This window comes from Molossus molossus, unplaced genomic scaffold (genome assembly GCF_014108415.1).
Source record: "Molossus molossus isolate mMolMol1 unplaced genomic scaffold, mMolMol1.p scaffold_m16_p_15, whole genome shotgun sequence".
NCBI lineage: Eukaryota > Metazoa > Chordata > Mammalia > Chiroptera > Molossidae > Molossus > Molossus molossus.
In genome coordinates this window covers 38,247,182-38,490,974 of record NW_023425350.1, presented here as the reverse complement: position 1 = coordinate 38,490,974, position 243,793 = coordinate 38,247,182, and the positions used below count along the sequence as shown (strand labels likewise).

General features: G+C 44.3%; 1 protein-coding gene across 3 annotated transcripts; it reads right to left on the bottom strand.

Moving 5' to 3' along the window:
* Positions 1–5,183: 5,183 nt before the first annotated feature.
* Positions 5,184–202,222, bottom strand: SPTBN1 (spectrin beta, non-erythrocytic 1). 3 transcript variants are annotated; one of them, XM_036263024.1, is made up of 36 exons: positions 202,016–202,222; positions 147,018–147,212; positions 72,399–72,550; positions 62,687–62,860; positions 57,904–57,995; positions 57,040–57,120; positions 56,552–56,667; positions 53,947–54,059; positions 52,972–53,159; positions 51,846–51,963; positions 50,049–50,207; positions 49,105–49,407; positions 47,005–47,158; positions 45,228–46,098; positions 44,993–45,130; positions 43,229–43,985; positions 42,267–42,469; positions 37,188–37,278; positions 31,959–32,105; positions 30,833–31,096; positions 28,779–29,003; positions 28,241–28,330; positions 27,805–28,086; positions 27,085–27,215; positions 25,666–25,870; positions 24,949–25,323; positions 21,517–21,761; positions 19,880–20,018; positions 18,876–18,960; positions 16,584–16,780; positions 15,379–15,491; positions 14,730–14,793; positions 10,189–10,421; positions 8,912–9,085; positions 7,200–7,242; positions 5,184–6,505 (listed from the first exon to the last, which is right to left on the bottom strand). In XM_036263024.1, exons 2-36 carry the CDS (start codon positions 147,163–147,165, stop codon positions 6,287–6,289), a joined length of 7,089 nt encoding a protein of 2,362 aa, XP_036118917.1. In that variant the 5' UTR covers positions 147,166–147,212; positions 202,016–202,222; the 3' UTR covers positions 5,184–6,286. The 3 variants fall into 3 exon arrangements, with proteins under 3 accessions (XP_036118917.1, XP_036118918.1, XP_036118919.1); XM_036263025.1 differs by lacking the exons at positions 147,018–147,212; positions 202,016–202,222 and adding an exon at positions 112,596–113,136; XM_036263026.1 differs by lacking the exons at positions 5,184–6,505; positions 7,200–7,242; positions 8,912–9,085; ... (1 more) ...; positions 147,018–147,212; positions 202,016–202,222 and adding an exon at positions 112,596–113,136 and having other exon boundaries at positions 10,461–14,793.
* Between the last annotated feature and the right edge of the window lie 41,571 nt (positions 202,223–243,793).

Here is a 243,793-nt window from a genome sequence, read left to right as displayed (position 1 = left end):
AACCCTCACCCAATGATATTTTTCCATTTATCTTCAGATAGAATAGAAAGGGGAGAGAGGAAGGGAGAGAGAGACATTGATTGGCTGCCTCCCGCATGATCCCCACCAGGACCAGGGACGAACCGCAACTAAGGTCCGTGCCCTTGGGACTCAAACCCGGGACTCTGGTCCGCAGGCCGACACTGTAACTGCTGAGCTAAACCGGCCTGGGGACACCCTTGGCCTTTAAGTCATTACTACTCTGGGTAATTTTACTTCCTGCCAGTGATGGAAACTTCGTAAGAAACAGGGTGCTGAGTGCAGAGTGAGCGGCCCTCCCATGGCAGGGGCGTCGGGCTCACACGTATCGGCCAAGTGACGTTTCGGCCATTGACCCAGGCACTTGGAACTTCCCCAAAGAAACGGATATTAGCACCTTTTGGAGGGTTTTATTTCAAAGGAAAAAGTTCAATTCCTTAGACAAGCATTTGGTCAGTTCACCAATGTATAGCATCCCCACATGAGCTTTCGCTGCGGAGCTGTCTGTGTCTGAAGTAACCCTGATGACTGCTTACCCTGCAGGGGCTCCCCAAAGCCAGGTGCTCCCCAAACAAGCACCTTGGAGGGAAACCAGGGGCAACCTCGAATGCATTAGCCAATGTGCTTTAAAGCAAAAAGCTTCGAGCCTGACTCCGAGGGAGGAGGTCCTTATCACCACCATTTCTCCCTTTTCAAAGAAAAAGTGGCTGTTTCAGAAAAGTCCCCCTCCCCTAACTACTTCTCAAACCCCACCCCTTGTTTGGGCCAGCACTTTTCCTGCCAAATATGCAGCATTTGAGCTGCCCCCCAACACACACACAGGGAGTGGAGCGTCATTCACACCCTTGATCTTGTTACTCTTTGATGTGGTTTTCCCGGTGTACATAGTGATGGACACTGGGGGCCCACCCCCCACGCGCGTCCACACCTGTGGTTTGGATGGTAGCCCAGCGCGCCCTCCTTATCTGAGGAGATTTCTCTTGTATGGGTGTGGTCCAGGGATGCAAAACCTAAATCAATCCATTGGGAGTGAAACTCGGGGCTTTGTGCGTTCGGGGAGGAGGAACCCCTCTCTCCTCAAGACCAGGGGGCAGCCTCTAGCACCGGGAGGGAAGCCAGCCCAGGCAGGAGCGGGCCCATGGAGGAGGGCCGGCTGAGACTAGAGAAGTGGCTGAGCCCTTCTGCACGAACCAACCTTTAAACTCATCCCACCTCAACCAGTTTCAGTTGCGTGAACTGACAAACTGTGGTTTATACCATTTGGATGTGAATTTGCTGAACTGTGAAGACTGATGAAACCACCATGGGGGGGGGGATGCAGAGCCTCCTCCTGGCAGCCAGAGGAGTCGGTTCACGGAGTGCGGCGTCCACCTCGGTTCCTCCCCAGACAGCCAGGCCGGGCGCAGACGGCGACGCAGGAGTCACGCGTATGGCCGGCTCCACGGGGCTGCCTCAGATGGCTGGCGCCCTGCGGTGCTTCACCAAGATGCCCAGGGAGCACAGGTTTGGCTGGGGGGGAGGGAGCTGATTCCACCAGCCTGGGCGCAGAGCCCCAGGAGAGGAATGGCATCTCATGCACCCAGGGAAGACAGGAGAGGGTGTTACAGACAGGTAGCAGGTGGCCCGGTCCCCAGCGAACCCCATTCCGACACGGAGGCCCCATGGGGGGTTAGAGCCTCGAGGGACAGTTTCCCTCACAAGGTCCGAGGCGGAGAGGAGCGGTGGGCATCCAGACGCAGGGGGAGGGAGGCTGCCGTGGGGCCCAAGGCGGGCAGACCCCCAGGGGGAGGCCGGCAGGCACCCCAGCCTGGAATGCAGGATGCCCCACCCAGGGAGGAAGTCCCCCGCTTACACAAGAGAAAATTCCCTTTCTCTCTGAAGAGTCCGTTCAGGAAACTCCGCTGCTGGCCCGCCTCCTCCATTCCCACCACACAGGGGCCGAGGTGATAATTATCCGCGGGGAGCAAAGGCCGGGAAGTTGCACAGCGCAGCCCCCGCCTCCGGAGGCCCTGAGGGAATGAGCTTCACAACCGCACTAGGAACCCTAGGAACCCCACAAAGACGGGTGAGCATCAAACACACTTAGGTGTGGAACTGAGACTCGACGAGGCTGAGAGGGAGAGAAGAACCATTTGCCCAGACATTGTGGCTCTAGTAAAATGACAGAAAAGGGGAGTGAAGAGGAGAATAGAGAGCACATACCAAAATGTCTTAAAAAATTCTTCTAGCGCTCCTGGGCATTTTTTGTCCGAGAGAAATGAGGATTTACGTTCATACAAAGACCCACACATTAATGTCAACAGCTGCTCTTTTCATAATAGACAAAAACTGGAAACTACCCAGAAGTCCTTCACTGAGTGGGTGAATGGTTCCACAAACTGGTACACGCGCACCTACAGCCTGGGTGGGTCTCCAGGTGAAAAGGGCCATTCTTCAAAGGGTACATCATGTGTGACTCCATTCATACAACACTCTTGAAATGACAAACTTGTAGCGATGGGAAAAACGCACTAGTAGTTGCCAGAAGCGAAGGGAGTGGGGTTCTGGGAACAGGAGGGCCCCCTGTGGTGATGGAAATGTTCTGTATCTTGACTGAATCCACGTCAACAATCTAGATGTGATCTTGTACTTTAGTTTTTTGCATGATGTTACCATTGGGGGAGGAACTGGGTAAAGGGTATTGAACTATTTCTTACAACCGCTTGGGAATCTACATAATCACAAAATAAAAAAAAAGCTTAATTAAAGAATAAAAACTGCTCTCGGTAATTATGTTGGTGGTGGTACTAGTATTGCTGTTCGGAGTCTATGTGTAATATGGGATAAAGCACAAGTGATTATAGGCTCTTTTACTTCTTTGCCCCTTGCATCATCGAGAGCCATGATTCTCGGCGTGAAATGATTACAATACAGAAAATGTTAGGTTGGAAAAAACCTGCAATCCTGAATCTGAGTATGAACTTGTGAGGTTTTTCTTTGCTCTATCTACTGCTATGCCCAGAAACAAGGACCAGTCCAGTGAGAAGCAATGAGCATCACTGGCACACAAATGATGGTTTTGATACTATTTCAACAAAAGAAGCCAGTTTCTTTAAGAAACCTAATTGCAGGTCTGGGGTCAAGAAATGGATGGGATGAGCCTGGGACATCTTGTCCTGCCAGGTAGGGGGCAAGGTACCAAAGATTATGAGGGTTATGTATATATAAACAACTCAGAAGCCAACTTGAAAGGGCTTCTCCCAGACAATGATGGGACATTTTTAAGTTTCAAAAAGGACTATTAATTTTGCTGATGGCTAGTGTTGGGAAATGAAAAGTGTAAGATTTCATCATGACTCCAATGGTGAGAGAATTCTGAAACTGATGGACAGAAGTTTCACCTTTTGGGGGGGCGCTTTCTTGGTTATGGGTCATACTTAGAAACGTCGGGTCAAATAATGGGAAAGACTCAAGCATTGGTCCTGCCTTTTCTTTAGGAATTCCACCACTAAGTGAAGGAAACATTTAAGTATTACAATTAACAAAAGAAAAGACCATCCAGAGGGAAATGTTCAGCACCTTCATACACAATCAATCCTAAAAATGCCAAAAAACTTGGTGAGAACGTGTCCACTGCCTCACCTGATACACATGGACTGGGGACGCTCCACGCACCTTGAGAAAACGCACCCCAGGTACAACCCATCGGAGATGCTTTCCTGCTTCAGAGGAGCTCAGGTGTGGCACCTTTAACCAGTGAGTATCCTGACAGTCATATTTTACTGCTGCTCCTTTTTCAGAAGTAGAGAGGCCAGTATCATTGCCCATCCCGTGTCACTAGAAATACAGGAAAACAGCACATTGTAGTGATACAAATGTGCAGAATCCCCAAAATATTACATAGTGTAGAATTTTTAAAAATCCATTTGCCCTGACAGGATTGATGTTCACAATCCTATGTGGCCTGAAACTGTTAGTGAACATGTCTTGATGGTGGTTTTCTAATCACATCTGTAGACAACAGCTGACAACCCAGTCTCCGGTCACTGCTGCTCTTCCCATCACCCACCACCTCTGCACTCGAGCCTCAGTGGGTCCTCAGTAAGCACAGCAAGGAGAGCAAGACCCACCAAACCCAGGCTTGCAAGTCAGGGGCTGGTGAGCCTACGGAATTACATGCAAAATGTCCCGTGTATGTTATTTTTCACGGAATTCTGGGATTGCTAGTTATTTGAGTGTGACCTGCCTGCTATCTGCCTGGCTTTGTCATGAGCAGGCTTAACATTTGAGTCATAGGTTCATCTGTTGAGAGCTGAACAACTTGATTCAGATTCTAAGGCAAAGACAAGGGAACGTCAAGGTGAGGTATGTGACCTTGGCTGCGCATGAGAGGAGAGGGAGAAGCTGGTGAGGTCTCAGTTCACCGAGGTCACGGAAAGCTCCAAACCCATTCATCTGTGGAGCCAGGGTTGCTGTGGCATCAGGCACGGCCTCTGTGGAGTAACCTACTGAAAACCCGTGCTAGCATCCACTGCTGCTTTGAGAGAAAACACGCGAGGGCGTGGAGTGGACAGACAGATACAACAGCACAAGTACACACACCTGTCTACCCCACACCCCGTGCTGGCGTCAGCGAACGGCCCAGGGGCCAAATCTGGCCTATCATGTTTTTGTGGGATCTGTGTGAAATAGCTTTTACATTTTGAGTATTTTTTAAAAAATCAAAAGCACAATATTGTGTGGCACGTGAAAATTACATGAAATTCAAGTTTGTGTCCTCCGTTTCCCTGGCACACAGCCGCGCCCAGTCGTTCACATACTGTCAGAGGCTGCCTCTGGAGCACACAACAGCAGAGTTCCAACAGACTCCAGACCGAAAAACCTTAAATGTTTACTCTTTCTGGCACTTTTCCGGAAAAACTGGCCAACCCCTGCGTCCGAGTTCAGGCTGAGCAAGCTCTCAGATAACTTCTTTTAAATGGAAGATAAAACCTGCACATGTAGCTGCCACACAGCCTATACATGTGACCGTTTCCTTGGTCGTCAAAGCTGGTACACCAGTCCTGCAGAAAAACGCAGAGCAGGACCCAGAGCCACTGTCCAAAGTGCCCTTTACTACCTCCGGCTCTGCACTTCCCCTACACGGCATGTACGCGCGCGAGAAAAACAACAATTACCCACTATTCTAGATTTAAAAGCATTTAATGACATAGCATATATTTAACAGATAGGGCAAAAGTTGAGAGGTACAGGTCATCCGACTGAGCGCCAGGACTGAGTGACCACCTGACTGCTCAGGCCCAGCCTCTGGAGTTCATTCTTATCAATGCCGTTTTGATTGTGCAGTAAGATGAAAATTTGTCATTACAATTGTTACATTGACAGAGAAATGCACACTATGTATCAAATAGCAAGGTAATGAAGCAAATTATAACACAGTGTGGCCACGCACGAGCAAGTAACCATTAGAGTAACATTACTTTGTCCAGTAAATGCTTCAGTTCCACTTGTACACTTACCAATGATTTAAAGGGTTTATTATACATCTAGTTTTATTATACTTTGTACTAGAATTATCTCAAACATACAATATAATGTATTTCAGCAAAAAAAAAAAAAAAAAACAAAAAAAAAAACAAATTGAAATTACAGATTTAAAACAGTATCAGTTTCCTATCCTTCTGGTATACTGACATTCTGGACCGCCGTCGCAGTTGACGTCACGTGTTAGTAAGTGCTGCCGGATACGGTGTGGTCTGGAGTTAACATGGAGCTGCACCAAGGCTGCAGCTAGATCCTAGGACACGACCTGCCTAACCAAGGGGAGTCCCATTGTGGGCACTTCTAATAGTCAAAACTCAAGGTAACCACTGGAAGTAAATGGCAGAGCATGATGTCAGGAAAATCGGTACATTGTGTCTCTGGTGAGCACAGGAAATATTGTTTTAAGCACCGCTGCCTTGCATACCAACAGCACGAGAGGCGAGTTATTTCCAACACAGCCTCACAAAATTGAGGAACAGTTTAAATATTGAGATCTAATCTATATAATTTCATTAAAAAAAAATCTGGTCTTCCCTCTGCACCTCAAACTTTTGTAACTTGGAGATAAAGTGTTTAGGTGTATTTTTCCCCCAACCCACCCCCAGAAATGCTCTATAAATTAAAAAAAAAAAAAAAAATCAACCACATTGAGGAACATTAGGCACAGAGTAATGTTGGTTCTGAGCTTGCATGCTGGAATTTCACTGAAAAGGTACGAGAAGGGCAGGAGGTGAAGGAAAGGAGTTCACTTCTTTTTGCCAAAAAGGCTGAACCGCTTCTCTTTGTCTTTCTCTTTGTCCTTCTCCCGTTTGCCGGGACTGGACTCGCTGGTGATGGTGACGACACTGGTGGGCAAGGTCTGCGCCCGGCTGGATGCTGGCGTGCTCTGGGTGCTGGCGGACACCTCGTGTTTGTCAGAGGAGATGGCAGAGGAGATGGCCTGGATCCATGTGTTCATTTCCTCCTGGACAAAGGAGGCAAGGAGATATTCAGCTACAGGGACAGGCAGAAACCTCGCTCCAGCGGCGCGACCGTCTGTGACTCAGTCGGAGGTTTAGGAACGGCGCTAACTTGGGGAAAGCAGCTCCCAAACGAACCTCTGCTTTATCAGGACAACAGAGTGAACGTGGGTCAACTCCCATGAGAATGCGGCTTACAGGACCTGAAGGTCATTATTCTAGTACATGGTCCTACGAACTCGGAAGAGCTGAAGATTGGGCTCCATCTGTGGGGTATTGCCCTAGAAGTTGCCTCCCCTTCCTTCCTTTGAAAATGGTAATATATTTGAATTATAAGACTGTGTAAATTTAACAGAAGCCTCCCCTTGAGGTGAAGCACAAGCATGGAGTGGGTGGTCAGTGGGGTGCAGCGGGGAGGCTCCTGACTGGGCATCATGACCACGTCCAGTCCTGGGCCCACCTCACTGCCTCACCCACTGGAGCCCTGCATTAGCTCCCGCCTGCCTGGCAAGGAGACAGCTGACCCTCACTGCCTCCGGGAAGCACGAGGAGTCCAGACACCGTGCAGTGTCAGTGAGTGTGGAGACAGATGCCACCACTGATCACTGCTTGCACAACAAACATTACCAATAATGCTTATCATGCCACAGACACTTGCAAACTCAAGTATTTAAGAGAGAAAAATTCTTAGACACTTACATCGTCTTTGGCTTGGAAGAGGTACTCATTTCCATCATTTAGTCTGTAATTTGAAGGAAGAAAGGAAGTCAGAATATAACTTCAAAACAAAAAAATCCCCCAACTTCCACATCCTACATGGGATACAGGCAGGCCACAGAATCACACCCGTGCAGACATTACCAACCGTGTCTGGGGCACACACAGGCCTAGTACTGCTCCCTGGACATCAAGAAGCCATATAATTGGGCCAATATAATTTACACAGGCAACCTGGTATTTCAACCCACTGGAAGGATTTTTTAAAAAGTCCCAAATGAAGCAACACCTGGCTTTGTTGTGGCAAAGACCACCTGGTGCCTGACTACTACTCTAAACTGAATTCAAGAGAAAGCTCTTTAAACATTTATATGCTCTTTTGAAATCCTGCTACTAAGCTTGTATCCCACATTTACAAGGAGCCGTTTCTGAACAGACACACGAAGCGGTCTCCGAGATTTCTCGTGAGTCAGAGGAGAGAAGTGCAAAGCCGTCGCTGTGACACCGAGAAGCCTGGGCGTGGAGGGTGCACACTTCACGCTGTCAGGAGAAAGGGGTGCTGTGGTGGGAGGAGGCAAGTGCCCTCCGCAAATACCCCATCCCGAAGCTGCAGCAACGCGTACAGAGGGAGGCAGCCGGGGCCCGTGCCTTCCTACAGAGGGCAGTGTTCCCGTCCTGAAGGGCCCTCCTGTGCTCACAACAAGCTCAGTGAATGGCACCATGGGAAACTCATCTGTACTCCTTGGCCCAGTCCACCTGGCACGAGACATACATAACCGAAGTCCAGAGCTTTTCGGATCCCAAAGCAACAGATCAAATTATTAAACTAAGTAACATCTTAACTAACGCATACACTTTTTCTATTTTTAGAAGATAAAATGGCTGTTCTGCCCCTTTCAAGCAGTAAGATCTTCTGGGCTTGGCTGCACGCGGGGACGTGGAGGTGCCCTTCTGGGCAGACACATCGGGAACACCCGCTGGGCGAGTCAGAATGCACAGGAGCCCGACCCACACACTTCCTATCTGGCTCCAGCAGGACTCACTTGACCATCACCAGGTAACTCATGAGCCAAGAATAGCAGCTCCTGAGTCCAGAGAGCTGAAAAGACGGGGATCTAGCTTTCTAGCTCACCGTAACTGTGACATGTGAACCGCTCACCCTCTCAGGGAACAGTTACGTTCTGGCTCATAAGAATTAAAGCTCCTGTTCTTCAGCATGCGCTGTGCCACGGGGAAGCCGGGGACTGGCCCCCCCAGAACGGAGGCTGTGCCACGGGGAAGCCGGGGACTGGCCCCCCCCCAGAACGGAGGCTGAGCCACAGCTGTTGGTCACTTTCTTGGTGATTTTTTTATTTACTCTGTGCGTGTGTGTGTGTGTGTGTTGATCTTCACCAGAGGATATTTTTCCATTGATTTTTAGACAGAGTGAAAGGGAGGGAGAGAGAGAGAGAAACATGGATGTGAGAGACACATCAATTGGTTGCCTCCCGTACAACCCTGACAGGGACCAGGGATAGAACCTGCAACCCAGGTATGTGCCCTTCACCGGGAACTGAACCCACGACCCTGTGGTCTGAGGGCGGACGTTCTAACCGCTGAGCCAAACCGGCCAGGGCAGAGGAGAAGAACCAACTAATCACAGTATCTGCTCTAAGAAAACCAACCCCCAGAGTGAACGGTCCGGCAACTCTCACCTCAGCTTGAACACGTGTTTCTTCTTTTTGTAGTCAAGGGCCACTTCACAGGCGGCTTCCTTCAAACTCACGGGGACCTCGCTGTGGTAGGGAATTCCGGAAGCAGCTGTCTTTGCGTCTTTGTAGAAGCCCATTTCTTGGTTATTTATGACACAGTACACATTGTGCCAGGACCTGAGCGGTAAAGAAAGGAACGCCAAGGTTATACAGCACAGCTCCTTGGTGAAGAACTGGATTCACACGAAAACGGTCCCCATACAACGTGCTGTGGCCTCTTGTTACAAGTCCTTCCTAAATTCCACTGAAACCAAACAAATGGACACAATGCCTTCGTGGACGCCTGGGACCGGGCACATGCTGCTGCGCGGTAGGTTTCTGAGGGTGACCTCTCTCTGGATTTGGGGGGGAACACGCGCTTTCTTCCCTTCAGTAAAGGCTCTGGGCTCTGATGGGAAGGCTGCTTGGTGTGTGGCCCTCTGCTGTGTCCCCCTCCCGTGGCCAAGGGCAGAGGCCAGGCTCTGGTGAAATATGTCCTCAGGCAGCTCTTCGCCTCAGCGCTGCTCCGTGTGGCCGGACACTTCACAGGGAGCAGGTCGGGGCCGTCAGTGTGTAGGGAACCCTGGGGCGAATTAGAAAAAGGTGGCGCCCCCCCATGACAATGTACAGTCATAAAACACTGACTTCTCAGCACGAGAGCCTCTGCAGCCACCTGTGGGCACTGAATCGATGCTGCCCTCACGTGGACGGCAGCTCTCGGACGGCTCCCTGCCCGACACACAGCGGTGCCCCTGCACACGGGCCCCGCGGGCTGGGTCCTGGTCACGCGCGCAGGCTGTGGACCAGACGCGGCGTCACCCCAGCTGTACGGGACTAACTTTCTACAGAGTGTGTTTTCCTAAACCCCCACAGCCTCCCTTTCCTCATCTGTAAAACAGATCACAAGTGTAAAGATTTATATGGAGATGAGGCAGGGGAAATGGCGAATGTTAAAAGCCCCACAAGGAGGAAACCACAAGGAAATCAGGTCCCTTGAGAGGAGACTCCCGCGGTCTGCAGCGTTCCTTCCCAGGACCGGCCAGGTCTGATCTGTTTCCTGCTCTCAGTGAGTAAGAGGTCCTCCGCGCCCCTTCCCAGTGTCAGGCCTGAGTGCCCGGCACAAGCAGCTACGCACCAGTCAACTACAAAACGCACACGGCCCTGTCCACTCGTGACGGACCCGCCTCGACCCTGACCGGGTCGACCCCCCACCGGACTGCTTCAGCCTGTGCTGCTTTTACCTGCTCGAGGCTTTCTTATTATGGGCCTCCCACTCGTGCTTCCGGTTCAGAAAGCCTTCCATCTGGGCCGAAGGCATCTCCTGGGTTCTGGCCGGCAAGGTGGCGGCACTCGGGAGGGCAGTCTTGGCTTTGCGATCGGAGGTGGGGGAGGGGATGGGGCTGGACTCTTTGGAACTTGTCCTCTGTTCTGCAGCGCCATTGACCATTTCGCTTGTGTCCACCGTTTCCGCCATCTAGGGACAGCGGAGAGGCTATTCAGCTACCCCGCGGCTCGGGGGCGACCACACACGCTCTGACTGACTCGCACACGTGGCTGTGTATAAATGCCTGGCACAGATCGAGGCAGTACAGTAAAACCATCGCACACCCCACCAAGCCAGCTGGACACCAAGGACATTAGAAGGTGGAAGGGATTAATGCCCGCCCGTTTACGGGGAAACGAGAAAAGCGAAATGCCAGTATGAGTTTTACTGCACTCTGCTCCTCTGATCAATCCATTTTCTCTAATGTAACTCAGATCATTTCCTCTCATGGTTACTTTAAAACAAAAGGACAACAGTAACAATCACACATATTAAATATGAGAGAGTGGACGTTATACAGCAGCCACCTTACAACCAAGGACGCCACCAGAAGGCTGGAAGTTTAAGCGAAAGGGCATTCACAAACAGATCGATAGACAACTCTATCAGAACTACACAGCATTCCCCCAAAGTAAGACAAGGAAGGGCCTTTGGTTTCTGAAAATGCTCTCTGGCTCCCCCGCCCCCACACATCGTCATAAACACATGCAGAAATTAGGACAGTCATGCATTTCACATCTACCATCCCAGTTAGACTTTGGAACTTAAGAGCTGGAAGGAAATGAGGCAAGTCAACAAACATCAATTTAACCACATCTGCCGAAGTTGTATCGTGAGTGGGTTGTAGTTTGTGTTAAAGGAGCTGGAAAAGCCAATCACAGTCACTCAACAACACACGGCTATTTACCCCCAAACAAAGACAGAACCAGGGCCTTCCCCATCACGTGCTGGTTGATCACGGTGCCTTGCTGCACTGAGACGAGAAAGCCCAGACAGCAGGCTTCCAGCGGCTCTGACCCTTCAGGCTGGAGACGTCTTCGGGAGCTGTTCCTTCCCAAGCTCATTTATAGTGTAACCCTCATGGCTTTGCGGCTTGGGGAATGCAGTAGGGTCTCGATTCATTATCGCTTTCAGCCTGTGTACCATCAACTGTGTACCATTAACTGTAGCAGCCCCTGGCTGATACACCCAGGGTGTGGGATTAGCGAGTTACTAAAGCTGGGTGTGGCCGACACTTTAGTGGATTACAGACAACCTGGCTCCCCTCATACACGACAAACAGGGAGGTGTCAATGGCAACGATCGTTAGCTAGGTCCCCACCACTGCTGCCCAGAACAAAAATGACACCAACTCAGCAGCAACCTCAACAGAATCAACGGTAGACTGGCCGCCACCGCTTGAACGCTCAGATGTGTCAACTCTCGGGGCAGGATCTCTTGGTGAGGTCGTCTCCACGTGGCTGCACGGGGGTCATGGATTTGTATCCCGTCTACACAAACTGTCACCGTTAGCATCGGGGTGTAGGGTGAGACTAGAGGCCGTGCGATTTAAGGGTGTTTTTGACTGGAACGCTTTAGCCACGGAGCAATATGGAACACGGATTTTTAGGGCGGAAAGACGTGGGGGTGAGAGATGCATGGTGATGACCCTGGCCTCGTGTGCAACAGCCTGTGATAGGTGCTTATGAGCATTAGGCTATTTAAATATCTCTCCCTTTCACGTTTAAAGGAGATGCAGGAAGGGAAGTAAAAAAACAAAACAAAATAAAAAAAACCCCGAGTCAAAATGAAGTGAGTGAATTTTAAAGTTGACAAATCTGTTCTGTGTGAGCTTCCAGGAAGTTCTGGCAGGGAGGAAGTGTGAGTGTGGTTCGGAAGGCCTGTGCCAGGCGTGAGTCCAGGAGACATGGAGTTAGTGTGTACAGAGATCAGGTTAAAAAAAATTAGTGCTGCAGGAGTGACTCCGAAACTGCTAGTAGCAGCAATGACCTGGACAGAGAAATGCTTCTTAAAAAGGCTGCAATTGGTCGTGCTTGGTCAGGCTTCGAGGGCAGGGGAAGGCCAGGGAAGCCTCTTCTGGGGGAAATTCTGCAGCAAAAATTTTTTTCTTTGGAGTTAGAAGGAAAGAGAAAACCCAAACCAGTATGCAGAGATCATTAATGTTTATGCAGATGATCACTAACCAAGAAAACAAGGAAAATAAAAGGAACAAAATGAATTTTAATGGACATGTGCTTAAGCATGCCAACAGACAACACACCACTAGAGACAAACATCAAAAGCAAATCATAGTGCTACGACCAAACCGTGGGTACATGAATACACCCCCCGCCCCACATTGCTTCTCTCGAGTGATTAGTCCAGAGTGCTTTAGTGGCTGGGTACACCTGAGATACTTAAATCAGAAGGTGGACACAAATGCAACGTGACAACTAGCAGCACAAGAAACACCCGATTGGTCTTCTAAGTGCACGAAACAACACTATTTTCAAGTTCATTAACTTGAGTCTCTGCACCGTAACTCAAAAGAATGAAAAAACTTCTTTCCACACAATCCAATTGTAATTCAGATTTTGTTCTGGCAAGCTACAATTTAAAGATCTAGATGAAAACAGGCATGAGAACACATGCCGATCACATCATAGCACTCCTCTCCTGTGTGCTGATGTGGGTGTCGTGGGTTTTTTGTTTTTGGTCTTCTGAATACAAAAAGCATAAAATTGGGTATTAGTTCTGATGATACAAAATTTAAACATATATATGAAAACATCACATATACATATAGATCAATGACACATATAACTTGGAGCCAGAAATACGTATCAGGGCTCCTTAAAGACCAAAGATAAAGCAGTAGTTTTTCTCTAAAATGAAATTTGGTGTGTTTTAAGGCAGAGACCCAATAATGGTGCATACTACCCCCAGAACATAAGAAGCTTGGCATCTATCTATATACCCATCTACAATCACAAGTAGATAGATATGTACATAGAAATAAAGAAAAACAAACAAGATGCTATATGATGTTATCCTGACAAAAGAAAAAAAAAGACATGCATCATGAAATGAAAAGACAAATTAGACTTAACTCATGAAGAACACATATCAAAACAGGCTTCTGATTCCACTAACACCTAAATATGGCAAATGAGCAAGTGAATGTCTCATGAGGCTTTGATGTAACATGGATTTGGTTTTGTCTTTATCAGTACCAGGAAATCACCTCTTTCATTAACTTTTGTTCCTAAGGAACAGAATTCCTGTTAAAACATTTTCAATCCCTGCTGGTGGTCTGACTCATGCCATCCTAAAAGACTCCTTGTTAGAGAACTCCACAAAAGCGTTCCATTTTCATAAGAAAATGGAAAATGAATCAGATCTGTAACGAGACATACAAGGGAGTCTCTGTCTACAGAGACGCTACAAGTACTTCTCAAGCCAGGAGGCGTGTGACTGCTCCTGGGGGTGGTCCACCGAGTGCATCGTTCAAGTAATCAGAGTGAACCAGAATGGCTTTTGCTCCATTTGTTTGAAAAACTGTAACAGTTTGACAGCCTGAAGTCATGGGCTGCAGGGACAGGCCTGGAAGTCCGGGGTCAGGCTGTGGAAAGGCGCTGAGAACCGCCGTCACCTGTGGCACCGCGGCTGCCACAGTGACCAAGGCAAGGGTGCGCAGCCGTCAGCGGGCACTTGACTTTACTGCCAGTAAGCCTAGAGTTCTCAATTCAGGACTTGGCAGAAAAAACTGAGAGAGAAGCTGGTCTGTAAAACGTAATACATGATCTGAGGGTCTTAGGACATGAGACGCTGCATCTAAAAATTCAGACAGCTTCCCAAGTATCTCCTTCTCCTTTCCTCACGCTGTCAATAAATGAACGCACCGCACCCTCCAGGGGCTGTCACACAGCTGACTGGGTTTTAATCTCAGCACTCCAAGTGTGCTTCCGCGTACACCGCCATCCTGGGTGCGCGTGAACTACTGCAGGTTAATGACATCGGAAGAGGGCGGCGACAGTGTGGCACTGCGCCCTGTTAGTACAGCTGGATAGGTCATACCTGTCGAACTCTAGTTTTCTTCTTCATTTTGCTGTAATCTCATTAAATTGCAATTACTCATGTAAGGCTTTTGCTGTAAAATCTCAATAAAGTAAAAAGCTCACATAAATAAACAGAAAATAAGTATGTTGCTTTAAGGCAACTGAGCATCCATCAGTTAAAAGACTCAAATAAACATGAATTAAACGCAAACAAATATGAAACCAAGGGAGGCTATGAATTAAGTAAAACTGTAACACTGTGGGTGAAGTGGAAGCCAAAAGGTCAAACCATGGGGATTTGGAAAGAGTGGTTCTTGACAAATGGTAGTGAACTTCACAGTCCGGACCACGGCTGGTCACTGGCTGTCCGTCTGCTATTAAAGTTTTTGTAGTTTTGGTAGGTTTGAGAGCGGTAACTAACCCGTGGAGATCCCTGTTCAGCCGGCAAACCGTTCTGGGAAACTTGCTCTCCTTTCGAAGTATCCCTGTTAGGGGAGAGGGAAGAAGACGGGAGGAGAACGGAGAAGACAGAAAAGAGAAGAACAGTAAGAAAGAATGGGAAGAACAGTCAATTTTATTACAGGTTTTCTCTTAGAAAAACATATGCAACCTTCTTTTGGATAATGTAATTTCTTTTTAAAAACTTTTGAGTTTTTCAAACCAACTCTAGAGAGAGGGAAGACTGCAGGCACCCCTCCCCCAACAAAGGCAGTATTAGGGTTCATCACAGAGCTCTTACCACCCCAACTTAAGCAGTCTCTCAGAGGTAGAGAGTAATTTCTGTCCTCAATGTGAAGTCACTACAAAATCACTGGCTCGAATTGAAATCAGGGTGGTTCACTCCCTCCATTTACTCCCATGGAAATTCTAAGTGTGTGTGCGTGCGTGTGTGTGCGCCGTCTACACCTCACGTCTGCCGCTGCGCAGTGACGCCTACACAGACTGAAAGCTCCACAGAGGAAACTGCAGGAAGGACATGGGGTCAGGCTAGCAGAGCTCAGGCTTAGAAAACATGTCCCCTGAGACTCGCCTGCCACTAAAGCTCAGACTCCAGTGGTGCCCTTACTCACCACTGCTGCTGGGACTCGGTCTCCTCAGAAACCTTCGTGCTTGGCTCGGGCGAGGGCGGCCGCCTTTTCCTCTCCTCTTCCTCTTGCTGTCTGCGCACTTCCAGTAACTCCAACTGAGGGAGAACAGGGTGACACTCAGCAGAGCCCCCGACTCTGCCTCTTTTCAGGAAAGCGTGCTAAGTGGGCTCAGGAAGTCCTCCAGGCTGACTTTTCTACCTGCACCACACTGCCCGACCAGAGTCCACCATCCTAAGCAAATGGTGGCAGGATTACAGGAACTGCAGCTACAAGTCAAAACTACAGGAGATAAGCGAGCTGAGTGATGAAACAGGTCCATTTCATGGGCTGGCAGAAGTCCTACGAGTTGCCTGTGTGCCCCTGGAACACTGGGTTTAATGTCTAAATGAACTATGCAGCTCTCAACTTTGCTTAGGAAGAAAGTTCCCTGAGTATGAGGGGTCCATGCTGGCCTCATCAGAGCTCAAACACCACTGAGACAGCTGCAGTGATTCTCAGGAGGCTTCTTGTGCTGTGGTAGGGATTTGTGTTCAGCCAAAACCCAAACAGAACAGTCTAACTGAAACTAAGCCATTTCATGGGCAATCTGCACACACCAGAAATATTCCGTTTTGGCACAAGAGTAGGCAGACACATTTTTTGTTCCCAGAACTGCAGAAATGGAAAAGAACACCATTTTTGTGAACCATAAAGAATCAGCTTTCTACCAGGAGTGCAAGGGTCTTAGGAGAGGAAACACTGAAGAATTGGCCCTATTCAAAGATCTTTATGTTGGCAAAAGAGATTATCGGGAACAGTGAGATTTTCAATGGTCTAGGATAGAGCTTTGATGGTGAGAATTCTAATTCTGAAATTCTGAAGAAAATTGTAAGGCTACACTCCCTGGAAACCAAAGCTTCTATGAGATATAGGACTAAAGACAGATCAAAACAGAAAAGCAAACCCCAATCTATCAACTCCCAGGCAGAAAGCTATTATAAGTGATCTAAATCTAGGCGCCCAGGAAATGACTGAGGGGTGATAGCCCCAGAGAGTCTCCCCAGGTCCTGAACCAGGACAGCCACCAACTTCAGGAAGATCCTTGCTGCTTCTAAAAGCAGTGACGACGTGGACTCCCTGGTCAGGTGAGCAGGAAGAGGCTGCCAGAAGCCCGACAGGCCAAGCACCGGCATCCAGCAGCCACTCACCGTCGTCAGCCTTTCCAGGGCGGAGAACCTCTCGTCCCAGGTTGCGGCCGACTTCTCAAAAGCCTCATGGCGCTTGATGAGCTTCTCCACCTCATCCACGCTCTGGCCTATTTCTCGGCTGGATAGGTATGGCTCTTGTCCAAGCAGCCAGGCCTCGGCCACACTGGCATCCCTTGAGAACTGATGGACCTCCAGAACTGCACAGGGGACCAAGAGTGAGTACTGGCGAGCAAGACTTGGCAGCCAGGGACGGCACTGCCCTCTGGTGGCAGCTGCCTGCACAACCAGTTTATAGTTTAGATCAACGCTATCTGGCGTAAATGTAAAGTGAGATGCCTACGCAACCTTAACTTTTCCAATAGCCACATTGGAGAGAAACAGGTGGAATTAATTTCAAAAGCATTTTAAACAAGCTGATATAGCAAACTGTTATCAATTCCAACATGTAAGCAGTATAGAAAATTACTGATGTTTTCTTCTGTCTTTGAAATCTGATGTATATTTTTAGTTCTGGCCCATCTCAATTTGGACCACTCACATTTCAAGTTCTCAAAAGCTACATGTGGCAATAGCTGCCAACCAGACACCCAGGCCCGGAAGGTGTGCTCTGCTCCACTCAGCCCTACTGAGTGAGATGAGCCTCAGAGAAGCCTGCAGGAATCCACAATCTCCACACAACCAGCCAGATTATGCAATGGTGCAGGCGTTCATAATGCACCCTTTTGGGAGTTGTAGTTCTTTGGGGTGTGTGGAGGGGTAAGAGGGAGAGAAGGATATGGGGAGCACTATACAAAATGGAGATGATACGACCCGAGGCTTTTACTTTATTCATTCTGTCCCTTCACACTCAGGGAAACAGCATGACACCCACTGCAGCGGCGGGAAGGCAGGTGAGACGCGCACTGCACTGTGGGTGACGTTACCTCTCGTACATCTCCAACAGCAATGCCGGGCCCGGGGCCCGCAAGTAAGTAACAGCCTGCAGGGAGCATCAGTGCCCCCAGGAGCTGCCGGCCGTCTCCTTTCGTCATCCTGATAGGCCCCAACGAGAGATGTCACCACTGCACTGGGGACTTGCCACCTTACCATGTATGCCCTACATACAAATGGGTGCCTAGTTCACAATGGGGTATAATATGGATTTTGCTGAACTAAACTGAGCCTGCCCTGGGAATTCTCAAAATTTACAGAACAAGTCCTCATCCAAAGAATGGTCAAAAGTGGGATTTCTTTTTTGAAAGAGGGTTCTGGGCACAAAGGGTGAAGTACCTTGACTAGGTCCTTTACACCCCTTTTAGAGAAGGCCCTCGGATGCTGTTTCTATTAAGCAACCTTGGTGTCTGAGAACAGGCTTCCAATCCAAGGACAGGCCTACAGTGCCAGACACAGGATGGCAAAGTATACAAATAATGCCTGAGTGCTCACACCAGTTACTAAATGGTATTCCCAATACTGTACACTATATACTGTTATTTCACATATCCCTTTATAAAAAGAGATTAAAATTAAAAATAAAGTCCACCTCAGTGGGTCACTGTGGGGAGTAAATACAGAAAAATATTTAAGACACTTAGAATACTGTCTAGTTCCCTTTAAAATATTTACAGTGGCGCCCTGGCCGGTTTGGCTCAGCAGTTAGAGCACTGACCGGCGGTCCAGAAAGACAAGGGTTCGGTTCCCGCTAAGGGCACGTACCTCGGTTGCAGTTTGTCCCTGGCCCTGGTTGGTCGTGCGGGTGGCAGCCACTCGATGTGTCCCTTTCACGTCGATGTTTCTCTCTCTCTCTCTTCCTCTCTCTCCCTCTATCTGAACAAAAAATGGAAAAATGTCCTTGGGTGAGGATAAAACAAATAAAATAAAATAAAATAAAATATTTACAGTTGCTAGCTTTTCTTTTATTTTGTTCTCATCCTTCTAAGAGCACTAAGTATAAGGCCTTATCAGGCCAACTTTCCACTCTTGACTGTGTATAATTCTTCCTAAAGATAGCCGGAGAAGGAGGGGCTGCAGCACTCTGGAGGGACACCACGTTCTGCTACCCCATACACCCATATCCCACTGACAACACTGAGGCCAATCATGAGATGAAAGATAAAAAATAATAAATACGCCACAGGGAACAATATTTAGCATGAAATAGTGAAGTAGGGCATCAAAAAAATAAGCATTTAGAATTCCAAACATCATTAAGTAATAACATCACATGAAATCAACTAAAGCAGGAAAATAAACTTGCATGCTTTCAATGGACACCCAAAAAGAGCAGAGGAGAAAAGCCAAGTATGTTCTTACTCAGTCTTAACCACTCCCATCGGTCTTCCCACTTGTCAATCATTTCTTTTCTCTTTTCTGTCAACTGTAGTAACTTCTCTTTGATCTGTGAGAAAAGAAGAACGGCAGGGACATCTTAATAGAATGTACCACATCCTCCTAGTCTTCCCCTTGATAGGTTACTTCACACAAGAAATATACATGTTCTGTAGAGACCACCACTAAACCAGGAAACACCCAAGGACTGGGACTGGGAGAGCAGAGAAAAGCAGGAGGGACTGAGAGCAAGGCCGGGCTCCCCCCAGAGCTGCTCTGTCATGAAGACGCCAACTCTGCACTGAGCCCCTCCAGACCCTGGGGCTGTGTGGGGCAAACACTCAGGGAGGGAGGGAGGGACAGCGAGAGGGGCCAAGCCCTGACTTCTCTGAGAACTTCCAGTCCCCTGAAGGGGCCTCACGCAGACCAGTCATTCACCTCTTTATTACCATCTTCCTAACTGGAAGTAGCAACCCCCTACTAAAGAGCAAACTGGTCTAGGGTACATGTGATGGAGAAGGGGTGTTGCCCAGGAAGAGTACTGACAGTGAGAGCAGACAAAACTGCAGCCCCGTGCCTCCAAACACTGTCTGCTGGGCCACGGATTCTGACTTAACGGATCTGCCAAGAGTTTGAGTTTTCTACACACACAGGACAGAAGCAAAAAGGTCTGAAATATATGTATGTACATATGTAAATATAAATGTAAATATATATTTCTGTCTGTGGATACATACATCACTCACAAAATAAAGTCATTTTACGCTTTTATTTTTAATCCTCACCCGAGGCTATGTTCTACTGATTCTAGAGAGAGAAACATTGATGTATGAAAGAAACACCAATCGGTTCCCTCCAGTTGGCCAGGTATCAAACCGACACCCTTTCAGTGCACGGGATGACGCTCCAACTAACACATCAGCCAGGGCGTCATTTTACATCGTAACACCAGCGGCAGTCACCTAGGGCCCCGAAGCAGAGGCACCCACCTCCTCAGATGCATAGTGCTTTCTCGCCAACAGGGATTTCCCAAGTTCAATGCAGGTTGTGAAGCTGTCATTACGAGCATCAATTTCAGCCTTGATACCTTGATGATTATTCATTAATAGTTCAACAGATGATACATCCCTAAAATGAGACAAATAATATCTCCTTTAAGAGATAGAGCTTTTCCAATAAATCTGTTGGTTTCAAAACATGTAATTAATTTGAAGGAAACTGTTTGATGGTACAATTTACCTTTAAGGCCTGATTCACAGTCTGAGTCACAGGAGCTAAAGCACGATGACAGTGTAATTCAGGACCAGCTATGCAACCTAATATTTAGAATAATCTTACTTTCATTTGTGTAAGTAATTCACAACGGTTGCAGGGCAGATGCCAGAAAAACCATTGGATTTCAGTTCAGACTTACTTTGAAGTGCAATTCAGACTCTTCTTCAAGAAGGTATAGAAGCATTAACATGTGTCCCCATTCACACCCCAGTGATTTAGATGCCAAAGGTTTAGGACATGTGTATTCAAAAGAGCAGCTGATATCTCCCCTCCTTCTTTGGACATGAAGAGACACACAGGGTGGGAACCAGCTTAGAAATCAGTGACTGGCAGAGCTGAGAGCACTTCTTATGAACCAAACCCTAAGACTGGGAGGTCCTGATCTAGGAATACAGTATACGCATTACATATGTTAGGTGTGTGTGTGTATTGTATTATACTATGTTATACTTAACGTATATGTTATATTTTATATTATATTACACATATGGTTCATACTATATTAATATCTTATATATATTTCTTCTCTTGGGACACAGCTCTTCTCAATGATCGTGGGGGCCGGAGCTGGCAGGGGTGATCTGGAAGTTGTCTATGTGCTGCTTGTTCAACTATTAGCTTCTCTTCACTGCTTTGCAAGAAACACAGCCAAAGGGGAGATACAGAACAAATATAAAACAGTCATCTTAAGACACCATTAAAGCAGAAGCTGAGGGTTAAGACACCGTTGGCAATGTCTATGAAGAGGGAGAGTGGTTTTTATTTATTTTTTTATTATTATTTTTTTTTTATCCTCACCCGAGGACATTTTTCCATTTTTTGTTCAGGTAGAGCGGGAGGGAGAGAGAGGAACAGAGAGAGAGAGAGAAACATCGATGTGAAAGGGACACATCGAGTGGCTGCCACCCGCACGACCGACCAGGGCCGGGGACAAACTGCAACTGAGGTACGCGCCCTTAGTGGGAACCGAACCCGGGTCTCTCAGGACCGCAGGCCACCGCTCTAACCGCTGAGCCAAACCGGCCAGGGCGACAGAGTGGTTTTTAATCTGATAAACAAAGAATTCAGAAAAGCCACCTCATTCTAATGAGGTGGGGCTAGTCGTGCCCAAGGGCAGAGGGCCTGAGAAGGTGTGGAAGATGGGGGCTAGTGGGGGAGAAACATGGGAGACTTGCCAGCACTGGGCCCCTCATTCCCAGCAGGTGTGTGCAGGAGGCAAGGGAAGCACTGCCCCCCAATCCCCCATTTAAAACTCTCAGGCAAGGACCCTGGCTCTCTCTGGAAGATCCTGACTACATATTACCCAGGGTTAGTTTGCTGGACTTCCTGCCCAGGAGGCTGGGCGTGTTACCTTGGCTTCTCCTGGGCTTCGATCTGCCGGATGACATCTTCCATCCAGAGCATGAGATCACGCACCATGCTGAAGAAGCGGAACTTGTCCCCTGTGTCCACCAGCCTCACCCTGCGGCCCTCACAGGAGTCCAGCAGGGCCTTCCAGGCTTCCAGGACCTCGTTCTCCCGCTTCTGGATGTCGTCAGCCTTGTCACCTGCGTAGGCTGCCTGGAGGCGGGCAGCATCCTCCTGCAACTGCCTCACCTGCAAAACCGAGGGACAGACAGCCAGGTCAGTCGGCCAGGCCCAGGCTCCATCACCCCCATTACCTTCACACACACCGCACACACTGTTCTGCTTGCACACCAAGACCTAATGGGGCCCCTGGCCCCGGGAAGTTCACAATTCCATCAGGGAGATCCCAAGTCACGAAAACCCAAGTTTACTATAAGCGTAATGAAGTACAATATTAAGTTCTACGTAAACAATGGAACAAATGAAATGCTATAGAAATGCAGGCAGGGGACTCCAGTCAGGAACGGTCCATCCCCTGTAGGTGGCCTGGGATATATGGATGATACAGAAAACACAGGGTATATTAAAACAAACAAACAAAAAAACACCTTATCAGCTCTATTAGGGTAAAGACAATGTTTTTACCACGAGTAAGAAAATGCCAGGAAGAACACATTTTGAAAAGGCCTTTTCCATTGCTACGTGATGTTGCTGAAACAATCTACATATCCTCTATAAAAGCGCACCCAACGGGACAGTTCAACGTGAAAAGCAAAAGTAAAGCATCTATTATGGTTGAAAAAAAAAACACAACAGACTGATGTCAAAGAAGGTAGAATTTTAACCAGAAAAATTTTAAAAACTTTACAAACCAGGAAATGCCAGTGGGTCTGATGAAGAGGCTACCCAGAGATACTACAGCTTGTCTTCTATTAGTTGGCAAAACTTCGAGTTGGATGACTTATCTGCCAGTGACCGACCTAGTTCACTGCTGATGGGACAACAGGCCGCAGCCATCAGAATTACAAAGGCTTGCCCTTTTATGACCTCACTTTGGGGAACTTACACTACACATAGTCTTGCATATTTAGAAAATAAAATGCACATAAGGTTACTTATTGCAACATTACCTGAAAAAGCAAGGAGACTGAAAATAAAGCAAAGGTACCCGAGTGAGGACTGGGTAAAGTGATGATGGCACCGCCACACGAGGTGCCAATGCAGCCATGAAGAAAATTAGTTAGGGCTCTGTGCACTCATGCAAGGACAGTGAGGTGGAGACTGTCAGCCATGGATGCTACTGGACCCTTGATGGGCTCCCTCATCTCTCTGGGCCCCATGCAGCGAAAAGAGTTAATGACAAAATGAGGGAGTAACTCCATTATCTCAAGAGTCTCTGAGAGTAAATTATTTTACAGGTGCAGAGGAAAGACCTGCTGCTCGGACGTCTGCTGTCGCCTGTCTACAGGCATTCCAAACGTCCCCCCAGTTCTTGTTACGTGACAACAGACGACATTCACAGAGCTACTGCTATGGCATATGTTTTGTAAGCATCACTCCAATCTTCAAGGTCTTTGGGGACTAAAGTTCTGAGAGCTAAATTAAGCTTGCAGCAACACAGAGCAGCAGCTCCATCCACACCAGGGTCTGCCCTCGCTCTAACTCGACACTGTTATGGATCATTCATATGGCGCTCTGGGACCTCATGTGCAATCGAACCCTCCAAACATGCTGCTGACTGGCATTTGAATGGTAAGTTTTCACAGAGTGGGGAGTCACGGCTGTGAAGGAAAGATCAGAAGCCCTATGATGCATGGTGGGCCCTTTTAAATTCTGCGTGATACAGACCCTCGGCCACTCCATGGATCTCTTTTTAAATGTTCCCTCAACACTATCTACTCCTTGGTGGAACAGCTGTAGCACTCATCTGAACAGAGGCCTCGCGGTGACCCACCTCTGCTTCTAGAAGGGGGCAAATCAAAGGTAAGTGAAGAGACAATGGCAGTGAAGGCAGCCCCTCCACAGGGCAAAGCCCGAAGCCAAAGGCTGAATCTGGCTGCCTGTTTTTATAGATATTTATGGCACACAGCCAGGACCCTTTATGTTCACATTGTCTGCGGCTGCTCTGTGCCACAGTGGCAGAGGTGAGTAGCTGTAACAGGAATGGTATGTCCCACAAAGCTGAAACCATTTATTATCTAGGATTCTACAGAAGTTCGCCAACCCCTACCCTCTCTGATCAATGTTCTCTTAAGAGACAAGGTCAAAACCCCAAATATACTGAGGGCTGGTATCTATAATAAAACTGACTTCTTCTTTAGGACCATGAAATCTGGAGGAGGGGGGAGATACAATTTGTTTTTCATCTAAAAGGAAGAGGACTCTGGTCAGGAATGATCCCCTGCCTTCGAGACCCAGCAGAGACTAGAGAACAACCTAGAGGGAGTACACTATAGACTGTTACATTGTTATCACTTTGTCAAACATCTTTTAAACAGAATCTTGGTGCTAGCCATTTCATACTGGGGAAAAACACTAGGCATATTAAAATGTCAGAATCTTATTTTCCTCCTTTTGGATATATAACTCAGACCCTGGTTGACAGAAAATATTAAGGCATTATTTTGAAAATTATTCTGGATGGATATGCTAACATAACACAAATTCTTGTTGAGAAGGTCTATCACTTGCAAGTGTTTTCCATTTATTTTATTTTATTTTTTGGAGAGCGTGAAAGTGGGGGAGGGAGACGGAGAGAGAAAGAGAGAGAAACATTGATGAGACAGATGTGGTTGTCTCTCCCATATGTGCCCCAACTGGGGCCAGGGATGGAACCTGCAACCCAGGTGCATGCCCTTGAGCAGGAATCAAACCCATGACCATTCAGTGTATGGGCTGACACTTGCAAATGTTTTGTGGGTGCATCTGGTTTATTCTTTTCAATCACAAAGATGTTTCCTCTAACAATGTGTGTAGATGTGGCAAATGTAGAACTTTGGATTAGTAAGTTCTCCCAAACCAGCGGAGCGTGTTTACATGTGTGCATGCATAACTTGCATTTAATTTAGGCCATTCTTTTTTTTTTTTAATCCTCACCCAAGGACATTTTTCCATTTTTTTGTTCAGATGGGGGGGCGGAGAGAGAGAGAAACATCGATGTGAAAGGGACACATCGAGTGGCTGCCACCCGCACGACCAACCAGGGCCGGGGACAAACTGCAACCGAGGTACGTGCCCTTAGCGGGAACCAAACCCGCATCTCTCTGGACCGCAGGCCGATGCTCCAACCGCTGAGCCAAACTGGCCAGGGCAGATTTAGGCCATTCTTTGAGGCATGTTTTGAGGAGTCAAGAAATAGCGACAGATGCTCAAATATACACGAAGACTCTCTCCGGAAAGAAAAACTCCCACCACTGCAGGCAGCTCCTCCACCCACCTGAGTGCCCAGGGCCTGAATGTCGTGCTCAAATGTGGTGTGCATTCTCTGCAAGGTCTCCACTGTGTTCTGATCTCTCCCCAGCTCCTCAGGCAGTTTCTTGTGCTTGTCCTGTATACGCCCAAAGATCTCCTTGGCATCATGGTAAAACTTGTGCAGTTCATAGGAGGCGGCAAGAATCTGCGTTCTCGTGTCAATGAGCTCCAGTAGGTCAGCCCAGGCTTCGTTGAGCCCATCCTTCCACTCGGCGATGGTGGCGGCATCTGAATGGCCAGAGTTGATGAGCTCATCTGCCATGTGATTGACCGTGTCTACTCGCTCCTGCCCAATGTTCCCTGTGTCCCGAGCAAATTCCCGGAATCGTTCCTGTAACATCTGAAACAGAGACGAACGTAAAGAAATCAGTGAGACTATCGTGAACATTTTATTTCTTGATCACGTAAACGTTCTTTGGAAAGAAAGGAGTAGTATGCATGACTTAATAGATCTCATCTCTAAAACCTCTCATCAATCAGGCTTCCTTCTCATTCATTAGAGCCTGAGTAGGGGCAAGGGGTTGAACAACCTAAGTCAAAGTCACCCAGTGATAACTCAGAGTTGAAATGAAATCCCATGACCTTTGCATCCAGGGCATTTTATCTGCTCACCAACAATGCAAATGGCCTACCATACCCATAGCTCACTGCACAGCCACGCACGCTCCGCCCGGATACTTGCCGTGACATGCTCGTAGTCCTGCCCCAATTCATGCGACCCTGCGACAACTTCCCGCTCGGCGATCCACTGCTCCAGGTCGTCCACCTCCCGGTTGAGCTGGAACAGCCGGTGCCTCTCGTCCAGCTTGCCTCTCCTCTCTTCGGCGAGGTCTTTCAGCCCAGCGTACAGCTTGTCCACTTTGGACTGCCGCATGCTAATGCGCTCACTGAAAGGGGGAGGGTGGTGGAGGGAAAAGGACCTTAAATGTCAAATTTCCTTCAGGGAGAAAAAAATGAGGTGGAAAGGAAACTTCTAGCTAACCTATTTAGCCTAAAAAATAAAACTCTAAAGTCTGACTTCAACTCCAAGTAAAGAAGAGCCAACGCGTAAACAAAAGGAGAAATGAAGGCCGAAGGCCATCTTGACATGAGGGAGGGAGGGAGAGAAACTAAAGCCCTGCTGCACCTGGTCAGGATTTCCTTGGACACTGGAAGTAATCAGCAGCCGCCTCACATTCTGGGACGGTGCCGCCAACGGGACAGACGACACCCTGTCTGGCACACACCTGTACCTGCTCTGGGCTACATGCTCCTCCCTGCCAGGAGGGCAGGCCCTGCTGCGCCCGTTTCATGGGCCCTGGGTGAACGGCATCCCTCTCTCTCCCTCCCTCAGATTTCTCCCCAGAACGACTGTCTCGTAGCAGGAAAGCAGAGACAAGGACTTGCTGATGCCAGTCCCCAGAGACTGGGAAGGCCATCTTCCTGGGAATTCTGACCACGAACACCTGCGAGACCCCATCTCCAACCTGCCTTGGATAACACACGAAGCCGATTCTTTCCTTTCTGCATCATAAAAGGCAATTACAAACAGAAAGCCTGAAATGGCCGCCACTGAAGTTTATACAGGAGCCTGGCACAGCCGGGGTCACCACACTCACCTCCTTTGAATTTTCACTCTTAAGGCCTTTTAGGACTTGTGAGTACGAAGGAGTAGGACCTTTTGTTCTTCCTGGGAGCCCTTTTATTTCACAGGTCCACAGTATTCCAGTAACTACTAGTAATTAAACTACCCTGTTCCTCTTAACACTAGAAACGACTTTCCTAATCTGGATAACTTTTTCAACCCATGGGTACCGGTGCTTCGATAACCTGTGTCTGTGCAGATCACTCTGCACCGCTGAGTCCTGTCACCCATGATCTTTCAACAGGGCCCTGTCAGGAGAAATTCAACTGACAAGAGCAATTTCCTATATAACAGCTCACTCTTCCTGTTCAGCACAGGCCTACTAGGTCTGTTTTAAAAATGCTTCTTAAAGATCTGTGTTACCAGTTACTAGATGAACGCAACCACTGGCTTTTGCATGGCGTGGAGTAAGAGGCCCTTACCGGGAGGAACCGGAAGGAACCGGGAGCCTAGTCTCATCTGCACATACGGCCTCACCTCTCAGGATGGCTGTCGGCCACCAGGGCTCGGCTGGTCTTGGAGAGCTGATGCACCGTCTCTGCATAGTCCTCCACAGCTTGTTCCAAAATCTGGTGCTTCTTCAACATGGAAACGGCGCTCTGCTCATCCTGCAAAGAGAGGGGACTGTCATTGACATCCCGTCTGGCCCAAAACCTCACAGGGAGGCAGGCCGACTACATGTGGGGCAAGAGGAAGGACGTTGGGGAGGAAAAAGCCCAGAAGGGTGACACAGGCGGTGGAACATGGACGCACTTCCAGAGCATTACATAGACTGGACTGTGCGAGGACCAACATGAGGATAATGCAGGATGACCGAGACCCCTCTGAGGTACGAGGGGCACAAGAAGTATGGACCAGCTGCTGAAACCCCTCACAGTGCACAGACATGTGGGCTAACAGCATTCTGGAACCTAAAAGTACTCGCAAATTGTCTTAAAAGTATCATGTATGTTATAAAATTTGGATAACCCTAAACTTTGGCAAATTCATACTTAAAAAAAAAAATAGCCATTGTTAATGACATGCAAGAATTCAGACAATGAAATTCCAGCCACCTTTATGCACCATGGTGCCCAGTGACATTCAAAGGCAGCAATGAAATGTTTCACAAAGACACAACCGTCGGCAAAAAGCTCGGGAACCGAGTCTGAAATGCATCTAGCACGCTCTCTGGGGGGGGCCTGCACCCCCTCTCACCTTGGCCTTCTCCTCAGACATCATGTATAGCTCCTGCTCGCTCATCCACGCCTCGGCCTCAGCTGCGTCGAAGTAGTACTGCTGGGCCCTCTGCGCCTCCTCCAGCCGCCTGTGCCGCTTCTCCGTCTCCTCGATGAGGAGGCCCCACAGCTGCTGCAGGTCGGCGAGCCTCTGCCTGATGGCCTCAGCGTTCAGGCTGCTGCTGTCGGTGACCATGTTCTGGCTCCTCTCAAAGATGTCGTCGATGCGAGGCTGGTGCCCCTGGATTTCCTTCTGGAGGGTCTGAGAGCAGGAACACACAAGAAAAGCTGGCTGAACACCAGCAGCAGCTCTTACCAGGAGACAGCGCAAGCCCTCAGAGCTCTCGCACGTTCTCTGCCTTCTAACTGGGAGCAGTTGTTTATCAAACTGAACTAGCCTGAGCAGAAATGCTTACCTGATTTTTCTTTATTAACAGCTGCACAGTCTGGAGGTTGTGGCCATGATCTGTGGAAGTTGCCAGAGGCATCCTCTCTCCAACCCACAGCTGGAGAGAATTGTAAATAAGTGGTCAGGACCGCTCAAAAAGAACAAATATTTGACGTCAGCAAGCAGAGCAGGGACTACAGGGAGGCCAGCTTGAGAGAAAGTGTGTTCATCCTCCCGGGAAGGGCTGCTGAGGAGCCGACCTTTCTCCAACACAGGGCAGCACTAGTATCCCAAACCTCACTTCATCCTCAATGCTGTGAATCCTCATTCTTTATTACTTTTAAAATTACTGTTCTAGGGTCGTTAAGACACTTAAATATCTTTAGAAAACCAAACAGAAAATGAAGTTGCACTTTGTGGGGGGAGAACCCTCAGCACGCATGTAACGTCAGCTCTGGTAGCTCAGCTCAGTGTGGGCCACGCTGAGACCCACAGTCAGAGCACGGGCTCCAAGGACAGGCAGGAGGTTTGCAGAAAAGCTACTGATGCAGCAAGGCTCTACTCACGATCTCGTCCTCCACATCCCTGTTGAACTGATGGATCTCTTTGGAGGCCAGGAGGTTGTGCTTCCTTTCATTCAGGGGCTCCAGCAATTCCATGAACTTGGTCTGCACAGTGAGGCGCTTGCTGTCCACCTCGTCGGAGCTCTCCCCCTCCTGACTTAGGGCCTGGGCCTGGCTCTGGAGCTCTTCGATCTCCTTCTTCCGCACCTCCATCTGATTCTCCAGCATCTGCGGCGGAAAACAGACCCACCTTCATGCCAGAGACAAGGGCCACACAGTCCTATGAAATGTTTGTTTCGAGCATTGGCCAAAATGGAAGAATGAAGAATGTAAATTTATATAGTGGAGAGTCGAAGAAAGCATTCTTTTTTTTTTTATCCTCACCCAAGGACATTTTTTGTTCAGATAGAGTGGGAGGGAGAGAGAGAGAGAGAGAGAGAGAGAAATATCGATGTGAAAGGGACACATCGAGTGGTTGCCACCCGCACAACCCAGGGACAAACCGCAACCGAGGTACATGCCCTTAGCGGGAACTGAACCTGAGTCTCTCTGGACCACAGGCTGCTGCTCTAACCGCTGAGCCAAACCGGCCAGGGCGAAGAAAGCATTCTTAACAGTGGAGAGTCTGAGAAATGTTTCCCAACATGTATCAAGCTATGAATTAGCATTCCACTCTGTTGGCTGATTTTTAAATTTGGGAGAACATTCAAGTTTGCTCAAGAACTTGGGAGAAAAACAACAGGGAAGACAAAAGAATTAATGATGTGGAAAGAGTTTCATCTGCCTGTTCAAAAGCCACAACAATGCTGGAAGGCAGTTTAGCCATCGGGAAGGGTCAGGTCTGGAGGTTCCAGTTCTTTTAGGCAAGAAGGACAGCTACTGCTGTCATCTTACATCAATGTCTTCAGTCAGAAAGAAATTATTCTTTTTCACATACTTGGATAATCAGCTAAAAACATACTAGCTGTTAATTTACATGAAAGAAATGGGCAAAGCTGAAGGCAGAAGTGTCCCACTCGGGGAACATCACACTGGGAAGACCATACCGCTGACAGCTTAGAGGCAAGGAGACCGACTATGGGAACCCTTCGCAGGTTGGGGAGGTCAATCGCTATGACTAAAAACCTCCCACGAAAACACTCAAAGCAACCAAATAATTTAGCAAAATGAAGGGCAGGCGTCACTGTGAAGGAGTAAACCCAGGAACGTGGCAGAGATGCCTCTATGGTGACGGGCTCGAAGTGGAACTGCTGGCCTGGGATCTGGCCGCATAGTGCAAATGCAGCCGGGAGAAAGCCCACTTGCTCTATCAACCTCACTGCAGCCGTTTTCCCAAAAATCTCAAGTAAATCCATTCGCCCACAGAGTGCTCTGTCATGCTATAAAAAAATAAACAGCCCTGGCTGGTTTTGCTCAGTTGTTAGAGCGTCAGCCCACGGACCAGGGAGACCTGTGCTCGGTTCCCACTAAGGGCACGTACCTCAGCTGCAGTTCGTCCCCAGCCCTGGTTGGGGTCATGTGGGTGGCAATCAGTTAATGTGTCTCTCTCACATCGATGTTTCTCGCTCTCTTTCTTTTCCTCCTTCTCTCCCTCCTGCTCTATCTGAAGATAAATGCAAAAGTATCCTTGGGTGAGGATTAAAAAACAAAACAAAACAAAAAACCCTACAAATTTCTTGTACCCTGAACAACTGATAACTATCACATCCAGATGTGATAGTTATATGGCAGTTTGTAAACATAATTACTTCATGTAAATTACAGAAGTGAATGAAATGAGTTTTTATTCAATTGTTAAATGGTGTTACTATCCATCAACTAAGATGATGATGATGGTAAAATAAAATTATTCCCATGCACAAACACCCAATACTTGTACTAATATTGTTTCTTTCCAGTGGTTCTGGAAATGACCCATGATGCTACTGAAGCAAACACTTTGCTGGGTTAAAATCCCTTCAAATGGAAGGGGGATGGCTGAGAACGCAGTGGATGGGTTGAGACTGTGGTAGTAAAACAGAAACAGTTCCAAACAGGTGGTCGCCTTGCCCACTTGCCTGCTGCTTTTTCAGCAGGATGTTGACACTGGTCAGGTCTTTGCCGTAGTCATCAGACTGAATCTGACTCTCCAGGCCGTGCAGCCACTTGTCCAGGTCCGCACAGCTCTGGGTGAAGAGTTCAGCCTTGTTTGCATCAAAGAGCCGCTGGGCCTTGGTCTGGGTGGTGGATTCAAGGACTTCCCACATTTTATGTAAACCAGTGAGTTTCTCCTTCACCACAGCTTCCGTCTCGGGCTTTTCTGAAATGAGCTGCATTCCTTCCTAAAACACACAAACCACCGTGGTTATAAATAAATAGTTTGCTAGAGAACAAATGTCACTGTGAAAAACAAACCTAAGATTATTTAATCTGATTTTCCCATTCATTCAAAACACACACACACACACACACACACACACACTCTACACACAGTCTTTCCACACGAAGCTACTGCTCGATAAAACAGATCAGGACTTAAGTCTGTGCACCGGCTTTCGGGCGAGCTGAGCGAGAAATGACTGCTGCACACTGAAATTGTCTCAACCGGGCAATGGGCCACATAATGCTAATAGCCAAAGACTGCACCCTCCACTCCACCCTAGAAGACTCTAACACATTATTATAACTGTTATGGGTCTGAAACAATATAACAAGTGTCAAGGAAGAGAAGGGAGGAGGGGGAACTTCACTACATTCACATTCAGTTATGCTCATGCTGCAAAGAATCTCCCTGTGCTGAAACAGTATGTTTTACATTATTATAGTGACTAGAATACAGTCCTCACACAAGAAAAATAGGGCAATTTAAAAATACATGATATTTCTAAATGCTGTGAAGCTAGATCTAATGAGTCTGTCATAGTCCTACACCGGGGCTCACAGTCCACCAGGTGCGGCAGACGAGATGCACAACAGGAACTGCACACCTAGGACTCAGGGAGGGAGGGTCTCTGCTGCGCTGAGGTCCAAATGAGTAAGTGGATATGCGACCAGTACCGACGGCCTAACCTTTCGCATGTGGTCAAATACGACTCAACCGTGTTGGGAAACGTGCTGAATGAAAGGGGCTCATTCCCGCCCAGGCCGTTTCCTCGCCATGGCCACACTGTGGAAATGGCAGCTTCATCAGAGACGTTCACTCACCTTCTCAATTTTGTCAAGCCACTCTTTGTTGGAGGCGAGTTCTGCCATAAACGCTTGATGTTTCAACCATTTACTGTGCAGATTTCTGGCTTCATCATAAGACATGTCCTGGGCTGTAAGCATCTTTTCATTGATCCAGAGAGACAGCTAGGAAAAGGGAGAAACAGAACAGGAAGGTTTCAGAGTCTGTGATCATAGATGTCAGCCCTTCTTCTGCCTGGAAAGAGCTACGTCATGTCATGCCAGGCACACCGTACATGTTTCCACGTCAAAAGGCCACCAAATATTGACCTGACAACTCTGACCTGCCACAGCAGGTAGCTCCACGGTATGAAGGCTGGACCTGAGCCGTGCCCCAAACTATCTGTCTACCATTAAATCCAGAAGCACAAATTAAAAAACTCTCGGAGCCAGTTTTCAAACTGTTTGGCTCTCTTACCCAGCCTTCGCCTCAAAGGCTTGTTTAAAATTCTGCCCTAACCAGCCCAAGTCACAACCTTCTTTCTCTTCCAAATAAATACCCATGCCAGCTCTACCATATTAACCACGATTAACTGTCTCTCACTCCACTTGGTAATGTTTTCCTCTTTTAATTCTACTATTTAAAAAATTCCTTGTCTCTTATCCCTCCCCCCCTCACAGGTGTATATCTATGGGAATGCCCTAAAGCATAGCTCACTCAGGGGAGGGGTAAGGCAACCCCTTTCCTTCACGTTTGAGTCACCTCCACTCCTTTTTCTACAGCCATGAATCTCTAAAGGGCCTTCCATTCAGACCAAGATCCACCTCACAGGGCTGTATTTTGAGGCCCAACATGTTGACTTGGATCTGGACCCTGGGAAGCCTTACAGAGCCCGCCAGCGTGGACAGATCTGAGAAGGGAGTTCTCTCAGGAGGCTCAGACTGGGAGTCAGCCCAGCCCTGGGCCCTGGGCCCTGGGCCCTGGGCACACTTCTCTTACTGGCTCTCATCCTCACTCACCAGGCTTCGTTCACTGGCCATGCCAGGGGCCTAGCTCCTATCCCACACGCAGTGCAAACCCAGGGAGAGCCTTTTGTTTGCCCGGGCGGGAGATACACAAAGGAATATAGCATCCGCCCAGGAGCAGAAGCCCACAAGAAGTCCACTTTGACACCTGTTGCTGCCACAACAAATCTGCACCTGAACTTCACAACCCCATCTCTGAAGGTTTAGAAATGGCATATAAAGCCAGCAGACCCCCTCACAAAATCAATATTTCCAGGGCTATTCACTTGCATTCTGGGCTGTTGCCAGGAAAGGCTTCCCCATAAATTTGCTTGAACGACAGAAAACTGTTCTTTGGAAATGGTGTCACGGGGAGCGCTACGGGTCACAGGAGGACCCCTGGCTCTAAATGTGGGTGAACTCTGGGCACCATCTCTACCTTTCTCAGGCTCCATGCAGGAGGGGGTGGGGATGGAAAGCAAAAGGTTTAGACCTTTGATGTCACTCTTTATTGAGGGGAAAACCAGTAAATTTCATAAAGCCCTTTGTGAGAAAGGACCATAGATCTGTTGTTACACAATAATAGACACACTAAATTTCCTACTTTAAGAGAATTACCTACTTTCCAGTTATTTTAGCAGCTAAAACCTAAATTTTATGGTCATTCGATCTAAAGGGAAAGAGCTTAAGAGGAAACCAAAGGGTAAATTTTCCCCTGTATTTTGTATACACACATACTCATTATTAAACACAATGGAAAGCATTTATCCAATGTGCCAAGGACAGTCACATATTTTCACTGTTCATAACCACCTACCCAAGAGAGATTTAAAAAAAAAGAAAGAGCTACATAAAAATCAGAGGCTTATAATGAAATCTGCTCTTGCTGAACACGCCACCCTACAAGTCAAGCCGCATGCGGTACAACACAATGAGACAGACCTATGGACTTGCTCATCATCAGCTCTCATCAGCTTTCTGGAATCAGAACTACAGTTAATACTTGTGGGCCTTTACAAATGTCACTTAAGAAGATTCTCATTCTCTGCAGAGAAGAGTGCTGTGCAGACTGGGAAAGGAGAGGGAAAATGCTCCGATCACTGGATTGAGCTAAAGGGAAGCACGGACCTTGCGGGCTCTGTGCTGCACCCACCCAGTTACACTGCCCTCCTTTGGAGAGCATCTGTTTTTAGAAAACAGGAGGCATAGTGTGAGGGAAAACAGAAAAACAGTACCTTTTAAATGAGTCCTTTTACAGGATATCGCATTAAAATAGCACTCGTAAAATAATGATGCTTTTTCTTTTTAAAATGTTTTCACTGATTTTTGAGGGAGAAGGGAAAAGGAAGGATAGAAACATTGATGAGAGAGAACCATACAGGACTGCCTCCTGCATGCCCCCAAAGGGGATTGAGCCTGCAACCCGGGAAATGTGCCCTGACCGGGAATTGAACCAGGACCTCTCAGTCCATGGGACGTTCAATCACTCAGCCACACTGGCCAGGCTTATGACACTCTTTGTATCTCCTCACCTATAACTGGGACTAGGTGGGCCCTTGCTCATTCCTATGCAGGCAGTGATTATGGGGGAGGGGGCAGCAACAGGGGCAGATTTCACAACCCATGCCTTCTCTAGCCAAGGACTAACCGAGGGAGGGAGTGTGACAAAGAGACAACTTGGAGTCCGTAGACCTTGAACAATAACAAAGAGCCAGCAACGGTATTAAATCTGACCTCTGGGTGTTCTGTAAACATCTATCAGCATAATACATAGATTTTTAAAAGTAGGGCTGGTCTACACACAAACTCTATTGTCAGAAATTTTGGCTTAAAAGGAGGCTGAATGACAGAAGAATACATATCATCCCTTTGCTTGTATTTCACACTCCAAGGGTTTTGAAACCCCAAGCCTGACCCAAATTCCATCACCATATAAGGAACGTATATGCTGATGGGAGACTTCTGACATCTCCCAGCAGATACTATGGCTGTACTAACTTAATAATGAGACTCAAGGGCAGAAAAGATAAACCAGGAGACATGGCAGAGCAGTCACAAGGAGACCTGCAAAGCATCCCAGACACACAAGCCCAGCCAAAACCTTCTTCCTATTTGCAGTCACCGGTGTGTGAGGAGCGAACTCCTTGTACCCGAGGATGCCAGTCTGAAACAAGTGCTAACAAAGACCCAAGGACTTACTACTACTATTTGCTGCGATTCCCCTGGGAAGGCCTATCTTTTTATCTGTTTACTTTTCCTACACATTTCTATTTATGAATCACACTTATGTAAATGGAAAATAGGGGCTGGCAATTTCAACCGGGTTTCTCCCAAGGGTTCTTTTTGTCCTCTCAACCTCTAGCTCATTTCCGGGCATTCATCTTCTCAAATTTAGCCCAGGTTTCACCGGGTCAGGTCAATAAATTTCATCTCAACTTGCCCTTTAAGCAAGAGCATGGAATCCTACTGATCCCCTATTCTCCCTCAATATGCCTGAGTTAACACAAGTTATTGATGGTGCTTCCAGGGGAACACCAAGGTCATACAGGGACTTCCAATTTATGGAAGGCACAGCCCAAGTTGCAAATACCCCCCTGATCCCTTTACTCCCCCCACCCCCGTGATGAGGGGCCATTTGGTATTCATTGCAACTCAAAATGCAAGGCCACACAGCAAACTGTAGATCCTGTTACTCTCCTCTATGCCGTGTCTTGGGACATGAGTGCCTCTTTAAGTGAGCATCCTATTCAAATGGATTATTAATGCTCGACTATCATTTGAAGAGGAACTCCTGTCTTCAGCCTGTCTGGCTCCAGGCAAACCCACCAGAGACCTAGAGTCATCAACTGGTGCTGGATGCAGACAGACCCTGAACCACGCAGTTCAGGGGCTTTCCCTTCTCAGGCTGGCTGCTGGGCACACTGCAAGACTCACAACAAGACAGCATGGAGCCCTGCCAGTTTGCTCAGTGGTTACAGCACTGGCCCGCAGACCACAAAGTCCTGGGTTCGGTTCCCGCTAAGGGCAGGAACCTCGGTTGCAGTTTGTCCCCAGCCCTGGTTGGGGTCGTGTGGGTGGCAACTAGTCGATGTGTCTCTCTCACGTTGATGTTTCTCTCTCTCTTCCCCCCTCTCTCCCTCTCGCTCTCTCTGAAGATAAATGCAAAACTGTCCTCGAGTGAGGATAAAAAAATTTTTTTAGAAGACGGCATTTTAATGCACATGAACGATTACTTGTCACAGCCAATCTAACACAATTGTTATTAGAGACCTGTTTCCTTTAACACACAGCCACACGTTTGAATGGAAGGTGTTTGGGATGATTTGAATCACGTTCTTAGCATATAACCTGACCCATGCCCACAATCCCTGGTCCTCACAGCTGCACCTGGATATTCTCCACCCCAGTCTTGCCTCCGAAGGAATTCAGTCTACACGTCCAGAGTGGACCGAGTCATACCACTCTTCTCCGGCACACAGAGAAATACGATGCGCTTCTAACTCACACACGTGAAGTCAAATAGATGTTTTCTCCAACTAAGCTTGTAAGAGACCAGCTAACTTCAGTTTCCCAAGTTTGTTTATGCATGTACCAAGGGAGCATCAAGTAGTATGAGAACCACCACATTAACACCATGCATTAAAACTCAGTTTGAAACCAGGCTTACTGCTCTCGGCATATTAGACACAAACCTAAGGCGGCTGAAATAGGGATATTTTAAGGTCTTAAGTGAATAAGAAACTCAGTATGTATTTTTTAAATCTCTGCTTCTTAACCGGGTAGCCAGCTCCAGCTCCCTTTAGTTCCTTCCTTCCATTCCATTGGGAGGAATGGACACTGCTTCAAATAGTTACAACATTAAATGCTTCCAGGTTACAGACTCTCCAGGACATCACCGTGTGGCCTAGTGTCTTAGACGATGGCAACATTCTCCATCTGCACCGTCCAATGTGGCAGCCACCGAGATGGAAGAGCTACACTCTTAATTTTATTTCATTTTAACTAACTTAAAAGGAACAGCCACATGTGGCTAGTGTCCACTATAATGGAGAGCACAGCTCTGGACGCTAACATTCCAGATTACAGTAATCTAGTTCCTCTAAGCGATAACTTGTAGGTTGCAGAACTGACATGGTACCATAGTGCCTCACCTGAAAAGTATATATGACATGAATTTCTGTCCTCAATTTTATTCCAGGGGCTCTTTTGCCAAATGCTGGCAGGCTCTTGCTAGAAACCAGGAGAGGTTAAAGGGAGACATACCTCCTGACAATCTTGCAGGAACTTCTGAAGATCCCTGTTGTCCTTCAATCTCATCAGAAGCTCACTGGCTGCCTCACGATTCTTCCTATGTCTGTTACAATGATAACAAAGACATAAAAAAAAAAGGAATTAGAGGATCTTCAAACACAGACTTCACAATTCAATCTCTTTCCTAGGTTTCTATATATGCTGAAAAGAGTATGCTTACAGTTATCAATTTTGTCAAGGAGACAGCATAAACAAGAGTTCAGCATCCTCCAAATGAGCCAAGGTACAAAAGCAAGCAAAACGCCTGTCTAAGCCACACAATAGGCCAAGGATGCAGTCAAATGAGCCGTACAAACCTGGTGCTTCCTAATCCAGTGCTAGGGAGAAACCTGAGCTCACAGGGTGTACAACCCCTGCCCCCCATTTTAGGCGCTGTGAAAGAACTTGAAACATATCTTCAAGAAACCTGTAACTGGGCGACAGGACATGTACATGGCCAAGAAGATATAGATAATTAATGTTTCCTGATAAACGAATTCCCATCTTAAGAAAAACTCACCAAAAATAATAATGAACCAGGAATGAAACTGTTAGACCTGTGAGATAAGTTACAGAAGTCAGAGCACCAAACCTTAAACAAAAAAACTGTAAGAACTGGAAGGAGCTGCTGAACTTGGTGAACAAGGGAAAACGGGTACTTGCCCGCTGCCCGAACACTGCACATGGCTTCTCTGCACACGCCGTGAGGTGCAGGAATGCACCAGCAAACTCCCTTCCCGCCCCGGCGGCCTCTTCTCCCTCGGGGACTGTGAGCAGCTCAGAATGCTGCACCCTGAAAGTGACCGCCTTCCCATGGCTCCCCTGCAACAGGGAGAGCTATCCCACACCCAGAAATCACCCACAATGCCAACAGAGCTCCCCCGATACTCTGTAACCCAAGCCGGCCAGCCTAAACAGAGGGCACGGAGAGAGGCCCAAGAACATAGTGCAGACGGGGAGGTCCGAGTTCTTCACTCCAACTCGCAAAGCCATTATTTCCTTGCTCACGGGCCTGGGCAAGGCCTCTCACCCGCCCCGGCCAGTCAGCAAGGCAGGGATGGGAGACGACACCAACTCGGATTCTCCAGTGAGAAAAAGAGTAGCTTGGGAGCAGATGCTGCTGACCAACTTTTAAAGAACTGTCCTCGGGGGGAGCACAAAAGATCTTACAGTGACACCACGTGCCACATGGGTGGTCAGAGTGCTGGCAAAGGGGGCGGGGGAAGCACACCACTGCTCGGCCCGGGGAACGGAGGAGAAGGCCTGGGCTTCTACAGGCACCAGACTGGGGAACAACGGGAACAGTCCTGTCAGCTACACGCCAGACACATACAATGATGCTTTAAGTTTTTGTTCTGTGTTTTTTTTTAAGTTGAAAGGGGGTTCCATAGCTTCAGGAAAAGGAATCTTAGTATGTTTATACCACTTAGACAAAGTGCCAAGATAGAAAATAATTCTTATGTAATGTAAATGAAAAGAGCTTATGTGTAATTCAACAATATGAAACTCTACAGCACAGATTAGAAGGTGAGAACTACAATGCATGTGTTAGGGATAAAATTAAAGATATCCGCCGCCCATCCCCCCAATTTTAGACATTCTGTTGCTTCTTATTACAACAGAATAAATAAAGGCCAATCCCCTTTACTTCATTGCCATCCTTTGTCAGAGACCAAAAAATAAAAATAAATATAAAATGTTTTAACGTTGTTGGTGAATTTGAGCTGAAGTCATCTAAAAATGCGGAAGGGGAGGAATGTCAAAAAGTTCAAATTCCAGTCACTACCTGTAGGAGGTTTTACAATAAGAAAGCAAACTGTCTGGAAGGAGGGGATCTGAGTTGGATCTGGAAGGAGGGGATCTGAGTTGGATCTGGAAGGAGGGGATCTGAGTTGGATCTGGAAGGAGGGGATCTGAGTTGGATCTGGAAGGAGGGGATCTGAGTTGGAGTTAGTGCCAAGCGCGAGGGTCCCGCCTTCAGTCCACGTTGAAGGGAAGCGCGCTCCCTCCACAGCTGATGGTAAGATCAGATCGTGGCAGTGACAGCAGGACATGGGAATAAACACAGCGTCGCAGTCCGAGGACAGTCACCAAGGGAGGGATACAACCAGACAGAACCCCGAGTGCATTTCCGAGACAACCAGTGCCACATGTGCCCAGCAGGTGTCTGCCTGGTGGGATCACAAAGAAGGAAAAGCTGAAAGGTGACTTAGGGCCCCGTGTCCAAATGACACAGATCTATGGGGAGGACGAGATGCTGGCTTCTGAGTGATGTGTCTGACAGACGGACGACACCTATGCAGGCGGCTGAGATGGCTGCTGACTCAGGAAATCCTCGAGAGAAGTGCGTGCGGCAACCAAAATCATTCATGGGAAGTGAAACCCAGGAAGGTCTTTCAAAGCTGGATCTTGGGTCTCATGACAGGGAAGGACCTTCTATAAGGCTGGGCGTCGCTTCCCCAGTCCTCAGAGCGCTCTGTCCGGGGCAAGGTGAGGTCTGCCATGTGATTTCCGCCCCTCACTTCCTGACCCTGCACAGGACTCAGCAGCTCCCTCGTCGCACGAGGAAGGTGCTGGATTAAACTCTGAGTCTTGGGAAAAGAAACCACTGGGTAAAATGGGCTGGGAATTTTTAAGCTTCTTTTCCATGTAAGGTGGGGTCTGGCTTTAGGATGGATGCAGTTCCCTGCTCTCCCAGGACTCCCCCGAGGCTGGAATTTCCGTCTGAGCCGGAAGCTCGGGCAGGCTGGGCGGCAGGCTCGTCTCCCCCAGGTCACAAGGACACTTGTGCCCCACCCACATCTGTTAAGTCAGTGTCTTTGTTCTAGTACTTCCTTGTTTTAAAAAACTCAGTGGTCACTGACAAGACTGCAGAAATGTAGGCACATGGTGATTTCTGCATTCTATGGGAATAGCTTCCTAAGAGCCTCAGAATGTTTCTGGATGGGGATTAGATCTGAAGGTTTAGATATTTATTTAACTTGTGCCCCTGCAGCACCTGGAACTCAGACTTGCATATTTTAATAACAGACAAGTAGTCTCTGGGGTCAGTTTCAGAACTTGAGACCTCTGGGGACATTAAAGTGAAACCAGAATTCAGTTAACACCAGCGGAGGAAAATAAGAAAATGTAGTCCTCCTGAGAGTGGATCAAGGGCAGGCCCCCCGCCCCAATCTTTCTCATGCTCATGGAGAGTAGAGGATCTTCTTTCCATTTCTTTTTCAGACCAGAAATCCCAAGGAAGCTCTGAACCCCGGGAGCCCAGGCGCGCAGTGAGGGACAAAGGGAAGACTAAGCCACATCTGAGCCTGCTGAAATGTTCTCTCACATCCAGGAGTCTCCAGTCTTGACACCACCACCTGTCTCCACACCCCTGGCAGCTGCAGCACCCGGGTGCAGAAACACACCAGGGAAGCCGCGAGGCAGCTGCAGCCGGCCTGAGCACGCGGCCCCTCGCTGTCGGCCCCTCACTGTCGGGAGTCAGCTGCGCACCCAGCAGGAGCCTGGGCAGCCCGTGTGCAGAGCAGCGAGAGGTTTAACATTTGGGAGAAGGGAAATTCTGCTTCTCCAGGTTAAGAATGCCTTGCCCAATCCCTGCAGCTAACACTAATTTAAGAAGGGTTTGGTGGACAAAATTTTTCTTTTTTTTATAGCTGTTTTAAAAGCAAGAGATACAAAATTATAACTTATCTGTGTTTTATCATTATTCCACAGTAGCACCCTTAGAACAAACATATGATTTAGGCTCTGAAACAGTGTGAAAGAGACTGGAAGAAGTTTTATGGGGAAAGAGTAATTCTCCTTTCTAATCCAAGTCATAAAGAGTTACTCTGGCCCAGGCTCCCAGGGTCTCGCGAGACCCTCTCGGGTAGGTGAGCAAGGAAACCTGCTCAGCAAATTCTTCCTGTTCACTGCACTTGGAGGCCAGACGAGGAAGAAGCCTTGAGGAAGAGCTTGTTTGTTTATGACATCAGTCTCACAATAAACCCTCAAATCCAGCCCAATCTGGGACCAGAGATCACTAGACAGCGGCTAACGACCGGGGCCACACCAGGAGAAAAATGGTCGGCCCAGAAACGGCCCATGCTGGTGCCTACAAACCCTGCTCTGCCCTGACCTCCCACCCTGAGACTGTAACAGGCAGGCGAGAACCAGGGGTGAAGGTCACACGGTCCTTCAGTCAGGGAGGAAAAATCTTTTAGAACTGCAAAGAAATAAAGTAAAAATAAGTAAATAAAACCAAGGGCATCCAATCCTAGAGATGCCTTGGCAAAAGAGGAAAAGGGCCTTTTCTCTCAACCTGAAAAAGATCCTAGTACAGCACCACGAAGCCAATTTTCTAAGAAGGCCTGATAAGGTTCCTTTGTGGCTCTGCCAGGTATTCAGGACGAACCACCTCTCCCACCCTCCCCACTCACTCCTGACAGGCTTCAGAGTCTGTGTGGGCCCAGGCGAACGCGGGCTGGGCTGGGGGAACGTCCGGCTCTCAGGGTTCCAGTGGGCGAACGCCTGTGTCGGCTCTGCAAGGACAGGGCTTGTACTGATCGCTCCTCAGCCCACTGCTCTCCTGAGCCTTTGGGTGAGGGTTAGTTTGCTGTCTCGGACTTTCTTTGTTCTTTTCTTTTCTTTTCTAGTTTGTTTTTTATTGGTGTTTTAGAGAGAGAGGAAGGGGGAGAGAGAGAGAGAGAGAGAAACATCTATGTGAGAGAGAAACATCGATGGCCTGCCTCCTACATGCCCCCTATTGGGGATCAAGCCCGCAACCTGGGCATGTGCCCTGACCAGGGACCTCTCAGTCCACGGGGAGATGCTCAATCCACCAGGCAGGCTTTCTTTGCTTTTGTAAACACTTGTGCATGTCTTACAATGAGAACCACACTTTCAGGCAGCCATTTGCTGCTCACTGACTTTCTGTGACAGGCAGATTAAATTCTGCTGGGTGCCCATATCCCATCCACAGGGACCTCCAGTCCCAAGGACTTTCAGCCAGTGGCTGAACTGCCTAAGAGTCCCAGGGTGCAGGACGCTCTGAAGAGTCTCGGAACACTGTACCTGTCATCGATCGAGTCCACCTTCTCCTGGATGCGATCCGAGTTGATGTTCCCATCGCTCACCAGCCTCCGGCCGGTCTCCACAACAGCGTTGATCTTCTCCTCATTGGCATCCATGGTGGTCATGAAGTCCTCTTGTTTTTTAATAGCTGCTTCAGCTCCTTCCAAAGTGGTGGGCATTTCAGTGTGGGCCAAAACATATTCCTTATTTAAAAAGAGGAAAAAAGATAGTTACAGAAGAATGAGACGTCATGAAATCAACGTGACTCACTTCCAGCATAACGAAGACTCTCTCCTGTGTCGTCCTCCGTTTCCGTGCAACACACTTCCTATTCGCTTCACTACTCATTACGCTAGGAAACAACCCATTGAAGCTGAGAAAATAAAAAGTTGGAAGGAGGGGGGGACGCAGTGGGACACCACAGTGACTAAATTTCCCTAAGTGATTACATGCTGTAAATTTTTTCCCAGAGTGAGGAAAGCAAGCAAGGGTGCTCGCATGTGGCCACGATGGCAGCAGCAATACAGACCGTCTTCTGTAACAGAGTAACAACCCTGACGCTGCTGACCATCCTCGGCTGTTTTCTTTCTTTAACCTCTGTGTTATGTCATCGGGTGAAGTCCCCAACTCTTCTAAAACAAGGAAGACCAGCCATTTATTCCAAAAACTAAAAGAAGCCAATGTGATGAGATACTACGAGGACACACTATGAACTAAGGGTCCTCAGTAGTAGCTGAAACAGCGCCAGACTTCGCAAGGCTGGACAGCTCCCACGGGAATCTTCAACTCCTGTCCTCTACATTGTGATGAGTTTCAACGCCTTAGGAGTCAGGGAAAAAGTCTCGAACTCATCCTCCTAATTTCATACAGGTGTGTTTAAACCAGCAGCTCTGGCCAAAATGTCTCTAGAGGCAACCAGGCCTGCTCCAGGAGGAGGGAAGCAAAGGGAACAGGAATGGTACCTGGTTGTTCAGAAAGGCTTCGGCTTGTTTGGTGTCCCTGAGGAACTGCTGGTGGGCGTGGGACTGGGAGAGGAGGCTCTGCCTGTTCTCCCACATTTTGTGGAGCTCGTTCCAGCCCGTGTCCAAGGCCTGCAGCCGCTGCCGCAGGAACATGTACTGGGCGTCGGTCTGCCCCTGGGTGACCATCTCGCCCATGTCCCTCATCTTCTGGTAGTCCTCTTCGTAGTTGTCTATCTCGTTTTTGATGTTCTCGTGCTGTGTGAGAAGCTTCTCCGCCTCAGTCAGGGTGTTGGGCATGTCTTCCGACGCGATGGCTGTCTGGGTCCTGGAGAGCCAGGACTGGAAGTCATCCAGGTCCCGCAGGAACTGCTGCAGCTTGCTGGCCTCGCCCAGGGAGGCCTCGCGGTTCTTCAGGGTGGTCTTCATCTCCTCCCACACGTCGCTGATCTCAGCCAGCCGAGACAGGATGGCCTGAGCCTGGTCGGGGTGCTCGGACTCGAGCTTCTCTGCCTCCTTCTGCAGGTCGCTCAGCTTGGCCTCGATGGCCACCAAGTCCCGCTCCATGCCGGTCAGCTTGCGCTGCAGGGCCATGACGCCAGCCAGGTCGTTGCCCAGATCCTGGGTGGATTCAATAACCTTGGTCTTTTCCCGAATCCAGGACTTGGTTTCATTGCACTCAAGGTGGTAGTTCTGTATGCTCAGGGCAGAAAGAAGGGCGTCCTTCTTCCTGTCGACCAGTTCTCTGAACTGACTCCACCTGTGGGTGAAGAGGGGGCAGAGCGCAGTGTGAGAGAGGCTGGCAGCTCACGGCCGAATAGTGACATTAACAGTGATGGTCAAAGCTGCACTCCCCCCTCCATCTTTACTCTGACTACATGCTTTTGGGAAAATCATCTCACTTAGTACATGGACATCAAACGTCACTGAAGCAGCACAGGGATGCAACATAACCTGGAAAAAGTCTGACAGGGAGAGAGACTTGTTAAAGAGCTCCAACAGGAGCCATGACAACATATCTGTCCCCTAGAGTCGGTTAATTCATGTCTGCCACACACACCTGATTCGTCTCTGACCTGCACCTAATGAACACTTTCCAAACCCAAATCTAACAGTAACCTTCAGAACTGAGACCATCTTGCCACCACGACCTATTCAGGTATGTTTGCTCAGCAGAAAAGGTTAAACCAAGACAAAGGTCAGAACTTTCAATGGCCAATTATGTTTCAAACATGCCTAAGTCCTGTTACAGAAATTGTCTTATTAAAGGGACAGCACAGGACACCCAGCCGGTGTGGCTCAGTGGTTGAGCATCAACCCATGCACCAAGAGGTCATGGTTCGATTCCCGGTCAGGGCACATGCCCAGGTTGTGGGCCAAAACCCCAGTGGGGGGCGTGCAAGAGGCAGCCAATCGATGTTCTCTCTCATTGATGTTTCTATCTCTCCCTCCCTCTCCTTTTCTCTCAATAATCAATAAAGAAAAAAAAAAAAAACTTTTTTAAAAAAAGGACAGCACAGGAGCCACCTTGATATCTCACCAAGGCCCTAACTTCAGATGTGGAGAGGGGCAGGTGCCAGGCTGCTCTGAATGACGTCACCTAAACACACTTCTTGCAAAATGAGGGTATGTCGAAAGGCAGAGGCCAGTGCCGTGGCTTCAGTGCCACAATGCCAGTGACCCCCATCCGGGGAATTCCTGACAGGCTCAGCAAGCGACCACCCCTGCTGCCCCAAACACGGGAGCCGCCCCCGGCCTCACGCGCACCTGGTGTTCAGCCTGTCCTGCTGGGCTCTGATGGCCTTCTCACTTGGGTGGCCGCTGTGCATCAGCTGCCGCGCGATCTGGTTCACCACTGCAACCCGGGAGGCCTGGTTGTTCATTTCTGGCTCCAGGCTCTCAAACCTGAAAGGCAATTCAACAGGATAGTCACCTCCTTCGTCACGACTGGTAGCGAGAGGCAGGCTGGTGACCCGCCGCCCTGGCACCCCGCGCTCCTCACCTGTGCTGGATGACCTCCAGGTCCTCCAGCTTCTCTGGGATCTGCATGTTGTTGAGCCACTGCTCCTTCTCATCGATCCAGAGCTCACAGGCGTCGGCCTCACTGAACATCTTGTACAGGGCCAGGGTGTCCTGCAGAGCCTGCTTCCTCAGCCGCGTCAGCTCAGCCACCTCCTTGTAGCGCTCCTCGATGCCCGAAAGCCGGCCCCTGACCTCTGGGGACTCGGCGTGCTCCCGCGGGAGGGCACCAGCCTGCTCGTGCAGCGTGTCGATGGTGGGCCGGTAGTTGGCGATCTCCTCGGCCACGTCCTTGTGCTTCTTGACCAGAGACTGGGTGGAGTACTCGTCGTGGCCCACGTCGTTGCTGGAGACGATCTTGAGGACGTCCAGCATCCAGGCGTCGATGTCGTCGGCGTCCGCCTGGAACTGGTGCAGCAGCAGGGCTTCCTCCAGGCGCTTCTTCCGGATGGCCGAGAGCTGCGCCAGGCTGGCCCACTGCTCCCGGATGTAGGCGATCCTCTCCCGGATCTTCTCTGACCCAAAGTGCTCCTCCGCAATCATGTCTTCACCTTCTTTGATGGCCTGCTCAAAGTGGCCACTGCGGCCGCTCATCTCGTCCTCGAAGGCCCGATGCTTGCTGAGTAGGCGCATGACGCTGGTCAGGTCTTTGCCGTAATCATCGGAGGACAAGATCTTCTCCTTCTCCCGTATCCAGCCCTCCTCTTCTGCCATCTCCCAGAAGAACTTCCAGAGGCGGCGGGACTCTTCCAGGCGGGCCCGGCGCTCAGCCGCCAGCTGGCAAAGCTCCTGGTAACAGAACTCCATGTGGGCCACGCGGTCTCGGATCACCTGGGGGTCGCAGGGCTTGTAACCTGTTGGATGCCAAGGAAGGAATGGTTGTGGGACAGTTTAGCAGAGGTTCCTGCTAGTTGCAGTCGGTAAGCTACACTCCATGTTCTTATTACTAGATCAGCAGTTTGATTCTAAGTGCAGGACCTTTTAGGATCTTGACTGAAAGAGGAGAGAGGAGCAATGATGAGTATTATTTTTTGCCCCAAGTGTTATTTTTTGGGGATCACTTACAAACAAAAAAGCACATCAATCATAAAAAAGAAGTCAGCTGGATTTAACTGTTTTTAAAATATAAGAAACATGCCCGGGCTGGTTTGACCCAGAGGTTGGAGCGTGGGCCTACGGACCAATGAGTCGCGGGTTTGATTCCAGTCAAGGGCACGTACCTCAGGTGCGATTCGTCCCGGGCCCTGGTTGGGGTCGTGTGGAAGGCAGCCACTCAATGTGTCCCTTTCACGTCGATGTTTTTTTTCTCTCTCTCTCCCTCTCCCCTCCCACTCTATTCTGAACAAAAACGGAAAAAAGTCCTTGGGTGGGGATAAAATTAAATAAACAAAATAATAATAAAATATAAGAAACAAAACCCACTCCTTCCAAATATCCTTTAAAGAAAGATACAACCAGGTGTGACAGCCATGAGCTGCCTGAGCCCACACCAGGTTGTAGGCACACAGCCGAACATCAATCTATTCAACACCAAGCAGCACTTTGAGTATTTAAGGAAAAGACACGTCCATTTGAGAAAGGCAAGACAGAGTTCCAGTGCTCAGAAGGCCGCCCACTGACTCTCATGGACCCACACCACAGAGGCAGACAAACCCACTGGGATCTTCAATGGCACAGTAACTTCAAAAGCCCACTGCCATACACAACAAAGTTGGGTCTCTGGTGACTAGAAGGTAATGTCTTGGATGGTCCATCCTCACCTTCCCCATCCGCTGCGAACTTCTGGGCAGAGGCATTGACACCCCTCACCCGCTCTGCCTGGATGCCAATGTCGGCTTCCACCAGGGCATGCTTCTGTAACAGGTCTTCCACGCCCAGCAAGTGTTTACCATAGTCTTGAGACAACAACAGCACCTGTGCACAAGAGGTAACAGAAAGGACATCTGTGAATACAGCCTCGAGTTCAGTATCTTACAATCTTAAAACAAGCTGAGAGCCAACAAGCAAGCTGCACCCTCCCCGGAGCCAGCCATCCCTCCCGTAGGGGAAGATGACGAGCAAACCAGAACAAAGCAAACCAACCTGAAAGCCTGCATCAGGAGAGACACAATTAATTAAGGATCGTCTACCTTGAAATAAGCAAGTCAATTTTACACTAAAAAGTACAGCATAAGAAAAAAGGGGGGAGGGGGAGAAAAGTATGAAATGTAAACTGGGAAAAAGGTAACAGCTGTTTCACGTCAAAGTTTAAAGAAATCTCTTACAAACTGATGACCCCTTAGAGCATTGGTTCTCAACCTACGGGTCGCAACCCCTTTGGGGCTCGAACGACCCTTTCACAGGGGTCACCTAAGACCACTGGAAAGCACGTATTTCCAGTGGTCTTAGGAACCGAGACACCGCTCCTCTATCCGTCTCCAGGCGGGTCCGCCCACATGCAGATACGCCCACATACAACATGAGGGACTGTGTTTAAGGGTCACAGCATGAGGAAGGCTGAGAACCACTGCCTTAAAGAGATGCTTTCCTCAGTTGAGAGCTTATTGGTGGCCCTGTGATGCATATACAATCAATGGGAGGAGAATCTAACTGAAAAGCTTGCCAGCCATATCTTGAACCAAATTAAGAATAGGGCCGAGTGGCTGTGTAGGCCCCAAACAGCTTCTCTGGTTTAAGTCTGAACTCATTAACTTTTCCTCTTGCTTCTTCCATCAGCCCCATTTGGGGGCCTCATCCCACATCCTCTCCAGATAGAATTTCTACTCCACGCTTACTTCTGAGAAATCTGGCCCAATCTGAATTAAAATGTGCACCATGATTCATATAATGAAAAGCACCTCTCTGCTAGATTTTATGAACATTTCCATTTTAAGAGGTCAAGACAGACCACACAGGAGAACATCATAAATCTGGGACAGTAAGAGGGAGACTGATGGTATCAGTGACCTTGCCCCACTGCCAGGAACAGTTCAAGAGGTAAGCAAAAGGTGAGGGCTCACATCCTGGGAAGGAACGCCCTTGCAGGAGGTCAAGCTTGTGAATGGAACACAATGTACTGAGAAAACGAACCCAAAACTGCCCTGTTCTCTCCCCATGACAAGGCTAAACACCTTTCAGCTGGGGAGCTATGACACGGACGAGCTCTCCATGGCCTGCATCAGAGGACACGAACGGGCACAAGGCTTTGGCAGAGTGGCATGTTTCTCCCAGGGTGGGGGAGGCGTGAACTCGATGCTCAGAGCTGTCAAAAGTGGAGGGGAAGCACCAAGCAGCACTGGCAGCTGTTTCCAACCAGCCCGCCCTGTGATCCGGGTGTGCACCGTGCACCAGCCCTCGCTGTAACCGGGCAGGGTAGCTCGTCAGGACCATCTCCACTTACAGATGGAGAAAGGCGGCTCGGGAGAGCAGGCAGCTCCGGCACTCCCCGTCTGAACTCTGGCTGCCTGGTTCCAACCACGCTCCGTCCACATGGCCTACCACCCCCTCTGCCCAGACCCCCTGCCTGGGCCCCACACTCTCACCAGAGCCACTCACAAACATCAACGAGGTAGAAAGTTAGTTCACCTCGAAAGAATTAAAACACAGAACAATCTCATCGATGCCCTACTGTGGAGCACATACAAACTAGACCTAAGACACAGCAGACCTTCAGCTACAAAACAGCTCTTCCTCACAGCTTTCGCACACGTCCCATCACCAACTCTGCTCTGGCAGCCTCCCTGTGGGTCATGTGGCCTTTTCCAGCTCTGCAGAGTGGGTGGTTAGACGAGGGGCTCAAGGTATGCTGGGAGTTCGTGAGTGAGTCCCAGAAAAGAGAGGCCTCATTGGATCAGCTCTGGTCCCCTCCAGTCAAGTCTTACCTTCATTTCGTCCATCCAGTCCATAATGTAGAGCATTTCCTGAAATATCTTCTGCAGCCCTAGGTTCATCTCGAGACGCTGCCTCCGGGCCCGGAGAAGTTCCAGCAGGTATTCCCAGAGCCGGATGACGTTGTCCTTCCTCGCAGTGATGCGCTTGATGTCATGGTAGTTCTCCGCCTCGAGCTCCCTGGCCACGGCGACCACAGCCTGCACACGCTCCTCGTATGCGGCAATGTCTGTCTCAATGGCCTCATGCTTTTTGGTGGCAGCCTCAACCGCAGGAAGGTCGAACCCGAAGTTGTCCTACAGAGAAACAGAATGAAAAAAGCCATCCGATTGGAACAAAGAAACAGAACAGAGGTGGAACGCTGAGCACACCTTAGTCTTTGGTGGTCTTAAAGCCAAACAGTCCCCTGATGCTCCCCCCACCCCCAGGGCTGGTCTCTGCCTTCCCTAGGACTCTTAAAACTCTGAACTTGAGCTCACATGCCCCCGACCCAAAGCAAATCAGCAAGTTCTCACTTTATAAAGGGGTCCAACTCGTGTCTAGCACCTGACTTAATAAGCCTGGAGCAGAGGATAGCTTACGAGAAGCCAAGCAGAAAAGAAAACCGTTTTTATTTATTTCATGACCAGTCTAACTGTCCTGAAGGATTGGTTGGTCAGAGATTGAGGAAAAGAGGGAATTTTTTTAAAATTACATAAATGTGGACAGTTCACACACACTCACTGGCTCTAAACAAACTCTGCTTGAGCTGCTTCCAGATCTATAAAAAGTTAGATAAACAGTATGTTAGAAATTATAAACATCCCTTTCCTGGGAAGTGGGCAGCTGACTTGACAGTTACTGCGATGCAGGCCTGCTGACAAGCCGCCATCCTCCTGGCATGGCCTACATTTCTAGATTACCCGGGGCAGTTCCTCAGACAAGCTCCGAGGCAGACCTGAGACACCAGGCGCTGGTTCTCGCTCAGCCAGGTCTCCCTCATGGCTGCCTTGCGGTCGAATCTGCGGGCGAGCTGCTCCAGTTTCTCCTGTCTTATGAGCTCGTTCCGCAGGGCCAGTTCTCTCTCGTGCTCCGCTTTTTCCAGTCTTTCCCAGGCCTAGGGAAGTGAGAAAGAACAGTTTCCTGCGACGTTCTAGAGCTTTCCCCGGCAACAGTCGACAACTAGCATTTCTCAACAAGATCAGGAAATTAGACGGGAAGTCCCGTTCCCATCCTCACTGACTCTTCAGCCTTGGGAAAAAGCAGTTTCTCTCAGCGTAGCCTCGTGGGAGAACTCTCCCTATCTAAGTCCAGAGAGCTCGTGTTGTGCTTGGAAAAGAAAGTGTAGATATGGAGCAAGATAACCAAATAATAAATCTCCTACTTTAACTGAGAGGAAACAACGTAATTATTTTCAACAGCTCTGATCATATAAAAAAAGATAAATGATTTTTCTCAGCAAGAAATCTTTTTTTTTTTATAAATTATATTATTTATTTATTGAATAATTTATGCCACTGTTCCTCGCTCACCCTTGCATTCTGAATGTAATAAATGTTCATTTGAATTAGAAAATCTGTATGGCTATTCAGGGCACAGAAATCTTATTATGACTCTCTCATTCACCCTTCCTGAGCCACTTGTTTTTAGTCCACATATCTGAGTATTTTTTTCCCCAAAATTCTCATTGAATGACCGTACACATTAAGCTCATTTCTATGAAATACACCTTACTTCATGACACTTTAAAAAATTCCACTTAAAAGATTCTAAATGGGCCCTGGCTGGTTTTGCTCAGTGGTTAGAACGTCGTCCTGCAGACTAAAGTGTCGTGGGTTTGGTTCCGGTCAAGGGCATGTACCTCGGTTGTGGTTCGGTTCCCCAGCACTGGTTGGGGGTGTGTGGGAGGCAACCCATTAATGTGTCTCTCTCACATTGATGTGTCTCTTTCTCTCCCTCCCACTCTAGCTAAAGATATATGGAAAAATATCCTATCCCCAGGTAAAAATTGAGAAAAAAAAAGAATCTAAATGGGTACAGCTGACTAAAGTACCAGATTTTTCAAATCTGAACTTGGAAATACTGTCCACTGTGAAATTCTAGCCCTACAGACATAAAAGCGTGATAATAGAAATCATGTGACAGCTTCTCTGACAGAAGGAGCCAGGATCCCAAGCCCAGACCTGTAGAGATCCAGAGACATGATATCAAGTTTTGCTTCTACCTTCTGCAATTTAAAGATGGCCCTGGACAGTTTTGCTCAGTAGTTAGAGCATCGGCCTGCGGTCCAGAGAGACCCAGGTTCGGTTCCCGCTAAGGGCATGTACCTCAGTTGTGGTTTGTCCCCAGCCCTGGTTGGGTCGTGTGGGAGGCAGCCACTTTACGTGTCCCCTTCACATCGATGTTTCTCTCTCTCTCTCTCCCCTCCTCCCACTCTATCTGAACAAAAAATGAAAAACTGTTCTCAGGTGAGGATATAAAAAAAAATTTTTTTTTAATTAAAGATGTTTGAGTCCATTGCCTCTGACAGGTGAGAGTAATAAGGTAAATAAATAGGCAGAACCCAAGCTGGTTTGATAAAATCCAACGTTCTCCCCAAACCTCCAATAGACCAGCCTAGCACTATTCCCTGACCCTCTGCAATACCCAAGCAACAGCTGCCCTTAATTCAGCAGGCAGGGTGGACCCTTTCAGTCTCCTGCCCGCCTAACAACAGAACCTGGAGCCTACAGGAGGACAGACAGGTCGGCTTTACCTTGTTGATGTCAGAGATAAGCTTCCCCTCCCGGGGCATGTAGACCTTCTGATTGTTGGCCCTCATCTTGCTCTGAATAGTGAAAAGCAGCACTTCCAAGTTCCCCTTCTCAGTAAATCTAAGCACAGAAAAAAGCAACCATAAACGTTATTTATTATATTCGGCTTCTTCAAGGGGAAATACTAATTTGCTTCTGAGCAAAACAATACATTTCACACAGCCATGCAATTTAAAAAGCCATTTATCTCTGCTCTGATTTATGTGAAACGCATGTTAGAGAGACCAGAGTGGGTTAGTTTTTGAGTATTACAGACCTCAAAGTGTGCCCAACTGGAATTTTTTTTGTGGTTGCTTGTTTGTTGTTACTGAGATTTATATTTGGGGGCACACAATAGCACTCTTTTGTTAATCACCTCATTCAAGGTTTAGACCCTAAGCCCTGGCAATGGACTTACTTCATTGAGAGCACAGCTGAATGAATGCATTCAGCAAGAAGTATTTCAAAGGACTACTGAACGCAACTTTCAGTGAGTTCAGAGACCTCAGCAAGGAATTCACAACAGAGCAGGAATTTCAGAAAAAGGAGGAATGATTTTTGACCTATAAGTAAGAGACAAGGTCTACCAACCACAACCTTTATTCCACAATTATAAATTTTTAAAAGATGTAAAAAAGTCAAACTTTTGGGGGCGGCAAAACTATTTATTGTCGTCTCTCTCCAAAACGTGAATAATTACACATTTTGCTATATATATTAGTGGGCCGGATTATGGGTTACTTCCCTGGACCCAAGTGGAGTCATAGCACACAACATACACACAACTGCTACTTCTCTAAAATCCAAAAAAATATGGAATTCTGAAATGCGTCCGGCACAAGAGTTTTGGGTAAGGAATTGGGGGCCTGCACAATCTCTTCAGAGTCTCCTCTACCAGTGGCACCATCCACTGGAAAGGGCTCACAGAGGGCACGGTTTGTAATAAATCTCAGCAACACGGGGTCAGATGAAAAGGAGTAAGGCCACCGGTGAGAGGTATTCACTAAGAGGCAAGATCACGCAAGTCAGAAAGCAGGGGTCTGCATTCCCACGTTATCATAAGGCAACGTATCCCAATTTGCATCATACTTGGGCGGTTTCTCCACTGTGCGGTAAGTGTTGAATGCCTGAAGCTGCTGTTGAACCCCAACCAGTGAATTGGCAAATTTACGATTGTTCAAAATAATGATGGTTTGTTCAATCCACTCCAGAAGGTCGGAGGCAAGTGATTCATACTTTTCAATCATTTTTTCTGTTTCGATAGCATTGTCAAGCACCTGTAAACAGGAGGTAGAAAAATGGAAGAGAGTGTATCGGGGCACAAGGAAACCGTGACTGCAACCCTACAGAAGCACATGCACACTTAACCACGATCTGTGCAACTGTGGCTCGAGCACTTCAAACTCCAGGAACCACTTCTTAATAGGCACTCAGACTGTGGCCATTATGTATGAGCAATGACAGCTTAACTCAACTGGAATTGGTTCTGGAACCTCTCGTCCCCCAGGCAAAGGGTTTAAGAGTCTGAATGACTCTTGTTGCCAAAGCTCCAAAATCCCTAGAGAAACAGAAAAGGGCTCTATTTTGCTTGGTCCTGTCCCATGAATGCCTATGAACTTTCTATTCCTATTACATTGAGAAGAAATTGTCATCTGGTCCAAGGTGTTTTGAAATACATGGCAGGCAAACATCAGGCAAACAAGAAATAAAAAGCATAACACAGAGGCCTTTTCAACGGTGGGAAGTAGGATTTGACACCCATGTCATTAGCCAGCTCAATCGGATTTCCAATACCCAATTTCTGGTAAGGCTAAGGGGAGGCAGTTCTTGGGTCTGAGGTTCCCCCTTCACATCCTTTCCTAAATATTTCAGCCACTGCTCCTACCTCCATTACCCTTTGGGATGAAGAGGCTTCTGCCTACCTCTCTGCAATCTGGAGAGTCCACCCCGAAACGCTACTGGCTACATTTACAAATTCATGGGAGGGCAAGGAGCTCAGTGGCAGTCCTTTAGGATGTGAGCCTTAACGATGTCTCACAACTTATGAAATTGGTGCGCGCTCACCTTTCCAATTCGTTTTCCTTCCACAGCCAAGGCCTTCATCTTAGAGAAGTAGTGGTAATAAGTCACCACATAAGTGATAATGGACTTCTCGTCAGGGTGGTCCACACTGATATCTGTAACGCAGAGAAGACCGCCTCTTCAGTACTGTGCTCATGGGGCTGCCACCAGGCAGCAGAATATCCTGGAACAACTGGTCAACACTGAATAGGTCAGTGTCTTCATTTTCTGTACTTGAGATTATGCCTTCCTTCCATCCACTGAATATTTATAAGGCTTCCACTAATTGCCAAGCAATATTCTAGATACGTTTAATTCTATACACAACTAATTCTTCTCAGGTACTTTATATCTACATCAAAATGGATTCTTCACCACTCCCTACACACACTCCAGAATTCCCCACAGTCCTTCTATTTACTCTCCACTTTCCTTTGCCTGAAAGGGCCTTCCACACACCATCACCTTCTTCCTATCCTTCAAGATCCAACTGAAAAGTTTCCATTCCAACAGAGCCATTTCTGATCCCCACAGCTGGAATTACTATCTCTCTTTTCCCCTAAGGACTTCATTTATATGAACACACAGTCTACTTTCTGCCAGGTACTGTAATCATTTATGCATATTTTATTTGTCTTGCAAGACTAAGTCCCCAGGATAGAAACTCCATCTTGGTAAGCCCTGTGCTAGTCACTCCACCTCCCAAATATTTAGTGTGTTGTTTTGCTCTAGAAGTGGGTGGTCAATAAATATTGAGAGAGGGAGCAAAATGAGTGAAGATGGCGAGGAGTGAATAAGTCTTCACAGCCTGGCATTATTGAGTGAAGCACTCAACTCAGGATAGATCAAGAGAACACACAGGATGACGCATAACTGATCAGGTTCATTTCCGTGTACATTCACACAGGCACCCTCGATTCTGTCTTCCTGGCAGCCCTGGGTGAGACAGGATGAGAACACTGGGACACAGGGCTCCAAGTGTCACTGAGGCAGCCAGTGACAGTGGGGGCCAGAAACACTACTGTTTCCCCCCCCAGGACCCCCTGTGACCAACTCCTGCGTCTGCTCAGCCCCACCAAAGTGTGCTCCAAGGAGAGCAAATTGGAGGAGAACGAGAAAAATGTTGGTCTTGTATGCAATTTAATAAACACAAAATGTTGACATAATCAAGAAGGATTGAGCAGACAAAAATCTTTCTTTAAACGTGTCTAAAATCGTGTTTTAACTAATGGCTCCCACAGGGTAAGTGACATCACATCAAGGGCCTTTTTTAGTTCCTTGTCTTATGGTCTGGGGAACATACTCCCTTTTCATCCTGGGTACTGACTGGAAAGAAGAACTAATGGGCAAGTTACTACAAAGACTTTGTCATAGTGACAGCAACAATAAAGGTTCTTTATCAAAGAGCTAGGGCAAGGAAGCATGCCTTCCCATAGTAAGGTAGAGGTTAAGTACAAAAACTTATCAAAGCCCAAGAAATTTTTGTTTTGTTTATATTGAGAAATCATTTAATGGGTTAGCACGAAGATAATTTTATCTCAGCTTCCTGTAGTGAACATATCAGTGAATCAGATGCAATGGAAAAAAGCAAGAAGCCAGCTTGGCAGCCTCGTGACCTTAATCTGCCCTTGGGGAGTTAAACTTCCTGTTCTATATTTATAAGAACTTTAAACTTTCACTCACAGTTTCCTCTCTACTACTTGCTCAGAGTGAGGAGAATCTAATAAGCTTCAGCACTACAAAAAGAAAATCCTCTTACGCTTCTCAAAATCGAACCAAGTGCCTATGATAACTCATGCTACAAAGAAGCCTAGGATTAGAATTTTGTTAAGCAAGGGAGCTACAAGCTGGGGAACTGCCCCCACAAAGGTAAACTCCATGTTACCTGCAGTCAGTCTTTGGGGCCCTGCTGCAGGGACTCAGAGCAGAAAGATCAAGTCCATGCAGAGAATGTGATTCTGTGCCTCCCGGCAGACAGCCATTTGAAGGGACTGAATGTTACACCTCCTTCCACCAACATGCTCCCCTTTCCTGATGCACCTCCGTCATTTACACTCTTGCTCGTAAGCAAACACTGCACAGCCTCCTAACAAGGGCCCTGCCCTCCTCTCCACCCACTCCACCCAGTGCTGCTTGCTGCTTTGGGGTGAAAGCCAGTCGACAACCATTCACTAAGAGCCTATGGCAGGTGCTCTTCCTTGAGCACAGCTGCTAACCACTGTCTACTGAATAACCTCTAAAACTGTTAACCTGTTGGGCCCCACCCCCCTTCTACTGGAACTGCCTATTATCACTCTAAACACCATTCCTAATAAACGCCTTCCTCATCCTTGCTCCCCATACATGCCTTCTTCGCCCTTGCTCATACAGTCTCCCTGCCTAGCATGCTCTCTCCTTCAGAACCTGTTTACATCATATTCATTTCTTGAAGCCTTTTCAAATGTAATCCTTTGCACAAATCATCAAGTAACTCTCACCAAAATTAAGCTCCTCTTCCTTGGATAACTCCCAAAGCACACTGCACAATAAACCAGACACAAAGCAGATCTTACATTAACCCCTCAGTGCTAGAGACATTAAAGATCCACCTGTTGTCCCAAGTTCTCACCTTCGGGGTCCAAGAGCTTAGTGAGGCCAAGGTGCTGCTCTGCCAGGTTAAAGGCGTTCTGCAGATTGTAGTGTGCATTGGATTTCTTCAGTTTGTCAAAATCAATCAGGTCAGGCCTATGTGGAATGACAATGGTACACAAAAACCACAGCTTCAAAAACACATCCTGGGATCAGCTAAACACAATTATTATCCCCCCGCCCCAAGTGTCCAAGTCACCACTCAGCAGAGTGAAACTCTATGACGTTATTTAATCACCAATGAATGAAACCTGATTTTTTAAACAATACTCCAAAGTTAAGAGAACTGAAGGCAATGAGAGAACCTGTGTATCTGTGTTGAGAGACTTTAGATACTCTCCCGCGTTTCCCTCACATGGAACGCAGGAATGTCCACTGTGCTGCCACACTGACGGCAACGGGTCTGAGGCTCAAAAGCCACCCAGGTCCACTACAGAGGAAAGTGAATCCAGCCCCAGAATGGTTTACCGGTGCTTGTGAATCAGTGCGTTGAAGGCCATGCCGTCCCTCCAGCTGGTGGTGAAATTGTGAATGTTGACGTTGGGGTACCTGGCAAAGGCAAAGCACAAGGGAAAAAACAATAGGATTACAAAATACAGGTTTACTTCCTTAAAAAATGTCCCCTTGTTTAAAACCTACCCCTAATCAATCAACCATTCCACACACATTGATTGATAACTCGGTATCTTTGGTTGATTAAAAGGTCACATCTGACTCAATCCCTTCTATGGTTTCCCCACGTATTGTGGATCATGGTCATTACTGTCACATCTGCCCTCCCAGCAGTCCCGACAGGAACTCTCCAATTAACCTGGCATATAATTGGTTCTCAGCAAGTACCTAGGGGCCCTGGCAATTTCAGTAACAAAAAAGATGCAGCTCTCTAAAAAATATCTTCACTGAAATGTCAATGGAAGGATAAAAGGAAGGAAAACTGAGACAGATAAGAAAGCGTAATAAGAGTATTCTTACGGTTACGGCACAAAGCTTCCTGAAGCAGCCGAAATGAAAAGCAGGAGAAAACCCACCACAGGTGTTTTTTTTAAACATCGTGGATGTGCTTCCTAAACATGATTTCAGGGTTTTAACATTCAAGATATACTGCTTTCTGGAGCTTCCTTAATAAAAAGAGGAAAACTGATGGTGACGATGAGAGGCCCAGAATATAAATCAGAGCTCCTTCTGCCCAGAGAGCTAGCCGAAAGGTCAGCGTATCCACTGCTCGCACGCTAACAGGACGTCTCGATGGAAGCAGTGGAGAGACACTTGTCACCACCCTGGAGTGATGACTGCGGGCCCTGGCGAAGTGGCCGGGCCTCTGTGCTCACTCACCCAGCTGTCTTCATCTGGCACCACAGCAGCAATGCATCCTTGGCTGACTTCTTCTCTTTGTTGTCCTCGGTCTCCACACTGATATCCTGGATCTAAGATTTACAAACAGATATTAGACAGAGAGGTGGTCAGCTGCCTAACTACAGCCACAGAACTGATCTCTATACACATAAACAGTAAACTTCAAATCAAAGCGTAGCCCTACAGACCATCTCCTCTGACTGGTAATGAAAACTGCATTCTGAAGCCAGGGTTCGCCTTAATGGAACACCAGCCAGAACTAGATTTTCCACTTTGCAGAGATAAGATGGAAGTGAAGACAAGTGACCTGCATGACTTCCCAGAACCTGTCAGGGGTCATTTCTACTCTCAGGCCAGCCCATCTTTCCAACTACAAGCAACACACTGATTCATACAGTCCATCTTGACCCTCATCAGACCCCAGAAGACTATTATGTTCAGTTTTTCATAACCAAACATTTTTCACAGCAGGGTGTGTCCTTCATAGATGAGGACAGTGTGTGCACCACTGCCTGACAACTGACCCATCTCAGAGAAAGCATGCAATTAAATGCTGTGCTTCCATGTCTGAACGTCTGTATCCCCTCCAAATTCTTTCTTTATTCCTCATCTGAGGATATTTTTCTATTTATCATCAGATAGCGTGGGAAGGAGGGAGGAGAGAGAGAGAGAGAGACAGAGAGAAACACTGATGTGATAGAGCCACATCAACTTGTTGCCTCCCACGCGACCCGACCAGGGCCGGGAACAAACTGCAACCAAGGTACATGCCCTTGACTGGAATTGAACCCGCAACTCATTGATCCACGGGCCCACACTCTAACCACTGAGCAAAATTGGCCAGGACTCCCCTCCAAATTCTTATGTTGAAATCCTAGCCCTCAAAGATTATGGTATTAGTAGGTGGGGATTTTAGGAGGTGCTTGTCATGAGAGTGGAGCCCTCTTGAATGGGATTAGTGCCTTTTATAAAAAAGGCTCCAGAGATCCTCAGCACCTTCCACCAGGTGAGGACAAGAGGTTTGAGACCATGTTGGCACCCTGATCTCAGACTTACAGCCTCCAGAACTGTGAGAAAGAAATGTCTACTGTTTCTAAGCTCCCCGGTCTGGGTATTCCGTTATAGCAGCCCAATGGTCTAAGACAGTCTGCACTTCTTAGCCACTCACTAGCAGCATATTTTCAACATACCACAGAGCCTGGTCTGTTGGTACCAGTCAGACCGCCTGGGTCTGAACCCAGGCCCCAGCACCTAGTGTGTCCTGAGGCAAGTCCCTCAGCGTCCCACCTGAGCAATGGCAGCTGTAACAGTGGCTGTCACACAGCGCTACTGGGCACTCACACACATCAAGAATGTGATGCCCTGTGCTCATGGCAAGGAGCCCATCAATGCTCACTGTCTGAATTAGGGGCTGCCTAGCAATTATGTAATTTTAGACAAATGCTCTAAATACCCTTTGGTCTTTAGTGTCTTGCCTGTAATAAGAAAACGTGGTTGGGGGTGAATGGTGTTGGCCTAGGAGGCCATTCATCGTCTTTCAGCTCTAACCAATCCAAGGAGGATAAACTATGTACATATAAGATTGAAAGTTAAAAACATTCAACAAGAAAAATACCTAGAAAGTGAAATAATTATACTTCTAAAAAAATTCTCCATTTTTGACTGTGGTAAGTATGTGAAGTCAGAGTGTCTGCGTAAACTCCCAACTCTGCGATTTGGATCCTCAGCTCATGTGCAGAAAGTAGATGTGAAAGAGGAGCACAGTCGAGGGATAAGACATGGCTGCACCCAGAAAGGCAGGTGAAATGTTACACATGAACCTGTCAACTGTCCTATGCTTCCACCTGAAGAAGGGAGTCTGTTCCCAGATGTGTTCATTTAGAAGCACAGTCCATCCCTCTGGAATGAAGACAGCTGCCCGTTTAGACTAGACAAACTCAAAAACATTCATTCCCGTTCCCACATCATCTTGCACTCCCTTTTAAAGGGACAGCAACATAACACCTATGTGCCATCACCAGTACTTCATGGATCCCTGCTAAGTATAGACAGGGCAGGCCACATCCTGGGAACTCTGAGGTAGGAACACACAGACACACACTCACACAAAACACAAGACAAGGCTGTATGTTCAGGATCTGGGGGAAAAGAGAGATCTTTGTAAACACAGAGGAGGCAGAATGTGAACTGGGCCCTGGCTGATGAGGAAGCAATACATACAGGGTGCGGCAAAAGTAGGTGTACAGCCCTGGCCGGTTTGGCTCAGCAATAGAGTGTCGGCCCTTGGACCAAAGAGTCTCGGATTTAATTCTGACCAAGGGCATGCACCTCAGTTGTGGTTTGGTCCCTGGCCCTGGTCAGGGTCATACGAAAGGCAACCAATTGATGTCTCTCTCTCTCTACCACTCTATCTGAAGATAAAAATGGAAAAAGTATCTTCAGGTGAGGATTAAAAAAAATTAAAGTAGATATACAGTTATTCGCATGGAAAATACTACAGTAATTAATAAATACAAGAATAAACTGTTTCAAGTGCTCACACCCTGTCTTAGTGGGATGGGTGATGTCTGAATGAAGCTAGGTCATGGAAGACACCAACAATGCAGGCCACGCAGTGACACCAGCAGCCTGCATTTCCTGCCTCAAAGGAAAGAGAAAGTACCAGTCAACATCTACAAGTTCAAGTCCAGAAAAAGACAGGCTGTCAGGGAGCTAATTAGTCAATGACTCAACCCAATTCATGCTGAGAATCCTGGAAAGGGCTGCATTTGCCAGCTCACTAGCACGGGTGCTGACCTGACGTGGAGGGCCACCGTCAGGATGCCCTTCCATGCTGACTACTACAGGCCAAAGGCAACAGAAATGGAAGTTTTTTACTCTGCAAAACTGAGGTAAGGCCCAAGGACCATCTTGCTAATGTCACCTCTGTTGGCCTAAACCAAGAACAATAGTTAGTGAATTTAATGACATTCACTCCATTTTTAAATCATCCAGAAACTAAATGACAGAAACCTACATAAGAGTTTTCTGTTTAAAAATGAAGTAATTTTGATAGTAATTAACTCCACTAATGATATCATCTTCAAAAGAGGTTCCACCTCCTTAGATCTACTTGATTAGACTCCCCAGGGCTGGGACAGGGGATCAGAATTAGTAAAAAGCTTTCCTACGGAGTCAGGTGATCAGCAGGCTGGGGAACCACCTATGCAGAAAGCTTCTTTGTATAGCTCAGCCCCCACCACCCTCCCACATACACACCCAGAACACTGTTAGCTCGAGCCCAATCCCAGGGGCCATGAGAAAGAAAAGGACTGGTTACAGGGTGATCTCACAGTTTTAATAAGAATACAAAGACAGCTATAATTTGATTTCTGTTTTTGCCTTTTATGGTGAGATTTTCATTTACCCAGAAAAATCAATCAGACTTTATCAAAGGGGCGGGACAGGAAGGAAAGGCACAGAGAACACGCCAAGGTGGAGACAGGCCTGTTAGGACATTTGTTTGCAGAGTAACCTGACGCTATGGTAAGAAGTGTTTCCTGCATTTCAATGTTTAACTGAAAAGCATTAAGCATGAAGCATTCTCCTAGAGCAGCGGTTCTCAACCTGTGGGATGCGACCCCTTTGGGGGTCAAACGACCCTTTCACAGAGGTCCCCTAAGACATAACAGTAGCAAAATTACAGTTATGAAGTAGCAACAAAAATAATTTTATGGTTGGGGTCCCCACCTGAGGAACTGTATAAAGGGTCGCGGCAGTAGGAAGGCTGAGAACCACTGTCCTAGAGGAAGAACCAGTCATCAGGCTGGAGGTGCTTCCCAGTCCTGAGGCATCGAAGCCTAGGCTGGGGTTCTACCTGAATGGCCCCGTGACCCTGGGCAAGGCTCCTCCCCTTCCTCGACAGTGAAGAAAATGGACAGGATGACCTTGAGAGCACCTTCTGGCTCAGAGTACTTCTATACTTACAGCCTTCCCTCGACTACAACAAACCCCCATAACATCATTCCAATTCACACAAGCCTAAGGCTCTTTGCACATTCCCCGCGAACTCTGCTTCCTCACATCCAAAGGAGAAGGAAGTGAAATCGGAGCCCACACATGTCATAATCCTAAGAGTGCCTCCTAAAAATTTTCTGTGATACTTGCCACAATCTGGTACGTTCAGACAGCCTAGTGCTAGTAACTGAGCATCAACCACAACTCCTATCTTTGCTCCTGAAAGCCAAGCAGCAGACATGAAATGTTTAGAGTAGGTACCAATGAAGTGGTGGGCTGGGATGCAGCCCAGAACCCCTTATCTGACAGGAGAACCAAGACTTTCAAGGGCCAGCAAAACTGAGGGAGGATGTGGCAGCTGTGCCTCCAGGACAGCTGGATGTGACACACAGCCCCGCACACCTGAATCTTCACTCAAGGATATCTTTCCATTGATTATATAGATAGAGTAGAAGGAAGGGAGGTAGGGAGGGTGAGAGAGAGAGAGAGAGAGACACCTATGAAAGAGAGACACATCGATTAGCTGCCTCCCACAAGACCCTGACCTGGGCCTGGGATTGAACCTGCAACCCAGGTATGGGCCCTTGACCAGGAATTGAACTCAAGATCCTACATTCCATAGGCCAATGCTCTAATAGCTGAGCCAAATTGGCCAGGGCTGAGATGCCATTTCAACCTGGTCTTCTTGGTCTCTCTGCAACAGGGAGCCCAGCTTCACAAGATGCTTGTACCCAAAGAAGTGAAATCCCCTGGCCAAGTCCCTTACTTGGAAGCGCAGAATGATGGTCCAGATGAGGCCGAGTGTAAGCCGGTGGTTCCCATCCACGATGTCATGAGACCCCATGTTCTCAAGATGGACTCTCTGCTCCTTCAGGAACTGCAGGGCCTTATCCACATTCTCCAGGCAGTGGATGCGCATTCGTCCCTTGGTGGGTTTAGGCTGGAAATGGGTGCAGAAGATGGAAACAGATCATCCAACAGGGCAAACACAGGCCCAGAGCTACTGCCCAGAGCTCATGCTGCCCATTCACGCCACACTCTCCTACCCACACGAAAACATTAAGAACCAAGTGTGCTCATTCATTCAGTCCAAGAACAGTATTTATCCAACAGCCTTAGGAAAGTTTACTTAAGGGATGATAATTGATCACTCTTTAGTGGTTTAACCATGGCAGCTACACGATTTACAAATGTGTGTAGAAACTGGAATTTTAGAGAAAAACAGACCCAATTTTCAGACTTTCAGAGCTACAACTGCCATCCATACAGTCTTCTGCAGATGCAAAACACCTCTGAGGGTTTTCTGGCTGCTTTGAACTAAAATCAGGTCTGCCACCTGTTGGTCTGGGTCATTTCCTAAGGGTGGCTCAAAATGAAAAAAGGGACATGCACCAAATCAGGAGAATCAGGTAGTTTTGTGAAGGTGATGGGACTATATTGAGTAAAGAGTGTGACTTACTGAAAAGAAAGGATAAAGGGAAAAAATATGAGTAGACTAATGTGAAAAACCCACCGTCTCTTCCTTCTACCTCGTTATATCAAAATCCGTAAGAGGTTCTTTGAAAAAGACACACACACACACACACACACACACAATGTTCAACGGGTCTCTATCATTGTATTGAGAGCAAGCTCCTGTCTTCCCCCACTGGCTCCACCCACCGCCCCCATCTCCCACCACTCCCCCTCCAGCAGAGGCTGCACCTCCAGCTGATCTCACCCTTTCACAAAGATGCCAACAGGCTGTGCACCCCTCATTCGTCAGGAGAATGAACTGGGCCTGGCTGACTTGGTGGCTGCTGTTCTCCTCCCCAATGCCTCCTGGGCCATCTCACCACACCCCATCCACCTTTCAAGGCTCAATGCAAAGCACACCTTTCCTTCGCGAAGACACTGCCAGCCACTCCAGTTCTCACAGGACCCCCTTTCTCACAACTCTGTACAGTTATGATCTGCCACCGAGTTTAGTAACTAATCATCATGTCTTATATGTTTACTATTGTTTCACATATCGCTATGACTTCTAGCTTCTGGAGAGCAGAAATAATGCTTTATAATTCTGCTATATTCCCATGGCTTCTGGTTTGGTTCAGAGCACAAGGCCCGCAGGCAGTGGACTGAATGCAGACAGATGGGGCACAGTGTGTGTGTTGAGCAGGCGGCAGAGGGAAAGGCAGCCAGGTGTGGGGCAACCTGGCACACCCAGGCAAGGGCAGCAGCCGCTCCCTCCACATGCCCTGCTGTTTCCCACTTCCCCTCCGTGGCTGCGATCCTAGTTATCTGTCAGACGGAAAACATCTGAAGGGAAGAAGTCTTAGGTAAGTAACAATGGCCACTGTAAGTACCTAGTCTTAGATTTTGTCATTTTTTCTTGACACTCTCTTCTACAAAAAACTAGGGAGCAAAGAAGAACATGGTTTTACCCTGAGGAAAGATCACAAATGGCAGATTCTATTTTCAAATAATAGCAATGGAAAAAGAAATGTCTCTAAAAGTGAAGGTTTTCACACTATTATGATAGCTTTCCTCACTGCCCCCCGCCCCACCAAAGGCATTTTCTTCCTGAAACTTCACAGCTAATTTATTTCAGGTATGTAGGAAAGGCTGGGATGTGTTACTTATGTTAGGTCAAGGGATAACATTACATAAAAGAAAAAGGAGGCAGGCTCAACCTCCAATTCTGTGACTGGCTAGAGGCCGACACTGGCACCTTCTCCTTCAAAGGTACATGCAACATCCTCCCTAAGTCGGCCACATCACAGGGACCCCATGCTGCTGCGACTGGCTATGCCAGAGAGCTGAGGACGGTTCACTACACACAAAATGCAGTTCGAATCCCCTGCAAGCACCGGCCATCAGATACACTAAAACAGGAGACAAAGGAAAGAACCGAACTAAAAATGGCAGACGAACCTCTTCCGGTAAATGATCAGACTCCTTCAAATGGTTAACAAACCTCACCAATTTCCAAAAGCCAGAGGAAATGGAAAACTCTCAGGAACCACCCTCCCAACCTGACCTTTCTTGGGCAACTCTTCCAAAATTAAACCAAGACTGGGAGTGGGGTGGAGAGGATGCTCTACTCTTCTGGAGCTGTTGTGTGCTTAAAAAAAATGTCCTACTGCTCCTGGCCTTTACATCTTTTGAAACATCACACATGAGCAAATCAAACATACACAATTATGCTTTTGATGGGCAATTAGGTGGAGAAGATAATGATTCTGATGTTAAAATGTCCACATTCAAGTTACAATTTCCCTACTTTCCAGCAAATTAGTGCCTTACTTCGCAACTGCTTGCCCATAAAATGGGGATAATATCAATAATTATCTCAAAGGGCTGCCATATAAATGAATTAGTAAACTAAGCAGATGGTATTCTCAAACAGTGTCTCCACTAGAAAAGACACCAAGTATTTAACTCCCCAAAATTAATTCTACTTCAAAAGAGGGCCTCTCCCCTCCCCCTATGCTACTTGGGCTTCAATTATAAACAACACATCTCTCTCCGGACAAAGGGAATGCTCAGGACCCAGAGAGAACTCTCCCACGGAGAGCTAGAGAAGTCGACACAGACCAACTGAAAGGCAAATTTAAAATGAGAAGCAAATGTGTCCCCAAAACAGTGATGATACTTACTCTTCTAATTCTAATACCCCAAATTCAATTCTGGACCAGAATGGGGGGGGAAAGAGAGAGAGAGAGAGAGAAATGTGGCCAGTAGCTGTCCTGAGGAAGGGAAAGTGGGGACGAGGAAGAGGAGAGGCTATGAAAATACCTAAACCTTGATACTTGGGGCTTATGTACATAGTAAGAACTCTGTAATTCAAAGCTGAGTAAGAAACAAGTCTGAAAGCATGACTTTTCAGATACTGTAAATATTATTACTGCTGTGTAACTGGTAACTGAAACCAGGCCAACTCTTGTGCAGTGAGAGTAACTAGGTTTCCTTGAGCACCTCACTAGGCCACCTTGGTAAAAGCACTTCCCACACTTCACCTCAATGGAAGCACACTCATCTTCAGTGGCACAGTAACCTCTTAGAAACCAGAAGAATAGCTAAGACATGTGAGGTTAAGTGATGTCCTGGTGGCACAGACGACGGAGTAAAAATCACTAAAACTCGAGTAAACCAACCCCAAGCCTTGTGCTCCATCTGCTTCAGAGGGCTTCTAAACTGTCTAAAGGTACAATATATGAGTAAATTTAGGGAGCAATAATCACAGGAAATTAATTTTAGCAAGTGTTAATGATGTCACTGAGCTACCCAGTGAAACACATTGGTCATATAAGCTGCATAGCCCACAAGATCTAAAAGTTCTTAGCAACTGTGTTAATCTGTTAGGTGGTTTATATCTGTTATCACATTTAATTCTCATAATGACACGCACAGTAATGATTATTATTGTTGTCAGTGTGCAGACGAGAACGCACTGGTTTGGAGAGATGATGTAATCCGCGCAGCCAGTCAGTATGTGGTGGGCCAGGATTCCAAAGCTAGTTCTCTTCATGCCACACCAAGAACCAAGAGTGGTACATGTTTCCACATGAAAGAAGATAGAGACTTGGCTTCCATCTGGCAGATAGTTTAAATCCTTTTTTTAAAGAACTATTTTTATATCACTAAACTTCCATCTTCTCAAAAGGAAGGAGAGATAACAATGGAGAAAACTAAACACAATGGAACTATGGGGAGGGTGCACCTCTTCGTAATAAACTTTCCAAAGCCTTGCCCAAGAGTGGCTAACTCTGCCAAGAAAAGGAGCTTTCCCTGTCTTGCCTCCATTAATTGTCACATTCCTAGTGTGACAAAGGTTCGTTCCCACGGCAACATGTGCATTCCTCTCCTGTGTGTCATTTCTGATAGGGCAGTTTGAAATGTCACTGATGTGGAGACAAAGATCAATACCAATACTCATATGTGACTCAGAAATGGGGGGGATGGGTGCTCTGCAGGCAGGGAGGCAGTTCCTCTGAGGAAATGCCTATTTTTACTGTTTCTCCCTCAAATAATTCTGAAAAATTTCCCACACCATGGCTGGTATTCTTGTGTTTTGAAGGCGTTTTTCCTGTTTCCCCTCCTCAAGGTCTCTTCTGGTCCCAAGTCTTGATCAACCACTGCTCCATCTTAGGCCTTGCTCCAGACCCATCTTCTCTCTGACTCCAAAAAAGGAGTGGGGATTATAGGGCTAAAAAACTACCTCTAGCAACTGACAACATAATTCTAATTGCTTATTAGAGCAGTGAGCCCAAGCCCTGCTCTGAGAAGCGGTGTGGCCTTGGTTAAGTTCATCCAAGTGGACCCAATGCCCTTGGCAAGAAACAAGGGAGCTAGGTGGGAGCTGGGTGGTCCCTTCCTGGTCCATGGCTCTGTCCCAGCTGCCCACCCAGCCTTGAGTTTGGGTCAATTATATCCTGTGGGTGTCAGGATTTGCAGAATTATGATACAGTTACAGAGGCAGAGTTTTTATCAGAACCTAGACATGGAAAGGAGAAAATAAATGTTTCTTGGAGCTGATTTGGCCTCCCTGAACAGGAAGAATTCCTGGCAGGGTGTTTTGGGAGGCCGCCAGGGAACTGTTCGACCCTGGTAACACCCCACTTGGGATTTTCTCCGAGTGTCCAAAGCCACCTTGAAGCCACGAAGCAACAGCTCTCCAAGGGTTGCAGGGTGGACAGAACACCAGCCCTAGGCATTGGGATTGGCCAGCTCTTGTCCTAGATCTGCCACACACCAGTAGAATGGCCCTGCATGCTGCTTACTCTGAGTTACAGTACCTATGCAATGAAGGGATCTACCTTAGTGGCTTTTTAAAGTCTCTTCCAGTTGTAAAATACAACCTATGTGTTGGAGGATGTAAGACTTAACTAGCATGCAAGGGGAATTCTAAAGTACCTGCTGATCTCATTGTTTAGGTAAAGAAGAAATAGAGAAAAGACACTAACCAGTCTCAGTGCACCAGTACGACTAACACTTGCTTATACTTTTTTGTCTTTTAACCACAAACCAATTTTCAGTACACACACCCCTCTACTTAATACAGAGGGTAGGGCGGGAATCATTACCTTTCAAAATCTTCTCTAATACGATGTATAGCCAAAGTCATTCACATTAAGTCCCCAAACATCTCCCCATATATCAAACTTTGAGCTTTCAGCAGAGTATAAACAATTCTTGCCCAATTAAAATGAATGAGGGAACAATATGCTGCGCTCTATTAATTCTGCCTGTCTCTTCACTGGTTGGGACTCACTACTAAGGAGGGGACTAACAGACTGGAAGGTGAGCTGAGGTCCAAGTTAGCAATACTGGCCTTGACAAGACCCTTGCCACTCTGCCTGTTTTTCCTACAAAACACAAATTGCCCACTTCACTGAACTATGAGAAATAAATGAGATAATGTGTGACAGTAAACACTAAAAGCAATACATAGTCAACTCACCATCACTGCTCCTTCCAAACACAAACTTCAGTTTAGCCAGCTGCTTTCCCTACCAGTTCCTCCCTGATGCCAATCCCCAAATGCTCTTGACTCTGCCTCACAGCTGACACTCAGCCCTATACACTGCTTTCACTATCCACACCTGAACCTTTCCTTGTGGATCCAGCCAGAATCCTTACTGTGGTTCCTTGACACCCCATCCAGAAGGCCTGTTTCCCCTTCTGAACTCCAGGGCTGTAGGGCCATTCATTTGGTACTTTACAATATGGTACCCATTGCTATTAACTCACTTTTCCCGTTTGTGCAATTAGACTGCAATGCAGTGGGGCATTCTTCAGTGGCTGGTTATTTAGGACAAAAGCAAATTCTCTGCACAAATGATATCGTAAACATCAGGAAGGTTCTGTGGCCAGTCCACAACAATACAGACCAGTACATTTTACTTAACAAAGGCTTTATATAAAACTCACTCAGAGCAGTGCAATGTGGGATTTAAGGCTTAATAAATCCCATAGTAAATCTACCTTTTCCAACTAGCTCAGCCTGTTTCAAAATTAACAGTGGCAAAACAACAACAACCTCCCCCAAACACACACACACATACACACACACACACACACACACGCACACACACCCCTCCTTTGAGAAAAATTAACAGAGTAAGAAGACATAACATCAGGAAAACAATAGGCAAACAAAAACCAGTGATATCTGCAACTGGAAACAGCAAGGGCTAAAGGGAGGGCAGAGGTGCTCAGAAAAACCTCGTCCTCTTCCAGTCATTGGCGAGGGCTCAGTCTGGCCTTCTTACTTAGGACCATTCTTCACTGCAAAGGCCCTCGGAGGGAAGGGGGCAGGCACAGACAAGCTTCAAACCTGGGTTTTAACGTGTGGGCTCCACCGTTACCAAAGCCCAGGCCTGAGGACATGCCAGAGGCCCTACTCCCTCCAAATGTCAGCGCTGCTATGAGACAAACCTTCACCCTTCAAGTTCCACTCTACTCTGGCCCTGGGATCAATGACAAAGGGACCTGCACAGGTTCTGTGCCCACCATTTCACCTGCTCAGCTGATGCTCAAGTCAAGGATGGATCTATATTTTTTTAGGAAATTTTTAAAACAAGGCCTTCATACTGCACAGTAATTTTGGAGTAAGATACTGAAAAAAAAAAAATAGTTTTCTTTGTCATCAAGCCAACCCCAATTAGCAGTAGTTTCCTGGCTCAGTCTCCTCATTGTTCCATAAAGCTGACATACCTGAGGCAGAGAAAGGGGCACTTCCAGACATGGATCTTGCCCAAGCCTGGACCAGAGATGGGCATCTCTGCCTCTGACGTTCCCTAGCACATTAGAATCAATTGCCCTGATAACCCAAATGCCTAAAATCTGTTCAAATTTAACTCAAATTCTATTGAGCCAAAATTCAGTCTGGGGTTAGAATGAAGCTGTCTAGATCATTAAATTAATGTTTCTTTGAATTTCACTCAGTAAAAAAGTAAGACAAATGTCCCCCTCTGTAAAGAGAGATGAACTGGCTCCAAAACTCTATTAATAAAGTAAATATAGATACTCTGGGCCCTCACACATTTATCTACTACCTACTGCCAAGCTGGTGGTTAAGTGCTGAGGCTAAAATGCCGACTGACACAGGCCAGATGGAGCGCAAATGTTTATGTTACCCGGGGTTTGGATCACTGGTGCAGAAAGCCCGGTGCTGACTGAACGTTATCTGATGATACATGCTTAGCTGTGGACATTAATTTACCCAGGCCTGGAAGCTCTAACCACCTCATTAGTTTTGGAATCTGAATATGCAAGGATCCTTTGAAGCAAGCCCTCTTGGAGGTCCTGGCCAACGCTACAGGGAGGGTCTCTAACTTGAGTCCCTGGCAGCCTCTGTAGCCAACAGCAGAGAGTGGTTTGTGTCCCTTACAGAAAGTTCCATGAACCAAATAAACCACGAGGCCAACAAGGCTGAAAACCTCCAGTCCAAATGACCAAGAGCTTTAGCTCACATTGTGTACGGTATCCTGATTTTTGGAATAAGAAGATTAATCAGACTCCCCAACCTGTAATCAGGGCTGCTATGAGGAATGAGTAATAAAAGATGTAGACACTTGGGGCTTCTACAAAGTGGTATGCCACGGCTAAACACTGTTTCTGGCACTGACTGCAGGAGAGGCTAGAGACCGCGCAATCCTACGTTCTTCCCCATCTACTGTACTAGGTCGATGGGTTACTGCAAACAAAACAAAACAAAGCAAAACAAAATGCAGCAAATAAAAAGAGGAGTGGGCAGTATCCACACACAACTAACAATTGTGCTTTGTCAGCTGCTTTGTTCTCTCTATGAATATTTTTGTTGTCCTGTTCAGGAAAAAAGGGCAATGGACCTGATCCCATTTATTATGCGGGCCGGATCAAGGACACAGTCTTCTTGGTATAAAAGAATTATGGACCAGAGGTGAACAACTTACTCCCTACAGCCTAGAAGACTAGACCCCACTGGAACATAAATAAACGTTCAAACTAAATTCTATTCACGTGACCTTTAATGATTTTTTTTAGCTACTTTCAAAACATTATTTAAAAAATCAATAAACAATCATACTGGGTTAAACATTAACAGGAAAAAAAAAGGTTGAGAGGTAGGAGAAAAAGTCTGGTTACAAAATTATATTTAAAGATGGATATTACAGTAATTCTAGCCTAAGCTCTCAAAGACCCACTTCAAAAAAACAAATCAAAATCAATCAACAGCTGGCCTTCGCCCTCCACACGGGCCCACTGCCTCCACTGCCACCCTGCGAACCTCCACCAGGCAGCCACCACTGTCTCAGGCAGAAGCCTCCTTTATTTATCTAATTTGTCTAGTATGACTCACAAAATCCCAAAGAGAATGAGGCAACCACACCTGCCTGCGCGAGGAACAAAGATGATGGACCAAACTCACTACACATGAGATGGGCTTTTCCCTCTTTCAGAGGGCCCTGTTTTCGAACGGAGGGGCAGAGAGAAAGAAAACTCCAGCTTTTTTTTTTTCACCCAGGCCCACCGAGGCAATTTTGTCTGTGGGCTAATAAGGCAGAGTACAACCATAGGTCCTTGCCTGTGGTCAGAGGTGTGTGGGTCGGTCTGCACACAGAGCCATGTGGCTGTCAAGTTACAGGGTGGAGATCAAGTTAAAAATAAGGCTTTCTGGCAGCCCTGCCAACTGCCAGCATATTTTCCAGGTGATGTCAATACAGATGTGGGGCTCTATCCCTGGGCGCCAGCTTTTGGCCCCATCCCACCCACCACCTATGCGTATGCATGTGCTCTGCTAGAACACACATCCATTTCAAACCAATGAAACAAAACCTGTTGGGTCAGTTATGGGGACTGGTTTAAGCTTCCTTGGTGTAAGGTTCATAAACAAGTCACATCAGAGACAGCCTGTAGCTGTCTCTGGGAAACAAAATGGGGATACCATTTTCACTGGTGGCTGAAATTCCCTTGCCCAAAAGAAAAAGCACGGTGAATTAATCAGAAGCTCCGAGTTTCCAAGGAGACTACAAAACACCAGCCTCTCCCCCTCCACTCCTAAAATAAAAAGTGTGCAGGGAAGAAAGCAAAAAACAGCAGAGACTACTGAATTCAATCCTTGCCACTTTAAAACGGCAGCTCAGATTTTCCAGAGAATCAATAAAACACAAATTTAAAATTATTCCATGATCTCGTGGGCTACAGATTCATCTTGGAGCCAGTGTCCCAGCCTGGCCCTTCACTTACCAGCACACTATGCCCTGTCTAATGGGGGACACCAACCAAGGTTGTAACCTTGCAAATTACCAGAACTCAGCCACCCTATTAAAGGTTCAAGAATATCACCAAGACTCAGATATAGCAGCTTTCCCCAATGTGCTCATCTTACTTATCAAGGTTCTCCTTGAAAATTTCAACCATTAATTGTATAATTTAGCCGGAGGAAAGTCCACACTTTCAAAAACATTTCCCCACCAATGGTGCAAGGCACTTAACAGCATTCCAACACTTACCAGCCTCTCTCCGGACAGGACCTCCAGCAGCTTGATGAGCATCCGTCCATCTCGAAGGTCAGTGTACAGGTCTGTGATCCGGCAGGACACTCGGGCGAGGTGGGAGTTGACCCACTTGGTGAAGGTCTTCTTCTGCACAGCTTCACGCTCATCTGCAGGCAGAGGAGAGCTTGCTTTACCAACAACCACAGAATGGGCAGCAGTGGCTTCAAGCCAGCAGGGACCTGGGACCCCAGCCAAAGGAAGAACAGCAAAACCGAACTCGAATGAAACCTCTACTTAGCTCCTCTTAAGTACGATCAACTCTTGGATATAGGAATCATGCAGTCCTTGGACATTTGGGCCCCTTACCACCGGCAGAATATCCCTTACCCTCACTCTTTTCACTTTCTCCCATTTCTGCTGAAGAGGCAGAAGGGCACAGCAAACTATAGGGAGGTCTTTGCAATCCTGCCCAACAGTATACTACATAACTGGTAAAGTCTCTCATGTGTAATGTTAAGCTATTGTTCCTCAAAAGATGAATGTGGGGGAAGCACACAGAATATGGAAGGATGTGGGGTAAAAAAGCTCAGAAGATATTCAGAAACTGCTTCCCTGAACAAAGGATCAGGCATCACCTAGTAAGATTAATTCACTCATGACCTTGACCTGCAATGACCCTTTCACCTGCTGAGTCACAAGCCCTAAGGACAACACAGAAAATGGCAGGCAATGTGGTCAAGTTCAAAGAGATCTGGCCAGGCATTGGAAAAGTAGGGCCTGGGCCCAAGGTTTCGCCAAAAATGTGCTGAGACACTGGATTCAGTGTCCCCTTCTATGACACGAGTGGACAACTATCACCTTCAAACTTCAACCATTCGCTGAAAGGCAACTGTTGGTTTATGTTCTAAAGCAGTGTTCTCAACCTTCCTAATGCTGTGACACTTTAATACCGTTCCTCATGTTGTGGTGACCCCCAACCATAAAATTATTTTCACTGTTACTTCATAACTGTAATTTTGCTACTGTTATGTCGTAGGAGACCCCTGTGAAAGGGCCATTCGACCCCCAAAGGGGTGGCAACCCACAAGTTGAGAACCACTGCTCTAAAGTGTGGAAGTTGCACATCCAAGTCCTCCAGGGAACAGTATTAAGTTCTTCAAGCTTCAGTAACCAAGCCCTGTCCAATTCAAAACATAAGACTTGAGACACATCTCCCAGAACTGGCCCTTCACATCCCATACAAACAGGCTTCCAATCTTCTTGCCTCTTTGGAATGTTCTACATGCAGGCTGCTTAAGATTTTCAGTGGGGATCCCCGGAATGTGCCCTGGACTCACCCACTCGCACTTCCTGACCGTTTTCTACAGTTACCCTTCTGTCAGTTATTTGTCCCATTTCTAGGTCTATGAGCATGAATCAAAAAGACCAAAGACCTACTCCTTCCAGCGCAAGCCCAGACCCACCAATATGTTTATGCGTTAATTTACAAAAGCTGGGGCAGACCCCAACAATATTTTATATATTTCAACACCGTTAGGTGACAACTAAAAAGCCACCCTTGCTGATGGGGCGTGTACTAGGTGGCCTGGGAGTACTGGGTTCCCGGACTGGCCAGAGCATCCTGGGAAGGTCTGCCTGGAAGGTTTCGTGGAGGCCTCAGGGCGGGAGGGAGGAAGAGACAACATGGGATGAGCCTTTACTGCTGCCAACCTGGCAGGTGAGGCCGCTGGGGGCCTCTGCCAAGACAGCTGGCCACCTGCTGCAGCCAACGCTCCTCCTGGGCCAGCCTTTCCCTAAAGAACAGCCCGTCCAGAAGGAAAAGGGCCTTTCCCCAGGAACAAAGGCCCACAAAAGCAGACAAAGGATCAGAAAGGACAGGATTGGGGGGAACCAGAAAAAGGCAGTGAGGGGCACACTCCAGACTGAAAAAGGAGCTGCACCAATAACGCCAGGATGGGTCACACAGAAAAGACGACATGCATTATTAATCTCACAATCATCCTGATGGACGGTAACTTTACGACAGCGACACAGGGAGCTGGGTTCTATTTTGTTTTGTTTTTGCCTAAGGTTGGCTGTTTTGAAAAAACATGTCCAGATTGAACTACACAGACACATTAAGTTTCTCCTAGGTACCATTCAGATATATTTAGGGGCAACTAATTTTTTTAATAATATCTTTTATGTGCTACACTGGAGTTACAAATGTCTTTCATAAAGCTCTTGATGGGCATCCGAGGCTGTTATTAAAGGGTTTGGGGCTCAAAGCCACTACCACACCCAGCCTATCAAGGGAACAAGATCAAAATGAAAACCTGCTTGGATTAAGGTATTTTTACATAAACAAGCACACAACGTGTTCCTCGGCCAACTGTCACTCCTGGGGTGAATCTCACGTTACAGAAACACCACAGGCTTCTTTCAGGTTCTGAGTTAACAGGTTCCTTTATGAGGAGATTCTGAGGATTTGCTTCCAAAGACAGTAAAAACACTCTCTGTCCTGAAGAATCACACACACACACACCCGCACCCCCGCCGTGAGGAGACCACAGAGAGGTCATGGGTGGAACAGAGAGAACTGAGTGGAAATAAAATGGGCTGAGGATCTGTGCAAGGAAGGCTCCCTGGGGCTGCGGTGGTCCTTGGAAACTCCAGGAAAAAGGTAAGAAAGATGAGAAGAAAGAGAAGTTTAAAAATTAAACAAAATACAAGGAATAAAGGCTTGCTTTCTAGCCTTCTCTCCTGCTCCCCATTTCTCTACTTTCCTTAGTTTCAGAAGCTGGCTCCAGGTAGTGTAAGTATGCTAGAAAAATCACATAGGGTCCAAGTTCCTGGGGCTCACACCACCACACTGGAAAAGGCATGGAAGATTCCATGCAGGGACTGGACCAGAACCAACACTCATGACACACGAGGGGCAGGAAACAGGCTCAGGCGGAGACACAAAGCCCGTCCACTTAGTGTGTCCTCTTACAATGGATCACTTGGTGAACAACAAACACTTCTGAGGCCGGAAAGAGGGAAAGGAAGGGGGAAAAAATCTACCCAATGGCCCCGTTGAGGATGAGGCTGCCTGTCCTTGGGGACTCCATCCTTTGTTCCACCCTTCCTGGGAAGGCACGATGACATCACCCCTGCAATCCCAACCCGGCCAGGCTGGGGCAGATTAGGCCAGACGCCTGCCTGAGGAGGAGCCTGGCCCTTGGCACAGACAAAGGAAGACAGTCCAGAGGCGTGTTTCCAAGCTCCGGCTGCTGTCCCTGTGCCTGAGCTGTGCAAGGAGGGGTGGGAGCAGCAGAACCAGGAGAAACCTCTTCTAGTTCTACAAGTATGAGCAAATCTGTGATTGAAAAGGGAGCCCTTACACGAACACCACACTGATTTGGTTATTTAGATCAGTGGCTCTCAACTGGGGGCGATTTTGCTCCCCAGGGAACATTTGGCAGTGTCTGGAAATATTTTTGACTGTCATGACCAGGAGGCAGGTGTTATTTGTGTCTAGTAGGTAGAAGCCAGGATGCTGCTGTACATCCCCCAGTGTACCGGACAGACCCCACAACAAAGCATTATCCAGCCCAAATGTCAGCAGTGCCAGGCTGGCTGAGAAATCCTGGTTTAGACATTCTGGGCTTACACCAAGTAAAGCTGGCATTCAGTGTCTCACGCTGCACTTGGCAGAGAGGGACACCACCCCTCAAGGGACAGCCCAATTCGGGTGTTTAGTCATTCATTACTCTTCTCCACTGTCAAAGAGCTTCCCATCCTGATGGTTTGTATGCTGGTTGGTGGCAGAAGTCCCTTGGCCTCGGGCCACTCGTTCCACAAAGGGCTTGCTCCTTCCTTGCAAAGCAGAGGAGTCTCAGCAGGAGCAGCAGGGAGAACCACGGGTGGGCTCTGTCCAGGCTGGTGTGACAGTGGGCCTTTCTGTCCCCCACACCATTTCCGTTCTCCTTTTACCTTCTCAGAGCCGTGTATTGCTGTTCATCAAGCCAAATCATGCCTGCTCCTACTGACATGGCTGAGCCTGACGCTGGGGCAGGTTCCCACCCAGCCCTGCCCAAAACTCGGTAGGTGGTGTGCCAAGGAACACGCACCTTGTGGGCCTGCTCCCTGTGAGTGTCTCTTAGCTGTGGTTGCCCCCCACCCCCAGTATGTTCGTTTAGAGGGACTCACCGACAGGCTGCTCTAGCGGTAAAGGAGATGAGGTGACGTGGACATCAGAGTGCCAGCCTGCTGTGACTGCTCATCACATCAGCTCCTCTTCCTTCTCCCAGCAAGGCGGCACTCATCAGTGCACACCATTTGAGAAATTTATCAGGGATCATAGAATCATATAATCTCAGGGTGGAACAACCCTTTAGAAGTCAATTGAATCACCTTTCTTTCAAAAATAAAAATCCCTTCTATAGTACCTGGGCCAGCTACGTAAAATCCTGAGGGGGAAACTATGTTTGTGTGGCAGGAGAGGTCAATAATTGTATAAAAAGAAAATGACTTATTCTTTCTTGTTTTTCTTTTTTTTGTCCTCACCCGAGGACATTTTTCCATTTTTTGTTCAGATAGAGTGGGAGGGAGAGAGAGGAAGAGAGAGAGAGAGGCAGAAACATTGACACGAAAGAAACACATCGAGTGGCTGCTTCCTGCACGACCAACCAGGACCGGGGACAAACCGCAACCAAGGTACGTGCCCTTAGTGGGAACTGAACCCAGGTCTCTCTGGACTGCAGGCCGACACTCTAACCGCTGAGCCAAACTGGCCAGGGCTGTTCTTTCTTGTTTTATTAAAATAGGAATAGCATTCACTGAGCACTTACTATGTCCCAGGTACCAATATACGTGCTTTACAATCCTGATAACTATCCCATGAGGCAAAAACTAGTAACTCTCCAGGAAGGCTGGCTCCACAGCCTGGTTCTTAATCACTATGCAATAATACCTTTAGCACAACTTTAAAAAAATAAAAAACAAAACATGTTTCAGTGATACAAGATATAGGATCACTAATAATCTCACCATCCTAATCCAAGTCCTATTTTGTCAAAGGGTCTCTGCTCCAGCTCTTGGGTGGTTTCACTTGCTGGGGTGGTGACTCCACCAAGACTAGATCTGTCTGTGTGGCCCACAGAGGCTCACTCCGCCTCTGACGTTACAGAGAACAGGTCTGCTCACCCCTCCATGTACAGGCCTTCAGGTCTGAACACTGCTCAACAACCCTCTTTGCAATGACTGTCATGCTGTGGTGGCAGAGGGGAACACTACCGTCTCTTGGCAGCCTGGGTATCATCCCATACCTACTGGTTCAAGTTTAGATGTTCGTGGCACTAGCATTCCAGGGATGGAAAAGCGGGGAACCAAGAGAAGAAAGGGCAAAATGACCCAGCAGCCCTCTGTGGGCAGGAGCTTGGTGAGGCCGTCTGTGTCAACGAGGGGTGGGATTCAGGAAGGACCCCTGAAGCTCCTCTCAGAGCAAGTTTCCCACAACCACGTTCCACCAAAATGTCCCGGGAACCCTGAGAACTAGAAGTGGTTCTAAGATCCAACCAGCTAAGTTTTTGGCTCCAGTGGCTCAGAGACATTCGAATTAGTCAACTGCCTGGAAAATGAGAATTCCTGAGAAGCAGATGAGTCAACCCAACTTCGAGTGACTGGAAACAGCGACACAAGCATCTATGTCAGCTTCTGGTCCTTGGAAAGAGTGAATTCAAAGTAAAATTCTATTATGGTGTTGTCTTCTAAAAAGATAATTTACAAGATGGCATGCCTGCAATAACACCATCATGCATCTGAGTAAGTGTATACTTCCTTAAAGCTAACTAGATCTGCACAGCAACCACTCGGGGAGGTGGACACCAAAGTCGGTGAGGTTCAGGACTGTTCAGCATCACCAGCCAGCAGCAGAGGAGCTGCACATGCTGGTGTCCCTGCCTGTTGTTCTGTCTCTCCCTCTGCTCAGTCAGGTTAAGGATTAGGGCCCTGGCCGGTTTGGCTCAGCAGTTAGAGCGTCAGCCAGCGGTCCAGAGAGACCAGGGATCGGTTCCCGCTAAGGGCACGTACCTCGGTTGCAGTTTGTCCCCGGCCCTAGTTGGTCATGCAGGTGGCAGCCACTCGATGTATCCCTTTCACATCGATGTTTCTCTCTCTCCCTCCCTCTCTATCTGAACAAAAAAATAAAAAAGTGTCCTCGGGTGAGAATTAAAAAAAAAAAGAAGGATTAGGATGCTTGGCTAGACTTTCTCCTCTCAGTATCTAGATTCACTGCCTTATGTTGCTGATAAATGATGTGACATTTTCAGAGGATTTCATAAAGAGGATGAGTTATGTATGTATGTATGTATTTTTGGTATGTGCCCCTAGCGGGAACTGAACCCGAGACTCTCTGGGCTGCAGGTCAATGCTCCAACGGCTGAGCCAAACTGGCCAGGGTGAGGATGAGATATTTAGAACAGAGAAACACATTAGCCTAATTTTAACCAAAGGGCTAAGAATATTCTCTCCGTTATCATCCCCTTCTAAAAGCACATAATCAACTTCCTCTCCCTTTAGGGAAAGACTATTATCAATATTGGAAGACTACGGTGCTTTGATATTTATTTATTACTCTGAAGAATGTGTTGTAATTGGAAAAATGAACACTGTGTTAGCATGAGTTAGCATGTTAGAAATAGCTTTGATGAGCAGGAGGGCACTGTGTTATGGAAATGATTGTACGGCATCTTTCTGCAACACCCTTGACAGAGTGCTAAATACAACCATATTCACCATATGCCACAGTTCTGGCTCCGAAAGGGGGTGGAAGCCAGGGATGAAGGAAGTTCTGAAAGCATGGAACATTTCTGGGTGGAAAAATAAGGCAAAAACAGAAACATTCATTATTCCCCCAAAGACTGAATTTATACCTGGCTTAAGAGAGCAAATCTTTCTTCCACTTTTCAAATAGTCTAAAGCTGCTAGTGTAACTCATGAATATTTTCTATCAGGATCTTCTTCAGTTGTGCTACAACGATGGCCTACCTTAAGAAGAAAGAATTGGCACTCGTGCACAATTTTCCTTTGTATAGACACATAGCTAAGTTAGGTCTAGACTTGGGTTCATGGTAGGAAAGGAGGTACAGGGATGGAAGCTGAGAAAAAATCAAATGGAGACAATGAAGTGATCATCCCACAAACATATCCAAGGTTGGCTATTTAAATCAACAATACTATATGGATTAGCTGATAAGAACAAATCCTAATCTGAGGTTGAGAGTTTTATAAACTCCAATATTTACAAAGTGCACACTGTATACAGAACTATGTTCCAGACAAGGTCTCTTGCCCTAATGAACTACAAGTCTAGCTGGGGAAACAAAATGGTAAGTTAATAAAGATATTATAAAGTAGCACAGGATCAGTTGCCAAGAAAATGATTTCAACAGTTCATTTTGAGGTGTTTGGAAGAAAGAGCTCACTACCATTAGAATGGTTTCAGGTCCCACCCTCCAAAATTACTCGAGTCCCCTGTCTTGTGCCTTTCCCATTCTTACCGGCCTTAAACATCAGTGCCATACCCATCTTCCCCAAACAGTAGCTCTTCAAAGTTACACCACTGTACCAAAAACCTGCAATGGCCTCCAACCACCCACAAGTAAGCCCATTATCTCTGAGCCTGGCATTCAGAGGTCCTGAGCAGCCTTTCCTAAGGCTCCTGCTTCCTCTGGGATCTTCCCTAACATACCACCTCTGTGTTCCAACTCAACAGGTCTTATTCATTATGTTCTGAACTCTCACCTTACACATTCCTTTTTCTTTCCCACCTTTGCTTACATTCTCCTAACCTGGAAGGTAAAGTTCTCTTCTCCTTCCCTTCTTTTAAGACCCAGGCCAAGATCAGCTCTTCCAATAGGCCCTTCATTTGATAGGATATGGTCTCTTATCTTTTATGTATCCTGTGTCCTACCTCTTCAACTAACCTGTACCTGCCTCCAAGGACCCAACTCTGTATCTGTGTAGAGCCTTAGCACATGCCTGACCGAGTAGGTGCACGTTAAACACTTGTTGAAGCGATCAGCAAACCTCCAGTGCCCAACAAACACGCTCTCAATAAACCCCGCTGCCGCTGGTTGTGCCACTGAAATTGTGGAGAAGGAAACAAATTCTAAATCACATAAACAGTTAAATGTTATCAACATACAACATAAAATATCTTGCACAACTGAACTGTTTGTTGCAACTATTCCTCAATGTCTGATAAATGATAAAATTGCAATTTTGTGGCACTGTATTTCAGACTGAAAGCTAACCTGAAAGTATGACAAATGTTGTTCGCTCTGTTTTGTTTTGCTTCTGGGTAACTGCCACCACATACCTGCACAGTGAAACTGCGAAACACACAAGGGGCAGTAATTAGAGCGGTATTTTAACAGAAGAACTCAAGCAGGCCAACCATCATGACTTAATTTATACTAATTTTAACAATGCACCAATTAAAGCTCAATTCTTGAGATCTTTAAAAAAATGAATTATAATTCAAAACAAAAGATTACAGTAGGGTGGAGTTCCCATATGTGCCTTAGCTTGAAAAAATAAATAAATCGTTTCCCGTGAGCAACATGCAAAATACACAGAGCAGGAAACCGGAAACAGGCAACTGGCTGTATTGATAATAGAGAATCAAACTGTTATCTTGAGGCAGCAAAAGGAAGGAAACTAATCTTTTGACTGAAGGCCTCCCTATGCTAGAGTAGTCTGGAGGCCTTTAATTTATGTTTGCTGATTTGTATATAAATAGAACTCAAGTCAAAATGCTTTTCTTAACAGTTTAACCCACTTCGTGGACAAAACACATGTAAACATCTGTTCTAAATGCATGTGTAGCAAATATGCAATTCTCTGCTAATACTTAACATAAATCTGATATGCAGCCTATAGAACAACAATAAACTACATAACCTTGAACCTGTGGTTTACATCAGCAAAGTAGGCCTGCTTGCAGCTTACTGCGGGGTCTTTCTTCTGAGCAACACAGTTCTAATTCTGCCAACCGGGAAATGAAGGCACTGCAGGGGATCCTCTGAGAGGAGGCCGACAATACTGAATGGAGACAGCAGGCCAGATTCCAGGGGTCCAGCCTGCCTGCCATAGTTATCACTTCAAGGTGAGCCCCTCAAAAATCATAATCCACAAAAAGCCAAGACTTGTGGAGGAGGCCAAGGTTATGGTGGGGACCAACTATGAAAGCAAATGGGCAGAGTTAATACCACTAACTCTTCTAAGATGAATGCCAAGGTGAGAACTAGGGTGAGTTGACAGTAGTGTAAAATGCTAAAGCCACAGGGAAAAGTGCCTTAAATACACAGAAACAGGGCATTATGAAAAAATATTAAGAAACCAGTCACAAAATTTGCCTGAAAATAGGTGGCACACTTCAAAACTGCCTTCATATACAGGAAGCCACACATGAGCCTGCTCATCTGCCAGTCTCCACCTCTGCAGGACAGCCCAAGCAAACAGCCCGACACCAGAGCCAGGGATAATCAGGATGAAGGATGAAGTCTGTCCTACTCTCTGCTCCTATGCACAGGGGGATGCTGTGTTAGTGTCTTCACCATCTTGACCTTGTTTATCACAAGCCATTATTTCTAAGTAGAGGAGGCACAGAAAAGCTTTGGTTATCCACCTGAGGCACATGGCTTGCAAAGGCACATCCAGGATTAGAACCCACATCCATCCCCTGAAGAATCCCAAAGCTCTCACCCACCTATACCACCACCCCACACAGCCTGGGGAGAACAAGATATTACCTCCCCACAACAACAGGAAAACCCCCACAGCTATCCATCCCATGTCAGTTCCCTCTTAACCTGTTAACCGAGCGGGACGTATAAATACGTCAAACGTTGCATACAGTGAAAAGGGAATTCCCCGGTTAACAGGTTAACTGGAAAGATCAATTAAAACTAGGCAACAGCAACCTCGGACTTGTAGCCTGCTTTGGTACATCCTGGGAGCTAGAACAGTTTTTCATTTGGTTGGGTGGGGGAGGGGTGTCGGAGGAGGAGGAGATATGACAGATACCCTGTAAGGCTCACAAAGCCGAACGTTAGTTACTACCTGGCCCTTTACAGAAAAAGTTTGTCAGCTCCTCGTTTAAAACACTTTTATAATATCATTGGTCCCATATCCCACCTGTTAGCTTCCACTTTCAAATCAAACAGCTCAGTAAATATGCACTGCGGCTTGCTCTCAATAAGGCACCACACGGAGCCATTTTACATTTCATCGTTCAACGTTCAATAGCCACATGTACATCTTAAAAATTATGTTACTGTCAGGTCAACCAGAGGGGAACTCAGGGACCTCTCCCCTCCCCAGCTAAGTATTTATCTGGTTACCTGACACACAGGATCAACAGTTGCTGGGAGAGACAAAGCATGGCTGGGACTCAAGGCCACACCTCTCAATTCCCCTGGTCTCTCCTCAAAGCTTCAGGCCCTCGGTTCTTACACTGATGGACACTTTGTTATCATCTCTCTTCCCCCAATCCTCCCTAGAAGGAGACTGAAAAATATTAAGTCCAAGGTGGACTGAGGGTAACTTGTGATATCCCCAAAAGATAGAAAAAGCTTGAAACTAAACAGATATCATATTGTTAATTATTAAACGTAGATGGCAGAAATGTTAACATGAATACAGACTAACTAGGAGAGCACCTTTTAAAAAGCAATAACCATAATGGGTACACTAGAGATAAGACTTTATGAAGGTAATTTAATTGCAACATATTGGGGAGGAGAGTGGGAGGCTGTGTCCGTATGACTTTCTCTATGAAAGAAACAGTAAATGTATTCTAAGTCAGTCTATCATGTGGCACACAAATTCACTGTCAAGATAAAATCCTGTACTTCATTCACAAGGGCTAAAGGTAAGGTTTTTGTTATGGGGGCCCTGGGACAAAGTGGAGGTGGTAAGATAGAATTTTTTTTAATCCTCACCCAAGGACATTTTTCCATTTTTTGTTCAGATAATAGTGGGAAGGAGAGAGAAAGAGAAAGAGAAATATGGATGTGAAAGGGACACATCGAGTGGCTGCCACCCACATTACCCAACCAGGGCCGGGGACAAACTGCAACCGAGGTACATGCCCTTAGCAGGAACCGACCCAGGTCTCTCTGGACTGCATGCTGATGCTCTAACCACTGAGCAAAACCGGCCAGGGCTAGAATTTAAACTTACTTTTTCATGCAATGCACAAAAAAGGTAGTTGTCTTGTTCTGTGGACCATGTAGTTGGTCTAAGCTAGCATATTAGAAATCAAACAGTGTGTGCCGGGCCCTTGCTTACGATGTTTCTCTCCTCTCCAGTTCCTCCAGAATTTGTAGGGTCAACAATGCAGGGAAGAAAGCAGAACTCTCTTTCACATACCAGAGTCATAGTATTGTCAAGATACTCAAGACACAGAGGATACTCCTCAACGCTTTCAGAGACGCAGACGCTGCCAACAGGACAACTGCCAACCCAGCAACTCGATTCAGTTCTGACAGCTCTCCTGTGAAACGAGGATGCCCAAAGCAACTGCTGTAATTTACGAAGTCCAAAAAGCTAGGATGCAAGGGACTCGTTTTTTAAACTAGAGACACACTGACAAGAAGGAAGGGTCAAAGACTAAAGGTCACAATAAAACTGCTTTTCATGGACAGCACAGTGTTTACTAAAACCATCATTTCCTAAATGAATTATGGAAGCACCTATGGAAGATAATATATCATAGAAATCCCCCACACAGGGTTACTCATGTAAGTTTAATCTGCAAAGGCCTAGGATTTGGGGACAAAGAAAGCCACGGTGATGCTGAATTATCACTTGGAACTATAGAATTATGAGAAGGTTCCACTTGATAAGAAGAGAAATTATATTTAAAGATAAATGAAACAAAAGAATTTAAAAATTGGCTTCTATCCTGAAGAACATCACCAATTAGTCACCTGAACCCCTTAAACTATCAGGGTTGAAATGGTAGATTAATAAATTAAACTGTCTTGATTTTAGTGGCAAAACTCTAAAACTATAATTGTATCTGCAGGAAAGCCCAAGCTTTCATGTGTGTTTAGGGGGAAGGTATCCAACTTACGGTTTTGACAAGATTCAAGAACAAAACGCACAATGTTATAAAGACGAGCTGCTCCCTGGACTGAAGTAACACATTTTAGAGTTTAGCCCGCCAGTGTGGCTCAGTGGACTGAGCATCGTCCCACGGACTGAGAGGTCCCAGTTCCATTCCTGGTCAGGGCACATGCCCAGTTTGTGGGCTCGATCCCCAGTGGGGGGCGTACAAGAGGAAGCTGATTGATGTTGATCTCTCACATCAATGTTTCTCTCTCTCTTTAAAAAAAAATAATAATAATAATCACTAAAAACATATTAAAAAAATTTTTTTTTAATTTTTAGAGCTTAACACTGTTTTCTAAGTGAGATCTCAGTGCATCAAACCAAAATTTCACTTCTCATTGAGTATTCTTCATTCAGGAAGTAATTTACTGAATGAAAAGCTGTGACTCAATATTCAATTACATATTTAACCTAGCCACCTGTTTCACTGCCTAAAAAACGATCCTGCGGCCCTGGCAGGTTGCTAAGTGGTTAGAGCATCAGCCCACAGACCAAAGAGTCGCGGGTTCGATTCTGGCCAAGGGCATATACCTTGGTTGTGGTTCATTCCCAACCCTGGTCGGGGTTTTGCGGGAGGCAACCAGTTAATGTGTCCCTCTCACGTCAATGTCTCTCTCTCGCCCCCCTCCCTCCCCTCCACTCTATCTAAAGATAAATGTAAAAAATATCCTTAGGTGAGGGTTAAAAAAAAAATTATCCCATGTAGAACGGCAAATGTTGTGCGTACCAGTACCCAGAATTCAGCCATATAGGCCTACCATCATGCCCCCTGCCCCAATCTTGGGTCAACCAACCAGTGCGCAACCATGTCTTGAGTAACTAAGCACAAAGGCACGGTGGAGGACACCTAAAAGCAGTGAGAGCTCTCTCCTTAAAGAGTCAGTGAGCAATTTTCAATTCCTTGAGAATTCACAGCACCAGATAAAGGATACCCACATTCAACTACCACTTAGTTATTTTAAACATATTTTAAAGTAAAAAAGAGAAAGTTATCACTCACACAGTCAAAGCCTACAAAAACAATTCTGCTAACTTCCTTTGTGGCTTTCCTCAACCTCACCCAAATGATAAATGGTCACACAAGATTTCTTTCATAGACAAACAGCACACAATTTTGGCAGGCAGACCCTGTAAGTAGACGATGTACACTGCCTTGTTTTACTAGAGGATGACAAAAAAGCTGGAGCAGAAAATGACCTGATTCAAGCCCCAGGATGACCCAGTGGACAGGCGGGTGGCACCAAAGGGTCCCTCGCTCTAACCAAAGGTGGGCAGGGTAGTTAAAAGTTTATACTAAACTGTTTCTTTTTAAAATCACAGCCTATTTTCATTAATAGGAACACTAATCAGAGCTGTAAGTGCAGTTTTATAGAAGACAATACACAAGGTGTGACCTGGATCACAATGAATCTTCTTAGCTTATGAGTCATCTACCTTAATTTTTTCAAATGAAAAAAAGACAGAAATAGAAAGGGGACATAAAAAGGGAGGATCAGATTTTCTGTTTTCTATTTGTTTTGGAAACTTAAACCTGTCGCACAGTTTTGCTTATTACATGCAAATCTCTTCCCACAAAATACAACACAGATCTTTATACCATCTCCCCACCCCACCCCACCCCATTTCCCTCCCAACCCTAACAAGCAAGGCTCTATCTCCCACTCCACAAAGCTGGGTGCTGTACAACAGGTGTGGGATCTGGCTGTTGGTAGTTCCGTCAGTTTACGGGGGAGCAGGGAGAGTAAAGCAAGCATGCCACAGGAGGAGCACTAAGATCCGCCTGGGAAGCCTACTGCTATAGCTGATGTGTTCAGGGGCAGTCTGTTGCCTAATGTAGACCTTGGCTGTTTTCTCAATAAGCCTCTATAAAGAGGATAATCCTGAAAGAGGGTGGAAGGGCTGGAGATCCACAGAGGTCCTGATGGGGTGGCGGAGCCTAAATTCCTCTTTCAGGACTAGGCAATAGTGAGTAAAAATAAGCTAACCCCATTCCTTGTACTTGAAAAAACAAATCTTTTCACTTACTGAAGATTTGGAGAAGAGGGCATATTGTTATGTGGCTGCTGAGAGGGTACCTGAGCAACATCAAAATTCAAAATATGCACCTGCTTTATCTATCAATCACACCTGCAGATAGTTACTTTCTAGAAATACCTGTGCAAGCACACAAAGCTGTGCAGGATAAGGACTGCAGATTTTAAAAATAATTATAAAACATGGATACCAACAACAAAACAGGAAAGACTAAAACCAACTAAATGTATACTAACAGGTTGATGAACTAAAACATGATGTATCCACACAAAAGAATAGTGTGTATGCATTAAAAAGAGTAAGGCCAATCTGCACTACACAGTCTAAGGAAGACGACAGGAGTGAACAGTCACTTACAGAACAGTGTATATATTAGTCTGATCCAATGAATATATACATATATAAATGTAGGTGATTTTCCCAGCCGGTGTGGCTCAGTGGATTGAGCGTCATCCCATGGACTGAGAGGTCCCAGTTTCATTCCTGGTCAGGGCACATGCCCAGGTTGTGGGCTCGATCCCCAGTGGAAGGCATGCAAGAGGCAGCCGATCGATGTTTCTATCTCTTTCTCCCTTTCTCTCTCTCTCTCTCTCTCTCTCTCTCTCTCTCTCTCTCTCTCTCAAAAGAATCAATAAAAACACATTAAAAAATAAATATAATTACATAAAAAGGTATGGCAGAATACTTTCCAAACTACTAGCTGCAATTATCTCAAGCCAGAACCAGAGACATTTTCACACCTGCATTTCTGCACTGTTTGTTGGAAATTAAAAAGCAAAACAAAAACACCCTCTCCAGTTTGGCTTAGCGGTTAGAGCATCGGCACGAGGACCAAAGGATCATGGGTTTAATTCCCGGTCAAGGGCACATACCTGGGTTGCAGGTTTGATCCCCGGCTTCTCGGTGGGGATTGTGGGGGAGGCAACCGATAGATGTGTCTCTCTCACACTGATGTTTCTCTCTCTCTCTCTCTCTCTCTCTCTCCTCCCTCCCTCCCTCCCGATGTATCTAAAAAAAAAAAAATCAATGGAAAAATATCTTCAGATGAGGATTAACAACAACAAAAATGAATACATACCATTTTTGAAATATTTAAAGGGCATTTCCACTTGAGGGAAAACACAATTCACTTTTACTTGGTAAGTGAACTGAGGTTCATCAATGGGTCTGAGATTGATGAGTAGGAATAAAAAGGGCACCCGCTACAGGAAAACGAATTCTCCCAGGGCACCACCGAAGGTCGTATGTGAAATGCTGTCTTCAATGAGTACTCCAAAATAAAATGCCACTCTGAATTTTCATCTTTCTTCTGGGGAGCAGCAATGCAGTATTTAACCTTACGTGACATTCATAAGCAAAATAAAGCAAACAAACAAACAAAAAAAACCAAAACAAAACACTAATATTTCCTTTTTTAATAGATGGGGACAGAGGATATTAATAGAAAAATAAGTGACATCCGCCAAAGGAACACTGAGGTCTACAGGGTACTAGGGGAGTGAGTTCCCAGCAAGGGATGCCAAAGGAACAAAGCAGAAGCCTAGCCCTGGCCGGTTTGGCTCAGTAGTTAGAGTGTCCGCCCGCGGACCAGAGAGACCTGGGTTCGTTTCCCGCTAAGGGCACGTACCTCAGTTGCAGTTTGTCCCCAGCCATGGTTGGGGTCACATGGGTGGCAACCAGTCTATGTGTCTTTCCCACATCCATGTTTCTCTCTCTCTCTTCCTCCCTTTCTCCCTCTAGCTCTATCTGAAGATAAATGCAAAAAATGTCCTCGGGTGAGGATTAAAAAAAAAGCAGAGGCCTGGAAGCCAGCTCCAAGCACCTTCTCCCTTTGCACTTTGGTCAGAAGAGTTCCCATTTTATGCCCTTTCTTTACTGGGGCTCTACCTCAGATTTCATCTACAAGAAAAGCGAATTCAAGTGTTTGAAAGTATTTGTAAATTGCTTGCCTAAGCAATGGGAAATAAGGACATATGCTGTAGGAGTTTCTAGTTTAATGATGCAGCAGCCTCACCAACAGGTAATTTATCCTGCAAGGTAACAGGTGACAAGAGAGGAATGAGAAAGCACTATGGGATCAAGTGACCAGTCAAGGGGTCAAAGCTTCCTAGTTGAGGTGCCATCATCAATCAGCAGCAGGGAGAGGATCAGGGCCCAATGGGGTTGATCCACAACAGCTTCAGCTACACAAGTGGGAGGCTCCATGGGCAGGATCCTAAATGATGAGGGAATTCAATCATCATCTCCCTTATCCACCCCCCAAACTTAGGTTTACCACTTACTCTAAGGGCTAAGCACTCTTCTGAGCACTTCACTGAAACTATTTAATTCTCGAAAGCACCATGTGAAGCAGGTTCTCTTATCATCAAATATATTGTGTGTAAGAGCAAACTAAGGTTCAAAGAGGCCCTGGGACTTGCGCAGTCATAAAGCAAGCAGACTCTCAGGAGTCTGAACCAAGGTCCGTCTGCACAGCCCCCACTGCTCTGAGCAGAGATGAACACTAGCAAGGACCTTACGGTGTCACTGACATGAATCAGGGTTCCAGCCTGAATGTGAATCAGAATTTTCCCCACCTAGAGGGAGCACATGGGACCAAATCTCAAGGTAACCTTAATTCCTGACCATTCTAACACTGAGAATTTTACTTATAATTCATTGCAGAAGCCCTCATCAGACTTCTCCACATTTTCAATTGTTCTTTCAATTCCATCAGGGTCTCTCTTCAAGTCCCATCAAGGGACGTGTACTCCTCTCCTTTGTCTGACACCTGGGAGGAATGCAATTCACCTTTACCATCAAGGTGCTCTCAGCCACCACCAACCCACCACAATCCAAAAAAACACTTTTCTTTCCAAATGCCACCTTTAGCCACAGCACAGAAACATCCACTACACCGTCATCCCAGATACCATTAAAATTCTTCCTTAAAGTCTAGAACCAGTGAGGCAAGAAAAATAGCTCTGTGACTGTTTTGTCATCATGTTTTTTAACAAACAGATGAGATCATTTGAGATTGCATCTGTTTTTAAAAAATCATCGATATCAACTGAGGACTTTGAACAAGCCAAGGGTACACACAAACAGGTGTGTTTTTCCTTTACCTAGGTTTTCAGAGCAATCCTATTCTTGGCGCTGAAAATTACAGGTACCCAGGCACCAAATGCAGGGAGCACCTCTGCAGCCAGGGGAGAGGGGAACAGCCGCCGTCCGGCATGGGGGAAGGTCATCCTCCTTCAGATTTGGAAGGAAGCAGAACAATTAATTAATCAAAAGTATAGCCTGGGGTAATTAGCAACAGGAATGAAATGTTTAGCCGAGTTCCCTCTTTTTATCTTGAGGCGGTTCTTACAGACAGATGCTCAGGAATAATGAAGTTTAATGAGACCTGCAGCAGCTGACTAATTAGTCAGTAAGGAGGAAGCAGTAACGACAAGAAAAAAGAGGTTTTACTCGTTATGAGCTTAGGCCTTGGACAGTTTTTACATATTGTGAAGGATGTACCCCCAAGAGAATCCCCGAAGAGCCTCAAAGTGATCCCAGGGCAAATAAAGGGTTTTATAAAAGGGCAAAGAAACAAAAGCTAGGCTTCAGGTTGGCTCATCAGCGAGGAGCAGTAACCTTGAGAGTCCAGAGGCAGTAGCAGTTCTGTGCCAGCTCTGGTTACAAAGCAACACCAAATTCTGTCAAAACAAAGGATGCCGTGTCCTGAGCAAGCTAGAGTCATCACCTGTGTCTCACTGAAGCCCTTATTTATTGAGAACTCTCCATTCAGAGCATCCCTTCCTGCCCAATACCAAGACTATTAAAAGGTTTATTAATCACGAAGGAGAAGCACTTAATGACTATGGTCAACGCCCCTGCTCTCCATCCTACACTTGTATCATTACTAAATTTGTTATGGGTTTATCTCATTTTGGCTACCTCCAGGCCTGGTATTTTATTTTTTATTTTTAAGAATAGTGCCCTGGCCGGTTTGGCTCAGCGGTTCGAGCGTCGGCCTGCGGTCCAGAGAGACCCGGGTTCGGTTCCCGCTAAGGGCACGTACCTTGGTTGCAGTTTGTCCCCGGCCCTGGTTGTTCATGCGGGTGGCAGCCACTCGATGTGTCCCTTTCACGTCGATGTCTCTCTCTCTCTCTCTCTCTCTCTCTCTCTCTCTCTCTCTTCCTCTCTCCCCAACCCTACCTGAACAAAAAAATGGAAAAATGTCCTTGGGTGAGGATTTAAAAAAAAAAAAAGTTTATTGCCCTGGCTGGTTTGGCTCAATGGTTGGAGAACTGGCCTGCGGACCAAAGGGTCGCTCGCAGGTTCAGTTCCCGGGCAAGGGCATGTACCTCAGTTGCAGGTTTGATCCCCTGCCCCAGTGGTGGTCATGAGGGAGGTAACCAATTGGTGTGTCTCTCTCATATCGATGTTTCTCTCTCTCCTTGCCTTCCACTCAATCTAAAAACTAATAGAGGAATATCCTCGGGTGAGGATTAAAAAAAAAAAAAAGAATAGTTTATTGATTTTTAGAGAGGAAGGGAGAGAAACATCAATGTGAGAGCACAACATCAACTGACTGCCTCCTGCATGCCCCCACCAGGGATCGAGCCCACAACCTGGACATGTACCGTAACTGGGATTCGAAACGGCGACCTTTAGGTACTCAGGACAACACCCAACCACCTAAGCCACACCAGCCAGCGCCAGGCCTGGTACTTTTTTTTGGAAGTGCACGAAAGGAACCCAAATCCTTTCAGAATTAACTAGTTACTGTCAAGAAACTATGAAAGCGGTTTGTTTTTTTCTAATTATTATTAAAAGAGTAATAATCTGCCTGGTCGGTGTGGCTCAGTGGTTGAGCATCACTAATGCACCAAGAGGTCGCCGGTTCAATTCCTGGTCAGGACACATGCCCAGGTTGTGGGCCCGATCCCCAGTGGGGGCAAGCAGGAGGCAGTTGATTGATGTTTCTCTCTCTCCTTCTCCCTTCCTCTCTCTCTAAAATCAATAAAGAAAACAATTTTAAAAGAGTGATAATCTGACAATGCTATAATTACAACCCCCATACACACAAAAACAGAGAATGGTAAGACTATTGGTCCTCGCAATGCACAAGGCCTGTGCTTCAAATTACTTTCCCAATAATGTGGGTAAATCTGCCCTTCAAGTATTCAAGAAACAGGCTGTGAAGAGCCAGTGTGGGCATTAAAAACAAAAAATGTCCAGCCAAAGTGAGCCAGAAGCATCTAAATGTTGCTGGTTTCCCAAAAGTTTCAGACGCCTTTTCTTAGGCCCTACACCTCGTTTTAGTGCGTCTCCCTTTGCTGCACTGCATAGGTGCTTCATGTTCTACAAACTGAAGGCAAGACCCTCCACCAGCAAAAGGATTATGATTCACTTTATTGTAAGGCTTGCTTTATTGCAGAGGGGTCTGGAATCAAACTACATATCTCCAAGGTAGGCTCCTATAGTTCTACCTTTAACGCCAACCTCCCAGCAAGCCAGCAAGCATCAACATCCAGTCTTTATGTAACTGTCACCCCAGAGTAATCTTCACGCAGGGTTTTACCTTAAAGAAAAACATCCCTGCAGCCGTCACTGTCATGAGAGGATACTCTGGGGTTCTACCTGACCACTTGAAAGGTTAAATTTTCCAGTGTTAGCTTCCTTCCCCACAGGGGCCAGAGGCTGTCAGAACCAGCCTGGAGACCTCTTTCATAGGTGGCTTTAACATAATGAAAAGATTCCCATTAATGGTTTACATAAAGAAGGTCACACAGGTTCATCCTACCAAGACAAGAAAGCAGCTTTTACCCTGGAAAGAAGAAACGCTCATTTAAGTTCAGCACAGAGATTTGGGTTCGTAACTTGTTTCCAAAGTAAATACGGTTAACTGCTGTAGGCTATTTACTTTTACAGTTTTTAGGATCTCTCTCTGTCACTTTGTACTTTCTTGTAAGACCTAGCAAACAATAGAGTCATTTTAATCCTAATGCACTGACTAGAATGGGTTCCTACATTCTCCCCAATTCTCTAAGACTTATATTATACCCAAATCCAAAGGTCATTGTTGGGAGTTACTGGGACGCACAAAGGTCCTTTTCAGAACTCGACCCAGCAGGTGTACCTTCCCAATTCAAAAGCAGGACCCGAACAGCAACGCTCAACTCCCCTGATGTGTCCAATCTTCCACCATGTGCTCCAGCTAAGTTAGGGGCTGCTCGCCACAGGGTTGGGATTAAGGTAACTGCTGTGCTGTTCCCACCATCGAAACACAAGCAACTCTCTCTGAGTGCTATGGTCCCTACATGTAAATGTGAAAGATGGACAGTTTAGGTGTTTTCAGAAATGTTTGGGTTGTGATACTATATATTTTACCCATATAAGGCGACACACTGGCTATTAGTGCCACAGAATCAATCTCAGAACTGATAGCTCGCAATCTGGTACTGTACCATCTCTCTTTGGGTGACACTCCTACACATGTGGGTACATGTTGAATGCAAACTGTTATACTTTATTCTGACTTATGCTTGTCATAGCTGCGACTACATTTTAAGTACATTACATTTCAAAGAACAGGTAAAAAAAATGACTTGAACTATATAAACCTCTAAAATAAGCTTTATTCTCAAAAGAGATCCAAATGGGAGTTTACAACATATGCAGTCATACAAAAGGGATTTTCCTTAAGTATCCTTAAAAGAAAATTTGGGAGAAAACAGACATATAGCCGTGACGTGGCCCCTTCAGTCTAGCAATGACAGGCCTTCCTAGGAAAGATGCTCACATTTTTCTGGAGAGGGAGCCACAGAAGAGAACAAAGCCAGTGTTCACAACCAAAATCCTATGAAGAGTCTTGTGATTCCAGACTTTCCAGACAGAATTCTCTCTCTCTCACACGATCATCAGGAGACACTTACCAAGGCCAAATTAAATCATTTCTGGAACAAGGTGCATATAAACAATAAACATAAATTTCTTGTTTCTCTTATGCCAAATTTACAACACAATGGATGACAAACAAAACCAAGTCTGTTGTTTTAGGGTATGACAAGTAAGGTATTCTTCTTTTTTTTGTTTTTTAATCCTCACCCAAAGGCATTTTTCCATTTTTTGTTCAGATAGAGTAGGAGGGAGAGAGAGAGAGAGAAACATCGATGTGAAAGGGACACATTGAGTAGTTGCCACCCGCACGACCAACCAGGGCCGGGGACAAACTGCAACCGAGGTACGTGCCCTTAGTGGGAACCGAACCCGGGTCTCTCTGGACCGCAGGCCGACGCTCTAACCGCTGAGCCAAACTGGCCAGAGCGTAAGGTGTTCCCCTTAAAAACTGTTACATCTCTATGGGGAGACTGAAAAGATGGCCCGAAAACAAAATGCAAAGAGCAGCTGGAAGTCTCCACTTATGCTTGGCAGCAGCGTGGAATCAGAAACGGGGATTATCCGCTTTATTCACACGTAGACATCCTAGAACGGCCACTCGGCCTAAAGACAACAACAAACGCTCTGACAGCTGTAAATGTTTAAAGTCAAGAAAAATTAGCAACATCCACGAATCTGAACTGAAAACGTGGGTGTCCCTGTTCCTAGGTAATGCCGTCACCACTGAAAACTGTTCCAGGATTACCTGCCCTGTAGCCTGTGTCTAGAGATTGAGCATCATACTTTTAACTACCAAGTTATACTTTCAATACTATTACCTTCATTCCAGGTTCTCAAAGTCCCTTTACAAATAGTTTTTCTGTTTACTGATAAAACACCAGACAAAACCAAAAAACATCACTACCAAAACGTCTAAACCAACTCAATACTGCTAGAATAGAACAGGTATGCCACTGAACGAAGGACCAAGGACTCTGCCCTGCCAGCTCGGTCCCGTCTTCTGTCAGAACTGCCACGGCAATCCACCACCAAAGGGAGGATTCAGGCCAGGCTCGCCTTCCACACTGCAGTTACCATGCCGCCCGCCTTTCCCCACCACCACCGATGGAGTGCAAGTCTCCGCAAATCCTTTCCAGTTGGAAGAGGACCAGGAATTTCCACTTCTCAGCAATTGCTCTCACCAAATCCAGGTTTTCAGGTCCTGGAAATGCTCATCGAGATTTACAAAAGCACAGGCCTCAAAAACCATGCGGAAAACACTCCTGAGAAGCAGCACAGCAAAGTGGTTAAGGATTCAGAACCCAGATGCAGACTGCTGGGCTGGCATCCAGCCTCCACCACTTACTGGCTAAGTGTCCTTGGGCAAAGTGTCCTTTGTACCCCCATTTCACCCCCATTTCCTGACCTCCAAAATGGAGATAATTCTTACAGGATGCTGCAAGGAGCACGTGAATCGACGCATGCAAGTACTTACAACAGTGCTCGCGAGCACCTAGCGGTATCCTGCTACCAGGACTCACCACTGCTGGGACCCGCTTTCCTTCTCTCTGCACGAGGCTGTACCTCTGCTTTTGCTTTCCCTCTCCTCAGTGGCCTGGTTCCCTGACAAGACGGATTCCGTGAGCCTACCTAGAGACCACGGAAGCTGCCATTTTTTAGCAGTGAGCCTTGGAGAGGTATTTGGTAAAATGAAAGTTTCCACTGGTCACTGGTACTACCTCCGTGCATTCATTTGCAGGGGCCTTCAAAGCTCTATCAGATAATGACATAACAACTCTTTCTAACCAGTGAGAGAAATGAGACGAAAGTCACTTGTGCCAGGTCATTTTACCAAAATCAGAGGCTAAGCACCTAATTTTCTGTACCTGTGCCAATGAGCTGAATGCTGGCTAACAAAAAGGAGGCAAAAATCCCAACTAACAACAACAAGAAATAATAGAAATGGAAAGAAAAATATACATCCTATCCTAGGCAGATGTCTAGTAATTCCCCCACCACGCCTCACTGTTTCCTGGCACCCTCTGGTTGTATCCCACCCCCACCCCCGAGCACCCACCATCTCATTACCTAATCCTAGTTGAAGTCGCAGCTCAAATGTCAACTCCAAAAAGCTTCTCTTATTCTCTCACCCTACAACCAACCGAGAGATGTTACTTGCACGTCTAGTCCACCTGCCACTTTCTACCTACTCTTCTCTTTTAGAATGTAATGTGGGGCGGCAGCTGTCTCTTACACATCTGTGTGTCTAGTGCGCTTAGCACTGTAACATGTTCACCGCCACCCTCACTTGCTTGTTGGGTGAATTTAATGGCTCCTTTGGAGATCCTAGAGCTATAAACATGTTCTGAAAACGTATCCTGCCTTCATCCACAGCACTTATTCTTTGTTATTAGGAGGCACAGCCCACTCTAGTCCAGTAGCCAGTCTGCAACATCGCATGAGCTAGAGCACGTGATAAAGCAACTAGCTTCCAGGTTTTGGCAGCTGACTTCTGAGGACAACACTTCTAACCCAAAGTAAAGAAACTGAAGCAACAACTACAGCCAGCAGCTTTCTTCCCAGGCCTAGGCACACCTCCCACCAATGTTCTAGCTTCGTCATTAACTGAGCCAGGCAGGAGCAGAAAGGGACCATCATCACTTCTCCCTCTAACTCTGCTGCCATAACCTAAGCTGAACCAGGTTCTGGAAGCTGCTCTATGCACCCACCTAGAAATGCTTCTTTTGTGCTATAGGTTAATTCTTGTCTCACTCAGGAAAAAGGAAGAAAGATGAGTCATGATGGGACCCAGCTTTCCAAATGTATGTAAACACCCTTTCCCCTCTCCTCTTGGTTCAGAGGTTTGTGGACAGATTCAAATGAGTCCTTGAATACCCTGAAGCTCAGGCGTCACAGTCTGGCCACCACCATCTTCACCTCATGAGAGATCCTTGGTGACAGGTATTCCATCTCGAACAAAATGCAGTCCTCACAGACTAGCAGCAGTGGGTCTTCCTATGTGCTCGCCTACAGCTATGTTCAAAGTGATCCTGATACACTAAGGCTCAGTATCACCCGAATTTACACTACTACCTGGCTCAACATCCCACCAATACCCTAACTACATTTACCAAACAAACACTGAATCCACCTGTGGGTGGTGGTCAGCTCCGTCCTTCAAGATATCCTACAATGTTATGCCCCTTGTACCACCAATGAAAAGCACATTAGCAGACCTTATTGTTTTCTTTTGGTTTTGTTTTTTTAATCCTCATCAAGGATATGTTATTACTGATTGGGGGGGCAGGGCGGGACAGGGGGAGTAGGGAGAAACAGCAATGTGAGAGAGAAACAATGATCAGTTGTCTCCCATACATGCCCCAACCAGGAATCGAACCTGCAATCTTTTGGTGTACTAGACAACACTCCAACCAACGGAGCCCCCTGGCCAGGGCTGTACTGCTTCTAATGGAAGGCTTTACCTGTCAGTAGCAACAGTTTTATCAGCAAGTGATGTCTGAGAAGCCTGATGAGTGAGCACTCAATTTTTAAGCTGTGTATTCAATTTGTTGATAGGCTATGTGTGACACTATGTGTGACACTTTGTTTAAACAACTGTGAATCCCTAATATGAATGACTAAATACACATTTTAAGCAGAATTTTTAATAAAATTTAAATGAATACAACCTACCCATGTGCTGATAGACATGCACACTGTGCCTTGCTATCTGCCTCTAACTACAGAGAAAAAGCACACACTTTAACTCCAAAGAAATGTTGAAAAGCTACAGAATTTCACAAAATCCCCATTTTGTCACTCGCTGGTTAAGCCACCTCATTTCACCTTTCCGATCCGTAGGTTCCTCAATCCACAGAGCACATGTGGCACCCTCTGCCTTACGGGGCTACTGGAAGGATAAATACTGTGCATGTGAAGATACCCGCCTCGTGCCAGAAAGCCCACAACACCGTTTGTGTCGGGTCAGGACCAGTGCAAGGGAAGGAAGCTTGCGGTTGAACTTCTCTCCACAGCAGTCCGGGGACTCGTGAGCAATGTGGTAGAAAGGGAATGACCTCTGCTTCCAAACCAGGCGCTGACAGCACCACTGGCTTACCACATGGTGACACAGCACGCCCCATCCTGAGCACTGGACGGGCACCCAGCGACTCCAGCATAGCAGGCTATAGGCAACTAATGAGCTTTCTGACCCTGGGGGAGAAGAGCTGACATCCAGAGACAGGAGGAAAGAAACCACATCATAAAGACAGACCATGCTCTGAGGAGCTAGAGCTGAGAACGCTGCTTCAAAGCAGGCTCAAGAAACTTCGTTAGCTGCTACTAGACATGGTCCAACCACTCCCTCCACACCCAGCCACACCCAGATCCGCCCAGGAAGATAGATCAGATCTCTGGGGCGTCAGTGTGGAGCAGGGCTCTGGGAACACTCAAGACTAGCTGTGTGACACTGAGCGAGTTACTTCATCTCCCCAAGCCCTGGTTTCCTCATCTGTACACAGAGATAGCGTCTATACCTATCTCTAGTTTTCTTCTGAGAGTGCAATGAGGTAATGCAGAATGAATGGCACAGAGTCAGCTATACGAGTGTGCAGTGAATGCTGGCCACTGTTGTAGAAAAGGTCTGTTTCCTTCATCGGTGGACACCACACCAGAGAGTGGACCTGAGAACAAGACAGCCTCGCCATTTGCGCCCCATCAAATGTCTTAGATTTGATTATGAATTAGAATTTTTCATAGGGAATTCACACACATTATTGTAAATGATTCTCACAGCAACCAGAGGAGTAGAGAGGGCAGGTAGTCTCCACTTTGCAGGTGTATAAATACCCTCTCCCAACCTCCTTACATTCACCCATTCAAAAACTGTATGTTTTCCTATCTCTGGTTTGTGAGCTTCTCGAGGGCAGGGATAGAAAATCTACCCCAAAGCCTGGAAAAGAGGCCCTCCTTAAGGCAGAGTACTCAATGGGATCGTGTTAACACCAATAACTATTCTAATGGTCAGGTCTCCTACTCCAATAGTTTTGTTTGTTGGTTCTCAATGCAGGTTGGAACCTAGCAAATAAACTGCATTGTGAATTCCCACGGAGAGGGAACAAAGAGAGAAGATTCCCAAAACAACTGCTGAATCACAATCACCTGTGCCTCACTTTCCTCTTCCAGAAAACACTGAGCAGCTGCTGCTCCTTATCAAAGAGGGAGCAAGGATCCATGACATAATTTACATTTGCAGACAACTATGAGCTCAGAGGAAAATGAGGTAAGGAAGGTCAGAGTCACTGCATGACAACAATGGCTGAGCTGAGGATCGTCCAGGCCATGGTGGCAAGCACACAAAGGCAGCCAGCTCCAGAGCCCCACCCAGCAGGTCACTGCCCGTCTGCCCCTCCCTCAAATCCAGCCTGCTCCCCTCCCCAAAAGCCATCTGAATTGACTACCCTGATAAAGACTGTGACATGTGGTTCTGTGGCCAAGAATTCCTAGCCCAGTGCGGCTAGAGTCAAGCCCACCGCTGAAGGAGTATGACTTTTAAAAATTGCTTCCTTGTGTTTTAAGTAAAAAATAACCTCCCATCTCAAAATTGAAATTATATATATTTGCAGAAAAAACCCCAAAGATTTTTAGGTTTTTTTGGCGGGGGGAGCAGTGGGACTGGGAAGCACTGAAGGCTGAGAAGCAGTTCTTGGGCCAAAATGACTTTTGTCGCTGATATTCCTTCAGTTTAAAAGGCCAAGCTTGCACCTTAATCCAGTTTCTAGATTTCTGAGGCACTGCCTCTGTTCGCTCAGAGCATTATTAACTGCTTGGCTTCCAGAAAAGCATTACTCACACTGTACCACAGTGAGCGAAGGCACACTGGCAGCCGGAAAAGTCACACTCACTTTATGGTCCCACAATATAAAACTCTGAATGGCTACCACACTGGAAGAATGCATTGCCACTTCGGGTTACACTTCGACCTCTTTTGCTATGTACCTACATTACGCTAACATAACCTTAAACCTCCACTACTCTTGCTCCATCCCACTCACGGGAAAAAGAAGAAAAATAAAAAATAGAAGAGACAACCCGAGGCCTAGTTAATTTCTAGGGAACTGTTCCTCTCTCTCCAAGTTCTTTAGTGCTGTGTGCTCCTCTCTCCTCTCCACACCACCAAAGTCAAGTCAGTTCCCCAGTGCCCTGCAGAGTACAGGGACTGTATGAGGGAGGTCCTTTGGGTCGTATCAAATTTCATTTTATCCAAAAAAGTAGACAAACCCAGATAAGCCCTTCCTGAAGTTACAGTTTAGTTAGCCACATCACAGAGCCAAAATCATTACTGTGTGATTCAGTCTTTCATGCAACACATTATTATGCAGTTGATGAGGCCACCTCTTTTCTCAGGGGAGAAGCAGCAACAGGGAGGAGTGACTCACTATGAAACAGCTATATACAAATATGTATTATTGCCTCATTCTCTCACTCACTCATTCATTCCTTTATTTATGAAACATTTCTTTGTGCCAAGCACTAGGAAGGACTACAGAGATGAACAAGCATAGAGACACCATCCTCCGTACACAGCGATGGGTACTTTCAGATGTAATTAGAGCAACCCTCTGCCAGCTTGTCTGGGACTTGGGGGAGATTCTCTGGACAACCAGGACTAGCTGGTCACCCTATTAAGACAAAATTCTAATGTAAGCTTCACAACCACCCCAAGGACTATTTATTCTTCCCAGCTTTTAACAGATGAAGAAAACTGGACTCGGCAATGTCACTAGGGGAGCCAGAATTTGAATGCTGGCTTATGCGACTCCACAGCCCACGTGCTTCCCACCGCCTTGTGTTTCTGAAATGAGAGCTAACACTGAACACTGCTCCTGCCGGCCCTCTGCAGCCCTCCTCACCACACCTTGGCAGCAAGACTCCGGAGACTTTCCTGGGCTCCCGGGCCACCCCACCCACTCCCCTCCACAGACTGTGCAGCTGGGATTGCATCTGCTTGACAGTTGTTCGCAGATAAGGCATAATCTTCCTCTACCACTGCAAGGCTGATTTTTTTTTATAGCAAGTCGTTTAAATCTCTGTAGGAATAAATGTCTCCTTCAATAGAAATCAGGGCACTGTCCACCTCTCAATTAATGACACATCCAAGCTAGCAATCTACAGACACTTAACAGTTTTTTTTAAAAAACAGTTCCAACAGCTGAAGCTGACTTTCAGACTCCATATACTTTACACTTTCAAGTACACTTTTATTTTTTTAATTTAATTAATTAATTTTTATTACAGATGTTTCTCCTTTTTTCCCCCCACTGTCAAGTACACTTTTAAAGTTTATCTTAAAAAAAACAAAACACCACCTAATTCAAATTCCAAGAGATAATCACCATTTGCATGTCAATGTCACCAAAATAATGTCTATAGTTTGTGTAAGGATTTCAGGTAAAACATACACACACTCACTCCTGCAAAACCCACAGCGGTCACTCCAAAAGTCCATCACAACTGCACTCTCAATGAGGGTTGGTAAAATTCTCCCAAATAATGACACAGCCCATGTAACTCTCTTGCCACCAGGGAAGAGCAGAGTCTCTAGACTTTTTATGTTTTGCTCACATTCTTCATGAATAAAGTGTGCCCCAGTGATCCTCAAATTAACTTTCCACTTACATCATTTCAGCATTAGAAAGGGACTTTAAGGCCAGATCTTTCACAAGGCCTTTGTGAAACCATATATAGGCCGGCCTGTGTCTCCATGCTACTGTGATTACTGGATATGCCACTTAAAGGTCCTGTGCATCTTGAAAACAAGGTTGGGAGGGAGAGAAAAGCTAAGAAAGGCCTTTCAAAAGCAAACACAGTAGAGGCATTCAACAATCTATGGAGGGCGGTTAATACTAATTTGGCTACAGTAGTTCTGACAAAGTGCTGGATGCTCTGGCTTCAGCATTAACTGCTCCAGATGTTTTTTATGAACTTAGAAGAGGCACCACCATCAACCTACATCAAAAGTCACAGACTCAAGTGACTGCCATCAGCCTTGTGTCCCCTTTCTAAAGGGGAACATAAAAAGTGGTGTTTCAGCTGGGTGCAATTTCAGGCTAACTAAACATGCTAAAGGAAACCACACCCAGAACAGGTTTCAGGGGTGGAAGTGGGGTCAATACACTCAACCCAAGTTCAAAAGACTTGCCCCTCCTGGGCCATGCTTTGCCATTTAACCAGGACCTATGATAATGGTTGTCACTGATCACCAAGGGCCCACTATGTACCAGATTTCCACGGAGAATCTCACTTGTTCTAAAACAACCTTATTACATAGAATGGGTTTTACCCTTATGCCACAGATGAGGACACAGGCTCAGTTTAGTAAAGAAATTGCCTCAATTTGGAAAGCAATTTGGCAATATTTGGCACAAGGCATAGAAATAACCACATGTGAAAAGTTTATGACATAATGTTAATTAAAAAACAGAAACAGGATGGCAAGACAAAACTGACTCTATACAATGACTATAATAGTGTTAAATTGTACGTGCACATAAAAAAGAACCATCGGAAAGTTAAAATTTGCAGGGATTGCAGAATCTTACATAAACTATTTCATTTTTATTTCTTTTGAAGGTATCACACTATGGTTGTGAAATAAGAGATACATAAAAAGAATTTTGAAGTAATACAAAGGAGAGCTAATAATTTAACTTTGTCCATGAATGACCTTCAACCCTTCTTTTGAAAGAACATGATCTGAGTCACTTCCTGACTACTACTGCTTTCATTTTTTCTAAAAATATTTTTATTGGCTTTTGGAGAGAGAGGAAGGGAGAGGGAAAGAGAGAAATATCAATGTGAGAGTGGCATATCATTTGGCTGCGTCCTACATGCCCCCCATTGGGGATCAAGCCCACAACCTGGGCATGTACCCCAACCAGGTATGGAACTGGCAACACTTTGGTAATGGGACAACCCCCAACAACTGGGCCACACTGGCCAGGGTTCTGTGCCCTTTGTCAGAGGTCCTGGAGTGGCACAGTCAGGAGCAGAAGCCACTTATCCCCCCACCTCTTTCCTTTCTTCTCCTGAGGAGCAAAAACTTACAGCCAACAAGTTTCAGCAGGTGCCTTTTCTCCCCAACCTAATCAATACCCAGTCATTTTAAAGCTTCACCTGCACACTCACAGGAAATGAGCACTTATATTACATAACAGATATTTAATGTATTTCAAATCCACCTTTAATGCCAAAGCCTGAAGGCACTGCTAGGTAAATCTGATATGTGAAACTAGACTACAGTCTAACCAACTGCAAGAGCAGCAACATTTATTTAACATAGCATCAACTTACTATGATGGAGCATGGAGAAAGAGGGAGGTAGTTTTGCTTTAAAAAATAGTTGAAAGTATATGAAAAGCTGAAGTCATAAAGCAGGTATGGTAAGCCTACACTTCCCAGGACACCACGGTGAAATTCTGGAAGAATTCAGAGAAAACTGGCCCTGAGTATTTTTGTAATTCTCCATTAATACCAAATGGGTAAGTAAAAAGAAACTGTTTTTTTAACCTCACAGATTTCTAGAACTGCAGGATTAGCAAGTAGGAAAAACTCAGCCAAATTCTACAAAGACTTACAAAGCTAGGAATTAACCAACCATGTTTTAAAGCCCTGTAATCTCCTAGGGCAATATTAAACTTTCTTTAATTAACTACTATACATTTGGACACAAGATTATTTTTATACTTAGTTAAAATGATCCAGTTTACTTAAGAAAGGCAAAAACCCACAAAACTCCTACTTTTAATGCACACTTTATATAAAACATATAAACTTAAACCTCAAAATGGTCATAACCTTCCTGAGACTGCTTCCTTCTCTGCACATAGAGACAAGTAGAGAGTATTTCTTCTTAAACCCGAATGTGCATACAAACCACTTGGGGAGCTTGTGAAAATGAGGTTCTGACTGTGTTTGGGGTGGGCCTGAGATTCTGTATTTCTAACAAACTCCGAGGTCATCTGCAGACCACAAGGTTCTTTTAAGTACTCTGCAGTTCAAAATTTGAGGAGACAGTGTTTCTAAGTTTCTCATCTGGCCAATACAACAGCCTCTTAATCAGTCTCCTGCCTCATTTGACCACTACCCTCTAAAACAATTATTCTTAAAAAACAAAACAGTCAAAACAGGGCACTCTCCTACTTAAAATCCTTCAGTAGCTTCCTACTGCCTGACTTACTTCCAAATTCCTTAATCTGACTTAGAGGACCATGTACCCTCTGCTTGCTCTAAACTCTGGCTGCCTTGAACTTGCTCAAATCCCCCTACCTGGGTCCCTCACCTCCTGGTTCCCTCCCTACCTGAGTCCCTCACCTGGAACAAGTTTATTTCTCCACTTGCTTCTACTGATCAGTCAGCTCGGCCAGCATCTCCAAGCACAGCAGGTAATCAATAAATATCTGTTAATTAACAAATAGAATAAACAAGAATGCAAGCCCTCTCTTTTAAAAGTCAGTTTTAGCCTGCCCAGTGTGGCTCAGTGATTGAGCACCGACCCATGCACCAAGAGGTCACCCCTTCGATTCCCAGTCAGGGCACAAGCCCAGGTTGTGGGCCAAGTCTCCAGTGAGGGGTATGCAGGAAGTGGCCAATTGATGTTCTCTCTCATCAATGTTTCCATCTCTCTCTCCCTCTACCTTCCTCTCTCTCTAAAATCAATAAAGAAAAAAAAAATCAAAAAGAAAAAAGTCAGTTGTATTTTATTTCTCAGAATTCATGTTGCTCTAAAGTAGCCTAGATTCATGACCATTCACCAAGCGTTTAAATGGCAAGCCCTCTGCACCCATGAAATGGTTTAACAACTGCCAAATTTATAATTAAGCCGATCTAGCAAAGAATGCTGAAGTTAGAAAAATATTCACAATGTCCCTATCATTTATTTCCCCCATCATTAGTATTTCATAGCCAGGGCCTAAAGGTGGATAGAAACTTCTCAGGAAAGAGGAGAAAAGGTACCAACATCTACATATGGCTGAGAAGTGCCTGGCTATTTTGATAATGTGCACAAGTGTAATTCCAATATGAACAGATGCATGGCTGTGAAGCTGTCATTAATTAAAAACCTGAAGCTCTGTCACTGTTCATGCCATTTTCCAGAAGAGAGGAAAACAAACCCTGAAGTCCATATTTCTTTTTTTTTTTTTTTTTTTTTTTATAAAGACATTATTTTATTTATTTATTTATTTATTTTATCCTCACCCGAGGATATTTTTCCATTTTTTGTACAGCTAGAGTGGGAGGGAGAGAAAGGAAGGGAGAGAGAGAGAGAAACATCGACGTGAAGGGACACATCGAGTGGCTGCCACCCACACGACCAACCAGGGCCGGGGACAAATTGCAACCGAAGTACGTGCCCTTAGCGGGAACCGAACCCGGGTCTCTCCGGACCGCAGGCCGACGCTTTAACCGCTGAGCCAAACTGGCCAGGGCTGAAGTCCATATTTCAACTGCTATACAATATGCAAGTTCTTAGAGTTCATGGGGATGTAGAAGTTTTCTTTTAAAAAAAATGATTATGGAAACAATAACCATACTTTATATTTTTAATAGAACATGGACGTTTTCAAGGAAACTTCATAGAGATTATGGCATTTGCTGTTGAACACAATCCTGGAAGGTAAACCTGATAGGTTTTCAGAAAAGGAAAGCCACCTAGATCTTCAGATACCCAAGGCAGGGCCATGGCCAGATGCCACTGCCTCCCTTCCAGAGGCCAAGTAGCTGGGATTTCTGTTTTTAAGGTTAAATCTAAGAGATTTTAAAATTAACAATCTAAATAGAACTAAACTAGATGCTTTACCAAACTGTCCTTAGACCCACACATACTATTATCTTTATTTTTTTTCCTCAACTTACATCTCGTTTAAGATTGGCCTTCACACCAACTTTGTGAGGGAACCGGGTAGACAACTGACCCCATTTGGCAGAGCAGGTGGCTGAGGCCTACAGATTTTAAAGGGCTTCTCTGATTTAGTAAAATATAGCCCATTCCTAACTGATTAGTTGCCTTTTTCACTATTATTCAATTTTGTTCTAAAACATACTTTTTCACAAGACTTCATTCTTCAGTAATAAATCAGATATATGATCCTATCTGGAAGCAATACATGGTAGTCCATTCTTCCCCATCTTCCTCCCACCCACCCCACCAACAAAGACTGTACAAATGGTAAAACTTTAGTGTGCACCAGAATCACCTGGCAAACTAGTTAAAACACCTACTGCTGGGCCCCACTCCAGAGTTTCTGAGTCATTAGATCAGAAGCAGGGCCGGAGAATTCATATTTCTAGCAAGTTCCCAGGTCATGCTGCCACTGCTGGTCTGGGGACCTCATTTGGAGAACCACGGCAGTAAAGTAGCCCATAATTTTAACTTCATTTACTTACTCTTTAAGAAAGGCTTAGTAAAAGGTTATGTCAGACTTTTGTCTTTATGCTCCCAGACTTTGAGAAATGTAAGGAAAACAGAGGCAAATACTCAAACTATCACCAAAACCAGTTTATGAAAATCACAGAATGACTTAAACCTTAATGGAAGGGAATCCAAGCAGGGATTCTGACCTCCCCACCCCTCTGGAAATACTTAAAATGTCATGGCATCTGAACTAAAAGAAGGATCCCGACACAAGAAATAATTCCCTGTGAAAGAAACCAGGAAAGCATGGTTTCAAAGGTGGGAAAGGCAGGGCTGGTTTAGAAATTACGAGTACGGTCCTGGCTGGTTTGGCTCAGTGGTTAGTGTTGGCTGGTGGACCAAAGGGTCAAGGGCACATACCTGGGTTACAGGAGGCAACCTATCAATGTCTCTCTCACGTAGATGTTTCTCTCTCTCCCCTGTCCCTCCCTTTCACTCTATCTAAAAATCAGTGAGAAAAATATCCTCAGGTGAGGACTAACAAAAAAGGAATCAAGAGTACTGTTCGGTGGAGTAACAGGAGCTGGAGAGAGGGAAGTTGGCTGAAGTCAAATCCCAAAAGTCTTGGGAGGTAGGAGAGCTCTTAGCAGGGCCTGGCATTAGGGAAGCTGGGCTTGCTGCATGGGAGACTCTAGGAAACCACGGAACAGAGACACACACAGGGGAAGAGGTAGTGGGGCTGTGAAGACACCTGTTCCCAGGCCCATGGTGTGGGAAGAGATCATCAGGAACACAGTCACCAGAAAGCTTCCTCAGCAGTCAGGACATTTAGGGTCCCATTATTTCACTACTCTAAGAAAAGTGGTGGCTTACACTAAATCGAAAAGACATATACATCCATTATGTTTACTGCAGCATTGTTTACAATAACCAAGACATGGAAGCAATCCATGGGCCCATCAACTGATGAATAGATAAAGAAGTGGTACATAAATACAATGGAATGTAATTCAGCTGTAAAAAAGAATGAAATCTTGCTATCTCTAACAACATGAATGGACCTAGAGGGTATTATTCTAAGTGAAGTAAGACAATGCTAGATAATGTCACTTATGTGTGGAATCTAAAATACAAAATAAATGAAAAAGCAAAACAGAAACAAATTCACAGACACAGAGAACAGACTGATGAATGCCAAGAGGAAGGGGGTTGGGGGACTGGGTGAAAAAGGGAAGGGATTAAGAAGTTCAAACTGGTAGTTACATAGTCATGGGGATGTAAAGTTGAGCATAGGGAATATGGTCAGTAATATGTAATAACTATGCATGATGTCAGATGGGTAATAGATTTATCAAGGCGATCACTTAAGTTATATAAATGTCTAATCACAGGGTTGTACTCCTCAAACTAATATAATATTGTATAATATAATACTGTATGTCAACTGTACTTTTTAAAAAAAGTGGTAGCATTTCAAAGAGTTATCTATCACCCTCTTCTTCTTAGCTGGTCTCCGAGAACTCTTTTAATGGCCATCCCAGTCAGTGGCTATAAACTAAAAGAATCAGTGTTCCCTTGCCAGTCAGTATTCCTAGCCCACCAAAAACTGCGAGTACCACATGTCCAAAAATCTGAGCAGTTCTGAACTCATTAATTTTCCAGGCCACTAGAATAAATCCATAATATCTAGGTAATGAGTGGCATGGTTCATACCTCACATTCTGTTGTTCTATAGGAGGAACATCAAATTTAGAGTCAGAAAACCTGGATTCTGGAGACAGGGCTTCATACTGGTTGGTCGTAATCCAATGATCTGTTTCTTTATAAAAAGAGACTATTTACCCAACAGGATTATTATTAGTGCTACTGAAATGCACATTTATTTAGAATCTACTAAGTACTAGATCCCATGCTGGATACTTTAAATAATCCCATTTATTAATTAAGCAAGATGATACATATTAAAGTTAAGTACTATACACAGTAATTATTATTATCACACCATTCAAAAACTATTCTAGCCCTGGCCGGTTTGGCTCAGCAGTCAGAGCATCAGCCTGCAGACCAGAGTCCTGGGTTGGGTTCCTGCTAGGGGCATGTACCAAAAAAAAAAAGAAAGAAAGAAAAACTGCAATTTAAAAAAAAAAAACTATTCTAATTCACAAATCTGTTAGAAACTCCTAAATTTTGAGCTGAAATTCTGGTAAACTAGTGAAAGGAGTTGTCTTTTAGTTTGTTTATAATCGGTGACTTGCCCTTTCCCACAAAGTTATCTGGACTTAGAAGATTGCAGTACCACAGTGTTGAAGGAAACCAAACCAAAAAGCCAATTTTTTATGCTTTCCTTAAATCTGAAAATGCTCTTATAAATCTTGTCGCCCGCAACAAAACAGGAATATCATTTGTCACCAACTCTGTTCACTGTCACAATGAGGAATATTTGAAGGCTATTACTTTATATTTAAGAACTTAAAATTTTCTTCATGACAAACAGGTGTAAATCCAGGTTTACGAAATTAAGCAAAAAGATATTAAGCAAGACAAACATCTAGGTACCACAACTGAGAAGTTCTTAAAAACTGAAGACTATATTTTCTTCATGATCTACAGGTATAAAACCAGCAAATTTTCCCCTAACAGTTAAGAAATTAAAACAAAACAAAACAAAAAAATGAAAAAATTCAACAAGGCAACCCTGGATGACATGTAATAAACTTGAGAGTCCTTATGCATTCCCATGGCCAAAAACTCTGTAGTGTCCCTCTATGTCCCAATAAAGACAGACGACTCCATACCTCTTTTTGGATAATGAGATAAATTCATTGAGCCAGAATAGCTAAGAGAAAAAACACTTTCTCAAAAAATACCAGGTGCTAAATGTCAGGGTCAGGCTGCAAAGAAGATACAAAAAGTTCATTCTGATGCTTTTCAACTAGATCCTGTCTTCATCACAACTCCACTGCCAGAGCCAATAGAATCAATGCTCTGGGGACAGGTAGGCAGGGGAAAGAATCAGGTTAGGGTGGGCATTTCACAATGTTCTCCCCCCTTTTATTGCAGAAAAGATATATTAACATTAATATTAATAGGTAGAAGTCTGGGAAGAGAAAGTAACAGAAAACAACATGCAGCCTGAGCCCATCAATGCCTGTGATCCTGGACAAGTTATGTGACTCTATCTTCTCATCTTTAAAATCTCATAGGTATGTTATGAAGACTAGATTAAGATACCATGTACAGGGTGGGGTGAAAGTAGGTTTACAGTTGTGAGTATGTGAAACACAGTTCCCTCTTCTATTACTGTTTATTAATTATTGTATTATTTTCTATATGTTAGCTCCTGCTAACATGTCTGATACCTGGTAAGCACTCAATGAGATCTGGGGAGACAAGAAGCTTTATGGAGTAACTGGAATGTAAGCATAGTCTTACAAAGTTACAGTAAGGATTTCTATATGTAAAATGGAAGGGTGGAACATTTGGGGCAGAAGGTAGGTGATGAAGGTAAAACCTGGGGCTGGGTTTTATGAAGAGCTGCAGGCCTGCCTACCTGGAAGATCGGATCAGGAATATAAGAGCTGGCATGGGAAGTATGTGGGGTGGGACCATTTGGGGGAGGGTCCAGAATGTCAAGCTCAGGAGTCTGGAATTTTAAAAAATCTTAATGCTCACCTGAAGATATGTTTCCATAATTTTTTTTTTTTTTAAGAGGAAGGGAGAACCATGAATGTAAGTGAAAAACATCAATTGGCTGCCTCCTGTATGTGCCCTGACCAGAAATTGAACCCACAACCTTTTTAGTGTATGGGACCACGCTCCAACCACAGAGCCATCAGCCCAGGGCTAGGAGTTTGGAATTTAATTTACACAACAAGCACCAGTCAGTTTCTGAGTAGAAGAGTTGCAGGAAATATTTTCCTATAAGGAGTTAAACTGGCTAAAGTGAAACTGAAGAAAAGATATTACAAACCTCTCTGTTACTACAAACACATTTATCTAAATATGTGTTTGAGTTTGAGTTTTGTTGTGTCTCAGTATTCTTATTTTAAAAAGAAAAACAACTAATCCAACTTTTTAGAAGACATGAACAAACTGAGGAAGGTGGTTAATTTTGCAGGTGAAAATTTTGAGAGAGAGAGTGAGCGCACCAGGTGTGTCTGTGAAGTGTGCATTAAGTGTTGGGCGTTTGTGGTTAATGTCTGAGGCCATCAGAGGTAGAATGTCCTCTCTTCTCTATGCTAGGAGCATTATTAGTATGACAGACACTTGCAACATCTCAGTCCTTCAAGTCAATGAGGTTTTGTTTTTAATCACATGTATTTACTGAGCCATAAATCTCAAGAAATTATTTTATCTAAATAGACCAGACTCATTTTAATGTCTTATTTCCCTTAGCTAGAACACCAAATCTCATCCCATGGTACCTCCTGAAAATTTTAAGATCCAGTGTGAAATATTTGAAATCATAAATATCTCCCATGAAATTACAGTACTCTCAGACATAGATGCTAAATGAGTAAGTTCACATAGAAGGCATTTCAAAAAAGATTAATACAGATTCAGAAGCAGTTTGCCAATACTGGGTTGCAAGTGCTAGGAAAGATTATACTTAGAAGAGTGAAAAAAAAGGCAGCTTTGTAGGCATGCACAAAATTAAGTCAGCAGTCAGAATCTATATGCTATTAAAGATGTTGACGACTGGAAGAACTACAAATACTAAACAAAATACCAAACTAGGGTGGAGATAGAAATGAGGAAAGGTTTTATCAAAAATCCTCCTAAAAGGGCTTAAAATGCAATCAGTTCTATTTGCTACCAAGGACATCCCAAATGTCTGTAGTTCTCCTGGGGTCCACCATACTTGAAAGTTAATCCACCCTTTCTCAGTTCCTCAACATGGGTGGTTCTCTGTTATAGAAATACCAACACTAAACTTACGCAACTCCTAAACCACAATATTTAGAAGTAAGAAGGTTATCTGGACCTAAATCTAAATTAGGGGACAAAGGTGACACAGAAAGGTGAAGCCCACCTTCCCTTTTGAAGGGATATCCTTGAGAAATAGTTGTGAGGTGAAATCTCAGGAGCACATGGTGATTTTTAATTTAAATTTTAGTTTGTCCAGAGAGGACAGTTTAAGACATTTCCTGTGTGTGTAAGCTCCACCCTTCTCAGTGAGCAGTTTTACAACCATCCTCAAACCTTTCAGAATAACAGCCTTTTGTTATGGATGGGCCTAGGGGTACACTCCTCCCACACCTTCTTATATTTTTTCCCTTGGTGTTCTGGTGGAGAAGCCCCCTTGGGTGCTTCCTTCTTGGATTAGGACACAGTGAAGTGGGGAGCCTGGGCCATTCAAGGAGGTGCATTCTGAATTCTCAGAACCTGAAACTGTGGGGGGGGGGGAGGGACTTCTAACATAGACCCAGAAAACAAGGAACATACTTCCACTCCTCTATTTACCACTTGCAAGATACCCTCACCAGTCCTGGCCCGCCAAGTTTCCCAAAAAAGAAAATTCTGCCTTCTAAGAGCTCAAGAGGAAGGAACCAAAGACACACAACCATTCCCTGGAGGGAAGGGAGCCTCCTCTTAGCTAATTGTTCAAGGAATGCAGCACAGCCTAGCAAATGTTTAAAATCACGTCCTGTTCTGTCTCTTGTTTTCCAGAAAAGTGTCATTACTGTCAACTATTTCACAAGACAAATAAACCTATGAATGAAATATATTCTCCCCCCTTCCCAATGAAAACATTCTAGGACTGAGCTGCTTCCTTCCTTCCTCCTCCTCACAGGAACCACATTTGTGGCACAGAAAAGAGTTAAAATAAGAAACATACAGTCTATGAAGGTTACTTTTTCACGGAGCTAGAGCCATTCCCGGCCTATTACTTGATTCCAGGGGCTTTCAATCGGAAGGAGTTCTGTTTTGAGTTATGAATTCTTTTTCATATATAAACTCTGAGACACTGCTGGCCAGGCCTGCTGGCTGGGCAGGGAAGCAAAAGGCCGTAGTGGCCAACCTAGCCACAGGCTTTAGGCCCATCACCCTACACACTGCTTGCTCTAAATAAAAATGTATGGTCAAAGATTCAATTCATTCAATTATTTGAGACTAATATAGACTCCAAGAAATACCAACTAATGATCCAACTAATCCAACCCATAGCAATGAAATGACAATAACTGGTTTTCATTATAAATTACATAGCCCCCCTAAATTGATGGGAAGGCTCTCCCCCAACACAATACATCAAAAGAGTTAAAATTAAGCTTCGGAATAAAAACTGTAATTTACTCAGGCTTAGGAACAAAAAGACCACTCCCTCCTCCCCTCTGCTATTGTTCTACAGGACTGGGTGTAGAGCAATGCACTTTACACCTTTAGGCTTCCCAGAGGTAAGAGGGTGGGGGCTGGGAGACAGAGGCGACCAGGGATCAAATACTTGCATAGTAACATTGATCTATTAAGATGCAAAGACAGTTGAAAGGACAAAAAATGTGTGTGTGCAATGGGCAGCAGATACCTGACAACCAAAAGAGCCAAGAGGATACTGGAGAGCCAGGGGGACTCCAAATGGTGGCTTTTCTGGAGTAGAGGGAGAAACTGTCTCCTTGACGTAGTGAATGGGGTGATCGCAGCCAACCAGAGGTTTCGGGGCCAGGCCGTGCGGCTGGCCGCCCGTCTTGATTAGGGTCACTCACGTACCATATGGCACAAATAAAGCCTCAGAACCCCTGGCAGGCCCGGCCTTTGGGAGGAGGGCTTACCTTGTAGCTGCTTGAATCTCCCTTCCAGCTGGTTGTAGTTGTAAGGCACCTGCCCGGTGTACGCCGGCGACAGCGGCCCAGAGATGCTAGAAGTCCTCTGCAATTCCATTATGCCCGGCGTAACGCCTGGCGGGCTGCTCGGTGGAAATGCCGCTCCAGCCCTCTCCTACCCCATCCAACACGCAGCCGCTTCCGCACCGCTTGGCTTCCCGCCCCTGCGAAAAGGACTGGACCTTAAACAAGCCCCATTCCGGTCTGAAAGTCCAGCAGGGTGATCTGATAGGAAGCTGGCTGCACGAGAGTCCACCTTAGCCCGGCCAGGAATGACCACTCAGGCACGAATTCCTTGCTGCTCGCCTTCCTTTTGTGGCCCTTGGCTAGAAGCTGGAAATATATTACCCAGGCGGGGCGAGAGGATCGAGGGAGGAAGGAGCAAGTCCTACTTACAAATTTTTTTTTTTTAAATATGGCCAATCTCAAGCTGGGCCGGGTCGCGGAGCCTGGGAGCTCGCAGGAGCGCCGCGCACACCTCCTCCCCGCTGCCCCGGGCGGCCGCCGGTTTGTAATTTAATCAGGAGCCACTCGCCGTGCGCTGGGCGGTGATGTCACCTGATTAGCATAACAGCATTGTAGAGGAAACGCAGGCGGTACCACGAGGAGGGCGGGGGAGGCCGCCGGCGCGCCCCCGCCCCCGGCCGGCCCTCGCCTGGGGCCCCGACCCCGGCCCGGCGCAGGCTGCCCGCCGCCTCGGGCCTTCCTAAAACAAAGCTGCTGAAATTACAATCTTTTGTTGAGAGCTTCACGTAACGGAAAAGTCTCGGATTACTATCACTTGGAGAGGAGGCGGCCGGGAAGGTAAGGAGCCCGCAGGTCCCCGGCCCGGCGCTCATCCCCTATGCAGCGTCTGCGGAGATAACGCGGACCGCGCACCTGGGCGCGCACGGCGTCCCCCTGCGCGGCGCCAGCCACGCGGCCGGGCCTGGTGCAAAAGTAAAACAAAGTCACTCTAGTCACTGCAGGGCCACAGGGAAGGGAGGTGGAAGGTCGGGCTCACGAAGGCTCTTCTCACCAGACTTCTGCTGCCTTCACGAGCTGTGAAAAGCCAGAGGTTTTCTGGGATAACATGGCCCTGTGATAGTAATTCGGTGCCAGGCTTATGGGAGCACCGACTTTACAAAGACTTTATGGGAGAAAGGTACACAGGTAAAACACCTCAAGGATCCCCGACCTGGAGGAGTTTATGAACCAATGAGGAAATAAGAGAACAGAAATTAACCTTCAATCCTACTTCTACTTGTAAAACGAGGTCTCCAAACTTTTGCATTCTTCAAATTTTTACAGAGCTCCTCTCTATCTGTCTCTCCCACCAAGCTCAACCAAAAATAAAATCCTCTACATAGAAAATAATAATAATCACCCTGGCCGGTTTAGCTCAGCAGCTGGAGCTGAGGCTGAGGACCAAAGAGGCTTGGGTTTGATTCCAGGTCAAGGGCAAGAACCTGGGTTGCGGTTTTTATCCCCAGCCCCAGTGGGCCGTGGGTGAGGCAACCAATGGGTGTGTTTCTCTCAAATCTATGTCTGTCTGCCTCTCTCTCTCCCTCCCACTCAAGCTTAAAAAAAAAATCAATGGAAAAGTATCCTCAGGTGAGGATTTAAAATAATAATAATAATAGTGATCAAAATACATTCTTGGAAAATAATAAACCCCAGTTTATCCCCTACCCCCCTTCCTCACTAACTACAGGCAAACAACGAATTACTAATTTGGTGTTTCTAGCATGGAACCCTGCAGCTATCTATACTCACTGAAGAAGGTAATGTCATTCCTAAGGGATTGGAATCTACACTAAAGAGGTGGTGGGCCTCCACCCCAGGTTTACTTTAGTTCCCTGGGCACTTGTAATTCAAGCAACTACATCCTGTCCAGGGCCAGAGATAAAACAAATCTAAGTCCAGCTAACTGCTAACTAAACTCTGACTAACCCCCACTGCTTCCACCCACACCCAGTGTTAACCTAGCTTTGTAAAGCCAGTCCCAGGATTCGAGAACATTTCTTATCATCCAAGAGTATAGCATTGTCTAAAGCCCTTTCACCGCTGTGCAACTCAGAAAGACGGCAAATGCAGGGCACTAGACGAAACACTTGACTAGGATTCCCAAGACCTGAGTTTCTAAGTTCTGGCCCAACCAAGTTTCTTAAGCACCTACGTCTTAGAAGAAACCCTGGATTCTTTCTAAACTTCCATGGTCAGACAGGGATAATTAATGCCTACATCTACAAGGCCATGGAGGGGATGATGTGAAAATGCCTCAAAAAGGATCCTAGTTTTCAAAATTAGAAGTATATTTTTCAAAAGGCACCTCTTCCTGCATTCTCTCCCCCTCCCCCATATCACATCAAGGCTACAAACAGTAGAATGTAGAATTTTCTTAGTTAGATCTTCTTAACAGGCTATTAAGTATACTGGTAAAGTGGTAAGTCTCTAAGTGTCCAAGCTATAGGCACAGAAAATGAGACTGCAAAGTGCTTGCCAATTTAGAACCCTTTATTTTTAATCTTTAAGCCACTTAAGTGAATCAAGTATGAGTCACTATTCTTGGAGACTCCCTTTCAACTCCCTCTGGTATGAGGAAATAGGTGAAATAAGCTTTCTAATTAGCCAGGTTACAATGTGATGGATGTAGAGGCTGGGACTAGTAGTGTAACCACACTCAATCCTAAAAAAAAAAACTTAGAACAAACTGTCAGCCAGGAAGAGTATGGGAAAGACAGGTTTTGAAGCTGGGGAAAGGTTTATAACCCCACAAGGGCCAGAGGTGAGAAGTGGGAATCCATTTGGTATGATGGTACCAGGGAAGGAGAGGACACAATCCTGATGGTTCACCTGCCCACCTCCAACTCAGCAGTGGAGAGGCAGTAAAGGAAGGCCAGGGGCACTCATTCTTTATTCCATGCACTATTTACTGGACACCAACGGTGTGCAAGGCACATTGCCAAGTGCTTTGGAGGGATTCAAAGATGACTGGGAGCATTGCTGGCCAAAGAAGATGGAACAAATATGCAAACAGCCCAATACCAAAAGAACAGAATAAGGGCTGGGTGAGGGAAGAGCTTAGAGGACAAGGAGGATACCTCTGCCTAGGAAGGCATGCACAATCAGCTTCAGGAGAGACATTTGACCAGACCTGGAAATACAGGTATTATCAATAGGCTGGGATGAGGGGGCAGCCACCTCTTCTCGTGGGGGAAAGTAGCACAGGTAAAGGCACCAACTGCACTCACTTTCTCAGGAATAGCCCCAGCAAGTGCCACCATTTGTCTGGAACATAAGGGACTGTCAGCCATGGCAGGCAAGTCTGGAACTAAGTCTAGGCTGGAGACCTTTGCAGAATTGAGCCAGAGGATGATGGGAGCTAGGCTGGGCTAGGCTTTAGGGATGATTAGCCTGGCAGTGGTAGGTTAGAATGGGTAGAAAGGAAAAAGCCTGAAGGCAGCAGGGTCAGTGAGATGTCACCTGCAGCTGTCCAGGTCAAAGGACTAATCATAGTGTAGCAATGGGAACAGAAAGGAATGGACTGACGAAAGAGTCCACAGGACTTTGGTAACAGACTGTACATCGGAGGTTCAAAGGCAAGGGCTGAAGTTGACTCTTGGGCTTTTAGAGCTGGCTGTGGGGTATAGTGGAGGACTGAACATTCAGCCTGTCTAGGCTGAATCTGAGTTACCTGCAACACCATGGAGTGACATGTCCAGAAGTAGTCAAGGATGTGGAACCAGAGCTCAAGGCTGAAGATCAGTCCCATGCACAGAATGAAGGTTATGACTGTAGTGGGCTTAAACCTAGGATGGGAGGTGCAAGACTGAGCACAGAGCCCTGGAGAAGGCCAGAGTCTGGAAGGAAGAAGAAATAGCAGTGGAGATACCAGAGAAGTTACAGAATAAAATCCAAGACAGGAGCGAGCTACTCAAGCACAAGGAAGTAGAAGTCAGAGAAAAGTGAGCCAGTGTGTGAACCCAGAGGTCAGTAAGGAAATAAAAGCTGAAGTGAGGTTACAGGGAGTTAGAGGAGAACAAGAAGGCAGAGGTGATGAAGAGAAGACTAGTGAACAGGAGCTACAGGACCAGGGGAAGAGGTTCTGGGGAAGGGTCCAGCTGAGCACGGCCCCTGTACATAGGTTTCAGCCCTAGTTGACACAAGTAGGCAAAGGCCAGTGGAAACATGACTCAGTGGTGTGGGTGGAGCAGTCGTCCTTAGCACCTCAATGACCCTGCTGCCTTCAGGCTTTTTCCTTTCTACCCGTTCTAACCTACCACTGCCAGGCCTTTCAGAGGCAGGAGGAAAAGGACGGAGACTCTGAGGAGGAAAGAAGACTGTCTGCCCAGCTCTAACTTAATAAAGCAAGAGGTTGGGGGGTCCCACCCACAGTTTTATTTATAGTGATCTAAGAAGAATCCTGATGATACCTATGGCAGAAACATGGAGTATGTGAATAGGATCATTAACGTGAGTGAGACCGTTTTCAGATCCTCAACAGTCAAACAAATTTTCTTTAGAAACAGATCCTGCAACTTCAGCCTAGCCCCTTGATCTTTCCTAAGCTAAAAAGCTACGCCCAGGCCGGTTTGGCTCAGCGGTTGGAGTGTCAGCCTGCAGAACAGAGAGTACCGGGTTCGGTTCCCACTAGGGGCACATACCAAAAAAAAAAGCTACTGTCCCTCACCCACGCAAGGGATATCCAACTGTGGCCAACTCTTATAAGTAGTTGTGCTCACCCTCAAGTTGCATCAAGATTCCAAGATATAATAAAAGACAGCCATGACCGACTGGCAAAGTCCTGGATGGGATCATCACAACTAAATATTGAATCACACGCATCCAACATCCATGTGACACCAGGAAGGTAAAATGAAGTCCCAGTGGTTATGTGTAGACAGCACAAAAGATAAGTGCCGTGTTGTGGTGGAAAGACCAAAGTCCAGAGCCAGGGACTTAGGATTACCTCAACTCCTGAGTGCCACCAGGAAGCTAAGTAATTGCATGCATGTCTGGCCATCCCTAGGCCTAGCAATCTTCATCTATAAATCAAACACATTGGAATCCATAGTCATAAAAAATTCTTCCAGTTCTAAATGTATTTACCAGTGATTTGGGTTCCTCCTTCTTAGAGACTATTGTTGTCCCAATTATCATCTATCTCTACATAAACTGAATGGCCATAACATCATCACATTATTACAGTACTTTAAAAAAAAATTTTTTTTTATCCTCACCCAAGGTTATTTTTGCATTTATTTTCAGATAGAGCGGGAGGGAGGGAGGAAGAGAGAGAGAGACATCGAGTGGTTGTCACCCACATGACCCCAACTGGGGCCAGGGACAAACTGTAACCAAGGTACCCCTAGCAGAAACCGAACCCGGGCCCCTCTGGTCTGCAGGCTGATGCTCTAACCTCTGAGCCAAACTGGCCAGGGCTTATTACAGTACTTTGTAGCTTACAATATGTTCTAACATTTCCTCAAGTGACTAACCCTGTGAGATAGATATTGTGTCCATTATGCAGACAAGGAACATGGCAACTGAGGTTCAAAAATACAGTGTCCTAATGGGGTAAAAAGATAAAATATCTGTAACAAAAAAATAAATAAAAATTCATTAAAAAAAAAAAAATACAGTGTCCTTGCCCAGGGTCCCACAATTGCTGAGTGGCAGTCACCCTGAACCCGAGACCAATCAAGTAGAGTGCTAGTTCTTCTATGAAATGAGGGTATAATATCAGCTTACTCATGGTCTCTAAGCTTTTCAGAAAAACCATAAACCTTGATAAATGGTATCAAGATAAACGTAAAATCCCAAGCAAGACTCCACAGGGACCACTTAGTTGGGGTCAGGATCAGGAACATTCTCTGCTAGTTCACACAGAAGTAGCTACCCTGAGGGTTCTCTTGTTGAGAATGGGTAGTTTGGTTTCGTTCGATTCCTTTGCTCACACGTGTTGGACCTGTATGCTAAATTTCTGTATGATTTAGCATGTAACATGTGAATGGGAACACTGAGGGGGTAAGATTAAGCCTCATGTGTTCCAAGAGGCTTTATGTAATCTGGGAGGTAAAAGAAAGAAAGAAAGAAAAAGATGACGGCTTTTGCTGTGTTACAGCAAGCTTGACAGGGTCAACTATGGGGTGTTCATTTCCTGAACATCTAAACATTAGCAAGATTGAAAATGTCTGGGAGGGGATGGCCAAAATGCTAAAATATGCTGGGATGTGTATACATTCAAGGACTTCAAAAACCAACCCAAGAGCTGGTAAAGAAGTGGTGGGAACAGAAAGGGACAAAAACAATAAGGTTTCATAAATGAACTATTTTGCCAAATTCTCTGCAGCTCTGTACTGCCATTTCCAGATCTTAGCACTTTCCTACCAGCTATAACTAGTTTTTAAACTTCTCATAGAGGAAATCTCAAAACTAATTCTACCCCATCTTTGACCACCTCTTCCCCTACGAGGCTGCCAGCCGGAGGGTGCGGGAGGTTTCACGGGAAGTCACTAACCTCAGGCGGGGAACCAGGGGTCACTCCTTTGCATTTTTGGATAAGGACAGTTTGGAATTACAGGACCAGTCCTCCACCTGGGAAGGACTCACAAACCCCAATCGCTTCTCTTCAACTTACCCCATTGTGCACTTGGAAAGGGATATTCAAAATCGTATTTTATAGACACAAAAGCAGTAACACCCCAGAGATAGCAAGAACACAATACTCTCTATGAAACAAGTTATAAAGGGCCTATGTTTTTGAAAGGTCAATGTTTATCTGAGGTGGGGGCTATTCAATTTGATACTTCAGGACTTAGAATAAGTAGAAGAAAAATTAAGGAAGGCTACAGGAATGTCTCCACTTAAACAATCGCTATCTGTGTTCCTTGAAGGATTTGGATAGTTCCCTCACCCCAACTCTCTCCACACACACCTCCCACAGAAATCATCCAGTTATATGGCTGAATCTGGAACACCAGGGCAAATCTAATTTCCATTCATATCCTTCTCCTGCTTCTTCTTCAACCGGCCACAGCAGAACCAAACAGAAAGCATCTGTCATCTCGGCTAAGGAGAAAAATGGCAAGTCACACTCAACAACAAACACCCAAGGTTCTGGGGAAGGAATGTAGCTTACTGAGTCTTCCGCCCCAGGCAAACTTTATCCCTGCATTCTTATTTGTCTGTTATCTACACTTGCAAAGCTTTCCTGTGTAGGCAAAAGAATGCCCCCCCACCCTATCCCCACCCCTCCCCACCCCCCATCCAGAGGCCCCACCTTTGGCAAACAGGTGTTGCTATGCCTGTGACTGTAACCCCAGCCGAGGCAAGGCTGGGCTCCTCCACTGCAGGTAAAGTGGTTCAAAGGAGAAGGACATCTGAGGAATGCAGCTGGGGCCAGGCCTGCTCTTGCCCAGGATTTCTGGTTCCACTTCCCACCTCCAACATGGAAGGAAAAGTCTGACACACAGGCGTTCAGAACCGTCGGGCCAGAGTTTTACAAGGGGGCAGGCAGGACAGTGAAGACGCTGCTTCCTGGTAGCACAGCGCATGGGAAAAGAGGAAATACAAATCTCCTCTTCACCTAGACCAGGCCTTTGACCCTGCCCTCAAGTACTGCCATCATGTTACCTTTTCCAGGAGCTTAACATAGACTGACTGCAATGAGAAAGGATGACACAGGGGTTGCACAGGCACCTGGGGAGGGAGGAGGAAAAGGAAAGGGAGTGGGAGGATGCAAACCTCATCATCCACACACAGGCCCCACCCAGGAGCACAAGCCCTCCGAGGGACCCACAAGATTATAAGAAGTGATTTCTTCTCTGCAGGCACTTTCAACCTAGTTGAGGAAATAGGACGCATACATACACGCACACACATGCATGAACATGCAGATACAAAGATGTGGTAGCAGGTAACAAACGAGGTTGGCGATAGTTCTGGCATTTCACTACTTGGCTGAGAAAAGATCAGAACGGTGTAGGGTTTCTCCCACACGAATGTTCTCTGTTGCCATGTCATCTCACCTGCAGTTTTAATGTAGCTTCTAACTAAATCCCTGCTAACGTGTACCACACTAACATGGGAGTATAGGCCACTCTATTTATTAACTGGGGGGCAGGAGGTATTTATTTCTTGCTCTTTAAAAACCAGGCCCCCATTACCCAGTGTCAGGGCTATGGAAGAGTATGCGTGGCCCTGGCATGTTAAAATGTGAAATATTTTAAGAGTGCAGTAATTTTTTCCTCCTTAGCTCCTGAGCTTCTGCTGATCTCTCAATGAGATAGCACAGCCTCCTTCCCACAGGACTTTGCTAGGCAGCCACTCACTGGGCACAGGTCCTTAATAATTAATGGTAAACCCGGCCACTCAGGAGTGCCAAGGCCCACCAGCTGCCATTAAGTAGGAGGCAGGCTCCAGGGTATATTGTCAAAGAATTAAATACTATCAACTGCCCCCGAGACCTTCTTTACAGAAACAGACACTCTTTCCCTCTTTTTTTCTCCCTATTTCAAGCCAGACCTTTCCCACTAGATCAAGGTGTAACTGACTTTTACTCTAAGAAGGACAGGTCTCAAATACACAGATAGTGTGGGGAGAAGTGACGTCCTCCTAGAAGCGCATGGCCGGGATGTTATTCCCCCACTCAGGATGAGATGACACTGTGCCTGACACAAGATAGATGGCCAGTCACTGTCAGTGCTCACTTCCTCCTACCTGTCCCTCTGCCCCAGCCAGACTGACCGGTGCCATACCACTGTGCTGGGCTTCCCCTGTCCTCCTCGTCTAAAGTCCACCCATCTTTCAAGCCCAGCTCAAACTCCCATCTTCCAGAAAGGTTTCCCAGATTATCCCAGCTGGGATGACTGCTCCTCCTCAGAAACCCTACACCCGTACACTGTCAGCCCCCCTCATCTGGCACCTATCATGCTCTGCCTTAAAGTATTGCTATCGCTTCTAGTGCTCCAGTCTTATCTACCTAATTAAAATAATGGAAAGTGCACCACTTACAGACTCAAGGGAAGTAAAAAGTGGACTCCAGTCTCAGCTTTTGACACTGACTGGCCTTGTGACCCTAAGCCATTCCCTTCGCTTCTCCAATGCTCCCTCTAAAAACCAAGGGATCTGAAATAGGAAGTCTCTAAGGTTTTCTGGATTTAATGCTCTTGGAAATATATCATTATCTGTTTTAGGGGAGATACAAGTCTTTATATAACCTTCACTCCACACCCTGTAGCCCAATGTCCTCTAAGTGATTTAGCCATTTCAGAAGCCTGAAAACACAGCAAAGGCTCTTTGAGGGAGCCGGCACCGTATGGTGAACTGCAGAGCTTACTCCATATGGAACCCACCCCCGTCCACACCTGACTCCTTCACAATACGAAGATGAGAGCTAGAACCACTGACAAAGTTCACCGACAAACTCATTTACAGACAAGGGAAATGAGGCACAGAGGGGCATGCCCAGTGATACAGAGGAATCGACTGCATATCAGAAACTAGAAAGGAGGCCTTCTGAATTCCTGCTGCCTCTCTCATTTCTGGGGCAAACCAGAAGGCAGAGGAAGCTGAGGACAAAGAAAGTGGCATGCATTTCTTCTGCCTCTGTCAGTGAAGTGGGTCCAGGGCTCAAAATCACCCTCATCCCCGCTCCCACCTCACCTTCCAGCATGCAATGCAGGAACTGACAGGCTTATACTAAGTGGCAGATGACCCATATCTTTCCATGTTCTCTGATGTCCAACTAATACCAGATACCAGTGTACAGAATGAGGACCCAGACTGTGTGGTATGGGTGGCTTCAATCTCAACCTCCCAGCACAGGACCAAACACACAGACCCAATAAGCCCTATTATTCAAAGACCCTTTCTCGCCCTGGCTGCTTGGCTCAGTTGGTTGGAGCATCATCCCATACACCAAAGTCTGTCAGTCTATTCCCAGCCAGGATACATACCTCGGTTGTGGGTTCAGTCCCCGGCTGGGACACATATGGGACACAACCCATTGGTGTTTCTCTTTCACATCAATGTCCCCTCTCCTCCACTCCCCCCCCCCCCCCATCTCTCTCTCTCTCTTTCTCTCTCTCAAATCAATATCCTCAGGTGAGGATTTGAAAAACAAACAACTACGCCTGGCCAGTGTTGCTCAGTGGTTGAGTGCCGACCCATGCACCAAGAGGTAGCCAGTTCGGCCCTGGCCGGTTTGGCTCAGCGGTTGAAGAGTCGGCCTGCGGTACAAAGAGACCCAGGTTCGGTTCCTGCTAAGGGCACGTACCTCGGTTGCAGTTTGTCCCCGGCCCTGGTTGGTCGTGCGGGTGGCAGCCACTCGATGTGTCCCTTCACATCGATGTTTCTCTCTTTCTCTCTCCCTCCCGCTCTATCTGAACAAAAAATAGAAAAATGTCCTCGGGTGAGGATAAAAAAAAAAAAGAAAAAAGAGGTCGCCAGTTTGATTCCTAGTCAGGGCACATGCCCAGGTTGTGGGCTCAATCCCCAGTGGGGGGCATGCAGGTGGCAGCCAGTCAATGTTCTCACTCATCCATGTTTCTATCTTTCTCTCCCTCTCCCTTCCTCTCTCTAAAAAAATCAATAAAGAAAAAATAAATAAATAAAATAACAAACCACAACAACAAAAGACCCTTTCCCTCTGTTTTCTGCATTGGAATTTTCTTGATTATTCTTAGGAAATAGTTTAGTCATGAGGCATTTTTTTAAAAAAACACCTGACAAATGGATTTATTCATTATAACAGGAATTTTAATGACAGGTTAAAAATGAAGTGAGATCAGAGAGAGACTACTAAACTTTTTACTGAAACCTGCCATACTCACCTATAACCACCTTTCCATCCACCTTTTTATTACCATTTCTATCACCCTTTTAATTACCATCTACCAGGAAAAGCATGAATTGTGACCATGATGCCGACTTCTCTCCACTGTACCTTATTTTAATAACACAATAAAAGCTGTAGTAAAGAATGGGGAGGACTTGGAACCCTTATGCATTGTTGGTGGGAATGTAAAATGGTGCAACTGCTGTAAAAAACAGCATGATGGCTTTTTAAAAAATTAAAAACAGAATTACATTATGAGCCAGCAATCCCACTTCTGGGTATATATCCAAAAGAATGGAAAGCAGGCCCTGGCAAGTGTGGCTCAGTTAGTTGAGCGTCACCCCATGCATGTAGAGGTCCCTGGTTCGATTCCCGGTCAGGGCACATGCCCAGTTTGTGGGCTCAATCCACAGTAGGGGGCATGCAGGAGACAGCTGATCAATGTGTCTCTCTCACCCTCTCCCTTCCCCGTCTCTAAAAATCAATAAAAACAGCCCTGGCTGGTTTTGCTCAATAGTTAGAGTGTTGGCCCATGGACCAAAGGGTCATGAGTTTGATTCCTGTTCAAATGCATGTACCTGGGTTGCAGGTCCAATCCCTGGCCATAGTTGGGATGGTGCGGGAGGCAACGAATTGATGTGTCTCTCTCACATTGATGCTTCGACTCTCTCTCTTTCTCTCCCTCCCTCCCTTACACTGTATCTAAAAATCAATGGAAAAATAGCCTCAGGTGAGGATTAAAAATAAATAAATAAAAACATATTAAAACAAAATAATTGAAAGCAAGATCTCAAAGAGATATCTGCATACCCATGTTCACCAAAGCAGTATTCATGAGAGAGAGGTAGAAGTAACCCAAATGTCCACTGATGAATGAATGGTAAAGAAAATGGGATATACAGGAATATTAATCAGCCTTAAAAAAAAAAAAGAAATCCTGTCAAATGTACAACATGGATGAACCTTGAGGACATTGTGATAAGTCATTACAAGGACATTATAAAATAAGTTAGTCCCCAAAAGAAGGGTACCGTACGTTTCCACTTCTGTGAGGTATCCAGCAGTCAAACTCATAGAAACAAAAAGTAGAATGATGGTTGCCAGGAGCTGGGGGAGGGGAGGAGGAGAGAGAGTGGTTCAATGGATATAGAGTTTCAGTTTTGCAAAAGGAAAAAGTGCTAGGGATCTGCTACATAACAATGTGAATATAGCTAACTACTGAACTGGACACTTAAAAATGCTTAAGATGGTGTATTTTATGGTGTTTTTCTTTTTAAAACAACAAACATAAAATAAAATATAAAGTTTCTGTAAAGATTCGAGTGGAATGCACTACTGGGCATGAGAAGAAACAGCAGATCAAACACCCTGTGTTCTGCGTCTATGACTGAAGCTCAAACAAAACATTTCATACGCTATCACCCAACACACTGATTCACCCAAGTCCTCTCTTCAACCCCTAAGAAAAAAAACTTTATGGAAATCGTGCCAACTCTCATTTTTACAACAAAGGCCTAATAAATTAGTTATTGACTCCAGTTTGCCTCCATGCCTCACTCCCTTGTACAGCGCTATGGAGAAACCTCCATTTACCATAAGAGTTACCACTAGTGCCAGGCCTGATGATCTCTACAAAGCCAACCTTCATGAAATTGTTCAAAAACTTTCTCTTTTTTAAAAAAAATTTTTAAACACTTTTTCTTTATTGATTTGAGAGAGAGAGGAAGGGGGGGAATAGAAACATCAACGAGAGAGAACATCGAGTGGCTGCCTCCTGCGTGCCCCCCCCCCCCACTGGGGATTTGACCCACAACCTGGGCATGTGCCCTGACCGGGAATCAAACCAATGACCTCTTGGTGCTTGGGTCAGAGCTCAACCACTGAGCCACACTGACTGGGCCAAAAACTTTATTTCTTAGTCACCATCCCTGAGATCAAGTCCATGAAACACAAAAGTAATCAAGTGGTAAAGTTTAGGAATGATCAGTAGCAACACTTCACAGTTCAGCAGGAATATCCATATTTACACAGTTTGTGTGTATGTGTACATGTGTGTGTGCATGTACAGGCCCACATGCACCCGGGTTCACCTTGGCTGACATTAAATAGACAAATTTTCCTTAGTCCTAAAGTTTCATTATACTCCTGAAAGATTTAGACTTGCCCACCCAGCTAAAGAATACTGCCTGCTGTCCTGTCAATGTAGGCACATACCTCGTTTTCTGTTAAGGGTAATTTTAAGACCATAGGGGTGATTAAAAACATCGTGTGTCCTTCTGTTCTGCCCATTAGAGATTATGGAAGAGCAAATGGCAAAAATTATTACACAGGAAAGAAAGGTGCTCATAATTTGAAGTAATTATAATCAAAGTCTTGTCAATACTCTCCAAAAGTATTTCTCACTCATCAAACATAAAGAGTTAACATGAAAAAAATCAGTAAGAGTCAAGTCAGTCACCTTGTGTTTATTATTTCCTGAGAAAGACAAAGATTGCTATCTTCCTTATACCTGCGTCTCCCTGTGTACACAGCAACCACGGGGCAGAGGCCAAACTCACCTTGGTAACCACAGGAAGTCAGCCTGCTAACTCCCCAGGAGCCCACACACAAAGAGAGGCCTAAGGGATCTTACTACATAACCAGACCACCCCCTCGTTTTTCAAGTGAGGAAACTGAGTCTAGAGAGGCGAGCTGATTTCTCTAAAGTCTCGGCCAGCCAAGCCCAGTGGCACCCAGATCTCCGGAGCACAGTAACAGTGCTGACAATGGCCCCTATCTGACACCACTTTTGTAAAGGCCATAAAAAAGCTCTGTGACCTAAAAGAAGTTTCCCTAGATTTAATGTCCATCTGTTGGCTTTTCTCTAACAGAGGAACAGCCATGGAATAGTGGGCATGTTCAATAGAGCCCAGCTCCTACTGTCACCTGAGGGGGTCTTAGGACACCTTCACTTCTTTCACGTCACTTATTTAATTTTATCCTCTTAAATAAAAACATTCCTTGTCAAAAAAAAGGTTTTTCAAGTTCTTTGCACAACCTACCAATACACATATATAGGATATATTTTATATCTCCAAACCTTATAAGGGAACTCATACTGCCATTATCTTTTTAGTATACTGTGTAACACAAACACATGTTTTTTTATATAGGTTGATAGGATTCCCCTTTTAAACTGGTCCCACTTCTCTTATGCTTGAGAGTTAGAAACTAAAAGATAGAATACTGTAAAATATCTGATTTTTACTCTCAACTTTCCTGTTAAAAGATAGGTAACGTAGCCCTGGCCGGTTTGGCTCAGCAGTTAAGCGTCAGCCCATGGACCAATGAGTCATGGGTTCAATCCCAGTCAGGGAGCATGCGGGAGGCAACCAGTCGGTGTGTCTCTCACACACCAATGTTTCTCTCTCTCCCTTCCTCTCCATCTGAAGATAAATGGAAAAATGTCCTTAGGTGAGGATTAAAAAGAAAAATTATATATATATAGGTTTGGCTCCATTGGAAAAGATTTTAATAAGCTCAGTCACAACGGATGTCATCAAATGAGCATTCATTCCTTAAAACAAACAAAAAACTTTGTTCTCATTTCTGTTCCTCCAACAATTCTAATCTTGTAAACAAGGTATCTCAAAACTCTTACTTATAATTCTCTAATATGGAGTCACTGCAGGGAGAGGTACACGATTTTTTTCTTTGATGAATTAAAGGGCATTCAGAGACCTACAAATACTTATGTGAAGGACAGAAATTTCCAGGAGAGTTAAAAAGGCAGGTCAGCCCTGCTGGTGTGGCTCAGTGGTTATTGCATCAGGATAAGAACTGAAGGGCTGAGGGTTCGATTCCCAGTCAAGGGCACATACCTGGATTGCAGGTTTGATCCCTGGCCCTGGCAGGGGTTGTGCAAGAGGCCAACAATTGATGTGTCTCATATCACTGTTTCTCTCTCTCTCTCTCTCTCTCTCTCTCTCTCTCTCTCTCTTTCTCTCTTTCTCTCTCTCCCCCTCCCACCCTCCCTCCCTCCATGGAAAAATATCCTTGGGTGAGGATTAACAAAACAAAACAAAAGGCAGGTCAAAGACAGGCATCTGAGAGGCTTTCAAATCCCAACCCGGACGGCAGGGGCCTCTGATATAGAGTGCTACTAGGGCAGGCAGGCTGGGGCAAATAACCCAATTCAGAAAATCTCTGATTGAAATCTGTAAAATGTGGCTAATGCCCCTACCAAAGACTGCTCTTAATACGATAGTAATATTTTTGTAATCTTCTCTAAGATGAAAGTGATATATAGCCCTGGCCAGTTTGGCTCAGCGATTGGAGCGTCGGCCTGTGGACCAGAGAGTCCCAGGTTCGGTTCCTGCTAGGGGCATGTACCAAAAAGAAAAAAAAAAGATGAAAGTGATATACAAATTTTGAGTATTATAAATAATCCCCCTGAAAATCTAGTAATATTTCTTCTTCATTATGTCCTGATACCAAACTACAGCTGTTTCAACAGAGAGGAAGACAGCACTAAAGCTACATAACCCCACGAAAGACCAACTTCTTCCAGTACAGCCAGCCTGTCTGACTTGGATTTTCTATGCTGGGCACGTCCCTCTGCCTCCAAGGAGCACAGTTTCCCACTCCCTTCTCCGCCTCTCTTCCCCTCCATTCTTGGCCATTTGCAGGGGGCAAAAGTCAATTTCTCAACCTCCACTCTAAAAATATATTTTAAATAATTTTATTGTACTTTCCCCCTAAGTCATCCTCTCAATACATGTGTAGGGTTATAATCGTTTTAATGTGCACTGAGCACAAACCTGAAAGAGGTAAATGCAGTAAGAGAAGATGCAAATGCAAAGAACCCATTCATTTTAAAAATTAAAAAATAAGCCCTGGCCAGTTGGGCTCAGCATTTAGAGCAGCAGCCTGCACACCAAAGGGCCATGTGTTCGATTCCCAGTCAGGGGCACATCCCTGGGTTGCAGGTTTGATCCCCTGATTTCCGGCACTGGTTGGGTTCATGAGGGAGGCAACCAATTGATGTGTCTCTCTCAAATCAATGTTTCTCTCCCTCCTTCCCTCCCTCCCTCCCTTCCGCCCTTCCATTCTGTCTAAAAATCAATGGAAAAATATCCTTGGGTGAAGATTAACAACAACAACAAAAGAGTCTTTTCCAGTGCTCTTCCTGCCTCCCAGGAAAAGGCGTGGGAGTCCCAAATGCCCTCTAAACACCACAACAAAGCCACAGGTCACCGCTGTCTTTAGTCCACCAGAACACGGGCCCTTTGAAGGGTCCTGCTTTTCCACTTTGACTTATCTTCCCACCTTGCCTAATGTATTATTCCTCAGTATGGAAGGCCTCCTTGCAGAAGGAGAGAGGAGCCCTCTCTGTAGAAGATTTATTTTCATAATAAAATATTGTAACACCTCACAGGTGGACTGTGTTTACACACTGAGCCAGGCACCTTCCACGTTATTTTAAGCTTTCACAACAACCTGACAAGGTGGATACTACAATCCTCAACATACAGAAGTAACTTGCCTGCTAACTTACATAAGTAGCAGAGCAGGGAATTCACTCTGGGACCTCAGGCCTCTAAAGCCATTCTCACTAACTCAGCATCAGCCTTGAGACAGCTGGAGGCCTGCACCCAAAACCAGAACGACAGGTGTTCAGGCCCTGGGAGGACCTCCAGACGTGCAAGCAGACAGGCAGACTGAGGGAACTGCAGTGCTCATCCAGTTTCCAAAGGCTGGAGAGAATACAGACTGATATAAACTAAGAAAACCGTGATATAACCCTGTAATACCCCACACGGCTCTCGTCTACCTCAAGCTAATGGCACCCAGAAGAAAGACTTGGCACGAGGCTTCATCAACCAAAACCAAACCCATGCTCTCCCTCCTGCCTTCCCCGCACCGCCCACAGCCCACTGAAGAGCAAGTCCTAAATTCTAATTCAGCAGTTGAAGTCCTTGCTCTCTGAAGGCCTTGGGCATCGCCTCAGTTTCAGGGCCTCCCCCCTCTAGCCATTGCCCTCTCTAAGGCATCCCCCCCAGTCCCCAGCCAGCTCCCACAGAGACACAAGCCAGATCCTACCATTCCTGGAACCCATACCAGTGGTTCTCAGATGGAGTCACGAGGGGCCTCAGGCCTCCTCGGGGTAGAAATCTAGGGGATGCCACTCTGTTTCAATCAAGGTGACTTGGAGTTTGCCATCTGAGATAACAAATAAAATTCTACTTGAAAATAAAAATTATACTGTGCTGAATGTTGAAAATCACTGGCCAAAAAGATAAAAGATAAACTCATTGGGATGGCATTCAAGGCCCTCTTGTCCACTCCCTGCACTCCTGCTGGCCCCGAGAAGCCAGATCCCACCACGCCACGCCATTCACGGCACCCCTTGCCCAGCCCCAAATCCCTTTTCATCTACTGACATTGCCTCTGTTCTGTGAGAATAAATCTCTTCTGCTGACCACAGATTTGCTTCACCTAATCCCCTATCTCTGTACTTCTAACGCTAACCACAGTGCCTGGCACTTAGTAGGTGCTCAGTAAATATGTCACGCCTTCATTCACTAATAAATGAAACAAGAAAAAAATACCACCTCACTGTAACAATCATGCTTCAGAAAGCTTAAAAAGAGAGACTATTCAGCCCTGGCCGGTTTGGCTCAGCGGTTAGAGCGTCGGCCTGCGGTCCTGAGAGACCGGGGTTCGGTTCCCGCTAAGGGCACGTACCTCGATTGCAGTTTGTCCCCGGCCCTGGTTGGTTGTGCGGATGACGACCACTCGATGACATCGATGTTTCTCTCTCTCTCTGTTCCTCTCTCTCCCTTCCACTCTACCTGAACAAAGAATGGAAAAATGTCCTCGGGTGAGGATGATAAAAAAAAAAAAAAAAAAGAGAGAGAGAGACTATTCAGATGTACTTCTTTTTAAAAAATCCTCACCCAAGGATATGTTTTTATTGGTTTTTAGAAAGAGAGAGAGAGAGAGAGAGAGAAAGAGAGAGAAACGCCAATGTGAAAGAGAAACATTGATCAGTTGCGTCCCAACCGGGGATCAAACCTATAACCTAGGTATGTGCCCTGACTGGGAATTGAACCAGCAACCTTTTGATGTACAGGACAATGCCCCAACCAACTGAGCAACCTGGCCAGAGCACTTTTAAATGTACCTGCCACCACAGGGTTTTCCAACACCATTAATTTTAAAATCTAACTCACAGGTCAACACTAGCATTTAAAAAGATAGAACAGAAGAGAAAATATCAGGGCACCTCACATACTACAAGTAAACACTACTCTGTGAAATTTAAATGCAAGTGGATACACACACAACTATCCCACATACATAAATGTATGTCTGAACTAGACTGCCATGTAAATTATATTTCTTATTGACACTGTGCTCAAAACTTTTTCTTTCAAAATCTTAGGTCAGTTATAGATTAGATCAACACAATTACTCTGAAGTCCTCCAGTTTTTAAAACATTACAAACTTCATCCTCCATGATAAAATTCAATTTGGACAATAATGGAGTTGGGTGGGCCAACTGAAATGGCTCCCTAAACAGAGGGAGTTAAAAAAAAACAAAAACCTACATGTGGACACGCCTAAAGATTACGGCTCATTAAATGCACAAAGAAAGCCGCACAAGCACACCTGTTAATTCAGTGCTGGAGTTTTGGGTTTCGAATTAGTATCAAGTGTGTCCTCCAACCTTGCCTCCCTCCATCCTGTATTTCTCAAGGCAGTCTTGAATACCTCTACATTATTTACAAGCATCCCTAACACTGGCCTTCCTTCAAATGCCTGGAGACAATCCCATGGATGCTGCGTGCAGGGCAGACGCTGGAGGCACACACCAATCCTTTATAGAGCAACCAGTTTCCGGTATAAAATTTTGTGTTTGCACAGGAGAGACACGTAAAGGCCTAACAGACTGGGTCTGCAAACTTACTTCTCCAAAATCGGTATATAAAACAGCTTTGGGACTATCCTTCCATGGAACTGTCAAGGCCATATCCCTGGCTAGAGAAAAAAGGTGAAAACTGACCACAGGGACAACATGGCAATGGCCCCATAGATTTAAGGAGCTACTAGGTTGTTTTCATTGCTGTTAACTACAGAAGAAAAGACTTAAATTACACACCAGTTAAAATGACAACAGCATTCTAGCCTGTCTGTAGCCTAGCCTGAGAGACAGATGAATGGCCTTTAGCTGTCGTAGGAAAATGGAAGTAGTCTAAGAACCGTATACTACAATTACAGCATTCCATTCCCTGTCACGGTTGGCCACCAAATACGCTATGTCGTTAACGTCACAAAACAGGATCCCAGGAGAAAAACTGTGATGGCCACATTTATAAATTTGTAATGAACCATTGTATTATCAAATGCCAACGACTGGCATCCATTTGAGGCTAAAGATAGCACAAAGGAAAAACTGCAGGCTGAGCAAGGAATAGGTGCCTCTTCAGAAACGCCTCCCTTCCTCAAAAAGCATCTATAGTATGCAGGAAACATGGGAGGAGAAGAGTGAAGAGGCCCAGAAACATTGCAGTGAGTTGAAGAAACAGCAAACAATTTAACAAATCTTTCGCTCTTTTGACCAAAAAGGGTAAAATCCTAAGGGCAAACACTTGCAGCACAAAAGGTGGCAGAAGACTGTAAAGAATGTCCCATCTGCGGTGTAATGGTTTGTACTGGCTTACGACGTCTCAAATTTACAAAAACACCTCTGTAAGTTAACATGGTAGTATGGAAATCAGATACTGCAAGAATGAAAACCTAAGACAAACATATACTCTTCAGTGGAAGAAAGATTAAACTCCGGGTTCTAATAAGCAACCAGTCCTGCTTCTGTCCACTATTGGAAGAAAGTGTTTTCAATAATGTACACAGAAAATATCTCAAAATATATGTATCAAACTTTTAAAAGGAATTATCTTTAGGGATGGGGATGGTGAAAGGGTTAATAACATTTTAAAGGGTAAAGACAAAAGCTTGCAAAAGGCGGAAATGTGAAAAATGTGTTGCTTACATGACCTTTGCTCAGCCTTCTGTTGAGTATGGATTATCTGGATTATCTGCAAGACAAAGAATCGCCCAGCAGATGCAGGACGAGACACCAGACCAGTCCAACTGCAAAGTGGACAATGGGCCAAGCAGAGTACGTCAGCAGAAACTGCTGGAAGCTAGAAGCAGAGTATATAACCTACACCCCAACTGTTACTCGAGGCTGACTCCTTTTTCGGGTTTAGCCCGCCTGCATCCAGGCACATGCAATAAAAGCGTTTTGCTCTACATTGGCCTTGCATTGTGGGTGTGATCTCCCACTGGCTCAGACCTTTTAGATGGGTTTGGAGAAAGGGAACCATTCACTGTCCATGTCTGCAGTTTGGATTTTTTTCTTTTTTATAATGCATTATATTGTAATGTACAATGTAAAAGCACCTAATTGCATTCTGGCTTAGGTGAGGTGCTGCAGGGAATGATGAAAGAAATATTACTCATCGTCACTGTCTTCAAGGAGTTCAGTAATCAGCTAGAGAGAAAATATGGATATACCCACCTTGAGCACACACAGGAAACTAATAAGACTCAGAATAACAAAGGCCAAATAAGTTTCTTGAAAAGGTCAGTGTGGGCCACACAGTAAGATGGTTCCATGGAGAAGATGGAGGCTCAGGCTGGAGAGAGTGGAGAGGGCCCAGGTGTCCTGAAGACGTATGGGTCTATCCAACAGGTAACACACAATACAGGGAAGGCCTGGGGGCCTGGGAAATAGCACAGCGTCTCCCTGACTTCAGTCCATCTGTTTCTTAAGACACCTACAGACATAATCATGTGGCTAATAAAACAATTTCACACACATGTGCAACAAATCTAAGGAGTCTGCAGAAATTTAAACCTGTGTGGCAAAATTTCTATCATTCTCACCTAATAACACTGCCCATCATCCAATTATGTCACTAACTTAGGGCTCTGAAAATTCATAGGAAAGAGGTAAAAACTCAGAGCTCAGCAAATTCCCTTAAAGGTTACCTAATTGTAGAAAGTGGAAGTTTATCAACCAGAGAATGAAAAGGCTAAGATTCCGGTTTTTGAAAAGTATCACCACTTTTATGTAATACTGTCACATTCACTGCTCGTTTTATATACACAGTGTATCTCCCCCAAACAGATTACATCTGGGTAAGGAGCATGCTAATATGGTACATACGTCATCATACTTTTTTTTTTTCTTTACTGATTTGAGAGAGAGAGGAAGGGAAAGGGAGAGAGAGGTAGAAACACTGATGAGAGAGAACATCGGTTGGCTGCTTCCTGCATGTCCCCCACTGGGGATCTGGCCCACAACTTGGGCATGTGTCCTGAGTAGGAATTGAACTGGTGACCTCTTTGTTCATGGGTCGACACTTAACCACTGAGCCGCACCAGTCGGGCACTGGTTGCTTTTTTTAAATGGCAAACACTGCCTTGCCATTTTATAAAATAGTTTTATGTCTGAACCAAGAACACCGATCTATCTGAAAACATGTTGTGAACATTTGTTGTTATTTATTGTCATCTGCCCAGCACCCACCCCCTTTTTTGGATACAGCTCCGTGTGGTTCCAGGAAAGAGCTGCCAGGTTCTTACACCCCTCCATACCCCACACCACTGTTCACTGGTTCAGGAGCAGCCCCCAACCAAAGCCTAGTGAATGACAGCCTCCCTATCAAACACCCCCAATGCCCCAATGTTTCCAACTGGAACTAGAAAAATGGGGGAACTAATGAATAACAAAGTCCGGGGGGCAGATGGCAATCGTATTTCCACCTATGAGCTCAGAGACAAAAGCAAGAAACTGAGAGATGGAAAGCCTTCAATCTGTTGTTACAGGGCCTATCTGCACCTTGCCTTTTCCTCAGATTCGTGTTTACCTTTCCTTGATCACCCAAGATACCCCAACATCTTTCCCCCAAAATGCTAATAACATAAAGTACCCTCCCCTCCACCACACCAGAATTCTGCATTAGAAATGCCAACCACAGCCTCCAACTGCCAGCCAATGCCCTCTATGCTGTGGAGGAATGGGGCTGGTGTGTTTTACACATTTGTAAATATCCAGCTGTTCATAACCTGGTAAATTAATGCCCCATCTCCACGCTCACCATCTCCATACTCAACCTCACAGAAATCTTAACTAGGGAAAACCCGGATATTGAGTCATTTAGCTGTAAAGTGAACAGAGCAAAGACTGGCAGGACACAGAGTTTGAAGTACAGTACACTCCATGTGTGACCTGGACTATGGGTGAGCAGATACTATTACCCTGCCTAGGGCTCCAGTGAATGAGGCCCACAGCCCACCTGAACGATAATGAATGCTCCCAGCCCTGCACCAGCCTCAGTCACTAATGGACTTCTGGATCTCGTGCATCTGAAAGTTTGCAATAACCCTCTGCTTCTCCCCTACCCACCATACACTTATCTTTTTTTTTTTTTTAATCCTTACCCGAGGATATTTTTCCTTTGATTTTCAGATAGAGTGGGAGGGAGAGACAGAGAAACATTGATGTGAGAGACACCCATCAATTAGTTGCCTTCCGCACAACCCGGACCTGGGCTGGGGACCAAACCACAACCGAGGTACATTCCCTTGACTAGAATCAAACCTGTGACTCGGCCCTGGCCGGTTTGGCTCAGCAGTTGGAGCGTTGGCCTGCGGACTAGAGTTCCGGGTTCGGTTCCCGCTAGGTTCATGTACCAAAAAAAAAAAAAAAAAGTTATTTTGCCCTGGCCAGTTTGGCTCAGCGGTTAGAGCGTCGGCCTGCGGTCCAGAGAGACCTGGGTTCAGTTCCCGCTAAGGGCACGTACTTCGGTTGCAGTTTGTCCCCAGCCCTGGTTGGTCGTGCGGGTGGCAGCCACTCGATGTGTCCCTTCACGTCGATGTTTTTCTCTCTCTCTCCCTCCCACTCTATCTGTACAAAAAATGGAAAAATATCCTCGGGTGAGGATAAAAAAAACCAAAAAACCTGTGACTCTTTGGTCTGCCGGTCGATGCTCTAACCGCTGAGCCAAACTGGCCAGGGCTTATACATTTTTTATTCAGATAACTCAAGTGAATCTCTGTTCCTGACAACCACAAAGGACTAACTAAAAATAATTTTGAATGCAGGATTCTTTTCAGAAAAGCTGATCAGCAGCCACAGAGCAAATGCTTGTTACTCAGCCTCCTCCCATCGGATCACCATTTCATCTGATCATGCCAAACTACTGATGAATCTATAGTTCAATAATCAAGACCATCTTCTTCAATCAAGCGGGTGTCAAAAATCAAAATGGACTTTAAGAAACTACTTAACGCCCTGGCCAGTTTGGCTCAGCAGTTGAACGTCGGCCTGCGGACCAGAGTCCCGGATTCGGTTCCCACTAGGGGCACATACCACACACAAAAAAAAACTACTTAACATCTACCCAGCATCACTTTTCTTTATAAATTAGAAAATTAAATTCAATGATATCACTGAAGATGGCCGTTCAGTAAAACCTCAGATATCTGAATTGCACTGTTAATATAATACCTACTTTATGACATTTTCAGTTCATTCTTATCACGGCATGTTTTATTTTTTAAGTATATAGGACTTTATAGTTCCTATGTGTACAGTACTTTTAGATGCCTACAACAGGCCTGACATTGGTTCCCAGGCAACCGCCAAATGAAAATCACAGTATTATGATGTTGTAGCTTCTTTCATAGAATTTTCTCTGTTCTTTTTCACTGATCTACCACCATTATTTATATACAAGAGCAGAGAAAGAAAAGAGGTACTGATACATGCTACAACATGAATGGACTTTAAAAACATTTCACTGCCCTGGCCGGTGTGGCTCAGTTGGTTGGAGCATCGTCCCGTACACCAAAAAGTCTTGGGCTCAATTCCTGGTCAGGGTCCATGCCCAGGTTATGTGTCTGATCCTGGTTGGGGCATGTGCAGGAGACAATCAACCGATATTTCACTCTCACATCCATGTTTCTCCCTCCCTCCCCCATCTCCCTTTCTCTCTCTCTAAAATTAATATAAGTATGTCCTTGGGTGAGGATTAAAAATAACATTCTACTAAGGGAAAGAAACCAGTCACAAAAGACAACATATTGTATGATTCCTCTTACACAAAATATCCAGAACAGGCAAATCCAGAGTCAGAAAGGAGATCAGTGTTTGCCTGGGGCTAGCGGGAGGTGAAAATGGGAAGCAATGACTAAGGGGTGTGGGACTTCCTTTGAGGTGATAAAAATGTTCTGGAATTAGTGGTGACTGCACAACTCTCTGAGTCTGTTCAAAACCACTGAACTGTATACTTTATGGGGTAAATTTTATGGTATGTAAATTATATAAGAGACAGATGGGGACGGACACACACACACGTACATAAGAGAGGAGAAAAATCTTACGTTTTTCCTCTTTTGCTTACCCAAGCAGTCCCCAACAAAAGAGAGGTTATTTCCCTTAGTTTGATCATAAATCAACCAAAACATTTATGGGATTTTCTCACAGAAATGGTGATTGGAGTTCCTCTGAAGTAAGAGACTGACTTAAAAATGGGAAGAGCAGTTAAGACAAAGGCCGAGGGCAGTCGAGAGAAGTGTCCTGAGGTGGCTGAGGAACGGAGCTCGGGCTCTAGCAGACCAAGGGCCAGACAGGCTTGGTGAAGGCGAGGAATGACAGGCCGGTCCTCCCGGGAGGGATCACGGGCCTCGCCTACTGCGGGGTTTCAGCCATTGCCAGGGTGTGAACAGAATCTGAGGAATGCTAAGGAACAGCAGCAGGAATTCGAGCGGATTTCAAAAGCTGGAATGGCACCACTGACTGCAGCAAGGAGAAAGGGAGGGGAAGGAAACTGTACCCAAAAAGAAAGACAAGATCCCTGCATTCCGATGGTCAGAGAACTACTCAAGTCATGTGTGTAGAAAATAAACAAAGGGTATAATCTGGGACTACATTTAATGACCTAAACAGACTTTCTACTCAATAGCGTTCACGAACCTCTTTGATATGAAATGCTCTTTCGGATTCAGATTTCACAAATAATGGGTGGTGTATTTAATATGCACCAGGGACCATGCCTCTCTTACAAATAATTCCAAATAATGCATAATTTAGGGAAACAGCCTCAAGAGTGGATGACGGAAATAACGGATAGCTATTATATCCCTGTTAATGCTGACTATAAAAATCCATTCCATCATGCCCAAAGCCTTTCCCGTGGGGCCTTTCCCGTGGGGCCTAGAAGTGTTCCGTCTGAACAGAGCTGTAGGTGTGTAAATAAGAAAAGCTCTAGCTAAATTTTTCAGGAATGAGTACGAGCTAGAGGTGACGTGTCATCTTGAGAAGCCAAAAGCGACTGCCTGTTTTTTAAAAAAATTTTTTTCTTTATTGATTTGAGAGAGAGAGAGAAACATCGATGTGAGAGAACATCGATTGGCTGCCTCCTGTATGTCCCCCCCTGGGGATCTGGCCCACAGCCTGGGCATATGCCCTGACCAGGAATCAAACCGGCAACCTCCGGGTGCGTGGGTGTCCAACGCTCAATCACTGAGCCACACTGGCTGGGCTGACTTCCTGTTTTAATGTGAGGGGTCCTCAGAGACCTGCAGCTGTCCCCAGATCCAAGCCCCAGTTTCCCTTTCTCCAGGTTCCAATGGTCTTTACATTACCTGACCCAGCCTGTTAAAATTGTTTTCCTCTTGTGATCAATACTTTCCTTTCAATTAGTAGAGCATTAATTGCCTATACTACTTTCTTGACATTCTGCATAGATGTTTAGTTAATAATTCATGTAAAAAGGTTTTATCTTCCTCTTTAGACAATTCCAGACCCTGTTTTATAGATCCCTTTACATATTCAATAGCAAGACGGCACTGTACTTTTCCTAGAAAAAAACTCAAATATAATATTTATATATATATTTATTTTGACAGGGGATGGTTGATGTGAATTAACAGTATTACTCTGGAAAGTTTCTAAGTAAAACCACCACATTATAGGAGACCATAAATAAATTAAGCCAGTATCTAAACCAACTAATTAAAAACTCACAACTGCAGATAGAAAAAACACTGACATCTCTCAAAAAAAAAAAAAAAAAGATAAAACTATTTTACGGTTTAAAATAAATTTTCTTCCATCTATGTGCAAGTCTATCTATTTGGGGATTAAGTAAATAATTTAAGCACATAACTTTAATGACAGCTTGAAATTTGCAGTCCACTGGGAGCAAGGGATGCCAAGTCCTGCTCTAATTTTCAGTGTATAGAATCCAGTGGATTCCTCTCCTCCTGAGAAAAACCCTGTGCCTGAGTATCTTTATCGGCAATTGCAAGATTTTTTTAGGATCTAGTTTTCAAGTGTCTCCACTAATTTTACTTAGCACTAGAGAGCTCAAGGCCCAGAGAAATGTTCTGCTCTCCAGGAGATTACAAATTAAAAGGCCCAAACAGTGATGGGGGCTGAAAAGGGAGGACCTCGATCACTTCCACCTCAGAGAGGACACACCCAGACAGGGGCTGTTGTGAGGCCAGAAATTATAGGAAGAAAGTGTTCCCCCAGCCAGTAGATGGAGACAGCACTGTACTCAGTTGGGGCAGAACATTAAGCCTTCTCAGGTATCAAGATATCAAAACATAAACTGGGACCTACTGAGTGAGAGAAAGAAAAGACTAATATTTTAAAGGAGTGATAAAGAGTTGATTTTCACTTTAGTGGGAATACTTGAGGATAATAGAATTTGAGTATTAAGTGAGAGCACTTAGGCCATGTCTCTGGGAAGTGTTTCTCAAAGTGTCTCATATGCATTAAAAATACATATTCCTCGCCCTGGCCTGTTTGGCTCAGCGGTTAGAGTGTTAGCCTGTGGCCCAGAAAGACCCGGGTTCGATTCCCGCTAAGGGAACGTACTTCGGTTACAGTTTGTCCCCAGGGCCGTGGCAACCTCTCGATGTGTCCCTTTCACGTCGATGTTTTTTGGAAAATGCATTTTTAAACAAGTATGACAACGTCTTCTGGATCCAAAAACAGTGCTTGAGAGGAGTGTAGTTGTTTTCAGCTGAAAGAGCAGAGTGAAGATGTTGAGGAGGCTCTATCTGCCTTTGCTGCTACCTTGTATTCACTTCGTAACAGTTTAGTACTGAAAGCACAAAACTGAGAAGTGTTTGTTTTTAAAATAACTATTCAATTGATGAATTACTTCTCTAATTCTGTAATTCATACATCAAAATTTAAATTCACATTTAGCCAAGTGGCCAGCTTCACAAATATACCCGAGACCAAATACGTGATGGGTATTTTAAAGCCCATTTGTTTGGCAGGATCGACAATGTTTTAGCCAATAAAAATGTCTATGTGAAGGCACTCGAGTTGTACTGTCCAAATCAGTAGCCACTGGCTACACGTGACCACTGACCATGTGAAATGTGGGTAATAAAATACATACTGGATTTCAAAGACTTAGTATCAAACATGTAAAGTATCTCATTAATAACTTTTTATACTGATTACATGGGTAATAGGGCAATATTTCGGATAATCTGATTAACTGAATTATCTAATTTAGAAAACTTAAAATCACAATGAGCCAGTACTGTATTTTTTTTGGACAGCACAGGTCTAGATATTTAAAGTAAATCACTGCTTTAGCTGATTAAATGCTCCTCCAAAATTCTTGGTCACTCAAATAAAATGCCTATGTTTAAAGGAGTCTGGCCTATAAATACAACCATGAATAATTGTTATTTACTCTATACATGTAATGTGAAAGATACAATTAGGTGCTTTTACCTCATTTTCCCATGGCTATCACTTGTCCTTGATGTACCCATAATAATGTAAACTCAAGGTCAGTTTCTTTTGCCATGTCCATAACTTAGCAGGAAGGCTCTTGCACAAAATTTTAGCTCATAAATGTTGATGAGTGACAAATCCCCAAGTAATCTCGTTTTTAATTTCTTCTTTTTTGTTTTTTAATCCTCACTCGAGGATATGTTTATTGATTTGAGAAAGATAGGAAGAGAGAGAGGGAGGGAGAAAGGGAGGGACATTGATGAGAGAGAGAAACATTCACTGGTTGCCTCCTGTATGCACCCCAATAAACAGGGATTGAACCCGCAACCTAGGTATGTGCCCTGACTGGAAATCAAACCCACAACCTTTTATTGTGAACGGGACAATGCTCCAACCAACTGAGCAACCCAGCAGAGACTAATTTCCTTTTTTTAATGCTCATTCATACACAAGCTTTCTCTTATCACCTCTATATGCTGTTATTTCTTAGAAATAAAAAATTTTATTATTATTCAGAAATAAACACAAGATATTTTGGTGTATACCCTCCCAATTTTAAAAATTCACTGTTTATGCCCTGGCCGGTTTGGCTCAGTGGTTGGAGCATTGGCCTGCAGACTAGAGAGTCCCAGGTTCGGTTCCCACTAGGGGCACTTACCAAAAAAAAAAAATAGTAATAATAATTCACTGTTAATGAGTGTTGATGGAAAAAATATTAATTCTAGTTACTTCAGCAATAATTTCAAACTAAATGTTGTACTTTTATAAAGACTACTTTTACTACTTGCCTTAATGTGTTGATTCCACAAAATACAACCAACAACCATAAACACCTGTCACTTGCAAAAAGAAAACATTTACCTTTTACATTTCTTGAGAATTATTAATGAAGTTGTTTTTTTTCCTTTATTGATTTCAGAGAAAGAGAGGAAGTGAGAGGGAGAGAGAGAGAGAAACAATGATGAGCGAGAACACTGACTGGCCGCCTCCTGCATGCCCCTGGCTGGGGATCAGGCCCACAACCTGGGCATGTGTCCTGACCGGGAATTGAACCAGCGACCTCTTGGTGCATGGGTTGATGTTCAACCACTAAGCCGCACCAGCCAGACTTAATGAAGTTTTATGTTTTAGTTTCATTTCCAATAAAATGCTGGTTTCCCAAAAGTCAAGCTCATTTGGAATCACTTTCTTGTCATCACCAGGTCTTGCACTACTGAGGCAATCTGGTCAGAGGTCAGGAATTCAGGGCTGTGATCAGGGGACGTGGGAAATCATTGACAGAATGCATAAACATCACCGACCAGTTCTCTGCCTCAGACTGAGAAAGCATGCTGTGATCCCTCTGCCTCACAGCGCGATGGGCCAGTGCCCTTATCTTCCTGCTGAACTATAAACAGCAGCACATTCAGGTTTAGATGTAAGTATGTATCTCTCGGACCTCGTACATATAAAACATTTGAACATGTGGCAATCATCAATATAAATACTAATTTTTCTCCTAAAACATGCCAAAGTCTGAACGTCTACAAGCTGAAAATCTGAGACACTCCTTCTTCACTCAACTTGTGTGAGGAGAATGCTTTCAGATGAAGCTGTTCTCTACTTGGAGAACAAGTTGGTGTTTTCAAATGTCACCAGGAGAGGCTCTAGGTAGATTATGAAGACAGGAGAGTTCCGTTCCCTGTGATTCTACCTGGTATTTCCCCCTGATATTTCTAACTACGAAGGAGCAGGAGAGGTGATGAGTGACTGAGATATGAATCTAACTTTCAAGCAAAAGAGTGTAAGGAGAATGGAAAAGTTTCAAAGCTCACTGGACAATGGACATGAACCAACTCCAAGCTCTTTCGTCTTTGTGATGATAAATTGGCACTTGACAAGTGACTGCAGGCCTGATTTCTCCATTTAAAATAAATGGACACGGTACGCACTATACCAGAGAAGCCATCTTCCCTGTAGAATATCTCAATGAGTCTGATACTCTGACACCAAATGGGTGTCCTGAGATTCAAGCCGATCCTGACACTACGCGCAGTGAGGGCAAACCCTACAGGGTAGGTAAGGCTCTGCCCCAAAGTCTAATCCCACTTCCGATGTCAGCTGCCAGGCTCAGGCCACTGTACGTCTGACTGAGAGGCTATAAATTCAGGGGTTCCCATGACAACCCCTCATCAGATTCAATAATTTGCTTTTTAAAATAACTCACAAACTCAGAAAAAACATTTTATTTATTTCTGCCAGTTTATTATAAAGTGTGTGACTCAGGAACAGCCACATGGAAGAGGTACCTGGAGCAAAGTATAGGTAGGGGGCAGAGCTTCCATCCCTCTCGGGGCACAAGACCCTGCCACCCAGCAGCACACTGATGTGTCCCCCAACCCAGACGCTCTTCAAACCTTGCCCCATTTAGAGGTTTTTATGGAGGTTTCATTATGCGGGCATGATTGATTACATCACTGGCCACTGGGATTAAACTCAATCTCCAGCTGTCTTCCCTGCAGGTGGGGGTAGGGCCCAAAACTCCCATCTTCTAATCACTTGGTGTTTCCAGTGACCAATCCTGACTGCTTAAGGGGATCTAGGGGGGTCCCACCCTAAGTCACTTCTTTTTGTTTTTAAATATATTTTAATTGATTTTTTTAGAGAGAGAGGAAGGGTGAGAGAGATAGAAACATCCATCAGCTGCCTCCTGCACACCGCCTACTGGGGATCGAGCCCAAAAGCCAGGCATGTGCCCTGACCGGGAATCGAACCGGGACCTTTCAGTCCATGGGAGGACGCTCAATCCACTGAGCCACACTGGCCGAGCCCTATGTCACTTCTTTAGCATAAATCTAGGTGTGATGAAAGAGGCTCTTTATGAATAAACAAAGGACACTCCGAAAAATCCCAAGGGTTTTCGTTTTAGGAGCTCTGGGCCAGGAACTGGGAACAAAGACAAAATTTATTTCTTATTATACCAGAGTCAAAAGCAATTCCTGAAGATGAAGGAGCAAGTAGTTTACCTCATCTTATTTCCTTAGGGACACAGATATTTAAAGCTACTGAGTCAAGGACACAAGACAACGTGGTGGTTACACCATCACTACAAGATGCACTGCATATTAAAAAATAAATTCCTGTTAATGTCTTTCATAAATCACCTCAGAATTCAGACCGAAGTCTAGAGAAGACTAAACCCGTAGAGCATCCTAGAGGGACAGGAAACTTGATAAGTACACTTCCACTGCTCTAAGCAGAGACTTCCCACTGTAGACCATGCATTTGTAACAGAAACCTCACAACAGCACTCCCTCACCGGGGACCTGTCAATACAGGACTTCCCTCTAGGGGACAGGAAGGTATTTCCCTCCTCTCCAAATCAAGAGCCAGCCTTCCACACAACTCCCACATTGAAGTGCACCTTTAAGGCAACTCTGTTGGGTTTGATACTTTAATTCTCCCTAGACGTTAGCTGGGTCCAGAGGAAATGGTCTCAGATATTCAAAGAAGTCGACCAGGCAACTAGCAATACACCAGCCTCAAATGGGATTTCCCAGACAGGCCACCTCAGCATCACCTGGGAACCTGTTAAAAATGCAAATGATCACGCTCCATCCTAGACTTTCTGCATCAGAGACTCTGGGAGTAAGCCCAGCAACCAGAGCCTCAAGAAGACCTCCATGTGGTCTGACGCCCACTCAAATTCTAGAACCACTGTTCTACACACTGCTGGACCGTTCTACTACTCCTGCTATCAGCATGTAAGATTCAGAGATTTTTCTGTTCCACAGAACTGGGAAGCCATGTAATAAGATAACTTTCTCTGATAAACAGATGATTTTCTTGATATCTTCCGATTCACTGAAAGATGCATCATTTAACCTAGAGGCAGCACTTTATTTATTTATTTTTTTAAATCCTCACCCGAGGACATTTTTCCATTTTTTGTTCAGACAGAGTGGGAGGAAGAGAGAGAGAGAGAGAAACATCGACGTGAGAGGGACACATCGAGTGGCTGCCACCTGCACGACCAACCAGGGCCGGGGACAAACTGCAACCAAGGTACGTGCCCTTAGCGGGAACCGAATCCAGGTCTCTCTGGACCACAGGCCGATGCTCTAACCGCTGAGCCAAACCGGCCAGGGCCACATTTTCTTTTCAATTCATGTCGTGATTATTCATGACTTCTAGCTCACAGGATGCATTCCTTAGCCTTCAAAGAAGTTTTTTAAACATGTCTGAATTACCCATTATTAATACTCTACACCAATGAGGTTTGATTCATTTTATATTCTATTGAATATAGAAAAATAGTATATACTTGAAGCCATTCTGCCTTCAGCCATTTATCAGCAGCATGACCTTCAGCAAGCTATTTAATTTCTCCATGCCTCAGTTTCCTCATCCATATACTGTAAACAATGATAATAATTTCCTTCACATGATTGTTATGGGATAATCCGTCAATATATGCAATGCATCGAGAACAGTGCCTGACACACAGTAAGTTATTCCATTAAGTGCTGACTATTATTATCATAACTATATTAGTTCAAGGACCCAGATGACATACAGGGAAAGGTCTCCTAGAAGTGTAAAGACAATTGAGCAATACTGTGGACAGCTGGACATCTCCTCTGGATGTAGAGAAGAACAGAGACAAACAGCAAGATACCATTCTGCAGTTTGCAAGTAAAATTCTCCTTAAAAGGGAGATAGATAATACAGAGTAGCCTGGGACCAGAAAAATGACTCATGGTCAAAGACAGCTGGCCACTAACATCATACTGAGCTAAAGGTTCAAATGAAGATTGGAGAAGAAGAGGTACGAGATTAAAGTACAAATCGATCCACTAGCACAATCCAGGATCATGGTCTCCATAAGGTTCCATGTTAATGAATAAGCTGGAAGATAAAGCTCCAATTCTAGGGTGGCTATCTGGTTAATCATTTGTGTATGCCCTCAAATCAGGCAAGCTCGGGAAAGATCTTTAAATCACTGCCACTCAAGAAACAAATTATCCTAAGGCAGCTGAATGATTTCCCTATAGCACTTAGCTGGCTGCCTTTTCCTTCTTTCTCCTTCCTGTTATAGTCTGAATTTTCTAGCCAAGCGGTTTGGGTGGGTTGGATCCCTCCCCACCCCTCCAAAACCCTGATCACTCTAGGATTACATCCTGATTAGCTGATGTCAGCCAGCAGGTCCTCTTCTCTGACTCCATGGGAGAGAGATTCTGAGAGGCACATGACCGAAGCCATGATCAATCGGGCTACTGAGACTGATCCCAGGACCACGGTGTAAGTGCTGGGGCTTTTATTCTGCTACATGTCCCTCAAGACAATCTGGGACCGGGGGCAGCTATCTTGAGACTACAAGGTCCCCAGAGGCTGCCTGAGAACAAATCCACACTAGCAAGTAAAGCCAAACAATGAGAGAAAGAAACCAGGACGTGTTACAACATTTCAGTCTACGACTAAGTCTTGCTTCAAGGCCAATTTGTCTACTATTTGATCAATAAATTCTCTTTGTCATTTAAACCACTTTGGGTTAAGTTTCCTTTGGCTTACTATCAAGAGAACTCTCAATTATACACACCTCGTCATTAGATTACACACTGTAAAGGTAACAAAAAAGTGAACTATGTTCAAAATTAACAGTAAACTTACCTGTTTAAGTCATGACTATGATTTACTTTCCTTAATTAAAGACATTAGGGAAAAAGAAGTCATAAACCCACTTTTCTCATTTGGAAACCATTTTATTTGAAATCTCAAAGGACAGACAGATGCAAGGCCTTGCATTAACTCCACTTTGGCGCTTGGTTTACCTATATTCAGTCCTGCTGCTGGGTTTTTATCAGGACAGACCCTTTCCAGATCTTCAGGGGAATTTCAGGGCAAAACACTCCCTACCCTAACTAGGGCTACAGTGAGTGTGTTCTAGGTATTCAACACCACCAAGGGAGTAAGAAATCACAAAGTAGCCCTGGCCAGTTTGGCTCAGCGGTTAGAGCGTCGGCCTGCGGTCTGGAGAGACCCGGGTTCGGTTCCCGCTAAGGGCACGTACTTCGGTTGCAGTTTGTCCCCGGCCCTGGTTGGTCGTGCGGGTGGCAGCCACTCGATGTGTCCCTTCACGTCGATGTTTCTCTCTCTCCCTTCCTCTCTCTCCCTCCCACTCTATCTGTACAAAAAGTGGAAAAATATCCTCGGGTGAGGATAACAAAAAAAAAAAAAAAAAAAAGAAATCACAAAGTAAGGAGGTGTCCCTGCTAATTTTACCGAATCAGTGGCAAACTTACCTGCTATAGCATTACATGTCCTCATAAGATTAAGCAATTGGTTTTTATATTTATAACCCTTGCATGTGATACTAACTATCCTGAGTCACTCAAAGTAAGTGGTCTACTGTAAGAGGTCAGGTCAATGAAGGACACGGGTTAATTTGAACATTTATGCACCATTATTTTCAAATGTTAGATGCATCATAAATAAGCAAACTCTTAAAATCCTAGGGCAACTCTTTCTAAGCTGCTATAGAAATCACTCTGCTCTGAATCATTTTGGCCTCAGGGACTGACAGTTCTCCAAATGTGGAACTGGTGACCTTACGAAATGGTCAGCTTGCTCTTGTGGGACACATTTAAGTCGAAGTGAGCCAACTTTGTAAGGGAGGCAGGGTGGATGATTTTAAAGGGAATGGCAAGGCATCCTGGGTCTCCGGGATGGGCCCGGAGGGAGACTTACCTGCCAGAGCCTTGATGCGGGACCGCTCAAAGAGCCTTGCAGAGCTGTTCTCGTTGTCCCAGTCATCCACATCCCAGCGGTTGTTGACATCACTGTACTGCTGCTGGATCTCGATGTTGTCGTAGTCTGTGGCTACGGTGGTCGTCATCTTGAACTGGCTCAGCTGCTCCTCCACATCAGCGCCTTCTTAGAGTTCTGTGAAAACGAAAAGGAAAAACGGAATGCGTCATCTCAGGGGTGCAGAGTCCTCACATAACCTCCTGGGACACTGATGAGTAGAAGGGGAAATAGTTCACACATGTCAAGAACAGGACTCTGGAGTCCATCAAAAGTGCTTTTGACCTTCAGCACTGCCTCACAGCTCGTGTGTGACCTCGGCGAGGTACTTAACATCCCCGAGCCTCAGTTTCCCCAACCAACAAAGAGAGAAGATACTCTACCAGTGATTGAGAGGACTGAATGAGAGGATGGATGTCCAACAAAGGATGAGTTTCTTCCTTCCTTCTAAAGTGTAAACTTTGCAATTTTAAACTTTTCGTGGAACTAGATGAACAGCCACTTGGGGTTTCTGAGTGAACTCATTTATATTTCTACTGTGTATCACCATAAACTAAAATCTTTTAGCTTCTCCTGAAAATTCATAAAATGTTACATAAGAGAACAAACACCATTTCGTCTAAACATCTCATTTACATATTAGAAAACTGGTGCCCGAGATTAAATGAGATCAGAAATGAATGACAGCACGAACAGTACAAGTCACAGCAGATAATAAGTAACGATTGCAATTAGTTATGTTGCTGTGTTGTTATAAATTCTTAACCAACACCAATACCCACTCCCCAGGATCCACCCATGGTCAGTGTTTTACGAGGATAAATGGTAAATAAGAACCGAGACCTCAACTTTTGGCCGATTATTGCTGTCTTTACTTTATTACAGTACACTCAGAGAATTAAGAGAAATACATTTAGCGTTAAACACAGCTTCACCCTTCAATACAGCTATTATTCAGCCACTGAACCAGAATGTACTGAAGACTTACTACGTGCTCAGCCTGTTCCAGACCCTAGAGAGAATAGTGAACAAGATAAGGACCAGGCTCTCAGGGAAGTTTTTATCTTAGTAGGGGGAGCCAGATAAAAGGCACACACAAAAGGCAAGATAGCTGAAAGAAAATAAAATACAAGTGGAGTGATCTGATAGAGAGAGTGATAACATATTTTAGATCTAGTGATCAGGGAAGGCTTCTCTGAGTAGGTCTTTATTTAAACTGAAATCTAAAAACCAACAACCACCAACAACAGGTCAAAAGGAATAGCATTCCAGGCAAAAGGAACAGCTTGTGTAAAGGCCCTATGGTAAGAAACAGCCAGCTCGTTGGAGAAATGAAGAGGTCGGTGTGTCTGGAGTCCTGGCCAGGGGGAGACTTGAGGAGATGAGGTTGGAAGAGTAGGAGGGGCCAGGCCACAAAGGGCTCTGTGAACCTAAGTGGGATGGAAGGCACTGCAGGATTTTATGCTATTGACTGACACCACTGGGTGTATGTTTTTCAAAGATCAATCCTGGTGCTGCAGGGAAAACACATTCCACCAGGCAAAGATGAGCGCTTAATTCCTACTGGAATTAAGTGCAGTTAAATTCCTGCACGTTTTATATACAAACTATCTACATGAGTTAGAAGTTAGGGGTAGGAAGATGTTCCATCCAATCCTGTCCCTCTCCCCCATCTTAAGATTCAATGATGTATTACCGTATTTTATACCTGCTCATTTGGTGAAAGACACATTCATTCACTGTGCACCAAGAATAAGCACACGGACCAGTGTTAGCAGTTCTACTCTCTGGAGTTTGTGCACTCATAAAACCAGGCCGGCACCCAGCAACCACAAAATGATCACTCCAGCCCATTTTCCTCCCCTCACATAGGCCACCTGTGCAAAGAAAATAAAGCCACCTATGCTGAAAAGAAACATTTCTCTTACCATGTTTAAAACGTAGCTTTTCTCAAGTTCTAGCATGCAACCAGGTTCCCATGAGAACTAAATTAAGCTGAAACAAATGAACTGCCCTTTAAACAGTATAATTATCAGTGGCACAAGCATAGAACTGCCGCCTCCCCTTTTGCTATTAGCTGTTTCCTCACAAGCTATCCGAGAACATCACCAATACACACCCCGCATATTCCTAAGGAAAAGCACTGCGTCTACCGTACGACTGAGCCACACATCTGTAACTCAAACAGCCATTCATCTTTGCTCAAACAGAAACATCTTGGATGGGAGTAAAATCCTGGATTCTTACCAGGTGACATAATCAATCCCAACAACATAAATGTATCAGTAATTTTAACAATTACATTAGCAACATATTTATAAGAGTTCCTAAAAACAAAACATTTCAGAAACCTAAGCCAGTTAAGTATATTCTATCAAGTGACTTTTTTTTTAAAATCCTCAACCGAGGATATTTTTCTATTTATCATCAGAGTAGGAGGGAGGGGGCATCAACTGGTTGTCTCCCGCACGACCGTCCGACCAACCGACCGACCAACCCAACCAGGGCCAGCCCTGGTCAAGGACAAACCGCAACCGAGGTAAGTGCCCTTGACCGGAATCGAACACGTGACTCATTGGTCCGCGGGCTGATGCTCTAACCACTAAGCCAAATCAGCCAGGGCCTATTGAGTGAGATGAGTGATCTTTTAATTGCTCTTAACTTTCAGTTATAACCCTCTTCAAAAAAAAAAAAAAAAATTGATATTGTCATTTGAACTTGGAGATGGTTCATTTTCTTGACTATATCAATGCCAGAGACTTGTAAAATCCAGCCTTGGAGGATACCATCTCTAGGAGGAAAAAATGTGAAAGTGCTATTAATATCACATTTCTGAAAGCACAGGGAGTATGATTTTACCCAACCCAAGGTGAACGCTAACGCTTCAGTCCAGATTTGATTTGGCTATTTGGTGCCACCTGCTGACCACTGAGAACAAGGCACACCTCAGCTTCCAGGGCAGCTACCAACCTGTGTTTCAGCCTTCACTATATCTGACTCTTGAGTAAGCCAACAACAACCCTTTCCCCCCTATGAAGCTTTTCATACCACTGATTTAGCCCCCAAATCACCAACTTCTTTCCACAAATTTCTCAAAAAGCAAGTGTTAATCCTTTCCTTAAGTTAAAAACAAATCCTTCAGAAAAGGTAAGCACATTTTTTCCCCTAAGAATTCTTACTAATGGTGTTCTTTTTCTTTTTTTCTTTTTGGTATGTGCCCCTAGTGGGAACTGAACCCAGGACTCTCTGGTCCGCAGGCCGATGCTCCAACCACTGAGCAAACCCGGCCAGGACACTAATGGTATTCTTAACACCACTGTGCTTTATTTTTTATCCTCACCCAAGGACATTTTTGCATTTATCTTTAGATAGAGAGAGGGAGAGAGAGAGAAACATTGATGTGAGAGAGACACATTGAGTGGCTGCCACCCACACGACCCCAACTGGGGCCGGGGACAAACCGCCACCGAAGTATGTGCCCTTATAGGAACCGAACCCGGGACTCTCGGTCCGCGGGCTGATACTCTAACTGCTGAGCCAAACGGGCCAGGGCAACACCATTGTGCTTTAAAACAAAGAGAAGCCCTGGTCCGTTTGGCTCAGTAGTTAGAGTATTGGCCCACAGGTTCGATTCCCGGTCAAAAGCAAGTACCTGGGTTGCAGGTTCCATCCCCAGCCCCATGTCGGGGTCATGAGAGAGGCAACCAATAATGTGTCTCTCACACATTGATGTTTCTCCCTCTCTTTCTTCCTCCCTCCTACTCTATCTAAAAATCAATGGGGAAAAAAAAAATCCTCTGTTGAGGATTAAAAAATAAACAAACAATAATAAAATAAAGAGGAGAGTGGAAAGCAAAAGTTCTTACTAATCTGTGTACAAAAGAAATATTGATGCTCTAAGGTATTCTTTTTTCTTTTTTCTTTTTTTTATCCTCACCCAAGGACATTTTTCCATTTTTTGTACAGATAGAGTGGGAGGGAGAGAGAGGAAGAGAGAGAGAGAGAGAAACATCGATGTGAAAGGGACACATCGAGTGGCTGCCACCCGCATGACCAACCAGGGCCGGGGACAAACTGCAACCGAGGTACATGCCCTTAGCGGGAACCGAACCGGGGTCTCTCCGGACCGCAGGCCAACGCTCTAACCGCTGAGCCAAACTGGCCAGGGCTAAGGTATTCTTTTTATTTGACTGTTTCACACGAGTGTTTAAGAATTTGGATATCAGGGGCAATTTTTAACATCTCACATCCCCAAAGGTGAAAGGGTGCTTCTAGGTAGTCAACAGCAGCCACAGAGTGACCTGAGGGTGAAGGGACAGTCAGAGGCAAGGAAAGGCCATGGATGGGCAAGTGTACCCATGGCATGGGGAGTCCAGAAAAACCAGTGCTCTACAAACACCATCTTCTAACCCATTTCAACAAGGGGCTGTGCCAGCCGAGCAGCAGTTTATAGCACACATATAGGAGGTATCCCCAGGAGGTTATCTATAAAGGGCTAGATTTTCCCAAAGTGCCATCGGCCATGTGTCCCAAGGGCTGTGAAGTAATCTGTTCTTCTTAAATGGCTGTAGGAAGATTAGGAGAGAGGAGGGCTGGCCACCATGGAATTCTGCCTGATGGGCCTACCATTAGGAAATCTTAAGAGGATGATATAAGGTCTGTACGAGACAACACAATCTCCTGTCTTATAGGAGAGTTCTCATTGCCTTTACTGGCTCAGTGATGGCCCAGTTTCTACCTAACTTGATCACCACGGCAGGAGTTCATTAAATAATCTGTGAATGAATAAAATTCAATAATATCTTGGATGTGATATGGTTGATAACCCAAGTTTTTTGTGGATTTCGAGAAGATGGTTAAAAGTACATACCTACCTTTGCTGCTCTTCTTCATCGTGTGTGTGTGTGTGTGTGTGTGTAAATATAAAAAATATGTCAAAAAAGCCAAGCTCCTCCACCAAATTTCTCTTCTTTAATCCTATGTCCTATGAACTAGAATATTTCAAAAAAACACAAAGAAATTCCAAGAGCTTTACCATTTTCTGCTTCAATAAGAACACAGTAATTTTATTCCTTCAAATTGGCAGACCGAACAGAAATGGATGAGGAAACAATTACCCTAGACCTACGAGGCAAAGAGGTTCTTACAGCCCTGGCATGTGCTACCACAAGGTATTAAGCATCAGGAAAGAAACTGGAGCGTTCTATTCGTTCTTCTCTTTACTGATTAAAATTCTGAAAGTCAATACCTGGCAAAGCCCTGACAGAAAACACTTCATCTATTCTGTTACTTTCCAAGATCCCGAATCGATTTTCCATGTCACACAGATATTAGACCACAGGTTTTGTTCTTTATAGTTTATCTCCAAGCTTCCTTCCCTTGCCGTCTTCTGTTAACTCTACGAAATCCCTGGGTGATGTTACCCACTCCGCCTTTGGCTCCTACTCCCTAGACTAAGTTCAGTTGTCTCCTATGGGTCATCAAGTCAGTGTCCAAAACTGAACTCGTAATTCCTCCCGGTAAGCCCCGTTTTTCCTCTGTCACTCCCTCGCTGAAGGGCACACTCGTGCCTCTCACGCCTGCACCTCCTGAAAGCCCACTGAGTTAGCTCCAGCAATAGCTTCTTACTCTGCGCCTCACCTCTAATCTTAACCCCAAATTCATTCCCCTACACTGCCACCAGAGAGACCTTTCTCAAGTGTAATTCTAATCATTTCTCTCCTGTGACCAAAACCCCCCCGTGGCCACGCCTCTCAGAATAATGCCCGAGCCCTGTGAAGAGGAATGAGATCCTTCATGAGGGGCCCTGCCCAGCTCGCCCGCCTGGTCTCGGTAGTCTTGTCCTGAGTGCACTGTTCCTGCCCTAAGTAAGCTCTTACAGCTCCTGAGGGAAAATCATGCCCTTGTTTCACCTCCAAAACTACTACCCAGAATAGCTCTCTACCCAAATCCTATTGGAGGTATCGCCTCATCCAGGAAGCCAACCCTACCCACTCACCACCTGGTCCAAATGAGACAACCTTAGCCCGCATAGGTACCCCTCCCAGACACGTATACCTCTGAACTATCACTTATCATTATAAGACTGTTCAGTAACTACTAAACTTCTACTGACTTATTGTCAATAGGCCACACACTCTTGGGGTCATGTCCCCAACATATTGTCTTTCTCTCTCTCAATTCCTATTGGGGTGCCTAAAAACATTAAGCACTTACTAATTATTTGTGGGCTGGCCGGGTGGGTGAAAGACTAGCACACAGAGAACGGGAAGGTGAAGCTGAAGAAGGGATGTCAATTCCAGCCGCCACTCTGGTACTTCTCCAACTGTCACAAAGCCAGAAACACGGTCCTCTGAGCTCTGTGAACCTGGTGAGCACTGTGCTTTCAAGAAAGTCACCTTTTTAGACGAGGCTGCTAACGAACATGAACACACATTTAATTAGGTGCCTCTCCAGGTACATATTAAAATTTAAGTTTCCCTCTTTAGTTTTTATTTATGAAGACTTTATTTTTTGTCTGAACTACTCAGATTTCAGAGATTAAAGCGACAGATAGAGATCACTAATACACATGTACACACACACACTTCGTTAATACCCAGTCTTAAAGGCTCAAATAAATCAAATAAAAATAAAAAGATGGCCCTGGCCAGTTTGGCTCAGCGGTTAGAATGTCAGCCTGCGGTCCAGAGAGACCCAGATTTGGTTCCCGCTAAGGGCATGTACCTCGGTTGCAGTTTGTCCCCGGCCCTGGTTGGGTTGTGTGGGTGGCAGCCACTCGATGTGTCCCTTTCACATTGATGTTTCTCTCTCTCCCTCTCTCTCTTCATCTCTCTCCCTCCCACTCTACCTGAGCAAAAAATGGAAAAATGTCCTCAGGTGAGGATTAAATAAATAAATAAATAAAAAGGTGCCCTGGCTGGTTTGGCTCAGCGGTTAGAGCGGACCAGAGAGTCCCAGGTTCGGTTCCCGCTGAGGGCACATACTTCAGTTGCAGTCTGTCCCCAGCCCCAGTTGGGGTCGTGTGGGTGGCAGCCAGTCGATGTCTCATACACCAATGCTTCTTTCTCTCTCTTCCCTCCTCTCTCTCTCCCACTCTATCTGAAGATAAATGCAAAAATATCCTCGGGTGAGGATAAAAAAATGGATAAATAAATTAAATAAAAAGGTGACTAACATTTGCCAATTCTTTTTTAAGAAGGAAAATCGTATGCTAATAATTACTTTGGCAGAATTCACAGACCCAAATGTTCTGCAGACACTTAAAACCCTCCCACTTTACTCATAAAAGACTTGAAAAAGCATACACTGGGCTGCCGGTGTGTTATCTGCAAAAAAAAAAAAAAAAAAAAAGTCCTGCTCACTGATTTTAAGGGACCAAACTTTGTGCCTGAGAATATCCAGAAACAGACCTGGTAGAGTTCTGCCTCGACCCTCTCGACTATTTGGTTGCCAGAAAGCAAGGGAGGCTCACCCTGTGAGCAGTCTGCCCACCCTGGCACCCGGCAGCATCTATCAAACAGCCCATAAAGAGGAGACTCTGCAAGAAATCACAACTAGAACCGCAGTGATAAATAAACTCAGCTAACCTACTGTTACTCAGGTTCAGAGAGCTAGCTCCATATCATGGCCCAAGATACCATCCTAAGCATTCCAAGTTCTCTGCTCACAAACCAGACAAGGCCATTTTATATTATCTAGAGACCAGCCGGCCACCAGATGCCAAAGCATGAACTTCCCGAACCATGGCCCACTAACAACCCAAGAGCAGCAAACGCTTCCTCACACTGCACACCTGTGCCAGCACCAGCCCTGCTTCACCTTCTCCCACCCCCTTTATCTACAGCCAGAGTAAAGGCTTTCTTTTTTCTTTTAATATGGTGTGAAAAATTACTTAATATCTTTTTTTTTGGTTATTCCTCACCTAAGGATATTTTTCCATTGTTTTTTTTTTTTTTTTGGTTTTGGTTTTCTTTTTAGAGAGTGGAAGGGAGGGAGAAAAACATCGATGTGGGAGACACACAGCAACTGGTTGCCTTCCGCATGACCCCAACCAGGGCCGGGATTGAACCTGCAACTCAGGTACATGCCCTTGACTGGGAATCGAACCCACATCCCTTCAGTCCTTGGGCTGATGCTCTAACCGTTGAGCCAAACTAGCCAGGGGCCAAGGTAAAGTCTTTTATAACAACTTCCATCTTTATTCCCCAAAACTCATTGTATAAAAGCGCCCCATCAATCCCAGGATAGTGGACATGTTTGTCTTCTCCTTCTAGCCCTGTTCCCGGTGGCGGTTTAGGCTGCTGCATAGCTAAACAGGACCATTCCCTTTCCTTCAGAAAACATTTGGCCTTGAAGGTTACTGTTTTACAGCATCATTCACTTTTAAAATGATCCAGGTTAGTTGCAGTTTTATAGGAACACATCAACTGTACAAAACACATGACACAGCTGTACAAATTGGCCAAAATTCATGGAATCAGACCATTTTAAAAGAGAAGGGCACTCAGCCTTAATAATTAAACCTCGTTAACAAAGGTGGTCTTGAAACACTCTCTATTCATTTTTGTATGTTCTATTTATCAGTGACAGACTGTTAAAATCTCCCACCAAGATGGTGAATTTATCAGATTTTCCTTATAATTCCCTGCATACATACATCATAATTATTTTATCTTCTTGGTAGGTTATTAACATCATAAAAGATCCTATTTCCTCCCTATTCACACATTAATTCTACTTTTATTGATAGTAATATTTGCCTAGTAGTATATTTTTTTCCATTTTATGATTTCATCTTCTCGAGTCATTTTGTTTTAGGTATATCTCTTAATTTTAAAATCCAATCCAAGAGTCTCTGTCACTTATTTGGTAAATATAATCCATTTACATTTATTAGGATTGCTGCCATATTTGAGGTTTCAACCAACTTTTGTTTTCTATCTTAATAAAATGTGGAAACTGAGGCCTCCTAAGAGATTAATAGCTGAATCAAGTCACACTGCTATGAGCCCAACATCTATAATATCTTTATCACCAGTGAATTCAGAACCCTAAGAATTCAATTGAATCTTTACTTTTTTTTTTTTATCCTCACCCGAGGACTTTTTGCACTTATCTTCAGATAGAGCGGGAGGGAGAGAGGAAGGAAAAGAGAAACACATCGAGTGGTTGCCACCCACACAACCCCAACTGGGGCCAGGGACAAACTGCAACCGAGGTATGTGCCCTTAGCGGGAACCGAACCTGGGACTGGGAACCGAATCTGGGACTCTCTGGTCCATGGGCCGATGCTCTAACTGCTGAGTCAAACGGGCCAGGGCTCAATCGAATCTTTAAAATGCAGAGAGATGATGAGTCCAACAGCCGAAGAAAACAATAACACTATTACAAATAACTCGACCTTCTTGCCGGCTTACTTTATATCGGCATGGTGCTTTACTTGCTTCGTTATTCAGTCCTCACCAGCAACCTTTTGAGGTGGATATTTTAGCCTTATTTTACAGATGAATAAATGAAGGCTTTCTGTGGTAACACAGCAAGAAAATGAGGAAGCCAAGAGGATATGACTTTAAAGATCATGCTTTGAATGAATAATTTAGCCTACATTTTGAGGCACAATAACTTTTAATAGTGGTTCATATGAGAAAAATATCCAATGGATTCAAGGTTCTTAGACAAATGAGAAAATATATATATTTTGTTATAGCATCCCAAATGGACTAAGACACCTTCATTTCCAATATTCGGAAACAATCTCTTTCCTACACAGATGAACGATGCCACTGGAAGGCTTGTTCTATTTTTGTGAACAGAGCTCTAGGGGAAATTTTATTGTTTAACACGGGCAAGTCACACCAGGCTTCACTGCTTGGAGGAGCAAAATTAACTCTTACTATGAAAAAAAAATTATTTTTAAAGAGTTCACTAGAGCCCTGGCCGGTATGGCTCAGCGGTTAGAGCGTCCGCCTGCGGTCCGGAGAGACCCGGGTTCGGTTCCCGCTAAGGGCATGTACCTCAGTTGCAGTTTGTCCCCGGCCCTGGTTGGTCGTGCGGGTGGCAGCCACTCGATGTGTCCCTTTCACATCGATGTTTCCCTCTCTCTCTCTTCCTCTCTCTCCCTCCCACACTGTCTGTACAAAAAATGGAAAAATGTCCTCGGATGAGGATTAAAAAAAAAAAAAAAAAGAGTTCACTAGAGAAAAATAAATACATTGACCATAATTCACCTTATCTTAAAACAACCTATTAGGAATCCATCTCCATGGCTTAAGAATTGTATGTTACACAGTATGACCAAGAGTACATTTCTACAATAAGAAACATTACAACGTAGGGGGAACAACAGGGCATCTTCTTCCATTTTACAGTAAACGGCACAAACAACAATAAAATTACAAACAGCTTTACTATTTGAGTGCCTTAAATGAAAATTCTTAATATTCTGCACACTTATGTATCCTCAAGTACTATTTATACATTAAACATTTTAACAAAGTATCTTATTTCTTTTCCCTGCCTGCATTATACAATCTAGATTCTAAATATAAATCTGCAAGCCCTAAAATATTTTAAAACTAGGTTTACTTTGAAAACAAATTTGAGAGAAAGAAAAGCTATTCCAATATCTCCTATAAATCTCAAAATAACCAACCCCGAATCAAACAAAATCATTTTTAAATTATGTCCACTAAGGACATGGCTATCCTCAGGTTCCTGGCAGTTAAAGGCCATCCTCGTTTTTGTTCTCCTTACAGGGAGAAGCGATGACCTCAATGCAGATCTAACACCATGGCCAATTACCATTTTGGTCTTACCCTTACTTCCTGATAGTTTTAAATTCTTTTACAATATAGATTTAATGGCACTGCTACCAACATGCCAATCCTGAATTTTCAGTGAGTTTGGCATTTCACTGCCTTTATTTTTCGTAAACTTACAAAAATAAGTATCATGTGTGCCTGAACAACAGAGGATCAACAATATATTTTCTATTTAGAAGCCGCTTTCTACTCCTAGAGCAGCCCAGTGCCTAAATTCGCAGCGTGTCTATGAAGTAAAAATGTGTACTTCAAATACCTGGAAAAATAATCAAATGAAAAAATTATGTAAAATTGGCCCTGGCCAGTTTGGCTCAGCGGTTAGAGCGTCGGCCTGCGGTTCAGAGAGATCCGGGTTTGGTTCTCACTAAGGCATGTACCTCGGTTGCAGTTTGTCCCCAGCCTCAGTTGGGGTTATGTGGGTGGCAACCAGTCGATGTGTCTCTTGCACATCAATGTTTCCCCCCCCCACCCCCAACCCCTGGCTCTATCTGAGAATAAATGAAAAAATGTCATCGGGTGAGGATAAAAAAAAATTTTTTAAATGGAAAAATGTCCTCAGGTGAAAAAAAAAAATTATGTAAAATTGTAATGAAACGCAACACTATATGAAATGATGAATGAGGCTCACACACCCATACACTAAGCTCCATGAGAACCAGGATCTTCTCTGTTCTGTTCATCTTTATATCACCAGCACCACCCTAAAGCCATAGCAGATGCTCAAAAGCAATTGTGAAATAAAATGGTAGGCGGTAGGCACAGCGTCACTCCAAAGCAATCTAACTCTAAAACACAATGCTTCTCTCCATCTAAATAATAAGTATCCTAGATCCCAGTAAAATTCTCACTGTTATATAAAGAGAAACCTTCTCTTCACTCAGTTTCATTTAGCAAAGGATGAATTTTTATAAGAAATTTATTTTCAACTGTTGCAAAATAAGACAGGTCATATTTGGATAGGAATGGAGTAATCACTAATTTCACAGTATTATTGGAGATGAGTAGTTATCTTAATATATAATATTTTAAAAATCATTCTTTTACAGAAATGACCTAAAATCCTAGGCTTCTATAATACTATCCACATTTTCGAAGGTTTAAATACTATTAAATTTTCTCAGGGAGCAGTTCAAACACCTCCAATTGTTTGGGCTAACCCTTCAGCAGCAAGACATCTCCCTTTGTACGCTTGGTAAATGTTTCCCAAACTTACTTAGAAACGGGTAATCTTTTAAATAAACAAAATGAGTAAAAGATTGGCCTATGGTACTTGAAAAGGAGAAGTGAGATCAATCCCAAAAAAAAACCATTTTAATATAATCAAACTGCTATTACTAAAATTTGTTTAAACCTGATCAATGTGAAAAAAAAAATTTTTTTAAGCACAATTTAACAATGTATCAGGCTGGCCCTGGCCCGCTTGGCTCAGCGGTTAGAGCATCGGCCTGCGGTCTAGAGAAACCCAGGTTCGGTTCCAGCTAAGGGCATGTACCTCGGTTGCAATTTGTCCCCGGCCCTGGTTGGGTCGTGCAGGTAGCAGCCACTCGATGTGTCTCTTTCACGACGATGTTTCTCTCTCTTCCTCTCTCTCCCTCCCACTCTATCTTAACAAAAAATTGAAAAAACAAAACAAAACCAATGTATCAGGCTGCAATCAATTTGAATGCTGTACATTACTGTTTCAAATCTTGATTCCAAAGGTGCTCAGATAGCAAGCTTGGTAAACAAGTCAGCCAAAGTAAATGTGAGGATTCGTTTTGGCTTTCCATAATGCAGGGCGGAGCGAAAAATAGGCTTCCAGTTATGAGTACGCAAAATACAGAGTTTACTCGCATTAATTAATTATTACTATATTATTTTCCATATAAACATCTATAAACCTACTTTTGTCCTAACCTATATTTAAGCACTGACACACAAGAAAAACGAGCCACTGTTTAAAATATTGCCATAAGTTTAGCATCACAGAGGAGCTCTCTGATACATAACTTGGAGCATACATTCATCATAGCAGACCAGACACAGGTACATCTACCATAAGGCCAGACCATAATCCAACCAACTGAGCCAACAACCCAACACTTCACCAAACTTCTCAGAAAGGCACAGGATAAAGCACAGCCTATCCAAAGCTACAGGGGCATGGTCTGCAAAATGAAAACAAGGTCTTAGCTGGTGAAGTCCTCAATAAAGTTCAAGAGCAAAGGAAACCAGGAACTTGCCTTGTTCTCCGAACAGGGGAAAGAGGCTTCAAAGAACAGGAACTAGAACATCCAGATCACTCTGAATTCTTTAAAAGCTCCCTGGTGCTGTGACTTTGGAAACTGCATCTTTGAACTCTTTGCCTGACCAAAATCAAGCCTGTACTTTCATCTCCTTGAAATGTTATTAATAAACCCATTTTCTGCTTCTCAAAATATCCATGAACTTTGTTTTTCCTGCCTCCAAATGCTCTCAAAGAAGTTGCCTCTCCCCCAAATCCACCCCCCACCCTAACTCTGCAATAAGGTAAGAACTAACAGGACGGTAGGGCAGAGAAAGAAACTGTTAGCCTTGTATGACTGTGCAGAGAGAAAATGGGGGTTGGGGCACCCCAGTGGTGGCTGGATATTTTAGTGGTGTCTTTTGTTACATTTGGGGCCAATCCCAACCCAAAAAGGATCCTGCAATCAAGGAAGGCTTTCTTATCTCATTAGTCATGGAGCTGCTGTCTCTCAATAACTTATGATTTTAAAAATTGGGATAACAGATAAACAAGGACCAGATCAGCCTTTCTCTGGCTAGAAGCTCCTGAAGCCCCCAGCCCCATCCAGGGTCTCTTGTTATGTGCTCTTGCTAGTATCCTTTCTTCAGGGTGTGTATGTACCAAGAATTCTTAAATCACTAACTGTGCGACTATGTATTAAATGACTATCTCACCTTATATACTATAATCTCCATGAATTATTAGGCATTTCTCTCTTTTTCTTAAAGTTTTTTTATTGATTTTTAGAAAGAAAGGGAGAGGGAGAGAGAGAGAAACATCGATGTGAGGGCAAAACATCAATAGGCTGCCTCCTGCAAGCCCCTACCAGGCATTGAGCCCCCAACCTGGGCATGTGCTCTGACCAGGAATTGAACCTGCAACCTTTTGGTGCACGAGACAATGCCCAATCAACTGAGCGAGAGCACACCGGCCAGAGCTAGGCATTCTTCCTTTTAATTTTAAATCAATGCATCCCTAGTTACAATGTCCACCATACAGCAGACAAGGAAAGATTTAAATTTTTTTTCTTTATTGATTTTAGAGAGAGAGAGAGGAAGAGAGAGATAGAAACATCAATGAGAGAGAATATCGACTGGCCACCTCCTGCATGCCCCCCACTGGGGATCGAGCCCATAACCCAGGCATGTGCCCTAACCGGGAATCAAACTGGTGACCTCTTGGTTCATGGGTCAACGCTCAACCACTGAGGCACACCAGCCAGGCAGACAAGGAAATATTTAATTAAATAAACTTTATGCTTAAAAATTTTTCACCTTTCCAGGGTATTATAAACACTTTCCCTACAAAATCTGCTGTATCAAGAAGAAAAAAATTTCCATATTATCCAATGGTAAAAATGTTCAAATAAAGCTGTAAATAGTTTAAAACAAACAAAAACTGAAAGAAACCCCTAAATGATCAAGAATTATCTACATCTTACATTTTCTTTTCACTGTATTTACAACCACACTAGAATGTTTAACTTCCTTCACTGAGCAAAGGAAAAACTTCAAATTTCTAAATCACGGAGGCTAATTTCCCAAGTCAAATTTTCCCTGCTGGCTGAAAACCCATATTCAACAGGTGCCAACTCCAAGATTAAAGGATGGTGGGGCAGGTTCACAACCCAGGGCCCAGGCCTCGTCAGTCCCTCAGAAAGTAAACTTTGCATGGTGGAGGACTCCAGACCAAGAAGAGAGTCAAAATTGTTCAAGAACACATATAGTCCTATATTTAGATTTTTAAGTTACCTGAGGTTAGAAAAGGTGAAAAGTGACAGCAGTCCACAGAAATTGTGATAAGCTCAATATGAAGTACCAGCAGAAGGTATCATAGTCCTAGATGGCTTGGCTGTTAGAAAACCCCAGTGTACTGAGTGTCCAGAAGGGGGCAGCCAGTCTGTAAGATACCTGGGATTTCCAGCCCAGGAGCCAGGATCCCCCAAGGGAAAAATCTTAAAGGGATACTCAGTAACAATCTTAAAGCAGCCTCAGGAGTTTTTATGTGGGCTCTGGCACAGACTCCTTGGCAGGCAGGGAAAAACAAATTCATAGAGACCCAGGGTTAGAAAGAGCTTTCTAACAACCAGAGCTCTCCAAAAATGCAGAGGGCTGGCCAGAGGTTCCTGCAGGGTGGGGATGTACCATTTGACAGGGCAGCCACAGAGGAGACCAAGCACTGTGCAGGAAGCTGGGCTGCAGGAATTCTAAGATCCCTTCCAACTAACAGGCCTCTGTGACTTGGTTAACCACAGAGTGTTTACCATTCTTGTGATCAGCACACTGTAGTAATACTACAGTACTCAAAACTTGGTTCCCAAGGTATGTGCGATACTCTCTCTTCTATGAGGTTCAGAGGACGTTTCAAAAGAACGGCTTTTCCATTCCTAATTTTAACTGAATCTAAATTATTTTAATTATAACCTTTCTTTATTGGGGTGTTTTCACATTAAAATATGTGCATTCTTTTTAAAACACAAGTATTCTTCTGCAAACATTTACACACATTTTCACTGGGTTTCACAGTCCCACTAAAAAATGGGCCAAAAGTTTTGAAAGCAGCTTTTACATTTTGATGGAAACATGAAGTGCACCATTAGAAATGCTTATCAAAACAATTATTTTGTTAGGCAACGGTACACTTTTTAAAATATAAGGTACCTAAGTAAAACATCTGTTCATTCAAAAAACATTTAATTAGGGGGGTTGGATCTCCAAGGGAGGGGCTGCTGCCTCTCCCCTGAGCCCTGGGAAGGAGCAATATGGCCACCATCCTGCGTGGAAGCAACTCAGCAAAAGCTCTGAGCGCCCTCCAAATCCTGAGTGTCCCCACACAGTTCCTGACCAGCCCGCCCTCCCTCTGCCGGAGCCCAAGCTTGCCAGCCAGGCTCTGCCTTTTCTAGGGCAGGAGCAGGCAGAAGAGGGAGACGTGGGCAGTGAGGAAGGTTCTCAGGCCGGTCAGGAGTGGCAGAAGCTGGCACTGTGTTCTGCAGGCTGGGAAGATGTCTGAGCAGACCAGCCCTTCACAGACTCCATAGCTCGGCCCCTCTGCTCCAGGCTGATGTCTCTAGGGCACAGCTGGGGAAGTATGGCTGTGGGCCCCAGCCAGTGCTGACGCCTATTTTTGTTAATAAAGTTTTATGGAACACAGCCAAAAAAAAAACATTTAATTAGAAAATACTGCCTTATACTGGTGAGACACTTAACCCAGGGCATATTATTGAGTCTGGGATTTTGTCCTTTGCAAAAAATAGAGACATTCCTGTTCCTAAATAGGTGTGAAAATGCAAAAAAGTTTTTATTTTAAAAATTCAGAAAGTTGCCTGGACAGTGTGGCTCAGTGGTTGAGCATCAACCCCTGCACCAAGAGGTTGCCAGTTTGATTCCCGGTCAGGGCACATGCCCAGGTTGTGGGCCCGATCCCCAGTGGGGGACATGCAGGAGGCGGCCCATCAATGTTCTCTCTCATCAATATTTCTCTCTCTCTCTCTCTCTCTCTCTCTCTCTCTCTCTCCTTCTCCCTTCCCCTCTCTCTAAAACCAATAAAGAAAATAAATAAAAATAAAAATTCAGAAAGTCAGAAGATAAAACAACTTGTGCTTCACACATCCTTTGTTTATACTGCTTAAGTGAGCACCTCACTTTGCTTCTTCATTTTGGGGAGTTGCATTCAAATCTATTTCTCTAAGAAATTCCTAGGTGATCCTACTGATCAGATTTTTATTATAATGGAGGGAATCTGAATTCATCAGTCCCAAGTGCACACATACCCAGCTTCAATCATTTTGCAGCTATGTCCTGACACACTGAGGATACCCAGAAGATAAGCTGGTGACAAACCAAATCAAATAACCAAGGTACCATACCAGTGGCAGACTTTTTTTTTCTGGCTGGTTTAAATGCAGTTTCTAGAAGTGTCCTTATCGCACCCATTTTCTCTTGGCAGACCACGACAGCACCAACATTTCTGAAAAACGTGAACGGATACATTTGGGAACATCAAGAAAGAATGGGAAAGGCATTCCCGATAACCACATTCAGCAACGGGATGATGAAGAGTTAGCCATAAGTCAGTTGGTTTTGCTTTTTGGTGATGGATATGTGTTTTTGATCTTGCTGTGTTGCTCAAAGAGAGTTATGTCCAAAGACTAGGAAAAAAAGACCTGTTTGTGAGACTAGTGATGAGAACGTGGATCAAAATGGTGACCCACAAGGATGGTCATTTTCATGCTTATGATGATTTCTTGCCCCAAAGCCTGGGATCCTTTTAAATTCTGCTACGTTGGCAGGCAGCCAATGTCAAACAGATTTCTCTAAAACACATTTTGCCCCACATTGGGCTGCAGGAGGATGCCAGGGAAGGCGTTGGTCTCCTTAGTTTGCTCTGACTGCAAAGGCACTAACCAGGTGAGCAAAGAGGCCCCTCATATTCTGCCTAGTCTTCTGAGAACGGAAGGCGGCCATGAAATCAGCCTCGTATCCCCAAATGAAGAATGCAAAGAAACTGAGTATCATATAGCAGCATGGACACTCCAGTCTTAGGGCAGGCGAGACTGAATGACCAGGGTCCAAAAATGTTTTTTTGTTTGTTTGTTTGTTTGTTTTAATTAATAAGCTTAATAGAGTAAGCTCCATACAGCAAAGGATTTTAACTTAGGGGTCACTGATCAGAGACTACGAATGTACCCAGTTGTTAAAACCCCTTCGTAGTGCCAGGAAAGACGCCAGCTGCACTGGCAGGGACCAGCTCTCTCCTCCCTGGACCGCAGAGGGAACAGGGCAGTGATGCCAGTGCCCTCTCCCGGAGGTGGGCGGGCTGTGCGCGAAGGAGTCTGTACGGAGCTCCCTCCGACTCTTAAACAAAGCCAAGTGCTGGCTCTCATCAACCAGACTGCTCGCCACTCGCACCCGTTCCAGGAGCCTCCCTTCAGAAGTTTCAGAAAGTTCCTGCTAACCAGCTCAAAAGACTTTACAAATGAGGGATGAGGAGCCCCCGCCCTCCCACTCACTTTTAGTGCACCTGCCAAAACCGGGGAGGGAAAAAACCCAGCAAAGCCAGAGTTTGCCCTTGGTTTTGCATCGAGAGAGATTTTTCATTAACACAACTCTGTCTGACCTCGGGCTAAGTCCGTTCACCTTTCTCTGTGCACAGGGCCTTGCAGGAAAAGCAGGCCGAGCACTGTCATCCCAGCACGCACAGCCCAGCCTCAAGATGGATGCTCCGGAGTGGACATTTATTTCACTTCCTCTCCAAGACAGGAGGCCTCCACCATCTCTGCTGCTCCTCTGTCGCCAGAAATAGAAGCAGCGTGGGGAGCAGCCTTCTCCAAGGTAAACCAACTCCTCACGGGGGGGGGGGGGGGGGGGGGGGGGGGCGCAGGTAAAGTCAGACCACGGTGTCAGCGTGACCATCCCGAAGTGCTAACATGATGCCAGCTGCCCAATTTGGCCTACATCCCTTAGGTCCTTGTCGCCGGCTCCCGACAAGAGTAATCCAGATGACAGCAGGGGTGGGTGGGCCTTCGGGCTGAAAGCAGAAAATCACCAGCTTCTCTAGCACAGCCATGGTCTCACCCTGGGGGGAGGGGGTAAGGAGAGTCATTTCAGAAGCCAGTGAACGTTCTAGATGAGGGATGAGTAAACTCTCTGATTGACTTCCTGGAAGAAAACAAACACAAAAACCACACGTATTTTTCTTTTCTTCATCCCTATGAGTTTTACATTTGGAAACAGATGCTGTCACATTACAAAAATAAACGGCAGGTCTGGAAATAAACCAAAGCCCTTTAATCCAGTCTTGCTTTCCCGATGCAAATGTTTTCCTATCAAACATTCCAAAACATGCTAATGATCACCTGCAATACACATTTTCAGGGAGCTGTAAATGACAACAAAAATGTAATCAAACTTTTCTTGAGAAAAGTCTCTAGCACACAAGTTGCTCCATATCACAGCTTCCTCTTCTGCCACAACTCCCCAGACACCTCCTTTGTGTTCTCCTGTCCTCAGAGGCTTCATCCCCAAAGTGGAGTGTCCCAAAGGTGCCCAGTGTGGGCAAGCCAGGTACACCCTCTGGGGACCACCTGCCAGTGCACAGCTGTAGCACCAAGGGGCGGCCAAAGGAAGTGCCCAGGTAAGAAGGGCATTTTCTTTTCTTTTATTTATTAAAAAAAAATTATTTTTTCTTTATTGATACTAGAGAGAAAGAGGAAGGGAGAGGTACATGTTTCTATCTCTGTAGATAGAAACATCAATGAGAGAGAACACTGACTGGCCGCCTCCTGCATGCTCTCATTGGGGATCAGGCCCACAACCTGGGCATGTGCCCTGACTGGGCATCAAACTGGTGACCTCTTGGTGCATGGGTTGACACTCAACCAATGAGCTATTCCAGCCGGGCAAGAAGGGCATTTTAAACAAAGTCTCTGACATAGGGCTGGGAACAGACCAACTTAGAATCCCCATGGTCTAACCCCTCTTTTTGGATACCACAGACCTACATTACTGTCCAGCTAGGTTAGCATTTAATTGGTTTACATTATCCTTAATGGATACAAGTAGCGTTAGAAGTTGTCAGTTGTACCAAACATGGTGCCTAAGTGATATCTACTGTTCTCTAAAAAGGGAGAAAGAGGCTTCTAAGGTATGCAGAAGTGGACCAACTATTCAAAAGGCTCTTCTGTGACAGACCACAACTGGTCTGCAAGCTGCCATCTCATTTAGCTAATTGTAAACCTATTTGTTTCTGGGGAAAAAAAATAGGAGCCCCCGAGGCAGTCTGTCATGCCTCTCACTGAGGAATGCTTAGTTCTGGGAAAACCAAGGGCAGTTTCTACTTGGGTGGAAGGGTCAGGGAGATCCACACTCCATCCTCCTCGCTGGGTTGTCGCTCTCTGCAGTCTCTGGACCCCACTCTCCATTGGGCAGCTCACAACCTCTTGGGAGAAGATCACCAGGGAGTCGGAATGAGTAACTGACATCCCTTCCAGGAACCCACGGGGATCTTGGGACAAGTCACCTGGAGGCTTCGTTTCCTCCTCTGCAGAGACAGAGGGCTGGGCTAGGACAGTGGTTCCCAGCCCTGGCTGCACACTGTAATCACTTCTGGTGATCTGTGATGGAATCAGACTCAGGCACAGGCGAGCATCAAGGTCTTCAAAAGGGTTGAGAACCACTGAAGCCCGTTAGTTTAAAACAAAAAAAACTTCCTAAGCCCCAAAGATCAATGAAATCACCTGCACACATCCTCCCACCCCCACCCCCACCCCCACCCCCCATTAGGGTGGTGGATGGAGACAGAAAAGGTGAGCTCCTCACTGAGCACCAGTTTCTCAAAAGAAGGGGCATCTCCAGCCTGCCTGGCCCTGAGGACACTAAGCACGGAGGCTGCATTCTGCCTGAATGTCTAGAAGTTTCCAGCCAGCTCTAACGTTTAGACTGGGATTTAGATTTTCTCCCCTCTGCTGCCTGAAACATGAGTCTCTCAATAAAATATCTTCAACGAAAATTATGTGGTTATTTACAACAAGTCTTTGGCTAACAAATGAGACTACTTGCCATTTTTTTTTTTTTTTTACCAAAGAATGAAAAACTGCCTAAAACAGTCATCCATTCTCTCACTCTTAGTTGATTAGAGGCTGCAAAACACACACACACAAAACAAATCCTAATGAATGATTAACATAACAAAAAGTGAAAAGAATTATTATATCAAAATGCCAATACCGATTATATTTCAATTACTGTTTGTGCTTTCATCTGGAAAACACATCCTCCACTGGAAAGTACCCAGTCTAACAGCTGCATTGCTTTTTCAACTTTCCCAAACACTCTTGAAAGTTAGCCACAACTCTGCTGGCTGACATCCAGGGTTTTATTATTATGTACTATTAGTTCATAGTGAGAAATGTGGGCTAAGGAAGGGAAAGAGCAAAGTAACAACAGGGGCTTCATAATCATGTGCAGATGTGAACGTTCCTGGGGCTGTATCTGCCAGAAAATGCCTCCCATCTTCTTTCTATTACCTGTAGCCTTTATTAATTTAATTAGATAATTACAAATGTGTTTTTAGGGCATCATTTAGAGACTTAACTTTAAACAATTTTTCTTATGTCAGTGGCTGGGCCATGCTGACATTTTAATATTTTTCATATGTATGGCAAACAGGCAAGGACCCTCCTCCCCTCTCTCCACATTTCAGCACGTGCTGAAAGCACATGGACAGACAACCAGCCAGTCCCCTTCCTTCATTATGTCCATTTCTTGTCAAATCAATTAGGGTTCAAAATTATAGTACTTCATAAATGTTGTGGCTAAATATTATTTTTTAAAGGTTCATACAAACCACCCTGGCCACTCTGGCTCAGCAGTTAGAGCGTCGGCCCGTGGACCAATGAGTTTCAGGTTCGACTCCAGTCCAGGGCACATCCCTCGGTTACAGTTTGTCCCTGGCTCTGGTCAGGGTCATGCAGGAGGCAATCAGTTGATGTGTCTCTCTCACATCGATGTTTTTCTCTCCCTCCCTCCCTCTCTCACTCTCTCTCTTCCCCTCCCTCCCTTCCACTCTATCTGAAGATAAATGGAAAAATATCCTCGGGTGAGAATTAAAAAAAAGGGAAGTTCATACAAACCAAATGGAGTGAAACAGTCCAACATAGACTTTTCAATTTCATGAACTTATAAAGTTCAACAAATAAAAAAAATGGAGGGATCAACAGGGTTTCCAAATTCTATTTAGTCAAGCAGGGAATAAAAATTAAAACAAAAAACTGCTATCTAGTATTGCCATTATTTTGTAAAGACCCCAAACAGGAGAACAATCATCATGGTCATCTGAGAACTGAAAGACGGGTCCTTTGCAGCAGAGGACAAACGTGATCTTACATCAAGGTTTCTGAAGTGGGCAACGAGCGCTTCAGGACACACCTGGCCCACAGGTGCACAGGGAGGTGTGAGCTAAGTCAGGAGAGGAAAGATGAAGTCCCAGCTAACTGACCAGGAGCGGATACATTTCTCCAGGTTCCTGGCTCTAAACCTGAACATTTATCCTACTTCTAAAGCCCTTCCCGTTCTAAAAGTCCATAAACACTAGATGAGAAAACTCTGCTACATGTTACCTATTTTATTAGGATGAGGGACAGGAACCGAGTCTCACACCCTATGATGTGTTATCTCCAGCACCTAGCACAGCATTTGCCACAAGTTAAGGGCTCAATCAATACTTATTAAATGTCTTTTCTGATCTCCACAGTATTTAAGGGCTTTTAGGAAAAACACATTGATGATTAATGTGGAAGTTTCTTGAAAGAAAATATACAACATGGATCTGGTTTTAATTTTTAATTTTGGGAGATTATGTATATTTGCATTACTTAACAAACACATATACCTCTATGTGCCAGGCTTAAGCCTTTTACAAATATTAACTCATTTGATCCTCCAAATAACCTTTTTGAGGTCAGCACTATTATCTTTTGTACTTCACAGGTGAGAACACTGTGGCACAGAGTGGTTAGGAACTTGCCTCAGGTCAAAGAGGTAAAGCTAGTGGATACAGAGTTAAACCCGAGAGGTCAAGTTTCAGCATCTATCTTATGTTGTCTAATACGGTTGCCACGAACAAACGTGGGCATTTAAGTGAAATGAATTAAAATGAAATAAAATGTAAAAGTCGGCTCCTCAGTGCACAAGCCACGTGTGGCTGGCTCATGGAGACGGGACCGAACAGCGTGAAGACAGAACATCTCCACCGGTTCAGAGCCCCACTGAAGCACTGCTCTGCCCTCCTAGGCGATACTCGACCGCTGCCTCTTAATTTGGGTTTGGTTCCAGACCCTGAAGTCCCACCTCCATGCCATTCCCTCAATCTAATATAAACATACACACAGGGTCTTTGCCATTGGGACCAACACCACTCTTCAAGCAAAAATATATAAATATATATGAAAAACAAGTCAACAGCAGCTTGATGGACATCCTCAACAGGAAAGCCAACTGGAAACTTTTTTCCCCATTGTTATTCTCTACTCTTCCCCCGGCAGGATGTTAGCAGAAATGGTCTCTGGCTGTTAGGTCAATGGCGCACACTTGCACCTGGCCTGCTGTGCAGGCCCGAAACCCTGTATTTATGGATTTTGCAAGCAGAGTTCAGCCAGAGGGTAGCCCTTCCCAAATATGCAGTCCCCAAAATATTTGCAGACATTTTTCAAAATGTAGGAAGCACACTACACACGGTTCTTTCTGTAACACAAGAAACAAAGCTTTTGGTATCAAGGTAGCCTTAAAATTCTGTCTTGGAAGAGGATTCAGGGAGAACTATCATTGTGGGGTGGGGCTGGGGGAGTGTTATGATTTCTGCAAGTCTCAAAATAGTTACACCTTTGAGAAAAGGCAGTAGTGAAAGTTCAATGAGCGAAGAAGGGTACCGCACCAAACTCCTGTTCAATATGCTATCTGAATTCCAAAGGACTCCAGGGGAAATGAGACCCTCATTTGGATGGTAGATTTTGGTAGGGGAAAAGTCAAGTCCTCGCACTGAGGGGCAGGACAGTAAAAAGGTAAAGAGGAAAACTCGCTAGGTGGAGCAAGTCTCCAGGAAAGAAGAAAGAAGGCACCAAGTGGGCTTAGAGGAAGACTGGAAAAAACGAAACGAAGCCGTAGTTCTTCTGTGGCTGCATTTCCAGCTGTAAAATTCTACTTCTGCACTTGTTAAATGAAGTTAACATAAGATCCATAATAAAATGTATTAGTTCTTGGCCTGGCTGGTTTGGCTCAGTGGTTAGAGCATTGGCCTGAGGACAGAAGGGTCTCAGGTTCGATTCCTAGTCAAGGGCACGTACCTGGGTTGCAGGTTCGTCCCCGGCCCCGGTTGGGACTGTGCGAGAGGCAACCAGTCAATGTGTCTCTCTCACAAAGATGTTTCTCTCTCCTCCCCCTTCCACTCTGTCTAAAAATTAATGGAAAAATAGCTTCAGGTGAGGGTTGAAATATATATATTCATTTCTTCTCTCCCTGTTCTAAACCAGGCATTTAAAAAATAACGCTTATTTTCAGAGAACCTCAGAGGGTTCCCCACAGAAACTGAAGGGACTCCTTGAATGGACATGCATCCTATGACAGCAGACGACAAGCTTCTCCGGCACTGCAGCCAACAGAGGGAGGGGCCGGGCATGCTGGCTTTCCTGTGGCGGGCCAGGAGCACAGAGTGTGCACAGATGTCGGATCTGCACGTTCACACTATATGTTTGTCCCCATTTACTACTTCCTGAACAACCATTTCCATAAACATACGCCCAAATCATCATTTTTGGTGGCTGAGCAGTGTTCTACAGTATGGATATACTACAATTCACTAAACAAGTTCCTTCTATAAGACACACAGTTGTTCACTATTCTCAATAATGTGTTCATGAATGTGGTAATATCACTGTAACCTTGACCACTATTTTATTAGGATAAAATTTCTAGAAATCTATTGCCCTATAGGAATGAACCCTCCCACCAAACACTGTATGGGAGTGTCTGTTCCCTCTACCCTGATCAACACCAGACATTATGGGTAAGATCACCAAAGGTCTCTAAAGTGGTAACTCTGTTATTTTAATCTGCAAGTCTTTGCTTACTAGTGACGGGATGTTGGATACGTTTTCCTAACCTAAATTGATCACTTATTTGGTTAAGTTACCAACTCCTCTGTGCTTCAGGTTTATTTGTCTGTAAAACAGGAATAATGATTAAACCTATATCGCATAGAATTGTTTTGGGAATTGAGTTAATGCATGTAAATGCTTTAAAAAATACATGGAATATTCAAAAGCCATTACTGTTAATACTTTTTAAACTTATTTCTGATAAGAAAGAAATCTTCCTTTGAAACAAAAAAATTTAACACTGGTGGGTAATTTTTTTAAATTATTTTTTTCTTTATTAATTTTAGAGAGAGAGGGAAAGAGAGATAGAAACATCAATGAGAGAGAACATCAATTGGCTGCCTCCTGCATGCTCTCCATTGGGGATTTGGCCCACAACCTGGGCATGTGCCCTGACCAGGAATTGTATCGGCAACCTCTTGGTGCACAGGTCGACAATCAACCACTGAGCCACACCAGCCAGGCCATCGGTGGTTACTTTTTGTGAACAGCACAGATGAAATAATTTTCACTAGGTGGCAAAGAACCACTGTATATACCATGTGTAATTCTAGAAGTGGACCTCCCTTCCCTTCATTTAGTTATAATATCCAGATATTATCAGTTATAATATCAAGCAGATTATTTTCTGTAATAGATAAAAAATATATTTTAATAAATTGTACGTTCTTTGACTTACCTTTTAAACAATAAAATCCTGACTTTCCCAGAATTAAAAAAAAATTGTAACAAAATATTATAACAAAAAAAATTCCCAAAACAAAGCTTTGGTTAAATAAATCATGACATATATATGGACTCTCATGCATCAAATAAAAACGACATTTGACGCATAGACGTAAAATATAGTAAGAAACTCTGATGAAATAGCAGGTAACAAAACATGCATATTATGATCGTATTTTTGTTTAAAAGCATACATTTATTTTAAATAAATATATACCAAAATATTAAAAGAAGTTAGCACTGGGTGGTGGTATTAAGGGCAGTTTAAAATTTTATTTTTCTTAAGAAAACTATATTTTCCTTTGTTTCTACAAAGATCACTTTATTTTTGAAATAAGAAATTTTAAGTATTTGTACAGGTGGGATTCCAGTGTGGTATGCAGTTTCTTGGACAGAGCAGAGCCGTCTGGCAGGACAGATCCCTCTTGCATAACAAGGTTCTCTCCGGCAAAAACATTCTTTGGACAGACTGGGAGTAGCATCTCGAAAGGATTCCCTGAGCTCTGAACCTGAGATTCCTGCCTCCTCATCCTCCTGCCATATGGACAAGGGATCTGAGCTGATTTTGTCTTTCTCCTGCTTACCACATAGCAGTGAGGCCACGGGGCTTGCAAAACAAAGTTTCGAACTATATGATAAGCACGCAAGGCCCAGGCTTTCGCCCAGTCTCATCCCCTGCCACAAACCCACACACACCCTCATTCCATCCAGGCAGCTCAAGCCAGCCCCTTGTAGTTCCCCGAGTCTGCACGCCCACTGAAATACCCCTCGCGTTCAGCTCAATCTCACCTCCTGCGTGGGACTTTCAGTGAACCTGTGCCCATGTCCATCTAGCACAGCATTCTGCACCCTGGACTACAAGTGCTGGCCCATTCCTGCCCACATTCTTGAGGGTAAGTTGATTGGGTGGGATATAACAGAGTGGTGGAGCCAGTAGACAGGTGGAAAGAAAAGTTATTGAAGTATAGTTGATGCATAATAATAAAATGCACATAATTAAATTACACAATTTGGTAAGTTTTGACATATGTGTAGTAAAACCATCAGCAGAATCAAGAAAATGAGCATATCTTTCACTCCAAAGTTTCCTCAAGCCCCTTTGTAGTCTGTTCCTCTAAGCCAGTGGTTCTCAACCTTCCTTATGGCACGGCCCTTTAATACAGTTCCTCATGTTGTATGTGGGCGTATCTGCATGTGGGAGGACCCGCCTGGAGACGGATAGAGGAGCCGTGTCTCAGTTCCTAAGACCACCAGAAATATGTGTTTTCTGATTATCTTAGGCGACCCCTGTGAAAGGGTCGTTCGACTCCCAAAGGGGTTGTGACCCACAGGTTGAGAACCGCTGCAAGCCCACCCACCCACCCCCAAACACCACAGAACTGCTTTCTGTCACTATAGATTAGTTTATATCTTCTGTATAAATAGACTCATATAGTATGAACTCTTTTCCTGTCCGGTTTCTTCACTCAGCATAATTATTTTGGGATACACCCATGCTGTAACACGTAGCAAAAGATGGATATGGGCACAGGGTTCACGGAAAGCCCCACGCAGGAGGTGAGCTTAAGCTGAACACGAGGGGTATTTTAGTGGGTGTGCAGACTCTGGGAACTACAAGGGGCTTGAGCTGCCTGGAATAAGGGTGTGTGGGTTTGTGGCAGGAGATGAGACTGGGCTGAGTAGTATTCCATTGTATGGCTGTGACATTTTATTTATTTATTTATTATGTTTTTTTTCATCCTCGTCAGAGGACATTTTTCCATTTTTTGTTCAGATAGAGTGGGAGGGAGGGAGGGAGAGAGAGAGAAACATTGACGTGAAAGGGACACATCGAATGGCTGCCACCCGCACGACCCAACCAGGGCCGGGGACAAACTGCAACCGAAGTACATGCCCTTAGTGGGAACCGAACCCAGGTCTCTCTGGACTGCAGGCCGACGCTCTAACCGCTGAGCCAACCTGGCCAGGGCTGTGACAGTGTATTTATCCATTTACCTGTGATGGACATCTGAGTTGTTTCCAGTTTGGGGCTACTACAAATAAAGCTGCAAAGAACATGTGTGTACAAGCTTTTGTGTGGACATGTGCTTTCATTTCTCTTGGGTAAATGCTTAGGAAGAATGCCTGGGTCATATCACAGGTCATACTGTAATTTTTCAAAAAACGGCATCATTGGGCATTCTAATTCGACTAAGAAAACAGAAAACAATGAGAAGACAAGTACCCCAATTCACCAAGGGAATATTCTCTTAAAAGAAAGAGAATGTGTCCTTTTTATATGGGATGAGTCATTTTATAATGTGAATAACCATTCTCTGAACTTTTAAAATCCAATCGTCACATCTGATGTTAACTCCAAATGAGTCATGCCTATATTAATTACAGTTATATAAAAATTTGGGCTCTGTCCACAGCCCAACCCCTCCATTGTGCCTCCTTCTTTTCAGGATTTGGATGGCACTGCTTAATTGCTTCTTTCTCTTTAATTCTCGACAGTGGTGTTGTGAGAAAGAACGTGACATTGTGAGTGTACGCGTCTTGAAGAAGGACTCTTTCTTTGTATGGGTTCCAAGAAAAGACAGTAACCCGCTCATGTGACTTTGGGGAAGTTATATTAATTTTCTGTGTCTTTGACAGGTACCCTATCGGCACCCAAAATTAGACGTATGATTTAAAGGGCTTCCTGTTTAAGAGGCTATTCAGCAGATACAACGTGAGCTAAAAATAGAAAAGCAATTCTAGGTAGACATAGTCTATCTTGGCACTTAGTCTGAGACCCAATTTTAACCTATTTAAATTCTGAACACATAAAAGCATAGGGTTTATAGAATATATAAGTAAGAGCAATCCAGACCATAGAAGAAATTGTAAGAAAACTGAAAACCCTGAGATATGCTCACTGATTCTAACTAACCTCAAAGGATGAGATTTTTCTGGTACTACTATACTCAATATTCTGCAGCCACGTTAAACTGCACAGTTTTCTAAACACAGTTTTAAAAGAATCTGTGTTTAAAGCATAACGGAATTAAACAGAGTCTGACAGCTTTTATTATTTCTATTACTTTTCTGCTCTAGTTTATACAAGCTAATTATTCTCTGTCTTTTTCCACATTAAAAGAAAGGAAATCCACCCCGTAGTCAATTATATTTCTACTGTCAGCTGGAAGTATCTTTGCTTGAGACAAGAGACACGTCCATGTGTCCTCAGCATGAAGCCAACATTTAGAAAATAGATACAACTCATGATGCAACCAAGGGAGCACAATTATATAAAAAAGTGTGGTGTAAGAATGTGAGTATATGTGCAGGTTAGCTTACATATGAATAAAAAAGACCAAGAAGAAATATACTAGTGTTAACAAGGGTTATCTCTGGACTTATAGGAAAATTCATCAATGTATTACTTTCATAATTAGAAATTATTTTTAAAAATTACAATGTATCGCCCTGGCCAGTTTGGCTCAGTAGTTGAGCATCATCACCCTGTGGACCAGAAACTCCCGGGTTCGGTTCCTGCTAGGGGCACATACCACCAAAAAAAAAAAAAAAAATTGCAACGTATCCTCAAAACATATATTTTATAGGTTTGATTTATTATTTTTAAGCTCTTTAAGTACTACCTTATTCCTCTGGAAACATCTAAAGAACTATGTTCAATAGCAATGCTGAACGTTTATTTCTTTAAGGGCCTACAAGCAAAGCCTAATAGGAAAATATGGGTTTAGAAGAGAGAAAAATGAGAATTAAGTTGCTTAAAAATGAAAGTTTCAAGAGGATTAATTTAAATGATGCATGGCTATAAGGCACTTAAAATATGATGTTCAGAATTTTACTTTGCATACAACTGTTCAGGAACATTACTCAAAAAAAATTATTCTTGCATAATATGACCAGCAATTACCATTCAGTTCTTCACCAAGAATACTGACCACAACAGTTCAACTCATAATATCTAGCTGGTAATAAAATTTTTTCTACAAAATTGTAGAATAACTGAAAAAGAACATATTTGAAAATTATCAAGTCCTGTTAATGATGTGGGCGATCTTCAAAACCCTTGACTACGGATTTGGAAACAGATTATGATGCCTTGGGAATTCAGCTTTTTCTGTCAAATTTATTAACAATTTCTCTGGAGGGAAAAAAAAAAAAGTTACTAACTATAACCTTGAGCTAAATGAATTCCCAAAGAGTCTCTTGACTGAATCACTGCCTACTTTGCCATTTTGCCTTACTGAAATTCATTCCCTTCCATACTGAAGATCTAGTGAGCTTTTTTTTTTTATCCTCACCCAAGGACATTTTCACATTTATCTTCAGATACAGACGGAGAAGAGAGAGGGAGGAAGGGAGAGAGAAACCTCAGTGTGAGAGAAACACATCAAGTGGTTGCCACCTACACGACCCCAACCGGGGTGGGGACAAACTGCAACCGAGGTACATGCCCTTAGTGGGAACTGAACCTGGGACTCTCTGGTCTGTGGGCCGACACTCTGACCACTGAGCCAAAATGGCCAGGATTTTGTGTGTGTGTGTTTTTTTTAATATTTTTTCTTTATTGATTGTAGAAAGAGAAGAAGGGAGAGGGGGGGAGAGATAGAAACATTGACGAGAGAGAACATCCATTGGCTGCTCCTGCATGCCCCCAACTGGGGATCTAGCCTACAACCTGGGCATGTGCCCTGACTGAGAATCCAACTGGCGACCTCTTGGTGCATGGGTCAATGCTCAACCAGTGAGCCACACCGGTGAGCTTTGAGTAATGCACAAACTTGCCTAAAATCTTTCCACACCCGCCCTTCATCTTTTGGGTAGAACCTCCTTTCAAAGCATACCAGACCTTTCCCCTTGCCCCAGATCCCTTCACCCCACAACAGGCTCCCTCTGCCCCAGCCATAACAGAGCATTTCCCCAAATATTATTTTCTTCTCTCTCCATAGCTTTGGACATGCCGTCTCCCTTAGCCTGAGACGTTCCCACGCCCTAATCTTTCCAGCTAACAAAGTTTATTCTTCAAGAGTGTCTCAGGTATTCTCCTTCTTCAGAAAACTATCCCCATCCCATCTGGCACCTACATGAATACGACACGCCAGTTCTGTGCCTGCAGCTTACACTAATGGCAAGGACTTGTCCCTGTCCCCCATTTCCTCCTCCGAACTCTCGCCCTGTAGACAGAACGGAGCCCCCTGGAGCCAGCAGAGCCCAGCAATGGGAAGTACCCACTTTGGGAGGGAAGCACAGCCCACCTATGCTACTGAGGCACTTACCCAACTTAGTCCGCGTTATCCAGCTACTGAGGGGAAATTCAGACATGGCAGATTAATCAAAGCATCAGTTATTTTAAGGCGGTTATTCCCAATCAGAAATTTCTGAAGAAACTGCCTTTTAAAAGAACTCTCTCATTACCATTTCAGTGGTTGCAAGGTTGTTCAAAAGTTCCATCCCCCCCCACCTTTTTGTGACTCTACTAGATTAAAGCTCTACTAGAGGAGACCCCTTAAATAATTTCTGAATTAAAAGATCTGTTTAGAAATGCTCAAAAAGTTATTTTCTACCCTCTGCATCATCAACCCAGCAAAATTAAACAGATTCTTGGAATGGCTCCGTGGAGATTAACATGAACAAGATTAATCTTAGGTGTTCTCCTATTCTATGGAAACTCAACAGGGACTCAAAATATTTCAGGCTCAAAGAACAGATCATAGGTTCTCTGTCCTTGATCCAGAAAAATCCAAATAAAAAACATAGTGGAAAGACCATTTCAAAGTAAAGAACATTTTTTAATAAATAATCCACATAATCAGTACTATTATGCTAAACATTCCCAATTAGGGATCTCTATATGCATACTTCTTGTGAAAGCGCTTAATCATATGAAACCATGTCAGTTTTTAAAAATCAGTAATTGCCTGGTTGGAGTGGCTCAGCTGGTGGGAGCATCATCCTGTACACCTAAAGGCTTCGGTTCGATTCCTGGTCAGGGCACCTACCTGGGTTGCAGTTCATTCGGAAGGCAACGGATCTCTCTCCCCCGCCACAACATGTTCTCAGTTGAGGATTAAAAAAATAAATTTAAAAATCAGTAACTTACATCTGTATATGGCCATATATTTACAATTACATTGTTTTATTTGATCCCATTTTTGGCATTTGTTTCTCAATGCCAATCCCAAGTATTATTAGAAGTATTAAAGTTTCCTTTGGGCCTTTCCAATCTTCTATTTTCCTATTTTCAAAAGAAGTTAACTTTTTCCTATCCAGCTCTCTGAACTTGAAGAGAATGTAGAAAACCAGGCAAAATAAAAGTGCTAAGCATAATTCAAAAAGTATAAAATATATAACAAAATAAATAAAAATTACTGACAATGAGAAAGGAAGGAAGCATGCCTCTTCTCCAGCAGTCAAAAGCAGAGTGGGGAGAGGTCCTGATCACTCGCTCCCCAGGGGGAAGGCAGGCAGGTGTCACTTGTCAATGCAGGTATTAGATACAACCCCATCAAAAACACTCATCTGACAAGTGGAACAAAGCGAGGAAATGACACCTGCAACAGGCACTTCAACTTCACCCTGATTAACAGCAGACACTGACAAAATAGGACAAACTCAAGTGACTCACAGGCCCTATTAAGCCATTCTGACTCGAACTCCTGGACACTTGCATCCTTTTGATTCATGCGTTGATCATTCATTCCTACCAGATCCCTGTGCCCATGAACACTTGGCATTTCCTTTTGGTGGGCCAGAGGGTGGGGGTGGAGAAAGCAACAGAAATCTGTCCCTGGGAAGATACTAATGTCCAGTGAAATGCAAGAGAGGAGGCTCAGCATTGAGCCTGAAAGGTAAAGACTAGACTGCCCACCTCATGACAACCTGAGGGTTTCTCTGTAGAAGGCAGGTTCTAGAGAGAGGATCTCCCTGAGCAAAGCATCCTTTACAAAAATCCTCCAGCAAACTTCATTTACCCTTTCTCTTTTCCATGACCCTACCCTACTTGGATTTTTATGAGATATGTCTGAATAAATATGACTTAGTTTTATCCCATTCTCTCAACTCCTCCCTGCTCAACCCCCCAAGAACATGGGGGCCCACATGGAACTTTATTTCACCGGAAATATGTGCTAGCACCTGTCCTCCTCTCCCACACACGAGAAAGGAAGCAGGAGAGGCAAACAACTGAAGCAAGTGTTTTTGCAACAGAAGGGATAAAGTCCCCTCTCTCCTGGTTTTACCCCAAAAACCCAAGCTTCAGTTCCTTTCAGGGCATTCCTCCGCTCTGTGGGAATAAAGCTGGCCCTGGACTCCTCCGAGTTCACACTGTCCTGCCCTCAGCCCTTACCACACCCCATCAGGCCAGCCTGCTCTAAACAGGGCCTTTCAGCAAGATGTGACACAGAATCCATCACACCAACTGCTGCAGGGCTCCTGGTGCCAAAAGACCATTGAGAAAAAGGCTGCTAAAAGCGTACACGGTAACTCAGCACTGGCAGGTCCTGTTGGATTAGCCCTATTCCAAGCCCGTCCTTCCTGTGTCAGACTTCTCAAATGTTCACTGCTCCTGCCCTGTTTTGTTAACATCCCACGGACAGACTAAACCCAGGCTGTCCAACAGAACTTTCTGCCGTGTTGGAAAACTATACCTGCCCTGTCCAAAACAGTAGCCACGAACCTTACGTAGCTACTGAGCATCTGAAATGTGGCTAGTGTGACTGAGGAACTGAATTTTTAATGTTCATTAGCTTTAACTAATTTAAATGAAAGTAGCCTATGGGGCCACAGCTACCCTACCAGACAGCCTAGGCTGGAGCCATAATTCTGAGAGTAGACCAAAGGATAACGTGCAAACTTGGCAATGCATGAGAATCACCTGGGGAGCTGTTAAAAGTCCCGGTGCCGCCCGGCCAGTGTGGCTCAGTGGTTGAGCATCGACCCATGCACCAGGAGGTCACCGGTTCAATTCCTGGTCAGGGAACATGCCCAGGTTGTGGGCCAAATCCCCAGTGGGTGGCATGCAGGAGGCGGCCAGTAGATGTTCTCTCTCATTGATATTTCTCTCTCTGTCTCCCTCTCCCTTACACTTTCTCTAGCATCAATAAAGAAAAAAAATTTTTTTTTAAGTTCCAGTGCCCATTTAATACCCCTGATAATTAAATCAAAATTTTGGAGGTGGGACCCAGGCATCTGCATTTTCAAAAGCTCCTCAGCTGACACCAATGTGCGATCAACATGGAGAACCACTACTCTAAAATGTAAAAAAATTCTACCATTAACAGCCAATCTTCATCCAACCAGACACATACAAACACTAAGCCATGTAAACAATTAGGCCAAATATTCCATCCAGCATGCACATCAATCCTACAACACTATGACAAATCTCCGGTTTTCAAAGGGAATGGGCCACTAAAGAAAGCGATGAGGAGACCGTTCAGAAAGGAAGGCAAAAAGGAGGAAGGGAAAAATTTATCAAAGTAACTATCAGCAGCATCCAGAGCCTGGCTAGCATGACTCTATACACAATTTATTTTCTGGAAAGCCACCAGTCAACCAATATACCTCCAAATCTGGTACTCTGAACAAACAACTCTAATTGGACATTTTCCTCTTGGCAAATCCACCCACACACTATCTGTGCCCGATAGCAAGCTCTCATCACTGTGCATTTCTTCTTCAAAGGATAATCTGAAACCTGTGCCTTTTCACTGGGTACATTAAATTTTTTAAATGGCAGCAATTACAAAGCCAGTACTGGTCCAAAATCCATTTGCTCCAGCTCACTCTTCTCCAGTAAGCACAATCTCAACCTTCACTTGCTATTACTAATTTCACCGAGTGTATCATTAACCTGGTGAAGCTTTTTCTCTTGAGACTTGACTTCACAGAGGCATCATACCCAGAGTGTAAAAAATGCAAATAGACACTCAGGTTTCCACAGGCCCTAATCTTCTAGTCATCGTTTCCCAAAGGCATGCAGTGCCCTTCAGCATGAATGCTGACAGAGTTCCAAGGCTGATACAAAAAAATTCACCAGCGTTTTCTAGGCAGTACTACTGAAAGTTAAACACAGGGAGAAGAAATTTTAATGGAAAGAGTATTTGAAGGTCGCTCCTAATGACAATGCACGTTGTTCCCTCTACATTCACAAGTGAAATACAAACGATCCAAAATTAAACTCCCTCTCCCCAGATTACTGCTAAAGTAATTCAATCTCAAAACTGAGAACTCCCAACGCTTCAATAAGCCACTTTAACCAATGGACTCCCCTCCAAGGAGAAAGAGTTGGCGTAATTCCACCCACACTCACAGCCAAGAAGTTCTCACAGAGCAAATGTAATCCCTGCTGCTGTGGCAAACTAGACTGAATTCCTTTTTACCTTGGCCTTAATGGACACCCAGCGGCACTTACTCAGTACAAACTTATCAAATGTCCATTCCAATTAAGGGTAAAAAACATGGACTTTTAAAAGTTAACACAATATTTAACAACAGGAACTAGACTACACTTTTGTATACACATCTGAATATGGGTTATATAGAATAGGGTAAAAGTTTCTTTAGACTATATAATGGATTATCAGATAAATACAGAATGCTAAATTAAAGCTGAATTTCAGATAAGCAATGAATTTTTAGTATACATGTGCCCCAAATATCGCATGAGATATACTTTTACTAAAGAAGATGTGCTGTTTATCTGAAATTCGAATTTCACTGGGTATTCTGGTTTCTTTGTTTTTCCTAAATCTGGCAACCCTACAGAACACTATGCTGGGGAAACCAAACCTGAAGACAGGCAAAAAGATCTAGTTTTGGCACTCCCCATGCATTCAACCTTCTAACCATTCCTGTATCTGACGGTCAACTGGAAAAGCCATGGTCTCACCCAGCCAGCGTGGCTCAGTGGTTACGCGTCGACCCATGCACAGAGAGGTCGCCTGTTCGGTGCCCAGTCAGGTTGTGGGCCCAATCCCCGATAGAGGGCATGCAGGAGGCAGCCAATCGATGATCGCTCTTTCTCATCGATGTTTCTATCTCTCTCTCCCTCTACCTTCCTCTCTAAAATTAATAAAGAAAAAGAATTAAAAAAACAAACAAAAACTGTGGTCTCTAGTGTGGATACTAATTAACCACTACCTGATAATCAAGTGCCCCAATGCCCATCCTTCTCTGCACCACAGATGCTAATTATATAACTAAGTGCCAGATACATGCATAGCTAACAACGTAAAAGTAAATTTTATTTTCAGGGCCTTTATCTGAGTAAAGGACTCAGATGAAGCAAGTAATTAAGTTTGGGTAGGTGCCATGAAAGGAAGGTTTCATCAGTAAACATTATTATTCATTCAATAAAATTAAAAGCAAAATTTCCTAAGGACAAATCATCTGAAGACAACAGAAAGTACACTGAATATGTAAGTGGCTGTTCTGTGAGTTAAGTATCCTAAATAATAGTGTTTTTTAAACAGCTAACTCTATTGAACGGTTATGTGCCAAACGACATTCAAACACTTTACATATCTTATTGCACTTAATCCTAATCCCCTAAGAAGTGAATGCTATCATCACACCCATTTTATTACATGAAGAAACTGAGACACAGCGATTAGGTAATTCAACAAGATTAGGGTGACCCTATTGTGTGGTTTGCCTCAGACGGTCCCAGTCTATGGCTTGTTGTCCTGGTACAATTATTTAGTGTCCCCTTTCATTCCCATAAATTACCCAGTTTGGATGGTAAATTATGTAAATTTTATATGGTCATTTACCAAAGACCCACAGTTAGTAACTAGCAGAGGCAGGGTTCCATCCAGGTAGTATGGCTCCAGAAACCCAACCACGGAAAGACACCCCTCCCAAGCCTTACCTTCCACGGAAGAGGATTCCAAGGGAGGGTGGGATTAACTTTTTTACTTTTATCTATCACATCCTAGATTTCCTACATGGTTACAAATCCAGGTGGGGTCAGGGGCTGTGGGCAGATGGGGTCATGTTTTTCAGAACTGTCCTTTATCCCTTTTTAAATCATTACTAATACACAGCATAAACCATCTGTAAGCAGAGAGAATTCCTCAGTCAGCCTATATCCACATCCCTGGGTCTGAAAATTTTTAAACGTATTCAACTTATCAAAGTAATATTTAACCAGATCCTTTTCTATTTTGGAATGACCTTCACTTTCCTTCAGCCTGGCCCAGGCAACCAGGACACAGTTGTTTGCTATTTTTATTAAGACAAAGGTGAACATGTGGTATGTGCTGATTTTTAGTTCCATACTTCTTTCCCTAATTAAGTTTTTTTTCCTCTTTTTTAATCTTTGGTAAAACATGATCTATTTTCCCAATTAACATTAATGCTAGTTTGCATGAAAACAGCGAACAAGAACATTAACTTGTAGGCTCACCTCTTATATATAATGTTTAAATGCATCACAAGTGGTTCAAATAAGCAGAGGTAAGATGCCTCTGGAACGTCAGAACGTTAGCACTTCGGAAATGGTCACAAGGAGGCTGACTGTTCCTATATATCTGCAAATGGCTCAGACTAATGCTTACTGACTTAACGTTGATTTCATGGTGTGAGGCTGTGTGACTTCCCCTGGCCTCTCTGAGCTTGTCTCCTCCTCTATACAATGGTGTGGATGTGCTAAGATCTACAGGGTCCCACTCAGCTCTAAAATTTCTGATTCTGTGACTCCTCTACAATCTTTCGGGTCCGGAGCTGCAGACTATAATGTGAAAACATCACTCTATCATCACAAGTCTTCCTAAAGTTTACTACTGCTTGGGTCCTCACTACAATGACACGGGGAAAGGGGAGGACGGGGGTTGCTGAGTTAACTGATAGATTTAACAGTGTTTCCTGTCCCCAAACAGCAATTATTCTTCATACCTTTTTTTTCACTCATGAAGGGAAAAAAAACAAAAACAAACCAGAAACCAAAAATAAATTCTCAGCTTCTCAGCTTGGATTTCATGTAATTCCTAATAGAAATTGAATTCATCACTAGAAAAAAAATGCCATAAATACAGGTCTGGGGAGTTAATCACTGTAAAGTTTTACTCATGTAGTATGGAAGAGGAGGTGCTCCTTCTTATCTAAAGCTTTATGACATCAAGTTTAAAGCCATATTTAAATGAAAACTTCCATACTGAGATGTGATATATACGCAGGCATCCAATCCCCAGTGACAAATACCGAGTTTAAACCTGAAACCTTCTGGTAGAGAAATAGGAAATACTTCTTGATGAAAGTTATCTCCCTGTTTCTTATCAGAGCCTCCATTCAGTAGTGTCAAAACTTCCAGAAAATTTGTTATGCAAAGTCAAAGAGAACCAGAAAAAATGTTGAAGCCAATAAAAAGTTGTATGTGTTGGGGCCATCTGTTCAAACCCATTTAATCCTTTATGACCACTAAGATGTGTGGTCACGGTTTGTTTACTTTCCTCTTTTCAACGGTAAATTTATGACACAAAAATAACTAAATGAAGAAAAATTCTACAGATTCAATACAGGAACATGTAACCATAATGACTAAATTAAAAAAAATACTGCCTGCAGTTTGATTCATAATAGTAGAAATCAAACTCTTCAAATAATCAACTCTTCTAACAAATAATAAAAAAAAGTTTCTTCCCAAAGTAGAAAAGAATGCAAGAATTCCAAGCTCAGGTAAGTTTGAGAAACACCATACATTACTCTCTCCCCTAGAATGCCTATTCAGCTTATAAAGACTCTGAGAAGTCCTTCACTAAAGAAAAAGACATTGAGCCCTGGCTGGTTTGGCTCAGCGGTTGGAGCATCGGCCTGCGGTACAGAGAGACCCGGGTTCGGTTCCCGCTAAGGGCACGTACCTCGGTTGCAGTTTGTCCCCGGCCCTGGTTGGTCGTGCGGGTGGCAGCCACTCGATGTGTCTCTTCACATCAATGTTTCTCTCTCTCTCTCTTCCTCTCTCTCCCTCCCGCTCTATCTGAACAAAAAGTGGAAAAATGTCCTCGGGTGAGGATAAAAAAAAAAAAAGACATTGAGACAAAAACAAAAATTACAAATCATCTCACTACTCTCCCCCCAGAATTTTGGAATATGTCCTTCTCTTTTTCTTTGTATGTGTTTCTACATAGCTGAGATCATACTATTTATCTCATCTTGTGCTTTTCCCCCCTTAAATTAAAAATCTTCCTATGTTTTCATGTTATTAAAGGTTTTCAATAATAATATTTTATCAGTATAGTAGTAACTAATAGTTTTGCCAGGCATTAATCACTTTACTTATATTAACTTATTTAATCCTCACAATAACTTTTTAAGGCCTGTATTATGATTGCCCCCATCTTACAGGTGAGGAAACTAAGACAGTGAAGGGTTAATAACTTGCCCAAGGCCACAAAGTGAGTCCATGGTGGAGTTGGGATTCACACCCAGGCAGCCCCTGGGTCAGCACTTTTAACCACTAAATTGTACTGCCTCTATAATATTCCTTCCTCTAACGTACCAACAATGGACATTTGGGTTACTACCCATTTTTTTCTATTACAATAATGTTACACTAGATATCTTCATAGGCATCTGAAGCACTATTTTATCTAAGCCTATTCAGACAGCAAAGCTCTTACCATCCCAAGAAATTCGATGTATTTTTGGCTAGCTGACAACAGCTGTAGAAACATCTAAGATGGCTAGCATTTCATAAACCAGCTCGTTGCTCCACCTACCCCTGGTATGAGCTTCCATGTGGTCCTCACCTGTCCAGTCCATTGCCATCTGCAGCAGATTTCTGTCTTGTTTCCATCTGCCTTCTCACTGCACCAAGAGCCAATTAAAACCCTGGATCTCTTCTGGGCATCTCCCAACACATATAAGCAAATCCCGTCAATTTTTATGTCTGGAACATTTCAAATGCTAAGCTTATATGTTGCTAGTCTCACGAGCTTGTGCCAATACAAGACATACAGAGAGAGAGAAGATAACATCCAGTATGCATGTGTAAAATTGAAATGAATTATTTTTCTAATTCAGACAATAATCCAGAAAAGGGATATTAAAATATTTTATTGTTTGCCTGCTTAACTGATAGTGAATGACTGAACGCACTTGCAAGATTAAAGGAATGCACACTCTAAATTAATAAATAGTCTGAGGTAAAAACTATCCAAAAGCAAGATCACACAAACATATCAGCTAATGGTATGCTAAATAAAAAGGTAATCAGTGATTTTGGCCTATGGTTTGTATCTCCTGAACTCAATTTACCACTCTGGCTATCCAAGACTGTGTTTAAAAAAACAGGGAATGGCTATACAAAAAGAGAGGCAAAAACATAATTATAATTATTTAGAAATCAGAGGCTCAATAAAGGTCTTTTTCAACATGTCAACAATACCACAGAGAATTCATTTGCCATCCACTAATAAAAAGGTCAAAACATCTAAAGAAGCTAAGTATCTCCACATTTTCAACAAAGTATTTTTTCATGTTTTAAAAACACAAAATGGCCCTGGCCAGTTTGGCTCAGCAGTTAGAACGTCGGCCTGTGGACCCGAGAGTCCCAGGTTCAGTTCCCGCTAAGGGCACATACCTCGGCTGCAGTTTGTCTCTGGCCCTGGTCAGGGTTGTGTGGGTGGCAATCAGTCGATGTGTCTCTCTCGTGTCAATGTTTCTCTCTCTCTCTTTCTCTCTCTCTTTTCCTCCCTCTCTCCCTCCCACTCTATCTGAAGATAAATGCAAAAATGTCCTCAAGTGAGGATAAAAGATAAATAAAATAAAAATAAAAACACAAAATATTTTCTACATATTATAAAACATGCCTAAAAAAATAACCAAAGGCCTAATAATTATAAACTATAAATTTTCACTATTTTTAATTTTAACTATAATTAAACTATAGTTTAATTATAAACTATAAATCTCCGAATAAGGCATTTACATAGAGCCAGAAATTACTCTCTTCAAGGAGACACCCTCTGAAATATATTAAGATACCGAAAGTGAGAAATCAAAATTCAGAATTATAAATCTGAAGACTGCAGTGTAAGAGAAACAAAGGCATGGGAGGTGGGGGGATACTCTAAAAAGCTATACAATTACTGCAAGGTCTAAGTCCGAGTTTCTATAGGATAATTAAGATATCTGTTAATATAATCTTTTAAGACATTCTTAAAAGGAAGTTGGTTTACATGTAGGCCCCTCAAAATAAAGTTCATCACTGTTTTCATATTATATTTAACATCTAAACTCTCTGTTATTTCCACTCACTCATCCAAATACAGCATTTTTAAAAATCTCATGTTCACAGCACCCTCACTAATAAGTTGTTTGTAGTATCCCCACTAGCAGCCCCACCTCCGCCCTTCCTCCCATCCTCCCATGTCACGCTCTGCACAGTTACAGGACATTCCACTGATAGGCGAGCTACCAAACACTCCTGAAGACGGCACCCCCTCCCTATCTGTTTTTACCATCCAGATTAAAAAAAACAAACAAGCCTATGTATGTGTTTTTTTAATTGAGAGACGATGGTTAGAAAGTAAATCAATTACAAGCAAGAATCGAGTGCTGCAGACAAACTGCCAATAAACTTGATGCAAAGTCAGAAAGTGCCTTTTTCTCTGCTTCTTCAAAGTTTTAGTGTTCAAACAGCAATAATTCATATCCTACAGATTGACATAAAATATCGGACTTTTTTTAAACCTTCAGGACCCCAACTTTCATTCAAACCACAAAACTGCATATTTTGTGGGTGGAGTAGGTGGCTCAGGGGAACCTCAAGTTTGAAATAATGAATTACTAGTCCAGGTAAAACCATGCAAGATAAGAACTTGCCCAGAAGTATTTTCCTCCATATAGTCACAGGTTTTTTAAGACTGTTGGAACAAAAAGATAAACAAATTGCAATAAACCCTGCTTAGCTGAGGAGGAAAGCAACTATTTCTATTTCTTGGTAATACATTTAGAAGATTGATTTTGCTTACTTGAAATGACAAGTTTCAGTATTTTGTTAAAATATAGCTATTTTAAGGCAGGCCACAGCTGCATTACTGCTTGTCACACAGCTTGCTCCCAATCTCTTGGCAGTTCTCCAACACATTCCAACTCCATACGCACACCCTAGCTGGGATCACATCCCACTTATCTCTAAAGACACACGAAGTAAGATGTTACCACATTACACAACCAACCTGCCATTTATCCCCACCAGGTCATTTCGCACAATGCCTGGCTTAAAAAAACAACAACAATCAAACCAACATCTGCATGGATGCAGTTTAGTCCAAATGATCCACATTGGTCTCCCAAACAAGTATCAGAAAACTGCTCAAACTGGGAGGGAACCATTGTGCCTCAGCGCCCGAGAGGTTGTCTCACCAACTACGGAGAGTCACTGATATGGGGGGAAAAAACAACATCAAATCTACGAAAGGGTCTCTTTGACTACAGATGCCAAACCCTAGTCATGCCCCCACTACCTACACTTCGAAGCAGATTTTAAATCAGGATACATTTTAAAGGATAATCTTAGTGTTTAATGAATCTCATCACCTCTGTGAAAAGAACAATTTAACATAGTAATACATCCTCCTCTAAAGTCAATGTTCTCTCTAATAGTTAATATTTGCCCCCCCCCCCCCCCAATCCTCTTTAAAAACAAGCTGGAATGGTTAACCACATGCTGCTACATTCCATTCTTGCTTAAAAAAACATTTCATTAGCACATTTGATCCTTATGCTCTGCACAGCTACACAACATTCCCGTGACAGACGAGTTATCTATATACTCTTTACATTAAATATCTACTTTAAAAGTTGAGAAGACTGAGAAGCAGTTCTCAAGTATGCTCCACTGAAGATACAATTCAGTTCACGTGAATAAACTTTCTGTAACAAGGCCCAAAGGAAATACATACTATAATTAAGAACAAAATATTCATGCAAACATACACTAACAAAATAATCCAGCAGAGCTGGAAATGTATATGTAAAAAATTCAACTCACACACAAGAATAGTCTTCCTCGGGAATGAGACAATAAATTAGCCTGCTCTCTAATTCAATTTTCACCCTTTATGAATCAAAGGAGATTTTCAGAACCAGGATGAAAGCTGGTCTTAATGTTCAGGAACACGTACTTCAAAAGCAAAATAAGCCTTTCAAAATGACAAACTGTCCTTATCACCAGGGAAACTCAGGAATTCCTTTAGCAGTGGGTGTTGATTTAAAAACAAGCAGACAAACGAAAAAACCTACCTTTAAAACAAAGAATAAACCACGAGGTGTGCACTACTTTCTTTCCTGCTCAAATGGCACACCAATGCCTCTGCTCCAGGACTGCGGTGCACCCTCAACTCCGCCCCAGAAGATAAGTTGGGTATTTAAGGACAGCTGGCAGCACAGAGTTGTCAACTTCGCTGTGAGAAGGACCAGGCCCCTTCAGGAAGTCACCCAACAGATACCTCTGACCACCACTCACCTCCTAAAATAGTGACAGGTGTGCTCATCCAACCAGACGTCCAGATAAGGCCACATTCCAGCCCTCTGCTCTCCCCTAAGCTGGGGTACTCTCTCTGCTGGCTGCCTCCCCAAGTGCCAGACACAAAATTTGCAGTTGCTTGGAGGTCAGGTTGAGATCCTTACTCCAGGCTTCAGACAGCCCAGGCACATCAACCATCAAGTGTTTCCCGTGACGGAGTCTAGCCACCCTCAAAGGAAATGATTCCCATCAGCTTGGGAGTTTCTGAAGAACCCCTTATTTGAAGAGGGGAAGTCTACCAGTGTAGCCAACCCTGCTCCAACCGTCACCGGGCTCAGCTCAGATTTTTCCTTCAACAGTGAAAGGAGCTACTGGTCTTCAAAGTTTAAGCCTGGGAAGAAGGTCACTGGCCACTTTTGTTCAGGGCCCACCACCCTAAACAAAACTTATAACCACCACAAAGCTACCTCATAAAAATTGCTGAAAAGGCTTTCTTTCTCTTCCAACCAAAGGGTATTTCTCCCCTCCTGCCACTCTCCCTTTCCTCAGCACGTGAAGAACCCACTTTAGCACCCTCCTCAGGAAGAGGAGAAATACTAGAATTAGGGCAACAAAGAAACACCATGAGTCACCTCCATCCGTCGGATGTCCCGGGGCTTCAAGAACTGGCTTGCCTCATCAAATATGTACATTGCTTCTTCTCCCTGAAAGCAGCCCCTAGCTCCAAATACAGAATTTTAAAGACTTCAGCCAATACAAAGTCGAACTCTGGTGTATGCTTTCAACAGTTTTAACCAAACCCAGCCCAGTAAAATTTATGACATTTAAAACCAAGATTATAATAACCACATCCATTCCATTTGTGACATGTTATGGGGTAGCTGTTTCAAAGACTCTGAAATCTGAAGACAAAAGTAAAATCAGATGTTGTCCGGAGCATACGGAGATGTCTCTCGAGAGAATTAAGGCAATTCTGAAGGGAATTCCTTTCGAAACAAAACAGAAAGCACACATTATCTAATGAGAACTTAATTTTGGTATTTTTCCAATATAAAATGTTTCTGTTTTTTTCAAATAAGAGAAATATCTATAATAAGCAAATTTTGGATTCCTCACCATTTTTCTTTAATATTCCCACCACCACTAAAAACAGCTAGGGCAACAGACTATTTATTCCACAGCTTTAAATATGACCACTAATGAGATTTTATGATTTGCCGTGATACATGTATAAACTGGAAGAGTCATAAACATCACGTGATTCTTCAGACTGTTAAAACTTTACATCTCCAGCCTAAGATTTGAGAATTGACTCTTATTTGTGCAATGAACAAATATATGCAGAGGGACAAAGGTTTAAAGGATAAATACCAAAATATTAACTGCAAGTTTATAGGGTCATTGAATTCACTTAATAATTTGAATTTTCATCTTTGTGTTCATTTTTACTTTCCACATGATCTATGATACATATTTATTATTTTGGTAACAAAAAAAGACAATATTATTTTTAAATTTTAAGTTTTTCTTATGATTTATCCTAATTTATACCTTTATAAAAGTATATATTCTTCAGAAACCTTTCAGAGTAAAACTATACACTCTGTATATATATTAGATTATCAAAAATTCAGGAACTCTAAAAAGGTAAAGAAGATACTTTAACTTTGAAGACGCTGTTCTCACTTAAAAAAGCACGTCTATGCTACAGGTTAAAAAAATGGAGCCCTGGCCAGTGTGGCTCAGTGTTAATAGCATCAGCTCATACACAGAAGGACCAAGGGTTCAATTCCCAGTCAAGGGTGCGTACCTGGGTTGCAGGTTTGATCAGCCCCCGTTGGGGTGTGTGCGGGAGGCAACCAATTGATGTGAGACTCACACTGATGGATGTTCCTTTCCTTCCTTTCTCCTTATCCCTCCCTTCCTTCCTATCTTCCTTCCTTCCTTTCTTTTCTCTCTCTCCCCCTCTCCTCCCTCCCTTCCACTCTCTCTAGAAAAGTCACTGGAAAAAATATCCTCAGGTAAAGATTAACAAAAACAACAAAAATACAGTGGAGCCCTGGCCAGTTTGGCTCAGCAGTTGAGCGTCGGCCTGCGCACCAGAGAGTCCCAGGTTCCTGCTAGGGGCATGTACCACAAAAAAAAAAAAAAAAAAAAAAAATACAGTGGAGCCCTGACTGGTGTGGTTTAGGTGGCTGGGCATCTTCCCCTGGTCTGGTGCACATGCCCATACTGCTAGCTGGATCCCGGGTAGGGCAAGGGTCGTGCAGGAGGCAGCCAATAGATATTTCTCTGACTCCCTCTCTAAAAATCAATAAACTATTCTTTCTTTTAAATATGTTTTTATTGCCCTAGCTGGTTTGGCTCAGCAGTTAGAGTGTTGGCCTAAGGACCAAAGAGTCTTGAGTTCGATTCCAGTCGAGGGCACATACCTTGGTTGCAGTTTGTCCCCGGCCCTGGTTGGGGTCATGCGGGAGGCAACCAGTCAATGTGTCCCTCTCATATCGATATTTTTCTCTCCCTCTCTCCCTCTCTCTTGGTCTCTCCCACTCTCTCTGACGATAGATAAATATCCTCAGGTGAAGATTTAAAAATAAATAAATATGTTTTTATTGATTTTTCGGAGAGAGAGGAAGGGAGAGCGAGAGAGAAACATTGATGTGAGAGAAATACCCATCCACCGCCTCCTGCACGCCCCCTATGGGGATTGAACCTGCAATCTGGGCACGTGCCTGATGGGGAATAGAACCGAAACCTCTCAGTCCAGGGGACGACACTCAATTCACTGAGCCACACTGGCCGGGTTAAACTATTCTTTAAAAATAAAAAAAAAAGGCAGTGGAAAATGTTTAAACACCACAGAGCAAAATAAATAAGCACTATTTTTGGGAAGAATCTAGGTTTTTCCTTCCCCTTTAAATAAATAAGCTGGAAGCTCCCACCCTCCAAAGGCCCTACACCGTGAGAAGAACATGAATTTTCCTACCCCAAAGACGCCGTACAGCTGGTGAAGAACACTCCAGAAAAATGTGCAGCCCTTGACTGGTTAGGTCTGGCCTTGAGGAAAACACACCAGGACAAAAATTACCCTGAACCAGCCACCAAAGAGGGTGGGGAACAACAGGGACTCCGCCCCAGTCCAGGGCAGCAGTACAGAGGCTGCTCTCGGGGAGGATGGTTGCGAGAGGCCCCGTGCAGCCCAGTTCCCAATCTTTCCCACGGAATGGTTTTCCACGGAAGTACCATTTCAGGCAAGGCTCTCACAAACATACTGAAATGAGAAATGGAAAAATCTTTTTAAATTTTCAGAGTTCTTTACACCTTCAGCATTAATACTGCTCTTCAGAAAGTTACGGTAGAAGAAATCTGAACAGCAGAAGGTATGTGTAGCTGATTAACCATTTTAGCTCGTTCTCTGCCAGCTAATATAAGGTTTGTTATGCTGTTAGGATATGTTTGATAAAAAGCAAGAGTTTACTGTTCAGCATTTCCAAAAGGTTGGAAAATATGGAGAGATTAAATTAGAACTTTTCCACAATCCCATCACCCAGAGATTACCTCTGTCAGGCTAATGAACGTTCTAAGCACAGGCATATTTAATTGCACAAATTAAACACTGAACATGTGTACTTAGAAGAATAATTTCTATTATATTTATGTATCATTCCCAACTTCATCCTAGTTCATCTGTTGAGTAAAAACCTATAGTTAGTTCTGATACAGGTTTTACTGCCCAACTAAGGGTTATGTTAAAGATCAGAATGAGCAGGGACTCTAGATTCTAGAGCAGAGATGCCAGACGACTCTAAGAATCATTCAAGTGTTTACTCGCACAGTTTAAAGTTTACTAAGAATGGAATTATGACACTGATAAACAAGAGTCCATTTTAAAGCAATCTTAAAACTATAACATTTTACTTTCATGTTTCAAAGCACACTTAATCCCGAAACCCTCTTCTATCAACCAGGTAAAGTTCATGGCAGAAAACATACATCATTCATGGAAGTAAATTAGTTCATTTTTATAAGCCACATTTTATAAAGTGCAAATACAAAGTATTATCAGAAAGTATTATTTTCTCCCAAACATTTCCTCTACCAGCTAAGGACATGATTAATTCCTGAGACTCACCTTCAATTATTATCTCTGTAATATTCCCATTTCAAAGTCTTAAAATACCCCCTTGCTCCCTTCACACTGGATATTAATCTCTCTCTCTCACACACACACACACGCACGCACACACACCTCGTCTATGTGATATAGATAAGATAGAACAGATATGCAGCAAATATGTTTATATAAATATATATAACATAACATAAGAATTTCATATAAAAAAGCAAGGATATCATTGAAATTATTTTCACCCATTCTCAGCTTACAATATTCTCATATGCTGAAAAACCATTAACTGAAAGTCATCTAAATCTGGAGTCATTTTTATTTAAAAATTTCTCATGTAGAATTTTATCTGCATTTCTGACCAATTCTAATGAAACATGCTGGTCTAAATAGTTACAAAATTAGCTCCAGCAGCCGTCTGGGCTCCCACAAGTGAAAACAAGCATGTTACGGAATTCCACTCCTCTCTCCACACAAGTGTGCGGTTTGGAAATACTAAAGTCCTGGTCTTCCCCACTTTTTAAGCTGGCCCAGGTGAGTGTTGAGAGTCGACTTAACATTCCATTACATCTGAACGCTCTATTTCTCTCTCTGACCCACACCCTTAAGATGCTGACCTACTCACTTCCCCACTGCTTTTAGACAAGCACAGAGGACAGCTCTGACAATCTTTTGGAATTTTAAACTATTCCTGAACAATGATCTACAATTTGCCAGATTTGCTTTTTTTCTTTCCTTTTTAAAGAATTAAAGTGTTGATTGCTTTTTGATTATTAAAAAAATGATGGAAGTCTAGGATACTATTTATTACTATACTCTTCTGTGTGTGAAATATTTCAAAACTTACAGAGAAACATTAAGTCATAGGAATTTCCTTTTACACAAGAAAGGAAATCACTCATCAACCCACTATCCAAAGCAAACCATTAACACTTTAATGTATTTCTGTCCAGTCTTTTACTTAATACAACAAAACTGGAGTTATTTAGCATTATTCAGCTTTGTGTACAGATTATTTCCACTGAATATTATATTGCTGGTATTTTCCCATTTCAGTATTATTCCTCCAAAACATTATTTTAAGCACTACGTTGATTCCATCCTGTGCCTGTGCCATAATTTATTTGATGATGTTCCATTTCTTTCCCACTAGTGTTATTGTTAAGAAAACCCTTGTTTAAAATCCTCTATCCTTGGTTTTTTGTTTTTGCTGTTGTTGTGAATCCTCATCTGAGGAGATTTTCCCATTGATTTTTAGATACAGTGCAAGGAAGGGAAGGAGGGAGAGAGAGGGAAAGAGAGAAACATCAATGTGAGAGAGATATATCAGTTGGCTCCCTCCCGCATGATCCCCTCGAGAGATCTAACCTGCAGGTATGTGCCCCTGACTGGGAATCAAACTCAAGACCCTTCAGTCGTTAGGTGGAGGCTCTAACTGCTGAGCCAAACTGGCCAGGGCTCTCTGTCCTGTTGTGTTACTCAAATATCTTATCATCACAAAATTTTAGAAGTTATAGGATCCTAAAATCGAAGTGCCTGATCTGGTCAGTTGATACTGCTTACAACACTGTGCTGAGAATGTTACCGAGGCTCTATCTCAACTCTACAGAAAAAGAATGTCCTGATTATTTTCCAAGTCTGCCCAGGACAGGAGTGGTGCCCATCGGCCATGTTTTGACCCCTACTACAATTTCATCTAAGATTTTCATTTTATAAATTTAGATCTGAGACCACAAGTGTTGATTAATAGCTTACCAAAATCACACACCTGGTCAGTAAAAGGTCTTTTATCTTCTGTGTGTATATATAGAGAGAGTATAATCTATATAGTAGACTGAAAGGTCCTTGGATTCAGGAACTAATTCTTACTCCACTTTAAGCCAGTTCACATCATCATCACCCTAACCTAACTTCAAGCCCTAGCAAGAGAAGGTATCCAACACTTATTTACTGAGAAAAAAAAAAGTGTGTGTGTATGCACACACACACACACACACACACAATCGTCCCTTGCCATTTCACGCTTCGACTTTTGTGGCTTCATTCTATCGTGGTTTTCTCAAATATATTCATTAAAAAATTGACTGAGACAGTGAAAATGATTCAGTGCGTGCTCGGTTGTCTGAGTCAATTATACACCCCTGTGTTACAATTAAAATTAAAATTACTGTACGTATGGACTGCAGGCCTATGTATTCGAGCACCCCCAGGAATCCTTCAACGCCAGGTGCAATCGCTAGAGCCTGAAACAGATAGCCGCGATAAACGAGGGACAAGTGAGAGAGAGAGAGAGAATATATATACGTATTTTTTGCAAAATAATCTTAGAGTAGCAGCAAAGGGAGAACATTAGTATAAATGCTTCTTGGCAAACAGAACTATAATTACACTACTTTCAAGAACAGAAACCTGAACTAACAAAGGGTTTCCAATAATACAGCCTGTGTTAATCAATATATATATTCCATTGGTAATACAGCCTTTAAAAAAAACAAAAGAATAAACTGTTTAATAACTCTTTTGATATAAAAATGTTGATAGTTTTTGCAAAGCATTTCAAAAGGGGTCACTGGCTCATATAGCTTAGGCAGTCTGAAGAGAAAGTAATGGAAGGTTATCAGATGAACACCTACAATATGCCTAGCACTGTACACTGATGTCTCATACTGTGTAAGTATTATTATTTCAGTTTTACTGATGAGAAAACTGTGGTTCTGACAGTAATGAACTAGCTCAAGGCTAGAACCCAGCTATGGCCATGTGTCTAGTATACAATAGCATTAGGACATGAGCTCAGATTTGTTTGACTACAAAATCTATGCTCTTTCAAAACTAAGGAAAAATTTTCTGCAATATCAAAACCATCCTCACAAACCTTAAAGGATAAAAACTGATTATGACTTACTGAAATTTTGAATGAATATTTATCAAAAGAAACCACAGACTTTCTTTAAAAGAAAAAACAAAACACAAAGGATTAGTAAGCAATCTACATAAAGAACTACTACAAATCAGTAAGGAAAAAACAGCTAAAAGACAAATAGGCAAAAGACTGAACAAAAGAAGGAACCCAAATAGCCAATCATATAAATAGGTACTTAACCTCAATAATCAGAGAAATTTCAAATAATAAGCACAATGAGATAACTTCACAAATGGACATTTTCAAGTTTGGTAAATGACATGCTGGCAAGGTTGTGGAACAACAGTAACATGATAGCGTGCTAGTGGGAATAAAATTGGTATAATCACTTTGGAAGCTTTGGCATTATTTAGTAAGGTTGATGATACACGTATAACCCAGCAAATTTCATTCCAGAGAGAGAAACAATTTGTGTGTGTGTGCCTATCTCCACATATGTACTAAGAGATGTATATAAGAATCTTTCATAGCAGCTCTTTTATAACAGCAAATAATTGGAATTTAACCAAAGGGCCATTTACAGAAGGAATAAATAAGTCATAGTGGAATACCATACAGCAGTGAAAATGAATGAACTACAGAAAAAAAAAAAAGAATAAATCACAGGAATATAATGAATGCTCATCTGAAAGTGGAAGTCACAGTAAAATAAAGCACAATTTCATTTATATAAAGTTCAAAAGCATACAAAATTAAGAATTCTAAAAAGGATAACCTATCAAAAAGAGCAAGGACATGAGAAACACACAATTCAGGACAGTAGTTGCTTCAGATGGAATGACAGAGGGGTGCTTAGGGGACTCTGAATGTATGATGAGGTTCTTCAACTGGGTAGTGGCTGCCTGAGTGTCCACTGTTTTGTGACTCTGTAATATATCCTTGATGAGCATTATTTTGTATGTACAGATTATTTAATAAAATACAACTTTAAGAAAAGAAAGGACCAGAAGGGCAGGGTATTGCATATACTAGGAGAAACAGCTAAAGAGAACAAGATGCCAGAAGGGAGCAGAGGGGACCCTGTGCTTCCTGGACTCCAGTTCTGCCATCTCAAAACAAATGCCTTCTTGCGGGGTGGGATGGGACTGGTTGTTTATCAGCTTTAGAAATAAACCCCCAAAACAGATTAATCTTTAAAAAAAACTATAATTAATAGGACTATTCCACCAAAATATTAAAGAACTTTATAATGTTTTTCTGTATTAAATAATTTACAGTGAATGCATCGCTCTCTTCAACACCACTTAGTGACATAAGGGGGGAATGTGTTGCTATTTGAACAAAAGAAAAGACAAAAGTAAGATACAAGAAGGAACTTTTTTGATATAGAAGTCCCTCAGATGAAGAAGCAGAGCATTTTCTCAATTTAATGTGCATACAAATCACTTAGGGGTCTTATTAAAATGCAAATTATGATTGGCTAGGTCTGGGCTGGGGCCTCTAAGAATCTGATTTATAACAAACTCCCAGAAGATACTGATGTTTGTGGTCCACAAACCTCATTATGATAGTAAGGGACATTAGGAAAATGCCTTTTCCAGTGATGTTTAAAAGTATGGGTATATCTAACTGGGATAGTATAATTTTACTCACCAAAATAAAGAGATTGATATGCTATCCCTCCATTATATGAACTTGGATACAGGACAGTTGTTATCATAAGAATCAAGAGTACTACACTAGGTCTTTTGCAAAGAAAATGTGCCTTGAGAAACAGCAAACACTTAAAATTTATAAGACAAATCCATGAGATGTTTTACTAATCTCCACAGACTTACAGAAGTAACTTTTCCAGAGGAAGTACTGGCCTTTTCTTATGGAAGAATGGTTTACATTCCCAATAGTCTCACAGGAAGAAACCAGGACTACCATAAGGAAATCCACAAAACATTAATTAAAGCCCGATTATAATACAGATGTTGGTCTGTGCCCAAAATAATTAAAGGAGCATCACATCGCCGCATGTAAAAAATACATACACTGGGCTTTAAAATTCTAAGAATATGCTCTTAAAATGAAGTTTATTTAAACAAAAACCACATCAAATAATTTCCACTCATCATGTCTGTTTGTTTAATAGTAGTAAAATCCCTCCATCTCAAAACAGTACTTCCACATGTGAAGTCATACTTTTGTACAGCAAGACAAAATAACCACTCCAACAATCTCTTCCAGAAACGCTGTCAATGCCAAGTCTGCTAAGGATGTGTCTGTCACAAACACTGAGGTCTTCTCACTGGTTCCTTAACATCTGAGACAGTTGTTAATACTCTCACCAAAGAGATCCTCTCTTCACAGAAAGCCTGCACAGCAGGAGGCCACCAGGTTTCCTCACTGCCCCTAAACTTTGCATTCTCTCAGATGAAGGTTTTGGTCAGTCCAGAGATAACAAAGTTACAAAGGGCTTAACCTAAAAGAATTCTGCACCTGGCGTTTAAGTAAGAACAGCTAAACCGCCTGTGACATCAACACAGGATATTTTCTTACAACATAGTAAATCCAAAATGTCTAGATAATCCATGGGAACAATACTCCCAAACATCTTTATACAACACTATTTTATACAACTTGCACAACGATGAAGCCCAGATCCAAAAAGTTCTATATTTTAATGGCTCTCTTTTAAGAGAAAATCGAAATAATGAACATAAACCACACAATCTGCATTCAGCTCTACTTTGCAGAGCTACTGTGAAATCAAATGCCACCAACTTGAATTCATCAGAGATTTAAAAAATAAAAGTAGACACGCCCTTGCTTTGAAACATTGACCTTCCCTTCCAGTTAGCATACTGAAATTCCTTTTTCACCTATACAGTTTAGAAGAGTTTAGGCTGACATTTGAAATGTATCCCATCTGCCATCACACACAATAAATGAATTGTAGAAATGGCATTTAGAAGGGACATTCCCTGTGTACTAGCACAGACTAAACAGATGAGAACACTGGCAACCATCTCCTTCTGCCAGATACCAGCCTCAGAGGCCTTGGTGGTCTGTCCTTCTCAACCCCCTACCCAGCCATACCTGCAAAAAATTATGTATTCAAAAAATACATATAAACAAACATAAATGAAGTCAGTTACCAGTCACCATGGATCATGACACTTATTTACCTAATAATCCCTAGTAAAACATCCAAATATATCATTGTACTTGATTTACAGAAAAATCGAACTATGAAAGCAAAGCAAATACAGGTTAATCATTAACTACCCATCAAAAATATAAGTTCCTTTTAAAACAAGCTATCCAACGATTGGATATTTTTAGAAATGTCTCCGGGAGATATTAACTAAAATAGATGAATCGTTTCATTTCAAAAAATGGTTTCCTGTAGGAAAAATGCATAGTCTTGGTATTGACCTAAAACGGAGGTACAGTAACGTCATAGCTGTGAAGCTCCAATAAACATCAACTTTTCATATATTAAGAAATCGATGGATAGCTGGGTTGTGGTTGCAAATTATGGGTGATCTCCCAATACTGACTGCACCAATGCCTCCGCACAGCACTGGTCCGAGTCCCCCTCCAGCCCCTCCCTCCGGCTCAGGTCCCTTGGTTGGAGATCGGATTCCCGTCCGAAACTGCAGGCAGGCTCCCTCTGCCCGCATTAGCGCTGCAGGGTGCCCCTTCCTCGGAGCATAGCCCAACAGGCAAGAAGGGACGGGGCACCCCAAAGAGTCTCCCCTCAAAGCTGGGCGACCTGGTCCTCCTGACGCCACATACAGCTGAACCAGCATGACAAGGTAGAAGCAGCTCCGAGCCTCGGCCAAGGGCAGCCCCGGGCCTGGGTGGGGCCGGGCGGGGGCCGCAGGCGCCGAGTGGCCGTGCCAAGCCCCGCCAGCGAGAACCCCGAGAGGCTGCGATACTACTGCATTGTGCTGCATCACGGCGAGGGCACCGTGAGCCATCCATTTTGCCAAAAACGCATCTCCCCACCCAAATAAACCCACCAAATCCATCCTTCTCCACAGCCGAAGAACCCTCACACTCGTCCTCTCACTGTCTGGACTGGCTTTTGACTGGGAGAATAATGGACACGGTTTGTGTACTGATCCCCACAACACTCGCCCTCTCCATATGGATGGCAGGCACTTGGCATCTTTCCTATCACAAAAACAAAGGGAAGGCTCCCCTCAAAAAAGAGGGTCACAGGAGCGGTGTGAGGGGTGATGACAAGAGGAGCTTTCAGCCCACCACCCCAAAGAGAGACCCGGAGGGTCCCCGCGCTGGTACAAACCTGTTGAAGAGAGGGTAGCAGGAGCTTAAGGGCGGGCGCAGCAGCGGCTCCGCGTCCGCTGGAGGCTCACGCCCAGCCCTGGGAGAGTAGGGACCGAGGGAGGGAGGGCGGGGGGCAGGCGAGGGGAGGGGAGGGGAGCGGAGAGGGCGCGAGGACGGGCGGGGTGGGGGGGCGCCGGGCCGCCGCCTCCGGTTCAGCTGCAGCGCGGCGCAGCCCGGACCACGCCTGGCCGCATCCCCCGTACCGTTAGGCTCAGAGCCCTGCCCTGTCAGTGTCGCCCCCGCTCCCACCAGCAGGACCAGAAGGAGGGCACCCGAAAATATACCTTCGCCGTTGCCCACTCCGCACCCACCTCCGCACCAGGGGCCGCTGTGCCCTGGAGAGACGAGGCAGCGGAGGCAGGGAGGAGGAATTGGCGCGGCTGCGCCAGGGATGGAGCTGGGCTTGCCGCGGTGCGCACGGCGGGTCTGCGGTTGCCTCACACCGGGCCTGCCGCCCCTGCCCCGCAAAACCCGAGTACTAATAAGCAATGGAGACCCAGGTTTCCCGCGCCGCCCCCGCCCGGGCACTGCAGCTTCCCCACCCCCACGCCGCTCCCCGGGCGCAGGGCAGCAGCGGGGCAGCGGCGTCCTCCCAGCCTGGGCCCGCGCCCCTCCACCCGGGCGCCCGCCCGCCCGCCGCCCAGGAGCCCGCCTAGGAGGCAGCTCCAGTGAGTTGGCATCTTCCAGCCTCAGGCCCCCTACCTACCTCCCACGGGTAAGGGGGTGGGGGTGTCGGGGTCCCGTCCTCCTCCCGCTCCTCGGCGGCCGGGCGGGTGGGCCGGGAGGCACTCCGCGGGGCTGTCCGCGGCTGGGGCTGTCCGCGGCTGGGGCCGGGGCTCACAGGACGGGACTCCGCGGGGCTGCGCGCTCGCTCCGGGCGGAGAGGCGGCCGAGGGAGGGACTGGCGGAATCCGCAGCCTGCACGGCAACAGCTGCACTGATTCCGGGGGCTGGGCGGGAGCGCGAAGCGGGGGGAGGAGGGGAGGGAGCAGCCAGGGAGGGGGTGGGAGGCGGGGAGAGGGGGCGCGCACACGCGCGCGCGCACTCGCTCTCTCCAGAACGCCCTCCACCCTCCTGTACTCTCCTCCTCTTCCCGGCTCCCTGGGTTCCTCCCTCTCTCCTGCCCTCAGCGCCTGCCGGGAGCCCCGCAGCCGCCCACCCGGCGCCGGCCCCGCTCGCGAGAGGATCCTCGGGCGCGTCCACGCTCTCCCCAGCCCAGGCTCTGCTTCGGCCCAGCTCCGACCTCGTCCGCCGCCGCGGGGACTGGCCAGGGCTGGCTTGGGTAGGGTGGGCACGGCCGACTCCGCTACCCGGGCAAAAGGACAATGGGGGCTTTGTCCCCACAGCCCAGCCAGCGAGGGCCAATTTCACGTTTAATTTGAGGCTAATTCGATTATCACCATGGAAAGGGGCAGCCTAATTTTCTACGTGACTTGGGCAGCCTCTCTTCGCCCGCAACGTTTGCGTTTGGAACGCGATGGAGAGAATGTGTTGAGGGAGGTTGATTTGGTTTGAGATCTAGGTGGTGGTGCCTTGTAAGTTCGGTCCAGCCTGGTGAAGAGCGGTGGTGACCCCTCCGTGGGAAGCCTTGGGAGATGAGGGGAGGAGGGTTGTTCCTCGGCGAAGTCAAGATCTCCCTTTTGTGAGTGCTTTTTTCCACCATTTCCCTCGGGGTAGCTGGGAACATCCTACAAGTGATTCCTTCAACTCCAGCCTCTGACCCAAACGCTCACTTTCACCTGAAGTGGGTGTTCTTCCTAAGCACCGTGCGGGACGCCCAGGCTGCAGTGGAGGTCTCAATGTCTTGAGGGCTTGAGTTCTCCCCCACCCACATACCAGGAGATGACACTGGACGTTTTCTTCACTCGCCAGAGCCCCTTGCCAACCAGCTTGCCCACCCCATCAATCCCCCGTCTATGCAGAAATTATGGAATCACCACTGTTGGGGAGAAAATATCATGTTATCACCATGACCACCACTAGAAATGCTCTTTAAAAAACAGTCTGGCCCAGGTATGGCTCAGTGGTTCAGTGTCGACCCATGTACCAAAAGGTTGCTGGTTCGATTCTGGTCAGGACACATGCCCAGGTTGTGGCCCCAATCCCCAGTGAGGGCATGTAGGAGGTGGCCAATGGTTGTTTCTATCTCTCTGTCCTTCTCCCTTCCTCTCTAAAACCAGTAAAGAAAAATATGTATTTTTTAAATAAATAAAACAGCCTGGATAAACCTACTTTCTGCCTGCTGAGTAGGTGCCCAACTTGGCACTGGAAGTCTCAGAGGCAAGAGGGCCCTTGGTTGAAAAGAGGGCCCCAAGGTTTTTATTTGTTTGTTTGTTTTTTTATTGATCCTTTTATTTATTTATTTTAATTAATTTATTTATTTTACTTACAGATGTTTCTCCTTTTTCCCCCGATTCCCCCCTCCCCCCCTCCCTGCCCTGTCCCCAGCTTTGTTGTCCATGTCCATTGTTCATGCATACATGCATATAAGTTCTGTGGTTTATCTCTCTCCCACCACCCCCTCTTCTGGGGATTGTCAGTCTGTACCCCACTTCCACGTCTCTGGGACTATCCCATTCCTCAGACCATTATGTTCATTATATTCCACAAATAAGTGAGATCATATGATACTTGTCTTTCTCTGTTTGGCTTGTTTGGCTTAGGATGATACTTTCCAGGTCCCTCCATGTTGTCTCAAAGGATAGGAGATCTTTCTTTCTTACAGCTGCATAGTACTCCATTGTGTATATGTACCACAGCTTTTTTATCCATTTGTCTACTGATGGACACTTGGGCTGTTTCCAGATCTTAGCTATTGTAAATAGTGCTGCTACAAACATGGGGGTGGGCCCCAAGGTTTTTTCCCTAAAGATCTGACCCTCACCCCTGAATAAAAAAACAGAAAGAAAAGACAGTCAAATAGTTTGGATCATGCTTATATCTCAAATCAGTGGAATGGAAGCCCAATGGGTTTATATTTTTGTATGTATTTTTAAATGACATTAAAAAAATAAAACTAAATTAAATTGTCACAGCAATTCAGGAAGATGATTCTTTCTTTTAGGCCTTCATCATCAGTTTGAATGTTTGTATCAATATTTGCAGTTGATATATATGAAAAGAATTGAGGAAGGCAAATAATTTCACATTTTTTTCAGAAGGTTGGTGAACACAGCCAACAGGGCAAGGTTCTTTGTTCACTGTACATAGCAGGCACTTAGGAGGTGCTCAAAAATTCTCTTATTGAATTAAATTGAACAGAAGCAACATGTAAGTGGCTGCCCTGATTAGGTAACACTGGAAATCCACTATTAAAGGCATTTTCTTTTTTCACACATTTTGGGCCACAGCCCCCAGCACCTCCCCACGCCAAATGTTAATAAACTACTAAAGAAAACAGTGGCATTACTTCGAAATGCCTGTTTAAATTCTTCCAGTGCTATTCTGAAATGGTGACTCTTAACTGCTTCCTTTATCACAGATAACAGTATTTGGATAAATCTTCATTAAATGGATGAGTCACCTCCCCTACCCCATTCCACTCCCACTTACTTTTTAAAAATTTCCTTCAAAAAACAAGGCCACACACAAACTTAGCAAGGTACTCAAGTAAAGTAGCAGTAAGTATTCCAAACATGTGAAAGACAAGGATTCAGAGTTTCACTATAAATACTTGCTCACAATTTCAAAGTCTTACCTTTTGGTGGGGGGGAAAAAATCATCACTCAGGAGAGCTCAGTGTACCACAGAGAGGAAGTAACAGGTCAAAGAAAAGACAGCCTAGCCCTGGCTAGGTGGCTTGGTTGGTTGGAACATGGTCTGGTGCACCAAAAGGTTGTGGGTTTGATTCTGCGTCAGGACACATACCTAGGTTGTGGATTTGATCCCTAGTTGGGCTCATACAAGAGGCAACCGATTGATGTTTCTCTCTCACATTGGTATTTCTCTCTCTAAAAACCAATCATAAAACATCCTTGAGTGAGGGTTTTTAAAAAAGACAGTCTTAATCTGGAGAGGAGAAGACACATCTCTGTAGAAGGCAAGAATCTAGAAAAGATAAAAAGCCTTAGTAATGATGGTAACTCAAAAGGATTATTCTCAAATATCTCAGACACAGCTTTGTTGAAGTTTATTATCCTCATGATAGAATCAAGGTTGATTTAAAGGAACCTAAAAACTCATCAATATCGTGTCTGTAACGTATTTCCATTTTTAAAACCATGCAATTATATATGGCTTTGTTTCTCATAGAAATAATACTTTATTACAAAATTTTTGCAGATATAAAGGATCTTCAAATTTTCTGTTACTAATGATCACAAATAGCAACTATAAAATGCTTTCCAGTTTTTATTTGATTTTAAATATGTTTTTATTGATTCTTTTAGAGAGAGAGAGAGAAATATTGATGTGAGAGAGAAACATCCACTGGCTGTCTCCTGCACGCCCCCCAATGGGGATGGAGCCTGAAACCCTGGCATGTGCCCTGATGAGGAGTTGAACTGGGACCTCTCAGTCCATGAGATAATGCTCACTCCACTGAGCCACACTGGCCGGGGTGCTTTCCAGTTTTTATTTTATTTTATTTATTTTTTAAAATCTTTACCTGAGGATATTTTTCTATTCATTTTCAGATAGAGTGGGAGTGAGGAAGGGAAGAAAGAGAGAGAGAGAAACATCAATGTGAGAGACACATTGACTGGTTGCCTCCTACATGACCCCAACCAGGGCTGGGGACAAACAACAACCAAAGCATGTGCCCTTGACCAGAATCAAACCAAACCTGCAACTCATTGGTCCCTGGGCCGACATTCTAACCACTGAGCCAAACCGACGAGGGCTGCTTTCCAGTTTTTAAAATGCTTTAGCAAATATCACATTATTTTGTTGTTTTGTCAGTTCTGCAGAATACACATTAACCCCATTTTATAAATGAGAAAACTGAGACACTGGTAGGTCAGGTTATCCGAGTTTATTTACACAGCTACTAAGTGCCAGAGATATTTGCTTACAAGCTAGCATATCAGAACTGTATATCTGGGCATTGCACTTTATTTTATTTTTTGCATGTTAATTATTAAAAAGTAATTCTGTTTGCATGATGAAAAAAGTTCTGGAGATGGATGGTAGTGATTGTTGCACAACAATGTGAGTATACTTAATTGAACTGTACACTTAAAATGGTTAAAATGGTAAGTTTTATGTTATGTAAATCTTACCACAAGTTTTAAAAATTCTTAAAGTAATTTTGAGTTTAAACCTCTAGAATAGGCCCTGGCCGGTTTTGCTCAGTGGTTAGAGCTTCGCCCCGTGGTCCAGAGAGACCCGGGTTCGGTTCTCTCTAGAGGCACGTACCTCAGTTGCAGTTTATCCCTGGTCCTGGTTGGGGTCGTGTGGGTGGCGACCAGTCGATGTGTCTCTCTGACGTCAGTATTTCTCTCTCTCTCTTCCTCCCTCTCTCCCTCCCACTCCTCTGTCTGAAGATAAATGCAAAATGTCCTCAGGTGAGGATAAAAAAAAAAAAGAAACCTCTAGAATAGTAGAGTAGATGCCTACTTGTTGGATTATACTATTCACTCCCTCTGTGTTATAAGTATATTGACCAATGTCCATGGCACACAGACCGCATTCCCCTGGTAGGCTATATACTCTGTTACACCTGTATATTTTAGCTCCCTCCAGTTGTGGTGTATGTTTATCAAATCAATTGCATTTGTTCCCAAATTTTTTTAGTCCAGTTATACTTATTATACCTAATAAGTACACTTAGTATAATTAAACATTACATAAACCAATTAAATGAGTGTGAAAAGAGAGTCGTTTCAGTGAAAACTAAGTTGCATAGTTTTGAAATGTCTGATTAAAGGCTAAAAATATTGCCATCAAAATATATGTGGGCAAGATAAAAATAAAAAAGCAGGGAGGAATGGAAATCATAAAAACCTTGAAATATTTCAAGCCCAGGTTGCTTTGCAAGTATCTCTAAGTTCTTAGTCAACTTAAAAGAAAACAGATAGCTGTGGCTTATGCAAAAAAGAAGTGGCCTTTCACTCAGTGAATATGTTCAAAGAAACACTTTGTTTATCAATCGATTAGCAGGATAATGTAAATTTATAAGTTTTGAGTAAAATAAAACTTCAAAGTATGTCTCTTTCCACATATAAAGCTATCATTGTATTTTTCTTTTGAAATATGCTTCAAGAATTAGGCAATGAATTGTTAGATGTGACACCGAAGCTTGGGCAACAACAAACAATAGACAAATTGGACACCATCAAAATTTAAAGCTTTTGTGCATCAAAGGACATCATCATGAATGTGAAAAGGTAGCCCTGGATGATTTGGCTCAGTGAATAGAGCAGCAGCCCAGGGACCAATGAATCGCAGGTTCGATTCCAGTAAAGGGCACATGGCTCAGCTGCGGTTTGGTCCCCAGCCCTGGTCCAGGTCGTGAGGGAGGCAACTAATCGATGAGTCTCTCTCAAATCTCTGTCTCTGTCTCTCTTACTCTCTCTCTCCTTCCTTCCCTTTCTCTCTCTCCCCCACTCTGTCTGAAGATAAATGGAAAAATATCCTCTGGTGAGGATTTAAAAAAAAGGAAAGAAAGTGAAAAGGCAATCTACAGAAAAGGAGAAAAATATTTGCAAATAATACATCTGATAAGGGTCTAGTATTCAGAATAAATAAAGAACTCTTACACTCAACAACAAAATGACAGGCAACTCAATTCAAAAATGGGCAAGAGAGTTGAAAAGAAATTTTCTCCAAAGAAGATACACAGATGGCCAACAAGCACATACAAATATGTTCAATATAATTAGTCACTAGGGAAATGCAAATCAAAGCCACTGTGAGATACCATTTCATACCCACTACAATGAGTTTCATTGTTTTTAATGGAAGGGATCAGATTTGTGGTGGGGGAAGGGATTTGGATAAAGGTGGTCAAAAGGTACAGTCTTCAGTTATAAGATAAATAAGTAGTAGGGATATAATGTACAAGATGATGACAATAGTTAACACTGCTGTGGGCTCTATATGAAAGTTGTCAAGAGAGTAAATCCTAAGAATTCTCATCATAAGGAAAACCATTTTTTTCTTTTTCTTTTATTTTGTTCCATATGAGACAGTAGATATTAACTAAACTTACTGTGTTAATCACTTCACGATATACATAAGTCAAATCATTATGCTGTATACCTTAAAGTGTATGTCAATTATATCTCAATAAATGGGGGGTTGGGGGTGGAAAATAACAAGTATGGTGAGAATGTGGTACATTGCTGGTGGGAATGTAAAGTAGTGTAGCTGCTGTGGAAAAAAGCTTGGTGGTTCCTCAGAAAAGTTAAATATAGAATTTTAATATGATCCAGCAATTCCACTCCAAGCTATATGTCCAAAGGAATTGAAAACATGTACAAAAACACTTGTACATGAAGGTTTATAGTAGCATTATTCACAATAGCCAAAAGAGGGAAACAACTCAAATGTCCATCAGTGGTTAAATTGGAAAACAAAATGTGGTATATCCATACAGTGCAATACAACTTAGCCATAAAAGGAATCAAGCACTGATGTGTGCTACAGTGTATTAGTACGTTGTACACTTAGTGTAGTGTACTTAGCATATTTACACTTAGCATAATGAGAAAGGTCACACATTATATGATTCTGTTTATATGCAATATCCAGACTAGGTAAATCCATAGAGAGAGAAAACAGATTGGTGGTTGCCAGAAACTGGGGGAAGGGTAAGGAAGAGGATTAATTTTACTTAATTTTTATTTAAATTTAAAAATTGATTATTGATTTAGTTATTAGAAAACATTTAACTATGTTTAGAACAACTTGTGTATTCAAATCTACTTGTTTTAACTGTGAATTTTATAAAATCTTCATATATATCAGTTTATTTTTATTTTTTTTATCCTCACCCAAGGATGTTTTTTCATTTTTTTTTTTTTCCAGACAGAGTGGGAGGGAGAGAGAGGAAGAGAGAGAGAGAGAAACATGGATGTGAAAGGGACACATCAAGTGGCTGCCACTCGCACTACCCAACCAGGGCAGGAGACAAACTGCAACCAAAGAACATGCCCTTAGCGGGAACTGAACCTGGGTCTCTTGGACCGCAGGCCAATGCTCTAACCACTGAGCAAAACCAGCCAGGGCCATATATATCAGTTTAAAAGAGGGACTGTAGCCTGGCCGGTATGGCTTAGTGGTTGAGCGTCGACCCATGTACCAAAGGTCACCAGTTTGATTCTTGATCAGGACACATGCCCAGGTTGTGGGCCAGATCCCCAGTGGGGGCCATGCAGAAGGTGGCCAATCGATGTTCTCTAAAATCAATAAAGAAAAAAATCTTTTTTAATTAAAAAAATATAAAAAGGAATGTAAAATGTCTCAATTTTTAAAATCTCACAAGTTGCAATGATACTATCTTTGATATAATGGATTAAATAAAACTTATTTTTAAAATTAATTTCACCATTTTTATTTTTTCAAATACTACTATTGCAAAATTTTAAAATTACATATATGGCTGACATATTTCTTTGGACAACTCTGTTTCAGACATTGTCACTGGAGCCTCAGTCATTGGCATCCTCACTATTTAGGTTGCGAAAACTGAAGAAAAGCAACTAGAATATGGAATATGCCACAGTGCAAGAACTCCAACGTGAGGTCGTTTCCAACTTCCAGGTTACCCGGAGTGCCTCCATCACAACGGCCTTGGTATCTGTGAGCAGAAGGCAGGCATGGCTAATATGTTCATGACTAGTGTCATTCTTTCGGAAGTCCAAAGATGACTTTGGCAATGACAGAGTGCCATTGCTTCAAGACAAACCACCTGCCACCCCCAACCTCCCAATTTGACATAGTTTGCTAGCCTCTGTAAAGGATTCCAGAAATGGGCTAGATTCATGCCTAGCATTCATTCAAGAAATTGCAGACATTCACAGGCTGATGGATGAGGAACAAAGAGAAACAGAGAAAAATCACTTCCCTACAGAGAAAAGTTTAACACGTGGCTGGTTTGAAGAGAAAGTCTTCTGTGGATTGAGTGGTCAGATCCTGCCCCCTAAAAACACTCCCAGTGTTGGGGTATCATTTCCCATTCTGTGTCCTCAGATACAGCATGGGTGGGGATCCAGGGTCACAGCAGAAATGTTACATCTCATTCTCAGAGGATGACAAAAATACTAAGACTATCTGAACATTTGCCACGGAGGCAATGACATTCTTTTCTTGCTTGCTTCTCGTGGTTGGCAGTCTGGTTTCTTCTCCTGGGCTCTTTCTTTTACACATGGGTTCGAGCAAGCAAGATTTCAGTTTTAATGATAAGCCTTTAAGACTGAGATTGGAGCCCTTAAATATCACAAAAATGAGGAAATATTTGCTAAATTTCAGTTAATAAGCATTTCCCCCAATGAAATATAATTGTAATTATTTTAACATTATTATTTTTACTATTCATATATATCTGCTAAGCACTTTACATGTCCAGCAGGTCCCTGAATAATGTTGTTTCATTCAATGTCACTTCGTTATAATGTTGATGAACTTATCTCCTGTTGATAGCACTTAGCCTATGGTAAAATTGGTTTCATTTTACGTCGTTTTGCCACAGTTCCAAGAATGCATCGATGTCGTTGTGAGGATTTACTGTACTCATTTGATCTTCACAACTAATCTGCTTACTAATATTATTCCCATTTTACCAATGAGGAAACTGAGGCACAAAGAGGTTGGGTCAGCTGCCTGAGGTCTGACAGCTAATAGGTGATGAAAACTGAATTCAAACCCAGGTCCATCTGACACCAAAGCTGTTTCCAAGAGTTTGAAAAGGAAAGTAGGGTGTTAGACATTTCTTTGTGTGTTTGTTAATCCTCACCTGAGGATATTTTTTCATTGATTTTTAGATAGAGTGGAAGGGAGGGAGAGGGAGAGAGAGAGAAGCATCAATGTATCTGCAAGATGTGTCTTGGTTGCAAGACCCTGACCCCATCAGGGGTGGAGAGCAAACCTGCAATCCAGGTAAGTGCCCTTGACTGGGAATCAAACTCTCCACCCTTGGGTCTGAGGGCTAATGCTCTAACCACTGAGCAACCTGGCCAGGGCAAGGATCTTATACATTTTATTACTAGCTTTAAAAGCAAACAAAATTACTTAAAATATGTGGTGAAAGGCATACTTTGAAAAAAAAAATTGGCATAGTTTTAATAAAACTTTAAAAAGATGCTTTTTAGATGAAGGCTGTAAGGATGTATCTAACTTTTAAAAAGTTTTAAACACCTAGATTCCTATGTGCTTATGTTTCAAAGTTCTCCCAACTTGAAAGTCACCCACTCCTTAATAAGTGCTGCCAATATGGAATAAGAAAAAAAATACTTGAAACAGAAAATCCCCCTGTGTTTGGTGAACAGAGCAGTATTGTTGTTTGTTTTTTGAAGGGGACAGGAGATGGGGGTAGAGGTGGGTATTTGTTTTTATGAGATCTGCTTTGAAAAGCCCTTCTGAGGCCTTCCCCGGAGCAGCCAAGCAGGGGTGCTGGGGTTTGATGCAATCCGTGCTGGGTAAGTACGGGCCTGGCTCAGCTGCAAGTAATTTACACTCTCAGGATTCTCTCCAAAGAGGACCTCGGACCAAAGCAAGCTGGGAAATCATGCACTGGATTTCTAATTGCTATGGGTCTCTGTGGTAGGAACAAAAAATATGTGTAGACCTAGGTTTCTTAAGGTGGTGGGCTAACTGAATTTGAGAAGGACCTGGGATCTCACCCATTTGGTGGGAAGATTTATGCTGTCTGAGGAGTAGTCTATGGGGAGGCCAGGAAAGTCATCTGAAAGCTTTCTCTGAATTGTCTCAGTTATTACAATGTAGGCACTGCTCTCTTTAACGATCCTTAAAAGAAGATCAGAGCTTTCTCCAGTCATTTCTCTTTGATTTTTTCTCTAAGAGGATATGAGAAGTTCTAGGCCGGCCCTTCCTTTTTTTCAACTGAATTCTCCTACATTCTCCAGAAAGAGCAGGGGTGTTGACACTGTGGCCCCTAAACTTGACGCAAGCACCAGCCACATCCCAGATGGATTCAGGCCTCTGGTTTCTGAACTGTCTGCATCGGGTGCATGAACTGGAGAGTCAGTGTGGCTGACCTTAGAAGAAAACTCCAGCAGTATCTTCACTGCCAAGTTTCACCTTTCCAATGACAACTTGGCCACAGGGATTCTTACCTCAGTACAAAGCTGCAGCCCTAAGTTAGTAAATCATTTCTTGGTTCTTCCCTTGCTCCACTGAAAGCAGAAAATGAACAAGATAAACATCTATTTTTGTTAAAAATACTCATTGTCACTCAGAGGTTTCACTTTTAATTTTAGCTTTATTCTTTGAATAGGCAATATATTCACATTAAATACGTTGACATATTGATTAAATCAAAACAGTACTAAAAGATTTGCATTGAAATTCTGACTCTCAGCCCTGGCCGGTTTGGCTCAGAGGTTAGAGCATCGGCCCACGCACCAAAGAGTCTCGGGTTCGATTCCTATGCCTCGGTTTGGTCCCCAGCTCTGGTCGGGGTTGTGCAGGAGGCAACCAGTCAATGTGCCTCTCTCAAATTGATCTCTCTCTCTTTCTCTCTCTTTTCCTTCATCCCTCCCACTCTATCTGATGATAAATGGAAAAATATCCTCAGATGAGGATTTTAAAAAAAAATTCTCTCATCCAGTGCCCAGTCACACGACATCATTCCAATCAAATATATATTCTTACTACTTTTCTCCCTTTATTATACAACAGTATACTACAAACACTTCTGAGGCTTGCTTTTTTTTGTTTTTGTTTTTTCACTCAATACATCCTAGAGATCTTTCCTCATTACTTCCTGAGGTCTGTACAGAAAAGAAGTTATCTAAAGTACCTCATCTCAGAAAAGTGGTGTGTTTTGTTTTTTTTGTTTCTGTCTTTATTTGTTTGTTTTAGGTATCAAAATAGAAAACCTGCTTTTATTCCTAAAATAGAAATCTCCCAATTTCTATTCTAGTTCTTTCAGACCCCAAGGTAAAGATGTTGGGATGTTGGGAACCAAAAAAATATATGTAGGGCAGCTGTCTGGGTTATGTCTGTGAACTTCATTGCTAATTAGCTGGTGGTTTAATACATCATAACTCACTGTTGCTATCCTAGCACTATACAAGAGAGTGTGTCCAAAAAGAATACCTTCGAGAAAAGGGGACTCTAGTGCACTGCTGGTGGGAATGCAGACTGGTGCAGCCACCATGGAAAACAATATGGTGTTACCTCAAAAAATTAAAAATTGAACTTCCATTTGACCCAGTGATCCCGCTTCTAGGAATATACCCTAAGAAGCCTGAAATACCAATCAGAAAGAATATATGTACCCCCATGTTTGTAGCAGCACTATTTACAATAGCTAAGATCTGGAAACAGCCCAAGTGTCCATCAGTAGACGAATGGATAACAAAGCAGTGGTACATATACACAATGGAGTACTATGCAGCTGTAAGAAAGAAAGATCTCTTATCCTTTGAGACGACATGGAGGGACCTGGAAAGTATTATCCTAAATGAAACAAGCCAAGCAGAAAAAGACAAATACCATATGATCTCACTTATATATGGAATAAAATGAATATAGCAGTCTGAGGAATAGGGTAGACCCAGAAACACGGAAGTAGGGTACAGACTGACAACCCTGAGAAGAGGGGGTGGTGGGGGGTGGGAAGAGATAAACCACAGAACTTATATGCATGTATGCATGACCAATGGACATGGACAACAAAGCCGGGGACGGGGCGGGGGGGATGTGGAGGGGGTGCCAATGGGGTAAAAAAGGAGAAACATCTGTAACAAAAATAAAATTAAAAAATAAATAAATAAATACTCAATAAAAAGAGAGAGAGAGAGAATAGGTTTGGGGCAGAGATCATAGAACATTTCAATTTTATCCATTAAAAAAAATAAAAGAAAATGTTAAAAAAAAAAAAAAAAAGAATACCTTCTCCCCTCCCTCCAAAAATCCTCATGAAATGTAAAAGTTATACACCTGGGCAAGGCTGAACCAAGTAAAACCTTTGTTGTTAAGAAAGAATTCTGCCCTGGCCAGTTTGGCTCAGCGGTTAGAGGGTCGGCCTGGGGTCTGGAGAGACCCGGGTTCGGTTCCCGCTAAGGGCACGTACTTCGGTTGCAGTTTGTCCCCGGCCCTGGTTGGTCGTGCGGGTGGCAGCCACTCGATGTGTCCCTTCACATCGATGTTTCTCTCTCTCTTTCCCTTCCTCTCTCTCCCTCCCACTCTATCTGTACAAAAAATGGAAAAATATCCTCGGGTGAGGATAAAAAACAAAACAAAACATTGAAAAAAAAAGAAAAAAAAAAGAGAAAGGATTCTGTACATCTTAACCACTGTATGAAGATGACCCCCCCGCCCCTTGACAAGCTACAAATTCTGCCTGTTCAAGGACATTTTTGTAGGCATTGTTACTACATTTGATAAATTGGGTGGAACTACCTTTTCAATTCTAGGAATATTTTAAGAATTTTTGAGAGATGATTGGAATGACCAGAAATGCTATTGGTGATGGTTTTATTGCCCTATATGATAAACAACTGTAAGAATGAGAGGGCTTCTTATTTAGAGACCTGGGGTAGATACAACTCCAATTTCTTGCAAAACCTATAGAATCACAAGTAATAGAGTTATTTCATAGTTTTGGAGATGTTTGATCATGATCTCTTCAGATAGAAGATAGGATTGACTATTGGATGTTTTTCCTAAGAAATTTTTTGTAACAAAGTAGTCTGCTGTGGCTGTCACTGTTATTAAAACTTGATCTTAATCACTCAAAGCTGTGAAGGAACTCCAGGGTCCTTCTTTTACCAATTGCATTATGACTGGAAGATAAAATATTTAGGAGAGTCATCAGTTTATTTTTGTCCTAAGTCTATAGTGAGAGGAACCCAAAGAAAAATACAAAGAAAAAAGATGTATCCATTCAAATCTTTCTCAGGCCCAAATGAACTATATATAGCAATGCAAATGCTAGTGAAACAGATGGGAAAATAGAACTTTAGAGGAAAATTGATGATACTACCAATTGCAACAAAACACAGGTCCGTCTCTAACCTAATTAACTATCTGTATAATATCTTATTTCTTTTGGACACCATATAACATGTTCATATGCATTGGAATGTTTCTCAAGTGTAGGCAATTGGGATTTACAAGAACTGGAATTCTGTATAATTTTGGTGGCTTTTTGATTACAGAGGTGGGTCAAAATCTGTATGCAAGGCCTTGGAAAACCTGAGATGAGTGTCCTGAATTCTGACTTTGGCACCACCCTCCCTGTTAGCTCACACAAATGACTTCATCGCTTGTGCATTGTTGTTTTTTAATCTCCCCATTTCTATTCCTGTTCTTTTATTTCCAGAGGTACATGTCATCTGAAGCCTCAAGCGTTTTGCATAGTGAATCAGGAGTAAACCCAGGAGGAAGAATGAGACATAAGACAGACAGACACATACCTGGATAGGAACACTAAGTTTCTACATAAACTTTGTATTAGGTTTTATTAATGGTGTTTCATGTGTTGGACCATTTCTTACACATATATACATTTTCTCCTGGCCCCTGGAAAACTGAAGTCTCTCTGAAACACTCCATGAATGATCATCAGTATTATGTTCTCCTAAAATAACTGGGACCTATTTATAAACCACAGGAAATTGTTCTTGCTCAGGACACAGTCTGAATAAGTAATTTGAAAAATGGAAAACACTGTCAATCATCCATATGTTTTCTCTATTTACTATTTTCCAAACTGGCCTTGAGAGTTCCTATCTCTATACCTTTGTTCATGCTGTTGTTCTCTCAGCTTGGAACAACCTCCCCGCTTATTCAAATCCTCTCCTCCTTTAAGATTTAGCTCAAATACCACTTTTTTGGGGGGCGGGGGGCAGAAATTTCTTTACTTTTTGACATGGCCCCTTACCCCCGAAATCCAGGAATCTCTTTTTTCTTGCAGTTGTGAGTCACTTGTAGCCTAACAAATCACCTAGCACCTAAATCCTACCCTGTTTTGTTCGCTCCTTTTTGCCATTACACAAACCTGGATTTCCAGGGAGACTGCGGACTCCTGCATGAATAATCAAGATAGCATCCAACACGGGGCTGAGAACATGGACAGCACTTAGTGGTACTGACATAGGGTGGTGGTTTTCAAATGACCTAAAGTCAAACGAAAGAAAATCATAGAAACCCAAGGTGCAAAGTGAGCAGAAGTTGACCTACTGTGGCAGAAGTTGGGGTACAGGTATGTAAACTGGCATCATGTCATCTGGACCACCCTCTCTACCTCTCTGAGCAGGCTCGGGAGCAGCCCTAGGGCTCCTTCCCCCCTGCCCTTTTGGTGCCCAGTGTTCTCAGGCTTCCTTGCTAGGAACTGAGCTTTCCCCAGAGCCTGAGCTGCCACATTCTGTTCCCTCGGGGCATAAGCACAACTGTATCTGAGCTGAACTGATAGGTCTCTTGAGTGCAAATTTTACCCACCCCAAAATGTGTGCACTCTCACAGAGTTTTTCTAAAGAGCTCACATTGACCTGACCCGTGGATCTCCACCCAGACAGTCAGAGAACCCAGTGTGGCGGATCATGGAGCAGTCTTCCTGGCTATATCTCCCCATTCCTACTGCGCTAGCATATTCCAGTAGGAATGCCTGCATGTTTGAAATTCTGGTGTTCCTGTCAACTCAAACAAACACACTGTTCCCCGTAAACAAATTCTTTCCACCTTCATACTCAGTTAATTGCGAGGAAACAGAATAAGCAAAGTGTCTGGGGGTACTTAATAGCCTAAGACACATCCCATTCAGAGCAGCAGAAACAGCATGGAGAGTGGCTGCACCATCCACTCTTTGGCACTGGCATCACTCCAGCCTCCAACACTGCACCGAACTCCTCCCACACTGCCCGCCTGGTGGCTTGTTCTCCCTGGCTTCCTGCTTACATGCTTGTTTTTCCCTTGCCAAACTTGATCAGTAGAACAACAATGGGTTTGTCCTTGACCTCACGCCCTGCTGACCTCCTTGGATGTGGGGATCTAGTTTTCATCCCAGACCCTAACTCCTCTTAGCTGTTGTTCACTGACCAGTGGTTCTTCTGGGTCCACTAATCTTGACCACGTCAGCCAATTCAAGACACCAAGCCCTGCCAACCACAAATGATGAGCTACACTTGCAAGTTAGAAATCTAGGGCTATTTTCCAAGAGACGGTCTTGCCTGGCCCTGACCAGTCTGTGCTATAAGCCCATTTCAGTCCCAAACCTTGACTTAGCAACCCCAACCTCAGTAGCCTCCCCACTTGGCAATGTATGTGTTCTTCCAGCTGTTTAGACTTGGGCTTACCTCTAACACCCCTTTGTGCCCCTAGAGTCCTTTGCCTGCCCCCCCTCCCAGTACCTACCCCACCACAAGGAGCAGTCACACTCTCACCATCACCAATTTGGGACATTCCACTGGCCCCTGGGGAGTGGGCATGAGCCAGTCAGGGAAACTTTTACGGAGATGGGCTTTTGGATTTCCTCAAATGCACAGTGTGGGTCAGCAGATTATTCTCAGAGATGAAAAATAGGGGATGTAAATCTGGAGTCTTAGCCCAGTCAAGAAGGAGGTACACACATTTTATAAACGAAAAATTGTTTTATCTCCTTCCCATCATTCTATCAGATGAGCCGAGGCCTGCTGGGAATGTGTACAAGGGAAATGTTCATCAGGAGAATAAGTAAAGGACTTAGGACTTTTATAATCCACCTTCCATAATCACTCAGTTCTTTTCTCTTTTGAATTTTTTTTTTAAGGTACAAAATTTGTTGGCTTGAACTCCTAGAGCTATGTTATGTAATAAAAAAAAGTCAAGCAAAGGGCATGTCTTGGTTCAGCTTGGACTCGGCTGACTGCCTGCATTATCACTAGCACTAGGAATGAGAGGCTCTTTGCCCCTTGAGGATTACCATGAATTCCTCAAGTGTTAAGCCTCTTTCCACGCAGGTTCTTTCCATGCAAGGGGAACTTCCCAGGGCAGGCCATTATGATGCCTTACCATTGCTGGCGTTCAGCAAGCGTTAAATAAATCTTTATGCTTTCATTGTAAGAGCACTACATTTGAAGGCAAGATTTCCAAAAACAGTTTTCCTTCTAACTGACCATGGGTACATCACCTATCCCATCTGGGTCTCTTCTGCTCTTCTGAAAAATAATGAAGATTGGTCCCAAGTAACCACATAGATACCCTGCAGTTTTGAAATTCCCAAGCTTGATGACAAATCCTAGATGGCATCTAGGCACTAATTGGAAATCTATAAACTAGATAAGATATTCTAAAATCGAATATATTGGTAACCCTCAGCAATCACAGTAACAGAGTTTTGGTGTCGATAGGAAATCATCTTCCTCTTTTATAACCAAGATTAAATGAGATGATATATCCATGGAGACATCTAGTGTGGAGTGGCACAATACATTTCAGTTAAAGGGGTATTTCCTATACTAGTATTTCCCAAAATATAATTGTAGAAATCCTATTCTTTCATCAAGATTTACCAAGGCGACTGTGTCCTAAAAAGTCCTTTATAATGATTTTTTAAATTCATTTAAGTTCCAATCAAGGCTCGCACATTGCATTTAATTATTGATTCTCTTTAGTTATTACTTTATTTTTCATCATCTGGAAAAGGCTTTATTTAAATTAAGGTAGCATAGAAAGATGGAATGTCACTTATCAGCCTCGGCAGCCCTCAGATAAGACAGCTTGAAAGCTAGTGACCTGGTCACAGAGTTATAAGAATTACAGAAACATTTTGCTGATCAGTATAGAGGCTTCTCCCTTCCTTGGAGTAGTGGGTAATTTTGGTGGAATAAGCCCTGGGGTGCCAACTTTTTTCCAACACATAGGGAGCTTATGCCCCTGACCAGCGGCCCACCATGGGCAGGCTCTTCCCTGATTCCTGGAAAAAGAACAATCTCTCCCTTAGTGGGAAGCTGTGTGGCTTAGCTGAGATGGGATAGGGACCTGACTGGCCACAGTGGGAGGTCAGAGGATGCCAGCACCCTTTCCAGAGCCCCTAAACCCCGTCTGGGAAAACTCCCTAAATTTCAGCAAGTGACTCTTTTGGTCAAAATCTCGTGACTTTAAGGATAAAGTCAAGATTCTTGAGCTTGGCATTCAAGCACCTCCAGGATCTGACCCCTGATGTGTCCTGGCACCTTGACCTTCGGTATTCTCACCCAAGAGGGATGGGGTAACTCTTGGAGCTCCAGCCTCTGCTCTACCTTGTCTCTCACATCCATCTTTAAACATACTCCCTGGTTCGTGTCTCGGCACCTTTGCTCGTTGGCAGACAGGCCTGAGTACAGAGTCTCCTCTGTATCATTAGGGTTCTAAGCAGCAAGTAACCGAAATCAGCCCTGGCTGATTTAAGCAGAAAAAGAATTTGCTGAAAAGGAGAGTGAGTCACCATGGAATTGCTGGAGAACTAGGCTGGGAGGCACTTGAAAGTAACAGCTGAAAATAATAGCACACATGAAAGTAGGAGCAAACCCAGTTCAGAATGACTAAAACCAGGAAATGCACAGCTCCTTGTGACAAGCTCAAATCCAAAGGCAAGGCAGCCCCAGGGATGTTTAACTCATGGGCTCTGGGATGGACGACTGGGACCCAGGCTTCCTCTTCCCAGCTCTCCTGTAGTCACAAGGTGGCTGGAACATCATCTCCAGACTCGGAGGAGAGCCAGTCTCTGGTTTAGGGTTAGTCATTTCTGGGATTAAGTGAATTTCCCAGCATCCCCTGGGCAGCCGTCTCATTCTCATTGGCCAGGAGGGCATCCATGCCTAGACATCAACCAATCATAGACAGGGATGTGGACCAATCAGATGGTTTGTCTGTCTCTGCTGAGAGAGCAGATTGGTGCCACCTCTTTGGAAACAGGCTTGGCATGGCCTAAAGGTGGGCATTTTCATGTCCCAGCAGCTCCACTGAGCAGCAGGAACACGTGGCAGAGTGATCGGAGCGGCTCCAGGCTGACTCACAGAGCCCGGTACCCAGAGACCGCAGCGTGGAAGAGTCAGCCATGGAATACTTCCCCAGTGGAGTGCTATGCAGCGGGCAAAAGGAACAGTTGCAACCTGTACAGCAAAATGGACGAGCTTAACCATCTGATGTTAAGAGAGAAGGTATGTTTAAAAGATTATAAAACGTATACGCGTGTTTTACTTCCCACAAATCATGATGATGACATAAGTCTGCTTATGGAGGCAAGCGGGGGAATGATGCAGCCAGATCCAGACAGGGTGCCGTTGCGTTGGGAGTAGGGCAAACTGTTCCCACGCTCTGGGCTCCATTTCCAAGTCTGTAAAAATGGAGCTAACTGCCTCCTGCATGGGTCATTGTGAAGATGCAATTCGGCAAGGAGGGCGAGTGACCTCATTAGTCATTTTAAGTCTAGAACAGTCTCTTCTCCTTTTTAAAAAAAATAATATTGATAAATTTAAAGCGTCTGGGCTGGTTATCTTATTGAAAATCACACAATCTGGTTTTATGTGATTGTTTCCTCATGTTGAGCTTCAGATTTAACATACTTGGCAAGAAAACTACTTAAGTGATGTTCATACTATTATTATTATTTTTTTAAATTACTTTTATTTTACCTTTAATGTGTGATCAAATAGTACAGAAATACATAATGTTGACATAATAAGTGCTCCAAAACGCTGCCCCCAGAAATAAGCAGTATTTACCATAATTTTTTCCCTTTGCATAACAAATTGAAACCATATCATTTTTGTAACTTGCTCTTTTTACTTGTTGCCATATCTTGGAACACTTTCTGTGTGAGTATATATAGTTCTACTCCCTTCTTTCTAGTGGTTTTTTCCAGTTTTTAGCTATTAGGATCAGTGCTGCAGCCATCATCTGCATCCATTTGTCGTTGTGTTCTTTTTTTATTTTTATTTTTTTATTAATTACTTTTTGTTACAGATATCTCTCCTTTTTCCCCCACTGATTCCCCCTTCCCCCTCCCTCCCTGCCCTGTCCCCAGCTTTGTTGTCCATGTCCATTGTTCATGCATACATGCATATAAGTTCTGTGGTTTATCTCTACCCCCCACCCCCTCTTCTGGGGTTGTCAGTCGGTACCCCACTTCCACATCTCTGGGACTACCCCATTCCTCAGACTGTTATGTTCATTATATTCCACAAATAAGTGAGATCATATGATACTTGTCTTTCTCTGTTTGGCTTGTTTCGCTTAGGATGATACTTTCCAGTTCCCTCCATGTCGTCTCAAAGGATAAGAGATCTTTCTTTCTTACAGCTGCATAGTACTCCATTGTGTATATGTACCACAGCTTTTTTATCCATTCGTCTACTGATGGACACTTGGGCTGTTTCCAGATTTAGCTATTGTAAATAGTGCTGCTACAAACGTGGGGATACATATATTCTTTCTGATTGGTGTTTCAGGCTTCTTAGGGTATAATCCTAGAAGCGGGATCACTGGGTCAAATGGAAGTTCAATTTTTAATTTTTTGAGGTAACACCATATTGTTTTCCATAGTGGCTACACCAGTCTGCATTCCCACCAGCAGTGTACTAGAGTTGTCTTTGTGTTCTTATGTGAATGTCTCTATGGGTTACATTCCTAGAAGTAACATTTCTGGGTCAACTTTGATATTGTAAAATTACCACCACAAAACATTATATCAATTAATATACTCAGCAACAGTGTGTGGGAGTGACTGTTTCCTCATAGTTTATCCAGATAACCACTTTTTTTCATCTTTGAAATTGGAAGTGAAAATTGCGAACTAATCATCATTTGAACTTTTAAACTATGAGCAAAGTTTAGTATATTTTTATATGTCTATTTCCTGTTTTTGTTCTTTTTTGTGAACTATCTGTATATATCCTATGGCTGTTTTCCTCTAGGACTGTTTTATCTTTCTCTTACTGATTTTTAAGACTCAGTTCTATATTAAAGAAATTGGCCATTTGTTTTCTGTGTTGTTTTTTTTTTTTATCCTCACCCGAGGACATTTTTCCAATTTTTGTACAGATAGAGTGGGAGGGAGAGAGAGAGAGAGAAACATTGACGTGAAAGGGACACATCGAGTGGCTGCCACCCGCACGACCAACCAGGGCCGGGGACAAACTGCAACCGAAGTACGTGCCCTTAGCGGGAACCGAACCCGGGTCTCTCCGACGCTCTAACCGCTGAGCCAAACCGGCCAGGGCTGGCCATTTGTTTTCTGTATGTGTAATTACTTTGTCCAGTTAATTGAAGCACCTAAGTAACATCCTATGAATCATGTTTCAAAGAATATACCTAACTTAGAAAAAAGCCATGTTTAGATCCTTCTCTTTGAACTTCCCATGTAAAGCATAGATCTAAGACCCCTACTTGATTAAAATCTGTATGTGTGAATAAAATAGATGTTATGAATTCATACACATACATGTAAACACTGTATGTCTAATTGGAAAGTGGTTTTTAAAAAGTTTTCTCTGTGGTCATTTTCTTTCAAAAAATAAACTATGTAAAGATACTTTAAGGTAAAATTCTTAAGCTTCTGGGCAATTGTTTTGAAGTTGGAAATGAGCTGTAGACAATTGAACCCCATGTCCACAACTGGACAAATCATGTTTTTCCTCCCATGTGACTGTGCACAGCTTGGAACGCATCACTCTGGAAGGTCTCAGGAAGCTCCGAGAAAAAGAGCATTTCCAGAAGGTAGACTCTGTGCACTTAATGTTCTCCCACCTTGAACGGCTGGGTTTGGGACCCTGGCTGCTCATTGTCAGACTGCAGAATGCATCCTTAAGTGCATTGTGGGCCTAAATTCAATCTTTAGAAATCTTTCTAAACAAAAATGACTCGTGGGCCAAAGTTTCTTTGTTTTTGTTTTGTCTTTCCTATCCCAACGAAGTTGGATCCCTTGCCTCATAATTTGGATCATGTCATTGCATTCATATGAGCAAAATTGTCCGTTTCTGAGATGCCCAATTTGGTGAGAGTGAATTATATTCAGCATTTTTACAATGTTCTCCTTAATCATCTCTTCCAGTTAACTGGATGTGCTGGCTCTGTGCCTGGTACAAAAATGAAAGATTAGTTAACTGATGCACTAGGTACTTTGCAACTAGCTCTATTTAGGACACATGATTGACTTTCTTACCTCTCTTACATGCTGCCTTCACTCCTTTGGCCTAAAATTAACATAATCCTTTCTTGTTCAATACTATTGACTCCCCTCTAGAAAGAAACAGGGGGCAAGTCTCCAACTTTTGATATCCCAGAGCCGGATTTGTCAGCAAATATCCGGTCAGAATATATCCGGTCTCTAGCACCAGAACATTTTCATGTGTTGCTGAAGGGAATTAGAATATATTTCCTTGGAATTTTATTTCATACATGTAGGCAGTCCGTGAGGGCAAAAGTAAGATATCTACCCTCAGTCCCCAACACAGCCAAGAAGTAGGAAATAGGGTAACAAACACATTTTCTGAGAGTTAAACTATGAAAATAACACATAATGGCACTGGGCAGAGATATGTAGTCTCCTTAAAGGGGCAGAAATCAATTATCTATCCTATGCCTTTAAGGCTGCCAACTCCAGCATAAGCAAACATTTAAAGAGGAAAAAAAATAACATGCACATTATTTGAAAGGAAACATAGAAATGCGACATGGCACCTTTTTGGTTACGTGATATAGATACATTAATTTTGTTTCCTCATTGCTATTCTTTCCATCTGTATTTTTCCCATAGGCGATACTCACTGGAATAAAAATATTTTTCCCTTTTATTTTTTTCAATGCCTTGGTTGCTAACACTGTGGGTCTGCTTCAGAACTGTGATTAAACACACTCATCTGGCTCGGTTGGGACAGAAGCTCTTATACGTACTTAATTTGTTAAGCTACAACTGAAATATTTTGATAAAAAAAAACAAAACAGGAAACAGCTCTATAAATAAACAAAGGTACATTCAGGGTAAATCAAAACTTTTTCTTTATGGAAAATAAACAGAGATATCTCTGTTTTCTTTTGAGCAGAGAAGAGCTGGCATAAAATATAGCTTATTGCACCACTGATAAATGTATTTAAATTAGATCTCATGGATGAAAATAGTGGCTATCACATCCTGTGGTTCGACTCCTCAACAGCTGTCCAACAAACTGGGCTTCATAAACAGAACATTGAGAAAAATATTTCTGTGGCTTCATGGACACACCCATAACACACAATGGTCTTCCCACACCCTGGTCTTACACACTCATTCTGTAGTACACAGTCAACAGTCAGTAATCGAGTATGTGTTGATTTGATTGTACCACAAGAATATCCATCCGAGCTAATCATCTGTAAGAGGTATCATGTATCTCCTAAAAACTTTTAATGGCTAGAGATTTCAACAATCAGATTAGATGATCCCTTCTCACCCCACCCGAGAAAAGAAGAAGAAGAACCTACTGCACTCCTCATTCTTCTGATTTGAGTGACTGTGTCGTGATCACTTCATTTGCTTTTCCTACTTTGCAGAGGAATTTAAAGAACTCACATGTTTCACTCTTGAAAAAGTGGCTACTAATCACCCATAGGAACTACTTCCTTTAAGAAATATCACAAGGATGTTTATAGTTTATTGCTGGGCTTATTCAGCATAGCATGCAAATCAGCTTACATACTTTCACCCTGCCTCAAACCAAGGCACCCCTCAACCAATCAAAGCAGGTACCCTCACTGGCAACACGATGCTGCTGCTTTTCCTCACTCTCAGTATTCTTCTATATATTAAAACGGTCCCTTGCTGTGATGTCAGAGTGCATATATGTGGTCAGAACTACCAAACACAAAACATAAAAGGCGGGAAGGGCACCACTCCCTGACGGCGTGAGAACTCCAAGCTGTTGACCCTGAGGAGATGGGGATTCCCAAGCAAAGACTTTGATGGAGACCGTGGCCACAGGGATTTAGCGGTCATTGCTCACAGGCCCTGGGGAATAGCTCTGTGACCAGCCCCAAACCACAGTGATGCCAGTGAATTTGTGGAGTCAGTTCCTAATATCATACCTGAAAGCACAAGTGTGAAAAGCACTTAGGCTGAATAAGGGGATTTGGAGGTGAAAAAACTTTGGAATAGGCTCACCATTCCCCAGGACCGCCACCCCGACAAAAAGTCTCTCCGACTGCTGTCTGCTGTCTGAAATTGCCTAATTTCTTTGGTTGGGGGCTCCCTTAAGCCTTTTTTATTATTATTATTATTTTTTTTTTTTTTATCCTCACCCGAGGACATTTTTCCATTTTTTTGCACAGATAGAGTGGGAGGGAGAGAGAGGAAGAGAGAGAGAGAGAAACATCGATGTGAAAGGGACACATCGAGTGGCTGCCACTCCCACGACCAACCAGGGCCGGGGACAAACTGCAACCGAGATACATGCCCTTAGCGGGAACCGAACCCGGGTCTCTCCGGACCGCAGGCCAATGCTCTAACCGCTGAGCCAAACCGGTCAGGGCCCTTAAGCCTTTTTTAAATAAAAATATTTGAGAGTGGTATAATACTAGATGCGGTTCTTAGTTACTCATACCTTACTGTGAATAAGGAACAGAACGTTCCTAAGATAAATGTGTCCATAGAGCACAGGGATGCAGGAAGACCCTGCCTGCATGTGGTCCGTGGGGACAGGATGCTCCTGAAGTGGAGAGCTGGCAGTTCATGCTCTGCTAATGGCCTCCCTGCTACCCTTCTTGTTTCACTCCCACGGAGAGCTCTGGTGTCTCAGCTGCTGATCCCTTACAAAGCTGAAGCGAAGGGAGTGAGCCGCCTGGGTGCTGAGCATAGGGAAGAGCTGCTGATCCGAAGAGGCAGTGTGGTGTAGCAGAAAGCAAGAGGGCTTGATGTTGGGAAACCCTTTTATGGCTCTCTGTGGCTTAGAGGTTCTCATGCAATCAAGTCTTCTCTTAGGAAGGATCAGCCCTCTCTCGATAGTTAGATAGTTACAAAGTTAATATTTCAAGTTAATTCCCAAAGCCAGCCCAGCCCTGAGAGTTTGCCAGTGTACAGGGCTGCAGAAACTCTTCCATAGCAAGGAATGGCAATCAGCGAGTCTCAGGAGAAGGGCCAACATGTCTCCCCCTTTCCTCATTGCTGCCACCACTGTCTCTGCCCAGAGATTTAAGATTTGTTTTGCACCTTTCTGAGTGGATCTCAAAGCCCTTCACAGACAAGAATGAGGGTTATCCCAGGACAGGACTCTTAGTTTGTATTCATCAGATTACACTTGGCCAAAGCAACAGTCGCAGTTGGAAGCAGGAACAGGCTTTATACTTCCTAAGTCTTGGGATTTTGAAATCACAGGATGAATCTGGAGCATGAGGCAAGTCTCAAAGTAACTCAGAAATGTGGCAGAGGAGTGTCTCATTGTGACCTACACACTGCATATGCTGTTTTCTTTAATGCAGTCGGCCAGGCGGTAGTAGTGGGTAGTGGATAATAATAACAGTAACAACAACAACTAACATTTACATAGCATTTGCTTTGCTCTAGACACTGTTCTAAGACCCTTGCATTAATTGATAACAACCTGTAAAACAGGTACTATTAGTATCTTTTCATTTGACGAGAAAACTGAAGCAGAGATTAAGTAACTTGCTAAGAGGCACATAATAGTAGAACTAATTACATTTCAAATTTTCATAACTGCTATTGTTATTGCCTTCATTTTACAAATAAGGAAACGGGGGCTCAGAGACCTAAAGTAACTCCTCTAAGGTCACACAGTGTTGAAATGGTGGCATGGGGGTCCTAGAGCAAAAGTACGAATATAGACTTATTTCATGGCAAAAGTTATATGTCAAGCTAACAGGTAAATAAAGAATGGTCTCTTTTCCTGCTTTGAAAAATAAACTTTCACCCTGGCCAGTTTGGCTCAGCAGTTAGAGCATCGGCCTGTGGTCCAGAGAGACCGGGTTCGGTTCCTGCTAAAGGTGCGTACCTTGGTTGCAGTTTGTCCCCAGCCCTGGTTGGTTGTGTGGGTGGCAGCCACTCGATGTGTCCCTTTCATGTCGATGTTTCTCTCTCTCTCTCTTTTCCTCTCCCTCCTACTCTATCTGAACAAAAAATGGAAAAATAGCCTCGAGTGAGGATAAAAAAAAAAAAAAAGAAAAAGAAACTTTCATGACATCCTGGAAGGCCAGATTCAAATTGAGAATTTTCAGACGCCTTGGTCTGAGCCAGAAATAGGGGTGCACAGAGAATCACGGCCCAGCCCCTGGCCCGGTGCCCTCTCTGCCCACCCCTCAAGCTCATATACCTACCCTGCAGTGGGCACCATCCAGCTCTTGTCCATACTGTCTACCCATGGCTGCCCCTAAGCCACGCTGCACGCCCTTGGGAGGACATGCCTGTGAAGAGCCTGCGTGGGTCCTGGAAGCAGGATCGAAGCCACCACGGGGAATTCTGCCATCTTAGTACACGCAGCATGACCCAGAGGGGAGAGTGGGCTGGGCAGGCATGTTCCTCTGACCTGGTGGACCTTCACTCCATGGGATGGAGAAGGCTGAAGGAGAACCATAGTAGGGCTCTCTAGAGCTCATGGCCCAGGGCAGAGGGCCCTCTTGCCTGGGTCTGTGGGTAGCACTGGTGGTAGTACCAGGGTTTTAAACATGTCTGCGCAAATCCGACGTCCTTGCCCTTCTAAACCACCGTCAATGTCACTCCTCTGCCTCTGACCCCAGTTTTCACTGGGACTTCAAGTGGTAGAGGAATACCACAGGAAGTAGGGTACCCTAAAAGTGGGGGGCTCAGTGGGTGAGGCGATTTTCCCTCCCCCGCTCCCATTTCCCCTTTCACTGGGTCCTGGCTGGGGCAGCTGGTCTGGAAACAAACACTGCCCACACCGTCCAAGTCACGGCCACACCCTTTCCTTGTTTGTGGACACAAAGCAGGCAGAGAAGAGGAACCGCCTTGAAAATCATTCTTGCAGAAACTGTTAATTCTCCCTTACCCTGGAAGATAAGGCTTCTGAAAAATAACTTGCCTAGAGGAAAGGTCTTTTTCTTCCTTCAGACTTGAGGACAGCCAGGAGCCTGCCTGCCTGGCCAGTCTCTGCTACTGCAGTTACTTCCTGGCACCTGGTGTGGGCTATTTACATGGATTTAGGAGGGATCCTGTCAATCCTCCAGGCTTCTAAATTTAGTTTCCATACATAAATGCAATTTCCTGTGTTAGCTATCAAAATTAAAATTTTCCACAGGCTTAATTTTGTATTGTCATCATACATGATGTCATGCTTTATTTTTTATTATTATTATTTTTAAAATATTTTTTCCTTATTGATTTTTAGAGAGAGAGGAGAGATAGAAACACCAATGAGAGAGAACATCGATTGGCCGCCTCCTGCATGCCCCCCACTAGGGATTGGGCCCACAACCTGGGCATGTGTCCTGACCGGGAATCAAACTGGCAACCTCTTGTTGCCTGGGTCAACGATCAATCATTGAGCCACACTGACCGGGCCATGCTTTATTTTTTAAAGAACCACATAACACCACCACTAACCATCAGCTCATAAGCACCTGGCATTCAGTGCTAAAACTCCAGCGGTCAATGGCTGTAAGGGCTGGGCTCAGTCACACCTTCTGTCTTTTTCCAAGGCTCTGGGGGAGTAAAGACAGACCCCCTGTGCTAATACCAGAGCACTTTGTCCTCATCCTGGGACTTCAGAAACCCACCCAAATCAGCACGAACTAAATGTGATGTTCTATCATAAAGTGCAGATTTGGGCAGAGAATATATCAGATCTCTCTAGAGGATTGGAGACAGAAACAGTAACCCCATCCAGTCACGATGGTTTATTGTATCTCTTTCTTATCTCTGCGTCCACTTTTTTCTGCTTCCCCACTCCCTTCCATGCCCTATGCTGGGGAGGCAGTGCCACAGTTCTTCTCGTGTGGAGCACTGGCTACACTGCATCCCAGTTCCAAGCAGAGTATCTGATTGGCTCAGCTTGAGTCAGGTGTCCGTGTCTTGTCCAGTCATCTGTGGCTCAAGAGGATGGGCAGAATCAGCGACAGTACAAATAAGCCTGCAGGTTGGATCCTTGGGGTGGAGTGGGTAAGAGGTTCTAATCCAATAGGGGGTGGGCAGGTGCCCTAAAGGCAGGCCTAGCTTCACTACCCAGGTTGTACACATATTTAAAATAGACTACTACCTCTTTACCTTTGCCTAAGCATTTTTGAATGATGAGCAGTTTGAGGTCAGGTTTCACATCTGTGCTTGTTCTGTTGCAAATTGTTCACTCTTATTTATCAGGAATCATCATCATGGCAATATCCTTATCATCCTACCTCTTCTCGTTAATACCCTTTCTAGCTTTCTGTTATGGAGCCATACACGAACCCCAAACTCAGAAGTAAGAAACATTGTTGAGAATCCAGTGTGATCACTACTTAGCTTTTTGGCTTCTTTAAGCCTACTTGGAACTTGCATAGAAAACGACTCTTGTCAACTTGGTTCACTTTTAGGCCCTAAGCCCAATCACAGCTCTCACTGCATTTACTTGACTTGTCTAATATGTAAAACAATAGCCTATTCTACACTCTGAAATATCATAAACCTCTCAGTCCATAAATCCCAGACCGGGATATCTGAGGAATTTTTGGCAGATCCACCAAGAAACATGGCCAATCTAGATGTTAGAGGAATTTCTTGAGTTTCAAGCCAACCAAGGACATTAACACTTCACCCATATTCCAGAGGAATGCAATCATTTTGTACAGTTGGACGGTCTTTAGGGAATGGGCAATGTTACTATTATGTATTTTAAGAAATATGTCTTTTGTTTCCCTGACATTTATGTTCATGAGGAACAGCAGTCATTGCAAACTAAATTTGGGGCATGGTATAATCTGTGCCGCCAGATTAGATCTATTTTCTCTTAAATTTTTCTTGCTAGAATGACTAAAGAGAAATTCAGTACCAAAATCAAGATGTAAGCTAAATTTCATTAATGCCTTTATTCATTCATTTGCTGTTCTTTGCGCATTTGCTCTGTGGTGGCCACAGCACTAGATGCTGTGTATGCTGAGATAAAGGACACAATCTTTGCCCTCATCACATCACAGTTCAGTGGCGAAGACAGATTTATAAACCAAAAATGACATTGCAATGTACTAAGGGTGATAAGTACATAGACTGTTAAGAGATGAAAAAGCAGAGACTCCTAACTCAGCCTGTGTTGGGTGGGGTGAGGGAAAACTCCCTGTTGGAGAATTATTAAAGTTTAAAAAAGCGCCTGGCCCTGGCCAGTTTGGCTCAGCAATTGGAGCGTCAGCCCACAGACCGGGGAGTCCCTGGTTCGGTTCCCGCTAGGGGTACATGCCTAGGTTGTGGTTTGTCCTTGGCCCTGGTTGAGGTTGTGGGGGTGGCAACCAGTCGATGTGTCCCTCTCATGTCGATGGTTCTCTCTCTCTCCCTCCCTCCCACTCTATCTGAAGATAAATAGAAAAATATCCTCAGGTGAAGATTAAATATAAATAAATAAATAGTTTAAAAAAGAGTCAACCGGGTAGATGAAATGGGAAGGGTATTCAGGCAGGAGGAGAGCACGAGAGAGCATGATGCATTGTGGATATGGACTATGGCTTGTTTGGGCTGGAGTTTAGGCTGGAGTCGCCTGGATCGGGCTGGAAAGGTCGGCCTGGGACTGCCAGGTCACAAAGCACTTTAGGCCAGGCTGACTGGGACTTAATTCTCAGGTGATACGGAGTCTTCAGAGTATTTCATTTTTAAGAAATACTTTTATTGAAGTGTAAAATATATGCATAAATGTGCACATGTGATAAATATTCAGCTTAATGAATTTTCATGAGCTGAGCACAGCTGCATAGCCTGAAACTAGATCATAATGTAACCAGAACCCCTAAGCCCAGGCTTGTTCCCTTCCAGTCACTGTTCCCCTCTCCAAGGGGGACCACCAGCCTGGCTTCTAAGATGATAGATTTGTTTTGCCTGTTTTTTAACATTATTTAAGTAGACTTTGAAAGTATGGACTCTTTTGTGTCTGGCTTCTATCAACCAGCATAATGTTTCTGATCCATTGTGTCATGTGGAGATGTAGTTCATTTGATCTTGTGGTGGTATAATAGTCTATGTATGAATTTGCCATAATTTATTTATCCTTCCTATTAACATTTGAGCTCTTTCCAGTTTGAGGCTATTGTGAACAGTGCTGCTGTGCCTGTTTTTGTACGTGTCTTTTGGTGAGTATATGTATGCATTTCACTGGATAAAATACCTAGGAGTGGGTCTGGCTGGTGTGGTTCAGTGGTTGAGCATCGACCCATGCACCAAGAGGTCACTGGTTCCGTTCCGACACATGCCCAGGCTGTGGGCCCGATCCCCAGTGCGGGACATGCAGGAGGTGACCAATCGATGTTCTCTCTCGTAGATGTTTCTGTCTCTCTGTCCCTCTCCCATCCTCTCTCTCTAAAATTTGTAAAGGAAAAAAAAATTTTTTAAATACCTACCAGTGGACTCTCTAGCCATAAGCCAAGTATGTATTCAGCTTATCGGATTCTGCCAGTTTTACAAAGTTAATAGACTAATTTAGAGTCTCAGCAGCAGTGTATGAGAGAGTTCCAGTTGTTCCTGTTTCCAACAATTGACATTGTTTGTCTTTTTCATTTTAGCCATTCCTGTGTGTGTGTGTGTAGTTTTTATGGACTGAATGGTGCCTCACCACCTCACATTCACATGTTGAAGCCCTAACTCCAGATGTGACTGTATTTGGAGTTAGAGCCTTTAAGGAAGTTATTAAGGTTAAATGAGGTCATGAGTAGAGCCCTAATTTGATAAAACTGGTGTCCATACAAGGTGGGGCAAAAATAAGTTTTACACTTGTGAGTAGGTAAATCATAGAGTTCACTCTTATATTATCATTTATTATGTTATTTTCCATACAAACAACTGTAAACCTACTTTTGCCTCATCCTGTATAAGAGGAAGAGATACCAGATATCTCTCTCTGTCCTTCCCTCCTCCCTGTCTGTCTGTCTCTGAAGACACAGTGAGAAGGCAGCCATCTGCAGATCAGAAAGAGGTTCCTCACCAGCACCAACCCTGCTGGCACCTTGATTGTGAACGTCCAGCATCCAGAACTGTGAGAAAATGAATGTGTTGTTGAAGCCCCAATGTGTGGCATCTTGTTAAGGCAGCCCAAGCAGACAGACAGAGTAGTCGAATCACATGGTAGTTTTTTTTTTTCCTTTATTGATTTTAGAGAGAGGGAGAGAGAGAGAAACATCGACATGAAAGGGACACATCGAGTGGCTGCCACCCGCACCACCAACCAGGGCCGGGGACAAACTGCAACAGAGGTACGCGCCCTTATCAGGAACCAAACCCGGGTCTCTCTAGACCACAGGCTGACGCTCTAACTGCTGAGCCAAACCGGCCAGGGCTCATATGGTAGTTTTAATGTGTGTGTTACTCCTCAAAGTATTTTAAATAAGAGAGGGAAGTTACCAGATTTGTACTTCAGCTGCAGGGCTAGAAACAAAGATACTGAGGAGAAAGCAAAAGAAATAATTGAGACCAGAATTTGTGAAGGCTTGAACAAACTCCGGCTAGTTGAGTTGGATAGAAGGGGTTAGGTCAGTAAGTAGGAAAGAAGTAGAGTTGGCAGGCTAATTGAATATGGGGTTGTAAGAGTGGCCCTGGAGTCAGACTACTCAAATTCAAACTCTGGCTCCATCTCGTTCTAGCAGTGTGACCTTGGGCTATGGATTTGACCACACCAAACTTCCATTACCTCAACTATAAATTAATGAATTAATAAATACACTAACTTCCTTCTAGAGTTACTAAGTGAGATCATGTAAAGAACCTATTTGTAAAAAAGTAATATAAATCCCAAATATATTTGATCCAGCCCTGATTAAAATGAAAGTGAAAACCAGAAGCTACAATTTATTTATTATTAAAATACTTTATTTATTCTCATTAAACTTTCATGAATGAAAAAAATTTAAGTCTCATGAGCACTTATGAATACATATAATTGTGGAATACAGGTAAATGTTGTATCCGATTCTAAAGGCAATATCTTAGTGAATGTTAGTGTACTTTATTGAGGATGACAACAAGATTACATCATTCAGTTTTCTTCACCCATATTTAACGGATGAAAAGTATAGGAGAAAATATCCAGAAAGTCCTTGAAGTCATCGGTAGCCCAGTCTAGGGCAAAGGATTAGTATGTCAAAGGTACCATTAAGTGACTTTGTGACTGATCTTAGGTGGTAGCTCAGAGAATACAGAAGGACTCCCCGTTTTCAGGCTTAGGCGTCAGGGTAGAAGATTTGATATCGATGGCAATACATGTATCTAAGGGAACACCCTGGATTCACTAGCTGTGACTGCAACATAGTAATTCTTCCTTGGTAGACCTAAACCCTTATGCATAGAGCCTGCATGGAACTACTCGCCGGAAACCAGCTCCCGTCAGTGATTTCTGAGAGTGTCTTGGAGCACCTCTCAGTGCAGCTACAGAACAGTCCCTTGGGTTCTTCCCCTCTAACCTCATTTTGTTGCTTGGCTGCTGTGGCTGCTGCTGCTGCTGCTCCTACTACTACTGTTAACGCCCTTCTGAGATCTCCACTCCATTCAGCTGACTTGTGAGTGACAGCTGCCTATGGCTCTCCATTCCAGCCTTGGAAATGGGGTGTCTACTTTAGAGACTAGTCAAGCCAACAATGGCTGCCTTGGTCTGGCATCTCGAGAAATTGGTCCCCTTTCTGCCTATGTTGTGGCTAGATCAGATACTTGGTGTTGCCGTTGTCTACCTCCACGTGATGTCAGCGGTTTCTCTGCTGGTAGAACAACTCTAGGCTTCTCCACATGTCAGATTTGGACTTAGTTGGTCTTGACTCCTAGATCTTTCTCTCCTCCAGTTCAAAGCACTCTAATTCCCCTTTCTTGTCCTGAGAGAAACCAGTTTGCAGGACGATTGGGCAGAAATGCCCATTCTCTGCCAGGAAATACTTCATCCCCACACACCATCATGTGGTCTTATTTCATTGCTCAAAAGATGCATTCACACAATAGTTCAAGTTTAGCATATTTCTCATAGACTGGGCCACTCACTCTTATCCATGATTACCTTCCTATGCTGGGAATACAGGAAAAGATTTATAGGAAAATTGTGTGTCCATTTGCCCTTGATGATGTTGAGAAGATGTGACATGTTAAATTCAAGTGGATTTGGGTCTGGAAGGAACAAGAGAGGGGAGAGACGGGGGTGGGGGGGGCGGGGGGGCTTCAGCACATAGCCAGCAGGAGAAGGGATGGGTGTGGTGGAGGGCTGGAGCTGGACCCTATCACTAAAAAGACCTGATTTTGTGCCTCAGATCCCAACTCTGCAATGACCGCTAGCTTGACATCAGCAGTGATCAGGTTGGGAGTAGAGAGTTTACAAAATAACCCTGTGGGATGTGTGTCTCAAGCTTTCCATAAACAAGGTCAGATTATGTGATGGACACCAACTGATCCAAAATGGTTATTCTTATTTTTTAAAGTTATCTTAACTGTTTTGAAAAGCTATTTTAAGCACTAGAAAAGACTGCTTCATAGTCAACCCAGTAGGTGTTAAGGTTGCTGAAATAACCAGCCACGGGTTTTAATCCAGTTATCTCAAGCATTTAAACAATGAAAGGATTGATATAGCCCTTTTATTCTTGGGCAACAGACCTATTCAAACTTTCTGCCCAATCACACAGTTATAAACATCAAGTCATATTTTTTTAGAACTATAAAAGACATTAAAGGAGATCAATACTCTGATTATCCAGCTAAGGAAATTAAAGTTAAGAGAGGGTAAGTAAAATGGCATGACCACAATCAATGCACAGCAGAGTAAACCAGTCTCCCAAGCCCTCCCTTTCGCTGTCCCCACCTCTTTACAGAGACTCACTGTGTAAGTGAAAGACTAACATGTATTCAGCTGAGAGGAATCTTGTAGCAAGAATTTGGGGATTCTTTGCAACCTTTTTATTAAAATTTTAAAAATTCAGGATCACTGGGTTTATTTTCTTCTGCTTGGGAGTGACTCTCCAGTAGTACACAGGATTTAAGCCAACAGGCCCTGACTGCTGTAACCAAAGGAAATGAGAGATGTTTCCAGGAAGAGCATGTTGGGCGGACGTTCTCTGGCCCAGGAAGCTTGTTACCAAATTCCTTTGCTGTCCTGAGTTCCAGAAAAAGCTTGACTGCTTGTTGCATCATAAGATAAGATTTTGCCCTGGCCAGTGTAGTTCAGTTGGTTGGAGCGTCGTCCTGTACACGATAAGGTATCGGGTTCTATTTGTGGTCAGGGCATGTGCTTGGGTTGCAGGTTCCATCCCTAGTCAGGGCACTTGTGGGAGGCAACCCATCTCTCTCTCTCTCTCTCCTCCTCTTTCCCTCTCTCCCTCTCTCTAAGATCAATGGACATATCCTCAGGTGAGGATTAAAAAAAAAATTTTTTTTCCCTGGCCTGTTTGGAGCAGTGGTTAGAGTGTCAGCCCTCTGATCGAAGGGTCATGGGTTTGATGCCCAGTCAAGGGCACAAACTTGGGTTGCTGGTTTTTCGATCCCAGCCCCTGTTGGGATCATGTGGGAGACAACCAATGGATGTGTCTCTCTCACATCAATGTTTCTCTCTCTCTCTTTCCCCTCTCTCCAAAAATTAATGAAAAAAAAATACCCTCGGGTGAGGATTAACAAAATGAAATAAAACATTTAAAAAAGATTTTGACTCTAATTCTAGGTCACAAATATTATACAGTGTTTATTCAAAATATGACAATTTCTACTAGACCTAAGTAGGAAGAATAACTTTGTTCTTACTGGGAATTCAGATTTAGCCACTAGTATTATTTCTCACTTTAAGCTCTTCAGAGGACGGGTGGTTCACAGTATCAGTTTACTGAACAGGCTCATTTCCTGACTGCTGTTCAGAAGCTCAAGAGACACCCCCTGGGCCCAGAGGGTCTCTCTCCTTCTCCCTTTACAACTCGGGTTCCAATCACTTAGGGAGTGTGGGAGAACATTCTACTCCTTTCCTTCATTAGATGGGGGGTGGGGGGAACAGCTGCTAATTGAGTTCTCTTATGTTTTGACTTATGTGGATTATGTGACTGCACCCTGCAGAGCTTGAGTTCCAAATTGGACCATAATGATTCTTCTCATTATTGTTGTTTATCTAGTGAGGTAAACACTGGGTCCCTGTTTGCTGTTCTCCAGGAAGGTGTAGGTCAGTGAAATGGCAGAATACTTTGTCCTTATTGTTATTCACTTATTTGTATAACTGCAGTCACCCAATACTTCCCCTGGGCCCTAAATTAATAATTTCTTAAAATGGCATCTAATGGGCTGTAACCCATGTCCCAGCTGTGCCCCACCCCCAATGCCCCTTGGTCCCAGATGACTTCTCTCCTTTCCCTTTACAACTTTGTTTCCAATCACTATCATTTGCATTCTGCATATTTTCTGTAATCAGACCTTCCTCTTCATATGAAGTAAGTCATCTAAAGATATTATTCACATTTCCATGTTCAAAATATGTTCCTCGCCCTGGCCAGTTTGGCTCAGAGGTTAGAGCATCTGCCCACAGACCAAAGAGTCTTGGGTTTGATTCCAGTCAAGGGCACATATCTCAGTTGCGGTTCGCCCCCAGCCCTGGTTGGGGTTGTGCACGAGACAACCAGTCGATGTGTCCCTCTCACATCGATGTTTCTCTCTCTTTCTCTCCCTCCCACTCTATCTGAAGAAAAATAGAAAAATATCCTTAGGTGAGAATTAAAAAAAAAAATCAAAATATACTCCTCTTCTCGTGTGGGCATTATTCCTGAATAAATTGGTTCAGTGGTAAATGTGAATACTGCTTGATATCATCTGCCTCACTTGATTTTGTTTCTTAGTTTTTCCAGTAGACTAAACATTTCTTTTAATTGTCTCTGTTATTTGTGCCTTTTTTCTTATTCTTTTTTTTTTTTTTGCCTGTTTATTTATTTATTTATTTTTAAACTCATCTTTATTGTTGAATATATTACAGATGTCCCCTCTTTTTTCCCCCATTGACCCCCTCCCCCCCAATTCTGCCCCCTCCTGCCTTCCCCACACTATCGTTGTTGTCCATTGGTTATGCATACATGCATAGAAGTTCTTTGGTTTATCTCATCCCGCCCTCCCTCCCCCTTCCCTTTGAGGTTCATCAGTCTAACAACCAATTTGTACTTTTAATTCCTTCATCTTTTTCACCTATCCCTCCAGCCCCTGCCCATCTGGCAAACAACAAAAAGTTCTCTATATCTATGAGTCTGCTTCTGTTCTGCTTGCTCATATTGTTTGTAGATTCACTTGTTGATAGATATGTATTAATTGCCATTTTATTGTTCATATTTTTGTTCTTTTCCTTCAAGAAGACCCTTCAACATTTCATATAGTACAGGTTTCCTGGTGATGAACTCCTTTAGCTTTTTCTTGTCTGGGAAACTCTTTATATGGCCATCAATTCTAAATGATAGCTTTGCAGGATAGAGTAGTCTTGGTTGTAGGTCCTTGCTTTTCATCACCTTGAATATCTCTTGCCACTTCTTTCTGGCCTGCAAAGTTTCTTTTGAGAAATCAGCTGACAGTCTTATGTGAGCTCCCTTGTAGGTAACTTTCTGTCTCTCTCTTGCTTCCTTTAAGATTCTTTCTTTGTCTTTAATGTTTACCATTTTAATTGTGATGTGACTAGCTGTGGGTCTTTTTTTTTTATTCATCTTGCTTGGTGCTCTCTGTGTTTCCTGGACTTGTGTGACTTTATCCTTCATCATAGTGGGGAAGTTTTTTGTCATTATTTCTTCAAACAGGTTCTCTATTCTTTCCTCTGAGTCTTCTCCTTCTGGTACCCCTATGATGCAAATGTTGTTACATTTTGGATTGTTCCAAAGCTCTCTTAAACTCTCCTCCTGCTTTTTAATTTTTCTTTTCCCCATTTTCTGCTCTATTTGTGTGTTTTTTCCTACCTTGTCTTTTAACTCATTGATTTGGTCTTCAGCTTCCTCTAATCTGCTATTGAATCTTTCCAGGTTTGTTTCTTTGTTTTTTTTTAAATCAACTATGTCATTCTTTATTTCCACTTGATTTTTATTCATAGCTTCTACCTCTTTTTTATGCTCGTATAGTCCCCACTGAGCTCTTTATAATTCTCACTAAGTTGCTTATAGTTCTCACTAAGTTGTTTGAACACCCTTAAAACCATTGCTTTGAATTCTTTGTCTGGCAAATTTCTTGTTTCTTTTTCATGTAGTTCCTTTTCTGGTGATTCCTCCTTTTCTTTCATTTGGGGGTTGTTTCTTTGTCTCACCATCTTAGCAGTCTGGTAGTTCCAGGCTAGGTGAGGTGTGTTGGGAGATGTAAGCAGTTTGGTATGTATCAGATAAGATTGCTATGCTCTCAGACTGTTCTGGTGCATGGCACCTCTTGTCTGCTGTGTGTCCTGGAGGACTGACAGCTGGTAGCTTGTGTTGGTCTGTTGTGGTAGGTGCTGCTGGGGTGAGTGGGTCCACCTGGTATGCTGCTGGGGTGTGCAGGTCCTCAGGTACCAGTGCTGCCTGGTGGGGCTCAGCTCCTGATCAGTCGCTGCTGATGCAGCTGGGAACAGGTCTCAGCTCCCAATCTGCACTTCTGCTGCTGCTGCTGCTGCTAGGGGATGAGTCTCAGCTCCCAATCTTCTTCTTATCAGTGTCTCATTATGCTTCCTTTGTATTCTTCATATTTTTCCATGTTTCTTGCAGTCTGGCAGTGTCAACATGGTGGATAAATCTGTAGTATATTCTTTATTGTTATTATTCTATTTTTGTATATCATTTGAGCAAAGGCATAAGACAGAACAAAAAATATGGATTGGAATTTGGGAAAACCAAATTCTGTTCCCAACTCTTGGCAAATCAAAATCTCTTTGAACTTCAAAGTCCATCCAGTAAATGGGGCATGCCTACCTGTATTAGTGTCTAATATGTTAAAGTATACTTAAAAAAAATTTTTTTTAATTGATTTTAGGGAGAAAAGATGTGAGAGGGAGAGAAATAGAAACATCGATGAGTGAGAACATTGATTGGCCACCTCCTGCATGCCCCCCACTGAGGATCGGGCCCACAACCTGGGCATGTGTCCTGACTGGGAATTGAACCAGCGACCTCCTGGTGCATGGGTAAATTGCTCAACTGCTGAGCCACAATGGCCGGATTAAAGTATACTTTTTTAAAGGGTAAAAGTCATATCTCTCAGACAAATATAATATGAATACATGTCAAAGATTTTATTTACTGAGGAAACATTAGGATGTTAAAACTGGTCCAAAGAGCACTAGAGATTGTATATGTGTGTGTATGCTATTTAATTTAAAATTTTTTGAGACTGGCCAAGTTAGATATCATCCTGGTTAATGTTCAACAGGATGATAAAACTATAATCTTTGTACTTATCTGCTCTATTGGACAGAAATTATTTGCTTCTTCACCACACAAAAATCTTCACGTTAGCCTCTGCACCCACAGAGTTGTAAAGTCAATAGAAAATTAAGACCAGCACTGCCCTGAAAGAAGACCCCATAATGTCTTCTGACTGTTTTCAAGTATCAGATCCTTTTTCTGACAACCATATGTAGAAATAATATTGGTTAACATTTCTTGAGTACTTACCATGTGCTGGGTAACATGGCATGTATTTTTTTTTTTTTATCCTCACCTGAGGATATTCTTACATTTATCTTCAGACAGAGCGGGAGGAAGAGAGGGAGGAAGAGAGAGAGAGAGAAACATCGATGTGAAAAAGACACATTGACTGGCTGCCATCTGCAAGACCCCAGCTGGGGCTGGGAATGAACTGCAACTGAGGTACATGCCCTTGGCTGGAACTGAACCCGGGACTCTCTGGTCCATGGGCAGACCCTCTAACTACTGAGCCAAACTGGCCAGGGCTGTATTTTCTCTTTGGATACTCACCACATCCCTATGAGGTAGGCACTTTTTAAAAATATCCCCATGTTAAAGGATAGAAGATTGAAGCTCAGGATGTTTAATTTACCAGCCTAAGGTCACACAGCTTATAAGTAGCAGTGTGACAATTAAAGTGAGGTCTTACTCTCAAATCTTAGTCTGAACTCCTACCTATTATTATTGTTATTAAGGGTCAAAAGGAAGAATGGACATGAAAATGCTATAAAGATTGTGAATGTGCTATAAAATAGAAAGTGTAATTGTTAAGCCTGGCCGGTGTGGATCAGTGGTTAGCGTCAACTCATGCACCAAGAGGTTGTGGGTTCGATTGCCAGTCAGGACACATGCCCAGGTTGTGGGCCTGATCCCCAGCCAGGGCATACAGGAGGCGGCCAGTCGATGTTCTCTCTCATCGATGTTTCTACTCTCTCCCTCTCCCTTCTTCTCTCTCTAAAATCAATAAAGAAAAAAAAAAAAAAGTATAATTGTTAAATCTAGTTCTCTACTAAAGAATAAAGCAGTAAGAGATTTTGCCAGCCCAGTGCAGAGGGAGACATGTTGATTGTGGACAGGGTATGTTATACCTAGAATGCCTCTGACGGTTTATCTTAAATCTATTCTTGAATTGAATAAAGTTTATTTAACTCGGCCTAATTTTTCCTTCCTCCTTTATATTTTTTTATTTTTGACAGTTGATTTCATCAAGAGGGTTTCTTAGCCCATTTTTATTACATGCATGGACAGGTATCCACTCTGAAACCTTCCTGCATTTCTCTGTGTTTTCTTTTCTCGGCCCAGCAGAGTGGAAAGAACACAGGTCTCAGAACTGGACAGGCCTGAGTCTGAATTTCAGCACTATGATTAACTCTGCAAGACTCTGAGTAAATTACTTAGCCCAGCTTGCCTCAAAGCCTGTCCAGCTGCACTACTCCCTTTGGGGAAAGGGGTGTCGATTATTCCACGTGCAGGGGAGGGTCCTGAGGAACCTGAAACTCCAGGTCCTCGTTGGTGAAAAAGCAGTATCGGCACCTACCTTGGAGGTGGTTTCGAGTGTTGATATCTAGTAGGACATTGGAAATGTTACTTCTCTTCTTCCCATCTTCTTAATGATGTGCCATTCTTCTCTCCTCCCGCTTGTCCCTATGCTGTTTCCTTTCCCCTTCTCTCACTTCCTGTCCATCCGTTCCCTCTTCTCCAGTCCTCTTCCCTTCTTTTCCTTCTCCTCTCATCCCCATCTGTTCCCGTTCCTCCCTTCTCTTGTCCCCACCTCTCCTCTCCTGTGCCTTCCCTCCCTCCCCTCCGCTCACTCTCACGAGGACTCTGAGGCTAGACATCTCCTAAACAATGAGGCCTGGCCCTCACCCTGATTTAAAGAGACTAGGGAATTTCAATCTAGCTGGGACTGCTAGTGCCTCTTTCTGTTCCAACTCGCACTTTATTAATGAGAGAATGAGAACAGAGAGGGTACACCCCAACCCACATATCCTGACCCCCTCACACATCCCCGGGCCTCCTCTGTGTCTGCACTCTCAACATGACGCTTCAGTTCTTCCCTGTCTTCACTTCAGTGTATCAGGAGACTAGGAGAAACAGGGCCATGGATCACTGCTGCAGTTTGTTTGAGGAGAGTGAGGTACATCCTTCTAACCTCTGAGACCGCCGAAGAGAATGTGCCACGGTGACCAAGAGGTCAAACTTCACCAGCAAATGTGCGACATCCTCCTTAGCTAGTCAGGAAATCACAGCAAGCACAGATTGCAAGGAATCTCCTCTGTGGTCATTTCCAGAGAGGACTGCAGGTTTTACACTCAGTGTCCCTGGGAAAGGAACAAAACAGCGTCCTGCAGGAGATAAGGCTGGAGAGGAAGAGAGATAATGAACTTGGTGAAGGCGGCCAGAGACCAAGCTGCCACACTAACCGTGCCTCCTGCGTGTGCCGGAGTGGAAAGTGGAAACGCATCACAGATTTCCTTTGCGTGCGTTAGTCCAGGAAGGTGTGCTTCCTGCCCACCCTCAGGCTCCTCGCAGGTTTCCCCTGCCCCCTCTCCTGGCTCTAGACACCAAGGAGGGAAGCTGGGAGGTGGGAGCCAAGACGGTGCCCACTCCCGGGAGGGGGTTCAAGTTAGGATGGTGGCCTTGAGAGCCCCACAGAGCAAGCTACCTGTTCTTCTAGCAGATATTTTAGTTCCACACGAGTCCGTGTTTAATTCCCTGTGTTCTGTCTGAGCCTTTAGCAGAGCGGTGTTGACTTGTGTTCAGTTCTGTGCACTCTGGAGAGGGCCTGTGTCCCCACTGGGGCCAGAGCACTGGAGAGGTGTCGCCCCTGCTTCCCCGGGCCTGGTAGGACAGCCGGGGCTTGGGGGGCTTCTCAAAGGGCAAGGTGAGGGTAGGCAGGTCTTATAGACACGGGAGGTGTCTGCTGTGGTTGCCAGAGGCTGCGAGGCATGGGGCGTGACTGCCAGTGGGCTCCTTTTTCAGGTGATAAACATGTTCTGGAATGAGATAGTGGTGATTGTTGTACAAATCTGTGAATATATTAAAAGCATTGACTTTAAATAAGTGGATTTTATTGTATGTGAATTATATTTCAATAAAAACTGTTGAGGGAAAGAAGCAAAGGTGAATTTTGGAGCAATGCTTAGGGCTGCTCTCGCCCAGGGATCCTGCCTGCATACCATAAATGTTTTCAAGTGTCTTATATGCTTTTCATAAGTTCATTCTTATGGAGGGATAAAGGTCCACTGTGTGTCATAACTCATAAAGAGATCTTTCCAAGGTTGGTGATTTAAGAATGTTCCACTTTTTTGCTATTATAGATGTCAAACAAGGGCAATAAAGCTCTCTTTCCACAAATCTTAGTTCTCCACAGACTTCCTCCTGGAATCTGTATTCCCACAGGACTGGACGACTCACTGTCCCTGTTTTCGCTTTCTGTGCCTCTTCTGTAGGTTCACCTTGTCCCCTTAGTGAGCCTTCTCTTCACCCTGACTGCTTTCTGCTCACCCACCCCCATCATCAATCGGGCTTATCTGGCTTCATCTGTGGTTTTATTGCTGGACTTATTGCACTATTTTATAATGTATTCATTTACCTACCTGGCTCCTCTGCCAGACTGTAAGCCCCTAGAGGTCAGACACAGTGTCTTTTCAATTTCTGATTCCCCGTCGCCTCTGCTTGGCAGGTAGGTGGACAGTGTAAAACATATGTTCACTGAATTTAATTGAATTGCTAAGACCCTGAGGAACAGTGCTGAGGGTGTCCCTGTGCTTCTGTTGAATTATTCTCCTTAGTGCTTATTGCAAAAGCTGGAATTACTGGGTCAAAAGGCGGGATGTTTCTCCACGCTTGCTACAGTGCTTTCTCAAAGGTAGTACTAATTTGTAGTGCC

Excerpts from the sequence above, each read along its gene's own strand:
- SPTBN1 (XM_036263024.1), bottom strand. The coding sequence starts at position 147,165 with ATGACGACCACCGTAGCCACAGACTACGACAACATCGAGATCCAGCAG. Across the intron at positions 62,861-72,398 it reads TCCTGTCCGGAGAGAGGCTG|CCTAAACCCACCAAGGGACG; the intron begins GTAAGTGTTGGA and ends ACCCATTTCCAG. Across the intron at positions 10,422-14,729 it reads CTGAACAGGGATCTCCACGG|ATGGCGGAAACGGTGGACAC; the intron begins GTTAGTTACCGC and ends CGCTGTCCCTAG.